We start from the raw sequence: 287055 nt of genomic DNA on the forward strand, positions 1-287055 counted from the left end.
TTAACGTTGTCCACCGTCACCAATAAATCGGCACCAATTTTGGTTCGTTAGATTTAAAGTGGCCTTCGAGTAAGATCACAGTATCCTGATAAATACTCTTAGCAATCTAAAAACTTCACAATCTTGATCTCACTCAACTTGTACCGCCGTTTATTTCCACTCTCATCCTTTCATCTCGTTCAAGAGAATATCACCATCAAAGTGTTTCAATCACTCGTGTTTCGAACTTTATCACCCTTCTCTTTGCGAAACGATCGACGATAAAAATTGTTAAAGTACTAGACTAGACTTTCTCTTCTTTTCTTCGTCGTTAAAAAACGAAAGAGTCTTAAAATTATTTCGAACAAGAAGAAAATTTTCCGATTACATTTCGAGTAATATTTCTTTACTTTACAATTCCCTTTTCTTTTCCGTAGGAAGAAAAAACTGGCGCGTTATAAATATCGCGTTCAAATGAACGACGTCGTTTTATCGTAAAAGCGATAAAAATGGCTACGAGATCGAAGGAAAACCAATCGAGGACCAATCAATCAACACTTCTTCGATGATTGGTTGACTAAAGTATCCGAAAAGAATTTCTGCACCAATGTTTGTTCCTCTCTCAACATTCGTTGACAAATGGCGATCGTGACCTAATAAAGACTCGTATGTTTTATATTTTTACAAAAAAACTTGAAGAAAATTCATCGTTATTGGTAGAAAACAAAACGAAGATACGAATCGCCGATCTTTCTCGTCTCGTTCTCGAGCGTGATTAGCTCCGTTAGAGTCGCGCGTTTTGCGGCTCGCGCTTGGAGACTCGCGCGTCATCCTTATCTAATCCTTCTCTTAATAATATCAAACAATTGATCTTTTATACTTTTTCTTATTTTTATTCTTTTTGTTTTTTTTTTTAAACTTAACGATAACGCGACACACTTCGACACCCGTTTATTATCTTTCTTATTTTATTTCATCTTTTTTATCATCTCGACAATTTACAATTAATGTTTTAAACAACGAACGAAAAATAAAACGAAGACGTTTGTGAAAATAGAAAATAAAAGATAAATATAATTAATAGGTTTGTTGTATTCGTTAGTTTACTCTCGTTTTTTTTTCTCTCTTTCTCTCTCTCCTTTTCTTTTTCTTTTTTTCTCGTACGCGTCTATAATTCTTCTTAACAACGGCGTCGTCGTCTCGCGGGACGACGTCGAACGCACATGGACTTCTCACCGCGACGATAAACTCGAGTGGTGGTGGTGCCGCTCGGTGTTCGCGGCGCGGAATGATCCTGCGGACTTGCGTCCAGCTTCCGTTGGGACGCCTGCGCCATGTAGTTGCTGCGTTCGCGCCGGATGGAAGAACACCATCGTTCCCGTCCCATTTTAACACGCGCACTCTTCTAACGTCTTACACGATCTTCTCTTTCATAATAACTCTATACTGATATTCGATACGATTTAATCAATTTCCCATTTCACTTTCCTTGTGTTTTATTATATCTTTTCTTAACTAGTTTCTTCTATCGAATTGAACGTTTTATGTGTCGTCTTTTTTTTTGTTCTATTTCGTGTTTTTTTATAAAAACAGTAGATAAAATAAAAAGTTATTTTGGATCGAATTTTGTCGATAGAAATCATTATAATCATTGAAAGGACCTATGCTTTATACTGCAAACTTGTCATATAGGCAACAATAAAATTTAACATAAATCTTTTTTTCAGGACACATTCAATTATAACCATTCGTAATATATATATATGAATTAATAGATTTTTTAAATAATTATATTGTTATTATTGTTATTATATATAATATAATAATTATATTATTATTAATTATATATTTATTATAATTAAATATATATTTAAATATTATATTGTTATTAAAGGACATTATAAAATGAAATGTAATTTATATGAATTAATCGATGCAAAATTTGAAATTGAGTTTTTTTTAAAAAATGCTTCAAATTATCGATCGATCTGAATTTTGTATTTAATCATATCTGTACTTTGAAGTTCTTGTAATAATTCCTAGATGCCATAGTCACTTTGTGTGTATGTGTTTGAAAATATTATCGTCCGAAGGAGCGCAAAAAAGTTGGCATAAAATTTCAAGAACTAAAAAAAATGAATGTATGAATTTAATTGCTAGCTATTTGCTAATTTAAAATCCATAATTGCTAACTCTTTTAATAATTTATTTAATTAGTTATTGATAATTGAAAATATGAAAATTTTGTTTTTATTTCTTAGTAAAGCAACGTAGTTGGCCACGGCAAACAAAAATAAATAACTGCGCTAAATTGCTAATAAATTTTTATTTAAAATCCATAACTACTATAACAAATTCAAGGTGCAAGCGCATTGTATACCAACTTTACTTTTACTTTTTTTCAAAGTGCGCTTGCACTTTGAATTTGTTATAGTAGTTATGGATTTTAAATAAAAATTTATTAGCAATTTAGCGCACTTATTCATTTTTGTTTGCTGTGGCCAACTACGTTGCTTTACTAAGAAATAAAAAAAATTCTTACATTTTCAATTATCAATAACTAATTAAATAAATTATTAAAAGAGTTAGCAATTATGGATTTTAAATTAGCAAATAGCTAGCAATTAAATGCATACATTTATTTTTTTTAGTTCTTGAGGTTTTATGTCAATTTTTTTGCGCTATCCGAGGGCGTTATCATCGCCGACAAAGGCGCTCAATGTATATCAACCATAAGAGAAATCTTCGACTTTCCTACATTGCCTACATGAAATTTAGCTCCCCTGGTGAGCATAGATGAGGCATTGTACAAAAACTATACATTAAAAAGTGAAATGAAGTATTTTCTTATTAAAAGTTAAGAAGATTATATGAGGAAATGCAACGTATTGTCTTATGAGATAAAAAAGATGTAACCTAAACGTTTAAGACTAGTGGTGACCTGATTAGAGTGGTCCACTGTTTTGACGCATACAGAAATGGCGGATACTATATTTATCATAAACTTAATCCTCTTGTTGACATTCAAATTATGCTCAGGTATGAGGTTATTTTCAATAATATTTATTTATGTTTCGTATTCTTTAACATACTTTTTTTAATCTACATATTTTAATGCAATAATTAAAATATCTATATCAATTTGTTTATAAGGTACTTGAATATGAAATCTTAACTTAATAGAAATTCGTTTTGTAAAGCAACATTTCTATAACAAGTGTATTAGCTAGAAAGTTTTTTTTAGAACTAACTAATAACTAATATAAATATTATTAATGAATAGGACAAAAGACAGCTTTAATGGACGATGATCCTCTACTTGACAGTAGAGAAGCACCTGAATCCCATGAACCTGTAGGACTTAACTTTGGAACTAATCCTATCAATCAGCGTCGTTTTAAATGTTTTACTTGCGATGAACCAGACTGCGCTCAGACCAAAATCTGTGATGATGCCATCACTGTAATATTTCTTTATGATTACATTTATATACAAACAGAAGTCGTTTGAAGTATTCCTACATGTATTATATATATTTTTATTTGTTAGTGTATGAAATCTAAAATACGAGATACAGATGGAAAGGAAAGCATTAGCAGAGGATGTGTAGCAGATGTCGATAAAATGCAATTTATTTGTAACAAACAGCAATCTTCTAAAGAAATAAAAATTGACAATGGCATAAAAAAGTATGTTAGCAGATCGCCTGGACGTGCGCATATTTTTGTTGAGTGCTGTCAAGGTGATCTTTGTAACAATGGTTCTTTTCCTATATTGCAAGATTATATAGATGGTAAGATATGTATATTATCGTTTGATTAAGTTCAATTGCAGAATCTACATTTATTATGTCTTATTAATCTATAGATGGAGAATCAGAATCGGACTATGTATTTAAATTGACAATGGCTATATTGGGGCCTATGCTAGGATTAGGGATTATTACCGGAGGTGTTCTTTTCTGCGTGATAGCTCGTAAAACTCGTAGGAAACGTCCCTTGGCTTCGAGGCACAAAAGATTAATTATAGATACGGAACTTGAACCGTCCATGTTACACTTTTCTTCTCCTTCATCTGTATCTAGTACAACTTATCATGCACATGAATTGCAAGCTACTGCAGCGGGTGATAGTACTCTTAAGGTATGCGTTATATAGTTTAACATGTATTCAATGTTAAAATTTTTTGTTATATATCATTTTATTAAAGGTATCATTTGTAATCATATAGGAATATTTGGATGGACGAAGTCTCACCAGTGGGTCTGGTTCAGGATTACCATTATTGGTACAACGCACACTTGCTAAGCAAGTAGCATTAGTCGAATGTCTTGGTAGTGGAGGTAATGGAGGATTTGGAGGTGAAGTGTGGAGAGGTATTTGGCATGGTGAAAATGTGGCTGTGAAAATTTACTTTTCTCGAGACGAAGCTGCATGGGCTAGAGAAACGGAAGTCTATTCTCAATTATTACCATCCAGACATGACAATATTTTAGGATATGTTGGAAGCGATATGACAAGTAGAGCTAGCTGTACTCAGTTATGGCTAGTAACACATTATCATCCACTTGGTTCGCTTTACGATCATTTGAGTCATTCGCCACATCCTTTAACGCATCATCAAACCTTGAATATTACGTTGAGCATAGCAAATGGTTTACTTTATTTACACACGGAAATTCATGGAACTAGAGGAAAACCGGCGATGTCCCATCGTAATCTTAAATCTAAAAATATCCTTGTTAAAACGAACGGCGGCTGTGTTATTGCGGACTTTTCATTAGCTGTAACTCAGGATCGACTTACTACAGACAGAGTGGATTTAAAACAAGGCGCTAAACGTTACATGAGTCCTGAAGTTATGGAACAAACGTAAGTTATTACTTGAAAGGTACAATATAAACGTTTATGTGTGTGAGCAAAATCTTGACTTCAAGTCCGATTTCAGAATAAACGTAGAATGTTTGGAGAGCTTCAGATGTGCGGATATCTATAGTTTGGGCCTTATATTGTGGGAAGTTTGTCGTAGATGTATAAGTAACGGAGTTGCTTTGGAATATGCTGCCCCTTATTCCGAATGGCTCTCGTACAGTAATCAAGAGCCCAGTATAGAAGAAATGCATAAATTGGTTTGCCTTGACCAACGTAGACCACCCTTACCAAACAGATGGCATTACGATGCAGTAAATACGATTATTTATATTATATTCATTATATTCAATTAATTTTATTTTATTTCTTTCTTTCTCTATATATAATGGACAAATATTTTTCAGACATTATCAGGAATAGGAAAACTAATGAGAGAATGTTGGCATTATAAGCCTGCTGCACGCTTACCTATTCTTCGAGTGAAAAAAACACTCATCAAATTAGCGGCCGCCGATTCTCGCGTTCATTTACCTCTCGACTGACCATTGTTTATTCGATCATATTCTATTTCTTATATACATATTTATTTTTACTATTATCATCATCATTATCATTATACTATCATATTATCACACGCATTGTAAAATCAGTCATCCTCGTTGTTGGATCATACATTATCGAAATATCATGAAAGGGTAAAAAAATATCGTTTATTGACATATCGTGATAAAACATTAACGTTTTCATTTAGTCTCGATTCTCTAATACGTTTGATCATATTCAGTGCATTATACTTGAGCATTAAACTCAAGTCAGCATGAATTTTTATACACTAAACTCGATTAAATTGTATAAATGTACAAATTTTAACATTTCCATAAAACGCGTTGATGTGTTACATTTATAGAAATAATTAACAAACAAAAAATAAGAAGAAAGAAAATATATATGTTGCCAGAGTTATAAGCCTAATTTCTGGATTAGATTCGATTTAGATTATTTCAATATTAATATATATATACACACACACATACATATATCATTTTTACGAATATTATTATTATTTATATAAGAAGTGTGCACTTAAATTAAGTATTTTTACTATAATCAATTTGTGAATTAATTTTAGTTTAATACTTTTTTTTTGTTCATATTTGTTTATTTTTTTTATAACATGTTTTGACATATAGAAAAAGATATTTTTTTCTGTGGCTATTATTCATAAAACGGTTATAAATAAGTTAGGCACTGTTAAATTTTTTTGAAATTATTCTAGAGTATAGTGTTCCTTTCACATCATGTCTTGAACGTAAGTCTTGAAAGAGAAGATCTTGAAAGTAGTTTTGTATTTGTATTTGTATTTTCCGTGCTACCTGGTAGATATTACTATCTTTGTTAACTCAAAATGAATTTGTAAATATTATCCTTTTAATTTTCACCTATGCCATGTCTTTTTTGTTTTTTTCTCTTTATTGTTTTTTCTTTTCCTTTAATAATATTTACAATATCATTAATTCTAAAATTAATCTTTTATTAAAATATTGTAAATAGAATGTAGACATTAATATCCATATCTGTTATTATTATACAATTAAAGAAAAGGTCACTGAATATCTCTGCCATTGCATGTTACTAATAAAAAAAAAATCTCTTAATGTGAACGAAAGAGAGAAAAAGAGAGAGAGAGTGAATGATGCGAGAGAACTCATTTTAGGACCAAAGATATTCTGTATAAAGTTACTAACTTGTGTGTCCATTAAAAACGCATCTCATCAAACATAGATATTGTTTGTCTTACAACTTTATCTTTTAACAAAAAATATTTTGAATCTTATGTTAATATATACAGTATTCCTCCCATACTACAAATTATCTTAATTTGAATTAATTTAAAAAAAAGAATAAATAAATTTTTCAACAAACATTTACATCTTTTTAATTACTTTATATAATATTATTTATATTTTATTAATAAGCAAGAATTAGATATATAAGAATTTGGTTTACATAGATAAAAATAAATTTCTTTATGTAAAACAAATAGAATGTAGTAAAAAATTAGTACTATAAATCAATGGCTACGTGTTTCATTCAAATTTCGTCACGTGGCAGGAAATACACATTTCCATAGTTAAAATAATTCCTATGATGTAAATCTATTATTAAATGTTGTATGTAGTTGTAGAAATAGCCGGTAGAGAGCACGATCGACGAAAATACTAATGGACCAATCAAAATAAATATTAGGAAAGCTATCTCTTTTACCCCATTGGTTAAACTTCCTAAAGCTTCTATCTATATAATATTTTTTACAAATTCATAGCATGTTTCTCATCTCTTTCTTATATTACATTGAAGACTTGGTAACGGGGAACAAACATAACCTTTTCTTTTTACGATTTGCGAGAGAACGGTATGTAATCTAACACGTGTTCATAATTATTATATTAAGAAAATAAATCAAATTTATGTATTTTAATAATATATTGTATATTTTCAACTATGTTACATAGAATTTATTAAAGCAAACATAATTTAATTCCTAGATAATAAGAAATACTTCAAATTTATTCAGCACGTGAGCACGATGTGCCTTCTAAGGTTTGCATCTCTCATCTTCTTTTTGGGTTTCAGTAATTCGTAAAGGAAGTAATCATGTCTATCAGACCAAACTATAGGCCGACGATTGTCAAAAAGAGGACAAAAAAGTTCATTAGGCATCAAAGTGACCGATATGATAAATTGAAGGTACTATAGACATTAATATTTCGGAAATTATATAATTAATAATTTGCAATAAATGATATTTAACATGTCTGAACAATTCAATAACATTTCCGTTTCAGAAGTATTTAAATTTGTTTCTTAGGCTAGAATTATTGCCTAATAGAAATAATTTCAATTATAATTATACTGTTTATTTGTTTTACATTTAATAATAAATAATTAAATAAAAAAAATTACAATATATAGAATAAAAGTATTTGGTTATAGAAGTTTAATGATAAATATTTTTTTGTAGCGTAACTGGCGTAAACCCAAGGGTATTGATAACAGAGTTCGTAGGCGTTTTAAGGGCCAATATTTAATGCCCAATATTGGTTACGGAAGCAACAAGAAGACCCGTCATATGCTTCCAACAGGTTTCCGTAAAGTTCTTGTACATAATGTCAAGGTAAATATAAGATAAAAAATTATAAAATGTGATTATTTTTATATCGATGACTTTAAACCACATTCCATAAGCAAACAAAATAATTTTATATGATACAAATGTTTGTTAATAATAAAAATTCATACACTTTTCTGACCGATGGAACATTTTGAAAATATTTTTTAGGAGTTAGAAGTACTGATGATGCAAAATCGCAAATTCTGCGCTGAAATTGCCCATGCTGTTAGCAGTAAAAAACGCAAGGCTATTGTCGAACGTGCCCAACAACTTTCGATTCGTGTCACGAATGCCAACGCACGCCTGCGTTCTGAAGAAAATGAATAAATATTTTTAACTCTTAATAAAATAAGATCTTTTCGCTATGTACTCGTATATCAATCAATCACCCTGTTTAACTCTAAACATACGTTTTTATATAAGGAACTAAAGAAAGACAATATTACATACAGCGATGTATAAACAAAATTTTGCAATCTTTTAATACATTGTTTTCATATGGCATATACACGTATTTATAATTATAAATAGTTACACGAATGAAATAGATTAATATTGTTTTACATTGCGAATATTTTTAAATCATTGGATTAAAGCTTATGCAAAAACGTTACGATTGCGGAAAGATAACAATAAAAAAAAATAAGAACAATTTCTAGATTTTTAAGTATATAATACAGAAATTCGATAGGCGCAATGCAAATTACGAAGAAGCCTTGATTAGCGCGATTAAAGCAACGTAAAAGAATAGACGATAAATATTACAAAGTATCAGGAACTACTGTGAATACAACGAATAAATGATTGCAGCTATGCGGTCAGAAATCTGCGGTTTTATTATTAACTATAATTACGGTTATGCGCTCGCATTAAAGCTTCCACAATAACCGTGCTTCCATTTCTACTTTTAAAAGATGCAATCAGGAACGTGGTGTATAAAACCCGGCGATGCTGTAACGTCGAGTTATTTTAGTTTTGAACACTAGAGGATTAGGACGATCTGCCAATGATTCGAAAGGTTTGTGTAGATATTATTACGAATAAAAAAAAAACAATTCCTTACGTCGGTGTGTTAAACATTTTTTTGTTGTTTTTAAATTGTGCCTTTTTTCGGCGAATAATTTAGTCAATTTAATCGTGTGTGTACGTTTCTGAAATTGTTCCTTGTTTCATAGGTATTATTATTAGCAATGATGCTGATAGGAATTCGAGGTGAACCTCAAGGACCTTCTTATCTTCCTCCCAGCGTGTCTCGTCCTCCTGGTACACCTGGCGGAACAGGACATCCAGATGAATGGGCTGGGGTAAGATCATTTATCAATTATAATTCGTACAATTTCTTTTTCAAAACAAATGATATTATTTTCTACATAATTATAATTACTTTTTGTATACAATTTTAGTCAAGAAATTTGATAATTCTTTAAATATAATATTTTAGTCAGTTTTCGCATGTTAATCTAGGATCAAATAATTGCTCAAATGTTTCATCTCACAATAATAAATCAAAATTATCAGTACAAAAAATCTCATATATTTTTACACAAACAAATTAACAATTTTTAATGCAATTTAATTTAATCGTTCATTGAAATTTTGTATATTTTTTTAATTAAAATTTTTAATTGTTTTTTTACGGCTTTTTTTAAGGATCCAGCAAATTACGAGTTTTCGTACGAAGTGCAGGATGCTGTTGCTGGTTTAGATTTTGGTCATCGTGAAAATCGAAAGGATCAGGAAGCAACTGGTACATATCACGTTCTTCTTCCCGATGGTAGAACACAAATAGTTGATTACGTTGCTGATAATGCTGGTTATCGACCAAATGTACGATACGAAGGAACAGCAACTTATCCAGCACCGTCACCATCTGCTGGTGGTGGTGGTGGGGATGATGGTTATAGATATTAAATAATATAAGTATGAGAGAGAGAAGACCGTGTTAAAATACTTCGAATTTTTTTCAATTAAACATTAATTTTTTATTGGTTGATACGTCGAATTGAAGTTTGTGGTATCACGTTGATGGTATCAGCAATTTAAAAAAAAATATTGTAAAAATTGATTACAAAAATGATTAGAAATTAACGTTATATCGAATGTATTGTTTACAAATTAAAATGTAGCGACTCGTGTATGTGTATAACATATTTTATATAACGTATGTACGTAATTGTACTCAGAATATATATATATAGATATAGTAAATATTCGGAGTCAAGAAGTTGCTACTAATTTCAAGGGATAGATATATTGATGAATGTTGAATATTGCGGTTATATGTATTTTCTCATTAAGAAAATGTCGATAGCTTATAATTAATAATAATAAAAATTAACATTTATTATATGTAGAGTTTATTATGAGTCATGTCTAACATTACGACAGAATTTTACGATCTAATAAACAAGAAAATGGAAACACCAAGATTATCGGAGATCACAAACGTTTTAGAATTTAAAGATGTTAGAAAAGAGAATCCATTATCTATGATGAAATTAGATAAGGTTTGATCAAATACATGATATAATCATCAATAATATAGAACTCGCACACATATTATATCAATCATTTAACTTATATCATGAGTTAATTAAATCTAATTAATTATGATCATTGTGTGTGTTAATTAAAATAAAATAAATTTAATTATTTTCCAAGATTGCCACGAGAAAAGTTCAAGATATGATCGAGGAAGCCTCCAAGAAGGCAAAGATTTTTCGTTACGACGATATCCTGGCATTTCGTCCTATCATAATAAAAGAATGCGATTTAGGCGTATCAGAAAATAAATGTTTCGTGAAAATGAAACAATATGCCGAAAAAATACCTACGCTTGGTCTCCTAGATGTTAGTCAAACAAAATTTATCTTTAAAATCTAGATTTTTAATTAAATTTGTTCTATTTAATAAATAAATCACCTATTATTCATAACATCGAAGTTATTAAAATTTATAGGATTGGGAGAAACGTATAAGAATGTTAGTAACATCTAAACTTCAAGAAAAATATAAAGACATTTTCGAAGAAGACATGAAAGAAGTGAAGAATCAATATTATCAAGCCATATACAATATGTCTGTTAATTCCGTGGTCGCTACAGAATGTCAAGAATCTTGTAATATTTTGGATTATACGCTTTCAGAATCATTTAAACTTCCCGATCCACCAGACTTTTCTACTATTTATCAAAAACGTCGCTACAACTTTGCTAAGAGATACTATTTTCCTCACAAATTTATGAGAAATATAGTGGCTAGAGCTTACACGGTATTCGGTGGTAATTCTATATGCGATTTTCGACGTTATAGAAAGATCGGTATTCTTGATTTAAACAGGTATTCTATCGTGTTTTCTTTTTTTACTACTTTTATATCTATTAAATCGGCTAATAAATTATTGTTGGAAGTTTAAATATTTTATTCAATAGTTTTATTTCCAACTCTGACACAATTTAACAGTATAGAATAAAGTTCACTTAAAAATTTCAATTTCATTGATACTAATGTAGCAAATTTTTTAAACGGCTTTAGTATTAATAGAGTCACAATTTTTTTGTAATAAATTAATATTGATTATTTAGATATAAAATATTGAAAGTTTCAACATTTTGTTATTTATCAAAGCAATTATTATTTTTGTTTCGTATTACAACAGACTTTTGGATTTGTTGGATGCAGATTTAAAGAGAGGTGCTCTTCTTATAACCAGTTCGTATTACGGTAGCGTGATTAGAAACCTTTCCCAATCACGTTACCTTTACGACGTTCCCATGGCCATGATCAATGATTTTTTTCGATGTGCTACAAATTTACTATCACTTCAAATAATGGCTTGCATGATGAATACCATAGAAGAATGGCTAACAGTATTGAACAATTGTTTTACAGCACCTTTATTAAAGGTATAAGTAATCGTAATAGTACATTGTTTCTCTTAATGTTTAATTTCGAAAGTATTTTGAATATTTTCCGACCGACAGCTGGAATTAAAATGCGAAAACAACGAATTATTCGTTCTCCCGTTGCTCAGTGAAATTTATCAATCATTTCAATTTATTATCGACGAAATTGCTAATGTTGCACAAGAATTACCAACTTTGGAATCTTGGATCGGTATGAAAACTGTTCACAAAGTAATCTCGGTCACGTTACCAAAGTGGTACTTGGATGAAGTACACAAAAGACTCGAAAAAATACTGACAAATTTATTTCAACCTGTTATCGATTACATCGAACAATTGCGTGAACAGTTTGGCCTTGCTTATGATATCAAAACTCGAAGAAAGATAATTGCTTACGTTGCTGAAGGACATACTTTCGAGGAATGCGTTGAGAGAGTTGAAGATTTTAATCGTTTAGTTAGAGAAATTAATGGATTGGTACGTAAATATGAGCATAGGATGCCCCATGTAAAAGAATATTGTGTTACGAATTGTTTTTTCACCGAAAAATAATATAATAAAATGTATTTATATTGTTCTCTCTATATTAAAAGATTTGGAATTTTCTAAAAATGTTTATAGAGATTAAATTTAGAAGAAAAAAAAAAAACAATTATTAACACTTTATGTGGGACAGCCTGCATATCTCGGTATTTATGTTTATTCAATAATGAAGATTCATTAGAGAGATCGTAATTCATATTTCTAGCCTAATACCGAACATTTTTTTATGGCAACAATACATCAAACAGACGGCAAAATTGCACTTATGTCTTATACTCAATATGGTCGTGAATTAATAATCGGCGAATTGGTAAAACGTCATAGAAATTATAATCTCGAAATATGTAACGTGTTCGAAACAATGAAGAAAAAAGCACTTAATGTACCTGAAACAACGAAGGAACTTCTCGAATTAGGTTCGTCATTTTTATCGAGTATTATGGGGCCCTAAAAAATTGTTTTCTATTTTCATTTAATTTATATATATAATTATTTTTGTGTTATATAGGTAAATACATGTTAGTAGCCGCAAGTACAACGATGGAAGAGATGAACCATAGGATTACATTATCATTAAACATGATGGCATCCTTGATCGGAATGACGAGTTTGAGCGTGGATCATGTTGATTTAAACAATATCACTGTCAATTGGTTGAAACGAATAAGACCAATTTTTGAACAGAGTAGCAGTATGTACGAACAAATGAAATTCGAATTGGAGGAAAATTTGCAAAGTAAAGTGTTGGCCTTGAATACGAAAGTTGAAAAGATGTTTCCAAGGTAAATTCTGTTTCTTTTTTTTTTTTTACACGTTTAGTATGATTCAATCATATTTAACACAGTCACTTGTAGATTAACGATCATGAACGATATGGATGACGCTAAACGCGTTATAGATTATATTGAAGATTTAAGAAAACTGATGAGAGGTTTGGATCGAATGGATGAACAAGCAGAATGGATTAACAGCGAAGAAGCTCTTTTTAATTTTCCACTTTCTGAATATCACTTAATTAACGAATTAAAGGATATTATAATGCCTTTTTACGAGATGATTTATCAAGCCTGCAAATGGCAAAGATTTCGGGATGTATGTTTGGATGGACCCTTCGAATATCTCGATGGATATGAAGTCGATGCCAAATGTAACGAGTTCTTTGCTAACTTTATCAAAATGAGCAAACAATACAGAACGAAAATCAAATTACAATTAGCGACGAATTATCCTTATAGGTTTTTCTTTTATCACTTCTTTTTTCTTTTATACTTTTGCAAAATTTCGAGATTTGTTTAAAATTTTAATTGGTGTATCAGTTTTAAAGGTTTGATTGAAGATCCAGATCCTTTTCAACAACCGGCTCCTATAAAACTTGCGTATCAAATTAACGAAGATATCAAATGGTTCAAAGTAATTAAAAAGAAAAATATATATAATAATATTATATACTATCTCACACAATAATCATTAAATAAAATAAATAATATTCTTAGGTATACGTTCCACTTGTGACAGTTTTCTGTAATCCCGCGCTTCGACAACATCATTGGGATGAAATGTCAATCATCGCAGGTTTTGATCTTACACCAAATGCTGGGACAACTTTACGAAAAATGATATTCATGGATTTGTTAGAAGACTTAGAAAAGTAATATTTATTATTAATAATTAATTATTTCAATCAATTATGTTTATTTTTCATGTCAATGTTTATCTATAAGAGACTTTAATTAGTAATTAATATTTAATATATAAATAATATTTAGGAAAATTTGTAAAATAATAATTTAAATTTGATTTAATTTTTTTTTTTAAGATACGAGTTAATAAGCGTCAGTGCATCGAAAGAATTGAGTCTTGAGCAAGCTTTTCATAAAATATTAAAAGAATGGGACGACGTTTTTTTCGAAACAATGCTGTATAAAGATTCTGGAGTTGAAATATTGACCCAGTTAGATGACATACAAACACTCCTAGAAGAACACATTGTAAAAATACAAACCATGCGTGGTTCAGCGTTTGTAAAACAAATTAAAAATGAAGTAGAAGATTTTTATCAGAAATTACTTCGTATACGGGATACTATTGAAGAATGGACAAAGGTTTGTTCATTATTGATTATAAATTTTTACTATGCGTCTTTTTAATATTTGTAACAATTATAGGTTCAAGTGCAATGGATGTACTTGTTACCAATATTTTCGAGCAAAGATATTGTTGCCCAATTACCCGAAGAAAATGTACTATTTGTTCAAGTCGATGGTATTTTTCGGAATGCCATGCAAGCTGTTAAAAGAGATCACCGTGTCAGGGAAACTGCTGGGAGTGTAAATTATTTAAATATTATTTTTCTTTAACGACAAACCGAAAAAGTTGTTATATTTATTCGTGAAAAATAATGTTGTTTTTCAATCAATTAATCATTGGTTTAAGTTGTTGTAAAATTAATCGTTAAACTATTTTTATAATCACATTGGTTTATTTCTGATTTATTTTCGTAAATCATATAACATAATACAAGTTCTTTGTGTAATAACTAAAAATGCTAAAAACTTTCTATTTTTTTTATTAGGTCGGTTTATTAGAAGTTATGAGAGAAGCTAATAGTTTGATGGAAACGGTTAACGATGGTATATATAATTATCTAGAGAAAAAAAGACTCTTCTTTCCACGTTTCTTCTTCCTGAGTAACGACGATATGCTTGAAATTCTATCAGAAACGAAGGACCCACTTCGAGTACAGCCTCATTTGAAAAAATGTTTTGAAGGAATTAGCAGGCTCGGGTGGGTTTTCATTTACGTAATTTGTTATGAAAAGTCTTGGCTTCTCTATAATTAGATTTTTTTCATTTTGATCGATAATGATTACCTCATAGATTTAATGAGACCTTGGAAATTTATTCTATGATCAGCGATGAAAAGGAAGAGATAATGTTGCAAAACTATATCTCAACGGAAGCTGCACGTGGTTGCGTAGAAAAATGGCTGATCCAGGTAATATTTCAATAATTTCTCTCAATAATTGATTTTATTTATTATATATAAATCGTAATAATTAAAAAAAAAAAATTCATATATAAATAATTGACAGGTAGAAGAATACATGATAAAATCGATAAGACACGAAATGCTTTTGAGTTATTTGGATTACGATACAAACGAGCGTGTTGTATGGGTCCAAATTTGGCCTGGCATGATCGTACTTTGTGTTGCTCAAATTTATTGGTCTATGGAAGTCCAAAGTAGTTTATTGACACTTATACCATCAACTATGGAAGCACTTTATGAAAAATTGCAATTACAAATTCTTGACATGGTTAACCTGGTAAAAGGTGTTGATACAATTTTTGAAGAATTAATCAATACCACGTCTAGATATAATTTTGTAATAACAAACGATTTTAGGTAAATTAACAAAACAGAATCGTATCACATTGAATGCTCTTATCACGATCGATGTTCACGCTATGGACATAGTTAAAATGCTCGTTGATAAACAAATTATGAACGAGAAAGACTTCGAGTGGTTAGCTCAGCTTCGTTATTATTGGGAAGATGATGTATTTGTTAGAATAATACATGCTACTATACCGTATGCTTATGAGTATATTGGAAATACATCACGTCTTGTGATCACACCGTTAACTGACAGGTAAATTATAATAATTTTATTCTGTTTTTGGAAAGTTCGTAACGATTTATATTTTTTAATGTACATACGTTTATATCAAAATCAGCACGAACTTTCTGAGTAATCGAATATTTACGTTAAGTGATACAATAATTTTCAACAATATGATATTGTTTTAACAGGTGTTATCGTACTTTGATAGGTGCATATACTTTGCATTTAAATGGAGCACCCGAAGGTCCTGCGGGTACTGGAAAAACCGAAACAGTGAAGGACCTTAGTAGAGCTCTCGCTGTACAGTGTATTGTTTTTAATTGTTCGGAAGGCCTTGATTACAAAAATATGGGAAAATTTTTCAAAGGTTTAGCAGCCTGTGGCGCTTGGTCGTGTTTCGACGAATTTAATCGAATCGAATTGGAAGTTTTATCAGTGGTAGCACAACAAATCCTTTCTATAGTTCAAGCGGTACGCGCGAATTTAGAAAAATTCGTTTTCGAGGGAACGGAATTACAATTGAATCCTGCCGTTTATATTTGTATCACGATGAATCCTGGATACGCCGGTCGTTCGGAATTACCAGATAATTTAAAAGTTCTCTTCAGAACTGTGGCAATGATGGTGCCGGATTATGCGATGATAGCTGAAATTTTTCTTTACTCGTCGGGGTTTAATACGGCTCGTGCGTTGTCAACTAAGATCGTAGCAACTTATAAATTATGTTCGGAACAATTATCGACTCAATCCCATTACGATTACGGTATGCGTGCAGTGAAAAGTGTTTTAACGGCAGCACAAAATATCAAATTGAAGTTTCCCGACGAGGACGAAGCGATACTTCTACTTCGTTCAATTATCGATGTCAATCTACCCAAATTTTTGGCTCATGACATACCATTGTTTCAAGGAATAGTATCTGATCTTTTTCCAGGATTAACTTTGCCAGCTCCAAGTTATGATGTATTATTGGCAGCAGTTCATGAAGTCGCTAAGAAGAGAAATTTACAAGCGGTTGATACTTTTCTATTAAAAATCATCCAAACATACGAGATGATGATCGTTCGACATGGTTTTATGTTAGTTGGTGAACCCTTTGGTGGAAAGACATCTGTTCTTCATACCTTGGCTGATGCGTTAACTTTGATGCATGATTGGAAGGATGAAAATGGTGCCGTAACAAAATACTTTACGATCAATCCTAAGTCTATAACATTGGAACAATTGTATGGACATTTCGATCCAGTATCCTCCGAGTGGTCAGACGGTGTATGTGCAGTTGCATTTAGAGAATATTCTATGGAAGAAACTGATCATAGGAAGTGGATTATTTTCGATGGTCCTGTCGATGCCCTTTGGATTGAGAATCTCAATACTGTGCTGGATGATAATAAAAAATTGTGCCTTACATCTGGCGAAGTAATGCAAATGTCAAACGTGATGTCGATGATATTCGAAGTAATGGATTTGGTCCATGCATCTCCTGCAACAGTGTCACGTTGTGGAATGATTTATGTCGAACCTCGTGTACTCGGTTGGCAGCCGTTTATCGATTCGTGGATAGCACGTTTGAATCCACAATGGAAAGAGGGTCATGAAGATTTAATAAACGAGCTTTTCCAATGGTTGCTAGATCCTTGCTTGGAGTTCATTCGTAAGACGTGTCATATGTATTTAAATGTTGGCCAAATTCATCAGGTTGTATCGACCTTAAATCTCATAGAGATGTTCATGGAAACTGCAGTGGCAGATAATCCAAAAGTTTATGGTACATATATCGTACCATGGTTACAAGCTGCTATGTTATTAGGTTTGGTTTGGGGAGCCGGTGGTACTTTGGATTTTGATTCTCGATGCAAATTTAATGCGTTTTATTTAACATTTTGGACAAATGAAAACAAAGACTACCCCATGCCCGAGAGTATCGAGGAATCATTAATTTCAATACCAGTAGACGAACTTATTCATGATCATTTTTACACGTTTAAAGGTAGAGGATCATGGAGACGTCTTGCCGATTTATGTAAATCGGAACGATACGATGATACCCAATCTATTAGTAACATTATGATACCCACCATAGATACGGTTAAGTATCAGTTATTATTCTTGATGCATATCAAACATCGCAAACGATTTTTAATACAGGGAGGTACTGGTACTGGTAAAAGTTTCTACATTAAGGACTTGCTGATGAACAAATTGGAAGAATCGAAATATTTACCTAATTTTATCGTCTTTACACCGAACACAACAGCTTGGACTACTCAAGAATTAGTATTAACTAAGTTATATAAAAGACAGAGAAACCAATTTGGTCCATTACCAGGTACACAGTGTATAGTATTCATCGACGAAGTTAACATGCCAGCTAAAGAAACTTTTGGTTCTCAATCAGCAATCGAATTGCTTCGTCAATTCTTCGATCATGGTAGCTGGTACGATCTAAAAAAGCCTGAAAAAATCTGGATTCTCGATACGATGTTTATTTGTGCTATGGCACCGCCCGGTGGTAGTAGACAAGAAATTTATCAAAGATTCCTCCGTCACTTCAATCTGTATTCCATCAGCAAATTCTCGACGGAAAGCGTTACCCGAATTTTCACGAGTATAGCCTTTATCGGACTCAAACGAAACGGCTTCACGACATCAATTATTCCGATAATAAACGAATTCGTGAATGCCACTATGGTGATATACAAAGCAATTAGCAAGGAATTCAGACCAACTCCGGCTAAACCACATTATTCGTTTAACCTTCGTGACTTCACCCGAGTAATATTAGGTTTCACTTTGATAAAAAAAGAAAGTGCCGAGACGAAAAATGATTTAACCAAATTATGGGTTCACGAAATCTTAAGAGTATTTGGTGATCGTTTGGTAGAAGCAACGGATCATCGTTGGTTATTCCACAAAATAAAAGATACCACACAAAGTGTATTAAAAGAATCATTCGATACGACATTCAATCATCTGCCAAAATTTCAGGACAACTTAACGGAAGAGAGTTTTCGAAGTTTGATCTACGGTAATTTTATGAATATGGAAGTATTAGCGGATGAACGTCTTTACGAGGAGATACTTTCGATAACAGAATATAGAGAAGTAGCTCTAGCTTATCTCGAAGAATACAACAATACTCATAGGAAAAAAATCGACATAGTGATGTTCCGTTATGCTTTGGAACACTTGGCAAGAATTTGTCGCGTACTTGCCATTTCTAACAGCAGTTTATTAATGATTGGTGTCAGTGGTTCCGGACGACAATCCTTAACAAAATTAGCATCTAACATGGCTGGACATGGACTTTTTCAACCAGAAATTGGTAGTGCGTATGGGCTGAACGAATGGAGGGAAGACATTAAAAAGGTGTTGAAGAATTCCGGCGGAGTTGGTAAAAATTTTGTCTTTCTATTTACTGAAGGACAGATCAAGGAAGAAGCTTTTCTCGCTGATATAGATAGTCTTCTTAATATCGGAGAAGTACCTAATCTTTTCACAATTGAAGAAAGACAAGAGATCATAGAGATGTGCCGATTAGATGCTCAAGGTGGTAATCGTAATTTAGACATATCCGTGCTCGCTGTATTAGCATTTTTTATTAATCGTTGCAAAGAGATGCTACACATAATGTTATGCTTCAGTCCAATCGGTGATACTTTCAGAATAAGACTAAGACTTTATCCGAGTCTAGTAAATTGTTGTACCATCGATTGGTTCGAAGTATGGCCCGAGGATGCACTCGAACAAATAGCACTTCACAATGTAGCAAATATCAACGTCAACGAGGACGTTAAAGTTAACGCCGTTATTGCTTGTAAATATTTTCATAATTGTGCTAAGGATATCAGTGATCATTTCTATAAATCATCTGGTAGAATAACTTACATTACTACAGCAAGTTTTCTTGATCTTATGCGTACTTACGTCGAATTAATTGGTGAGAAACAAGAAGAACTCACCTTGGCAAGGTATCGTCAATATATTACATGATTTTTGTTATATAATTTCATCAATTTGTTATTACTTTTGTTTCACAATATTCAGGGATCGATATCTCAATGGTTTGAACAAGTTAGAATATGCTGCCGAACAGATTCAACGTATGAGAGAGGTTCTTTCGGAATTAAGACCGCAACTCGAATTGTCCGCAAAAGTAACCACAGAAACTATGAAGCAAATAGAAACGGAGAATGTGAGTGTTGAGAAAGCAACGATTTTGGTCAAGAGAGACGAAGATGCAGCCAATGTTCAAGCCAAAATTGCAGAGAACTTAAAGTTGGAATGTGAGGCTGATTTGGCTCAAGCCCTTCCTGCTTTGGACGAAGCAATAGGTTATAATATTTTCATTTCATAGTTTAATCATCATCATCGTTCATTATAACAATCATTTGCACTGACTGATGATGATATATATGTTCTATGAAATGCAGCTGCATTAAATACTCTTAAACCTGCTGATATCTCGGTTGTAAAGACGATGACAAGTCCTCCAGAAGGAGTGAAATTAGTAATGGCTGCAGTGTGCGTTATGATGGGAATACCTCCAGTTAAAGTCGATGATCCAATTACTGGCCGTAAGATTTTTGATTATTGGATACCCAGTAAACGTTTCTTAGGTGATATGAAGTTTCTCGATACTTTGCGTCAATATGACAAAGACAATATACCAACTCATATAATGGATGTAAGATATCAAGATATAGTAAAAAAAAGTTGAAAATTGAAACTACAGTTTTTGTGTTAATACAGGAGATTAAGAAGACATATATGACGGATAAAAATTTCGAGCCAAGAATTATAGCCAAAGCATCATCGGCTGCTGAGGGTCTTTGCAAATGGGTTCGTGCAATGGTATTGTATGACGAAGTAATCAAAGAAGTTGCACCGAAAAAAGCCAAATTGGCAGCTGCACAAACAGAATACGAAAAGATCATGGCGTTCTTGAACGAAAGACGTCAAATGCTTGCAGATTTGACCGAAAAACTTGCTTATCTAAACGAAAGATTGCAAACTACGCTCACAAAGAAGCTCGAAATGGAAAACGAAGTAATTAATTAACGTTCTCATTATTAATACGATAATTCACGATGATAATTTCATCCGTCAGGTTACCAATTGTAGAAACAAACTCGTCCGTGCCGAAAAACTGATCGATGGTTTAGGAGGGGAAAAAGATCGTTGGTTAGCTGCAGCTGCTAATTTGAAAACATCTTACGACACTCTTCCAGGAGATATTTTAATTTCCTGCGGAGTTATCGCTTATCTCGGCCCGTTCACGGCTAGTTATCGAATGGAGAATATAGATAAGTGGAAAACATTTGTACAAAACTTGAACATACCCTGCTCGCTTGGATACAATTTCGTGGAAATATTAGGAACCGAGATAAAAATTAATTCGTGGAATATATTCGGTTTACCGCGAGATCCATTTTCTATAGAAAATGCGATCATCATGGATAATTCTAAGAGATGGAGTTTATTCATAGATCCACAGAGTCAAGCAAACAAGTGGATTCGTCATATGGAAAAACAGAGCGAATTGGAGATTATCAAAGTAACGGATAAAAATTATATGAATATCATTGAGCAAGCTGTTCAATATGGTAGGGTTTTTCTGTTTAAATTGTTTTCATTTATATCGATATGTTTTTAAAATAGTATTATGTTTTTTTAGGAAAGCCAGTTTTAATAGAAAATATTTTAGAAGATCTCCCAGCACCTCTTGATCCAATTCTCATGAAAAACATTTATAATATTGCAGGAATATGGCATATTACTTTAGGAGAAACTGCCATTGAATATGATTTACGTTTTAGATTATACATCACTACGAAATTACGAAATCCGCATTATCTTCCAGACGTTTTTAATAAAATCACTTTGATTAATTTTGCTTTGACGATCGAGGGATTGGAAGATCAATTATTAGAAATTGTTGTAGCGAAAGAGAGACCAGATTTGCAAGAAAAACGAGAATACTTGATAATCGAAAGTGCTGCGAATAAGAGAGCCTTGAAACAGGTCGAGGATAATATTCTTAAAACATTATCGATAGCTGGCGGTGGTATTTTAGAAGACGAAGAAGCGATCGAAATTTTGGACTCGTCTAAAATTCTTTCGATTGATATACTTAAGAAACAGGATGCCGCGAAAAAGACGGAAAAATCTATCGAAGTTTTTCGTCAAAGTTATCAACCTATCGCGAAATATAGCTCAGCTCTTTATTATACCATTACAGATTTACCAAACATAGATCCTATGTACGAGTTTTCATTGCAATGGTTTATCAATCTTTACGTTGTCTCCATCGATTTGGCAAACAAAAGTAAAGTCTTAGAACGTAGACTTGGATTTTTGAAAAATACATTCACTTATCATTTATATCAAAATGTTTGTAGATCATTATTCGAGAAGGACAAGGTTAATATAAATGTAGTTGTATTCTTTTTAAAATGCATAAACACGTATATTATAATATACGTTCGATTATTTTTGTCAGATATTATATTCGTTTGTATTGTACTCAACGATTCTACTGGCAAGTAATCAAATAGATAAACAAGAGTTTCTATTTTTCTTATCTGGTGGTATGGCATTGAAAAAAGTAACACAGAATCCAGCACCAGATTGGCTTTCAGATAAATCTTGGGCTGAAATAGATAGAATAGATACTTTGCCAAGTTTCGGAAATTTTTCACAAAATTTTATCAAGAATTTAACCGAATGGAAAATATATTACGATCTATTAAATCCTGAAAAAGAATCTTTACCAGAACCATGGGAAAACGCATTGACTTATTTTCAAAAATTGATTGTTATGAGAATGATCAGACCTGACAAAATTATTATTGCAGTATTTATATATTTATATTTATATTTAAAACGATTACTCTTTTTTAACTATAGTATCATGCATATTAATGATAATTAATATTCTTTCTCATCAGATACGGGAATTCGTTAAGGATGGATTGGGAATTAAATTTGTAACTCCACCACCATTTGATATCTCCAAATCTTATATGGATTCAACTTGTACAGTTCCACTAATTTTTATTCTATCAACTGGTTCCGATCCGATGGGAGCCTTGACCAATTTTGCCGATAGTATGGATTATCTATCGAAATTTTCTACTATCTCATTGGGTCAAGGACAGGGTCCAATAGCACAAAAATTAATTACCGAAGCTCAACGCGAAGGTTTATGGGTCTGCTTACAAAACTGTCACTTAGCTGTATCTTGGATGCCTGTGCTTGAAAAAATTTGTGAGGGTTTCAATCTGACAAATACTCATACTAAATTTCGTCTTTGGTTGACAAGTTATCCCTCCGATAAGTTTCCCATAACAGTTTTACAAAATGGTTTAAAAATGACGAATGAACCACCGACTGGTCTTCAACAAAATATTATGAAGTTAGTTATGATCTCTAGAAATGAAAAAAAAAAAATAATCAAGTTAATCATTTATTTATTTCTAATTTTCAGATGTTATTTATCCGAAGCTGCCAAAGAACCAGATTTTTTCCATACATCGACTCAAAAGAAAAGAAATTACTCAAAATTGTTATACGCTTTATGCTTCTTTCATGCACTCATCCAAGAACGTAGAAATTATGGACCTCAAGGATGGAATATTAAATACGGTACACATTGAAAATATTTCATTGTTGATATCGAAAAAGTTTAATCGTGATTTTGTTTACAGGCTTTGATGATTCTGATCTACAAATATCGGTGCAGCAGCTTCAATTTTATATCGACGATTACGAACAGGTTCCATTTAAAGCAATCATTTATCTTACGGGTGAATGCAACTACGGCGGAAGAGTTACAGATGAGAGAGATCGTAGATGTTTAAATACTATTTTAGATGATTTTTACAATCCTTATGTAATCACAAATATCAATTATTCATTCGCTGATATTGGTCCGGAATACATGTTACCTAAAAAGTAATTAAACGTATAAGATAACCGTACCCCGTGATGTTTAAATACTATTTGTATGTATAAACAATTGTTTTAGACACGAATATAAAGATTATATTGAACAAATAGAAGGAATTCCTGTTATCACACCGCCGGAAGTGTTCGGATTGCACATGAATGCAGGAATAACTCGCGATCTTGAAAGTTCAAAAAATTTTTTCGATTCTATGATGTTAATTCAAGGAACCGTCACTGTTGGTGACATTATGAAACAGGATGAATTATTGTTGCTTATGAAAGAAAATATTTATAGTAAATTACCAGATCTGTTTGACATAGAAGAGGCTCAAAAATTATATCCAACGATGTATATGGAATCTATGAACACCGTATTGATACAAGAAATGGAAAGATACAATATACTTTTAACTGAAATGAGAAATTCATTGGTATTGTTAGAAAGAGCTATAAAAGGTCATATAGTGATGACCGCAGATTTAGAGGTATATTATCACTCCATAGAAATTTCTTCCTATTATTAAATCATCCAACAGTGACATATTAAAAATATTTTTCGTTTCTATAGATTTTAGGCGCACACATAATTAATAATAAAGTTCCACCTTCCTGGATTAGAGCAAGTGCTTATCCAACATTAAAACCATTGTCCAGTTTTATCGACGATTTCTTAAAACGTTTAGATTTTTTTAAAACATGGTTAATAGAAGGAAAACCAAAGACTTTCTGGATATCCGGATTTTCATTCGTTCATGCATTCTTAACGGCTGCGGCACAAAATTTCGCGAGGAAATATAAAATACCGATTGATAAAATCAATTTTGATTTTCAAGTAATACCTTCGTTTTTAAATTTGTCATAATGTTATTAAATTTATTATATAATATTTATTTGTTAGGTAATGCCATCATACAAATTAGATGAATCTCCAATAGACGGAGTATATGTTTACGGTATGTATTTAGTTGGTGCAAGGTGGGATATGAAAAATATGTTACTTGCTGAAAGTTTTCCAAAAGTACTTTGGGAATCTATGCCAATAGTATGGTTCAAACCATCCGAAATGATTAATATAATTATTGGAGGACGGTACGAATGTCCCTTGTACATAACGTCTGCTCGGTTTGGAGTGCTAAAAACCACAGGTCATTCTACTAATTATGTATTATCTATACTTCTCGACACCAATAAGGCTGTCAGTCATTGGATTAAAAGAGGTCTAGCTTTATTGTGTCAGCTTGATAATTAAACACCTTCTATATTATTTTATATCGTAAGGAGAGAATTATATAATGAATAGATAGGATATATTGACGATGCTTTTTATTGTTCCATCATCTACAAGTGTCATTTTGCATTATTTGGCATATACGTGTTTTATTTTTATTGTTGTGATCTTTCGAGAACATGTTTCTTGAATATATATATATATATATAAGGCAAAGCCTCTATTGGCTACTATATTTATAACACACATTACGATTGAATTTGAACTGGATTTTACATTGCATCCACATATATAAAGCTGATTGGATTATCATATTTGATAATCGAAGAAATACAATTCGTAAGTTTAGCCAATAAAGGTAAATTTTATTTGGAATGGATCAAGGTTCTGGTATTTTATTTATACAATTATAATTTTTTGTATACGCTAAGGTATTTAAAAAACAGTTGTCACAATACTCTATTCTAAAAAATCCTCTATGTGATCTACAAGATTTACAATTTTCTTTACAAACTATATTTAATCTGCAAAAATGTATCACAGGCTATTGTTCGTGACTTAAACAAGTGTGGTTTATAAGGGCAACGTATATTTATATATATTTTTTAAATATTTCTTTCGTGAACAATTTATAAGAACTATATTTAATAATCCCTCTATAATATTTACAAATAACGTAATTAATCGCGTTAAATTATACTGATTATAATGATTACAAACTTATATAACGATATAATTTTCTCTTTAAATAACATACTAACGATAAGTAGAGAGTATTTGCTCTATTTTACTATGATTAATGCTTGTCTTTGTTATATAATGTATTTATAGATATCGAGTTTTTTTTTTATAAGTCATGTTGTCTGCAATATAGCAGCAATACTAAATCAATACTATAGTTTCTATGGGAGAAAAAAATAATCTTTTTCAATTACATTGAAAAGCATAAGCATCTTCTATGCATCTTCTTAAATCGTTTGTGTTTATATTTAATCACACTATTTAACTATGTCAATTTAATTAGATCTTTATATTGCTGTACTCTATAATTGAGTTACTTCGAATATACTGAGAATGAAACGTAATACAGATTCATATAATTTTTTCAAAATAATATTTAATTAGTCACGAATATATCAATATTCAAAATGATTAATAAATATTTCGGTGATCTAAATAACTCACATATAACGCTATGCGCTGCTTCATCAATTATATATATTAGATATTATTATTACTAATATCATTAATTAATACTACTGTGTGTCATACTTTGTATTAATATTTCGCAATTTTACTATACTACATTTATATCATTTTTATCTATATTTACATAATTGACTAAAAAGCTTCTTTGTCCAACTTGCTGTATAAAAAAACTTTTTTCCCCTAAAGTGCACTCACAAACGTTTATTAATAAAACATTTTACCAATAAATACAACTATTAATATCAACGAGAAAGGCAACAGTGCTTTAATTTGTGGAAAAATTTCATTATGCAGCAAGAAGCTGAATTAGAAAAAGAAAATCTTATTTAAAAATCTCACTTTTCAAATACAGTAGAATTTCGACTATTCGTATTTAGTCCAAATAAGAATATTATCTAACAATAAGACAATGTAACTAAATGTCTTGATGAAAAATTTTGTTAAATACAATTTATCATTTATTATAAATATAATGATACTTGAAATTTTCATTACTAACACTAAGTATTAACATAATTTCTAAAATAATCACCGAATAATTAAAATTCTACTGTGTATCTATTCAGATAATACATCTTTTTGTTTCACAGTCTAATTAAACGTTGCAAGATTGAACACAGTATTAATAGTAATCTCATATCAGTAAATTTTTATCTTGAGTATAAATTCTGTATAAATATGCCAAAAGCATTACACATTTAAGTATTCAATTTCGCATAAAACTCGAGCTAATAAAACATAAAAATTTCATAATTATTTTTTGGAGAAGTAATAACGATTTCTATAATATGATAAACTCAAGTGTTTTTGTCATGTATAAAATATTGACCACATAATTTTGGTAGGGCAATTTTTCATAAAAGTAAAAAATATACTTTTTTCTTTTTAAACTGTTTTCTTAATAATTGCTTTAGCAACATGGTGGTAAAATAAAATAATAGAATTTTTTAATTGGTATTCCATTTGGATTTCTTTTCCAATTACTATATTTACACAATCATCATTATCATATTGCTGAATGTAATGTACTTACAGTTATGCTGTAACAATTTATAAAGCGATCAGCGTAGATTTGCAAGAACCCCATTTTTCTTGAAGTTTTTGACGCTCTTCAAGATGATTATCCGATAAATTTCTCGCTAATCCCACTTGTCCTGATTTTAATTTCCTCGGGTCTAAATTAGCTCCAAGTGTTTGTACACCTTTAGCAAATTTGGAAAAAGGTGATAATATATCTTTGGCAGTAGCTGCAACTGGACTTGTGACATCTGTAATGCTACTTTTTATCGATTTCAGGGCCGATTCGCTTTGCGAGGAAGTAATATTTAATGTTAGATCTTGTTCAGATGTTGATCTCTGTTTATCTTGTAACTTGTGAATTATTAACAAAGTATTATTCTTTAAGTTACTTGAATGTGCTTTGCTGTCTACTTTTCCTGTTGATTGACTTATATTTTTTGAAAAGCTTAATGAGGTCGGATGCATTAATCTATCTTTTTCTTCGGTTAAAATATCCGCTACATTCTGAATAGTTATTTCTGGTGTCGTTGCTGTAGTTTTTTGTGGTGAAGCACTAAGAGAACTACCAGATTCACTTTGTGGCATTAAATAAAATTCAGATTTTTTAATATCAGAAGATAATATATTATCCTTATCTATATTTGTGTGAACTAAATAATTATCAGAATTACTATTATTTACTATATCAGTATCTTTAACGCCCATTATGATTCCAATTGACGGAGTATAAGCTTCCATTAATTTTTTGTCATGAGAATAGTTCTTTGTTTGTTCAGTACGAATACGAGTCATCTGAATATTTTCATCTTCATCGCTACTGCTACTAGTATCGCCACGTTTCTTGTTAACATTTCCAGAAATGTCTCTATTACCAACAGTAAAAGTTGGTTTTAAAGATGTTATAGATTTTCTTGATCTTATACTTTTGGCTAAGTCGATTGGTTTCTTTGTGCTAAAGCTATGGCCTAATTTATTAAGTTTACTGAATTGTTCCGACATATTACTCAGTGCTTTTGTACCTGCAAAATATAATAATTGATGAATTTATTTGCTTAGATAATTATTTGTATTAATAATAGAAACAAACCTGCACTTTTGAGAGCTAATAGTTGTGTTTCAGATACATTTCTGGTCAATTCAGGAAAAGAGGAAATATCTAAGAGTCCTGTAGAACCTTTAACATTAACTAATTTGCTCTTTCGTTTATCCAATGTTACATTCATCGCAATGGGTATTTCTGGTAAACCAGCTATTTGCATAGCTACTGAAATAGCTTCACAAATTGCTTTTAAGGATTCTATAATAGCAATATTTGTTTATTTTCAATAAATTACTATATTATTTCGTTATTAAAAAATATATTAAAATATGAAGTATTTTACCTATGCTTTCTTCAACAGTTTTTATTACAACAGCCATGTTGTTAAAAAATCTTAAGTTTGTACTGCGGAACATATGAAAGTAACCATACTCCGTACCCATCTTATAGCTAATTCTAATACAATGATAATGTTTATTTTTAAAAATAGAAACTGTACTTTCTGGTTGGCCAAATTCAATAAGGATTACATCAGAAAGTGGAACTCTTTGGTAGTTTGTAACTTTATCAATTTGGTCGTCATAATCTGCTACATAATAGCTATCTCGAGTTAATATAAGAATAGTATCCATTTCGGTTTCAGTAGGATCCCCAGTTCTAAAAATAATCAATAAAGGAAATATAAAAAAAAAATGTCAATAAAAAAGAAATATATTTATATATTTAAATATATAAATAATTTTGTGAAAAAACATAAAAAATTTGATATATACATAGGATCAGCGTCAATAAGTCCCCAACTCCCAAGAATAACTTCAGGATCAGGTATCAATAATTTTTTACAATCTTCAATTAATAATTTAACATGAACTGCTGTAGCAGCATTATCTTCTTCTTCTGTACGTTCTTGAAATACTTCTTCACTTATTGCATTTCCTAACATCATATCAATTGTAGCTTGTCTATAGACATCTTTGAAGCGATTAAGATAATATCTGAAATCATAATATAATTTAAAAAAAAAAAAATTATAATCGTTACAATAATACTTTCAAACATAATTTATAATAAGAATTATTGCCATAGGAATAGAAAGATTTCAAATGTTTCAAGGTTTTTTTTATGTTAAAGATAGATACGTCATTTATTAATAATAACTGCCAAATCTAATATTTTCTATAAATGCAAGATTAATCACTAATTTTCATGCGGTGTAAGATCCATTATCCACGATGAAACTATGTTTAGCATAACTACAATTATTCATAAAATTCAATTAAATGTGAAATATAAATTGTAGTGTAATGAAATTATTTCTTAAACACATTTTTCACAAACTTTTCGTTTCGACAGAAAACGAACCTTGCTAAATTATACATAGCAGTGGCATAAAGAAATTCAGGATGTGTAGCAAGTTGAAGCTCTATATTTGGTGGTTTCGTAGGAATAAGTTCAAGGCAGCAGTTATCAAGGATGTCTAAATAATGTGACCAATCGTAATTCAGTTGATCAACGTTGATTAGATTTCCTAGCAAAGTGTCTATCGCTGCCTGGCGTAAGTCGTCCATAAAGTGTTGTTGAAAATATCTATTGGAAAATTAAAGGATGTCAGGGATCTACAAAGCACGAAATTATAAATGTCTAACTCAATCTTGACTGTGGTACTTGATGTGGTAAAAATATCTTATCACCAATCCATAATATCTAATAAACTGAAAATTTTGATACAAAAGATAATTTATGATATAATTTTGAAACGGCAGCTGATAGGATAAAAAAAAAGAAATGAAAATGAAAGGTTTTAAATATATGAAAAGTTCATAGCTTTACCTATTAGCAGAATTCATGCCATCTTTCATTAATCCAGTGAATTTTCTTTCTCCCGTTCTCGTATAATCTCCCTAAAAAATATAATTAAGTAGTATATACATAATTAATGCAAATTCTAATTTCATTTTCTAGTGGATAATAATAAATTAATAGAATGAATTAAAAACCTTTAAAGCATTTGTCCCAGCATACTGTTTACTGATAATGTCACCATTATTAGCCCAAAGTAATTGGAATGTTTGTCTAATGTTTGTAGGTAAAGTTCCATCAGGTGGTATCAAGCCAAGTTTTGAAAATTGCATTTCCATTACAGCTTTGCCAATAGCTGTTTGCACGACATTAGTTCTATCTAAACAATCGATGCAGTTTACACGAAATATTCCTTTCTGCATGCATATTGTACCTTCTTTATCGCGCCAACAATAACTCATATTTGTTAATACTGTATCAAGTGCATTAATCAGGATAGAAACATTTTCAAAATGCATACCACGGCTGTGTATTAAATAAAAATTATATAGATATAATAATATTAATAAAACATGTTTAAGAATTTGGTAATATTTAAACTTACCAATATTCGTGAAAATCAAAACTTGTATACGTAATATCAGGATGATTGTACTTAAGAACATGATTGCTATAAGCCTCCCAAATAATCTTCTCTTTACCTGTTTGCTCAACTAAATTAACAATACATATTGGACCATATAAATCAAGTTCTTCACCAAAATGTTTTTCAAATGTAACTTGTGTTTCTGCTTCATCTAAAGTATTATTACAAGATTATTATTTTATATTACATGATCATATATACAAATTTATTAAATTTCTAAATAATTTCGTAAAGTATTACGGTTCTTAACTTTTAAAATACACACACTTTACCTTTATCTATTCGTGGTGGTGGTTTATATTTATATCCAGGTTGAGACCAATAAACTGGTACACTACCTCGAACTTGTACAAATGATACCTGATGATCGTGGTACCAAACCAATTGCTCGGTTTCAACATAATTGGCACATTTACCTTCGTCGTCAACACCACGTCTCTTATACCTTTATTATAATTAATATTAGATTTTTAATTTTATTTATTATGATAAACAGTCAGAATAATAATAATAAAAAATTACCTAGTGCCAGCACGGAATCTACTCCTCCTTGATATAATAGCTAAATTAAATATTTCATGCTGCGGTTGATCATAGAATCCTACTTCAACTTTGCATTTTTCTATTTGAATATATCCTTGAATAACTGGTAATATCCAGCAGTCTGCTTTGTCTGTCTAAAAATATAATATTGTTTCCAGTAATAGTTAACTTAGAACATCTTATATTAAAATATGAAAAAATGTTGATTGTATTAACTTTTAAATTAATTATATCTTGTAACATATGTTTATTCCAAAAAAATCTATCATCTACTCGTTGCCACAAAGGTCTACATTGATTGTTTTTAGTTTCTTCTGCTTCAGCTACACATAATCGTTGAAGACTATTGGTAATATCTCCAGTTTCACAATAAAAAAAAGAATCGGTCTCTGTAAATATTTTATTTAATTCTTCTAAGATTCTTTTTTCAAATTTCTCTTTATCTTTAACTCCGCTTCGTTTGTTTACTGTAGACTTGACCTGGTAATGGAAAGAAGAAATTTAGGAATTGAATGTGATATGCAATATATTAGAATTATTTAATCGTTCTCTCTATTATTACAGCTATGTTTATACCTGCGATGTTGCAAGAGCGGCAGCTTGCTGAGTGGTATTTTTAATAGTATTTGTGGCACTTTTAATAGTGCCCCATGTTTTAGCAAATGCAGCTTTCTGCGGCACATCAAATAACCCACTAACTCCCTTTTTCTTTGGTAAATGTTGATGTTTCTTACATGGAAGTAATGCTATCTCTGTGTTATCTGTCCCAATATGCAAGAAAGCGATTGATTTAATTCTGTGTACTATATGACCTCCATATAATTCTCCAGCCTCTGAAACTTCTTTTATAAGCATCAAGCGTGGTTCTAATACTGATGGTTGCTCTATTTTTCCTACTATTCCATAAAACATTCCAAGACATTCTAAATCTTTTGGAGACGCCCATTCCCAATCTGTTTATAAAATAAGATATACATAATTATACAATTATTTATATCGATCAAATTATTAATTCTAAAGTTAGGGTTAATTTATTTTTTACATTATATTAATTTATCTTTAATAATATATTTACATTATTTAACATAGCAATAACTTAATTATAAATGTTATAAGATTACGTTCATTATAATATTATTTATATCATAAGTAATTCATGTAAAGTATAAAAATAACTTTGATCGATCCAAGTGTACACAAAGAAACAAAGAAACGTCAAATTTTGCGACTCGTTGTATTGTCAACGTATAAACTTAGATTTTTTAAATTTAATATTATCCAAACAATACGAATATTTAATATTAATATACTTGACTATTTTACTACGCGGACATTTAATTTTTAATATTCGTTAGAATAAAATTAGGTAGAGTAAAGGTGTGATTTTTGACAGGGATAAAATTACACATATTTTATTTAATATTTACCGGATTTAGCAGAAAATTGGCCCGTAATTTTGTCGCACCATAAACTGTGCCTTTCCTTAACGAAAATAAAATGTGTGTCAGTGCGAAAGAGTTCCATTTTTCAGTCTTTTAAACGACTGATACTTTTTACGAAGCATTTGTGACGTTCCTTCTGTTAGACAAAAAATATGCCTACTGATGACAGCTCGCCATCTTTTTAACCCATCCCACATCAGTTAACCATCAATGTTACTTTCGTAATTTTCATGTTTAATGAAACTCTATGACAGCTCAAGTTTTTTTTTCTTCTATTCATAACAGATCGAATACTACTCGCGCTTTCAGATCTTACATCGTACTAGTTAATTTATTGATAGAATTCCAACTGACCAATAGAAACGTAGATTTGTCGAACATTTGCTTATACGCGTGTCATTTGTAGAATCGACTAAATTACGATATACATATGCGCTTACTATAATTGTTTTTACACTTCTAAGATTCTAGATAAGTGTATATAAATTATGTATATACTTTATTATATATATATACAGTTATTTTTTTTTAAATGATATATTAATTATTATATTATATTTATTATTCTTTCTTTTGCGGATTTAAAGAAATTTGTTAACACTTTTCCACAAAAGCTGTCTTACTACTTTTCTGGAATTAACTAAGAACTAATCATATCAATCATTATTTAACTTTAGTAATTGAACAGAAATTAGGTTTTTTAATGAAGCGAGGCTGTTGACTTATTATATTACTATTATGAGCTAATAGGAAGAATGAATTTATAACATTTGTAATTTTCTGAATAAGATTTTATTCGTTAAGACTTGACGCATTTATTTAGTACCTAGTGCATATATAATGCATAAGTACACATTATACATCGGAACATGTGAAAATATATATAGTTTTAATAATCCAAGCATGCATTTATGCGAACTGAAACTTTTCCATAATACGCAGAAAAGATTTCTAATTCAGCACAATTATGACATTTAATTAGGCTTGGTCTCTCACATAGATTTTTTACTAAACAGACTTTTAACAAGACATACATTTAGCATACTGTCTTTTCTCTTTATATCTCCTCTCTTACGGTCTTCGATACAAGTGAATTCTCCTTCTTTTTCTCCATCAGGTTTCAATGAAATGTAAAATCTGATACAAATAAATGAAAATAAATGTGTGAAGATATTTATTCATCATCGCTTTTCTCTCCTCTTCTATCGTGCGTTTTTTTTGCTTTATATTCTTCCCATTTTCTATGATTTAAGGTCTGAAAATCATCTACCTTTGCTATTAATTCTAAATATTTAGATAGTTTTAATAGTTCTCTATCTTTGTTCCTAGTTGTATGCGCATGTCTGAAAGGTCTTATTCGCAATCCTGATTGAGGATTCATGATGAAATTTCTTCTTATGTCATCGAACATTATTGTATTCTTCGCTGAAAATTGTTTATATTTTCCCCAAATAATGCCTAGAGGTTTAACACCCACTACTCCATATTTTGGTGTGTGAACAGATATCATGGCAAGAGAATCTAGATGAAATGCTATTTTGTAATTTTGATGATTCGATACACCTAACAGTTTCATCTTCTCGTTAATCCATTTCATGCTGGTTGCTGACCAAATGACTATATCATAATTCTTGTAAGCACGCGTTAAGAATTCATGAAGATATGGGCGCATTAATTCAGCTCCGCTTTCTGCTGTTGATCTATGATCGAAAAGTGTGTAGTCTATGTCAAGTACAAGAAGTTTCTTGCCTTCCCTAAGAGGATTCAATTCTGTGATGGTATAATGATCAATTCTCTTTTGTATTTTAGACAAATATACTTCGGCTTTTTCTATTTCTACTTCTTCTTCCTCTATGTCTAGATCGTTTACTACGTCTGGCATATTTTCTGGAGCTCGACTCACTTCCGCTATGTCTTCTTCGCGAGAACCCATTAACATTAATTTAAAACCTGGTTTTAATCCTAGCTTTCCTATAATGTCATCATCTTGCGCTGCTTTGCCTGGTAAATACAAAGTTTCTATAGACCTTTGTTGAAACATTTAAAAATATATTAAGAGATTAATTTTGTCAACAATTAACAAACAATTAAACTAAATGAATTTATTTGATAATTTTACAAAAAACGAATAACAATTGACAAATAAATAAATACAAATCAAAGGACATAAAGTTTATAGATTTAAAGAATACAACTACAAAATATATAATAGAACATTATAAATTTTAAACATTGAATGTAATTTAAGTAGACTCGTAGGTCTAGAAAAACAGTTCAAAACATAACCTTTGAATTTGAGGTTCAACAATTTTTGACGCTCTGGACGGACGCCTGTTTCTTTGTGTATACGATCTTTCATTGTAAGGACTGTGTCAGATTCCAAGATATCAAGGATCTCGTACTCTTTTCCGCTCCATTTTACTATGATTTTTATTGCATTCTCCATTGTTGCTTCCTCTAACAAAAGATATAATGCAACTACAAATACAAAACCATATACTGATAACTCCTATCTGACAGGGTAAACAGATAGTAAAAAAATCGTAAGGGTGAATCGGTGCCTTTATTCAGATTGAGGAGCATTTTGCTATTGCGTAGCAGTGACGTTATTTCATTGGTCGAGAATCTTCCAAATTCATTTTTAAAATATTAACTTTATTGTCATAAATTATTTCATATTTTAAAAGAAAATATCATTCAGTTAGAATATTTTAATCTAGAATCGTTAATTATTATATTTATTACAATACAAGACATAATAATTAAATGAAGTCTTGAAAATACGTCATTTTCATCTCGACCAATCAGCATTAGTCTTTGTTCTATTGCAAAATAATTTCTTTTGTACCGAATTCACGGATTCGACAATTACGTTGTTGATTTAAATTTATTTATGGTAACAGATAAATAATTATCGAAAATTATTTTCATTAAAATCTATTTTTTTTACATAATAATAAATCATATTATGCAATTGCATTTGTTTAGGTAGAATGTATTTTGTGTACAAATAACTGTACAATTTTGCAATTGGTAAGTTCCTTGAGACGTCGTTAGAATGCGCTAGTATGACCTCACGATTGTTCATCTTTTTAATATTTTGAATATTATTTTTAGTTTGTACTTCGAAAGTGCGCGTTTTCTCTTTCAACAATCCAAAATAGTTATGAAAATATTGCAACATATCATCACCATCGCAATAAAGTATAATTTAAATACAAGTATTATTTTTATATAGTTATAGTATATAGTTATAGTATATCACTATAATACTTGATTATAATTTAATTTGATCAAATATTTGTATATATAGACGAATTATTATTTTGTTTAAGGGTATAATCATTATTTTGCATAAATAATTTATGAACGGATTTGAATCGCGTTAACGACGTAAAATTTATTTAACAAAACTCCTTTTATAATTAGTATTACGACGCAAAATTATGAAAGAACATGATGGAAAAGATGCGTCATATAATTTTGGTTGGTTCGTTTCTTTGACGCTGTGCACAAATACACGTAAAATCATTTTTTTTTTATCAAAGTCCAAAAATTACAAAGAGATTAAGTAAAAAGCGGAATTATAATATAAATTCTTTTTGCAACGAACATGAAGTTTCCACTTCGAGAATTAATTAAGTTCATTTCATATTTTTAATCAAATAAATTGAAAAAACAAAAATAAAAAAGAAATTAAAATCCTAATGTCATTTTACATATATCATTTTGTTTCCTTTCTTTTCAGGTATTCCATTAAAAAAGCGCTTTTCCAGCTAGACATATCCACTCATGTTCGAATTAGTAACACCTCTCACGTTTGAGTACACATGAGTATGTTAATAATATACTAGTGCATTTTTAATACGACTAGTAATGCAGACGAGTGCATCTAAAGCAATTATGTTTCTGCGCAGCTAGCTGTATGACTCCTGGATATAAAAAAAAGATATGATATAACGTTATTACAACAGAAATTTTTATTGTAAATCCAATGTTTTGCGTTTGATCAACAATTTCACCTTATACAAAAAGAATCCTTTAATAATCCATTAATATTATATTATTTCAGCTATTTTTATTATATCTATTAACAAATTGCAAGCGAAAATTTGCAATAATTTGAAATAATAATGTAAAGGTAGTCCCGTTTTTTTATATAATACAGATATCTAGATAAATATAAAGCCAAAGTATTGTTTTGTTCAACATATTGTCGATTTGATCCAATCGATCGGATCTCTGCAAAGATTTACGCTCGATCGAACAAACGCAGTTTGACGATTCGAATATCGTTCGGCTAAACCTGCCGGAATTGGCATTCGGCAAAGTTTCAAATCTTGGCATTTGGTAGAAGTACTGATCAGAAGAGAGAGTTTCCTTATGGACGTGGCTACTTCCGCTCGAAAGAATCACGAGATTCAGCATCTGCGAATCGGGATGACGACAATCGATTCGCCAGTCTTGTACGACAAACTTTTCTTGCCAACATCATGATCTCTTTTATATAAATATTTTAACTATAATAGATATTATTTTTAGGTCAAATAATTTTGTTCTCTTCGGTCTTTTGATCCGTAGAATTTGTATTAGATTTTTTTGGCCCTAGTTCGTTAGTATACCGTGTAGTTAAACTTTTTTGGGTTTCTTTGAAAAAAAAGTTAGATATGATCGCTCAAAGTTAAGTTAGGACAAAAGGGCATTGTTAAAAGATCAATTATTAGAGAACTTTGTAAGTGACGTTTAAAATATCGTTGCGGGGCTATCATCGGAGGAATACCTTTGAAACATTTGCTCCTGTTCTTTTTAAATGAAAATTCGATCGCATCATGTCAGACGTATCAATCGAATCAAGCAAGCAGATTTGAATCAATCGACTAGAAATAATCGATCTCTAAAGCTATTTCATTGCGCGACAACGAGCTTTTCTCTTGTTCGGACACGTTATTTTCCTCTTCTTTCTTCTTCTCTCTTTCTCTCTTTTCCCTTCCTTTTCTATCTCACCTTTTGATTTCTTTGTGAAAACAAAATACTGCTCTTATACAAAGAGACCGACGGACACGTCGCGATGACGACAGAGATACGAGGAAAGGACAAAGTGTGGTCAGGGAATGCTTTCACCTGCAGAATATCTTGTGATTGATGTTACTATTTAAGCATCCTATACTATTCGATTCGTTAACTTCCGCGTGAATGGGTTTTGCAAAACTCTTCAATATATATGATAGAATTCATGAATTAATAATAACTAACTAAGAATTAAAGAGTAATTCTGATTTTTTGGGCTATAAGATTACGTTTCTTTGAGAATTTCTTTCTCAGAAAATAAAGAAAATATAAAAGTAGAATTTGGCTATTATTTTTATTGATCTTTATAAAAAATAAATATATATTAATATTGAAAAATATTAGTTGACACTTTAATGAAATTTTTATCATTGTTCACATTATATATATATATATAAAATACGATCAATAATAATTAATTTTTATAACTTTATTCATTTTTTTTCATGGTAAAGGAGTATTGTTTCTTTATCTTTTATCATCTATCTTTATTTTCTTTCAATCAATTATTCCGGAATCCATTTATTGGAAATCTTTTGTTTCCGCGTTTGTTTGGATAATCGACGATTTACCTACCATAAAATAAGATAAAAGTTAAAATAAATTATTAACAAATATTGATTGTACAGATTGATATATTCATCTAATATTTGTTATTCTTTTTCGTTTATAAAAGATACAGCAAAATTCATTGCCCTATTCTTAAATTAAACTTTACCGTTATGTTGTAAATATACTTTTATTTAAATATGACATAAGAAATCTTAAATAATAATGACATATTTGGACATTTTCTGTGGATTAATTTTGTAGAATGTAGTAGTCATTGATAATCCTGAGCACAAATTTATGCAGAACTTTACATTAAAGCTCCTTGATTCTATTATTAAATAAATTCCCGAATAAATGATATAATAAATCAAAAATTAATCCCCCAAAATAAAACGACCGTCGTCGTTATTACGTTAATTGGATATAAAGATAATAAAAAATAATAATAAAAAGAAAACATCAAAGCAAAACACTGTGATATGGTTAATTAAAATAGATTCTTAAAATAAACTCCCTCCCCCTCGCCATTACACACACGATTAAAAAAAAATTAATAAATTACAATCAAAAGAACGGATCAATCAACGAATAAATAGAATATCCAATAAATAAAATCCGATAGCAAATATACCGTAAAAATTGTGATAATTGGTAAAAAAAAAAGATAATGACAAGAAAAACTATAAAATAAAATAAAATAAAATACAAAGAATAATTCTGAAATGGGGACCGATGTCCAAGCAAATTGAAAGGGTGACCATTCGATCATATATATAGGAGATGTATATCCAACTTGGTCGCGCATGTACGGAAAGGGTTGAAGGGAAGGAAGGATCACGCGCGCGACGCCGCGGATAGGAGTAGAGAGGTGGGGGAGGAGGAAGAGGAGGAAGAGGTAGAAGAAGAGGTGGAGGAAGAAGAGGAGGAGGAAGAGGAGGAGCGACGAAGAGGAGAGGCGCGTCACGTCGCTACTGCCGCAGCACCGTAACGTGCAAAGTCAGTTCGACGGCGGCGCCGCATCGGACGACGTATACGCTCGAGAGGACTCTCTGTGTGCACGGCTTTCTATTATATATACCTCTATATATATATTCATATATACATATATATATATGTACTAATTATATATTTATATATATATATATATATAGAGAGAGAGAGAGATACTAACAAATATATATATATATATATATATATATGTATATATTATATAAACATATATAAATATCTATATATATATATATATATATTAAACAACAACAAGAAGAAAAAAAGAGCCCCGAAGATTAAAAAAAAGTTGAAAACAAATAATACAAAAATAGAAGGAAAAAATAACTGCAGAGAGAGAAACACCTTTTCCCCGTTTCTCTTGTCATCGCTCTTTCTTTCTCTCTCTCTCTCTTTCCCTCTCTCTCTCTCTCTCTTTCTCTCTACCTATCTCTATCTCGTTCTCTTTCTTTCTTTCTATTTTACGCGCTTTATCACTCTCTATCTTTCTCTGTTCTTTTATATATATATATATTTCTTTCTCTTTCTTTCTTTCTCTTTTTCTTCGACACTGTCATCATCGACAAGGTGCGCGTTTTTGGAGAGAAAATTTCCCAAGGAGAGAGTCGATCGAGAGATCTCGATGTAATCGTTTCTTTCTATACATATCATTTCTGTCTCTCTCTCTATCTTTCTCTTTTTTTTATTTTTCTGTCCGTTTATCATTTAAGTTTACGTTGATTTCTTTTTCTCTATCGTTCTTTCGCACTTTTCTAGAAAATCTCGATCACGATTGAGATAGTTATAGCTTGACAGAAAACCGAAAAGAGAGACACTTTATCATATAATACGTATTTGGAAATAAAGAAGAAAGAAGAAAGAAGAAAAAACTAAGGAAGAGAGAGTAAAATATATTAAGAAGAGGAAGAAGAAGAAGAAGAAGAAGAAGTGGGGAAGGTGAAGAAGAAAAGAAAAAGTAAATAAAACTTGTTTTTCTTTTCGAGATCGAGAGGCTGAATCCTCTCGCGATCTTCGAAGTTTATTTTTCCGAGAGACGAGAGGAATCATCTAAATAGTTATAAAAGGAGAAGAACGATCGAAGTATTCGTTCAATATTTATTCTCCTCTGTCGCGTGCAAGATCCAGCAGTGCCTTCCTAGTTTCCTCATATATATATATACATATATTATTTTCTCTTTTAAAACGCGCGTATCATCGCGTTTATTACGAACGGTGAATTTTTTTCCTTGTTGGTGGAGATCCTCGATAAAGGACCATTCTGAGTGAGATGAAAATTTAAATAAGGAAGAAAAAAAGATCAAGAAGAAGGAAACCTCTGACGACAACCAACCCCTTGGACGTCTTTCGCGAAGAAAACAAAAAGAGAAGGCTAATTTTTGTCGTGCTCGCAAGGATTCCTGTTAGTGGTCTCTCTCTATTTCTTTTACTCACTTACATACACACACACACACACACACGCTCTTTCTCTTTCTTGCTCTCTCTCGCTATCTTTCTATCTCTCTCTCTTTCTCTTTCTCTCTCTCTCTCTTTCTCTCACGAAAGCAGATCACAGGAACAACAACTATGTCTTCGTCCTCGAGGATCTTCCCGCCGATTCTCGTCGCGACCCTCGTTCTCTGCGTTGGTGAGTACAAAATTAAATTATCCTCCCTTTTTAAATTCATTCTCTCGTTGACGATCGATTTTGTAGTAATTAATTGTTTCATTCTTTTCCCTTATGTTATAATTGTAAATAATAATTCAACCAGTCGTCGGACGATCTTTTCTATTTTTTTTTATTCTCTAATATTTTTTCTTATTGAAATAAACGAATGCATTTAAATACGATTTTTCTCTTATCTTAATTGTAAATAATAATTCAATCACAGTCGTCGGATGATTTTTTTCTATCTTTTTTTGTCTCTAATTCATTTTCTTATCGAAATAAACGAATGCATTGAAATACGATCATTTAATATTTCCTATCAGGTGGCATTCGATTTATATTTTTCTTCTCGAGGTGAATTGATGATAGAAAAGCAATTGAGAAATGTTCGGAATAATTATCTTAAGTGGTAGGTATGGGAATAGAGACGAGTGCGGTGATGCGCGAAATGAGTTTAAATTGCCGAAAGTAAGAGAGATAGAAAAGAGACCATCTATAGGTGTTGAATAATTTTTAAATTATATTGAATAACACGGGTAGAGAATTTTCTTAATCAAGATTAATCAATATTGAATTAGAGAAAAGTGAAGAAAGAAGAGGAAAAATAATTTATATATATATATATATATTTATATCTATTCTTAATCTAATGTATAAAAAACATTATTTACCAATGAATAATTTCGACGATCATTTAATATTTCGGGATGATTGACGTGCGCTGTGCATTTTGATGTATTTAAAGTAAACAAAGTGGTATACTAGGATAGCATCAATTAGATATAAAAGCATGAAATTATGTATGGGTTAACGAACAACGAGCCTTTCCTAGGTTGTCGACTAATAACGAGCGAAGGTTTGATGCGAGCATGTAAACATCAGAGAGTTTCTAATTAAGTTTCCCTTGACATCCAATTAACGAGGAACCATCGTGTGATACCTTCGATCTGAGACGACCATTCTCTTTATCTTTTGTCGATGGTCCTTTTCTTTTTTTTTCCACCAAAAGCTTGGACTTTGTCTGATCGTTCGTTCGTACGTTCGTTCTTTATCAAATTTGCAAACTGAAACGTCCATCTCGTAGCATCGTTGGCTCGTCCTCGTCACCGTGAAAATTAGATTTCGTGATGGATGGATGGATGGATATCGGGTGAAAACGTAGGGATCGTATGAGATAGAAATTGAAAAGGTAAATCTATCCGTAGAAACGTTTGCGTCATGTGTCCTATTATATTTTTCACTCTCTCTCTCTCTCTCTCTCTCTATTTTTAATTTTGTTTTCATTATTAGAAATGAAAGCGAGAAAGCGTGAAATTTTTATGATGAAAACTAGTCTGAATATGGAAATCTGGTCGCGCCGCAGCGTGCGTGAAGTGTTGCTATATGTATGTGGTGGGTGTGCATGGGTACGTGTTTTATTTGTCCTTTTTACCGTATAGGATAGAAAAAAGATTTGCATAATAGAATTAAAGTGCCATAAAAAAAACCCACGAGTATGTACACACCATCCTACGAAATGGAATCTGTTTTTATTTTTGCGCATATATAAATACACATACGTGTATACGAATTGTGTGTGAAAGGTATGCGACAACGGGGGGGAGGGGAGGTGGGTGATGGTGATGTGGTGGAGAAAAATTGAGGAAAAATTGCGATAGACGCGAGAGAAATGAAATAAAAAAGAAAAAATAAAAAAAATACAAATAGCTTTGGGAAGGATTACCGTTAGAACGAGAAAACTTTTCGTAAGAATAGCGTCGAATAGTATCGGTTAAAAAAGAAGAAGGGGGGGAAGGGAGAGAATTTGTAAGAAAGAATGAATGCTCTAGATGAGACTAGCATAGAAGACAGTTTGATGAAAATTTGTGATCGTAATGCGGTTTCTTGTACTATCACGAAACTTTGCTTGTCTAATTCTTTTCCCTTTCTCTCTCTCTCTCTCTCTTACTCTTTTCATCTTTTTTCTTTTTTTTTTAAAGATACGAATCAGCATTCTTCGAATAATACGAAAAGTTTGGAATAATGGGAAAGATTCGTCTCAACTAGAATATAATTAAATGTCTTGACGCATTTTAGGAAATTCGAAATTATTCGTACTTATTATCTATTTGAAGTATAATATTAACGTTTTAAGAGAACGTTTATCCGGTAAAAAAGTATTTATTCTTAAAAAACGTTATACCATGAAATAGAGTACGGCATCGAAATCTCGTTCTTTATTTAACGATTTTCTCTCTCTCTTTCTCTCTCTCTCTTTCCCTCATTTTCCTCTTTCGTAGATAATACGACCTAATTTACTACTTTCATGAACGACGATTATCGTAAGTAATCTCCTTGATCGTATTCAACGATAAATCATTTTTCTCTACCCTTATCTTTTTTATTCGTAATATAAAGAGAATACTAGGACGGTGGTCTAAATGTTTATTTATTTTCTATATTCTTCTCTCCTCTCTTTTTCTTCCTTTCCCTATTTCTTTTTTTTTTGTTCATTAAAAAAAGAATGCTTATGAAATTATAAAACTCGTTTACCGTTATATCGAACATCCATGTGGCCGGTTCGTTCTCTTTAGCGGAGTTAATGGCTTTTACGCGCTATAATCGATTGCAACAACCTATCTTTTTTACCCACTTTTCTCTCTCTCTCTCTTTCTCTCTTTCTTTTTCTCCCTACCTTGCATTATCGATCTTGCGCGTTTTTATATACCCCTATATAGTACTACTTCTTTGCCCTTATTGTCCTACCATAAAAAGAGCGAGGCGTCAAAGCGTGACGTTAAGGAGAACGTCTCCAACGATTTATCCCTTTCTTCTTCCTTAAACGTCCGTTTTATCGTCCTCCTTCAACAATGGACAATACGAATCTGAAACCTTAGCTCGCGTTACTATTGACTTTACGGGTAATGAATCTCTTTGTTCGTAGTCCGTGTGATTCATCGAAAAATCATATGCTGAAAGAGCTTCAACCTCTCTCTCCTTCTCTTTCTCTCTTTCTTTCTCTCTCTCTCTTTCTTTCTCTCTCGATGCACTCTTTCCGAACTGCTTTATGTGTATTGCCCCGTACAATGTGCCTGTTTTATCGCTAATATTTTTCTTCACATGAAGGCAATCAGGTAATGGAAGTTTGTGAAAGGATGCCACGTTTCTGCGATGCCCTTTCCGCACTTCCTTCCTATGTCCACACTTTTCTCCTTCTCTAGGTCACTCTTTTTCCCTTCCTCTTTATGGCACTATGAATATGAAGCTATCATGATCTTCTCTCTTCTTTCCCCCCTCTCTTTCTTTCTTTCTTTCTTTCTTTCTTTCTCTTTTTCTATCTTTCTCTGAAAATTCTAATCCTAACGTAGTGCCACTTCTCACGCTGAAATTATTCATTCATAAGAAAAACGATATAAGATCGTTGTGTCAGGTACGTGTATAGTACTTTTTCTTTTTTTTAAGTATATTTATGTAGATAAAGTTTCATTAGTGTTTTATTTCAAAGAGAACGTTGAATTTATTTGGAAAGATCCCTGTGATCGATAAGAAGTTGACGCAACGTGTTTCAATTAGTTACTAATTTATGAAAAGATTTAATGATTATTTTACATGATACTAGTACGATATGGGTATATGAATAATTCCGACATCTCATTATAATATTTGCATACGTGTACCTATGTTATACGAAGGATTAGATATCACATCTGTCCTATTGAAATGAAATTACTCGTATTTGTATTAAAAAATATTCTAACGGAATTTGTGAAATATTTAAATGATTAATTTGATTAAAATTTGATTATAAATTCTTCGATAATCGTTGGTCCATGGTTTGAGAGAAATTAAATAATGAGAAGAAAGAAAATAAACGAAGTGAGGAGGGATGGGATTCTGGAGAAGAATAAAAGTTTGCCGCTTTTTATAATGGCTCGTTAACAAATTGAAAAGGAAGGAAAATATTTTCTCCTATTATTTAATAAGCTCTCTAGTGAACAATCTTTAATTATTGTATAATAGATTTTAATGATATATTTGTCTATTCGAGAAAGATAAAAAGATCTTTGATGAACAGTAATCGAGTTATTGTTGATTAGATGGATTCGGTGTTGGATGTAATCGGTCCGACGAAAATTAGGATATTATAATTTATGGCTTTCTGTTCGTATATCTATCGGCAACGATATATCACTTGAATCTGAACGATAAGCAGCTGCCCCCCAATCTAACTTGGCGCACGTGGTTAACGTTGCTCACATCCACCAACTTGCGTATTCTCCGGTAATATATAATACACGTATACGTATGCGTTTGTGTATATATGTATATATACGATATATGTTCTATTGTTGGTATGTGAGTATGCATGCTTGTGAGTTAGTATACATCGATAGAATGGATGATTACATGCATATGTGTATGAAATATAGTCAATATATATATATATACATGTATACATAATGTATAGATACAGTGCGTATTTCACATGTTTCATCATAGATCGCCGTTCTACTGGCATTGTCAAGTCCAACTGAACGCAATGGCTCTTGTTTGAAAGTTATCATCGAATCAATTTCATCATGAAATGATAGACACAGTGTTAGATGAATATTATTAACATCATCTCGTTGAAACATCATGATAATTCAAATTATTGTTAATGAACCAGAAAAGCTCGGACGATCGTTCCTCCAAATATTTGCATTTTTGGAGAGGGGAGAAATTTTGTACGATTTTTGTTTTCAATTTTCGTTAATTACAATAAAATAAAATTCGAAGTTCTAACGATTCGAATTTTGTTACGATCGAAGATAAGTGTAAAAAAAGGATTGATGAATGTGTTAGTGTAAAATTCTCAATCGAAAAAGATTTAGAAAGATGGGTAGATGGGTAGATGGATAAAATCGTTCTTCATGTTTGTCTTTCGAAGATCATGAATCAAAATTATTTTTCATATTGGAAGAAGCTTTACCAATGAATCATACGTGCATTGAAGCATACAAACAGAATGTGATAGTTAGAACCAGTTTACTTTTATCGAATGATAAAATTCTATCTTATATGTTTTATGTAAAAAGCGTGAAACTCTCTATATCAGCGAGATGTCAAAACTTATTAGAACAAATGATAGGAGTATTGGGATTTGTTTGGTAAACACGAACGATCTTCGGGGATTTGGGAAATATATACATATATGTATAAAAATGACCACTATGAAAATTTCTTACCATATGAATATATGTATGTATATGTCATCTATATATATATATATATATTGTATAAGGTACTTCATTTTGATCGTGGGTTGCATGAAATAGTAGGAAGATACATGGGACTATGAATTCGAATTTTTCTCGATATTATTTCTCGAAAGAATATCCTCTATGTTCATCAAAAAAATCGTTAATATTTATGCCAATCTGAGTTATTGTTCGTCAAACAAATTTTTAATAGGAAAAATCAGGTTTGACAAAAGCATGCTTCCCTTATACTTTTTCTTTTCACGCGTCTTACTTCGCTTAAAACGTCTTTTAAATGTTACCACGATTAGTAAGACTTTTCAGCACACGATATTGCATTGCAAGGTAACAAAAAAACTTGAAATTATGGATTAGAAAATGTCTTTTTCTTTTTTCTTTTTTTCAATATCTCAAGAGAACATCTTTTGACGTGTCTTCTTAGTCGGAGAAAATTATGTTACGAATTGTTTTTGATATCAGTAGCTATACCCGTTGGATACTTTCAGCGGTGACAAAGTGAACGTAGCAACTCATTTTCACTTTTCTTTTTTTTCTTCGTACGCGTAACGGCGCCATAGTAAAGAGAGAGAGAGCCATTCCACTTTTCTCTTAGATAGTATCGTTTCAAAGAATCTGGAGCAACGGGTTTCTCTTTGCGGAAGCTCTCGTTGAAGGACACAGAAAGAAAGAGATTCGCGCGAAATTTAAGCGGTTACGACGAGGCTTCTTCTTCACTCTTTCTAAATGTAGATCAATGTTCTTGTAGATACCGATTGTAAGCTTTTATCCCTGTATGTAATCGAAATACGATATCTGCGAAGAAAAATCGTAGTGAGGGAAGGACGAGAAGAAAATATGCGAATTTAGGTTCTTTCATTGATTCCTTTTTTTAAAGCGAGCTTTTATTTTATTTCTTTTTTTTGGTATTCGACCTATCGAAACGTTTCGAAAATGGTTTGAAAAAGTTTGTCTCTCTTGGAATATCTCCCCGATAAATTAGATCATGCTAGAGAAACAGGTATATGACCGCCACCCATTTGGAGATATGAAATTGAGCTTTGGAAAGGACCTGCATAATTTTCGTTTGACGTTTTTGTCAAATTTTTTGCTGACTTAAACGATCCACTCTTCTTTTTCTATCACTCCTCATTTTTTCAGCTCTTCTTTATCGCGCGATTTCGAATTTCGTTCGATCAATCGTAGGAGTTAGTCAGAAACACAAGCTCTTTGAAATTTGTTCATTCTCTTTTTCTATCTCTCATTCCGTTTCCCGTTCCATCCAGAAATTGACATATCTCTCATTCGAAGTAGCAAATTTTCGTTGGTTCGAGAGGAGGAGGAGGAGGAGGATATGGACTCGTCGAAAATCGATCTCTCATGCGCTCTCCTCTGTCGTCTTTTACGTCACGACGCTTCGATGCTGACCTATTAGCTTAAAGTAATTTCCGTTCGATTTTACAGTTTACGAGGGTTTCGTTATCATCATCATCATTATCATCATCACCATCATCATCATTCGCCGGTGTGTATATCAAACATCTGTACGAAAGTTTCTCGTTAATCTTTTCTTTTTCTTTTTGTATTATAAATCTTTTCTTTTTTTTTTCTTTTATATTATCGAGCTAAACTTCCATTCGTCACATCGTCCTGATACAACGTCTCTGACGTTTGAAGAAGAAAGAGAGACCAATCTCTTTGAAGGACGCCCAAATTATTTCATCTCTTCCCTCTCGGCGAAGAACAAAAGCATTTTTTTTACTTTTCTTTTTGTATTCGTCTGAAGGTTCTGGGCACGCGTCGGGAGATAGGAACTCTTCTTAAGCTTCGATAAAAGTTTTCCCTCGTTGGGGGACAATAATTGATCGTCGTTGAGAGCACGGAGCACGTAATGAAGATAGTAGACGTTAAAAAACGACTGCTTTGAGAGGAGGAGTTAGGGGAGGAGTTGGGGGAGCAGGTGGAGGAGGGGAAGAGGATAACGAAAAGGTCCATTTCAAGCCTCTTCTACTCGCTTTTCTACCATCGTCCTCGTCGTAGTCGTTGTCGGCTTACTCTCTTTATTTCTCTCACAATCTTTCTTTCTTCTCTCTTTTTCCACGTTCCCGAACCGTCATGGATTTCACCTCAACGTCTCACACCGGAAACTTGATAAAACTTCTGCCAAGATTTTCTAGATACTTTCCGTCCTCGTACCAGTACTTTCCGTAGTAATATAATCTTTTCTTTGTCAAAATCTCTTTTTCTTACTATTCGACACCGAAACACATGATGTAATTTAGAAACGGAACGAATCAAAATTGACTTCTTCGAAAGTCTTGTATTTTTCTAGACGATAGATAGATTTATGAAGATATTCATTTTCATTGATATTTCTTTTAATATCAATCTTTTCATTATTACTGTTGGTTTTTTTTTGTTTAATCTACAAGATAATAAATCCTTGAAATAACGAAATGATAAATTTAATTTTCCTTTTTATCATTTTATTTACGGTCGCATTAAACACTTGCATGGGTTATTAGCGACGTAACAGGCAAAATTAACAATTCGTGTAATTTTGTTTTTATTTGTTTAGGCAAAAAATATAAAATAATTATTATACTGTGTTTTCGCGAGGTATGAACCACTAACGTGGATTATGCTTTCATAAAACGTGTGAACGTGTTTATTGCGAAGATTGTCTTTAATGCCAATGCCTTCGCGATTCACTTTTAATAGGATTAAAATGATTTCGTTTTTAGTCGTGGCAGGAGCAAACGCAAAACAGGATGTCCATGCAGATAATGGTATTCTTCGATTGTTTTCACAGCTAAATAAATGAACCCTTTTTCGCTCGGGCTAACCAGAAACTCGGGATGTTTTTCCGCATATTTGGTGAATTCCTTACAGCTGTCTTGAAATGATTTTACACACAATTTAACGTTTAAAACTTTCACATTTTAATATTTTATATATCTTTATACTTTAACTTTTTAAGGCAAGTATCATAGTAATTTTGATCATTATTATGTTCAAATACGGCAATTTACTGCTCTATACCACATCACGTTAAATTAGGTGATCCTTCCCTTATTTGATCACTTGCGGATTTCCAATTTCTCATGATATATTAGTTGACTATACTATCATGACTATACCACTATCACGTAGACAATATCCACTTTCGTATTTTGTTATTTTCATCCTCTGTCATCAATTCATTATCACATACTTCAAGTATAATATAATTTCCTTTTATTTTATATTCATGATTAAGAAAATGCAGAAACTTTGGAGCTTCGATCAAACATAAGCTGGCCGATGAATAATTCGTTTACATCCGATGGGCAACTTATTCTATAATAAGGACCACGTATAATACTTTTCATACATTTTTGAATACCCAAAGGGCTACAAAAATATTAACGTAAAACCACGCAAAATAGTAATTTGAATACATAATTTAAATGGATTTATGGAAAAATAATATGATCAAAGTTATTTATATATAAAATATTATAATATTGTTTGTTATTATACTACTATAAATTATTAATATAAAAGTTTAAGATAAATGACAATGAAATAGAAAATATTTGTCTTGGGAGTCGCATGCGCCTGGCAAGCCGCAGTTTACTTATGTTGGTTCTGTAATAAATGACAGTCTCGAGAAAAGTATCATCGCGGTCGATTTACAAACGTGATACATAGTTTTATCCTCGTTTCTCTGAGTTAACATCGCATACTCTATCGGTACGAGTTTCCTTCCTGTCAGATATTTCATTTGAAGGCCGTACTAAAGTTATAAGTCAAATCGATCTTCGTGTTTCATAACTTTGAGAAAGTTAGGCCATTCTAGGGTTCTCCTAGCATCTTTCTTTTCTTGTTTCTCTCTCTTTCTCTCTTTTTTTCTCTTTCTTCTTCTCTCTCTTTCACTGCTCTATTCCTTTTCCTTTGCACTTCGTGTTTCGAGATTTCGCGTGACTCCAATTACAAATATATTATCTTTCTCTTAAGGTATACGTTTCGTGAGAATCAAATCGATTATAAGTACCGCATAGAGATTGAAACATATTCCGTTTTAGAATAATTATTATATAATACCTATATCTCTCTCTCTTTTTTTCTTTATATATTGTGCATAAGTATATATGCAAGTGTAAGTTTTTTCATTAATGAAACCACCAACTTGAGAAACGTGTTCTGCTGATTAAAATGAACAAAAGAACATTGATCAAGATATGTTACTTTTATTAAATCTTATTAAGCCTCGCAAGATCGTCAAATATATTCGATATTTATTAAATAAACAATTTGTTTTTTTATATACATGAATATTCGTATAATTCGTTTGAACATTTAAAAGACTCGAATTTCAAAAATATGATATTTCATTGATTTATATTTATATATAATATTTTAAGGGCTGATAGAACCAATTTCCAAAGTTAGATATTTTATTAATGGGACACCTCGTGTAATATAAATAAATATACTTTCATAATATTATGACCTTATCACGTAAAATATTTGATTAGCAAGACCATCTCCAAAGTTTCTTCGATGGTTGAAGAACATTATCCGTCATTTGTGTTCTATCTCTTTCTTTTCTTTATCGTTAAGGGAAGCATAGTTTATTCATGCAACGAAAGTAGCCTGATTAAAGTTAGTATCGTGGTTCACACACATATATATATATATATATATATATATAAGTACGATATCTTCTACGTGTGTAGTACGCTTTTTTTTATTATACTAATACCCTTATAATAAAACAGAAGAAAAGCCTTATGAAATGATTCGATTAAGTATTTTCTTCTCGTTCTTATCTTATACACCGACTTATTTACCATATACTTGAATGAAGATTATTAAAAATATTTTCCAAGGATATTTAACCGATATAATTATCTTTAGTACGGTGACTCGCATATACGAGCCTCATTTCGTTCGGAATTCAACGTCCACGTCATTTAATTATTCTTGTTCAATGAATATGAGAAGGAACGTGTGTGTGTGGTATAAACTTTGGTCGAAATAATAAGGTCCTCGAAAAAAAGGGTCGTAGGTATTAGCAATGTTTTTTTCCTTTTTTCTCTTGTTCCTTCTAAAGAGAGATTTTAAGAGAAAAAAAGAAAAAGAAATATAGAAATGGAGAGAGACAGAGAGAGAGAGAGAGAGGGAGAGAGATGGAAGGATAGAGGTGGTTGGTCATCGACACTAAACGCTTCAGGGTGTTCCTCGTATACAGGGGTCGAAGGTAGAGAGCGAAGGCTAATTTCCGGTTGAGCTCCCTGACCGAGCATGTAGCTTGATATTAATAACGTCTTTGTACCGAGGTGCGAGCAGTTTCTTTCAACACTTATATATTTCACCCTCAGCGTATATATATACGACTTGGTGCCTTTTTTGTCAACTCTTACGCATGAAAGGATCACCTCGGTCATGTCATATATGTATGCATTAGTGTGTCACTTTAATATACCCGTTCCGAGTACCGTTAACGTAGAACCTTGACATCTTTGTATCCTCGGCCTCAAGAGATTTCCGTTCTTTATATATATATATATATATTTTTTTTTTTCGGCCGATCTACTGTTTTCATTTCTTTTTTTTTCTCATTTACTTTTAGATATATATATATGTGTATAATTTGATATTATTTTGTAAAGAGAGATATGAAGTAATTTAATATTTGATTATATCGATCATTTATTTATATATATTTTATTTTATTTTAATTTTTTATAATTTTCCATCGAAAAGAAAAAAATCTTCATTTCGCGCAGACTCCCAATTGGTAGCGTTTGTTCGGACGTTAGTAGTCGCAGTGTGGTCTTGTAACTGGTGAAAAGCGGCTTTCAACGACAGCTCTCGAGTGTTCTCGACGTAACCTGTGAGACTCTAAGGTAGAAGGTGCGTTCTCGTGGAAATAATTTACGTATGCACGTGCTGCTGTACCTACCACCGTCATTTCCTATTTCTACCCTACGTTCTACCCTATAATTTCTCTCCCTCCTCTCTCTCTCTCTTTCCCTCTCTTTTACTTTTATGCACCGTATTCCTGTTTCACGACACATAGCCGACATTTCAGGAAAATTAATGGAATACCTCCCTGAATTATCCAAAAGATAAACTCGAATTCGTCTAAGGCGAGAAGTTCGTTTCTCTCTTGCAAGGTAGATCAAGCCGAATTGCCATCCGTATAAAATATCCTTCTCAGCAAAATGCTAATATCAGGGTAAACCGCGTATAATTTCTGTTTAAACGTTTAAGAGACGGAAAGAGAAAGAAAGTGTGTGTGAAAAAGAGAGAGAGAGATTATGTACATAGGGGAGGGGGAGTATAGATTTAGATAACTTTAAACTATTTACCACCAACCTTAAATTCGGATCAACGAAGGTTATCGTCAATTCGATCTACGATGAGAGTCCGACGATTCGGTTTAAGCCTCTCCTCTTCTCTCTTTTCTTTCCCTCCTTCCCCTTGCGAAAATTCGCGACTTCTCGAAGCGGAAAACCTTCATAGAAATTTGCAATTCAACGACAGTCGGACTTTCGTTTTATATCATACATATATATATACGAACACGAAATCGAGGCTTCATTAATGATTCCACGGACTTCTCGGTTTGTTGTTCCGTGAGAGAAAATACGAGCGAGAGAGAGAAAGAGAAAATTAAACGCCGGATTTGGCCTTTAATCCCTCGACAATTTCACTTTTTTTTTCTTTTTTTAATTTTTTTTTTTTTTCGATATCACTATCACAACGAAGAAATTCTCCTATTAATCGAATTCAAGCTACCTTCCATCTTTTTCTTCTTCTTTTTTTTCTTCTTCTTCTTTTTCTTCTACCTTTTTTCTTTTTTATCCCTTAACAATGAAACTTCTTCCTTTCACGAAAGAAAATCATCATTGTGGTTTGGGGGAAAAGAAAAAAAGAAACGTCTTCTTTCGTATCTGAATCCTTCCTCTCGTTTAATTTTTTCCTTATTCGTGCAATTTTCGTACACATGTAAAATCAATATTTCTATCGAGAATTCGTATTGATCCTCTGTCGATGAATTTTTTAATCATGCATTTAACGTTTATGTTTTTGTTAAAAAAAAAAAAGTATGCACTTAAAGAAGAAAGAATAAAAAGGATAAATAAAATTTCATTGTTTTCAATTCAAATAAAATTTTTATTATTATTGTTATTATTATTACCAAAGTTTTTTCATAACAAAAAAGAGAAAAAAGAGGAATAAAAAATAATAAGGAGAAATAACAAAAAAAAAAAAAAAACAAAAGAAAGAAATAAGCAGACCAAATGAAGAGGAAAGTAAAAAAGAAAAGAGAAAAAAAATACTCGAACACATTGGCATTTCGAATTAAGAAACGTCACAGAATTTACATTTCCACTTTTTCGTTTTACGAAGAACAATGGTGCTGCGAGGACAGCGTTTTCGTGTTTACAAGCTTCTCGTCAAACTGAGTACTTAAGCTTACGTTCGCTGCATTTAGAGTTTGGATTCTGGGACGATTGTAAATCTTTCGCGTTTTTTTCGAAAGAATTGTCGATATGTGTATGTAATACAGGATTGGTGTGCAGGTGATTACAATTGCAGTAGCTCTGTGTGTCATTAGATTTTAAATGAATTATTACAATGAATTGGTACAATACTTTTTTCACCGTTAATTTTAACTTTCCAATTGAATCGAACCACAGTTTTAGTAGGGGCTTTATAACAAACGTGAAATGAGAATACAATTGGAAGAGATCGGACATCTTCATCTTGAAAACAAAAGACAGATAAAATAAAAACATGTAAATGTTTAATTCGTACACCATAAGCGCGTAACAGTCAAAAGTTTGTATTTTGAAAGTTACTTGTAAAAGCTTAGTTATCACGTATTCCATTTCTTAGAACGTGACAGCATCATAAAACGCCTCGAGCATGTCTCTTTCCATTCTATTTTTCTTTCATTCTCTATTTCACTTTTGCCAGTCCGTTTTTCTTTCTTCCCCCTGCTCATCTTTGCCTAGCCCCTACCCCCGTGTCTTTTTTTTCATTTCAATGGATTCCTTTGGCCAAGCCTGAAACTTGCGAAAGGTCTAGTTATGCTTTGTCGTTCTTTTTACCTACGACGAAGGCGAGAAGAACTACAAAAACCCGGTTTCGCGTTAATTAAGCCAACCTTCCGACGAGTTGGTATTTTTGCCATGTATGAACGACCATTTGCATCTTTATGCATGTCACCCTGTGTGCCACCACCTTTTTTCTATTCCCGACGTTGTGGAATATTCTGGCTGAGCATTTTTGCGGCTTTAAAAAATGCTCAATCTGATTCATAGTCAATTAGTTGATGTTATCTATTCGATAGTGTTAAATATCTATATGTTATCGTTACTTTGTGAAATAAATAGCTGAAATAATTATATTGACTTGTTTTTTAAAAACATATGTATTCTATTAATCGTGCTTTTCTTTATCGATTTAACTACTCGCCTTTTATGCATTCATATATAACCATTTTATTTCACTATATTTACTAATAGTTTAAGTTTATATGATAAAATTCTTTTTATGTGTTTTCCTACAAACGTCTAGTTATTTCACGTAAGATTTAGGGTTTCCACGATTTAACTGAAGTATTCAATATAACGTTGACATATACGCAAATAAAAATGGTTTCGTTTTATCGGTAAGAAGGATCGAATTAACGCTACGTCGAGTTTATGTTTGCCTTATTATTTATTTAAAAACGAGTTGCTATCGATTGCGGTTGCATTCAGTTTATACTGTCGTGCATTCATTGCAGTCGGTGTAAGCACGGGCGATAATAACATGGATCTATATTATGAATAGTTGGATTAAGCGAAGACCCAAAAATTGTGTGTGTTGGGGGGGTTGCGTGTTGTGGTTAGTGGGGTTGTGTTTGATTGGGGTGTGGTGGGCTGGTAGGTAAGGAGGGGTGTTTTGCTTGTTGTGGAGGTGGTTGTGTGTGGTGGGGTGTGTAATTGGTAACTGAAATTTTACATTGGCTGTTATGATGCATCTGATAATTGCATCTCTGTGAAGTAAGCTCGTAATAAAAAAAAAAAAAGAAATCATCTTTAAAATTTCAGCCCTTATATATTAAGGCAAGCCCAAGGGTTGATACTTTATTATATTTAAATTATATAAAAAAATATAAATAACGATATTACCATTATCATTTTCGAGAACAGCACGAAAAATGAAATATTTGTCTGCTTACTTATAAGCACGTATGTTCAGGGGCTATAACAAAAACAAAATATAAAAAAATAAAAATAAATGAAAATAAAAAAACAAAAATAAAAAAAAATAAATAAAAACAAAAATAAGACTAAATAAAAATACAATAAATTTAGCGAAAAAACAAAAAAAAAAAAAATAACTATCAAAAAAATAAAAAAAAAATAGACAATAAAATACAAAATAATAAAAAAGAAAACACTAAAATATAAAAACAAAAATAAAAAGTTCTTTCATGATGTTTGGTACTTTTTCATTTTCCTTGAACAGAGTAATATTTAATTAAAGAGGAAAAAGGTTGATCACAGTGTGAAAGTAACCACGAAGAAAGAAAAATCTTTTTAACTCCTCTCCTACCTTATTATTTAAAGTAAGTTCTAAAGTATTCAGACACTTTTCAACAATTTTTTATATACGATTTTTTTCAAAAGAGCTTCGCACAAAATTGTAAAAAGATTAATTTTGTTTTTGTTTGTTTTCTATAACTGTAGAAAACAAACATATTTTATCTCTTAAAATATCATCGAAACGATTAGATATTCGATTTCAAAAAGTGTCCGAATTTTTCTTCGATTCACGGTATATATAAAATCACAATAAACTTGGATATCGATATTGATGACATTTAGCATTGATACGGAATAATGAAATCCTCGATAAATTATCATAGTTATCTCGTATGGTCATGAAAAAAGCATAAGAATAGAGATCGGTAAGAAATGGAAGGAAGGAAATACTATGTATATACATATACATATATATATATATACCATATACCAACTATAGATCAATTTTACAAGAGAACACTTGGCCGAGTCTCAATAAAGATAAATCGTTGTCCGATTTTTGCGTGGTAGCGTTATTTGTTCTGTTTTCTTTTTTATTTTACTTATTCGTCTTCTTTTTCTTCATCTTCATCTTCATCTTGATCCTCATCCTCATCCTTCGTCAAACGTTACGTTAGGTCGACGACAAAATGAGAAAGAAAGAAAGATTCTTCGAGATGTCGTTTCTTTTTTTACCATTCTCTTTGTAAAAGTCATGAAAGGTTAGACACGACAGGAGAAGAAATAAAGGTGGAAGGAAGAGGAAGAAAAAGAAGGGAAAAGGGAGAAAGGGAGGAGGAAGGGAGGGAGGGGGTTGCATTGTTAGGCAAACTACTGGTACTCGAGTTCCTTGTATTACGTGCTGCTGGAATGCTCGAGGAAAAACTGTGCAAACCTTTTCGGAAAAATGGAACAGCAACCGTTAGAAAAGAAGGGAACAGGAGAGAGTATAGTTGTAGAGACTCGCTGAGAGAATTGCCTCGGGGGTGCTAAAATCTGTGAAAACCGCGTACTCTTTGCTTGTATTTCGTCCTATGTGAGTATACGATAGAAAGAAAGAGAGGTGGTGGTAACGTACTACCTCTACTACTTAACCTTCTGCATAACGTGTTGGCCCGTACTGACACCGAGGATGAGAGAAGGGTTGAAGTTCGTCTCGAGAGGGTGTCGTTTCGTGGACGAAACTTTCTCTCCTTTCCTCCTTATTCTGATTCTTCGTCAATTCACCTCGACACGTCACAAAATCTACCATTTAATTGTTACTCCTCTTATATATTCTATATATATGAGAAACTTCAAAATGTTGAAATTCAAGTACCACTCGATGTATCTGTTATCCACCTAAAATGCAATTACATATTTCCCGACATTGCAATCCTTTTATTTTCTTTGATAATAATACCGCGAATAAAAGGGACTCCTTTATTTTACAATAACGACGAAACGAGTAGGAAAAATTTCTATGTGAAAATTAAAGATAAAAGAAAAATAAAGAAAATATTAAACATTTGTTGTATCTACAAAACGCAATGAAAGGATTCTCATTGTCTTCTTCTTCTTCTTCTTCTTCCATCCCTTGTTTTACTTTTTGCATTTTAGTTGTTAGACCAAAGCAGTACCGCGAGGTTGAAATAACAACGAAAGTAAAAGAAAGAGAAAGAGAAAAGGGAGGATGGTTGAAGTGTTTTCCAAAGATAGAAGAGAGAAACCAACGGATTAGTCTGCTGTGGAAAGGAAAAGGAGGTGGTAGTAAGCAGCAGACGCCCTCAGAGAATGAACCTTTTCGAAGGCTTGCTTTTCTTTCGGTTTGTTTCCTCCTCCTCCTCCTCCTCCTCTCCTTCTCCTCTTACTACTACTACTACTACTACTTATTCGTTAACATTCTCTGAAATATTAGAATGCGAGCACGTCCGATGCAGATATTAGTTGTACGAAGCTTACGACCTATCGTGTATTTCAGTGTCTCTCATGAATTTAAGGCACCGTTGTCCTTCCGAGAAAAGCGAAAAACACAAAGCGAGCTCTTTTATAATATATATATATATAGATGATGATGATGATGAAATATTCTCCTCGACCCGTTTAACAGTCCCGCCCTTAGGATTCTGCGAAAGCGTTTTGTTCAATTACTTGCACGCGTCTTTCATCATATCTTGCCCTTTTGTTCGCTTACTCCACAGGATTTGACTCGACGATTTCCGAATTGTCCCTTAAATGTCTCTTGCATATATATAATCAAGATCGGTTTAAATATTATATAAGACAGGTTAAAAGTTCCCAAGATATTTTATTATGAAAATGAATACAATAGATGTCCGTATGTTATATTTCATAAAATATCATACAGAAAATAGGATATACAAAATTTGTTTCTGTCGAATTGAATATAATTATTTATTTATATATATATTTTTAATTATATTTTATATTTATTTAAAGTGGAAAATGTGGACTCGCGTTACACCAGCTGTTTCTTTCATTACAACACAGCGTGCAATAATTTACTAAAAATTGTTATGTTAAATGTAACATACGTTTTTCTTTTAGACAAATAAGCCTAGAGAATTTCGTGAAAAGAAAATTGACAGTAATTAAATTTAAACGTTTACTTTCTCGAATACACTTTTATCAGTCAATCTTTTTATTTTGTAATAATTTCTTGACATTTATATTATTTCTTCATTTCTATGAGAAAAAAACAGAATTGTATAATTTTATTTATATTTATTATAAAATTTTGTGATTTTTCTCTGACGTATTTTGACGTTGTGCTTTCTTACATTGTATACACCCATTCTCTTCAGTCTATCAAGATAGGTATTCAATATTCATAACACGTATAAAAGAAATAGTTTTAGTAAAATTTCGATCCTATTCTAACGTGAATTCGTTAACCGTACACATAGTAGAAAACTTTTTTGCATGAAAAACGTTTGAGATTTATTCGAGCAGCTTTGAAGTCCATGAGCTCAGAGAACAACGAGTTTCCTCTCTCATTCAGCTCGAAATGTAGATTTGCCAAAGATCACACCTTTTTTTTTTACGTAGAGAGAGAGAGAGAGATTCGACCTTTGAATCGTTGATATGTCGGTTCTGATAAAAATAAAAAAATAAAAAAAAAATCTGCCCCCCTTTTTTTCAAAAGCGAAGAACCTAAAGTGTTTGACGAGAAAAAGGTTTTGTTTGTTTTGAAAAAAGTGATGATAATCGAGGGATAAAGAAAAAAAATATAGATGATTCGACGAAAAATATGTTTGATATTTATTTTCAAATATTTTCGAACGAATTAAAATTTATATAAACAGAACAATAATTGAGGTATCTCAATTTTTCTTTCTCCTTTATTTCGGCAAAAGAAATCATTAATAACTTCGATGACATTATCGTAACGTTTAAATGCCTACCACAATGTTGCTATGCTTACCAGTTATTCGAGAATATTCCCAAATATTCTGGTTAGTTCAATAAAGGGGGTGAGATAAGGTATTTGGTCTTGGAAACGTGGCACTCCTTGATCGATGAAGCTTAAACCATCGTTGACTAATTGTAGTAGCACGTTCCTGGCAACAGAGATTTCGGATGATCGAGGTGTAACAAAGTACGCGGGGGCTTTCTTGTATTTTCCAAGCCGATCTATCAGCGGTTTTTGGCAGGGTATTCCTTCTTCTGGAAACGTGACCAGAGTTCTTAAGAATATTCTCCGATTCCGACGTAAAAAACTGGTATTACCTACTCGCGAAACGATTGCTAACATTATAAATCATGATCATTTTTCTCGTAACGTTTCAACGTCATCCGTTAAATTTCTCAAATCGAAATGAAATTTACATTAAATGCTTTTTATTTTATAGTTTCTGAAGAGTAATGATTTTTTAAAAGATACGGTGGGAGGGGCGGGGGGGGGGAGGCGAAAGAAAAGAAAAAAAGGAAAACAAAACGGATTCACATATCTCGTACTTGTTTTCGTATATACAGGTATATATAACACTATATCGACCGTAAGGAAATTCAAATCTCGTTTATTCATTCGTATCGAAGTAAAGAGGTGGATTCGTTGCAACCGAGAACGATCGTTTACCATAGCTCAACGTCCTTTCTATACGAGACTAAAGTAAGAAGATCGATATAGAACGAAGTAGTAGTAGGTAGACGATCCTTCGAAATAGTTGGGTGCGGCTGAGGAACGTAGTCGAACTTTCGAGTAGAGTTTTCCACGTTGCCGGGGGAAAACTGGAAAAGGGTTAAAGCGAATAGAAAAGGGACGACGAGAAATAGAAGGAGGGAAAGAAAAAGACAGAAAAATGAGAAAAAAAAAAGAAAGAAAGAGAGAAGAGGTAGCAGCAGTAGCAGCTTGAAGGTTGTGTATAGCGGGTGAAACGAGGAAAGGGGTGGGTGGGGCAGAGAGAAAGAGAGAGAGAGAGAGGAACTTGGGAAGGACCAGAGGAACGCGGATGGAGCATGAGCGAGAGTTTTGGGGGGTGGTAGAGGGTAGTTTTGAGAGGCCTGCGGCGAGCAGAGATTAAATCGTACTATGGTAAAGAGCTAATCCATCCGTCTCTGTCCCTCTCGTAAAACGAACTTCAGTTCCCTTTTCCCACTCTCTCTCTCTCTCTCTCTTTCTCTTTCTCTTACCCGTTTGCTTTCACCTCCACCCAACCACCCCCTTTTTCCGGCAAGAGCGAAAATGGAAATGGCGATGCTGTCGGTGCCTACACTCATTGCCTTCTTCATGTATACGGCTGATACGTGCATAGAAAGTGTTATACATATATACATAAATATCTACCTATATTTATATTCTTTACTCGAGATTTTTCGATTTGATATCGTTGAAAGTACATGTTACATATCTCGGAAAGTTTCAAACTTGTAAACTTCTTTTTATTGTTCTTTCGAGTGTTACATTATTGTTTCTTGTTTTATACGTAAATATTATTCATTAGACGATTTTATTTAGATAATGTTTTATATAATAATGATAAATTTGTTTTAGATTAAATTACATACATTTTTTTTCTTCCAACAAAATATGTATCCAAAGAGGGGGAGTATGTTTTTCATGGATGAAAATTGAATCCGAAAAAAATATAAAAAGAAGATTTTTCGAGAGTGTTTATTATAAATTGATGTGAGAAAAATGTATGCGGGTTTTCGAAAAATTGAACAGCAAAAATCCGTTCCACTGGTTATGAGTTTTTCATTATTTTCCGACGCTTTTCACGACTATCTCTATTTGTTTAATTTCCTTTTTTTTTCTCTTTTGTATTTTTTTTTAACATGTCGCGTCGTTTAACAATCGTAAAATCGTTCGCGTTCGGTGCTTTTATTGTCGTAAAACGTTTCGAAAAATAAAATCACGCCTCCGCAAAATATTGAATAAATAAACTAGAAGAGAGAAAATTTTTCTTTTGGAATTTTTTTTTTTTTTCTCGCGATGAATAAACGTGACTACTCTACTTCACCATGCTAAGTATACGTTTTGAAAATATTATGAAATATTATAAAAGAGAAGTAATCTTTATCCAGGTATTGCAGAGTTTCTTTACTTTCTTTCTTATTCTTTTATCTTGGCAAGTTCCTTTTTTCATTTCTTTTTTAAATTCATCAAAGACTCTTCTCTCAGAGTTTCCCCTATTCATAAAAAAACAAAGACGGTTAAGTATCGTATCGACCTTTAAGAATTCCTACCGAAGAAAAAAGTAATAGAAATAATCAAGAACGATTGGAGTGGTGGTTGGTTTGCCTCGCCTAACCCGGAGTTGCAAATAAATTGCTCCGAAATTCGAATTAATTAATTATAAAGTGTATTCCCAGGTGTAAGTCAGATTTTATTCCTGCATACATTGAAAAACTTTCTTTATTTGATACGAATAAATTGAATTAATCTTCGAATAAATAAAAAAAGTTTAGATAATTAAATAATCTTATTGTAATCAACAGGAATAATTTGTATTAATCAGATAGATATACCTATGACAATCTTGTACATATATATATGTGTAAATGTAACTGTAAAAAATGGTTCAATCTTACTCGCATGACATTCCTATTCGGTATATAAACTAGCACGAGAACGTGTTCTTCTTCTCTTACGTGTTACGTTTTACTAGCTTGAGGGATTTACTCTGACAGAGAGGAGAGGGTTTTCGTGGAAGGCAGCTTTATAAGATTTGATTGTAGGTACCAACCTCGTCTCGGAGTTTCGACTCACGTTTTCTTCAGGCTTCTCGATTCCAACTGGCTCGTGAATGTCTCCGGTGCATCTTGAAATCGGAGATCAAACGGATTTCTCCCAACGGCCTCGACTATGTTGTACTACCGTCTACCATAGAATCCTCTTCCGACTTTGAACGATCTAACTCGTCTTTCACATACCTCCTTGCTCCTTTTATTTTTCTACTTTTTTGCTTTTACTTTTTTTTTATTCCTCCAACCCATATGTAAATATATATATACGTATAACATACGCTCGTATAAAACGTGGGAAAAGATCCTTTTATATACATATGAGTTACACGTGATCGTCGTTACGTAGATATAAAGTAATTCAATCAAATTCCTGCAAATGCATACAATCCTATCACGATTATCTTCATTTTTACGATTCTATCTTATAGATCTTTTCAATTCGCTCGATTTATATATTATAAAAAAAAAAACGATCGAATAAAATATTATTACGAGAGCAATATTTTCTGAAATTATCTTCGAGAGATATAGAAGAATATTTTACTTATAATAACTTTTCGATTTATTATTATAAAACGATTCGAGAATATAGTTCAATTAATATTCCTTTAAATTATTTTCAAAAAGTAGTTATCGTACGGTCTTCGATAAAAGGGAAGAAAAATATATCAATTTTCAAATTGATAGAATATAACGTCGTAAATAGTTTTATTATTATTCGATAAATTTAATGGGTCCCGTTTTATCGTTGGATGATCTTTTCTTTGAGAGTATAAAATAAAATTACTAGAATAATGAAAAGATCAAATTGTATGGAAAAATTGCAACTTTTACGATTTATTGTCAAACGTTGAATTATATTTTTTCTTTTTTATTTCGAGCAAGCAGATATCACAGTCGGTCGAGGGCAAGACGAGAAAGGGAGAGAGAGAGAGAGAGAGAAAATATCTCACGTGATATATTATACGCTGCTTAGGCACGTTCAAAAATGATTTATTCATTTCTTTCATTCGTGAGGAAAGTTTCACGTAAAAACGAATACTCGACGTGAGTTTTTTTCATAAATGTAAATCTTTTAATTACATCGTCGTTAGATTAAAATTATTAATACCAACCTATTAAGAATTTTCATTTTCCGATTTAAGTACAAACGATTCGAGAAACTTATAAATCATACTATAAATGTCAACTTACAGTGAAATGTTAAGAAAGAAATCTCACAAACGAGAGACTACCTTTACGATTTTCTTTTTCCATGACGTAATTTAATGATAAATCGTTAAGAAGAACCGACTACGTTTTAACGAAGATTTAAATTCCTTCGGTATAATATATAATTGCACGTTACTCGCGATTAACAATTTCACGGTTATAAATTCGACAATGAATTCCGAGACTGTCGCTATACTACTCATTAATCAAATCTTTTTACGATCTTTGCTAATTCAAGAAATGCTACAATTTTCCTATAATGTCAATTAACGATCTAGAAAAATTACTATCATCGTAATATAATATCTTAATTACAGATGTGTATAATTCGCGTTTATCATAATTTACTTTCGGATAAAATAAAATAGAACAAACAATCAAGTTTGAATCTTAATTTAAACGTTTGAACAATATTTTTATTTTCATTCTCATTCGTAAAATTACAATTGTAAATGTAACCGTTAAAATTGAATTTCAATTCTTTGGTAAATCAAAGATTTAACGATAGAATAGTGGAATTCCTCTCTCTCTCTCTTTCTTTCTTTTTCTCGTATGGAATAGAAGAGTCGCTATCAGGGAAAAGCCCTAGTCTAAAAGCCGCATATTGTCGTTCGTCAGTGGAAGAGCAAATGAGATGACTGGATGAGGGGTTTTGTGCGGACAAATTCAAGCCATAGTCTGGAACCAAGCATAGAACGCGCAGAGAGTGCATTCACTATTCACTTATCTGGGTCAGTTTGCCCAAGCCAGCTGAGGTCTCAACCCTCTTCGACTCATCCGGCCAAACCCTTCCCAACCACTTCAACTGGACCCTCTTTCTTCCCCCTTTTATATATAGTATATAAATATATATACATATGTATATCATTCTCATACATGACAATAGCTAGTTATCTTAACAACGTTTTTTGTTTACTATCATGAAAAGCTAACTTTCGTAAAGCTCGATAGTTTCGTGTCTGCCAAGTTTTCACAATAAAATTTCATCCACTCCGACAACGTGATTGACAACGAACTAAATTCTCAAATCAATATTATTCAAATTTTCTTTCCTCGCTTCTCGAAAAGTTTTTATTTTATATTTCAATCCTTTCATCATAATCATCATCATTTCTCATATAATTTCAAGTCTCTCCTCGTACTTGTTACTACAGAGTATAGGATATATACGCGATAAGAAGAAAGAAAAAGAAAATGAAAAGGAAAGAAAAGAAAAAAAAATAATATCCTACTCATACATACTTACATATATTTTTAAGATAATTTTATCCGTACTCCAACATCCTTGACCTTGATTAATTCATCAGAAAGAAATGATACAAGTGGCTAGATACGATAGGGGGGTGAATAACTTGTTATCGTGATAAGGAATAAGCTCCATTTCAACGAGCTTGTTATGGTTTATATTATTATCATCATCACTGGGTGCTTTCGATCCTTCAAATCCGTTTAGTTTCGAAATATTCGGAATACTCTTATCATCCTTACAGACACGAACAATGGATTTCTGAGGGTTGATTCGGAGGTGCCCGATAACGTCGAATTCCATTCTTAGATGGATGCCGAGTCTACTATGGTCTAATGCTGATACTGCTGTTCAAGTCAATCACATGCATATACGTATACACGTGAATCTGATTGCTTGCATATACGTATATATATATATATACATTCATTTATGTATAAAGATACATAGATATCCATTCTCTTGTATATGTACGCGTGCGTATAGGGAGGACGATTTCTAGGCAGTCGCATAGCACCATGCAACCGCAATTACCGCTATGCAGGGATGCTATGTGACCTCGCTATGCCGAAGACCAAGATGCGCTTACGTGCGCGCACTATGCGAGGAAGCAGCTGCGTATTTTACTGCGTTCTCGCGCAATGTACTTTGACATATACCGAAATTGTATACCTATTTACGTATATATATATATATATATATATATATATATATATTTGTGTGTGTGTGTGTGTGTGTTAAGTCAAAAGTAACTTATTGCATTTTCATATTTATTAATGAGAAAATTCCTTTTTTTTAATTTACTACCTGTTATTCCATAAAAAGCAACTATAATAATGTGTTAAAGCATACATTTTCTAAACTTGATTTTTCCCTATTAAAAATTAATTTGACGAGCAACGACTTAGATTAGCATAAATTTTAATTAATGACTTTTAATTGAAGATATACTATATATATTATAGTATATTGTCCAAACACGCGAGTATCTTTTCCATATTTCACCACCATTCATATCTTCCATTTGATTATCAAAGTTACTTCTTGCCATAGTTATTATTATACATACATATATATATATATACAAGTCTATAAAACTTATTACGGTCCGTAAAACTTCGAGGAAAGAAATATTTTATTGAAAGATAACAATCGTACGGTTTGAGATGTTTTGCTGGATACTCTTATTGACGATAAACCGAGAAAGTTACAAGTGGATGTATTAATAACGACGTACTATTCAGACATGATCCATGAGAGAGAGAGAGAGAGAGAGAGAGAAAGGGAAAAGAGAAAAGAGAAAAGAGAAAAAGGGAAAGGGAAAGGGAACGACGAACGAGCCCACTTTGTATTTACGCGAGAAGAGGGCAGTCGACCCTATCTGAGGAAGATGATGTCGTGGGATATTGAAGTGGCAACTAGTATTCACATGTATACACGCACAAACACATACATACTGCCCTCGGGAAGAAGAAAAAAGTCGAGATCGAGATTAGTCACGAAGCAGGCCTTAGGCCAACTTTTTTTCTTCATCCTTCGTCTTCTTCTTCTTCTTCTTCTTCATCTTCATCTTCGTCTTCATCTTCGTTTCCCTTTCTCTTCTTCTTCTTCTTCTATTTCTTTATTCACCTTTCCCCATTTTTCCTATCGTAGTCTCTCGCTATGTCTCTTTATTCTTTAAAAACTGCTCTCAACACAAGCCACCACCATAGCACACTCATGCAACGTGCGCATTCTCCTTCGAGGACTCTTTAAAACGTCTGCTCGAGTGCTTAGCCAGCTAATTACCTATCTGGACTTATTACTTTGCCTTCTCTATTCCCTCTTGTTCGCCTTCTTTCTTTCTTTCTTTCTTTCTCTCTTCCTTTCGCCCTTTTTCTTTTTTATCAAAGTATATTCATACATATGTACATCGAAAATTGTAAAAGAAGAAATATAGGAAGCCAAGAACAACGTTCGAGCTCTATAATTTTGTCGGTTATATTTCTTCAATGGAATTGAAAGGAAGGAAGTAAATGTAGTCGAAAAAATATATCGCTAAATTTAGAATATATTATATACCCGAAGTTCTCTTAAACCAACTCCGTGGGAACGATCGATCTCGCATAAAGAATCTTTCTATTATTTTTCTTTTCAAGTAATTCATAACGTTTTCAAAAAGTTTCTTTTTCTTTTCTTTTTTTTTTTTTGACTGAAAAAATGTTAATTGTCATTTATCATAATTATCGAATAAATTCGTTTACGTATAGATTACACATTGGTTAGTATTAATTTTTGCATCGTTACATCTTACGTTTTTGACAATTTTTTAAGAAAATTCTCGAATCGTATTGCATGCAAATATTTATCTCACTTTTGTTCTCTCTTGACATCATTTTTCGCGTAGTCGTCATCGTCATTATCGTTATCGTTCAAGACGCTTTCAAATACTTCTCCTTTGTCTTTCTCTTGAAGTTTTCAAGGTCATCGATAAAACTGACTGTATAGAAGTTAACGTAGAAGCTTCAATTCCTCATTCCGAACTTTCGCATCAGCAGAGTTCGGTTTCACGAGTTCGTTCACTACATGTCAGGGATATCTTTGTTTTATCGAACAAACTCGGTACATTGGTATACAAGCGAATTTCCGTTGAATCTTTTAGAGAAGGATGCAATAAAAGCGAAACAATGTCGTGACGTTAAGGACCGTTTAAACAACCGTCTTAACTATCAACCGGTCACCGCAGAACCACGGACAATCTTCCGAACGAGAGAAATTGGCTTGGTTGCTTTAACCGTTCGTTTAATCCACGGGATAAGGTTGCTGATAAATTGGGAAAAAAGTCCGAGGATATTTATCGAATAAATATATCTCTCTGCGTAAATATACACGTACTTAAATGGTTACGTTAGTTAGACGTTTCGAGGATATATATTCGTAGTTTGTTCTTTTTATTTATTTATTTCTCTTTTTTTCGCGAAAAGAGAAAACCTTCGAGGAGGAAAGTTTTGAGAAAAACAGAATGACGATAATAATTCGACGTTTTTGTGGAATCCTGCCCAGTACTAATGATTTATCGCGAGGAAACTCACGCAATTAAATATATCACATTGTGTGGTTTATATTTGGTTGGTTTTTCTTTTTTATATTTTTTGTTTACCTGAACAACAATAAGGTCAAACTATTCAACGGTGATAATGCGATAGTCGTAAGGCAACGCGAAAATTACTTAAATACGAATGGTTAGAATTTATTTCTCCCAATTGGATTTAAACTTAAGTTCAACTATTTAGAATTTCTCATTCCATTGGCGTTTTTTTTTTTTTATTTCTTTCGATTATTCGAGAGCAAAGAGAATGTGAAAGGACATTGGAGGGGGGAGGGGTGTAGAAATATTTCGATAGAAACGACGAATTGTACCTAGGCAAAATAGTTGGAGAATTGAAAGAACAAAGTTTTGTTCCCCTTGTATTTGCTTCTTTTCTCGCGAGCACCCGAATTTACTCTGCCGTGATATCTCTCGCCTAATATGACGTTCCAATATTTGTTCGATATCGAAGTATTAGAGCGTGTAATTCTTTCGATCGATAATCAAACGAAGGGAAAAATGTTGGAACATTGAAAAATGTCGCATTCGAAATTGTTCGCAATTCGAAACTAACAATCTAAAATAATATCTTTTTGAAAAAAAATAAACCCTATAAAAATATTTTTTAACGAATTTTATTTCACGTTATATATTTCACATTATATATTTTCGAATATTATTTATTAAATAAATACCCACACGTTTGAGATCCTATAAAATATAAAAACATAACTTAACGTTTGTATCTTATCCTATCCAAAGAAAATATTCATCTTATTCGGCTTGTTGTTTCTTTAGAATCAAATATCTATCAATTGAAAATAAAATCAATTATCTAGATTAATAGATATTAAGAGAAAAGAGTAAAAGCATGAAATTTTGGAAGATATCTCGTGGAAATTACTTGCGAGATATTTTCAACCACTTACCCTATGTAAATACCATACCACACCATACCATACCATACCGTGCAAGCGGTTCCAACATGAGTACATTCAACGGTGAACTACTTTTCCCCTTTCCTCTTGCCCTCTCTCTCTTTCTATCTCTCCCTTACTATCTCATACGATTTTATGATACAGGAGAGATTTTCCTCTCTAGAACGTAACAGACTTCCTTCGCTAACGAAATTCCCGTGACGTCGGTGCCACTTATGTTAGATTCCGTTAAGGAGAATCCACGGGCTTTGAAATTCTTTGGAGTTTCCATCCAAGAATTCGAGGACACGATTCCTGACCGATGTCATCGTCATCATCATAATCCTCTTCCTTCCTTCTTCGTTATTGTCGAGTTCACTTAACGAAGAAACATTTCGAAATCGAGTTCATTAAGAACTGAACGGATATGCTTATGACAGACTTGGCAAACTAAACGTTTACGAACAACGACAAGGCTACTATATACGCCTACTATTTACTTTCAAGATTATATTTGTCTTTAGATAATGCTGTTTAAATAACTTTGTCGTTAATTATAAAACTTTATAGACGCGTGTCCGTAATAGTTCTTTTTTCTTTGTTTATTATTTCAATCCTTAAATTTAAATTGTTTTATTAAAATTAGACACGCTTGATAAATTTGCAAATGTTTTCTTTTTTTTTCTTTTTAGTAGGACACTTTTATAGGACATTTTATATCCGTTATTAAAAAAAAAAAACTACATTCGTGCATTTTTTCTTCATTTCATGCGACAGACATAAAGAATACCATAGAAAGAAAAATTATGTTCACTTAAAAATTTTTCAAGTGTCGTTTATCAAGTAGTTACTCGAGTAACGGTTCTCGCAAAATTCTCTCTCGTTGTTATTACATTGAAAAAAAGTAAGATCATATATTGAAACGTACGCGTACTTTTTTCCCCTTTTTATTTTTTACAATGCATATGAGCCTACGTCTATTACTATTCTCGAAGTTATGTTTCATGCCTCGTGAATTTTCCATCATTTTTCTACATCCTAACTTTCTTTTCCTGACTTTTTTATTCTCTCTCTCTCTCTCTCTTTCTCTCACTTTCTTTTTTTTTCCTTTTTACTACACTTTTACATATTTCCGTAAGTATAAGAAAATGTGATACGTTTACCCTATACTTTTCCCTGTTTGAACGTAAATTTCAACTCCCCCACCTTCGCATTTACGATCCCTCGGAATAGTAAAGCACGAAACGGTGAAAACATCAGAGACCTGAAATTGTACTTACTAGGAATGCCGATAAAACAGCTTGAAAAAAAGCTATTTTTTTCTTTTTCTACTCTTTATTTTGTTCCCCCTTTCCTCTTTTTTTTTTTTTTTAACCTCCATTTTCTTTTTATCCTCTCATTGTCTTCTGTAAATCTTCTTTTTCGATGATACTTCTCGAAACGTACGACTCGTCGTCGTTAGTTCGCATTATTTTAATTAAACGCGCCTTAAATCAACGAACGAGGCAAAGCTTTTACAAGAAAAAAAAAAAGAAAAGAAAAAAAAATAAACAATACCGTTAACATTTCTAAGTGTTTTCTATCATTAACGGATAACGTGATTACAATATTACGGGATATTAACTTAAAACACATTTGGGAATTTACAGGTTTAACATTGAAGATATTTTCCATGCACTTGTTCCGTCAAACAAAAACGAGGAGGGGGAGGAAAAAAATCTACAGGATGACTGTGCGTGTCTCTCTGAAGTGCGATGAAAGTCTGAAACGTTTGCTAGTTCGGATTCAATGAGTAAACGGGAGGGAAGAAAAAAAAAAGAAGGAAAAAAAGATGAAACAACGAACGAGACGGGAGAAAAGAAAGGGAGAAAGAAAAATTCTCCGGTAACGTGTGTCGGCGGTGAATGTTAATGAAAATTACCCGAAATTCTTTTCAACGCGGATACTTAATTAATTTATATAGAAGAGACGAAAAAGATATATCACAGGGAGAAATATTGCCCGCAGCTTCCCCCCTCCTATTTTCTTTCTTTCCTATTCTTTTGTCTGTAATCGTGGAACGAACTATCATAGGAAAATTTCTATCCTTTTTCCTGGTTACAGAATCGCGCGGAACGTTGGTCTAAAAGAAAATCACGCGAATTAATTCGATTTTATTCGAGTTGTCACCGAGATTTAAACTTTCGATCGAACTTTTCTGTATCAACGTATTTAAAAAAGTCCCCCTCCCCCACGCACCCACCTTACACCCTCGCAATCTAATTACACGGGGGCAAAGTTTCAAGTTCGGTCGACTGTCGAGCCGACATTCGACGTATAGGGAAATACATTGGTGCAAAAAATCAATAGTAACTTCTTATACATACATACATACACATACACATACTTATATCGAACTTGCAACTCGCTCGTTAACGTCGTATTCGAGTTCTACATTAAACCGCGAGAATGCCGCTTTTAAAGAATTTAAAATGTGCGCGCGGCGTGAATAAAACCAGAAACGTCAAACCTCCATATCGATCGAACCGAACCATCGCCAACGTTACCTGGCATCCTTCTTCTATCTCTTCCTTCCTTTCTTTCTTTCTTTCTTTCCTCTTCTATCCTCTCTCTCTCTCTCCTTTGCTTTTCTCCAACATCGAGCTTTGTAAATTCAGCTTGCGCGAAGAAGGCTCGAAGTTTTTCTTTTTTTTACTCCCACTTGGTGGGATATTATATACGCCGACGTTGAGATGAGAAAAAATAGAGTAGAATGGTGGAATAGAAATTTGGAGAAGGGGGATGAAGAAGGTGAGGTGTGGGTGGTAAATAGATTAAAAGATAAATAACGTAAGAAGATATTTTCTTAGGAAGAACAAATTTATTTTATTTTATTTATTAATAATGTTTTATTCTCTCTATCATTATTAGGGGAAAAGAAAATTTCTAATTTTTACCAACCACACATACATGTATATTATATATAATAAATTGTTTTTCGAATTATCTCGAAGCAATCCTCAAGTTACAATTCTTTTACTTTAGCACGGATTTTCGTGAAATTAGGTGGGTGGTAATTTAAGGGGTGGTAAAGAAAACGGGAAATGCAAGCCTCTTATATTAGCCGATATTTCTTGCTACAAAGATAGAGAGAGCTTCGTTGAGACCTTCGATAACTTTCCCTTTGTATTTTTATTTATTTGTTTTTTTCTCATCCTCTCATCTTTCCCTTCCTTTTCCTTCTCTTCACCGTTATTTCTGTCTGATGTTTCTCAAGTTGTGTAATAGTTTGATTCGGTTAGGAGACGACGAGGTTGTCGCCAATAGGAAAGTTTCCATTTATGGCCGTTGGGATCTGTCGTGGTCGATGAAAGCAGACATGAATTTACTTATGGTTTTACCTATCCCTTCGAAAAAGACACGAACCTTCTCTCTTTCTATTTCTTTGCTTTAGTTTCTTTTTTACCTTTCATACTTTTCGACATCTCCTCGAAGAACATCGAAGTTGAAATTGTTTTTGAAATGTCCTCTTACTTTATGAAAAAGGAGCTAGGACTCTTTTCGTCATAAGGATCAACCGATTGCGAGATTTTATTCGATATTCTTCTTTTTATCTTTTTTCTATCCTTACAAAAACTCCATTTTTCATGATCTCTTTTCAAACATCCGAACTATTACGTTTAATCCATTGGATCGGTAATACCAGAATACCTTCCACGTGCGTCATTAAATTATAAAGACTATTGCATATGTATAACTAGGAGGATAAATTATTCAACAATGATTTATTGGATTGAACTATCAGTAATGACTGATAGGTTTCATGAAATTAATTTCATACAATTCATTATTAATATATATATATATATATTATATTGCGTATATAGATGTTTTCCATGAAAATAAATGAATAAATAAATCCATTAAATTACAATATGTAAATAATAATATATTCAATTACCATAAAGTTTTAAAATCGATAATTATTTAATTAATAAATAAAAAAAGGAAAAATAGGAGAAGAATCGTCTTCATTTTCGTCGAAGAAGAGATGGTTAATTAACACGAAGTAGTAATACTAATTAAAATCTCGGCGAGCAAATGATTCTCTTTTCGAATCGTTAAAGAATTTAATTCGACGAAAAGGGAGAAATTGTCGAGGATAAAACTTTTCGAAGATCAAGCAGACAGACACCACTACTGCTTGCTTGTCTCTCTTCTTTTAGTAATATGCGTGTGTGTGTGCGCGCAAGTCAGTATGCTTAAACGTTCGGCGAATGAGAGCGTCGTCGTATAGAAGAGTCCCAGAACGAGTTCGGAAACGAGTTCAAAACGAGTTCAAAACGAGTTCAAAACGAGCCTCTGGATGAGCTAGCTCGTGGAATGAGTTTCCAAAAGGTTTTCTCTGCTACTTCTAGTCGGAGGGAAAACCCCCGCCAACTTAAACCAACGTCCAAGTTTTGTCCGTTTCGTTCGAATTTACAAGAATAATTAAGAGTTTAACATTTGTTTTGTTTTTCTCTTTCTCTTTCACTTATACCGCATTTCTCTCATTATCGATAAGCCAATTTTCTTGTTTAGATTCTTTAATTAATTATTAAAAAAAAAGTGTTAATCGACTAAATGTTATTCAGACATAATTTGAAAAAATAAACTCGATTAGATTCTCATGCACAATATTTTCTTCTTCTTTTTTTTTTTTCATGATACTTTGTAAGAAAAGAACGATTAGAAAAAATGATATTTGTTTCGAGGGAATCCTTAAAACGTGTTGATATATTTACTTTATTATAAAACTATGATGTATCGCTATGTATCGAAACTCATCACACTTTCTATGGCTACTTTAATTGTACTAATAGAATGTCTCGAAATGTAAATTATTTTTATTGGTGTATAGATTTATTCAATCAGTCTATATCATCTATAAAACATTGTCCAAATTATCTGTAACTATCTCTATTTGTATTTGACTACTTTTATAAATTCTGTATTAGTGGTTTTATCCCGTAGAATAAAATCAAATAAAATTATTGATTTCGATCGGATGATAAGCATGAAATATTTTGTATAACTTTTCGAATTTTCGTTCAATTTATAAACAACGTATCAGAAGGTATTTTATTAGTGTCATTCGTTGAATCGAAGTGTTAACTATTAACGTTCTCAACGATCCAATCGTTTTGTGTCATTTTCTTTTGAATTAAAAACAAAAAACAAACATCGTCTCCAAAAATAAAAAAGGAGAAAGTTTAATAGGTCACAGAAATGCTTTCTTTTTATTTTTTTATTTTATCGATGATCGAAAAATCGCACTGGGAATAATTCCAACTGGTATTAATAAAAAAGTTATATAATCCGTAAGGGATGGAACAAAAACTCTTTTTTTTTTTTTCCTTCTTTTTTCTTTCTTTTTTATGTAGACGAAAAAAAAATTTAGGAGTTATCGTAGGACGAAAGTTAAATGTTTAAATTCCGCGAGAGAATTGAAACTTTTTTCTGGCAAACTGTAGGAAACTTATAATTAATCGTTATCCATGATTAAAGTTTTTTTTCTTTTTCTTTTGTTCATCGTACATAAAAGTCGATCCTCCGATCCTAAACACATGCACCTCACTCTCTCTAATATTTTGTTTTCTTCTTTTATTATATTTCAGGTGTCGCGCAGGGTATCAGATGTTACAAATGTGGACAATACAACGAGGGAGTGGGAAGTATCACGCCTTGCATTAATTTTACCGCTCATATGGATTTGAAGGATTGTCCACCGAATTCCGAATGGTGCATCGTAAGTTGAAAACGTTTTCGTTAAATTAAACAATAATTATTATCAATATATGAGAAAGTTTAATCGATATCTTGCGATCATTATTATGATTTAGAACAAGATAGAATGTTTTTGATTTTTATAGTAATTTTCTTTCTTTTTCCTTTTAAATTTTATTTCTCGTTTCTTTGGTGTTTTCCGATTTTTTTTGTTATTTATATATGACGTATATGAGAAGATATTTTTGAAAAATGTGAACTTTACTTTACAATATCATAAAAATATCGAAAAGAGAAAATGAAAATCCCTTATGTTGGTGAAAATGCGTAAAGGCTAAGGTTTTTCATTTTAAAAACATAACACGAAACTTGTTCGTCGTCATCATCGTCGTCGTCTTTTTGGTATTCGAATGATAACACTTTCCACTTAACATTTTTGTTTGCGAATAAACGCGGCGGCGGCGGCGGCTTCCTACTCGGCACACTTCTCGCGTTTTCTTTCGCCAGGGTAGTAAATGGATCGCAACAGGTCGCGAAACGTGAATGCCAATAGGATGAAAAAAGCTTAGGTAGGTTATTAAACCGTTAATCAGACTTCGAAGCAAAAAAAAGAAAAAAAGAAAAAAAGAAAAACAGAAAATAAAACTCGATGCTCTTCGCTTTTTTTTTTTTTATTTTTTATTCTTTTTTTTTTTTTTTTAATACCATTACGCGAACTCCGTTCGATTTTCTGGGTGTTACGAATAGAATACATTTCCACGTATCATCTTCTTCTTCTTCTTCCTTTTTCTCCTTCCTCTTCTACCACGAAATTTTATCCACCTGACCAATTCAATATTTTAAAAACGTCATATCGTATTTCTCGAAGCTCTTATACCATATATCGATTTGGGAACAAAATTTCTTCGTATTTCAATGCAAAAATGAAACAAGTTCTTTTTCATTTTCATTTCTTTTTTTTTTTTATTACATTTTGTATCGAGTCTTCTCCGAATATTTTGAGAGACTGTTACGTTATGACTAATATTATCATTTATCGAGGGCAATACGAAAAAAACTAGTTTCCCAACCTAATAAATAAATAAATAAATATATATATGATATATTGCGCTGTGAATTAGAAGGGAGGAAAAGAAGCATAACACATTTTACTAAGAATACTACCTTCATTTCCTTCCCATCGCTTCTTTTCCGTCAGTCTTGCTTGCATTAGTCTTTGACGTTTAATGTCGAAAGCTTTTAAATTAGATCGTGTTTCGTATATATACTTTTCGAACCGAGCTTTTTCTTTCTATCTTTATTTCTCTTCCTCATTTTCTTTCTCACTTTTATCATTCCGTATGTATGTACTTACATATATATATACAATACATATGTAGATAACATTCCTTATACCGTTTTCCTTTTATCGCCTTTTGATCTGAACTCGTGAGTGCTTTTTAAAATCGATAACGATTCGTATATCTCGTAAAAAGGTATACATACATCAAACGGACACACTCGAGTTAACCCAACAGATAATATATCTTTCCTATTTTATCCTTTTTCCTTTTTATCCCTTCCCCTCTTCCTCTTCCTCTTCCTCCTCCTCCTCCTCCTCCCCCTCCCTACTCTTCCCGTATTTTCATCATCAGTTATTTCAAACGCATACAGACATATATAGATAGATTCAATTTAAAATTCGACGCAAATTTTTATATACAATCACAGGTAAGATATCTCCGCAGGGAAATGAATGAACGAACTTTATACGAAGTAAGAATTTTCCCGGAACTTTCTTCGCGAAATATAAAAAGAAAAAGCCTCAAATTTACTTCAAATTTTGCGCCTAATACTTCACCGAAGAAAAGTAATCTGGCTTATTAAATCTTTTGATCTCGTTCCTCTCCTTTCCCTCTTTCTTTCTATTTATCTTTTTTCTTTTTCTTTTTTTTTTTCCCCATGCGAATCACAAGTACGCAAACTCGTGTTTTACGTCGTAAAAAATGAAGTTTAGAGAATTGTAATAAGAATCCAAGTATTTTGTATCTTACTTAGAAATTGAAGTTGTGTTAATTGTTTTATCGGTCTCTTGAGAACAATTTAGCTTTCTTTGGCAAACTTTCTCCCTTTCCATTTTTTGTTTTGTTTTAAAGAGAAAGAGAGATAGAGAGAGCGAGGAAAGAAGAAAAATAATGAAAAAAAGATCAACACTTTCTTCTTAAAGTCATATCAATAATTACCCCTAATTTATTTCCCTGCTCTATTAGATCATTTTATTCGTGAAAAGTACACATTTAAAATGAACATAATCATTACCGTGTAGATTTCATTTATTGTTTGAAATAAAAAGAAAAAAGGAACCTTTTTATCATTTTGTTTTTAAGGAAAGAGTAAGTGAAGAAAAAAGGAAAGAAAGAGAAAGAGAAATAGAAGTAGAAAAAGAGAGAGAGAAGAAGAAGAAGGAAAAAAATGTAGGAAAGAGGATCAACTTTCTTTTTAAAGTCATATAAATAATATCATTCTAATGGAAACAACGTCGTTCGTACTTCATTATTCTGCAGCAAGTGCGCAAAGAAACTTTGTATAAATATACAGTAGCGAGTAGTTTTTCTCTTGAAGAAAGAACGTAGAAAAGATAACGATTTGAGAGAGAGAGAGAGAGCATAATTTATGATTTACTGCATTGTGTGGAAGAGAGAGAGAGAGAGAGAGATGTAAATTTGAAATTTGCTTTCTCTCTTCCTTACCTTTTATCTTTTTTTTTCTTTATCTTTCATCGAAACATAAGATTTAACAAAAAAAAAAAGAAAAAGAAGAAGAAGATAAAAAATCGAAATGAAGAAAATAGTTCAAGTTGAAAATTGTCGATCCTTTAACCAGCAGACATTTGACATTTTATTTTCTTGTACTTTTCCACAAAACGTCGAATTTATATTTCCCCTTTTTCCCCGCAACATACTCGAGAACTTTTCTTCTCATTCCTCTCTTTTCTTCTTCACTTGGAAGAGACGATTGAAAGTGGAAGATATCGAGGAAACTCATTCGGCAAACCAACGTAGAATAATAAAAAGGTCTCGAAGGAGCAGGAAATGGGCCGGATATCGAGATCAGTAGTCTTCCGCGCTATTGGTCAGCCTTTTTTCGTTTTCTAGATAAGAGAAAGTGGCTACTTTTAAAGTCATTATATTATATACGTATATATTGAATACATGTATATTGAAAATTATTTTCATTAGTTTTTTTATTTAAAGTTTCTTACAAAAGAGGACTACTTTTCAATTTGTATTTTTAATCGCAGAATGATTATCGTAATGATTTTTTTATAACATTTACAAATAATCGTCGATAAAAATTTGTTACACCTTCTAAACTAATGAAAAGTTAATCGAATACTTTTTCTAAAAAAAAAAGTCAAATTATCGTGGATTCTTTTTGAAATGGAGAACTATTATTTTTTTAATAATAATCAATATAAATATTAATATCATCTATTCGCAGATTTACATTCGTATTCGTGATTTCTTTCTTTTCTTTTCTTTTTCTTTTTTTGTACATTATCGTAAATTATCGTTTTTATATTAAAAAAAAAAAAGAAACACGTGAATTAATGAAAATTAAAGTACGAGTTTTCTGAACTCGAACTCGAATAGAAAATTTGTTTCTTTGATCTGAAAATGAATTGTCAAAGCACTATTGCAAAAGTTTGTATCTAAATCGTCGGTTAAGGTGTTTTTTTCGTTTGTAACAAGACGAAAGGACAATTCCCAAAAGCGATACAATTTCCCGAGCAAAGGTGCATTCACGTTAATACAGTGACTGCATTATTACGTAGATTCGCGTTGCATCCTCGTCCCTATGCAATGTACCGTCGGGTATTCCGGTTTGCCCTTCAAATTAGTGCCATGCACAGATATCAGACAGGTATTAATTAACATTTAGCTGTGGTTACCGGTCATGGTAGATACCGATTAAGCTTTCCAACCTTGTCTACTAAGTGCGAATACATATATAAGTAGCGCGTGTTAGTGAATAATCGTGTTGAGCGTTTCTACTCGTTAATGCGAATTTAGTTACGAGATTACCTCACTCGCAGACTAATCTTTGTTTCATGTTAAAACGAAATTTCCTCTCATTTTCATTCAAAACGTCGGACATAAGTTACACGCGTATCCTATTATTTACAATATATATGTGTGTGTGTGTGTGTATTGTGAATAATTATAAATTCAATTATATTTTTATATTGTTTTCGTAATATATCGAAATCAACAAAAAATTAAAAAACAAAATCAATTTACGCGATTTTGTATTGCAATTTAAAACAAAACTAAGGTAAACGAATGTTGAAAACATTTAAGAATAATCAAATTGTATCTTAAAATTGCGTTTAACTTATCACTAACCAGTAGCCGTAAGTTTACCAATAATCATTCGCAAGATTCTATATACGTATAAAGTAATGTATAATTTTATACAATCTCGGTTTTCTCGTAAACAAAATATCTTGATCAAATTTATTAAGCCTTATTCCATTAAGAAAGCTTTTTCATTTTTTTTTTTTTGAAATTGATTCGTTGACCAATTCCGTTGCCAAATTTGAATTTGAAAATAAATAGCGTACGCGTTTATATATATATATACCCTTAGGAAATTAATTATTGGCACGCGACTTGTCGATATTCGTTCGAAATTCGTGGCACGGTGTGCAACTAATTTGATTACAAGTCGAATAGTGTTCGATTAAGCAACTTCTCCCACTCCCTCCCTCCTTCCTCCCACTTCCCTAATTCGAGAGATAAGATAGATCATTCCTGATCTACATCGATCCTTCTTCGCTTTTTACGTGATCGTTGAATTTTCCTTAGCACGTTTCCTCGTTAATTAAATTTCTTAATTTAATGTGTGCGACGTAAGTAACAATTCGTACGATTTAATCATTAACGATCATCATGATTTCTTAACGAGAATAACGTTTAAAATTTTTATCGCATAAATGGTATATTTTGTTTACATCGTAAAATATATTAATTTTGTGAAGATGAGTCATTTGATCCACTGTGATAGAAATGGGGATATACGATGAGGTATTGTTAAGTATAAGGATAAATAAAATGACTAATGTAATTAGTGTTGAATTTTAAATGGTAACGAGTTGCGTTAAATGAATGAAAAGTAACGCGAGTGAAGATTACTCAAAAAGCAATCAATCCTGACTTAATTGATCGCTTTGATAGATATCAAATAATTTGCGGATGTTGCTAAAAGCAACATAGAAAATAATAGGCTGACTTTTCATTCGAATTGGACACGGTGATCGGAATCGATTGACCATCTACACGTATACATGTACACGCATTTATCCTAACACGTTAGTTAGCTTTTGAGAGAGGCTGACGGTTACGATCCGTTTTACATCTGCATAGAGATTGCTTCTCGTATAGGGAAACGATACACACACCGTGCCGTCGTTTAAACCGCGAAAATTTGATATTTGTTACGGTGAATTTTACGAAGGCAATTTTACCGACGAAAACGAAACGACCAATGCAATTATGTTTTCTTTTTTTTTTTTTTTTTTTTTTTGCGAAAAAGAAACGAAACGGATAACACAAGTCGGAGTCCGGTCATTCGATGAATTTGATTATACAAATTATTTTCTAAATAATTAAAATAATAAAACATAAATAGAAAATAAATCTTAACGTTATTTATTAAAATATTGTTATTTTTATCTGAATTTTGTATTTCTAATAGAATTTAAAAATATATTCGAGTTACTAGACAAAATCATTTCTAAAGATAAATTGTTATCTCAAAATTGTAATATCTGATTTAAATTTTGACGTTTATTTACGATAGAATGATAACTATCATATAATTATTATAGTCGTTTGATTCTAATTCGTCAATGAACTTTTTGTGTATAATCATTCGTTTCATATATATTCCCTTCAATAATACTTTTCTTTCTTTCTTTCTCTTTCTTATTATGTCTATCTTCATATATATTTTCCTTTCTCTAAGCCTTGAAAGCTCGTGTCAAAGTAGAAACTATAGTGGAAAACTGTAGAACACTTTGATCCTCTTGAATCCTGGCGGAACACGTGGATATCGGGCAAAATCCTTGCTTGGAACGGCTTTTCCTTTCTGAAGATTTTTATATCATCTTTTGAGAATTGCTAGACCGTGCAAACGTTAAGTATTATAAAATGTACGATATGAGGTGGTATACGAAACATTAGATAACAATTCTTGATTCTAATCTTTCTAAAGAAAAAAAACAAAAAAAAAAAGATATTTTTTATTGTTGAAAAATGCAAGTTAGATTTGTGTTCATATTATCTTTGAATCGTCAACAATATCAAGATCAAAAGTTATTCCAACAATAAAATCCGAATATGGCGCGTGACTATCTTCCTTTTTTCTTTTCGAGATGAATCCTAGTCGAGAAATTTCTAAAGAGATTATATCGCGTGGTTCTTCACGTAGGGGGCTTTAATATCCTCTTCCTACTCAGAAGAGGTCAGAGTAATAAATCGTCCGTCGATCGAATCGTGACACGTACACCTGACACAAACGACTAGAGAGGATTATGGTGCTAGGTATAGTATGGTATGGTATTAGTGTGGTGGTGGTGATGATGATACGTCGAAGCTTACGATTAAATAATTTTTTTCGTATGAAATTTTTTCTCGAGGGTGGGGAGGGTAGGGGGGAGAAGAAAATAAAAAGAATTGTTATCTTTTACGTTAATACTTTTATCATTTATCATTATGTTGATTTTTATTTTTTATTTCATTCCTTTTCACTCGCATACATATACACACAAGTATACATATAATTATATTATGTTATATTTTTATATATACAATAATATTATACCGTAGAAAATAAAAATCATGTTATATTTCGAAACCCATCGTGATCCTCGTATTATCGTATATGATATTGAAGTTCGAAAAGAATCAGAAAAAGGTGAAAACAGTGTTTGACAAATAGTAAATGTTACAATTTGTATATTGACCTATCTATTCGTTGATACAATTCAAAGATTAATTCGAGCATACACGTATTTCGATGTTTCGATTCTCGAAATCTTAAGATAAGCGCGAGCATGCACTTTGCAACCCATTTTCCACGCGATATTCCACAAAGGCGTCTTTATTCCGATAATATACCGTAGGCAAAACTTCCCAAGGAAGGAGAAAGGATTAAATTGAGTAGAAGAGGAACGTCTAAGAACGAAGATTCGCTAAGTCATGAGTCGACCTAAATTTATTTCTTATCATTCTTTCTTTACCTTCCTTTGCTTTATTTTTTATTTCTCTCTTTACTACGTTCTTCCAAAAATTTATATCTATGAAAGAAGAAAAATACGAATACGAAGAACTATATTCATTTTTGCATATTTTCCGCGAATTTTCCATTCGTTCTTTTACGTATTTTTATCTACGAGAACATCAAAGATTTCTTTAAAAAAAAAAGAATTAAAAAAAATTAATCATTTAATTCTTAATATACAAATTTCGAAATTTTTTTTATAAGTTTTCAAATAATCATAAGAAGTAGAGAAAAAAGAATGAAAATAAAGGAACCATATTATTTGTTCATATTCGTCACTAACTTATCATTCATTTCTTACTTATTTTTCTCTATATAAAAACGTCAAAGATTTAACGAAAAAAACCGAAATACAATTCAAAATTTATTCAAAGACAAATTAATGCTTCGATTCGTTTTGTAAAAAATTCGAGAATCTCATTCTGGATCCTTGAATGTGATTGTGGATCGTGTTAACACAGAGGAATTGAAATAAAACGGGCAAGAAAGAAAAATAAGAGATTTTTGCGGTCGTTTTCCGGCTTTTCATACTCGTGGAGTTTATTTAAATGCACGAAGGAGAGAAAAAAAGAGTTAAAAAAAAAAAAAATACGAGGGAGATAGGTTTCGAGAGCAATTCTCGAGGCAATAAAAGGTTTTTTTTTCTTTTTTTTTTTTTAGTAAAAACAGAAAAGAAAGAGACAGACAGACAGGCAGACAGACACAGACAGAAAGGAAGAAGAACATACACATACATGCATAACAATTTACGCGTTAGTCCGTAATCGACATACTTATCGAGATACACAGTTAATTTCTATGCATTGTTAATTTAATCTTTAATTTGATTGTCTTGGCTTACCAATCTCTACTTTTTTTTTTCCTTTTATAACTTTCTTCCATATTCTTTCTTTCTCTCGTTTTCTTTTTCAGACTTTTTTCGGAAAGGAATTCCGTTCTTTTTCGAACGGAAACCGAAAACGTGTATGACGTTTTTGAATAAAAATATGATTTTATATATTAATTTGATTACTTCACGTGAATACTGAAAATCAAATGACTTTATTGACACATGGATTAACAATAATGTTTTAACGAACATGTTATACTTGTTGAAATGTTCATTCAATTAATTTTGAATGAATACAAAATTTAAGTTGTTTTTTATTTATTTTTTTTTTTTTTCGATCGGATATGGGTTAGTTAATCAATCGTATAAAGAATTTGTATTAGTTTTTTGAGAATTAATAAATGGCAGATAGAAAATAATTCTAATGTTGAGAATAAAATTGAACGAAAAATTGTGTTTTGTCGAATAAAAATATGAAACAATATATCGAGAACCATTTACGTCAATTTGATATTAAAAATGTTAAAATTACTTTTAAGCCAATACGATAAATAACGTTTTATTGATAATATTATAGTAAATTGCGATAATCATTTATAAAAATGTGTATATTATATAGGATTACTCGAAGTAACTTTTATCGAATGAAAATGGATGAAAATGTTGTTACTAAAATAAATGTTCAATTTCGGTTACGGGGCATGTCGCTCGTACAATTCACGTAGACATAATATTTTTCGATTTGTACGTTAATATCGAAACGGCATTGCGATATTTTGAACGATTTGAGCGTGCAATATTACGATACGTGTCGGTTGGTAAGAACATTGCGTTAACGTGGAAAAACGGGGATACATATGAGTGCATATGTGCATATATGTATAAACATATATATAGACTCACATACACACACACACACATGTAGCATATGTATAATACATATATATTTGCCAACGTGCATCAGAATACACAACACAACCCATGAAACTATAAACTTATCTAGCGTGTTTATATTTTTTTCTTTTTTTTTTCCACCCTTTTTTTTTCTTTTTTACTATACCATTAATCGAAATTTACGAGACACACGCGCTACAACGTTATCTTGGCAATAAAACCCATTCGCTTGCACGTAAACAGCAGCACACGTATGCGCATATACGTGTATATATATATGTATGTAATATACAAACACGTGCGTGCGTGTATTATGATCCTTATCCTTTATGGAGGCTCATTTTCCAGCTGTTCCGAGATCGAGCTTTATTTTCTAGGCCGATTTGCGGCAACTGCAAAAAGCCAGAATTAAAAACTTTCTAATCGAACTGAAAGAAAAACTCGAAAGAATATTCGTTCCGAAACACAACTGACATACAAGTTCTCGTGTACGTGTAGTGTACAAATCTAACGAGATAAAAGTAATAATATTATATTATTTGAAAGATAACTCAACGAATCTCTCTCAGGAAACAAACGTTGAACGTTGAACGTTTGAAAAAGAAACCGCGAAGACAAATATTTCCATTTCTTTCAGTATTCTTTTTATATATATTCTTTTTTTTATATATATAATATTTATCCAAGGTTTCATTCGCGATAGCCTCTGGTAAAGAAGAGGTCCCTTTTTCCAAAAGGGAAAGGTGATATCGAGAATTCAATCGTGATTTTCCCTTGTCATGATTTCTTTTTTTATTAATACTTCGTCTTCTTCTTCTTCTTCGTTTCTTTTTTTTCTATTTTTTAGTTTCTTTTTCCTTCCTTCCTTCTTTCTCTTTTTCTATTTTCGACGAACTTTATATATATCCAATCACCTGATCGAGATATGTCAGCATCGGGGCGTAAATCCAACAACCAGCTTTATCCCCTCCCCTTTCTCTTTCTCTCTGTCTCTCTCTCTCTCTTCGTACCGAATACGGTATCCACCTGATTTATTTCTAGGTCGGGGAGCAGTCATATTTTCAAAGTGTCTTCGTCGTAAAAATTTCCTACACTTCGGTCCATATATTACACGCCCAACATCCGTCGGCAGTGTTACATAAAACTGAATGTTTGCTTCTTTATCTTTGTCTTCCACCTACCCTCCCGTACCTCTCTTCCCTCCTCTCTCTCTCTCTCTCTCACACTGAACAAACTCGATCGAATTTCAAAGTAATTTTTTTCTTCTTCCCTTTTTGACGCGTCTTTCTCTTTTTATTGTATAAGTTATCATTCGGAATAGATCGAAATACTCGCAATGAGATTTTCTTTCAATGTATATTCAAATTTTCTCCCTTTTCCCTTTTTATCGGTCTGTTGTTGATCTTATGATGTAATCATAGTGATAGGTATAAGCGAAATCAAAAATATATGTACATATATATTTCGTGAAAAGATTCTGACGATTTCTTATTGTTATCTAACTATGTACAATATATACATATGTATAAGATCTGTATACAGAAGTATATCTTATCGGAGTTGCTTTGGAGTCATGCAAAAGAGTAGTACAATATAATAGACACGAAGTGGTAGCATAATGCATTGACATTTCGAGTTATCATATTCCATAATAGAGAGAAGACACCTATTCGTCTAGTTTCTCGATGGCTCTCGATAACAGAAAGATCAAGTATATTGATACGTATATGTAGTATTGCATCGATATTCACGTAGAAATAGTGACATTACGATAGGGTTTGTATTCTATTTGAAAATGACGTTATTGAACCGAAGTGGAGAATATATATATATAGAAAACGACCAACTTGTATCCGTATCGTAACATCCCATGAAATCTTCAAATCTCGTTACATTTGTCTATTTTCTTTTTATTTCTTTTTTTTCTATTCGTTTTTCTTTTTGTTTTGTTTTTATTCGTTATTGCGTTACATTTGAAACAATTACGTTTATGTTAAATGAAATATCATTAATTAATATTTATACTGATATGTGTTTATTACTCGTCGAAGAAGACATTTTTAATCAGAAAAATGATTATTAATTATATTAAGGAATTTTACAATTCAATTTTATTAATTTGTTATATATCTTTTTACTTGATAACAATGATCATTATTCAAATTTGATTTGGATCAAAATCACATAAAGTAATGGCAAATTCAATGGATGGTGGTATTGTATGCGAATACCACAAGATAAAATATCTATGAGATAAGTAGCCTTTAGAGAGGGAAAATCCTTAGGATACACCACCTATCTATAAGAAAAAGTAAGGGCTTTTTCCAAGGTAAAATGTTTCGGTTCTTTACAAAAGGTGAATAAGAGCAGAAAGTGGAGATAGGTTTTCTTCCTCCTATAGATAAACGATTCAAGATTTTTCCTTCCACCTTAGAACGGTAAAATAGAATTCTCTTAATACGATCCTTTCGCTATGTCGAAATGTTGTCTTCTTATCTTTTTCTATTACTTCCTTCTTCCCTACCTAACTTGTCTGTTTTTTTTATCCTTTATTATTTTATCTTTATTTTTCTTTATTTTCTTGAAACTCTCGTTAACATCGTATATTCCCTTAATATTTTACAAAAACATTATTCGAAAAAATTAGTTGTCGATATTCTTCGCAGGATAAATTATCAAACGTATTCGTATCTTTGGAAGGAAGAAAAACATGTCAATTAGTCGAGATTCGTTATAGTTACGAAAATACTAGGAGAGACAACTACGGATGCCAAGTTTTCTTTCTTTCGATGAAAAATATTCGTTTCTGCCTCGTATTTTGACCGAATGAACGAAAAAAAAAATTTGATTAAAAAAGTTATTCGAGTGTAAGGAAAATGAATGAGAATGAAAAGAATGAGAAATTGATATTAAATAACGTATCATTCGTAGATTCATCGAGATAATATTTTTCTCATACGATTCAATATGATTATCGATATTAACATAATCTTCGTTTAAAGAATAATAAGTGTTTTGAATACATTTCAAAACAACTATTGCTTCCTTTTTCTTTTTCTTTTTTCTTTTGTAATTTTATTATCGTCATAGTTGCGTTAGACGAATTAAAACTATACAAAAGAATTTATTAAAATTGTAAATACGAATTAGATAATAAAATAGAAGACAAAACGAAGGACGCGTTATTCCTAAATTACAACTTTTTAATGCATTTAAAAACGAGACACACTCTTGAAACAACGTTCCAGCTTGGTTTTGTTTGTACGTTAATAAGCGTGCAATTAATTTCAACGAACGAAACAAAGTGCTGCTCCATTATTTTCTCCTGGCCTTTTTGAAATCAACGTTTTCCCGTTAGCTTAAACAAATGGTTGGCCACGATAAAGAGAAGAAATTGTTTTCGGCAATTATTAAAACTATTTACGCGTAACGCGTGTGAAATAATTGTTAACATTATCTCTAATACCTTAATCATTATTACAATTATTATTTTAAATAATTCTGACAATAAATGTTAACAATTTGAAGATTATTTTTTTTTTTTTTAAATATCATTCATTATCTAAACTCTTTATCGATATTTTTCGTATAATATATAATCAACGATTTATTAATTCAATTATATCGTCGGTAAAATTCAAAAGAAAAAACAAAAAAAGAAATCGTAACCAACGACACGGAAAGAAAAAATATAATACCCAGGTAAATTTGTATTTTATCATTCGCAAAACATTCATTATTATTTCGTTAAAAATCTTTACTTCGTACCTTCCGTACGAGGCCACCACGTTCGTATTCCTTAATTGAAAATAACCTCGTGGCTAACGACGAACAGAATGAAACGAAACGTAACGAGAAATAAATTTCAATCTTGTTGAGCAATCTGCAGCAGAGAAATCGCTTTCATCCGTATTTTATCTAACTATATATTATTTCGTATCGGGCGTGACACGACAGAATCGTCGTACACTTTCTCTCTCTTTCTCTCTTTTTCTTTTTTTTTTTGTTCTCTTTCTTTCTTCCTTTTCTTTTTTACCCCTAGTTCTCACCCGTCCCCTCCTCCCCCTCAACTGGACGGGACACGTTCTTTCACTCGCAGGACGATAAATTATTCCTTTTTTCTTTTACCCCTTTTTTCACCCTTTATCTCTTTCTATCTCCATCTCTGTCCTATTCTCGTTGTTTTCCCATAGATTTCGAGCTCCCCCTGGGGCTTTGGTAGAAGCTTACGACGATTACTATGAACCAGTTATTAACGAATGAAAAAAAAAAAAGAAATCCCTGATGAAATGTTAGTTCGGAAACTTTCTTTTTGTTAACGACTAATGTTAAGTTTTAATTGAATTCAATAACCATATGGTTTACCTCATTGTTTTCATTACGTATTTTTAGTTAGATACGAGTAAGGAAAATCTAATGATTTTCTATTAAATATGCTACGAATTTTTTAATTGCATCTTTTCTTTCTTTCATTTTTACTCTTTTCATTGATAACAATTGATATTATTTTTTAAATTGATTTTTGAATGCTTCGAATTGGCCAGTATTTTATAACAGTCTTAGGATCTGCATAAATTTGAGCATTTGCAAAAAGGTCATTTATATGAGTGATTTTAAGAAAGGTATTTTAATTAAGTAAAATGATATTTTTTGTATTATCCTAGATAAAGAAGATACATTTAAATGGTCTATTTTAAATGAAACTCCATGTATATCTGAAAGGAGCACAGCTCGTAATTTCAACGATAACTTTATTATCTTTTTACCGTCCGATTGATTTTTCTTTATACTTTTCATTCCTTAATGAACGTTTATCAAGTTATAAATTTGAAGTGATCAGAAGATATCTTCTTTCGTATTATATCATTGATATCTTATGTATTTCTTTCTTTGTTTTTTTTTTACATTTTTATATGATTAATAATTTGAAAGATAATTCGTTTGTATGCTAATCAAATTATTATTCAATTTGTATAATGAAATTACAAATCATCAAATGAAATATCTCTTGGGTGTATTGAGATATTAAAAATATTTACTTAATATAAAAATCAATGACATAAGTTACTTATTTAAATATAGATATATATATTTTATATTAATTTCCCTGTAAATTGTGCTTATTTATTTATATGTACAAAATCAATAATACATTTTTTAGGGTTATCTCGAAATTTTTGAAAAAAAAAAGAAAAAGAAAAAAAAATGTATAATGAATTTTATTATGGTAATATAAAAAGAGTATGGTGTATTCCATTGAAAAATATTGAATGGGCTATTAAACCATACGTATTCGAGGGCAGACGTTTGTCGTGGTTTACCATCATTGTTCCATATGATACAGATACGAATGTGCGGCTTTGAATATGGATGTACCCGTGTGTCCTAGCGCATAATCCGAATTCGTGCGAGCAACATTGTCCTCTATGCATTATATAATACTACTACCTTTCATCGTTTCGTGTCGTTGAAATCGTTTACATAGGATATTGCTAATCACGACAATGTATCGCGAGCCTCGACGATTATACTAACTACCAACATCTCGATGATAATGATAATCATTATTATAATAATAGTATCGATGCAAAACTATTTATTTTTAATTTATATCGTTTCAGTTTTGTATTATCGAAAATCAGAAAAAAAACATAGAGATAATAATAATTAATAAGGTGAGAGAATGATTCAATGTAATACGAAGCACGACAATGAGTTGGAAAGATTCGATTTTTTTTCTAAACGTTTTAAGATTATATTGAAATATTATTGTTTCCGTGTTAGGGTAAACATTTTCGAAAACCCATCTAAATAATTGTTTAACACGCGAAAATATATTTCAAATTTTCAATATTACCATCATTATTGATCATTTGCATTTTTTCGTAATCTCAAATTATTTTCAATAAAACATTATTAATTAATTCAAAACATGTAATAACGAATTATACTGCGAACATTAATAACTTCTAATGTGAGAATAGAATGTAGGAAACAAACAAATAAAAATGAAAAAAACAAAAATAAGACAAATGCGAGGATGTAACATGAAAGTGTTACACGGCATTGTAGATAATTAACATGGCAGGGGAAAGAGGAAAAACCAAAAAATGAAAAGAGGCAAAAAATTGCGTGATAAATCTCGAAAGGGGTGTAGTTGGGTAGTCGTAAAAAATTTATTGGCGTTCATTGTCGCGAGACTGAACGTATTAGGAGCGTAAAACGGAACGTAATTAATAAACTTAACGAACCACTTTCGACCGCCGTTGACGCTCGAATGCAATTACAAACGGAATAAGGATTTATCGTTAACATACGTTGTTCCTCTCTCTCTTTCTCTCTCTCTCTCTCTTTCACACACACGCACACTACACACACATACTTACATATATACACATTCACAATCTCTTCGGCAAGGTACACAGACCAAGGTTGTATATACGTAAATTTGAAAATATATATATATATATATAAATATATGTTTACGTACATATACATGTTACCACTACATATGCATATGGACAAATACGTAGCACGTGCATATACCGCAGTGCGAAAAGCCTCGACTAAATATCGTCGATAACATTCGCTGTTTATGAACAAGCATAATATTAACCTTCGGACTGGCGTAAAAAAGGAAATTTCAGTGGTTTTTTCTTCTTTTTTTCTTTTTTTTTTTTACTTGTAATTTCGTTGGAAGAAGAACGAACAAAAAAATAAACTATTTTATTTCCCTGCGTACAAACGTAACTGCATAAATATACATAATATAAGAAAGTAGGTGAACGTAATTTTGGTAGGGAAATTAGTACGAAATAGTCTGATTTTAGGAGCAAATATTATACTCGTGAATGATGTGTGTATAAATATAACGATCGATCATCGATCCTCCGAGCAAACATTTTTTGAATAATTTAGAAAAAAGTTGGAGTGAACAAATATTTCGATTTTTCGATGACTACTTCGGTGAATGTTGTTTTCTTTTATTTTCTTTTTTATTAATTTTTTCGTCGTATAAATTCACTAATTAAACGTTTAAGTTATCCGTTTGAGACGAATTACTCGATTCATTCATTCGTTATCAGTTATTGAGAAGAGACGTGATGCATGCTTACGTTTTTATTTGAGAATCGTCAATAAATTCGTCAATAAAATGTTTGATTTATGAGGTCGTCGATTGGTCTGCAGGAATTATTTAAAAATATTTCAATTAAATATATTTTTCTCTCCCTAGCGAAATTATTATTCATTAAGATCGTTAAAAAATAAGATTTTATCTTCGATGGGGGGAACATTTGATAATATCTTACGCATTGCTGTATACAATAAAATCAAATTTCGGATAATTACCGTGTACATTGTTTTAAAAATATTTATATTCTTAAAATGCAATATTATATTTATTAATTTATAAATATTTATGTAAATACAATTTCGAAAGGATATATTTACTCGCGAAAATCTCGAGCACGTAGAAAAACGTATGAGAAGTTTTTACACGGGATACTCTTATTATCGAATAAGTTAGACAACCCCCTTTGCGTGACATGTAAAAACTTCGTCGAGGGAAAAGTTATTTAATTTTAAAGCGAACAGATGTTACACAGAGAAAATAACACGCGAACGTCTTCGTGTCTTTTTCCTAAGGATTCATGAAAAAAAAAAAATAAAAAAAATTAAAAAAGATACTAGAGACGAGTTTTCTTTTATTCGTAAATTCATAGCGAATAGGAAAATGATATTCTTCTTCTTCTACTCTTTTAGATTTCTTATCGTCTCCAATTGTCAAATCTAGCTCGTACAATTTTCTCGCGTTTTCTTTATTTTTCCTTTTTTTTTTTTTTTTTTTTTTTATATTACGAAACATAAAACTCGCTCAATTCTTTGCCCGCAAAATTCGTAAAAAGAAAATGCTATTCTAGTTATACGAAACGTATACATATATCCTGTATACACTATGGAATTACGTTCCTTCTTTCTCGTTTTTATTTCTCCTTTTTATCCTCGAAATTCGTTGCGCGGGGGGTTGGGGTGCAGGGTGGAAATACAACTCTGACGTATAAGAGATGGAAATTTAGACGAAACTCGTTCGGACTTTATTCGTATTTTACGTTCCTCTATTCTCTTTCTTCTTGTTTTTTTGCGACAATTTTTACAAGTAAGAGAACCCCCCCGTTTTTCCTTCGTCCCAAATATCGTTTTAAATCTCGATGAACGAGTATGAGTTAGAGAATAAGAGTCCATGATTTTACTAAACTTTATACGACGATCCTAGTTTTGCGTGGTAGGAATACTTCCTTGCATACCGCTAAACTTGCCGCCTGGTCGAGTCATGCAACTTCAGCAAAACAGATTACGCCAACGTTCGCTTTAAGTGGAAAGAGAGAGAGAGAGAGAGTGAGAGAGAGAAAGAGACAGAAAAAAAATAAACTTAATTGATATTCTCGAGTGAAGAAAGGGAAAGCTCGAGGGGAAAATTGTATCTTCCATGTTTCAACTTTCGGCAAATATTTGATTAATCGTAATCAACGATAATTGTTTCGACAATTTCTCCTTTAATTACCAAAATTAAATAACGATAATAACGTTTGTTACAAAATTTTATAGATCGATGAAGAAAATTTATAATACTCGATAATTATGAAAATGATCTAAATCTTGAATTTATTTCTTATAGCAACAACTTTATTAACAACTTTTCGTAGTCTCGAATGTTAATTATAAAAAAAAACAAAGAAATAGAATTTTTAAAAACGCAAGCACGGTACGTTAGTGGCAAACAGATAAGAAAAGTTCGGTGAGAAGTATAATCTATGAGAGTTTACGGTAAATATACATCAACGGTGTGAGGAAAGTAAAATGGCGGATGATAAGGTGACAGGAAAATCCGCATTAATTATAAATAAAAAAAATAAAGAAAAGAAAAAAAAATAGAATTTTTAAGAACGTAAGCACGGTACGTTAGTGGCAAACAGATAAGAAAAGTTCGGTGATAAGTATTAACCTATGAGAGTTTACGGTAAATATACGTCAACGGTTTGAGGAAAATAAAATGGCGGATGATAAGATGACAGGAAAATCTGCATTAAAAGTATCCATGCGAGAACGTACGAGGAGTGTCATAATTCGTCTTATCCAGGACCTGTCATCATCATCATCGTCATCATCATCATCATCATCACCATTTTTGCCCGTTGGCATGGATACGGTTGTGATCCCTATTGTCTATTTTTTTCCCTTCCTTTTTTTTTACTTCATTTTCTTCTTTTGTTTGCCTTCTCGGCTGAGTATTTGCGGCGAGAACACGAACACATGAGGAAGTACTGTATACAATATAAAACGAAGAAAAAAGTCTCGATCGTTGATAGGTTAGGTTCGTTCGAGCTCGAAATCTCTTTATCGCGACAATCGAGCGGAAAAGGGAAGAACTTTATTCGCTTCGATGCGTAATTTCTTCGTAAAATGTTCTTCGTTTGTCGATGCGAAGGATTTGAGGGAGGGAGGTGGGGTGAGGGGGGTGAGAAGGATGCTCGACAATGAGAGAGTATCGTCTTAACGGATAATAAATTTTATTACATAAGAGAATAACGTAAGATTTTAATCAAGTACTTTATCCGCCATTTTGAAATTCTTAATAAACTATTAATATCTAGAAATATATTACATATTTGTAATTATTGATGTTTCAGAAAGAAGATTTATTTAAATAAGATTTGGAATAAATTGTTTATTCGTCGTTTTAAAATTTCTTTCTTATTTTTCTTCTTTTATCAATCAGAAATATATTCGTAATTGATTTTTTCAAAAAAGATTTATGTGTAGGGAGATTTGGAAATTTTTCTTATTCTCATTGTTCTTTAAGTTTTTAATATATTATTATCGAGAATATATATATTTATAATTGATTTTACAAAAAGAAAATTTATTTTGAAAATTGATTTAACAATTTGTGATCGATTTATGGGCTTCCCCTTTGTAAATTTACCGCTATTATGTTAAACCTATTACCTATAAGTTTTTTATGCGTACTTTTAAAGATAAAATGTCAATGTACTTCGAGTACTATCGACTGAAGTATTGAGAAGTTGAAAAGTCAGGTTTGGAATAATTTTCCAAATTGAGATTTGGAGTTCATTGAAAAGTGCTTTAAATTTCAAAGTACGTACACACTTGACGATTTCTTTACAGATAAATCTATGGATGAATACTATTGTCTTTTAGTACCTAAATTGATCGGATAATAAAATCGACGTTTAAATCAAGAAACGAGGTCGCTCTTTAAAATCCCATCAAGAACAAAGATTTAGAACAAAAGTAATAGCAAGAGAAACCAATGAATACTCTTTTGCACGTAGAACCATCGTAAACTTTGTTCATCGTTCCTTTTTTTTTTCTAAAAATATGCGATTATGATTAAAAAATCGATCTGGCAAATATTCGAATGATTTATAATTTAATAATAATAATATAGATGAAATATAAGATTGGCAGATACTTTTTATAATTAGCTGACAAATGAAAAATTATATTATAAAATTGTAAGAACTTTTTTTTATTTATAATTAATATTCGTAATACCATTAGAATTGTTAATATTATAAATTTCAAATAATTTCTATTTCAATAATTCTTTCGATTCCAGTCATTTATTTTCTTTCCAAGAAATTCTCAGTGACACCTTTAATCTTTTTAAATGACATAAGCGCATTAACGTAAGTAAATACTTACTCTGCATTGCCGGAGGCGTAATGCTATCCTATACAAAAAGCACACGCATACACCACGCTCTAATTTTAATTTAAATTAATTAATATAATTAATAAGTATGTGTGTGTGTGTGTGTGTGTGATGGAAGCCATATTTTGAATCGTATCATACAAAAGAAGACTCTTACATTACTCAATACTTTGATATTTGTTTTTTCTTTTTTTGAATAAATAATTACATTTCTACATATTTTCAATTATTATTATATTAAATCTTTTTTTTACTTACGGCTTAGAAACAGGTAATATCGAGATAAAACTTAAGTCACACCTAAATGGTTAATACACGGGGCGAATTTTGTCGATATTAAAAATTTCGTATAAAATACGCATATAAAAATTTGTGTAAATTCGTTAAATTTCATTTAATGAACATAAAAGTGAGAAAGTTTTTAACAATATTTTCAACGCGAAGATAAATGATGATAATGGCGACAGGTGTCTCAAATCGATATCCGGAAACTGAACGAGATTATTTGCCGATGGATTCTTCCGAGTGTAAGAACGTATACCGGAATAAACGATCGGATTACTATCTTTAGAAAGAAGACATTTTTCTTGAAGAAAATTATAGCCGTGAATATGTGAAAAGAGAATTAACACTTCTATACCCTCCCTCCTCCCCCCCTTCAAATTGAAAAGTAGTTTGGTATGTTTGATAAATGTAACATCTAGTTTTAATATTCTTTCAAAAAATAGTTTCTAGTGAAATATAATTGATTGCAAGGTGTGATATTGAACAAAGTATAATCCGTTAACGACTTATTCAACTTTAGAAACGCATTGATAGGATATTCTTTGTCCTTGATAATGAACAGTATAGAAAGTGAGAATTCGAATCGAAAGGAAACTTTGCATATATCGTTTGGAATATATACGTGCATATGTACCTATGTAAAATTGAAATATCGTAACAAGATTTTATATTGACAGTAAAGAGAGAGGGAGAAAGGGGAGGGGGAAGAGGGAGAAGATATCACGTCATTCCAATAGAAGGTAGGTCATCGATTCGCGAATATATTTCAAGCAAGTTCGTAAAATCGAAAAAAAAGCCTTAGAAATCAAGGAAATTCGATATTAAAAATAATTTCGCAATTAGTAAAAGAAGAAGAAGAAGAAAAAGAAGTAACATACACTCTTCGTTTTTTAATGAATTATATAGCAAGATGTTATTAATTATTTCGAGAAAAAAAGTTCATCGAAGGCATCGTTAAAGTTGTTGATAAGGACTGATACGCTTACTTTTTTTTCTCAACTGTCCAGAAGAAAAAGAAGAAGAAAAAGAAGAAGACAAATTGTTGAAATTTCGAAAAGAAAGATTTTGCAGTCTCCAATTTTGTTTTCTTCTCTTATTTTCGATGTTCCAAAAGTTAAGCACTAATTTATCGGAATCGGAAAGTTTTTCAAAAGACTATTAGCCGAAAGATCGAAATTGACGTTTTATCGATTGTAACTTGGGTTCGAAGTTTCTACTTTCGACCGGTGTTATCGTATGCAAGCTTCGAAAAGAGAGAAAAAGAGAAAGAAAAAGAAAGAAAAAAAAAGAGAGAGAGAGAGACTCGACAATGTGGAGTTACTGACGGATCAGCAAAGAAGAGAGAGAGAGAGAGAGATAAAGAAGAAGAGGAAGTTTAATATGCACGGAATAGCAAAGAGATAGAGGGTTTAATATGTACGACGTCCCGAGGGCGTCATAATCGGGAAATATCGATCTTTAGGCGTGTCTACGTATGGTCCATATACTATTTTGATGAATTTCAAATTCGACTAGAGTAGTCTTACTTCAATCAAAATTTCAACTTTCTTATCATACTTTTCTTTTACGTACTTTTTCGTATTCGAAAATGTTTTTTTATCTATTACTAATTGTGTGTTTCTTTTATCAAACATTATTTCTATATATAATATGATATAATTGAAGTTAATTTTTTGAACGTATTGTATTCATGTTTTATATACGAGAATTATGTTTCATAGAAATAACGACATGTCCAATTTGATTTTCTACGTTTTATCTTATTAAAATTGTAAAATGTCCTTGTCAAAAGTACGTGTGACAAATGAACGTAGAATAGTAGATCAATTGAATTCGATTGTAGGCATGATAAATTGTTATTTTCATAAATTCTAATCAAAGTCTTATTTAATTTAACGATACGTTTTATAAACAAATTTTTGTAGTATTTTTAATAATGCGTTTTAAAAATTTATATGGGAGTTAACTGTGTTACCGTAATTAAGATTATTGCAGATCAAGAAAACACATTTTATTATTTGAATTATTTATCGTATGATTTTTATATTCATCATAATTCGTTCCATTTCGAGATAAATGGATATAGAATAGGAGGAATGAATTTTGTCAGAAAAGTGATAACAACAAAGGGGTGGGTTTTAACTAACAAGTAGTGTTTGTTTCGAAACGATCACGAGCCGATGAGAAGAGGGTTTCTCAAACGAGAGAGAGAGAGAGAGAGAAAGGGGCTCTTTAAAGAGGACCGTGCCATTTTGCAAGAGAAAGAGAGGAAGAGAGAGAGAGAGAGAGAGAGAAAACAAGGAACGAAATAGAATCTAATCTCAAGAGAGAAATAGGATAGCAAAAGAGAGAAAGAGAATAAATTGTAAAGCGCTGGAAGAAATTCATAATTGAAATCACGGCTCGTTGGTGATTCTGATCAAATAACTATTTTCGAAAGATCACGTCGAGTTTTCCCCCGAAGGGAATTATTTAGCCCTTTGTGAGACTAAATACGATAGTACACGCTCGTTAAATTACCAAATTTTTACATAAAAGAATTCAATCTCGTTTTTTTGGTAATATATATCTGATTGCTTGCTAATTTTTAAAAGAATAATAAGATTTACGTGTAGGAAAGAACAATAAGATTTGTATATTACTTTGCTGGTTTAATTAATTTAATTTATGATATATAATTATCTTCGAATTTACATTGAATTTTATTTAATTTTGTAATTTTTTGTATGATTGATTTATCGTTTAATTTAATTATAGGAGAACGTAAACCAAGAAAAAGAGGCTATATAAATATACATAGACGTTTATTCATATTAAGATTTGTTGTTACTGGAAAGTTAAAAAGAAAAAAGAGAAAAAATTTTCAATTTATAGTTCGCAAACACACGTTCGCAACCTCTTTCGTTTTATAACGTCGTATAAATTCGTCGTCTGTACCACCGTTGTTACCAATATCGTCACCGTATTTTTCTCTCACTCGTATTTCTCTTAAACTTAAACATTTCGCAAGTCGTTCCTACCTAACTCATAATTTTGAAATCCATTTTACGTATGATCGAAGGAAGGAATACCCCACCGTGTGTTTGCGAACATTCCCAATCAAAGAAGTAAAATATATATGCATGTAAAAACTATTTAACTGTGCGAAACTACTTCTTACTTTTACTTCTTTTTTTATTTTTATTACAGAAATACGTCAGCGAAGGTTCGACGGTACGAGATTGCGTCGAAACGTGCACGGAAAAAGGTAAGCCCACTCTCTATCTACAACCTTTTTTTTTAATTATTTTCAATAACACCTTTTTTTGAATCCACAAAAGAAAAATCATAAAAACAATTTTAATGAATAAACGTAGGTAATAAAGAGGGAAAAGAAAAAAGTATTTTTTTTTTTTACGATTAAAATTATAATGCTCGTAATTAAATTATAAAATGAAAAATTATTTTTGTCCAAATAATCCATCCGATCTTTTTCATTTATCTTGTATTATTAACAAAAAAAAATCATAAAAATTAATTTATAAATCCCACCTCTCTGCAATCCAACCTCATTTTAATCAAATTTTCTTCATAATCTTCTTACTTTTTACGATCACTACTGTATATATATACCGTAAATTACTCATGGAAGGGAAAAATTCTCTCTCCCCGAGTAATCCATTTTCTTTCGCGAACGAAAAATTCCGTGTACACGATCGAAAGCAAAAAAGGAAATAAAAAAGCTACGTGTGTTAGATCGCACAAACATCTTTTATTTCCTTTTTATTTTTCTTGTCGTCAACACGCATGTATCTTGTACTCTTTCTCATTCTTCTTTTCCTCACGAACTCCGTGACCAAACGAAACCAAAACAGAATGATTTGCTGCTATGTCTTCTTGTTGCACGTAACTTTCGCGTGAGAAGTAAACCCGAAGAGAGAAAGGAAAAAGGGCAAACAAAATAAACGGGAGTACATTTGTCTCTTTTTTTTTTTATTTTCGCAAAATCTTTCTAACTCAAAAATGGGAAAACGAAAATAAGAAGATAAAGGGCGGGTGGGGGAGGGGTTGGTGGAGGAAGAGGAGGAGGAAAAGAAAAAGACAAAACGCAAAAATAGAAATTGGACAAAATGTTGTTCGCATCACGTGAACGTATTGTAGAAAAGTGATTTTGATCAAGAAGATGAACTTAATCTTTCTCTCTCTCTCTTTATTTCTTGTTAAGTTTTTTATATTACAAATTTTTTCGAACGTCACTCAAATGGGGAAACTAATGTAGCGAAAAATTTCTTTCACCCGTCGGCATCCAACCGAACGTTGAAACTTTCTTGGCAGCAGCTTGTTTCCCCTCTTTTGTACTTAATTCTTTACTTTTCCTTCCAATTTTTTGTTTTCGTTTGTTTCTTTTACTTTTTCCAAACGAAGTATTATCTATCGAAGGATACGTTACATTTATAAATTTTTCTCATCGTAGTAGTAGTAGTAGTAGTAGTAGTAATAATAATCGATTACAACAAGAATAATAGGGAAAAAAATGGATAATTATTTCATTTAAACGTATTCTTCGAATGTCTTTACTTACATAACACTATTGACGTTAGTATAATATATACCTGTCTTGAAATTCATTGAAAGATAATCCTTAAAGCTTTCTACCTACACGAATCCATAATATTTCGGACGTTACAAAGCATCTAACGTTTTGTATCATTTATACACGTGCATGTGTATATACATATATTTTATGGTATATGTGTATAATACGATTAAACTAAGCGAGATAATCCAACGTAACTGTCGTTTCTAGTTGGCAAAATGGACTTTTACAAAAAACGTCTAAATTCGTACTAAACTTTTCTAATCCAAATTTTGTGTCATGTACATGTACATACTATGCATATACATAAAATACACGTATACATGGGTATATACACGTACATGGGTACTTTAGATAACTATCCAACTACGTTAAAGTATTTACGTAAGTTTGTACATATATGTATATCAAACTCGTTTATGTATGTGTTAGGGGGTTTAATCGTATATACGGTTTTCAGACAGTATCAAGAATTTTCAAGAAAAACGTAAAGCTTAAATCGTTACGACTGATACGTTTTAGCCTCATTGTTTCATGTCAGATTTGATATAGTCAGTGATACCTTATGGGATTACGTACAATTTTGAAATTCAATCTCTAATAAAATAATAATAAAAATATTTTAATAATTTCAATATAATTGAATAATTAAGATTTCGGGTATTAGGTTTGACTTTTCATTACATATAATAATAATAATAATAATGAAATGGTTTCAATAAATAATAAATGTTAAAACATTTTAACAAAAGTGAACGAATAACGTTGACCGTATGCTTGAATTATATAAATAGGTTTTTTTTTTCATTTTATTTCTTTTTTTTTTCATGTCTTCATTTCTCATCTCTTCTACAACTTGTTAAAGTTAATTGGAAATAAAAGAATTCGTAGGGAAAAGAATAGAACATGTTTTTTTTTTGTTCGAACATTCGAACAAATTTCCCAAAAGGCTCAGGAAACGCGACCTGGACCTCTGGTATTACCGAATTTAAAATTTTTACAAGTCGCAGGAAAACTTGTCGCATCCTATTGAGAAAAGGGAAAAACGTGTTCTTATATATATTGCACGTGAAATAGATAAAAGAGGATAGAAGGGCACAGGTGCAAAGGATAAAGTGACTGTGTTACGTGGAAGACGTGTATATATATGTGTATGTGAATACTTGATGGCAGTAGTTTAGAATGTACATTACGAGTATCGTGGCGAACCAACGAAAATCCTCGAACGTAAGCAGATTTATTATATCTGACTCTCGTGTTCCATTTTTTGACCTCTCTCTATCTATCTTTCTTTCCATTTTTCTTAATTTTTTTTTTCTCTTCCTTATATATACATATATATCCGATCTTTTTCTACTTAACTTCGAAAATTATTACTCAAGCCATACTAATAAATATCGAAAGTCTTTTAAAGGTATTACACCATTACCTCGATGCTCGAAAGGAAATACTAGCATGAAAAGAACATTTTTATTTGACGCAGCTTTCAAGTAGCATAATTTCGTACGTATAATGGGGATATACGACGTTACTCGAAATTGTCATTAAACTCAAATTTTCTTTTTATTTTAGTTTTTCTTTTTTCCAAATGCCAAAATGACTTTACTCTTGAATTAATTTACAACATTTCTTAGTTTATTTTACTATACTCGTTAAACTTAATACGAAATTTACTAGTTATGAAAACAACGAGTACTAATAACCATTGATACATTTTTCAATTAAATTAACAACATTTTGTATATTACTTTATTCGTCGAATTTTATACGAAACTTTTAGGCACTTCTAAAACAACGAAATAATATTAAATCTTTATTATTCCAATTGGTAGAAATTTACGTGCTATGAAAATAACAAATATTAACTAAATATTGATACAATTTTAAATTAAATTAACAACATTTTACTTCCTAGACTTTGTATGAAACTAACAATAGCAATCAAAATAAAATACTTTAAATTGCAAAAGTCCTAATTATCGAACCGGATAAATCTTTCGTAATTCCTCAAGATATCAAACCAAAACGATGATATCTTTGCTAAATCAGCAAGATCTATATCAGCAAGATGGAATTATGTTTTTTTTTGAAGCTTCCTCCTTCTCTCCAAACATTTTCTCATACTAAGGATAGAATTTTTTTGCGATTAGCTCGTAAATTTTCCAAATCGGTTGCTTGAATACGTTTTCTTTCTTTCTTTATTGGTATCATACGTTCGAAATGGCCGATATTACTCGAACATCGACGAATGGTTATCATTGATTTCTGATCGTGTTCTGCCCGCATATAATCCTTCCCCCTCTTTTCAACTCTTTACAAGGATTTCCACAAAAAGTAAATACCAAGAGTAAAAGAGAGAGAGAGAGAGAGAAAGGGAAAAATAGAAAATGAGAAAATTAAATGCATTAAAAGCTTTGATCCAAATTTTTTTCTTCAAGCTTTTAACGAACGTACGATCTTAAGGAAAAAAAAAAAAGAAACAAATTTGAACAAATTCAGAAGCACCATTGGCAAAAAGATTTTCTTCTCTTTGGGGTTACCTTGGTAAAAGGATTGTGAGAGAAAGATTTTAACGTGCATGTGTGTAAGTATTATATTAACATTTATGTATCAACAACATTTTCCGGATGCACCGTAATGTCAAAAGCCACGTTTGTGTAAGTACTTTTACTTACCTATAGACATTTCAAAAAATATTTTCTTTTAAGTATGAACCTTAGCTTGCACGTTCGTGTTTCGCGAAAATAATAAGATGATGTTATATTTTTTCCAGTCGGTTGGTCACTAACTTCCTTCTATCACATACCTTTTTATAATCTGAATTTTCTTTTCTTTCTCCGAAAGGTTAATTTTCTTACAGAAATAACTTTTTGTTTTATTTTTGTTCTTTTTTCAAAGAATTACTTCGACGTTCCGAAGTTTACGCATCTTTTCTGTATGTATACTTTTTTCTTTTCCCCCGATTTTATATTTTTTAATAACATTATAAGAGCATTATTTTCGAAAGAATAATAATTTGATAATTTTTAAAATTAAATTGTTAATAATATCAAATCTTTGCTTTAGATAACAAGAATTTATATGCATCCGTTTATCTATGCATTATATATATATATATATGCGTTAGATATGGAGAATATTTTCATAAGCAAACAATTTAGTAATGTCAATATAACAAGTGGAGTATGGAATATCCGATGGAAGATATTCGAATAATAACTACCACGCATCCAATCGGAATAACAGAAATAATATCATTTCACCAAATGACTTTCCGAAATTCAAAATTCATGATTCACATTTCAAAGTTCGCTGAATGAATAATTTCAAACAATTTATGATTCTGTTCTTCTCGTTGATAGTTTCAAAGGATAGGAATATATCCTAAACGTAGTATTATTTTAACGATCATTTAGGATTATACCTGCAGGTTTATTTCTATAAGAAAATTTGTCATCTTGCTTATATAAAGTCTTGTCCCTTTCTTGTCCTATAATATACGCTTTTTAATGATAAGTAAAAGGGCCAAAGTTTTAGAAAGACAAATTTACAAGAAACTGCGTTATCTTGATCATGGTAAGAAGTTATTACCCATTCTCTTCAATCTTGATTACCATGCTTGTTCAGCTCTTCCTCCTATCTACATCCTTTTCCTCTTCTCTTTATATTAATATCTGCTATAAATTAAATTTAACTACCTATCTTACATTCTACTAAACCACACGAGAAAATTACCTGTTTGCTAAACTCTAGTTACATTAAATCGAAACGACGAAGGGATACGAGAACGATTGAAATTAAAACTATTTCTAATTTTATTACACTTACTTCCTATTCATTATTATTTAACATTCCTCATATATTAGCTAATCATAAAAGAATATTTTATGCATTATGTTACATACAATCTTCCTATTCATTATTATTAAACATTCCTCGTATATTACTAATCATAAAAGAATATTTTATGTATTATGTTACATACAATCTTCCTATTCATTATTATTAAACATTCCTCGTATATTAGCTAATCATAAAAGAATATTTTATGCATTATGTTACATACGATCTTTTTCAATATCACTCTATAATACAATTAATATTTATATTCACCAAACCTTTCACATTTCAAATAATTCGCAGTAATTTTGATAATCAACAAAATTATTCAAACCATATATTATATTATATAGAAATTTTGTATATTATAAAAATATTGTTCTGAAATTCTTCATATAATTAATATCAATAATTACGAATATTCCATTTCGAATAATTCGAAATCATTGAATAGAAAATAAAACATTACATATACTTATATAGAATATTTTTTGTTTGTTTTTATTTTGAAACCAATTGTCGAGAGATTCTTATTACAGTCGATATTTATATTCAAGAATTTTTTGAGTCCCAGTTATCCAGGCAATTCCGATAGATGAATAGATGATAGAGAGACATAGTGAATGAATGAGTGATAGAGAGAGACAGAGACAGAGAGAGAGAGAGAGTGAAAGAGAGAGAACTGGTCTGAATTTCAATAGCTAGAGCGAAACGATATCTGGATTTCGAATGGAATCCGTATACTACTTCGAATGACATTCCGACGGTAAATAGACATCGAAGAGAGACATAGATAGATATCGATTCCTTGGTCGATACTTGTCTACATCCAATGACTATGTCATTCGTCGTTCAAATATAAATACAAGGCATAAACATAAATGCACAATTCAAGCTGTGAATAGTTTCATTCTCGTTCATTACGTGAACGAAACGGTGACTGGATTTTAATTACGCAAATTTATCAATGATCTTATCATTTTTTCAATAATTGTCATTGCAAAAACGTCCATTTGTTAATATCGAGAAAACGTATTGATCGTTAAAGGGTTCAGACTTTACGAAAGTATATTTGGATATGATCTTTTATCGTAATGCATTTGTTATTATAAATAATGAAAGATGATATTAATGATTAGCTTGAAAATAGGAAAACTTTGATATTTTTGTTATTTTTTAATAAAATTGAAATTAAAACAGTCGATATTATATACCGTACAAATAATAAGATCTCTTATCAGATAACTTAATCATTAATTTACATATTCATATTGATATTAATATATAATAATTTGCAAGTTTTTAATATTGAAAATAAATAAAAAAAAAAAACCAAAGAAATAATAGAAATTAGATTACAATTTCGCTCATATTGATTAGTACTAAATCTTTCACTCGCGGTCCGATAAATGTACATTATTCATTTCTAAATAAAATATATATTCTTCTCTCACTATCCAATTGACTAATAAAAATCTAATTCTATATTAAAATATATGTTTCTAAATAAAACGTTCATTTGATTCGATATTCACGATAGGAATAGGTATACACGAATCGTCGGTAAGATTTAGCGTTAAATATATATATTTCCGATATAAAATTATTCGAAACGTCGCGTGTCGTAAACGAGAGAAAAAAAAGAAAGAAAAAATTAATAAAAATACGAATAAAAATACGAACAACAACAAACGTTCCCGTTTTTTTCCTATTTTATTTTCTTTTTTCAGAGGCTTGGAGTACGAGAACGTATTGCTGTCAGCAAGACGGTTGCAACTCGGGTCCGTCGTTGACGTCTAACAGCAATGGCTACGTTGTTGTATTAACGTTGACGATGCTAGTTCTAATTCTTGAACGCAGTCTTCGTGGCTAATACGCCCTTAAGAAGGACGCAAGGGAGTCGTTTTACGCGGCTGCTCCAGGATCGTCGGCTACGGCCAGTTTCCAAAATGCGACCATCCTCCTCCTTCCTTCGACGAGAGGAACAATAATAACAACAACAACAACAACAACAACGACATCAGCAACAACAATAATCACAACAAGCACGAGAATCGTTACGGTTTGCCCTTACTACGTTAAAACCGTGCTTCCGAGCTTTAACGCGAGCAAAACGTAGTGACGTCACTAACGGTTCATGCCTTTTTCCTATTCACCTCCTCTTCCACCTCCTCCTCCTCCTCCTCCTTTTCTACCTTCTTATTTCTTCTTCCCTTTATTCTTATTTTCAACCTCGTGGTCGTAGTCGTTTCACGAGGGTTCTTTCAATCGTCAAGCTTCTTTCTTTCTTTCTTTACTCCCTTCTCTCTCTTTCTCTTTCTCTCTCTCTCTCTCTTTCTCTCTCCTCCCTTCTCGTTCTCATTCACTTTCTCTGTCTTTAACCCTTTTACTCTCTCGATAGTTTTCTTTTTAACGAGGATATGACAATGAGGTTCTTGACGTTCCGTAATCCTCGATAATGATCGATGCGACTTTTTTTTTTTTTAATTGAACAGCCACTCGCGTTTGATGCTCCAGCTTCGTTATAATTTTTACTTTGTCTTTCTTTTATTATCTCTTTCTCTCCTTACTCTCTTTCTCTCTTTCTCTCTCTCTCTCTCTCTCTCTTGCTTGCTTTTTCGATAAATAGTATTCACCTTCGCCGGTCGTATTCTCGTTTGCTTAAATAACATTTTTTCCATACAATTATCGTTGATTAAAAAACAAAACAAAATATCGCTATATCGAATAAAAGTCTCAATCGTACGAATTTAAAAGAAAATTTTGCAAAAAAAAGAAAGAAGAAAGAAAATAGAAAAAAAAAATAACATTCTCTTCGCATAAATTATATTAATAACAACGGTTTCGCGGCGTTGAAATTCGTCAAAGTATCTTTCCGAGGTCTTCCCGTGGCAAATTTTTTTTTTTTTTTTATTAACACCTGAACGTAAGCGTGTACTATTGACATATTCGTGTCACCACGTGTGTCTCTTCTTGTCTTGGGTAAATAAAGTTTCGTATAGACAGGGATAATGAAAACGAGAAATAAAAAAAGAGAGAAACAAAGAGAGAGAGAGAGAGAGAGAAAGGTAAACAGCAAGGAAAGGTGGGAAGAAGGGGGGAAAAATATTATCGTGATTTGTAAAATGTTTAAATCACAACGACACGACCACGTTGAAATCTGAGAGCAATAAGGAAAAAAATAAAGAAAAGGGCAGAGGGAAAAAACGTGAATAGTGAAAAAATATCGACACGAAATAAAATAAGAAGAAGAAGAAGAAGAAGAAGAAGTTAAAAGGAAAGTCAAAAAATCCGTTTATCCTTTTAGGATTAAAGAGAATTTCATTTCAGTACATACGTACGTTCGCTGGTCGTATGCTCGAAGAAACCTGGACGAAAGCCACGTATATATATATACATAAATACATATATACATACATACATGCAAAACATAACGTATTAACGAAAAAATAGTGAAGATAATAATGATAATGACGTTATTATGATTACTTATTACTACTGTTATTATTACTAAAAAAAAAACAAAAAACAAAAAAAAAAAAAATAAAAATCACTTACTTATTATTATCATTATTATTATCATTATTATTATTATTATTATTATTATTATTATTATTAACAATTAACTATTACTACCATTTACTACTACTACTATTATTACTAATACTATTACTATTACTACTACTACCACCATCACTACTACTGCTACTATTATTATTACTACTACTACTACTACTACTATTGCAATTATAATATTAACTATTACGATTAATAAACTATTATTATATTATTATCGCTGCATCGCCAATATACATATAGTAGTACGACGATAGACGAGAATAAATAATATTAACAAAGAAATAATGAAAAGAACAAAAAAACAAGTATATAAATAAATAAGCAAAAGTCGAATATGGAGTTGATCGAATACTATGTAACCGCTTTAAGTAGCCTTAATAAAGTGTAATTATCGTGGAACGGGTTTGATGGGCGTCAAAGGTAGGTCGGGGGAGGATGGGAGAGGGGGAGGGGTTTGGGTAACTGGACAAGGGGAAAATAATTCGTAATGTATCGTAAACGAAGTAGAGAGACAGATTTTAGCGATATTATATACCTGTTCTTAATGATTAGAAATGATAATTAATATCGAGATGATCTATTTTAAGTTAGCACGAGTTTAAGAAGATTTAAAATAATAAATCGATCGAATCGTTGAATAAAGTAATGTCGCTTTCTGATTGGTTGAGTAAATGTTTCGAGCGTACGCGGATCGTTCGTCGACGAAACATCGATAGGATGACGATATTAACACACACACACACACACATACACGCATACATACACATCATAAATATTCTAAATACGCGTATAAAAAATACATACATAAAATAAAATATATATATTCATAAAGCATGTAAAGTTTAACAAATATCGATCGTTTACCCGATCGTTGCTCATGTGTTGTTTAGCGCTATTTTAATCCTCCGCACTCGGGTACGCTTTTTATTATCGTTATCACACAGGATCGGCTTAAAATTTATTTTGCAATATGCGGGTGGACGGTCAACATGTGCATTTGCGTATTTATCTATACGCGTATATGCATGTATGCATTATTGACAATCGTTTCGTTACGTTAAGTCAATATTTTCTTTTTCCGAATAATCGATCAAAATTAAAAGCACCGTTCTAACGAAAATCAACCGAGATTAATCGATTTATTAAGAACGATAGAAATGAATTTATCATCGTTATATACTATATATATATGTGTGTGTGTGTGCGTGTGTTTTTAGAACTTATTATTTATTTTCGTTAGATGTATCGTTGATTATGACAATGGACAGTGGAATTGTAAATGAAAAAATAGGTGAAAAAATTAATTTCATAATATATTTTATATCTTATAATTACTTATATTATGAAATAAATTTTCTAGAAAAGAGATTTGTAAGTAATTTTTTTTTTTCTTACTTATTAGTCCAGCATATTTATTATCATACACATATAATAACTTATAGCAAATAAAACAAGTCCAATGGGCAGTAATAAAATGTATATAACATAAATCTATAGTTTCGAGAGAGATAGTTTGCAATATCGCGATATTAATAATGAATGATTATACGCTCTAAGCAATCTTTAAACTTATTATTAGATTAACCGACTATTTATACCGCTACTATTTAACAGGAACTTAAGAATCTTTCGTAGCAAACGTCAGCTATTCTAAAATCCCGATTATTCAAAACGTGTTCGTTAATGAAGTCAAAACGAAGTGAAATAAACGTTAAGGGGGGAAAATAAAAAGCAAACGTAAATTTCGCGTGTACGAGTGCGAAGGTTTAAATTTCGTTAGACGAGAAAATCCGCTAATTAATAAGGAAGAAAGAAAAATAAAAAGAAAAAAAGAAAAAAAAAACGAAGTAGAAGAAGAATTTATCCTTCGTCAAACATGCGATTATTTTATCTATATATTTCGATTCGTATATTTTTTTCTAATACGTTCAAAAAGAAAAAGGGAATATAACAAGAAAATAAAAATAACGCACAGATTAATCGATATTCTATCAAATGGCATATAAAAAGAAAAAAAAAAACAAAGGAAAACTCTGATTGGTAAATGAAAAAATCGATCTGCGTTGATACGTTGCTCGGGTTCTCTCGTTGGAAGAGAAGAACAAAAAAGATGTCTAATAAATACATATTTTCAATTACCAATTGTCCGACTACGAGAATTGATGTCGAGTTCGTGGATTAAAAGGAAAACGATGTATCTATCTTTGTTTTTTAATTTTTTTTCTTTTTTTTCTTTTTTTTTTTTTTTTTCATATTTCTTTTCTTCTTCCTCTTCCTCTTCCTCTTCTTTCTTCTTCATGTCGTCAATAGATAATCGATGTCGGAATAGTTTTCTCGATAATATGGAAGAAAATAAAAAGATAATAAAATTTAAATAAAAAATTATATAAATGAAACTAAAATGATATTTAAACCAAAAAAAAAAGAAAATAAAAAAGACGAGTAAACGATCGAGACCGCGATTCCGCGTATACCTCGAACCATTTTACAATGGACATAGTCTGTAAAGTAAAAGTTAACGAAAAATAAAAATAAAGAATAAATGAATACAAATATAAAATGGGAAGATAAAGTACAGCTCGCAGTATGAATGAATCATCGTCGTCGAAGGGATGTGTTAAACGTGAACAAGAAAATGAAGAAAAATGATTTAATCGTAATATATTATTATAACATTAGGCGATTACACCACCTAGAGCGTAAGATTTTATTATTATTATATTATTATTATTATTTAATAATTTATTATTATTATCATTATTATTATATTACAAATTACATATACATAAATTAAAAAAAAAACAAACAAATACAAACAAACGCTAATTTCGTTCCGAGTCCTACGAAAAGCTTCTGCCGCTAGATAATTAAATAATTAACGTTTACTTATCATCAACGATGGTAGAGAATATTATTATAAGAGTATCAATCGGTATTTAATAATAATAATAATAATAATAATAATAATAATAATAATAATAATATAATAATAATAATAATAATAAATAATACTAAATATTTCTATTAGGCGCTTTCGTTCTTCGTAAATATCAATTTGAAAGAAGCTCAACGAATAATAAAGAAAAGAAATCGCAATGATTTATATATACGATATTAGTATTCCGCATGGTTTCACTTTTGCCATTTATATCAATCTCAATTCAATCTCACTTCATCTCCCACGAGAATATTATATCGATATATAAACGTAACTTTTTTTTATTTTCACTCCTTCCGCAAGTTTAATTTTCTATACTGTTTTTATTTCAGGCATTTATTATTAACAGCCACGTAAACTCGTTGCTTTTCCATCGACAAATCAATCATTTTTACGATTATTTTTTTACTTTTGTTTTTAGAGAACTGAGACAATAATTCTTTTTTATTAAATAAGTTTAAATTAATATTAAATATTTTAATATTTTATACACAAGAATATGTAAAAATGAGAACAATTTATTCCAATGATTTAATTCAAGATTTAAAAAAAAAAAATAAAAAAAAAAGATATAGCGAATTCCCGTAACTTTTCATTTGCTTTTCATAAAAACGAGAAGAAAACTTACGCGTGAAAAATATTTCAACGAATATTTAAACAAAATTACAAATATTTTCTCGAACGAAAGCGTCGTTTTTTCGTTTATGCCGACGGACACGTATTATATCTGTCTTACTTCGTTGATTTAAAACATGAAAAAAACATACTAAGGGACAATCGTGCTGTATGTAATTAACATATATAAATTACAAATATACATACAACACGTATAGAATTCTTACGATTAGTGCCGTGATCCTTCGACGAGCAGCTTTTAGGAAATCAAACGTTGTTGCGTATTTGCCATCGAGTCGTGATCGAGATACATAATTAAATAAACGGATGATCTATCTTTTGTAATTTACCATTTGGAAAACGAAATTAAGAAGATGAAGAAGAAGAAAAAGAATAAAATAAAAAAAAACATGGTAGGGGGGTGGAAGAAAAAAGAAAGGTAGAGTCCGCCATCAATCAAATTTCAAGTACGTACAAGTCATTCTCCTATTTTTTCTACTTGGTCGCACGAACACACGCACAGACACATATGTACACATACAAATATATATATATATATAGAGAGAGAGAGAGAAAGAGAAAGAGGATGATAAACACGTGCAAACACGTGTGCGTAGAACTTATTAATCGAGATTGGTTCAATCGATAAATCGAAGGAATAAAAAGAAAAAAAAAAAGAAATATCGTAATGTCGTTGAAGAATAAAAATTCGATCGCAAATGTTAAAACGTGGGGGCTGCTCGTCGGTGCTTTATTATAGAGAAAAGCAAAAAAAGAAAAACCTTGTTAACTTGTCGCTTATCGACGAGAGAAAGATAAGAGTGTGATTGATATGCGAGAGAAAATGGGAAGACTTACATTAGTCGTAGTCGTGGGTGGTTTCGATGAACCTGTCTGGGTGGGTGGGTGGTTGGGTGTGTAAGCGAGCATAAATGTCGAGAAAATGAAGTCCTAGAGAGATTTATGGGGTAATGCTTTGCAAATCGTTTGAATCGTTTAATCGTACGAATGAATTTGCGTTGTTAGCGTGTGAACGAGACAAAAAAAATACGTTGCGAGCAAGTGAATGAATGGCAAAGCGAGGGGGATAATAAAACGTCAAACAAATTAAAGGAGTAGATAATTAGGTCAATCGCTTTAACTCGAACGAAGAAAGAAAGAAATAGAGAGAGAGAGGGAGAGAAAGAGAGAGAGAAAAAATAGTACTTTCTTTCCACGTTTCGTCAACTTTTCCTTCCTTCCCTCGGCAAAATCAAACACACGTGTCTATACATTTTTCTAACGAGCACTACTCCTACTACTACTACTATTACTATTACAACAGCATTGTTTTTTGTCAATTCACGCTTATACCAGGTTTTATTTCTTTATATATCGCATATCGTGCCCAACGTAGGGAGGATAGTGCTCGGGTGAAAGAAAGAAAGAAAGAAAAAAGAAATAAAAAGAACAAAAAATATATTAGCAAAAATAAAAAAGACGGCGAGTCGCGCAAGAAATAATAAATAGATAAACAAGTTAAAAAAAAGAAGAGAAAAGGAGGAGGAGGAGGAGGAAAGGAGGAAGGAAGGAAGGAAGGAAGGAAGGGTGAAGAAGGAGGAAAATGCGAGCGTTTTAAATTACATTTTAAGATTACAATTTTAAACGACGATTATATATATATACATATATACATATATATATTAATTATATCGATAGTTGAGCGGACCGAGCGAAGGAAAATATTACGATTATGTTGTATACATGTATATATACATATACATAAAAATACATATTAAAATATATGTATGTATATGTATATATAAATCTATACTAATATAATATACATATACTATATTATATTATACTAAATTATATAGTCACGTAAGCAGAGTCATATGTATGGTGAGTTGTACATTTATAATAGACATACAGACGCAATAATAAAAATCATACTCCGAAGGATACTTTCTCTGTCCGTATTTTAAATGTACCGACCGACTTTACTCATATTTGTTATACAAATTAGAACATTGAAATCATTGAAATGGAAATTACTATACGGATTATTACCTAGGGAACCACCACATCCGAGATACGTATTATATAATGGATACTTACTTACGTATGGTGTATGTATGCACTTTCCAAAAGCCCACAGGACAACGGTGAACTTAATTAAGTTGAAGGAGCAAGAAGAGACTTTATGCGTAAAATTATCTGCGGACTTGTGTACAACGTATACGTATGGCTGTTCGCCTAATTTTAATTAAGAAATTTAAATTATGTAAAGGGCTCTCTTATTCGCGAAGTAGTAAACGGCGAGTTTATTTCGTTTCATTTTGAAATCGGTCTATATAACCAACAACAACTATTATAATATAATGCATTTTTCACTAGTTTTTACTTGATCTGATTTAATTTATCTGTGGTAAATCACTTTTTTTTTTTTAAATGGATTGTCATTTATTATCTTCGTTCGTTCGTTCGGACAAAGATTACGGTTGAACCAATTACCATTAAAAAACGAAAGACAAAAAAAGGAGAGATAAAAAAGGAAATAAAACATATTTTTATTACTTTATTTATCTCATTTTTTGTTTGTTTGTTTGTTTCTGTTCTACAACTAATATATAATATCATTAATTTAATCGTTATCGCGAATAAAGTAATATTTGAAAATGATAGAACTTCCCCCATTTCGTATAAAGACTAATAACGATTTCGTTATCTGCTTTTATATTCTCGTTTGCATTGCGCACACTAATTATCTATATTGTTATTGTTATTATTATTTATGCAGAAATTGATTGCTATCCAACAAGCACGTGTTTATTTTTCTCTCTTTTCCTCTGAATGGTTCATTGAAACAAAGAAAGATAACACAGAAATTTATTGTTATCTGTACGCATACGTTGTTCCTCTCCCTTTTTTTTCTTCTCTCTCTCTCTCTCTTTTTTTCTTTGTGCATCGTTGAAAATATAGAAACATAAATGACAAAGAGCGAGAAGGAAATAGACAATTATTGGAAAAGATCTCTTTATTTTGAATGAAAATGATTACGATATCACATTCGTGCCGGGAATTATTGGAAATGATATCAAGCAGATGAAAAAGGGGTACGTTAATTAACTGGAAATAAAGACGAGCTTGTGCGTATAATCATATATCTAATCAGTCGAATGAACATTATCTCCGTTTTCCTGACCGGAAACCACGAAACCATAATCGATCTATACCGGGAACGGTATATCTTGAAATAGCATTGTAATTTGGCCACCTTCGTTTATTACATTCAACTAATTTCCATAACTCTTTACCCAAACCGATACGCTTACGACAATAATAAAATTAATAATAATAATAATAATGATAACAATGCGAGGGGAAAAGAAAAATTTTAAAATATTAATTAATAATTCGATTCGACAAAAATCAGAGATACTTCGATTAATAATTAATACAAATAATAATATAGAATAATTTAAACGCGATTTAATGGAAAAAGTATTATATCATTCCTTACAAAAATGACAAGTATCGTTACCGTTTATTCGTTTCTTTCGCATACGCGCAATGAAGATAGAAAGATACTTTATATTAGTGGTCACAAATTAAAAAAGTTTGAAATTTCTCTAGCGCTTTACACATCCAACCGGTCAACATTTCCCTTTTGGACGTTTTTAAACGTCAAGGTGGAAATGTAAGTACCCTCGGACGATTATTTCCACTTGTACGCGGGCGAATGCCAAACACGTAAAAGCAGTAGCCGCAAAGTCCCTGTAATTAACTTTTTCCCTCGAGCAAAAATCGATATATATATATATACACACATATATATATTCATTCGCATTTACGAATAACTTTATTCTCATATTTTATTTATATATATATATTTAATTTGAAAAAATTGATTACAATGTTTTCGGCAAAAGATAAGAGAGATGTAATAAAGTTAAAAATCGTTAGGTTAAATTGTAACATGTATGCCAATCGAAAAGAGGCATTGAATTTTTGATGAGACAGTTGGCCCTATAACGTAACGTTTCCTGCGGTTTCCGACGATGTTAGGATGCGCTACGGACCATTCTTGGCAGCGGTTTTGTGGTCTACTACCCTTCCCATCTCATCCCTCTTCCTCTGCGAAAATGTAATAGTCTTTCTATCCGTTCCGCTAGTAGACCAAATGCATGAAGGATCCGAAAATTTCTCTCTGTCGTTCTGTAACGTAGACATCCTATAAATCTATTTCAATATTTTTCCATATTTATGGATCAATCCGTGCGTTTATATATATATTATATACGAATAGAATTGAAAATATTACAAAACGAAGATATGGGAGATTAAATTTGTAAGAAATATTTGGTTTTTTTTTTCTCGACGAACATTTGACAAATTTTATTTTAAGTAAATTGATTTGTTTTTTTTAACTTTTGATACGTTTCATCCACGTTAATTAAATGTTAAACGTTTAAGCTTAATTTACGAGTCATTATCTGCACGTTTGAATTCGTAATTCGAATGAAGGAATAATAATAATAATGATAAGGAAGGTAACGATGAAGTTCGCATATGTTCCATACTGGTAATGGTCCTTGCAAATGTACATACTATACGCTCGAATAATCAGGTCAGGTAAGTCGAAGATCAAAACCATTGGATGAAGGCCAATGTTAAAGTCAGGCCGTTTCCTACCTAGGAGGGGAAGGAGGGAAAAGTTTTGAAGTAACAGAAAACATTAAGATTGATTCGATTGTTTTTCACTAAAACTCGACTTCTTAAAAGTCAATCCATTTTCTTCCTACATACTTTTTCGAAACGTCTAAAGTCGTTTAAGAGTATAACCAATTTCATCTCGAATTTCTGCGTAAATACTTTGTAAAAGTTTCTTTTTTTTTTCTTTTACATAACGAGTGTTAGTTACATCGACAAACACCATAACGTTTTTTCTTAAAGATATTTTTCTTTAATAATTTCATTTGACGTATACTTTATAGGAAATTATAGAAACAATTTTCTCGCGTAAGTAAATTTATATATTTTAGAAATAAATAATGAAATAATATAATAATAATAATAATAATAATAACTACTGTGAAAGAACATTTTTTTCTGAAACATTTTAGGTGACAGAAGGAAGATGCATCGGAGTCATAGAAAATTTACTCTCACCCCCGTTGATATTTACGAGTATCGAGTACGAGAGAGAAAGAGAGAGAGAGAGAAGGAAAGAGATACGACGGGAAAATCTGGAACATTCCTTTCTCGAAGCGAAAAACGATGTTACGTTATTTATTTTAGAATTTGTACGATCTGCTGTCGAGAACGATTTCACAGAGCGTACCGATTCTTTAATAAGTATCGTCAACAACAAGCAACGTTGGATCAACCGAGAATATAAAGGATAGTATATACATTTCTTATCCATTTGTTTTACAATTAAAAATTCATTTCTTTCTTATTTTTCTTTTCATATTTTTATCATCTCATTCACGACAATTAATTAACAATTTTTACGTAAAAAAGTAAAAAAAAAAACAATGGAAAGATATTTAATTCAATATAAGTATATAAATACTTATTTTATAATTTATCGTGTATATGTTATGATCAATGTAAAGAATTCGGGCATTCGAATAAATAAAAAATTCGGCAAGAATGTCCAGAGGGGGGAGGCCGAAGTGATCTTAGGAAGAAAAATAGCCAATCGTCGCGTGATCTCATGTAAATTCCATTAATTATAAACTTCGCGTAACAGATGAAAAAGTTTCACTTTTATTTACGTGTTATCTGTTGCCAAGCATCTTAACGGTCCTATTTCTTTTTGTAGTTCACACCCACACATATAAATTGTAAGTTAAGATAAACACTGTTACTTCTCGTCTCTGATGTAACCATTTGCATATTAAGTGTCCGCTAAGGATTGCATTTAAATTGTAAATGTGGTCGTCTCGGTGTGTTCGCGTTTCTCTCTTCCGAAGAATATGTATCCCGTAGTGTGCGACTCGAATATAATATAATGAAGTTGTAATAAATTCTATCCTCGAAAACCCGGTATACCTGCTCTCTTTTATTCAGCCAACTATGAGGAAGTTTCTCGAGGAGGAAGGGAGATATGTTTTTTCTTTTAAATGACTTGGAAATGGAGAAATAATTATTACTGGCATTGTTCCCTACATTTTTCTAGATCTACTTTGAATATTATCCACTTATTTATCATTCAAATGTGTTAATATCTACTAATTCATAAAGATTATTAACTTTCAAGGTAGACAACGTTTATATACATATATATTTGTATTATTCAAATATGATTTCGTTATTACGTTATAAGATTAATAATTCCTTATTTATTTATCAAGTATACATTTTTTACTATACGAATCATCATTCATCAGTCAAAACAAACGTACACACATTTTTTGCGCAATTTGTTAGATGACACGTGACTAAATATATTTTCAGTACGCGGTAATTCGTAGGTAGTGGTAGAACTCGTTATTTTTCATGGAAGTAGAAGAGAACCGAAACTTGTCAACTACAAATATTCGTTTGGAAAGACGTGACAGTTTTTGCTAATTCTTAAAAAAAAAAAAATGTTGATGGACGTAACAGACTTTGAAAATAACAGTCACACATATTATATATATATATACTTTTACTAAATGTTTATTTGGATATGAACAAAAAATCGGATTATAGAGGATTAAAAACATTCATACGAAATGTTCTTACACGTACCGTGACAATTTAACAAAACATTTTGAAAAACGTTAATGCGTACGTTAAAACACGTAATATACTTTCATTTCATATGCAACATAAACATTTGTATTTTAGGATTTTCTTATTTAAGAATAGACGCTAAATTAGATTGAAACGATTGTAAATTTGTGAGTCCAAGGCTAAATATATACTCAATTCCGAATATAGGTATTAACACATTTAATGGTTTACGCTGTAATGGAAGTTTAATTAAATTTAAAGTTTAATCGTGCGCTCGTGTCGTTTGTCGCAAGTAACAAACACATACATTAATGTCTATTCATGTATACAACTTTCTACGATCGAATTTATCACGGTCATCCTGTTTTCGATAATTCGTTTAATTCGGACAAACGTGTTTCCAATTATAGTACTATATTTTTGTTCTTTTTTAGAAATCATATATACATATATATATATTTAAACTTTCATTTTTCTTTAAATGTATCGTGAAAATTTTAATTAGATAAAATGTTAATAATTATATTATCTTATCAATTGTACGAGTAAAATATCAACCGCAATTTAATTTCGTTATTCTTTCTTATTCCCCTTTTTCTTTTCTTTTTTTTTATTTTTTTAAATCCCGGATATTAACTGTGACGTCATATGTATCCAGTGGTAGAGAGTGGACTATCATTTTGTGATTTATTGGAACGATATAATTCATAGATATATGAACAGGTTGGATGGAAGTGTATCTCCAATGTATGATCTACAATTTCCGCAGACAGTAAATTTTCAGATCATACTTTGCTTTTATCAGATACGAGTTTACCGAGGTGGAACTGTCCACTTGACGGTTACGCGATTAGTATCGTTCCATTTGTATTATCTTTTTGTACAAAGAATTAACACCAAAAAAAAAAACCTCATTTTTCTATCGTACAAAAATTATGACTTTTGTACAAAAGCCGAAATAACCTAAGACAATTTCATCGAAAGGATGACAAATTTCGTAATAAAGATTATTTTCCTGTATACAACTCTTGATTAAAAAAAAAGATTCATCGAACAATGGATAATCCTGGTTGGCCAAATGAAAGTAATTATGTTCAACATGGGTGTCCCATCGAAGCGTGTGGATTCGACATCGAATGAAGACACATATCAACTAGGATAGATGATCGACGTTCAATAAATATGCTAATGTCAACTCACCCTATCTAAATTTGTATATCTATCTACCCAATCATCCCTTATCCCAATTCCTTGGTTTATATAATCTATTTTCAAGGACGAAAGGGAAAACTGATTCGATACGTTCATCATCCACTAAAGTATCACGAATATAATCATAAATTATTATTATTATTATTATTATTATTATTATTATTATTATTATTATTGAAAAAATCTATCATAAAATTGGATCAAATTTCGTTGAGATATACTTCTTTTATTATCTTTTTATTTTTTATTCTTTTTTTACTGTTACAACGAATAGTGAAAGAAAAATCATAAAATTAAATCGAATTAAATTGAAATATTTTTCCCTATCTCTTATGTTGGTTACAATAATTAGGAAAAAATATTATTATATGATATTATTATTATTAAACTTTTTGTAATTGAAACTAATTGACTGTAACTTAAATGATATAATTATTTCAATTTATTATAAAAATTGGTGAAAAGTAAGAGAAGATGAAATTGATGAAACAGTTAAATTGATGAGACGGTAAGCAGAGAATGGTGGTAAGAATGAAAATGAAATTTTCTCGTTATGATTGATATACATTCTATTTTATTTTAACACTAGTGTCTGTCTAGACTTTAATCTATTTCGTCGTTCTTTGTTACATCGCATAAATATAAGCGTCGTATCAAATTAAGGCTCTCACGAATAAATACATATGAATTGGAGATAGTTAAAAGCACGACGACGACGATGACGACGACGACGACGTAGACAAGAATTGCTGCTACTCGGTTTAATATCTTCGAACGAACAATTAATTTAAAGTCGGAAACTATTTAAATGTAACTTTGTAACTTTTATTCAATTTTTTTTTTTACAAAGAAATTTCTTAACTATTGGCTTTTCAAGAAATACATAGAAACAATAGAAGAAGAAATAAAAATGAAAAGCAATAAATGGAGTATTTGAAAACTCTCGTGTTAAATTTATTTTTATATTTTTTTTTTTGTAATATAAAATAATAAATTATAAATAAATCCGACACACACACACACACGCATGAATATTGGTGTTGTAACAACACCGCAAAAAGTTCGATAATTCTTTCGTTATTTCCTTATTTTCTTTTACATTCTTTTTAGTACCTAATTTCATTTTGCGCATTTATCATACTTATAATCAAATTAAAGTAATCGTCGTTCGTACTTTCATTCCTCTTCGCAAAGTTCGGGTTTTGTCGTCGTCGATTACGAAAGACGTAGAAAAATGTTGAACACTTTACAATTTCGAACGGATAATTATTATTTAATGCTAATTACAAATTCGAATGATCGATGACATTTTCGTGTGACGTTAGTTTTATAAGAGTCCTTCTTTTATCTCACCTCGACATAGTTTTATCCCATTCATAGTTACGAATAGACTACGAATTTATATTTTCTTCGATCCATCATCAATTCTGTTTACAACATTTGATGAATCATGAATTTTAATTCACGATACTTTCATATTTAAGACTTACAAATCGAATAAACAAATTCATACTATAAACAATTCTACTGTAAATTGAAGAAATTGATTTTTTTCAATGAATTCATTTCATACGAATTAACTTTGATTGTAATGAAAAAAAAAACAAGAAAAAAAAGATTAGAAAGTTAACAACCGAGCATTTAAAATAGACACGATTTGTTGATAGCTTCGATGGATAAATTCCGTTAAGGTTGTGTAGCGAATCGAAACCAATTGAACAAACTTGTTACAGTTCTAAAACGTATAGATATACTGTATATAGTATAGTCTAATATAGCATTTCGATTTAACAGAAACGATCGAAGTTTAATTGCCTTTTCCGATCACGATTCATTCGTCGTGCTTTTATACAACAAACGTACAATTTGTAAGCATTTATTTTAACTGACATATATACCTCGTTTACATCGAGACTTTTTACCTTACTCCTTCCTTCCCCATCTTCCTTCTTTTGTTATCCTGTTTTTTAGTTGTTTTCTTATTTTTTATTGATTAACTTTTTAATCATTAATTACTTACATCAGTGATTATTTTTTCTACTTATTTCTATATATATATAAAAAAAAAAAGACAAAAATATATAAAGGAAAATTAAAAAACAAAACGTTCCATTCACGCAACGAACCAAAGGAATCTTTCTTCCAACGACATTTCTAAAGAAGAAAAGTAATAAACATAAAGATCGTCAAAGTTCTGCGATAAGGATGATGAAAGGACTCATTTCGTAAGTACGATAAGGATGGATTGTAATTTTAACGTAGTCGTTGTTAGGGTTTTAAAAAAAAGAAAAACAAAGAGAATGCTCGTAAAAAAAGATATAATTATTAGAATGATAAGTCGTTAAAAATAGAGACGATATCCGCCAAGATAAATTGCATAGAACAAAGAGAAATAATAATATTTTATAAAAATTTCTTTTAAATTATAAATAAACACTAACGTACGCGTAATATTAGAAGAAATGAATATAATATATAAAACGATATATAAATTCGACACACAAATTAAATTCGAGTTAAGTTAAATTACTAATATAACACGAAGAAGGGGATTTGTTTATTATTATTATTAAATCAATAAAACAAATACGATATTAATGTTACAAGGATATAAGGGAATTAAAACAAAACGCGATATCACTGTTAATAAATCATCGACAAGGAGATCGATCGGAGAATCAAAATAGGAATATCGTTTATGAATGTATGGGATGGAATTGTTTCAATTAGCGATAAAGTGAAGTATAGCTGTTGTTGTTGTATACATACTTGGATGGGATTAAGCCGACATCGAATTCTGCGTGACGCCGTTACAGACCCAAAGCCATTATCGTAAACACGCGGCTACCAAATTGATTTTAAATTAGGACAGTGGCTCGACGGTCCGTCGACGATCATTATACGCAACGTATTGTTCACGACCCTCCCACCACCCCTACCCTCACCAACCAACACCCTCCCTCCTATCCTGTTGTTTTAGTTTTAACTTTCAAATGCTTATATATCCTTAAGAGAGAAGATTTTATCTATAAACAATACTATTTTCAATATCCTGTCATAATCGACATAAATATTTGAAATCTTGAAATAAAATACGAAACAAATGTAATGTGAAATAATTTCATTCGTTTAAATATTCATTATATATTGATATTATATCAATTATATTTATATTATATCATTATATTTAATATTATATCAATATCAACTATTATTGAAAATATTGATAATACATTAAAATTAATCAAAAGTTCGTGCGTTTTTTTTTTTTTATTAATATTTTCGAAGTAAAATTTCAACAGAATAGAAGCATAAAAACATTTTGATTCACCCTAATGTAATCGTATAAAATTAATGAAATCTTTTGATATTATTTTTTCTAATAAAAGAAAAGAAGACAAAAAATATCGAAATAGATGATCTTTTATACACATCGATCACAATTATTATTATTATTATTATTATTATTATTATTATTATTATAGAAAGGAACTCTTCTCTATATAAATCATAGTTTACGTCAAATTACATACGTGTCTACTTACGTTTCTTATAACGTCTCCTGTGAAAAATCAAAAGTCGGCTGGCTTTATTTGTCAGAACTAGTCAATCGATCTTCGATGTTCTTTCCAATCGATCCCCAAAGTTTTACCTTGATACGAAAGAAGGACGAGTAAAGAACCACTCAAAGTTCCTTTAAGCCGATCGTGGAATAACTCTCTCTCTCTTTCTCTTTCTCTCTCTCCCTTACCCTTTCCCTTCCTATTTTCTTTCTACGAGTGCTATACTCCTACGAGTTGCGAGAAATCTCAAATCCTTAGTGCAAGTAGACAACTCGTATGAATCTTGTAAGATTTAAAGTCATTTCTTTTTCTTTCCCGTCTTATTTTCTCTACATTTTTTATGTTGATCAAGTCATCCATTTGCTTGGAATGGAAATCATTTATCAAATTCTATTTATTTTCCTTCCGATTTTACGTAGGAATCAAAGAGAAAAACGAAAACTATATGCGATAACCCCATCAAACCCCCTCATGTTTTATTTTTTTTTTTAGACTAAACAAAAAATTTCTCCCTTCGATATTCGAGATTCGATAATACGAATTAATGAAATTTATTTTTTAATATATACATAATTTTCTTTATTATTTATATATTTTCTTTATTTATTTTATCACTGCTATAAAAATGACCTATGCATAAAGAAAAAAACGAAAAAAATCAGAGATCACATAACCGAAACCATTATTATCTTTCACAAACTTTCATTTTGATTTCTTTTATATCAATTCCTGAAATTCGGAGTTATTTTTATTGGATTTAAAAAACACTTCTGTTACACCAAGTACATCTACTAAGTTGGTGCCAAGTAAAAAAGAACAAAAGAAAAAAAATGAAAAAGGAAAAGGAATCTTGGATAGAAAGTTTGATTGACAGGTAAATCGAATACACAACGTTGCAACGCATTATATTGTATATAACAATGTTTAATTTTATATACCTTGACCATCTTTCGATCGAGATATTTCGACTAGCCGCCAAAAAAAACATGCAGTAATCCTTCCGGAGACCACGGTTTTAGTTTACTTTATCCTAAGAATAATATTTTATTCCTTTTCTTTTTTTTTCCACCATATCTTTTATTTCTTGCTGTCATACTCGAATATATATAATTATCAGAAAATCCGTACGATACTGATTCGATTCAACGGAAAAAAAAACTTCGATTATAAATCATTCGAAGACATTTTTTTCTTCGATGTAACATAGTAAACGATATCTTGTTTTTTATTTTTCTTTCTTTATCGTTATTAACGAAGCGTTTTATTTTTCTTTTCGTCTTGTGTGTTATTCGAACAATCGCGTCGTATATAAATATCGCGAATTAATTATAGAAAAAGGACTTTCTGGAAATGAGCTTAGTCAAGCTTTTATTACTTACGTTCGCCGTTAAATATATATATATATATATGTATATTAAATCCTTGAACGAAATAATTAAATATTTTTAATTTGATCTCGTCCAAGGGAAATTTTTGTCAATGCCAGTGGTAGTTTATTCTTTCGTAGTTTTTTTTATCATTCTCTCACTCTCTTTCTCTCTCCCTCTCTCTCTTTCTCTCTTTCTATCATACATGTATATATATATACCCCATACATATACCCCATTCATGCACAAATTCACATACTCTCGTTATTTATTATTTTATTTATCTGGCTATACTTCGTTTATTTAATCATTTTTTGTTTTTTTTTATTATTTTGTTTCCTTCTCGATCACGTCCGACATTTATCCGGTTATATTTACTTTTGTCCGGCCGATTGCTGAAACATTCGTAAGAAACGTGAATCCAATGGGAGAATGAATAATAAATCTGAAAATAAAAGTTTAAAGGATTGCGGAAATGGGAACGTACATTTATCTTTGATAAAAATAGGTAACACGTTAACAAAATTAAAAGAAAATTTCTAAGAATTAAAGTAAAGGGACACACACAAATGTATATATATATCTGTTACGAGATAACAGTTGTGAGAGAACAACTATTAAAACGTACGTAAATACGCATTTATTATAATACGGTCATTTTCTTTCTAAAGTAAATGCACAGTTCCATTATTCCCGTTTAAAATCGAATTAACCGGGGATAACTTTCTACTACAAAATTTGTGCTTTTACTTCTTCTCTTACCACGAAACACAGTCTGCTGCGTCGTTATTTACATCGCTAATAATTTTTGATTACGTTATAATGAACTCTTCTTCTCTAGGTATCTCTTCTTCTTCTTCTTCTTTTTTTTTTTTATCAAACTACAAACCCAAAGGGAATTTCACGACCGGAGTAGACTAACACATAAAATACGTCAGAACTAACGTATTCACCATTGTATTCCTTACTTTTGTATAGAATAATTTTTTTCTTTTCTCTCTTTTTTTAGAAAATGATTTAAAAGTTATTTTAAATAGTTTACGCGAACGATTCGACTGTTTTGAGAAATGAAATAAGTTTGATAACGAGATTGCAAAAACAACAAACGAATGGGGAAGGGGGAAAGAAAAGAAAACAAATTTTACGATTAAAAATTAATCTTAAAAATATAAAATATTCAAAGATAGAGATAGAATTTTTGTTTTCACCTTCGTCATATTTTTTTTCTGTTAGTATTAAAATAAAGAATAAATAAAAATAAAAAAGAAAAAAGATATTCTTTTACATAAAAATTACACGAGGGGAACGTATTGGTACTTGCGAGGTCACGTTATATCCATTTATGGAAAAAAAAAAAAAACGATACAATATAATTGACAAGAGAAAATTATTGGAAAATACGAAATACGGGGGACTTCGAGGACATCGTCAGATTGAAGAATACGAACTGACCTTGGACGAGTTAGCAGTAGCAGGACCGATAAACATAAGACCGGTCACACCGGCGTATGCCATCAAAGCGTCAATAGCCTGTTGAGTTTCCAACAAAATTCTCGTTTCGTTCATCCATTCTCTTGCGATGGATCTTGGTGCACCCTTCAATAGATTCATATAACGTAAAGTCATCTTGAAGTCTCCTCGATCGAGCCAATACCTAAAAATAGAAGAAGAACCGAAGAGAGAAGGATAAGAAAAAGGAAACACAATTCGATCGGAAAAATTCCACTTTTCGATGTGCAACTCAATTCACTAACTTTTCTTTAAAAACAGCTTTTTTTTTATTACTTTGTTTCCGTCCTAATTTCTTTACTATTTTACTTTTCTTTCTTTTTTTTTTGATGTCTACCGACAAACGAAAGAAATGTGGTACGAAAAATCGTATCATCTGAATTCGTAAAACTCAATACGGGTATACATCCACTTACGAATTACGTGTCCAAGTGGCCGAGTAACATCGAACAAAGATCACGCCAAGTCACCAACCGGTAGCAACCACTCTCCGGATTTTACCGTACGTGACTAATAAAATATTCTCTTTCTCTCTCGGATTTCAAACAGAATTTTTAGCTCCTCTCTACTTACTCTATCTCATTCTCTCTCTCTCTATATATATGTACGTCTTTCGATAGTTAAAAGACGAATTTAGCAAACGGTATTGAACGTGACCAGGAATGTTAAATAATCGTTAACACTAAACGTAAGTAAAGTTGATGTATACCTATTTCTACCACAACGTATCAAATGACTCATCTTCAAAAAAGTCATATATATATGTAGGATTCGTGAAAAAATTGGACCGTTGGACTGACTGGATTCGAACCCGGGTCTTCCGCTTTCCGGGCGACTGGTCTTTACCCATTGAGCTATCCAGTGCCCACCGTCCAATCTCCTCACGAATGCCTATTTAAGTTTGGCTTGGAGGTGCTCGCATCCCACATATATAATATTTTACGATTTACGTGTATAACAAAAAATATATCATTTATATGCAATAAGAATTTTTGCATTCTGTTTCTTTTTGAAATGAACGATAACAATGATACGACTTACCTTGCACGTTGAAGTATGTCGTAGGTGTTGAGAGAATCCACGTCGATAAGACCGTCTTCGATTTCGTTTTTGGGAATACTTGTGTTGATAATTAAAGCGCTTTGAAGATAACTGAGTAGGTGAATTGGTAGTGCTGCACCTTCTTCAGGTACCAAGGCTAATCTTCTAGCTTGTTTCTCTAACTGAAAAAAATCCAATTTCCCAAAGGGGAAGGAATGTTTTTAACACTTGTTTTCTTCTTCTTCTTTCATTTTCATCCTTTTTCTCACACGTGTGCCCTTCTTGCGTTAAACGAGATTTTATAAAATACAAAGAAAAGAGGGAAAGAAAAAGAAAAATCTTTTCTTGGTATAACGTTTCACGTATCGTTGAACAACAACAATAAAGTACTCAAATTATCTTCTACAGCGTTTACTTAAGATCGATAGGATCGATAGGATCGATATTAACGACGTTGAACTACGACAAGACCACAGACAAAGTCGTTAAGTGCTTTTACCTTTTAACGTAATCGACTATTAATTGCGCTAATGAGATTATGATTGAGAATTCGTGAAAGATTCTTTGTAAAGGACATTTACGACAGATGATGATATAAGTAAATCATGTGGTGGTGGTGGTGGTGATAGGTCACTGAACAGTCACAGATTAATTTAATTCAACATTAAATGGATTTTAAATATAATATTATGATAAATAATCAAACCGAAATGGAGGGGGAAATCATTTTCTAACGATTATATATTAAATTGAGTCTCTTTTTTTAAACAAATATTAGAAAATATCTGAAAATTTCTTCAGTTATTAATATCAAATTTTCAATGCAGTATAATTAAAAAAAAGGTAAAAAGATACATTTAATCAATGACATAATCGCAGACATTTTCAATAACCTTTTTCTATCTTCCCATTTATATATTCACGCCCCCTCTTTTTTCTCTCTTTCTTTTTCCAAATTTTCTATGACCTTTTCACATCTTTCAACTAACTTTTTTTTCAAGCATCGAAAATTTTCAATAACCTTCTCCCAAAGTTTCCATGACCTTTTCTCCATCATACGAATAAGGAAAAAAAGTTTTCAATATATTTCTAATAAACTTTTACCGTTCAAAAAAAAAAATAAGACACGATCGATTTTGTTGGTGGGATAAATAAAGAAGCGTAAAAAAAGAAAAAAAAAAGAACACGAAGTTCACGGCTTTTCGAAAAGAAAATTGAAATAAAACTCACATCGAGGAACTTCTTGCGAAGAGTATCTTCCGGATAAACACCTCTCTTTGCAGCTTCCTCGGGAATACCTGCGATCGCAGCACGAACCAATGGATCTTCTTTAGCTAAAAACCAAATTTAATCAAACAGGTAATTCGAGTAATAATATACAAGTGGATTCTACATTACATTTGTTTCAAAAATGTGTTAAAATGTTCGAATAAAATTAAATAAAAAAGAAAAGAGAAAAGAAAAAAAAAGATAAAGAAAAAAATAGAGAGAAAACAGCTTAGGTTACATTGTTTGAAGTATATAAAGAACCCTCTTAACATAAAACGTAGCAATTAAATTTCATTCTTTGAAGTACGTCAAGTATCACTTAAAATAAAACGTTGCAATTTTGTTTCATTTCACGAATTCCGAATATCGTGATTTCACTATTTCACACCTAATATTTTCAAAATTTGTAAAAAGTGTGATTTGTACAAAATGATAAAGAACTAATATATAAATAAGTAATATAATAAATATATTACAATTTTCTATATAATAAAAGTTCAAAATAAAACAGTTTTAAACTATTATGAAAAAGGCTGAATAGAAAATATTTTTATATAAAAAAAAAAGAAACTTGTTTTATACTTTTGCTATTTTCAAATACGAAGAAACACTTTAACCGATTCAATATACACTTATTCTTATTAATACATCAAATATTAATTTTTAAACATATAGATCGAAATATTTTACGATCAGAAGAACGTGAATAGACTATAAAATGAATACGACCCCATAGTCCACCGCAAGCTTTTTTACTGACATATTCGATAAACCATAACGGGAAATATAAAGAACGTTTAAAAAGATTTCAACAATTTTCTATGGGTATAATAAATCGTAATCGTTTTTGCCATTATACTTTCGATGCCATCGTAAACGTACGAGGGAACGAGATGAAAATAGGGTTAAACCTTAGATATTAATGCGAAGGCACGTTTCACGTTCCCATTTTCATTGAGAATAAAAAAAAAAAAATTCAAAGTCAGAAATGGAAATTCAAACGTAACACGATCAACGTGACCTGCAACAAGAATTACCGATAGAAAAATAGCAAAAAAAAAAAAAAACAAGAAAAAAGAAACAAAAAAGTATAATAAAAGGAAAAATAAAAAGTCTGAGACGAAAGTTAGAAAAAAGTGAATTAAACGATGGGTAAGACCCATGGTAAAAAAGAAAAGGATAGAAAATTCCTAAAGCCAAGCTCGTAATTCTTTTATACTAGGAAGCTACCGTTGGACACATTAACAATACGAGACAAGATTTATTTTTATACAGAACATCTCGTTGGAAATAACACCAAGCAACCAAACAACCAAACAGAAATGACTGTGTTAAATCAAGAGGGTTTTATAAGTTTTAATGAAATTGTTCTCTCTCTCTCTCTTTTTATTTTGTTTTCTTCCTTGTGATCAATTTCTACGTTCATTTCTTTCTTCTTGCATTCGATCAAGCATCTTTTTTCCATAAGAAAAGACCCTTTTTAATCATAAAAATTTCATTACCTATTTCCTTTTTAAATTTTATATATTAAAATAAATATGATCGAGTATTATCTTTTTGGCACGAAAAAATGAAAAAGAAAGAAAAAACAAAATTTGTAATATTCTATTATAATTATCGTTTAAACGTTATCTTAAAACTTAGTTCGCCTAATATGTTCATTATGTCGTATCAAAGTAATTATCAAAATTGTTCGTACATTTTAAACGATTTCGTTGTACGATATGAAAAACTTTTCGGGATAAAAAGCTTCGGGGGGAATACTGTTTGTAAATTATTTATGAAGTTCATTTGTATAAAACTAAAAGTAATTTTAAAACGTATTATACAATATTTTAATAACTTTATCCCCATTCTTTTTTTTTTTCTTTTTATTTTTCGTCGAGTCGCCTTCGAGAAACTTTTATTCCGAATAAGTATGAAAAGTAAAAAAAGAAAACGAAAAATGGGCGAACGTTTAAAAGGAAAAGCATGAGAATGAAAAAAGAAAATAATAAAACTACGTTTACGATTTATCAAAGATATTTTCGTTCGAAATAAAAAATCATCATTGTCTTCTCGTTTAGTTAAGAATGAAAGGATGATGAGCGAAATAATAATAATAAAAAGGAGGCTATTGTTTAAAATATAAATGAAATCGTTGTTGGTGCTCAACGTGCGAAAATGAGAACCGAATAATTAGACTGTAGAGAAAGAGAGTGAAGTTTTAAATTAAAATGGAACTTCTTACACGCTGCCTTAGCGATGGCCTTAATTTCCGGTTCCAGAGGCCTTATGGTTGGTTCACTTGATGATGAACCTTGAGACGTAATCTTCACTGCTCTGGCTAATGCCATACAAGCTGACCACAAAAGTTGAGCGTTTGACGCACCTTTTTCTTCCTCGATGCGTGCTGTAATCAAAAAAATTAACAACAAAAAAGTAATTAGTAGAAATAAATCATTTCTACGTATCCAACGAATAGGCAAAATTTTCTTAGGAATACGGAATTTAATCAAAGTTTTCAAACGCTATACTAATTTCGTTCTACATTTTACATTCTAGCGTGTGTTACGTATGATTCGTAGAAAACGGGTGTGGTACTTTAATTCATTCACGTCGTGGAGTAATTTAATCATACATATTTAAACACACTGTTGTTGGAACTTTCCATAAATGTTAATTAAATAAAAAGAAATATGTATATGTGTAATGTAACGTATGTGTGTAATATTTTGCCGTTTCAATTGCTGAAAATGAACAAAATACGAGATTCATATTTCTATGTATATATATATAATAAATTATTCATTATATTAATAAACACACACAAACACATATTTCTCTTTTAGTTATCAAATTAAAATATAAACGTGATTTGATTCATTTAAAGTAACTTATACCCACCCCTTTCCGTCTTTTTTTACTTTTATTTTTACATAACATAAATCCGATAATCGATGATGCGACAAACTATCGGATATTATATTATTTATTATTAATATTTCAAAAAATGTATCGAATATCAAATGTGAAAATCTTATTATTTAAAGAAATATAACATTTTTATATTTACGAGCAAGCTTTTCTCACAATAGTTGATACTTATATAAAAGTTATCTTTTAAATATATGTAAGAATTGTAAGGGATGAAAACTAGAAATACTATTGTTGAAGATTCGGCTATAAATTTAGTGTAAAACGTAACGACAAAGAGCTGTCAGTTAAAATGGAAATAAATAAAATTATGTCGACATTGTTAGGACAAACTTTGGCAAGTTAGTCCTGACGATTTATCGATACTATCGAACCACCGTCGAACCTGTTTTGCATGACTAGCTGGAAGAATGGATATTACGTATAAGTGGATTGAAACTATATCAATTTACTCAAATTTTCTCATTACTGAGAGAACAGACAAATAAGTACGAATTTTCTTCCTCCCTATTTCTTTCTCTCTTTGTATTTTGCAACGATAAATATGAACAATTACCAAAACATTTCTTTTGTTTTATTCAACAATACTTAACGAGCTGTCGTTTCAATTCGATTGAATCGCCGCCGCAATAACCGTCGTCGAACGAATCCAATCGAATTAAATTCCTTTTGCGAAACGAACAGCTATCATTTTCCCTATTTTATATCTCCGTTGATATATACACATGTATTCGAATATATGTGTATGTAATAGTTATGTAGGTAAATATATGTATGTATACGTACATGGATATCATAAATCACGAGAACGACTCGTCGACACGTGATGCATGGAATAATTGAAAAATTGAAAAAGAACAAAAAGAAAAAGAAAATAAAGGAAAGCTTGCGAAAATGTCGGTAAACGATCGAGGCATTTATTACGAGTAATTTAAATACGTAATTACGGATCGTTGGATTACGCGCGTGTGATTAAGTTAAATAATTAAATAATGATTACATATTAGAATCAATGAGGTGATGCGTGATAATGAAAATTTTCATGTAATCGGTTGGGAGGGATAAATAAACGAGGAAGAGATATTACTTCGTTTCGAAAAAAAGAAAAAAAAAAAGAAGAAAAAAAAAACCAACCCATCAACCGTTCAATTGATATTTTCAATATTATTTAATGTATATATAAATATGTAAATATATAATATATCAACGAATCGATACCCCCATTCCCACGATTTATGCGTTACTTTTCTTCATTCGTGATTTCAATTTACGCTCTTGAAAATAATGTATTTTCATACGAATCTCGCATATAAGAAATTTCTCTCTTATTACTTTTTCTCGAGAGGAAAAAGAAAATATTAGAAATAAATACTTTCTACAATTTTTATCGACTAGTTTCTTATTTTTTTCTGCATATATATTTATAAAAAAAGTGACAAAATTCGCACGAACCGAAAAGTGTACACCACGAGGAGCGTTATATAAAATATTAAATTTGTTTTTAGAAAAATGAGATGATAAATTAATACGAAATAAACTAAAGGAAATTAAAAAAAAAAAACTAGAAACAAAACAACAAAAACAGAGAGAGAGAAAGAGTGTGAGAGAGAGAGAAGTGATGAGAAATACGTAAAATCACGAACGATGGATCTAAAAGGGGTCAATGGGATGCAAAGTTTGCCGAAAAGCTTGGATCGTTTGGAGAGATAAAGCTCATTGTATACCAGACTAACACATACATGCGAGAGCACGTATGTACAAATATATACGTACGCACGAAATAAGGCTCGGTGAAGGGGGCGTGAGGGTGGAAGGGATGAGGAAGGGGGTAGGGGGTTGTTCAAATCAATGAGAGATTACGCCGGCAAGCCGCGTGATGCGCTCGAAAAGCTTCCTGAATTTGTGATACTAATGCAAGAGAGAAAGAGAGAAAGAGAAATGTGTGGAGAGATTGAAAAAACATAGAAAAAAAAAAAAATAAAAATAAAAAAATATAAAAAGTAAATAAAACTTAAAAGAAGCAAAAAAAAGAAAAAAAGAAAGTAGTATCCCTCGAGTTTTATCGCACCGTCTTTTTAAATATTTTCTCGATATATCTCGATTTCTATCACTTTCACTCTCGTTCTCACTTTCTTTCTTTCTTTCTTTCTTTCTTTTTTTTTCCTCTTTGTAGATGAAAACGCATGGGTTGTACTACTACTACTATTACTATCCATCCTTGGAATGAGACTCTACAGCCAGTTTTCGAAACGTTCCACGATCGACAAGCGTAACGATGCGGTCGACTCTTGACAAAAGGACCGATTGCACGCACCCGAAAACGCAAATCGATTTCCCTTTCCCTCTACCCCTTCTCTTCGACATACAATCCCCTATTTGTTCCCTTTTTCCCATCGCAACCCCCCCACCCACTTTTCTTTCTATCTCTTTTTCTCTATTCCGTCGTAGTGGTAGCAACGAAAAAACAAGAAAATAAAAAATAAAAAATAAAAGAAAAAATAAAAACACTTAAACGTTCGTGAAGTAAACGATTTTCGTTGCTCCGAAAAAAAAAAAAGAGAAAAGAAATATTCCAACTAAATTCGCTGGTAGGATTGGGTATTTGAAGTTTTGCGGTTAAAATTGCAGAAATAGAAAAAAGAAAAAGAAAAAAATAGAAAAGGAAGAAAGAGGAAAAAGATATTTCGTATTTTTTCTTTTTCGGTTTCCTTTTTATTTTGTTTCGATAAAGTATTTATTAAACCACAGCGTGCGGATATTTGTTTAATGTATTATAATTATCATTAAAATTGACTTCTAACGTGGTAGTTCAATTTTCTTCTCGTTTCGATTGAAATGTAAGCGTTAGAATACAATATGCGTTTATTTAGCAATGTTTTTTCGTCTTTTTCTTTCTTTTTTTTTTCTTTTCTGTAATAACAAATTCGTACGACTGATACAATAGCTGTGGAGGATCGATTTGAAGAAGATAGAACGGGAGAAAAGTGTTCGGGACAGGGACTAACATAAGAGGCAAGAGTGGAAAAAGTTTCGAAATGGGATGTTGAGTGGTAAAGTGACATAACGTCGATAAGTATCCCCCTTTTTTCGTCTCTACTTGTTAACGTGTATCCAGTTTCAATATATATATATATATACACGTAAACAAATACATATAGACGTTGAAACAAAACCCCAAAAGATGAGAAAAAAAATAAATAAAAAAGAAAAAACAAGAAGAAAAAGTATCAAGTGGAAATTCATATTTTCTATTTTTTTTTCTTTTTCTGAAAAAGGAGCTTGAAAATTGTATCTTTAAGCTTGTCGATGTATTACAGTTATTTTTCTCTTTTCTTTTTCTTTTTTACTTGTTTACTTATGATAACAAATTTCTTATGTTACATGCGTAAAGCTATCAATCTCTCTTGTGATACACGTAGTATTATCCTAACTATACATACATACATACATACATACATACATACATACGTATGTGTATATTCTTTTCCTCTCAATTTTATCGTGACATTGTGTACAAAAGGGTGGGAATAAAAAAATAATATAAGGAGGAAGAAGAAGATGAAGAAGAAGAAGAGGAAGAAGCCGCGTTTGTTTGACATATTGGACTAAACGTGGAAACGAAGAAACGGACATTATCGTGTAAACGGATATCCTACTAAAAGCTTCCGTCCGTTTTACCCTCTTACTATCCAAGAAGACGACGAAATCCCATCTTCTCCATCGACGACGTGGTCCTAAAGGAAAGGAAGAGAGGCAAAAAGGGATAAGTTTTTAAAGGGACGTCCCGTATCAAATCCAAAAGCATTTCGCGTTACGTTTGTGTTTTTCGAAAAGGATGGGGGAATGGGAGGGTGGAGGGTGGGGTGGATCTCGACACGTTGTCAAACAATCTATGAGATCTATCCATTAGTTTATAGATCCTTTAATACAAATATTGTTAATATTATTCGCATATAAATTCAGAACCATTACTTGCTGCTGGTTAATTGTGCGATATCCTTAAACCGATTTAAACTGTCGCGGTGTGTTCACGATCAATATTTTTTTTTTAATTAAAATTTGTATATCAAAATAAAAAAAGAACGGCCTTAGACGAAAAATAAAAGTAATCAAAGGAAAATCAAATAATCCACTCAAAATATTACGATCCTTTGTAATAGTATGACTTTTGGGATGGTGGGTGCACACTCACTCGGGTGGGGATTTCAATTTTCTGGTCCACTTATTTTTCTCTTTTTTTACGATCTTGACGTATTAAAGCCGTTGCATTCACTTGTATTATATTTATATTCATAAATACGATATACATACACGAGTTTTTATAACATCTTTTTATTTTTTAATTTCGACCAAAATACTTTAATTATTAAATATAATTTATTATTAGATCTCTGATTAAAATAATATCAATCAACGAAAACAATCGCATTAATGATAAACTATTCCGTTCCTATAAAACATTTCAGCTAAAAGTATTCAGCACTGAAAGAGTTAAGAGAGAGAGAGAGAGAAGGAAGAAGATATAGCAATCGTTAAAAAGAGAGGGAAAAAAACGACAATTCCTTCGATATGGGCCAATCAATCAGGACACGTAAACGTCAGAGGTAGGGATGGTATTTGATTTTTCCCTCGTTTTCAAGCGGACCCAGCCATTATCCTCGTAGCAACGATTTATCCAAACGGCCGTCAAAATTTCGAATGTAACGACGAGTGCTTCCTACGTACGTGTTAGTAACAGATCGGACGACGAATAAAAAGTCTACACCGTGTGCGAGTTTTCCATTCCGTGTAAAAAGGACGTCGAGAAATATGATAAAAAAAAAAAAAGGAAAAATTAGAAACGTCGAGTACGATGACCTCGACTTTTGTACCTATTTATAGTCATCCCTTATTTCTATACTTTTTATATTATTATTATATAATATTTTGTTGTTCTATCAGAATCGATTTAATATTCATCGAAGTAAGTATAATACAAAATACATTTGTTTAAAAATGATACATATCGAGATTAAACGATTTTTAACTTTCGATTAATGCAATGGAAGTATTATTAAAACAAAATAAAAAGAAAACCTCCTAAAATAAATAACGTAACAGGTAAAGAAATAAAAAAAGAAAGAAATCATTAACACATGAAAATATTTAATTCTTTTTAAAAAGTACGTATCTATCGGAGGGGCTAGTAACTGATTAAATCGATTGATCGTTAAATTTTACGAGAGGTAATATCAACAGGAGATCAAAATCTGTTCGGAAAAGTTTGAATAAAAATTTCAATGAGACCCATACACGCCTCTGTATGGGTATATTATACACGTATATAGATAACCTCTGATGTACGCAGTTTATCTACAAAACAGAATACCTAGCTCGAATCGCTGATCTATGTATAAATGAATGAATGTATGTATGTATATACATATATATATATATCCCATCGTATATGATGTTACTCGTTTCAGCAAAATCTCCTCACAATGGGGGTGCGGGCGTATGTATCGGGCTAACGTCAAGTAAAAATACGCTCGCACTTTCCGTATCGCTAAAATTCACGCGGATCAAAATCTGGCTGTGCTTTTTTTGACCCGAGATATCAAACGCGGAGGATATAAATTTGGAGGAACGAAAACCGACATTACGTTGAGCTGCGATCAAATAAAATTCCGTTCAATAAAAACATTCCTGTCAATTTGTTTTTCAAACTTTAACGTTACATGCTTCTTTTTTTTTTCTTTTTTTTCTTTTTTTTTTTACACATAGACATATGCATATAGTGTTTACGTGAAATAAAAAATGTGTGTCCGGTTTATTTGTTTCCCGTTAACTTTTAAAAATCCTACTACCAATCCGGGCTCAGGCTCGATCAAATTTAAGCTCATCGATAAGCTTGAAAGATTAATGGGTAGGAATAAAATCTGTTGTTTTTTGGGCTGTGTTTAACTACTGGAAATATGCCTTGTAAATTGGTAAAGAAAAATTAAAATGATCGTTATATTATTTGAACGTATATCGAAAATGATAAAGAATATATTATTTCTCATTAACTCTCCTCGCTGTTTATTCAAATTTAAAAACGAAAATTAAATTCAACTTAAGTTAAGCTGCGTTATAGAAAATTGCGTAACATTGCCACGTTATTTAATGGGGATAAATGTTACATTGGACACAGATTAAATTTACAATTAATCACTTATGAGAGCAACGATTATATAATATATTTGTATTAAACAAATTCGCAAATGAAATATCGTAACGAATTTCATATTAATGCAAATTTTTTTTTTTATATTTTCTCATTTCCGTAAAATAAAAAATTCTATTAAAATATATGTATATATGTATATAGATGAATAAATAGATGAGGGTAAATGGAAGAGATCAAGAAAGTTATTTAAATTCTACGAAGAGATCGTTTGAAAGGAAATGAAAGGAAGTAATACGATCGATAAAGGAAATGTAATCGGATAAAAAGTATCTTGAAAAATCGAGCAGTCACGTTCTTTTTATACGTTTTAGTCCACACTCACCTACCGCAATAAAAGATACTTCTCCTTTCTCTATCTCCCCGTTTTACTATATTTTTTCGCCTATCCGTTTTCTTTCTTAAGATATCGTACCTCTCACGAAACTTCGATGGACCAACTTAGCTTTTCTTCCGTGACCTTCGATGGAACGATCGGTATCTCTCGAGAAAAAGTAAGTAGGACAAAAAAAATTCTCACCGGAGGATTTCCACCATCGAAAGAGAGAAAGAAATAGAAAAAAAACAAAAAAAATAAAAAAAACATTAAATGAGTTTCCTTCCGCAGATAAACTGAGTTCGTGTGTCTTTGCTCTCGCGTACCGTGGTGGAATTCTCCAAAGAATTTCCGTGAACTGTCGTATATCGGGAACATTGAAAATGAAAATGATGGGACGGGAAAGTAGAATAAATAAAAAACAAAGAAAAATATTATACGAGAGTGATCGAGGAATTTCTTTTCTGTTTGGAAAAATTCTTATAATATATATATAAAAAAGGAAATTGTATTATTACAATTAAAATTAATAATAATAATAATAATAATAATAATAATAATAATAACGCATAATAAAATAAGATAAAAATATTAACGAATTTTTCTAGAGAATATTCATCATTTTGTGAAGAAGTATAAAACGATTGTTAAAGTCATGCTGATCGGTAAGTTGTGAACTAGTCTGACAAATGAAGTACCATTACTACTTATTGAGGATGATCGACACGACATCGATACTCGAAACTATAACGAGTAGGTACGTACAGTCGATGGGCATCGATAATTGATGTATACTGTTAGGAAGCGTACTCCAAAATGCTAATGACACGGGCACATATTGCGCTGACCTTTGGCATAGAAATCGCGTAACTCATTAAAAACTCGTGATACCATAAATCATAAAGAGTAGACAGATCTAAAGCAAGTGACGACGCCAGTGGCAAAGAATAACGAGGAGTATACGTATTCCCAGTTTCTATCAATTTTCTCCTATCGTAATTCATAATAAATCAATTTACGCGTTCGTACACACACACACATATATATATATATATAAATGCGGTTAAGTCCAGATAACAAAAATTAATAAAATGAATGTTTTTCAATGCATTGCGGTTTAAAAAATGTTTCATTTCTTAATTTAATCGGCAAAGTATATAAAATCTTTTTTCAAATGGTAAGCTATGAAATAGGACAAGATACGTACAGGATGTGCAAATAAAAACATAAGTATTTATTAGGACAATAATAGCATTTTAAAAAGCTTAAAACTTTCACCATTTGTCAGGTGACAAAGATAGAAAAAAAGAAAGAACGAAACAATGATTAAATCTTTTAATTATCCCATTGAAATTTACAAAAAATCATAATATATCCAAAAAATGGACAACCGCATTGGCTTCTGAACCAACTCAAATATATATATATATATATTTTAGTCATTTTGTTCTCTTTTTAATTTCTCTTTCTCTCTTTCGCGATACTTATGGGGCTTGCTTTGGTGATATTTGCAAGTCGACGTACAAAATCTGAGAACGTCGGGTTGCTCTTCTTATTTCTTTTCTTCGCGGTGTCGGCCGCGCATAAATCTTGTTAAGAGTTTCTAAGTACCTACTACGAGGGAGAGTTTTAAAGCTAGGGAAGATGAAAAAGCGAGAGAAAAAAAGAGATAGGGAGAAAGAAAGAGACAGAGAAAGAGAGAAAGAAAGAGAGAAAAATAGAGAGAGAGAGAGAGAAGGAAGGAGACGTATGCGAAAGCACCTAAACGAATTTTGACGAGAAAATAAATAACGATCTTTGAAATTCGTAAACTGAGCTGCTTTCCAACAACTTCTCCCGATTTCTTTTTTTTTTTGGTCTCGCTTTGGGTCTTTTCCCTGAAACGTCAAGAAAGTATGAAGATGAGAAAGAGAAGAATGAATGAGATAGAAAGAAAGAAAGAGAAGCTGCAAAGGACAAGAAGACAGGGGATGAGAATTTCATAACCCCAAGAGGGGGCTTGTCAACGTGATCTTACGTATAGCTGGGGCATGTAATAAACTTTGCCACAAGTTCTGAGAGAATTATCCGAACATTCGAAAACTTTCAACCAAGAATCGAACCCGTAACGATCAAATCTGCGCCACAATATCGTACCCCCTCTCTCCCCCTCTCTATCTCTTACCCTACTCACACACTTAAGCAGTGTTAGTTGCTTATTCGGTTGCCTTCGTAGCAAACTGCTTTCCGATTCGCTAAGTTTCCGAGAAGCATTGAAAATGATGCGATAGATTCTTCTCTTTGCCCCCTTCTTCTTCTTCTTCTTCCCCTTTTCAGACAAGTTCCAGCTTATTCGTATCTATTGTTAGCCTTATTGTTGAGAATACTGAGTGATAAAAACGTTTAAATCAAAACGACTAAGAATTTTTTCACTGACTTAACTTTATCGCGATATGATAACAAAGTTGTTAATGAACGATGTAAAAATATGTTTTTTCATTTTGTTCGAAAAAGTAATTTAATCAAAAGATTTACATTCATTATTTATCCAATCGCCAATCCCCTGTTACCATCAACAATTTGATTGTTCACTTTATTCAGTTATTTCTCACACGGTTTTCTCGAGTTTTCCACTAGACTGCCGCTTTCATTGTCATCGTTGACCCGTAATTCCAGAAACCTGTCACTGACACAGCAAAACGAAAGAGAAGGAGAACAGCACCAGCTTTATTCGATAATATATTTTTCGTAGACCCACAATTGCCAAAGGAGTATCCTACTTTCTTACCGTCGCCATCGATGTTGTTGTCGTTGAACGTAAAGAAAAGAAAGATAAAAAAAAGGATAGAAGGATGGGGGGTTGAAAAGAGGGGGGGGTGGCGGGGAATTGTGGCGAAGGAAAAAGGGAGAAAAGAAATACATCAACTTGATTTATGGCATTTCTAACGTAAGATCTTTTCACAAAATTACATTGCGAGAAAGGAAGAAAATAATCCTACCATGTTTCCATCTTAACAATGCTTTAGAGATATATACAAATTGCTCGAGTTATAATTGACGACGCGCGTTGCATACATTAGCTATTCGTCGACGGGCTTGTAAAATCGTGATTCGACGATTTGTGCTGCTTTATTACCCCCAACCACCCCATCCTCCTTCCTCCTCTCTCCACCCTCCTTTTCTCTTTCTCTGTGTGTGCGTGTTTGTATCTATATCTATTTGTTTCGTTTTATACGTGTTTCTCGGTGTTCGCCTTTGTCCCTTTATCTGGCTCAAACTATCGGGGGAACTATAAATTTAGAGCTTGCTATTTGGTAAGACCACCCCTGGGTGCCACTATTACGTATGTATATCCTCTCTCTCTCCCTCTCTCTCTTTGCGAATATATTGCTAACGTTTTTATCATTACGTCCAGACAACCCACGACAAACTCATTTACGAGTTAACCTGATATAGGTGGTACGTACTGTGTATCACCTCGTTAATAGCGGATTTTAAGCTACTTCAACTTACAGTCATTAAGTTTCCTATCTTCTTTTTATTGTTTTCTTCTTTTTTTGTAATGAATGTTAACCATTTGCAATTTCATATCTTTCATTATACATTGTTATACATCGAAATGTAAACGAAAGTGATGATCATTAAAAATTGTGATGATTTGAAAATAAGTTCGCAACGATGTGATCACGTCACGAAGGAAGTAGTAACTGTCCGGCATTAGTCAGACGATTTCAAATATTGAAAAGTCAATATCTTCAGAATTATTATACTACGCGGTACTCTGAATCATCTAACATTTATTATTTACAATAGTTTCATGTATTTTAATAGTATAAAAATAATATTTTAAAATGTGTTTTAGTCATACAATTATAGCCTATTAAAGAAAATAAGCAAAATTCATGAAAAAAAAAGAGGAAAAAAAAATGTATCATTAAGTATAATTTTAATTTGAAAGAATACATATTGGATATTCAATTTGATGTTAAATGTGGTAGAAAATTTGTGTAGGAATAAGAAAATGTGCACTCTTTTCTCGATTTCATTTATTCAATTGTTTTTCTCCCCTTATCTTTGTCTACTTTACTGTATTCTTTCATTGGAGTATTTTTCGTTGGAAGAAAAAGAAGAATAAGATTTCCTCCACCCTCTTCTCTCCTTCTCTCTCTCTCTCTTTATCTCGTTTCATTCTCTTTTCGCTATCAACATTGTTCTCCTCCACCTATCCTCTTAAATGTACACTCACTTACCTTTCTTCTACCATCTTCTACCATCCACACTCTTTTTTCTCAAGGGAGTCGGAGATCTTTACTTTACTAACTTCTAGCCACGACCTCGTTCGCGAAAACACCTTTGCCAATCGTTAAATAAAGTTACGTCATTCATGAAATTAAATAGAAAACTTTCAGTAGGGGAACAACTTCAGATATTATTCTTACGAGTCATTTTCTATATATGTTTCTTTCTTTAACTAGTTATATTCCCTTTCATTCCTTCCCTTCCCACCCAGTCTTCAGATTTTTCTCTCTTTTTTTTTTTACACAACCTCTCCGTTTCGTTTAAGGTTTCATTGTAGAGAACAGAAAATCGTGTTAATTCGCTGGAATGAGGATACGAAAAAGAAATCGTTTGTATCGATAAAAAAAAAGAATAAATAAAGAAAAGTTAAATCAAACTAAAGTAAATACAATACACGAATCTATTTTTCTTCCTTCCTTCCTTTATATTTATAGAGATGAAAATAGAGAAAATAGAAAAAAATTTGGAACAAATGGCAAACGCGAAAACTCGCACAATCACGAATCTCATTTCGAACGAACTATAATACGTGTATATGAAACGAAATTTTTCAAAACGTATGACGCAAACCGAGCAGATAATTATACCAGAAAGTAATTCCCAGTTTTTTTTTTCTTCGCGGTCAAAATGGAAAAAGAGAGAAAAATATGTGTAATGGGTAAAATAGTAATGGGTACCGGTTCACCGAAAAAAAAAAGAGAGAGAGAGAGAGAGGGAGAGAGAAAGAAAAGAGAAAAAAATGACGATTAACTTGCTCGTAAATCTTCGTCTACGTTTATCTCGCCGTTTAACCACCCACTAAGGTATTTCAAAATTTCCTTCCGCTGTCGTAACCACAGCCGGAAGTGATAGCGGGTGGTGGGAGAGAAGGAGGCAAAACAGGAGGAGGAGGAGGAGGAGGAGGAAGCTGGAAAGTTAAGTTTACGGTAGAGAGAACGATCGAACCGTAATCGTGATTAAGTAGTATAAACCGAAATACCATACTAAATGGTACTAAACATATTGGACCATACTGGAATACTAAAACATATTTTTAATGAATACGAATATTTATATGATCAAACATTTTTAAATTCGAGCGTATGTTTCTACGATTAACGATTAAAATATTACTATATTAATACTCTCGTATTTTTTTACTCTTACTATAATATTATCTATAATTATAAATTAAAATTGATATGACAAATGCATAACAGAAAATAAAATAAAAATAAAACGACGTAAGACGAATATAAATTAGAGATACGCGAAATTCAGAATTCTCGAGAGGAGTAGATACTTCTTAACACGTTCATCTCAAAAGTACCATCTATAATCATGAGACTTAATCTCTCCTGACGGTTCAGGAACGATAAGCGATTACCGATGAGAGTGTCGGCACTGTTATTGAGCCCGACTTAAGTTAATCCGTATTAAGCTTCGATCAACGATTCCTAGCCAAATAAAACTAGCAAGACAAACTATGTAACTAGAAAGATGATAGTTAGTAAAAGGAACTTGCCAAAACTTCAAATCAAATAGAGATAATATAGAAGGGAGAAAAGTGAGAGAAGAGAATGCGATCAATTTGTGAACGGTTTCGCACGAGAATACTCGTATAAGATACTTCTGTGAACAAAATATTTGATTATTATCCAAATGAAATCAGTATGAACGTACAGAATCTCGTAATAATTATCGTAATAATCGTCGCGTGTGAACGTTTTCATTGGTGTACACGTAGATTCAATATTTAACATGTACGTATGTAACATATCATCATATATATTTTCATACGCGTATAAAATATGCTCGCGTGAAACCGGCATTACTCTTTCTCTATCTTTTTGTCCTTCTATTTCTCTCTCCTTCTAACTTTTTCTCTTGATGCCTGTGTCACACGACGTTACAAAATACTTAAGGCGCCTTTTTGTCGTTGTAATTAAGCGCCACGATAGGGTATAATGGAAAGTAGCGACAAAGGAAAAAGCATGCACACGTCGTCCTTGTTTCCCCAAGCGAGCACATAGATTTTACTCGTTGCATACAAAAGGATACCCCTTTTCGGACATTTACTTACCACCAAGGATAGTGGATTAGAGAGAAGCTTTCGCGAGCTTCGTCGGATGACGATGCGCGAACTTTCGTCGAGTTTTATCGGACAACCCTTCCCAATTTCTCTCCTTCTATTTTCTATTATTTCCTTTCTGTCCCTTTCTTTTACACCTGTCTCTATTTCTTTCTTTCTTTCTTTCACACAGAATAGACTTTTATTTATTTTCTATTTTCAATCAAACATAATTCGAGACTGTATGTAATTTAGTAACAACGATTGATACGAGAAGACGATTAAAAATCAAATGAAATTTATTATAAAAATAAAAGTTCACTTTGTGACGATCGATAGGTACCATCTTTTTATTCTCCTCTTTTTCTTTAGACCTATCATCCATTTACAAAATTATCACCGACAAAGTGCACTCTCGTATTCGGTCCACGTTACGTAATACCGTAGACGAATCGTATATCTACGTGACTAATTTTGATATTCGATGACGTTACTACTAGAATAATATCGAGACAGGTATACAGATGAACAAATGTGTTTGGTGTGCGTAACGGAATGATTGGAAGATGATATAAATACGGATCGATGGTGACGATCAAAAAAAAATATCAGTTAGAAGATTGACAATATATCGAAAGTGTTTTTTCTTTTCTATCCTTTTACTCTCTTTCCTTGTTTGATATATAAGGTGAATCAACCGGAACCAAAAAATGCTCATCGATAAATAACTCGTGTCAAGTAAATAAGAAATGAAGATATTTCGATTGGAAAGGAAATATAATATATCGTAAAATAGGTATCACTCACCTTTAAGGGTAGCTTCCAAACCACGTAACCTGCCAACGATCGGAGCTTGCTGAGCCTTATATTTCATTGCTTCTTCTTCGGACTGTTCGCTCAAAGCACGTTCCATTGCTCTGATCATTTCTTTTTCTTTCACCGAAAGAGCCTCTTTCAAATGATCGACATGGATCTGCGAATGTAACTTCAGCTGTCTTCTTAACTCCTCGTCGAACTTTTGTTGTTCCATTAGTAACTGAAAAGAAAGAAGAAGAAAAAAAAAATAAGATATCGATCACAGGCTATTAAGATCTGACATTTCTTTCTATCTAATTACCTCGAGTAATAAAAATAATGTAATACGACAAGTATAGATATATATATTATATACTCAACTTCAAACTTCAATGATAATCATGAAAGATGGTTTCTAAAAGATTCGGTTCGTGAGACATGGAAAGCGCAAAGAAAACGACCTACCAACAACGTCTTCAAACACGCACACATACATATATATACACATAGAGAGAAGTAAAGTATGCCAGTCAAGTGTCGAAGCATTAGCGTAATGAGACTTTGATTAATTACCCGCACTTAAGGCTTAGCAGAAGCCGCCCTGATTGGGAAGTGACCCAAGTCTCGAAGGTCTGATCTGTCTGCCCAGTATCTCTACCTCTCACTCTCTCTCCCTTATATTCTCTCACACATACATACATGCATACACGCATACATTCTACTATTACCTACTTTCACGATCTCCGACTCTCTTGAGTTCTCTCTCCCTCTCTCTCAGGGCATGTCGTCTTCTGCCTGACGTATTTTGTATGCGCTCAACGCCTACGGATCCTTGTTCCTGAATCCAGAACTGGGAAGCATGCGAGAGCCCACTAGCACTTCGCCTCTATGTGGAGAGACGTTGTGTCAATAATTAACGCACCACTGATCCGACAACCCGAGTTGTGTGTAGTCGAGTGAACTATGCTTCAAGCGAGACAAAGATAAAGAGATAAAGAGAGAGAAAATTCATGGCTTTCTCTAACCTACGATCCATCGAATGGTTCAAACGAAAGAAAAACGAACGAAATTCGACAACTTTGCGCTCTGCTCTGTTCTGCTCTGCTCTGCTCTGCTCTGCTCTGCTCTGCTGTCGCTGTCTCTCTCTCTCTCTTTTTCATTGGAACATCTATTATACTATATACCAACGTTAACGTTTCATCCTAAATCCCTGCGGACAAGAGAACACGAAAGCGCGTGCCAAGTCTCATCCCGTTTGCAATTTTAACGCGATAATTTATAACCCTTATATGCTTTAACGCGGTTACGGGAAGAACCCGCAACCTTAAATATTTCCTTACTCTTAGGATTCTTGGATTATTCCAATATTTAAGATCGCTGACCTTCGTCTAATTCTCTACTGTCTTCTCACTTGAAAAGTAATGCAAAAAAGAATTATTGATGAAATTCAATTTCGGGTAACATCGAGGGGAAATTATCGGACGAGTTGGTAATTACGTATTTAAATATTTCTATAACTTTAAGAATATTTGAGGAGGATCATTTTGGAAAATGAAATACATTCAGAAAATCGGTCGTTCGTTTTTTTTTCTTTTTTAAAACATTTGTGATTTTGGTTTTTTTTTGAATAAGATTTAAGATTAATTCTATCGAAAAAATGTAATGCAATATATAGTATTAAAAATATTATATATCAAGTTAAATTGTTTTTCATTTGATACCAACATAATAAATAATAATCTTTAAAGACTATAGTAAATTGTTAAACCGAGCATATTATAGAACGTAAATGCGAAAATGTTATTAGACTAAAATATTATTTCTGTTTCAATCGATCGTTTAAAGTGGTTCGCCTTGCGGTCAAACGGTTCACATTTCCTTCTCTTTTAGCGATTTCGTTCCTAGAGAATAGAACTATTTCGGGATGTTTCATCAAGCGTATCGGTCCAGTGGATATTGGATTTGGCGAGAACGAAGTTCCAGCGCGTGCTCGAATATCGTAATTTTTCAAGATGTCGATCGCTAACAATCGATTTTCCGCAAAGCGATGTGCCCCATTCGAGCAAATACCAAGCATTCGATATCCGAAAAATAATATTGTATTATCGACCGATGTCGATGACGATACACACACATACGTTTATATTATTCGTTATACTTCCTGCATACTCTCGAAAAAAAAAACGAATAACTTTTCTAAACGTTTTTCCAAAGGTATAGAAAGAAATGCATACATGAAAAACACACGAACGATAAAAGATACTCGAAAAAGTTAACTCGATTTTTCTACACAATTTTTCTTCCATCCACCCTTTATCGATTTGATTGGTAAAGTTTAATAAGATAATCTAAAATCGTGACTCATCGTTTAAATATATATATATGTATGTATATGTGTATCATGGTAAACCACAAATATCAGGTATTGTAGTATCGACGAAATCGTTTTTCGTTCGGTCGAAAAATTTCGTCTCCGTTTCGCTTCGGGACAAAGTTCGAAACGATTTCTTGCTTTGAGATAAATCTACGTTACTCGTTCCAGTATCGGATAACGATCGTTTACGTTCAACGTCCAACCTTGTAACCCAAAGCTATAAAGCAGAAAAATCGAAAAGCACCGAAAAAAGGAAAGGAACAAAAAGTAGAACGCGAGACTATTAAAGGTTTCAATTAAAAAACGTTTTCTTGATACAAATTCTAGCTAAAAAAAAAAAGAAAAGAAAAAATACAAGATTAACAGGAACGGTGATAGTGTTTGAATAAAAATGGTTTACAATTTCGCATATCTCGTCGATAATTATATCCGTAATACTGTTTGTTTCTCAAGTCAGTAAAAAAGAACTTGTTATGCTCCAAGAACTTAAACAAAAAATTTCTTTCCTATAGTCAACACTTGTAACAATAATTATCGATTAATTATAAGTTGTGTCTATTCTTATATAAAATAGTTAACATTTAATAATCTAACAATTTCTTGCAAAGTTTGACTTTGTTATAAAGTACGAATTACTTTTAAAATTTAATATAAAATTTACTGTTTACCATTGCATACACTTCGATAAAAAAAAAAGAAAAGAAAAAAGAACATACAAAAGAACATTTGTTCAAATGACCGTACAAGTAAGTAGAAGTATAACTATCACGTATTCTCTTAGATATAATAAAAGAATAAAGTTTCTTCGAATGACCGTAGAAATAAATGAATGCACGTAAAACCGATTCGTCGTTTATCGAGTCGATAGACCGTAGTATCTATATCTCGAATACCTACAAAGAAACCTAAACGTGGAACCATTCGATGAGACCAAGTTTGTACTAAAAAGTTCGGAAAGCTCAGCCCGGATAAGAAACTTTGAAGTTTTTCGAGTCCATCCGAAGAAGCGTGGAATAACAAATCTTTATCTTTTCTTTCTCTACCTTCCAAACCATCTTCTTCTTCTTCTTCTTCTTCTCTTTCAACTTTGTCTTTATTTTACAGCTTACTGCCCTTTTTCTGACTCTTACATAATTTCGTCTAGCATCTTGTGCCACGTCAGCGCATAAATTTTCAAAACATCGCCGAGGGATCTGACGTCAGGACCTTTCGCTTACAAATAAAATACGCTTGAATTGGACGGACGTCGAATCGATTACCCGAAACGATGCCGATCGATCGTTTTTTTTTCCTTTCCTTTTTTTCATTTTCTTGACCCAAAAAATATAGCTACATTTATTTATTTATCAATTTTACCGAACCACTTCCCGGCTTATCTTTCCATTCGATCGAATTAAAAAGAAAAAAAAAAAGAAAAGAGAGAGAAATAGAAGAAGAAGGGTGAGAAATCGAGTGAAAGTACCCTTGAGATAAAAAGTATATCTAGAAGTTATTTTTTTCCAAACAGGAAGCTAAAATTACAAACTCGTAGGGGTAGGAAAACTTGAAGGAAGTACGCTTCGTATCTTCCTTTTGACAAACATTAAACTAACATTGTCGTAAGTGAAAAATATACGATTGGAAAAAATAGAGATGGAATAGCAAAGAAAGGAGGAAGGGCAGGGGAGGGGGCTGGGAAATATCTTCGAATCAAAAAGTACCGAAAAGGATTATCTGCTATTGCTATGACTGAAAATAAATGAGAAAAAGACTAAGAGAAAGAGAAAAAAATAGGATATAGAAGTTCGTCGATCAGACTTCCAAAGAGATTTATATCTCCTAACACACATACATCCCACATGTATATCACACACAAGTATGGATTGCATAGTAGTGACGCAGAGTATGGAACGAATAGACAACAGTAAGTCATAGTGATTCTCTCGAAATGGATATCTCGCCTAAACTATCCGTATAGACAGTAGGAATGTACCACGAGACTAGTCTAAAGAGATAATATTGCCTCTCGCGTTTCTGAAATATTGGCGGTATTCCAAATGGAAATAGATAAAAAGCCCGAAGGGAATAGTAGCCTACCTCACACAGTCTCTCACTCTCTAACACCACTATCATCATTCTCTCTCAACATTTTTCCAGCTTCTTTTTACGTTTTTCGAGTCGATAGATACATACATATATTTTTATACACATATAGAATCAAGAGACACAGGTAATATCTACGTTATACGTTAAAAATAGTGATTTTCCAATATTATTACTTCTCATCTATGACGATGATACCTACGCGATATTAAAATACGATGAAAAAAGTATTTTCGATGATGTTATGATATCGATCTTTAAATAATTATCATTACTTTGTTCATTATTAAAAGATTTTTGATCAAGGATCAAAGCATCGTTGTTATCGATGCTAACGTGCATTGAAAAATGTTGATTAATATTTAAATAAATTAATATAAAAGCTTACCTTCTTATTAAACTTTTCTTCCAGGTCACGTTTTTCTTTTTCTATTTCTAAGGTTACTAATTCATTTATTTTTGCATCCGTAAAATCTTCCTTCGATGCTTTTAGGGCAGCTTTTACTCTGGCAGTATGAATTGTCTGTAATAAAAAATATATGTTGGTACGTTAATTTTAATAAATATTTATATATAATTATAATTAGATTTTTTTTTTATCATTATTCATAATCGTTAGATATTAACCTGTAATTTTTCTAATTCTTTTTGAAGATAAATCATTGTATTGTACATATGTAGAACGAAAAGATCAAATTGTTCCTCCTTGACGGAAAGTTTCTTTTCGTCAAGATTTATACTAGGGAATAAAATATATAATTCTTCGCTGAATTTCTCTCGAGCTGCTCTAACTTGTTTCCAATAACGTTCAGTAATGTTTCCTTGCTCTAATTCATTTTCAAATTTCTTTTTGACATCGTCGAGATCATCCAACAATTGCTTAACATTTCTTCTAGCCGCAGTTTTAACATGAGCTGGTGCATCCAATTTGGGATCATCTATCAAATTATACATTTGTTTGAGTGAATCTAAAACTTTGGTAGCGTGTTCTTCTGCCTCGTGCAACGCTTGTGTTCTTTTTTCTGTAGCTTCTTTTAATCTAAAATAAATTCATTCTATTGATTAACAAACAAACAAAATTCTGTTATTTATTTAATGATAATTTATGATGATTAAAAATATACCTGTTCCAAATACTGGCAGGTACGGAAGAATCGATACTTTCTACAACTTTAATTACATCACGATTATAATCCTTTAATGCACATATTGCTGTATTATAAGCAGCAACAGCTTTCGCGGCTGTTTGACCACAAGATTTTTCCAACTCTACAAGATTTTCTGGCATCAATTCTTTTGGAATATCCTTAGATGGCGGTGCTGGCTTTCCGGTAACTGTGTAGTAATAAGTAAATAATTTAATTAAGTATATTAAACAATTAATTTTGGAACAAGTTAATGATTAAGTAAATTAAATGAAGAATACAATAACATAATCTGTAAAAAATAAAATTTAAAAAAAGCATACCGCCTTGAATATCTTCCTGTTTTTCTTTAGTTTCTTTGCTTACACGAATTTCAGCATAAGGTTCTTTAGCAGGTGGTTCTTTCTTGTTTACCAGTTCTACAAAAGCTGGTTTTGGTGCTATAGTATACATAGGAATTTGTTAAATGTTAGTAAATCAAGTTTACGATACAAACAGCATAATAATTTTTGTATGACTACAAATGTTTTACACGATACAATGCAGGAAGGGAGTAATATGAAAGGTTGACTGTAAATTAATTTATTACTGATAAGGTTCTAAGCTCACGTTTATATTCTTCAAACTTCATGCATTCTAACGAGTTTTTATTAACCTGACCTGGTTCTTCTTTTTCCGATGTGCCTTTGTAGAAAACGGAAGTTATGTTTGATATTCTAAAAAGAAATGTATGAAAATTAATATTGGTTATAAATTATTAAATGTAAAAGGAGCATATTTATCGGCTTACTTCTGCTTCAGAGCATCTAAACGTGTGAGGATTAGTTCCAAGTAATTGGAATCTTCTTGAAAGATGATCCGTATTGTTTTGTCCGTTCCTGGTATCCATCCTTCTAATGTTGCTCGAAACTCTGGATTACTCTTCGCAACAGCCAAAACACCTATGGTCCCGATAGCTAAGGCTCCTAAAGTAACCAACGTACCGGAACTTTTGCTCTTCTCACTTCCATCAAAAACAGATGTATAAACTTTATGTTGTAACTGAATAAAAATATATATCTCAAATCAGAATCGAATATAAACACATATTTGTAGCCATGCATTTTCTCGTAATTGTAATTAATAATTATTATACAAATTACTCATATAACATCTCATATGCAAGATTACAGATGTAACATGTCTATGTTTTAATTTCAGCATGCATAAAGTTTAAATACCTTCTTTTGGAATCGGTTGAATACTTATGTCCAGAAAGTCTGGACGTAAGTCTGACATCCTTGCAAAACCTAGAAAAAAGCTACATAATTATAACTTGTTCTTTGATATTAAATATCAATGCGAAAAGCATCTTATTTTCTTCTGTTTTATATCACTTTGATAAGCACACTGAACTTACTTGAAAAAAGTTATCGCAATTAAACTTTTTATCTACGAATGGTAATCTGTTTGAAACATAACCTAATCTATGTATACAAATGCTCTACATATTAACTGAATTACATGATTAAATAAAATGACATCCAAATAATGAAATAAAACGTAAGAAGAATTTATAGAAGAATTTAAACATAAAAATGCTAAAGAATTGTGACAGATTCTAACCAAGCGTATTTAAGATCTGTCATAACAGAAAATGAAAATCTTACCTTCCCTCCGGTTCACATTTGACACGAGTACGCGTTTCGTAGTACCTGGCAGTTAGATATAGTCTAGAGTAAGCGTGGTTTTTTACCTGAAAGGTCAAGCGTACCAGTCAATGTTCCCAAAATTATGTAAGACTCCTAATTTTAAGCCATCTTGTCACACGAGGCACGCAACCTTGATCTTATTCTTTAGAATAATCACTGACAACTCGCGTAATTGCTTTCCTTCACAATTTCGAAGCAATGTGCATAAAATCCTTATGCTTTCCATCTTCGAAAGAGCGAATATATTTGAGAAAGAAATAAAGAAAATTTAAATAGAAAATCAACGAGTTGGAAAATGTTGTTTTTCGATCATACTCTCTCTATCTCTGTCTCTCTCTTTCTTTACCTATTTCCCCTCATTCCTTCTGTCTCCATCTTTATCTTAACCACAAAAATCAAATTCTTACTCGATTGTTTTCGAATAAACAAATCGTACGACAAGAAGACGATTTTTTTCGTAGCACTAACACTTTACATACCCCATTAAGACCGTTGCACGAAAATTTGAGTCCAATTCGAAACATCTTTTTCGGGTTGGCCGGTCAGGCAGCCGAAGGAAAAGAGGGAGCAACAGTACAAAACAGCTGGTCACCGAACGGAACTACGCGAAGAAAGATGTTGCGCGTTATTAGCGCTGCGGTTCGAGGTACGATTTATTAAAGATATTTCTTTCTTCATCGATAATATTGACTTTCATTACGATTTTCTCTTATACGTTCTTGTCCTTACGCATTACTTCAAACATCTACACTGTTTTCTAGATCAATGTTTTTTAAATTTATTTTAGGCTATCTTTTAGGTTAAGTTTGTGAACGGACCGGAACGGTCACATAACACATTTTTGACAGAAGGAACGATTCACTCGTATATTGTCTATTTCTTTCTATCTCTTGTCTTTAATTTATTTTTCTTTTTCTTCTATTTTTAAATTTCATTCGAACGTCTTATTTTTCAATTATAATTTCATGTAAATTTGATATTATAAATTGTTATTTGTTTTTTTATATTGTAGGTATCGTGTCATGTGCCAACGTAAAAAATGCAGGTACTCTTGTGCTCCAAGAATATCCAAAACTTATTACAAATGTTACTCAAAATAGAGGCTTCTCCCTTTTATCTACACAGTCATGGTTTAATAGAGATAGAATAAACGATAAAACATTGATTGGGTATATGATAAACATCTTTTAAATTAAAACCTTTTCGCTAAATATTTTCAAACAATTATGTTATAAGATGATAATTTTTACAGTGCTGTAACACCATATGGAAATATTTTATCATCCGTGCAAGATACAACAATTACACCAAAAAGAACCTTAATCAAGTTTTCTATGAGGAAAGGAAAGAGAAAAACTGTCAAGGCAGTTATTAAACGGTTTTACAGGCTAAATTGGTAAAACTGTTAATTTTCAAATCGTCTAAAAAATATATATCTTCAAGATATTATATATTAATGTTTTATGTTGATCGAATAACATAGTCTTAAGTAACATTATGTTTAATGATATTTATTTTCATAGGGGTATGTGGATACGAAGATATTGTGCGCATGACAAACATATGTGGAGAAAAACAGAAGGGAGAAAACGTAGATTACGTCAACATATTTTCACTAATGCTACACAGTCCTGGTTACTTGATACAATGGTAACCAAGTATTGGAGACGACCAAGATTTTATGTTGACGATCCCTATAATCCATATCATAAAAGAGAAGAATTCGCATATACACGAACAAAGCCTTTTGATTAAATTGTTTATTCTAAACTTAATATTAGATGAATTTTAATTTATTCCATTCTATATAAAATATTGTAGAATATCTTATAAAGAAAACATAATTACACGAAAGGAAATCATTAAGTTATTCCTGTATTTAAAGAAGTTAACACTTATCAGATTTTGCAAAAAAAAATCCAAATATCAAAAATTTTATTTAAAAAAGAATTTCTTTATCAACGCGAGGTGGCGTTAGTAGGAAAAGTCCAATCTGAATTTGTGAACTCTTACATTCTACCTAATTTTATAAGAATTTTTCTAAATCTGATTGGTCGATTTTAATTAATACAATTCAGTTATTTAGTACCAATTTTGATGACATAACAATTTAATAAAATTTCGAAAATATAACTAATAGAATATTATGTCTCATTCCTAAAAATAAAGAACGCGAGAAAAATCAGATTCTCGAATACTTGAAGGAACTAAAATATATGTATGTAAATATTTCAACTTATGAAAAGTGTATTCTTCTGATGACGTAACTCTAAGAGACAAGTAGACCATAAAATATAAATGGGTATGCTATTTAAAAAGAATAATAAGAGTAATAAAAAAAAACAATAGGTCATTATCGTTAAACCAAGAAATTCTCTGAACATCCGTTAGAGGGACTTAAAACACAGAGTTACGCATTCTTCAGTCACCATCAGTCTCTCAAGACGAATGTATCGATCATTTATTATTACAATAATCGTAAATTTTTTTTCTATTACATTTATCATAAAGCTACTGTCCGAGATTAGTTATCTTAATATATCAATTGAGAAGTCCTGATTTATCTGGAAAGTAAAAAAATAATAATAACAAAAGATAAAATTAACATAAAAATTCTAAAAAAAGACAAAATGCCTTATCGTGGAAGGTTCCGATTACTTGGTAGAACTTTTCTACTTTGGAGAAGTGCTTGCAACAGCGAGAAAGCGAAAGTCAATACGCATTTCGTAGCAAATATTACCGCTGGTAGAAACTTCTCAGTGAATAGTGCGCTCGATATGAGGTGAGTTAAATACACCCGGTCTCAGGGACGTAATCATTCAGGGATTCTTATATAGAAAATTACTTATAACTTTTAATTTAAAAAAAAAAAACTTTTTTAAGTATACATATACTATGTCATTTTACGTCATTTATTAATCGATATTTAGTTCTAATCATGAAAGATCTATACTTAAGTATTTATTATAAGATTAAATTGAAATTGACGTCATCGGTCATTTGATTCGATATTCGAACGTTTCTGTATCTATTTATTTCTTTTTTCGTACGTCTTCCCTACGATCTGTTCATTTGGTCTTCTGCCAATTTTTCTAACATATTTTTTTAGACCGTTTGTATATTTCTTTCCGTAGTATTAATCTTTGTATTATTTTCATTTGTATTAATTGACCTTTTCGAAATTTTCTTTTTTTACATAAACCTTACATTAATTTTATATAAGTATTTTTTCGAATGACTCGAATATTTTATAGAAAATAAAATTTAAATATTTATGCAAATACGTTTCCATAAGTATCCTCCTAATTGTTAGCTTTCTTCCGCGTGTATTTAATACTTTGTCATTAAAAATAAACTTGAAATTCAATTGAGACGCTATTCGAATTATAACAAATGACAATCAAAAAATAGAATAAATTAGATAAGAAACAATTTCAACTTTTTTTCCAATTAAATGTAAAATATCGTTTAAGAAAGTGAAATTTTAGGACGTGTACAAATATCCATATGTAAATGTCATACATGTAAAAAAGAAACAACCTTAAAGAGCAAAATGAATAAATTCGAAAGTTATGTTCATACAATTTACTTGTAAAACATGTTTGTACGTGGTATCACCAAATATGTTTCTAGTTTACAAGATAAAATCAACATTGGAGAGCTCGAAACCGGTTTTAACTACTTAAATTGTTCTTTTCTTTGTTTAATTTGGGTCATAGATTAAACACATGTTTCAAAACAAAAGAAATTAGTTAATTATTTTATTATTATTATTAATATTATTATTATTACTTATGTTTAACTTTCAGTTTTTTTCTCAATTGTTAAAATTGTCAATTAAATACTTCAGTCGATTTTTTTATTGTACGTAACAATTTAAAAATCTACTTATTTACGTAAAACTTCGATCACATGCAATATCAGAAAAGGTAATTGCCGGTGTTGTATGATTATAATAATCACATTCCTCTCTTATGGTCGAAATGTGTATATAATAGAGATTGTCAACATGATATAACCATGAATTTTTTACAAAATTAGTCGTTTGACCTTGACAATTATATAATCTTTTCATTTCTTATATATTTTTTATAGATAGTTTATATGAATTTTATGATTAATATAAAGTGCCGATAATATTTATTCTATGTGTATTACGTCAAACGACAATTTATTATTTCATCGATTTATAAATGTCTGTTAAAAAATTGATTCAAGTGTTCGCGAAGAATGGTTGTTTGAAATATCGAAAAAAATTCCTAGTAGTAAATATTTTTTCCTGATCATTGTTGATAACGAATATGTTTTGAAAACGCTCATAAATAAACTACACCCATGTTTTTAACCATATTTTAATTTTTGAAATATTGAGGTTAGTTACGTGTCAATGCGTCAATCGTTTATCAAAAGATAGATTTAATTTTTGTGGTTCCAGTTTTACTAGTTTCGTCCCTGTAGAAACTCTGCCACATGTAATTTACATATTTATATTCGTGTGCCAATTTGTTAGTATATATAAATTTGATCAATTTTGTATTAAAATAATATATAAATAATTTTCCAAAATTTATAATCAATTTGATATATCACCTATGTAGAATAAAAATATGATTAAATGATAAAAAACTTACATTCATAATACATCGATAAATCTATAAGAGTACGTACGATGCCAATTACTTTTTACTCATTTTAATGCATATCTACATAAATATTTTATATTTATGAAAGATAAATACAAATTATTTAGCTGTATACAATTGAAATTATTTAAAAGATATTAATTTAAATTTTTCCATAAAAAAATAAATTAATTTTAATAACAATTGATTAAAATGTATCCAAATTTTGAATTTTCATTCTAGATTCGTACAATTTACAAATAAAAATGGCGGACCCCAGCACTTGGGTGTTCAGCTTAAAGAAGGTGGAGATATCATAGCTGTGTCTGCAGTAGATTCTAGAATTCCAAATTCATTAAAAAAATTCCTCGAGGGTGGTGACGACCTTCTAAAAAAAGCTAAAAGGTAATTGTATTTTTTTTTACTTATCAAAATGCGTCCTTTTAAGTCAATATTGGTGATCAATGATATTATCGACGATCGATAATAAACAAGGTTAACTATTATCTTCATTGATAAATATTTATGAAATCATTAAGAAAAAAAATAAATAAAATTATTTAAATGCCCATGAAATGTTGTGTCGATCCTTTTCTAATAAAAAATAATACATTTTTTTTTATAATTATTTAAATTCTCTTATTACGACAAAATTATTTATAAGATCTTTAAATCAATAATTGAATTTGTATTACAAATTTCAAATGATCTCTAAAGAAAATGGAAACAATAAGAAGATAAAGGAAATAAAGATAAGGCTAATAACACTTATTGTAATATAATCAATGTGGAATTTATAATACGAGATAATTTATATAAGCGATCATAGAACTCTATATTTAAGTAAATGATCAATGATTTAGTAATCTTATTATCGTCCTATCTTTCTTTTTTTTTTTTTTTTTTTAAAATAAATATCTATATAAATAGAAAAACGTTCTCACAGTTGAAACTTTGTTTCGCCAGGGAAGACGATATCGATTTAAAGGCGGCCGTAGAGAGGTTGGTGAATTGCACGAAATTTAAATCCCGTTCATTTTGGAGTTAAGCATTCCTTTTATTTTTGATACTTTTTTTTTATGTTTTTTCTTTTCATTATTAAGAGACAATTAAATATCGCAAGTGTTTCCACAATTTGTAATTATAAGTGTCTCGACTATGATTATGTTTACCTCTTTTTTCTCTCTCCTTCTTACAATTAAAAGAAAAATAAAAGTTAAAGAAAGAGAAAGAAAATATCAGTTCTCTCTTATCAAATATCACATACATTCACTATCATTATATCCTTATCACATCGTTTGGCTAACAACGAGATTTCAATCTTAAACAAACAACACATGTTTCGTATTACCTCAGATTGAAATAGTACACACTATATGGCTATGTTTGAAAGTGCAAAATACATTACCTTTTGCATTCCTTTTTTTCTAATGCCTTTTCGTGCGTGACAACAATACCTTTGTTTTTTATTTATATTTTTCAGTCTTGAGAGTTTTTCTGAATGCTGCCATGTTAGAAATTAGTATGCAACTTGTCAATTTACATTGAAATTTCTATAGAAAAAATGTTTTCCATATAAGACATATGTACATGCATACATATTTGTATACATATATGTAAATAATATTTATATGTGTATGTATTTATATGCTATAATATATAATATTTAAATAGGATTGTCGCCGAAGGACGTAGCATAACACCGGCCGAAGATGTGAATTTTTTGGCACCGATTACGCGCATGGATAAATTAGCATGCATTGGTTTAAATTATAGCGGACATTGTGAAGAACAAGGTGTACCTACACCAGAAAGTCCAGTAGTATTCAGCAAATTTCCTAGCACCATCGTAGGACCAACTGACAATGTTATTTTACCCTCGATATCAGAGGTATGTATATTAATTTATCAATTAAAATAATTTTTTTTTAAATTTATATTTATACATTTAAAGAAATCTACATTATCGACGTGATTATTTAATTAATTTAAAAATTTTCATATAATATGTTAAATATGTTTAATTTGAATATTTTAATTCAAATTTTTAACGTCAAAACTATTTATGCTTAAATGAGATTGATGATTAACGAATTGCAGTTCAAAGATCAGGTGACCCAAGTTTATATTATCAATTATGTTGATTCATTTCTTTAATTTAATAATAAGTATTTATTTCTTGTTAGATGTTCGTTGAAAAGTTGACATTTTCAATTTTATCCTTTCACCTAAGTTAGAATGTAACTTGTTAATATACGGAATTTGTAAATTGCGAATTGTAAAAATATTTTTAGCCGTTTAAGATTACGCAACCGGTGATTAGCGTGCTTTCAGTCTAATTATATGAGACATACTTTTTATCTATATAATGTCTGGTTCGAACTCATTGACTTTGTTTCAGAAATAAGAACAAAAGAAAATTGTCTTGTAAACAAAATTAATGAAAGAGAAAATTCAATTTAGTTAAAATCTTATTTGTAAAATATAATAATTTATGGATAATTATTATATTTAAGAAATTATAAATAAAATAAATTAAATTAAAAAATAATGTTACAATTAAAAAAAATATATATATATATATATACAACGATAATAATTTGTCTAATTTCTAAATCTTGTGGATTTAGAAAGTCGATTGGGAAGCTGAACTCGCTATAGTGATAGGTAAACGATGTAAGTCCATTAGCGATAAGGAAGCAGAGGATTGCATTTTTGGATTTACAATTGCTCAAGATATAACAGCGCGAGATTGGCAAAAATCGAAACGCAATGGTGGCCAATTTTTACTTGGAAAAGCGATGGATACGTTCTGTCCGTTAGGACCTGCCGTCGTGACGAAGGAATCAATATGTGATATTAATAATTTAACAGTGAAAACTTGGGTGAATGGTAATCTTAAACAAAATGGAAATACCAGTGAACTTATTTTTAAACCTCACGAAATTGTTGCTTACATATCACAGTTAGTATTAATAATTTCATTTTCTTTATTTCATTATTAACAAAATGAAAGGGTTTGAAATGAAGAAAAATATATTATATTTTTGCTTTTAGATTTATGACTTTGTTACCTGGAGATGTAATACTCACTGGTACTCCAGCAGGTGTAGGATTCACGAGAAAGCCACCAGAGTTCTTGAAAGTATGCTGAAATAAATTTCCTATTAATAAACAAATTATTTTCTATGAACATTAAAAATTCTTTTCTTTTTCACAGCGAGGAGACGTTTTGGAAACAGAAATTGGTAATCTTGGACGCTTGAGAAACAAAGTTCTGTGATCGGCAAAACATACTTATTAATGACGAACAAAACAAAGATATTGTTTTTATTATCAAATGATAAAAATTTATTTTCTTGATTCATTTCTGAATTGAGCACAGATTCTTGAACCGCGAATCAATGTTGACTTGTCACAAACAATGTGTAATTGCTTATTGTGATAGAATTTTATAAATGTATGCGTTGCCACGCTACTTAAGAAGAGATAATATATCATTTATATGATGAATTTTTAAAAAGAAAAAATATTAATTTAGGCAAACCATAAAAATCGCGAGGAGCCCGTGTCTTTTAAATATAATATATAATCATTTTATTTCGCTACTTTTATAAATACCATGCATTTTATGTATTTGTATAATAAAGAAAGACTATTTCTAAAGAATCAATTCTATATCTCGTCTTTTTAAATAATTGAATATATAATTAACACGGAATTATATTACTAAATTTATATGTAAAATTATCATTACGGACATTTATAAGAAATAAAATTATAGATATCTTACGAGTATTATTATTACCTATTGTCGGTAAATTCAGTTCCTACTATAATGATAAAATGTTTGATCTTAATTCTTGTCAGATGGCATTACTAGTATTGTCGATAAAAAAAATATTTAATTAATAAAAAATCATTGAAATTAAGCACGCATATGGTCTAATATAATGAATAAAATATTAACGAAGAAATTATTATTATTATTTTCTGCAAGTACCACAAGCAAAACGTTTAATTTTGCATAATATATATATATATATTTTACAAAGTAGCCATTTCTAAATTTAGTAATGAAATTTGACTCTAATTAAATTTTGTTGGATCTTTTCGTAGATCGACAAAGAGGGTGGGGAAAAAGGGACAGAAGGTCGTGATGAAGCTGGAAGATCATGAAAAGTCGATCGAGCTTGGAAGCAACCCTCGAAAAATAGTTCTTTGGGGAATATTTCTCGAGCCTCCTGTTGTCCTCGACAATGGATTGTTCAGTGGTACCTAATTCGCAACAATGGTTCTAGTAGCCATATATTAATAGTCGTCGCACGTTCAGTGTATATATATATATATGTAGTAGATGGTAGAATAGGATGGGTATTGTTGCGTAGGTCGGAAGGGCCGAGTATCGAACATTTCAAGTTCCGTATCGCATTTCTACAACTTGCTCGTTCACCAAAGGACAGATGTCACACTCGATTTTCTCAATGATAAATGGATGGATCTTCAAAGATCCATCATATTCACATATCAAATAATGATTTAGATGTCCTTAGGTACGTAGAGTATGAAACGAATTTTTATACAAGTACGAAACGAGTAAATTTTAAAGTGACGTTATCAAAAATTGTAACAAGGGTGAACACATCTTGATAAACGTTCGATGATCTGTGCAAAATTTGAGAGACACAGCAGAATTTATTCAAATACTGAATAATAAACCAAACTGTTTATAAATTTACAAGTAATTCACTTTGTATAATATATATCTCTATTATTTAAGATAAAAAAAAAAACTTTCGAGAAACTTCTGATTAAGAAAAAGATACAATTATACGACAGTTAGATAACATTGCTTTACATATAAATAATAAATTATCTTAATTATATCCATTTATTAATATTTACGATATTTAACTAAAAAGAATAATTAAAAGAAGATAAAACAAGAATCACAAATTCCCATTCTCTTGTTATTACTTCTCGTAGTACATACTCGATCATTTAATCGTCTCCGCTTCGTTGAATAGATATTCGAAGAAAATAATTATTGTCGTCCCGTAATTACGTCGATACTTCTTAAGTGGCCGGATAGAACACGATGGACGGGAAAGATTTCTTAATATTCAATTATTCTCACGCGAGGAATACGTATAGATATATACTTGGGTGTACTTAAATACACACACACATACACACACACACACACACAAGCTACGTATACACATAGAAAAATAGTATAGAGTATATAAGACTCGTGGGATCAGTTGAATCAGTGATTTATACCTTAGCTACCTACTTCATGGCGCATAATGTAAAAGAAAATGGAGGGTGGAGTAGTAAGAATAAGGGAAAGGGTGTGTTTCTCTCTACTTACAACATACACGAGCTTTCCTATGGTTCATTCGGTTGGTTTCGTAGTGACCATAATTAGGGAGCGCGTAACAAACGGGCAACTATTATTCCACGATGGTATAATGACCGCGTGCCAGCGGGATGTTTGCCTTCAATTTGGTGAGCTTATCGTCGCCGTTATCGGCCGATTTATTGAGCCGAGCCCGAAGAAACGGCCTGCTCTAGGAAAAACATACGCCTCGTGCCACGAAACGCCACGCATGAATTCATTGGGATTACCAAGGGGTGATCTTATCTGGTCTTCCATTAAGAAACATCGTGACGTTACCAACCTCCCACCCTCTTTTTATTTTTGATTCACCATTCTATCTTCATACCAAATGACCAAATATGCCTAACTTCCTTACTTTTATATTATTTTCATTTGACTTTTATCTTCGCTTCGCTTCGCGTCTTTATTATATATCTTCATTTTCATATTATTTCAATGATATTAACTTGAATATAATGAATGATTTTAAATCTTCGATAATATAATCATTATTATTTCTTATTCGTTTTAATTGCACATTACATATAGATAAAATAACGAGAGAAAAAAATTCTTATCAATTTATTGAGAAATTCTAGAGATTTTGCTTTTCTTTTTTTTATATATCTCCAAACCATTTTTATCTCGTCCATTTTCTTGTTTTTCTTTTTATCAGTCATATTATTTATTTATCAGTCAAATGAATATTCAATCTAATCAAATTTACACCCATACCCATACACACGCACACACATAAAAAATTAAATGAAATGGCTTATGAACATTTACGAGCAAATTATAATGATTATAATATCTAATTGTAAGATAAAATATATCGGATAATTTACTAACGTTGTAATTTTCTGTTTAACGAACGCGCATACAATTTATCTAACATGTGTATATATATTATATTCTATATATTACATATGAGTCTCTCATGCATGGTTGTATACTATAAGAGAGAACAATGACGATGGTGTGTTCTGGTGTTCTGGTGAAGCGACGGAAGCGACGGCTCACGCGGCACGACTAGACCTGTCCACAATACCAACGACAATGGACGCAAACTACGGTCAATAAAGGCCGACCTTATGACTATGTCACGACGGAAGCTCCTTCCGTCGACCTGTAATTCGATTTTCAAAAGGACACCAAACGATTACGCAGAAATTGATTAATCGGATTAATCCGATGACATCAGTTAGAACAAACGTGATTAATGAACGAAAGCTAAGACAATCATTCTAATAATTAACATTTTCTTTTTTACAAAGGAATAAACAATTAATCAATGTTTTTTAATATTTAATATATAGTAATGTTCAAATAAATAAAAATTAATTTTATCCTCGTGCAAGAGTTATTCGTAACATTTGAAATAAAGATTGTCTAAAAGTTAAATAAATTTCAAATAATTTATAATACAAAAGTGAAATGACGTTATAATGCAAATGATCATTTTCGAATATTATAATATAAGTTATCTGTTAAACAATGAAGTTTTTATGAAATTAATAATTCTATATAAAAAAAAGAAAAAAAAGAACAGTTAATAATTTAACGTATTGTAATTATGATGAATATTTTTTTCCTGATCTCTTGCGCGTTTTTACGGGTATATCCTTGAAATCATCTTGAAAAGACAAATGAATGTGTAAAGGTAGAAAGTATGGCGGACTACTAATTCTTCATGGAAGCTAACGAAGCTGGGCTACCTATCCGAGGAACACGCAGAGAACGTGTACTAATGGCGTTTCGATTAGCCACGAGATGCGAATCGAATGCCGCAGGCTAGACATCGTTGCACCTGCCATCCGATCGGGTTCCTTCTCCTTTTTGAAATCCACTTTGCAGCTGGACGATTTCGATCTTTCCCTGATTACTGAAGTTATTAGTCGCTGATGTCCTTCCGTGACTGATAGTCCTCACCATTCTACCGTAATTTGTAAACATAAGTCTCCATCGACATATTTTTTTGATTCGCCTCAGGTAATTCATGTACAATGATTATTTGATTGAATAAAAGAAGGGGTTTGTCCTGTTTTTTTTTTTTTTTTTAAGTTAAACGGTTGATTTATAGATCAACGTGACACCATGTATTACTAATAGTCTTTTATGTTTAGTTAGAAAGGATTTTTAAAGTACTCACTGATTTATTTGTTACTGTCGTTGATCTATGTTAGAATTTTTTAATCAAACATTTTAGGATGCAGGTTATAAGTTTCGAAGGAAAAAATCTATTAGAGTTTTATGAATGATTTCGTTTAGCTTTGTTGTCACGAACCTGGTTCACTTATGTTAGGATAGATCTGACAAAGAAACGGAACTTTACAAGATTCTTAAAAGTAACTATATACCTAAATGAGTCGTTCAAGAAAGGAGCGTGAAAACTGGGCTTGAGCAAGTAAAGGAAACGATACCAGTTTCGGAACTATGAAAAAAACTAAATGATCGAGCTGGGCTCACAGCGGGTGGTATAGTATACTACCTACTACCAGCAGGGGTTTTCAAAATATTCCGAATATTTAAATCATCCTTTAGACAGTTAGACATGCAAAAGACAGTTTTTTTAGCAATCGTCAATATTGGTAAGATCCATTTCAAATAAACTTATCGATTTATCGTTAGTATTAGTTACTTCAATGAAATTATTAGTAGAATCTAATTTATACGATCAAATGGGCCAATAGATCGAAATATTTTTCAAGATTTTTTCGAGATAATAAATAGTCTAAACTTATTTAGAATCGATCTGTACGTTTGTATATAATAGGGTTGGATTTTGCTTCACCCACAGTTTGAAAACCCCTGTCCTTCTAGAACATCCCAAACGACAATGTCAAGAGTCAATGGTACCCTGTTATTCGGGACATTATGGGACATCGTTCATCACGTCTCACGACAGGGGAGCTGGGGGCGTCCGTATGTTCTTGCCAATTCTCTGGAAACCATCAAATTCGTGGCACACAACTACCTTCTCCAACGATGAATTACACTTTAAATCAGTATAGAAACTAGTCGATATCTAACGAGTTTCGTTACGGTGATGATTTCAAATATAAAAGGGATGACTTTGCGCTACAATGCTTTCAATTTCATTTCTTTTTGAATATATTCATTTTAAACGTTACAAGATGAAATTAAATTATCCAGATGGTTTAATTGATATTAATAAAAAAAAAAAAGAAAAAAAAGACACGAATCTATTCCAACTATCTATTATTAATGGTTCATGAACGACGAAAAAGTTAATTAACTGTAGAAAAAAGAAAAGAAAAAAAATAAAAGCGAAGAAAAAATACGATAAGGAACGCTGATAAGTACTTTAAACAGATCTCGTCCAATTTTTGTCCTTATCCGATGGAAATCTTGTCCTTGCGAGCGCGAGGATGAGGAATCACAGGAAAAAATCAGTATTCCAAGAAGGAGAGAGTCTTTTTACCTTCTTCTGATGGTGACTATGGTGAATGCAAGAAAATGAGATAGAGATAGAGAGAAAGTAACGGTATACGCAAAAAAACTGACAGATTTACGGTAAGCTACTGTTACTCGGAGACCAATCTCAATTCCTAAAGAAGTGGGAATAAAAGAGGTGGTGGTTTTTCTTCTTGTTCTTTTTTTTTTTCTTTTTACGTGAATCTTCGTTTGTCGATCTAAAGTTCAAAAAGTGGCGGTTGAATAATGAGACACGGTATTGGCACTGTTCCTACCAATAGAATACACTTGCTTTTCTCTTTCTTCCCTTCTTCCATTTCTCGTTTTCACTCATTTTCCCTCTCGTTCTATCTCCTTTTTATTGACTTTCCTTTTCCACATATCTCCTCGTTTTATCAATTTTTTTCTTTTTCTCTCTTTCCCTTATATCCTACTTTTTTCTTTCTCCCTTTTCTCGCCTGAAACACATCCTTCGGGACACCTGCGGTTCACGGTGTTCGTAGTAAACCGTTACGGTCATCGGACAGAGATTCCATCTAATAAAGACATAATTCTAGCAGATAAAATCTTACCTTATCTCTCTTCTTCCTTACTTTTCTTTTATTTTATTTTCTTTTCCTTTCCTTTCTTTTCCTTTCCTTTCATTTCATTTCCTTTACTTTACTCTCCTGCGTACGTGCGTGCGTGCATGCATGTACGTTAACGCACGCATCTTCCAGGATCTTTTTACGAGGGAACCTATCTTCCCGTCTAATTCCAAAACAGATCGAGTGTCGTGTTTTCGAATATATATGATCTCATGGTCATCGTTCTCGGAAAAAGAACAGAGAAAGAAAGAAGCTTTTTCTACTCCTCGCTATCTCGTTAATTCGACTAAATCGTTTACATTATATACCCAGTCTCTCGCGTACTAATGACCTTTTTGAATTCTATTCGAGTTACTTCTCTCTCGAATCTCTAAAGATTTTTATCTTCGGTTTTTGTTAATCCAAAAACTCGATTTTAAACCCGTCTTATATGTCGCGGAATCACGTCGTTCATTTTTATGGGGTGGACGTTGTTGACGCTTTCGCAAAACGTGAAGATAATAAATATTATATACCTATAATAAATCGGTTTGACATTTGCACGATTCAAATATGTAATATAAACTATTATATTTCTCTCTGTGTTCTTGAAAATCGTTACGCGTCCAGTTTCTTCATTCTAAATAAAGTTTTAAAAATATTCGGTATATGTATTACCACTACACAAATTATTCATTTATATTTCTTCTTAAATTATATATTAATATTATAAAAGTTAACGTATAAAACTTTTCAAATAATATTTTCAATAAATTCAATTCAAACCAAATGTCAGGGTATGAATTAACCAAAAAAAAACAAAAAACAAAAAACAGAAACAAATCTTGAAAAGGTTGATTTATGTTAATGAACCAAACCACGAATAAAAGTATTCGTAAAGTAATTTAATAAAAATGATCATCGATTTTTTATGGAAGATTATTCTGATCAAATCTTTATAATTGTTCGATTGACAAAATCAGATCAGTTTTACGGTAAAATCCCTTGCGAGTATCCAGTACAGGAGGGGTTTGTGTTCGGTATGTAAGCTAGAAAAGATAGGAGTTCCGAAGGGGGCAATCCAGTAGCGCGTTTACTTTTAATCGTTGGCGAAAATGGTCTCGTGTCTCGACGCACAGTGCCGTAGTAGAGAGTTAGTGCCTCGGGAGGCAAAACAAGTTGCTCTTCGTCCGCCACCATTCGCCATTCCAATCGACGGCAAAATGGCCGGCCATTCGCTGCGATAACAACAACTTGATGAAACGATTAAAAGCGTTACGAGCATGTATATAACTTCACTTTTTATCTCTCTCTCTCTCTCTCTCTCTCTCTCTCTTTCTCACTCTTGTTCGAGAACAGTTCTAGATGACTGTTGTTATCACGAAATGTATCATACGTGTGTAGTATATGCGTGTCTCTTTATGTGTCTATATATATGTATATAGGTAGGAGACGATTTGAAACGCAAAAATTTTCCCAATTCGCATGTATGAGCGAGCACTGGCTCATGGGAGCTCTCAGTCAACGGTAAAAGGGAGACGTATCCCACGGGATGTTAACTTCCCTTCCTCTACGTTAGGCCATTCCCTCAACGATAAATCCAGTCCGAGCAACGTTAACCGCGATTTTCCAAACTCTCACCGTCCGAAATTTGCCAGCTTGATCGTCGTCTTCTTACACGCGTGTTATACACTTACAAATACATGTTCTGACTATTCGATCATGATTCTTTTATTCCTTTCTTTTTTTCTTTTTAACGCTGACAATTTGATAGGCGAAAACATTTTTTATATTACATTGTTTTCATGACAAAACGTTGATTTATCGTTAGTATTAGTATAATAGTATATTAAAAATATAATTGAAATATAATATATTAAAATGAAATTTTGTGTGCAATAAAAATAAAACTTACAAATAATTTCGTAAAATTATGTCGAAAATAATATTTATTTATTCCATGTAAAATTATCTTGTACAAATTTCAGTAATTATTAGGATATTTTGAAAAATTTAGGAGAGTATTTTGCACGACGCCATTTTTAGAAACATTATGTCTCGAGAAATGAAAGATATACTGGCGAAGGGGGTAGTCGGAGTAACGCGTTAATCGTATTCATCTGGAAATAGAGTAAAAGTGAGGAACATAGTTTTGCTCGTAAACAAATTCGTTGTCCATTAGAAACTTCATCGAAGAACACTCGAATGATCATCATAAGAAGCAGGAATCTTCTTTGGTGATGCCACCACCATTTTCACGGTAATTTTCAAGCATCTTTGACGATCTATCTATAAGAGAGCATAGGCATGAAAGCGGATTGGACGAATTATAGCAGGCAATGAATATAAGACTGAAAGAGAGAGAGAGTGAGAGAGAAAAATAGATAAAGAGAAGAAAAACGGTCGCGATAAATAAAGTCTAAGCCCATTCAAGTAAGTGGTTATGTTTTTAACACGTGCTAGAGCCTAACAGCTCTCTGTGCCCTCTTCCTCCTCCTCCTCCTCCTCCTCTTCCACTTCTTCTTCATCCTACTCTCTACGCGCGTTAACATCATCGTACTCGTAAAGCCCGAGCACACGAACGCGTTCGTCCACCGGCGCCATTATCGCGAAAACCAGGACCGTACTTATTAACCCGAGTACCCTATCGTGTCCAAATAATCGATTTCATAATCTCCCCCATTAATAATAATCATTTTTTTTCTTTAAGATTGTATTATTTTTACCAACATCAATTAACCAAATTTCTTTCTCATTGATAGATAAATTACTATGTGAATTAAATGAATATAAGATTATTATTTTGTCACGAGTAGATATTATCTAGAGATAGATAATAGCCGAAGTATATAAAACATTTGTTATATATTCGCAGAATATATTATAGTTCTTACAAAATTTTCGATATAACCAATTCTAACTTATTTTGATCTTCAATTATTATAAAAATCCCCTTTTCTTCCCGCCTCCCACCCCAACAAAAAAATTCGTCATTTCTTTTTCTTTACAATTGATCATAATCGTAATTTACTTTATCGTTCGATTTTCCAAGAACATTTCGAAAGTAAGTACGTAGGGAACAAATTACGATAAATTACAAGTCCGACCCACCACTTTAGTTGCTGCATCCCTGTGACTAAGGATAGGAGGACGGTGTCTTCGCAGGAGTGTAGACTTTTACGCGTGTGGGAGGAGGGTAAGAGAAGATAGAAAGAGAAAGAGAAAGAGAAAAACTGAGAAAGAAAGAAAGAAAAAGTAAGAGAGAGAGAGAAAAGATAGGAAGAGACAGAGAGAGAAAGAAAGAGTCGAGGCTTCTCTCGTCGAGATGGGAGATGCGCCGACATAACCGATAAATAACAACGGCAACGAGCCTGTCAGACCCTTGTTAAAGCATCGCGCGCACGCTCACGCGCCTAACAGCAAGCGTGTACTCGCTTCTCTTACTCGCTCACGCATTAGAATACGCTTTAACACACAGACACACACACACACATACTCCAAAACCACCACAAGTATACTATATTTTGCTTTTGCGCGAGTAGAAGAAGCTACATAGAGATGCGATACCATCCAAGATTTTCTACTTCTTCTCCTTCTTGTTCTTCTTCTATATGTACATTTGTTTGATAAAAAAAATCTACATGGAAAGAGAGAGAGAGAGAGAAAATATAATAGTTAAAATGTTAGATTTTACATCATAAAGAAAGAGAGAATGAGAAGAAATGTATGTGTATGTGTGTCTCTAACACTTCTGTTCATATGTGTAAGAAAAAAAAAATGGAGAAAGAATGATAGTTAGAATGTTAGATTTCAAGTTAGAAAGATAGAAGAAATATGTGTGAACCTTTTGACCCTCCTTCCCCCCTCATTCCCCTGAGGGTTCCGTTAGTGACGATTATAATTGTTCTCTCACGTGTGTATTATAATTGTGTTACTAATTAATTACGAACACGTGATCGATAGTTGGTACGTTGCTTGTAAAACTCTGACGATTATTTTATCGAGATTATTATGTGTCATTTATTATTTTGAATTTGATTAATGTTATTTGATTATATGTGAGAGAAATAAATAATTTTACGAACGTTCGGGAGAATGGAAAGATTCGAACGAATCGATATTATTTACCGATTAAAATAAAAGTTTGTATTTTTCATACTCTATCTGTGTGTGTGTGTGTGTGTGTGTGTGTGTGTAAACATGTAAATTATTATTATTATTATCGTCATCATTATTATGTTAACACGTGTATGCACTTATATGTTTCTTTTTTTGTTAGAATTAATCGTTGCGTAAACATTTTATAGATTTTTTTTTCTTCTTTTTTTTTTAAGTGACCGACCGAGTTTATCGGAATCGAGTGTTTCATTTAATCGTGCTCGGAATAAAATATATATATATATAATTTTTGTGTTTTGCTAACACGTAAATATTTACAGAAAGAAAAACAAAAACATTTTTCCTTATCTTCTTCTTCTTTTTCTTTATTTAATAATTTTGTAATCAATTAAATACGATCGATCACAACGAACGTGTAAAAGTTATCAAGTTTAACAAGTCGAACCATTTTGAATCGTTCGAGATGACTTTCCAGTTCTCTTTTCTCCTCGTTTAAGTTCCTGCTTGTCTTTTAAAGTGAATGCGTAGGATGGACCACCTCAGGCCAGATGCTAGTTGTTTGAGTGATGCCGATACCATTTCTGTGTTAATCTAAATCGAGCTCAGGATATGAACACACATGGAGTGTTAAAAGTCGCACTTAGTGAGCTCCGACATAAATACGTTCGCATTCGTTTATTGGGCTTACTCATATTTTTCATTTATTACTTTAACCTGTTTACAAACGATTTTCGGATCGATTTGCGTTGAAAGAATTTCTTATTTACCAACTTAACGATTTCCGTTTCAATCTTTTTACGATCGAATATCTTCACGAAATTTGTTCCTTCTAATATCGAAAATTATCTTTCAGTTAATAGTTGATTTAATCTTCGTCAATATTTAATATATAATCTTTTCACTGGAGATAATAAATAATTATCACGAATTATTGTACACGGAAGTTATTGAAAAATTCGTGGTGATAATTTTTTATCTTCTCTCTCATTTTTTTTTTATTGTATAAATTTTATTCTTAAATTGAAACGCGTATCAAATACAAAAAAAAACGAGAAATTGCGAATTTTTGTATACGATCGTTACTTATTTGATATATCTTTTTATTTTTTTTTTTACAGCGAAAAATTGAGACTTACGAAGAATGAAATAATTAAAAATAAAATCTCTTACATTCAACTCTTTTTATGTTTAGGGTTTCGTTCTGAGATAAGAGTTACCAAAAAAAAAAAAAATTAAAAAAATAAAAATAGAGAAGAGAAGAAGCAGTCACGGATTCGTGTGTCATCTCGTTCGAGAAACGAGGCTAAAAAAGAAAGAAGGAGAAAAAAAAAATTAGAGAAAGAAAGAGAATACACGGGCAGATGCAACGAGAAAACTCGCTCTTGAGAATCGATCTTCCGCTTTCGTAAAAACTTAAGACGAGAATAAAGCCGAAAAGATAAGGATTTTTCTAAAACACGAAAGAAATGATTTCTTTACCGGAGGATCGTGAAAAAAAAGTCTGCTTCGAATTAGTCGCGATGGCGCGTGCCTACATCTCGAAACTCTCGTTAAAAGACGAAGATTAATCTACGAGTCGAAGATTTATTCCAACTTCTTTCGGGACGTATCTTTCTCGTTATTTCCCAAATTTTTCTAATTTCGACTAAAAATACGTACGATCGTTTTAACGAACGATTTTTATGTCTTCTTTTTTTTTCTCCAACTAGCCAAAAATTATTAGCTAAAAATATTAGCTCGAGAAAGAATGGTTAATAAATAAATTGATTTTACATATGTAATAATTACGCGAATGAGTTGAAACGTTTACAGCTTAACATAAAAATCATTTTTTCGTCTATCAAAGCCACCATTATTTTTCGATATTTTTCAACGCACTCTCAATGTTAAATTAAATATCAGTATTAATCGTTGATCGTTAAATAAAAGAAAAAATATCTATTCAATTTACAAACTTTCTTTTCTTACTTACTTTATTTTTTTTCTTTTTTTAAATAACGATCGAAGGATTAATGAAAAAAGAAAAAAGAAAAATAAAACGATATATGTTCCATAGAGTCCTTCCAAGAGACTTTTTTTTCTCCTCATATTTATCTTACTATCCTTTTAATATTATCTTCGAAGGTTAACACCTGGCCATGTGTAGTATACCGTCAGGGTGTAGTATATCGGTTTCAGAAGCGTCGGATAGGGGCTGCCAACACCCCTTGCAATAATATTTCCCCGACACCAAGACGATGTTTGTTGAGTAAACTAAAGTGTCGCGAGATTATCCAGTCGTCTCTCTTCTGCCCTTCGCACCCTTCCTTTCGCATTTTATTACTATGAAAATTGTCCCCCATGTCTCCCCGTGTAACGCGTTAGATCTCGCGAGATTCTTTATCATCGATGCTTTTTCGATCTCATTTAATAAAAGGAGAATATTTCTTTTTGTCCAATAATGTTTCCTTACACACAATATATAATATATAAAAGTATATTGGTATCTGTGTATGGAAAAGTATATACAGTAATGGGTTGAAAAGTTTTGAGCCTAACATAGAAAACAATTGTATTTTTTTGACATTATTTTTAAACCATTCAACTCACTATTTTATATTTAGTATACTTATATATAATGTATGTATTTATTATAATTTATATATTTACTAAATTGTATTAATTAAGTTAGTTAATAAGTAAAATGTCAGAAGCGAAGGAAAAAAAAAATTAAATGTTGAATATTATAAATGTCAAACGTTATTTTTTTTGTTCTATCAAATATTTTCATGCTTAAAGGCAGATGTATTTTAGAATTGACAACGTGTAAAGTGCGTTTTATAAATTTTGTATTAACTTTGTATTCTTTGTATTATTTTGGAAAAATTATTTCTTTGTTCATCTGCCTTTACGTATATTTTTACAATGAAAGAAAAAGCATATATATATATATATATGTATATACACGGTATCAAATTCAGTACCATCCTTACACGACCAAATCTTCTTTCGTCATGCAGAGATCCAGTTTCCGTAAATTTATTCACCGGTGCAGGAATTACAGTGTTCGTAAAAGAACCGGATTTTTGAAATCATCGTGACAATCTACCAGTGGCGTCACTAAATTTCATCCCTTTTTATGTGACACCTTAACACATGAATTTACATTCATGCATATTTATCATGAATTACCGTACGATATAACTGCGTGGTTTCAGGAAATACTTACGAATATAAACAAAAATCAATTCTCCAACACCGTTTTGCGAATGTAAAATCTTTTACTTCTTTTCTTTTTTTAATCGATATAGCATAATTTGACGAGTCGTAATTAATTAACCAAGCGACAGGTTTTTTTTTCTTTCGAAATTAATTGTATAATTCATACTAAAAAGTAAATATAAAGATATACATTTCGAATAGGGCGTATAAAAATAATACACTTAACGCATTAATTATCATTGACAAACTTTACGACGACAATTCGTCTAATTAAAATCTTAACGAGGAGTATCATTCGGTTTATTTCAAACGTAATAAGTCTTAGGAAAATTTCCTTCGTTTTCACGAAAATCTTACCAATTACCAAAGCAATACGTCAGCCTATACACGAGGGAATTTTTCTAAGGACGCACGTGGGCTAAAAAGGGGCAAACGATAGGAGAGAGAGAGAGAGAGAGAGAAAAAAAATAAGAAGAATGGAGAAAGAGATACAGATAGATAGATAGATAGAGATAGAAAGACAGAAAGAGAGAGAGAGAAAAGGAAAAGATACTAAAGAAAGAAAAGAAACGGTGGAAGATCAATTTCACGCAATATGTAGAACGATTTCTTTCCGTTTCTCTCGAAATCCATCCACTCGGGATTGGTTGTGTAACGAGAAAAGAGAAAAGACGAATACACATGCACACACACATATACATACACGTATCTGCATGTACATATTATCTATCTCTCTCTTTCTCTACCACGATTCTTCGTATATTCTTTATTCCAACGACGATTTATGTTCTGTCATTTTTCCGGCCGATGAAGAAACAGCAGAAAGAGAAAGAGAGAGAAAGGGGAAAGAAAAATAAGAAAAGAAGACGACAGGACGAAAAGGGCCGACGTTGGTGGGGACGAGGTGGGGGAAACGGAAGTCGTTCAAAGAGGGTGGAAAGAAAGACGGAGAGTCAAGAAAAAGGAATGAAAGAAAGAGAAAAAGGGTGAAGACGAGAGGGGTGGCGAAAGACCATTTTCTCTTCGGAGAGGTTTTTATTGGGCTTTTTATGGGACGAATAAACGGCTCCGTTACGCGGATTTACATACCGCTTGCTTCGTGATTCACTGACTTCCATTTGCAAGACTACGTGTCTGCACATGCGCCATACATAGTACCTAGATATAAGATTAATCGTTTTATTCGATCTATTTTATTTACAATTAAATGGAAATTATAAATAATTCGTCATATGATGTACATTACATTGTGTAATTAATTAATTATTATTACTAAAATTATTGTCTTGTAAAAACTGTTTGTTTTATTATAGATCAGAAAAGTGAATTAATTATACTTTATCATAGATTATATTGCATTACATTAAATTGTTCAATTGTAAATTGTTGTTATTTAGTAGTCTGACCGAAGTATTTATCTTCGAACAGTTCATTCATTTCTGACGAAACATTTGAATTAGTTAATACAAAGGAATCTGTGATAAATGGTTCAATTAACAAAATTTTATGGAAATGAACGGAAATTAGAATAATTCAGATCGCGGTTTATCCGAGAAAGAATTAAGAAAATAATTTATCGAAGAAAAATGGGTAAAAATATGTTATCGATAAAAATATAATTGTCCGTTAAATGGAGATAACAAAGTGTTAAAACAAACGAAAGGAAAAAAAAAGGAAGAAAAAGGAAAAGACGTTTCGAAAAAGTAAACAATAAAATATAAGCAAGAGCTTTTAACAATAAGAAAGAAAAAGCAATGGAATTACGAAAGCAAACTGGCCATTACCGATTACTCTAGACTAACTGACGTAAGTATAACGAAACATTGCGGAATGGTTTATTAGACTATCTCCTCGTCACGGTTCAAAAAGATCTCGCCGGAGTTCCCCTAATTAAATTATTAAAAGTCGACTTAAATTGGTCAATTAACGTCGCCCATAGACTCGTAATTTGGTAAATTTTTGCGTCAGCTTTCCATTAATACATATTTTTCTACATTTTATTATCGACTCTCTTGCGGGTAGGAAAAAACATATTTTGTTCGGGCTAAAAGTGGGTTATGTGTACTCGTAACGATGACACTGTATTGCGTCACCTGTAAAACTATTTTTATTTATTCCGTAACTGTTAAGGCGTATCTCGTTTTTATTTCTTTTTTCTTTCTTTTTGCTTTTCTATTTTTATCATTAACATAACGAGATAAATATTTGTTTTCGTCTTTACGCTACAAGCCACTTTCTCGCGTAATAATAAATTAATTACGATACATACGTAATATAATCTTTATATAAATATATGAGTTAATTACAAAAATATTATATTACATACATTTGAGCGAAATTTATTGGATATTTTATCCGAGACTAGAGTGAACTGAAGAAGTCTTGTTCTTATTTAACGACTCAACATGATCATCAGCTGCACAGTGTAACTCGTAAATAAGTGATCTCAGTTACGACATACTAACGAACTAACCCGTGACTCGTAAATACGACAAACGATAAATTAAACTCGTTTTATACTTTAATACATTTTCCCTATTCGACGATGAATAAGTGAACTGGAAAACCGCGCATCGTCCATCGATTTAACGATAAATTAGATCGGTTCTAAGGATTTAGTTGCTCGCGATTTCTATTCCGTAGTAACAAGAAACTTGATCGACACAATAAAGAGGCCATCCTCGTGGAAAAGGGCGTCACGTGTCATTTGATTTCAATTCGGTACGATGCTTTACCCCACCGGTCGACACAATAATCCCTATTAAACAAATAGTCTTGATCGTTGTGGGGGTAGGTACCGTTTCCTATTATGATTCGTACAACGCATACACTCTCGTAAGAAATATTTGTTAAAGGTATAATGAAACGGTATGCGTGTACACGCGTATGTGTGTGTGTGTACATGCGTAGAGTGAGATAAATAGATTGATAGATACATTAGATAGATGGAATGAGAAAAAGGGACAGATGTATACACACATATATGTTCACGCCGTTCACCCCACAATCGGCCTCTAGAACGCGATAAACCCTCCCATAATGCAATTTGAGTTAACTGCAGGGGATGATCTCGGCGTCCAGCCCGCTAACACACCCCTACCGGCTCGTATCATCCTATAAACTGTAAGCACACAATACGTAATGTACTACGTGCGGCGGGACTCGATTTCTAGCTGTTCCGAAAGGGGAGCTTGTCCCCTATTATTTTTCTCCCCCTTGACTACCTCCACCATCGTTTCTCTTCCTTCCTTCCTTCCTTCCCCACCTTCCCCGATCGTTCTACCGGTATGCGCGTGCGCTCCCTCTATCACGTCCGTATCGAGTCTCTCTCTGTCCCTTGGAATTTTCAACCCTTCCCGTTAAAGATCATTATCGTTCAAACTTACGACAACTATTAACTAACTCGAAAATATTTTAATTGAAATACCTTGGGTATATATATCTTTCTCGAAATTTTCTTTACCTTTCATGGAAATAAAATAAATCGGACAATATTAATGTATCGATTAATTCTCGAAATCATTTTCAAAAATTATACATTTGAAATAATCATCAATTGTATCTTTCTCTGTATATCAGCGTATGATATATATTTTTATAATAATATGTAATAATAATAAATATTATCTAGAATCGATGATTATAATATACCGCAAATAAATAATCGTATAAATGATTTTATTTGATTGGATTTGCGTGATGAAATTTTAAAGAATAACAAGAAAAATGTATAATTTCATATAAATAGAATCAATTGTTACGCGATCGGTTTTTAGTTTTAAGAAGAAAATTGAGGTCGATTAGATCCGATTTCTAAATTCGTCGATAATAAAGCGTTACCCGTCGCGGTTCTAATTATCGCTAGAACGAAACGAAGAGAAAGGAGAGATCGTAATTACGCGTAGAAAGAGCTCGGCTCGATTAACTCGAGGGTTTGAAATCGTTACGAACCAACACGCGAACCCCGCGTCGATCTCGCTAACGTCTCTTTTTTTTTCTTTTTCTTCTTCTTCTTCTTCTTTTTCTCTTTCTTTATTTTCTTTCTTTTTCTTGTTCTTACTCTCGAGGAACTGAATCAACTAATCGCCGTAATCGAGAACGCTTTTCGTTCTATCTCCCTAATTACCAAGCTCATTCGATTACAGGAATCGCAACAATACTCTGAGGAAATCACGGTCATGCACGTTCACCAGATGAACGATAGATTTTTTGCAATCTACCTATCTATCTATTTATCTATCTATGATATATCGTATTTGTTTATCCGATAATTACTTTATCCTTCTCTCTTACGTTAACTTTATTTATTTATTATATTATTTTTCCGTTAATAACAAAATTACGATTTGCCATTTCGTGAGTTTATTTAAAAAAAAAAATAATAAAAAAAGGGAACATTTGCAACCGGATAATTATTTTATCTTTATTTTACATTAACTTTATTTATATATTATATTTCCGTTAATAATAAAATTACGATTTGCCATATCGTGAATTTATTTAAAAAAAAAAATAATAAAAAAAGGAGAACATTTGCAACCGGATAATTGCTTTATCTTTATTTTACGTTAACTTTATTTATATATTATATTTCTGTTAATAACAAAATTACGATTTGCCATTTCGTGAGTTTATTTCAAAAAAAAAATAATAAAAAAAGGAGAACATTTGCAACCGGATAATTACATTATCTTTATTTTACGTTAACTTTATTTATATATTATATTTCCGTTAATAACAAAATTACGATTTGCCATTTTGTGAGTTTATTTCAAAAAAAAATAAAAAAAATTTATCGTATAAAAATGAATTTCAATTATTACAGAAATTTTGTTCGGAATAATTTCTATTATCCGTCTGGTGGAGAATCAATTTTTAATTAAAAAAAAAATCTTTTTAATAATACAGCATTTAAAAATAGATCATTCGAATTGAATTCGTCGTACGACGAGATAGATGTACATTATTTTCTCCCTTCCCATTGAAGGGGTTAAATATTCGTTTTCAAAAATTTCGATCGATTCGGTGTGTTACATTTGTTAATTTAATATTTAAAACTTACGATTCTCTCTTCTCGATGATAGGAAAGATTTTATTAGAAATTTTGTCCGAAATGATTTATATCCAGCTAGGAACGATTTTAGATTAAAAAAAGAAAAAAACAAGGAATAAAACGTTTCAGATATATGAGAATAGTATTTCACGAATGGAAGGAGAAAGAAAAAAAACGACGCGTATGCATCCACTACAATCTAGTAGAATACCGGAAATCGTGAAACTATTCGCGCCATTTTGGAGAACGCGTTACTATCCGGTATCTTTTCTTCCTTTTTCTCTCTCACGAAAGGTAGTAAACCTTGAGCGAATTGCACCTGCAATTTCGTCTCAACGCTTTCAGCGTGAATCTTCGCGAACAAGAGAGAGAAAGAGAGAGAGAGAGAGAGAGAGATACAGAAAAATAAAGAAAGAAAGAAAGAAAGAGCTTCGAGGTCGAGCTTATTCTCATCCTTAAGAGTTCGAGAACGAACGAACGAAGAAGAAGAAGAAGAAGAAGAGGCAAAGAAGGTGTAAAAGAAGAAAAAGAAAAAAGTAGAGGAGAAGGATCGGTAAAGAAAATTGCGAAAATCTTTCGAAGAGGGAGGCCGTTTCTTCTGGGCCGTTGTGTAGTATAGCCAAGCTAAACAAACAGTAGTTGCTTGCGAGAGCAATCACGTGAAAAGAGCCGATCGTTTCTTCGTCTCGAGTAGAAAAGAGAAAAAGAGAGAGAGAAAAAAAGAGAAAAAAGGGGAGAAAAAAAATCTAGAGAGACGGAGTATATAGAAAGAGAAAAGAAGAAGAAGAAGAAGAAGATAAAAGTAGGAGGGGGAGGAAGAGGAGGAGGAGGAGGATGATCGTCGGGTGGTAGTCGTCTATGACGAGGTGCGTTTGCCAGGTGAAAATTGCTGGTTTCAGGAGGAGAATCGTACAGTTCGAGCGAGTAACCGAGGAGTGGAGTATCAAAGGAAGTTGAGCGAGAGAAGTGATGGGTGTTCAAAAGAGAAACGAGAGAAGATGAGAAATAGAAGGTAACAAATAACTAACCGAGAGAAGAAGAACTATGGCGAGAATATCCTTGGAGATATCATGGTTGGTTGGTAGCAAACGCACAAGAGAACTAATGTAAGACCCAACAAGAGTCGACGAGTTAGAGAGAAGAGGTTCGGTTTTATCGGCTCAAATTGGCCGGAAAGTCGAAGCCAGTTTCGCACGCGTGCCTCCTCGCTTCAACGATTTTACAACAACTACATACATACATATATATGTATATATATATATATACGTACTACGACAACGTCAACGATGATGACGAAGACGACGATGAACTCTCCTTTAACGCGTTCTTTCAAAGATCGATTGTTTACACAATGCCTCGTACTAAGATTGTTTTCCTTTTCCCTTCGATCGCTTTGCCAAAGTGCCTTAGAACGAACGTGTAAAGTACTATGTAGGTATTTTACCTTGGTATATACTTACATACAATGACGGATTTCGAATGAAAAGAATTCTCTTTCTCGTCCTTCCAACAAAGATCTCTGAGAATTGTATAACACTAACCTAAAAAGTTTGTTCCTTTATTGGAAAAAAGTATAATGTAACGTTTAGTTTGAATTTATTTTATCATGAGAATATATATTTTCTTTATTTTTTTATTTAGAAATTATACGATAATTATTTAATATTTATATATTATTTTATTTATTTTTTTTTTTCAATATTATTTATTTTTTTTATTATTGCGTATTGATTAGGTACTCGTTCATGTCGCAAGATAATTCTTATTGTAATTTTTATAATATTCTTTTTCAACGTTCATTTTGTTCTAATTTAAATTCTAATCGTTGACTTTAACGATCGTAAATATTTTCAAAAAAACTAATTCAAATTTCGTATAATCGGATTTTATTTCTTCGAATATTATCTCGCTCGCGTATGCATATGAATATCTACACTTATATTACCTTTTTTATTTTACAACATGAAAATTGTGGGCAATAAAACGAACGAATTCGAAACTATCACATTTCTTTGCCCTTTTCTCTCCCTACGTTTTTTCATTGCATACTATTCAAAACGCTACTCTCATTCCCCTTCAACACCCATTTTCGAGAAAAAAAATAAAAAACTAAAAAAAGACGAGTTAGTGAAGGTAGTTAGATTTGTAACATTTTCATTTTTATGATTTTCCAGCTGGTCTGTATTTTAGGGGCGCGTTATTCCTCTCTCTCTCTCTCTCTCTCTTCTCTTCTCTTCTCTTCTCTTCTCTTCTCATACTTCCGAACGAAAGAGAATACGTTCTGGTAGCTCACAAAGGATTCCATTTTCTCAAATAATCCCGAAAATGTGATGGAAAGCTCGTAAAACCAGCAAGCAATCTCGAGTTTACGAGCACTGCTCAGTTCACTCGCTCCGTTTTTCTCATTTTCCATGAAAGTCCACTAAGAATGTTTCTATCTAACTCGTGTAATTTTTCTTCCGATAAAATGAAATCGTTTAATCTTTTCCCTTTTCATTTTATTATTTTCGTTTGACGATTTAAGAGAATTTAGACTAACCTTCTTTTTTTCTTTTTCTTTTTGTTCGCGTTATTTGTAAATCACGTTTAAAACAACATGAGCGTATTTCGGACGTTGTACGAGATTTTCCGGTTGACCGTTTATTTCATTTCACGTGGGTGTTTCACTCTTTCTCTTTCTTTTTCTCTTTTTCTTTTTTTCTTTTTTTTTTTTTTTCTTGTAACTTTATTTCTTTCTATCTTTCTGCCGGACGTGTCACTCGGTCATTATGGGCCCATTAGTCGTGTCGAGTGACACGCCAAGAGTAAGTCTCGTGTTACCTTCGAAACTAACAACGCAGACCGAAAGGAAACCCCAACTCGTAAAAATCTACGCGATAACTCATTACGATTGAACAAAGGCAAAGACCGCGTTTACGATACGATACTATTTCCCATGAAAACAAACGTCATTTACGTGTAAAATCCGAATTCAACCAACGGTGGGGAGTTTTTTCTTTTTTTTTCTTACTTTCCGACAATGAATTACAAACTTTTTATTAATCGGATCGATTTTATAAATAAATTTCTTTTTCGTTTCAAAATAAAATTTCATTAATTATTCACTGCAAATAAAAAGAAAATTGTTTAACAAAAATCGTTACAAATATTTCTTTATACAGTTCAATACGGTCGACGTTTGGAAATTTATCGAAACAAAATTTGTAAGTCTTTTAGGCTTTTAATTTTTTTCATATTTTTTTTGTCTTTTTTTTGAGTCTGTTCCCTTTTTTCTTCTTTTTATCAAAATCCTAAAGAGAAGATGTAAAAGACGCGTGTTCCATCGTAACTCGTGAAACCACCCAAAGTGACGCCACGCCCCTGAATAAAGAAAAATAATATCGCGGTGGTTACTCGATTTATGCCTTTTCGTAGAAAAGTCAATGAAATCGGATCTCAACCGATGGCGTGACTTAAATGCAACCACATGTCGGCTGCGGTCAATTTTTGTTGTCACTAATTTTACCAATTAAGTGTGAACGTTTCAAGTTTCTTTCTCACCCCTCCCCGTATTAAAAAAAAAAAAAGAAAGAAAAAGAAAATAAAAAACCCATTTATTTAAATACAAAGAAATGAGTATTTCCGATTATCAAGATAACATCATTTCAATCCCCAATGTAATACTTTTCCGTAGAAAATTCTTAAGTTGGTATTTCTTAATAGATGTCAAAAATTAAAGAAAATATTTGAAACGTTTGTATCTAACCACACGGTGACAGCACCGTTGGCAGGAGGAGCCAACGTTCAGCTAGTACTTTATCGTTCCCCATCGAGCTCATTCCATTTGGCCCTTTTTCACGGTACCTTTCTCGTTCACGAAAGATCATCGAGGTCTCGAGGCGAAAGCTAGCCAATCAGAGACGCCGTTTAGCTAATGTTCCTAACGCGGCACATGGGACAATTTTCGTCGCTTGCGATCGTGACGCCATCGCTGCTAGCTAGCTGGCTGGCTCGTAATTGTGTTAGCGTGAATGTTGCTACGATGGTGGTGGTAAATCGTTTATATCAACCCTCGTAACTCCGTTGGTAACCACCACCCCACGACCACCACTTCGTTGCTTTTCACCCTCCTCGAAAAGCCGACGAACGTCTCTCTCTCTTTTACAATAGAAGAAGCGAGTGTATTTGTCACTGTGTATGTGTGTGTGTGTGTTATGTTACACCAACAAAGAAGAAGAAGAAGAAGAAGAAGAAGAGGAGTAGGATCTGAGAGAGAGGGAGGATTGGCAAGGAGACCAAAGAGTAAGGGGTGGATCGGAGTCTCTCGCACCCGATTTCCAATTTGCCCGGACGAGTAATCCGACGATTTACATAACGCCATAGTAACCGTATCTCTTTCTTCGTGGTGAGCTTGCAAGCTCCGCCTTATCAAGCGACGGAGGATGAGGATTTGCTAGTTTGATATTAAGAAGACGAAGAGCAAGTCTCGAGATGAATAAAACGAGGCCCTCTTAAACCCTCAATGATATTTAATATAGATACTCTCTCTCTCTCTCTCCCTTTTCTTTTCCGTTTTTTTCTTCTTTTTTACGGAGAACCGAGAAATCATTAAAAAATAACAGAATTAAGTATATTAGATGTAACTAAGTTGGTCAATATTATTTTTCTTAAGAGTATTATAAAAAGAAAAATCTGTGATTCTCGAGTAATTGCCACGAATATTATTATAATAGAATAATCAATTGACAAATTAATACAGTTTATTATATATAATAATCTAAAATTTATTCTATAAATATAATTTATATATTTGTGTGTGTTCTCTAAATCTTCATTTACTGAAGTTCATTTTATAAAGATTAATGAAACGTGTTAAAAGGAATTGTTAAACGAAGTTCGAGAACGATAAAATTAGCTACGAAAAAAAGAAAGAGAGAGAGAGAGAGAGAGGATGAAGAAGAAAAGATCAGAGAACATAATTCAGCTAAAGTTTCTTCCGTTTTTTGATCGATCCGTGGAACGAATCAGAGCGCAGTTAACTAATGCGTGCTCGCGCGTTCCAACAGCTCCCGAGGGAATTTCTCATGGACGATTCCAGGAGTACGCTTCGGTACTTCAGGGATAAAACGTGTTTCGATCCTCGACAATCACTTCGTTCTACTTTTTCGTATTAAACAGGACGTTTATTAGACGAAAAAATAAAATATACAAATATTTTGTCGAAGAATTTGAAATAAATAAAATAACGTAATATATATATATATATACTAATCGAATTATTCGTTAGATTAAATTGTCATCAAAATTTCGTTACACCAAAATTCATATCAATTTTGAAAAGAAACATTAATATTATTATAATTTTTATATATCCAATAATAATAATAATATCGAACCCCATCAGGGTAGAAAATTTTTTCATCCACCACCTTTCTCCCTCTAAATCTACATTCCAATTCGTGATCTTAAAAAAAGAAGAGAAAGAAAAAGACAAGAACATTCCTCGAATCCACATTCATATGGCTTTCCTCGCGATTAATTCGGAATTCAATTAATTCGTCAACCTGCCAATGAAGTAAAACGTTGTTTGCCAAAGTGTACGAGCAAAACGGGACAAAGATAGAATGTACGTTATATCCGACGATTGTCGGAAAAAGAAAGAAAATGAAGAGGACGAGAAGAAGGACGAGGAGGAGGATGAACTGGAGATAAAGAAGATAAAGGAATAAGAGAAAGAGAGAGAGAGAGAGAGATGAGCAGAAAGAAGAGAAGGAGTAGGAGGAGTAGGAGGAGGAGGAGGAGGAGGAGAAGGAGAACTTGGATATCGAGGGGGAGATAAAATTACATTATCGCTAAAGCGCTCCTCGACGAGAGGAGAAAACCAGGACGAAAATCACGTCCCGTAATTCCCAGGCATTAAGGTAAACGTCCAAGTCGCAGGGCGCAGGTTCGGTCGCCATGACGACTACGAGGTGCCCTCCCACTGCGCCTCCCTTTCAATCGATAACTTATGAAACCATCCTCTATCTCTACTATTTCTCTCTTTCTCTCTCTCTCTCTTTCTATCTGTCTCTCTATCTATCTCTTTTTCTCTCGGTGTTCTCTCTCTCTCTCTCTCTAACTCTCTCACTCTTTCCTCACCGGAAACGCGATCCGGCTTCCTGTCATGGCGAACCGGTACTGGTACGAGCTATCCTACCGGAGAAAATCCACGGAAAGGACTTTATCCTCGTTCCAACCCCTCCAGCCACCCATCTCTCTCTTACTCTTCTTTTTCCCTCATTCGATACGTCGTTACGTACGCGATTTGAATCCCAGGAAAAAGTCAATGTTCCGTGAACAGATACGAGAGTGAGAGAGAGAGATAGAGAGAGATAGAGAGAGAAACGAGACAAAGCGATAGAATAGATAAAGATAGGAGAAGTGAAAGAAAGTCTAATGTAGATGTAATTTTTTTTGTTTGAAAAAAGGAATAAAAATATATCGTATCATCTACGTATGTATAGATATCTTTACGATGTGTGCGGTTTCGTACGATTTTTTTCTTGTCATCTTATTTTTTCTAAATGTTCTATGTGTGTTGATTTCTTCGGAAATTATGACGACAAATTACAAATGTCGGTTAAATAACTTATTTGCGAGTAAGGATTGATAATATATATATATATACATATATGATTGGCTGGCGTCAACGGCGCGTGACCTCACATTATCGTCTACGGGGTCTTTGTTATTCGTGATTGATGATTAACGAAATTATTTGCGAGAGCATTAACCGCGGGGCCCTCCATTTGTCGGCCGGTAATGCGTCGCGATCGATTAATTAAATCCGGCCAACCGGCGGTGGGAGATCGTACGTCGAAACATCCCCTAAACGTCGAGCCAATCGGAGCGAAGTTACGCTGGTTTACCAGTTACCAACCACCCTACCATGTCCGAAATGGGCTACGCATTGGGAGAAGGGAGAATATTTCAACCCTCCGGCCACTCTAGCAGCACTTGTAAAGGATCTCGATGTTAGGGTTTTCTACTACGGGGTCGAAGGGAAAATCTATGGTGAAACAGAGAAATGATTATTAAACCTAGAAGAGGAGAAAGTTCTAATCCTTCGGGGAACACTTTTTTTTTTGAGAATTAATAATACATATTGTTGATAATAATTGTTTGAACAATTCGACAACGTGTTTTTACTTAATATTTTTAATCATGATTTTGTAAAGATTTTTCATCCTGTTATTGTAAAATTTGTAACGAAGGTATATATAACAAAAAGAAGAAGAAGAAAAAGAAGAAGAAGAAGCGGAGAAAGAGAAAAGAACGTCACACACAGTCTTCTGCTCATATGCAGTTCGGAGAATTTTAACAAGACGGCCTCTCGTCGCCCTGGGCAAGGAATCCCCTAACAAGAAAGGGCAGTTCCCCTTCGCAAAAATAATGAAGTCTTCAAGTCCCGTTCCCACAGAGATCCAAAAGGGAGAACGTCCCGTACGTTTGCTCACCTCACATCTTCCGTAGATTCCTTTCCTATTATTTACCTTGAATTCAACAAATTTCCTTAATGTTTCTCAGATAATTACCTATATTCTAACATCAAACTAACTTAGTATATAACATTGTAAATCATTTTAAATTTAACATTTACATTTTACAAATTGTAACATTCGTCCTGTTTCATGTGCATTTGGAAAAATATTGTAAAAGGAAAAATACTGCTCAAAATATAATTTTTACAATCTAAATGCAAAGAAAAAAATCCAATAATTCTGATTGAAAATCTATTGATCGTCTATCAGAAGAAGAGAGTAATACAAAGTAGAATATTAAAATATTATGTAAGAGAGAGTGAAAAAAAAAAAAGAAGAGAAGGTCATCCGCGTGTCGTGTTTCCATTAAAAAGCCGACCTAAACTGTCATCAATTTAAATGCTGATAAAAGCCGGCTTGTCATCGTTAAACTCGCACATTTTCACGCCATCTATATGGATATTTGGTCCTTGCGTTGTGTTAACGTCGACGTCGTGCATCCGTGCTTAATTAAATCAGCTGGGAATTCGTGGTATTTATTGGGATTTCATGTAAATACGATCTCGAAGATACGCCTTCTCTCTCTCTCTCTCTCTCTCTCTCTTTCACAGACACACACACATATACACTTACACGCACTTACACACAGGGACACAAGCACATCGTTCGTGCGACTTTCGAACGTCTCGCCAATTAGCTGAGACTCTCTCTCTCTTTTTTTTTCTTTCTTTTTCTCTCACTCGTTTCTTCTTTTTCGAGTTTACATACTTTACTCCGACATCATTCCAGTTCGATGAAGTGTTAACTACGGCGTAAACACCTGTGTGATTTCGTTAACGAGATGCTAACGCGTCGATACTTAACCATGCGACTCGTTCCTACGAATTTTAACGTTCATTCTAACAACTATACGAGATAACTGTCGTTATTAATGTATCATTTTAGATGTTAATTAGGGATAAGAAAATTCCGTGATACGTATTAAACATAGGAGTTTTATACAAATCGAATATTGTAACGCACGATCTTTGTTAATTTGTATTGTAATACAAATTCTTATCTAATTGTAAGTACATATACTTTTTTTTCTTTCTTTTATTTAGTTCTTCATTATCACAAATATATTATCGTATAATTATCGTTTATGCGTTTATTATTATTATTATTATTATTATTATTCTTTTTTTCTCCATATCGATGAAATGAAATTTACGTATATTGGATTGTATTTTATTTTTTTCTCGTTGGCGAAGATTTTTGTCGAATGAAAAAGATCGAAATAAATTTTCCATACCGTCGACAGTCGACGGATTTTGTTCGAACGAAAAAGTTCGGTAGCAGATTTTCGTTTCGTGGGGTGAAATAAAAATGGAGAGGAGAAAAAAAAAAAAAGAAAAGAGTCCGCGACTGGAAAAAAAGCACGTGCAAAACGAGTTCCGAATTAATCCGGGACGCGAGAAATAATAAACAAAAGGGAATCGGCGAAACTTAAACCAAACAGGCCGATTGGATATTGGATATCGTCGGTGAATTCGAAATCGAATTGGCGGGTCGATAACTTCTCTTTCTCTCTCACTCTCTTACTCTCTCTCACTCTCTCTCTCTCTCTCTCTCTCTTTGGCTCTAGAGTGATTCGATTATTACGACTCCGCGTAATATGTCGAGGGTGGCTTTGCTTTTTCTCTCCTATCCCCCTCCCACTCTTTATTCTCACTTGCTTGTTTGGAATAAAAGAAAAAAGAGAAAAAAAAAAAAAAAAGAAAAGAAAAGAAAGAGAAAGAAAAATTGAACAAAAAATTAAATCGAAATTTGTATATTCGACTCCAGACTAATTTAAATGCTCCTGATTCGTTTTTTTGACTCTGAAAGAAATATTACTGCTTTCTTTATTTCTTTCTATATTAGGTTTTTACTTCTCGTTGATTGTTCTAAACTTATTGGCTACAATTCTAGAAAGTAACTATCGTAGTCTTTTATTAAACAAACCAAACAAAAAAAGAAAAAGAACATAAATTCTCGTTTATTTCATTATTAACAAATTTTTCTAATCGATCTTACCAAGAGTTCGTGTTTTATGAAATTCCATTTTTAGAACACGAATTACTTTTTTCTCTTCTTTTTCTTTTTATACAAACAAAATTCGAAATAAAATTTACAATAGATAATAACAAAGTTAACGATAATTAGATATATTAAAAAACGACGGATTCATTTTGGAAAATATATCAAATATTGTAAATGTAACAATTTAAAGACTATAACATTAAGAGGAGTATATATATATATGATATTATATAATAAATCAAGTTAGCAAATAGATCTTTTAAACGAAATAGCCGTTAGCGAATCGATAAGATCAGAGTGGAGAAAGGAATGGAGAGGAGTTATACCCCCGAGAGGGTAGCATCCCTTGTTTCTTTACATATGGCGCTTAGTACGGGCTATAACCATTGATAATCGGCCAATAGGAACGACCCCACGTGTATCGTCGCTCCATTGGTGCTATCATCGGCTCCCATAGATTCGTAGGCAGCATGACAAATAACTCTCACAATGGACTATCGTTTCTCTCTCTCTCTCTCTCTGTTTCGATCTTCGTCGTCGTCGAGTTCATCCCTTCCAACGTTCCTCGTGTTATACACGACCAGATCGGTTCCGGCAATTTTACATTCACGTCAGAGCACTGCTGATTTATTATAATGTTTGGCGCTCGTTCTCACCCCTCTCACTTCTACCCCCTCCATTTTCTACTCTCTCTCTCTCTCTCTCTCTCTTTCTCCGATGCCTTTCTCCCTTATCCTTCTCTTTTCCTCCCCACTCTCGACCCATTTCTCCCCACTCTCCCTACTGCAACGATATCATACTGTTACCGAATGGCGAATGTGCTTTTACATTTTCGAATCGTTTTATATTCAAATCACACAATATTAACTCGTATATCTATCTATTTACTGTATTCTAATCGCGAAATAATTGACATTTACGTCCACCTGCCATGTATTATATTCTATTTCAAATCTATCCACTTTTTTCTCATTGACCTACACTTACCCGAAGAAAATATTTAACGTAATTTCCTTTTTTGATCGAATAGAAAATAGAGTAAGAAAATATAGAAATGAAATGATGGAAGGAAGTGTTCATTTTGATTTCTTACGTAACTTCATCGAAGTTTTATTTTCGTTCGATGAGAGGAGGAGTCGATTTTTTTGATACCTCTTTCATCAAACAGGAAGCAAAGACAACGAAAGAGAGAAACATAATAGGAATAAATTATAATATATTAAGTATTGCGTGTAAATTGATTTGCATTTTCTTTTTTCTTTCTTTTTTTCGTAAACTTATTCCTCTAACCAAGTGTAAATATCTTAGGTATATTTTATATCGTTATTCACTTTGAGCGAATAAAATGTAGGAAAAAAAAAGGGGGGAAAAAGAAAGAAAGAAAGTAGGTTCATTGATTTCTTATGCAACTTCATCGAAGTTTTATTTTCGATCGATAGGAGGAGGGAGGGAGGGAGGGAGGGTCGATGTTTCGATACCTCGTTCAAACAGGGAACACAAAAGAAAGAAAAAGAAAAAGAGAAAGAGAGAGAATAGGCGATTTGCCGTAAAGATTTTTATCCCCGTATCGGGCAAAGAGAGTGTGGCACCAAACGGAAAATAGAATTGTCACCGATTTCGAGAGGACCTAAAGAGTGAACGAGAGAGTGAGAATCGCCAGCCGGTTCTTTCAATTCCCACAACACGGAGAGTGGAAGGAAGTAAAGAAAGGGAAAGGTGAACGGGGATAAGAGGATAAGAGGAAAAAGGAGAGAGAGAGAGAGGAAAGGTCAAAGGAGGAGGAAGAAGAGGAAGAAGAGGAGGAGGAGGAGGAGGAGGAGGCGGCGACTTTTGAAAAAAGGATCTCGAAGGTGATCTCCGAAGAGACGATGTCCGCTTGGGGAGACATTCAATCGTTTGGCGGCATACATCCTTTCAAGATGGCGGACGATGGAGCTTCCTTTTCTTTCTTTTTCTCTTCAACTACTTCTCTTCTAATCGCGCCTTCGGCCAACACTCCTCGGACAAGTGACTTTGCAGATTTATGGATTCCTGGGGACGTCCAACAATGAAATTGTCTTGTTTATCGAGATCGTTTTCCGAACTATTCCACATGGACCTTGGGTCGATCGATTTTCCGATTTATACTGACTCTCTCCCACCCCCCCTCTTCTCCTTCAATCTATCTATTCATCTATTGCTTTCTTTTTCTTTTCTTTTCTTTTCTTTTTTTTTTTTTTCTTTCTGATAGTTATTTATTCAACGATGGAATAGAAACGTTTTACGAGTGTCGACAGTCGACGTCAACGGTAAATATTACCCATAAATTTTCATTTAAATACCGATCACGAGTTTTTAATATACTTTTGAAAATGTTTTTCTGTCGAACGATCAATCGATGCTAATTGTTGTTTAGATTTTTTAATGAACGATACTGTTTACTCGCACGGCGGTATTATTAAACTGTTAAAAGAAATATCTTTACGGTTGATCGAGTCTTCGAAATTGACTTGGATATAAATATATATATCTCTCTCTTTCTCTTTCTCTTTCTCTTTTTTTTCTTTTCTACATTAGGTTTGTCGATTCGTTTCGCAACTTCATTTAGCTCCCTATTCGATTGATATCATTGTCTTGTTATTAAAAAAAGAAAAACAAAAATAAGAGATGAAAGGAGTAAAGTTAATATTAGATAGTAAATGTGTTGTTATTCGAGATGTAACACAGAGTGAAGACAATTCGATTAGAGATATTTTGTAATTACTATGATAGTTACGTACGTTTAACTTTTCTGAGATAAATCAATGTTTATAAATCATGAATCTGTTTTTTCATTTTTATTTTTTCTTTTCTTTTCTTTTCTTTTCTTTTTTTTACTTTTTGGTTTGCACGAATAACATCGTCTTTCCTTATATCTCTTTCTTTTAAATGTCATCGATATTATTGCACCGTTTTTAACGTCGACGATATGCGTACGAGTAACTTGGAATTTAAATGACGAAGTTCGTTGCAGTATACCAATTCCCCTTCTCGGATTTAAAATCAGCAGTGTGTTCTGCCTCGAGTGGCTCGTTTCGTCGATATCCCCGACGTTGTGCGTGAGACATAAAATTTTATCTCTCTAAACGTTCGTCTTTCGTTAAGAAAGACGATAAAAGCTGGCAAAGAGAGAGGGAGAGAGAGAGAGAAAAAAAATGGTGAGAAAAGTATCAGTCGATTTTATTTCCTTCACCTCGGAACGTTACGAGCGTCCGATGGAATTTTTGTATACGTTTTCGTTCTTTCCCCTTTTCGAATCCTTGCTTCCATATTCTCCGTCCTTTCAAACGATTTCAATAATATGCAAATAATATCCCACTTCTCGATAACATAAATACTATATTAACCCTTTTTTGCACTGACTAATCAGCAATTCGAAACGATTTTTCACATATTTAGTGAATTTCTTACAGCTATCTCGAAATGATATCGCAAACAATTGAACGTTTCAAACTTTTATATTTTAATATATTATAATATTATCTATATATTTCTCCTGATATTATATAATATATCAGGAGATATATTATATATTTCCAAGATACATCTTAGGCTTGTCGTGGCGAGTATCGCAGTAATATGCGCTTTGGTGTCTCTCGTATGACGTATTTAAGATTCAAGATTTGGCAAGTTGTTTTGCACTTATGTATTTTTGAAAGCATTTATGAAGCGGTATTGCCCAAATAAAATCTAAATAAACATAGTTATCGTTCGAATTATCGTGTTAAACCGAGCGTTGACCGATAGTAACCTTTCGAATGCATGGGATTAAATATCAATTAAAATATTATAAATACACAATTATGAAATTAGAAATCATTCATCATATTTATCGATAAATCAATTTTTTAAAAATATACAGTAAATCTCTGTCATATTAAAATTCATTTATGTTTTAATTTTGAACAAAATCAAAACGTTTCGTAATATAGAAATTCGAATGAAACATTTAATAAGTTTGATTACTGGATAAATGGATTTTTTTGGTATTATTTTTTTTTTACAACAAACGGTAGTCAATCTCGTATCAGTCACATCCGGTGCGAGGATTAGAATGAATCAAAAAAAAGATAGAGAAGAAGAGAGAAAGAGAGAGAGAAAAGAAAGAAAAAAGAAGTAGGGCTTCGGTTTTAGAAGAGTCGGGTTCTAAAAAGGCCGTTAGCCGATGGTCTCTGCTTGCCATCAGAGATTCTAGACGGTTTTTGCCCGGTTAGCAGAGAAACCGCGCACACGGTCAGAGCCCCGCGCAGACTGCATTATTTTATTAGAATGAATTATTCAAGCGCGTCACTTACACGGTATGCATAAGTCGCGCTCTTTCATCAATTCCTCCGCTCGCGGCACTACGTCCTTTCGTTTACCTTTTCTTCCCTTCTCTCTCTTGTTTTCGTCTCCCCGAACCGTTTCGCTCGTTCCTGGCTCCTGCATGACGCCGTTGCTACTCTAAAGCGTGCTGTGAAAAGAAATTCTAACCAACGGGGACCACCTATATATTATTATACCCGTACAAACATTTTCTTTCTATAGTCAAACGATATCCAACAATAATAATAATATCATATACCTTCATACACGATGCTAATATCCAATCATTTGTATGGAAAACAAATAAATCGATGTTTCTTTTTCCTCTTTTTTTTTTTTAAATAATAAAAATTCGAAACATTTCAACGACCTACCCAAAAACGTTGCAGTAAATCCGATCTACCTTGATTTATACTAACATCGATTATATAAAGGCATTAGAATCGAGGCGTTCGATTCGGACGTTAAGAATTTTGGGATGATACTTTTTCCTCAAGGATAACACCACAGTAGCAGTAGTAGTAGTAGTAGTAGTAAAAGCAACGAGCAATCGGCAACGGTCAGCACAGATAGACAGACAGACAGACAGACAAACAGACGGACAAACAAACGCACCACCTGTGATCACAAGGATCACTCGCATTCCATTGGATCTTTTATAGATCGAGCTCCGGTTGCAAGCCAGGACGGACAGTGATCATTCTCGGCACGATCTTACCGACGAATTCGCGAAAGCGACGGAAACGCATGACAAAAATGTCCCCCCCTTAACCTTCCCCCCTCAATCATTCTCTCTCTTTCCTTCTTTCTTTCTTTCTTTCTTTCTTTCTATCCCGATAGTCTCATTTACTATCTCACTCGTGTTTCCTACCTTGCCATTCTCTCTCTTTCTCTCTCGCGTTTTCTCTCTTTTTTTCTCTCTCTTCCAGCGTTTTATCGTTCGACCGTGTCCTCCTCTCGTTCGAATCCCACGATTCGCCGAGCTACTCGAAGGAAAGAAGGAAGGGCCTCCGACGCGTTTCTACACAGCTTCTGTTACCGGTGTTGTGTGCTGCTGCTGTTGCTGTTGCTGCTGTTGGTGCTCTGTTAACGTAGCTCCGCGTTTCTTGAAGAGAAACGTGTCATCCCTCAACGTCAATCCACCTCTGGAGGACGCAAAACGAAGCGACGAAACGATTTGAATGCGTTCCGAGCGCGGCATTCCGAAAAGTCTTTGGCCGGTTTTGTCCTTATATCTTTTTCTGCCTACTACTACTACTACTACTACTACTACTACTACTCCTTTCATTTCGCGTATCTTTACCTGCTGCTTCTTAGTCGATTCTTCCAAAAGGGGACAACCAACCCAACGAACCAACGAAGAAAGAAAGAGAAAAATATTGACGATAGAAGAAAACAAGAATTGAAGAAGAAGAAGAAGAGGAGGAGGAGGAGGAGGAGAAAGGCGAGAAACGCGACGTTCTTACGTCACGCCTGAAACGAGATAATTAAAGTGAATCCTCTCGTGAACGTGCTTAGGATTTACTAAATTCCCCCTACCCACTCCCTTCCCTCCACCCCACTTTCTTTGCTTCCTACAATTTTTGTCTCTTTTTTTAAGCATTTTTCTTTATTCCTTTCTTCTATGCTTTTTTTTTTTCTTTCTTTTGGTTTCTCCTTTTCTCTTCTCCTTTCTTTCTACCCAACGATTTTCGAGATTTTTCGCAAATTGCTTCGTACCGAACTAAACCGAACCAAACCGCGAGAGATCTCGATCGACGAACGAGATGGAAACTAACAGAGAAGAAGAAGAAGAAGAAGAAGAAGAAGAAGAAGAAGATCCTTCCTTCGATGTTCATGGTACGAGCCATGGAATACTGCGGAAAAGGATCAAAGGATTTACTCTATCTCTCTCTCTCTCTCTCTTTCTCTCTTTTCTCATGCTTTCGAAGAACGTCGGGAAGACGAATGCCGTACGAATCCTGGACGTTAAAGAGCCGATGTAAACGGACGCTATTACGGGAATAGCACATGCACCGCATTCCTTTCAAGATCCAACTACTAACCCCTCCCTTCTTCCCTCCCACCCTTTACTTTTCTCTCATTCTCTCTCTCTCTCTCTCACTCTTTCTTACAGAAAAGAGAAAAAAATACGGAAAGATAGAGAGAGAGACAGATAGACGTTTAGAAAAAGACAGAAACAGTCAGACGGACAGACGGAAAGAGAGTTTGAGAGAGAGAGAGAGAAAGTGAGAGTGTGAGAGAGAGAGAAAGAGAAAAAGATATCTTCCTAAGGCTTAGGTTGTATCTCTCTTCTCTCTTTCGCACGCTCCGTTCGTTTCGTGCCACGGAAATTCCTGCTTTTGCATATCAAGGTGCCGACACCGTTTAGCCTGCCATTACGTCCGCGATGAGACCAATGCGTTCCGCTGTATCCTTAATTCTCGACTGTAAATCGAGAATAAGAAAAGACACGTTATCCCTTCGAGCGTTGCCTGTATTCTCAAACTCTTCTTATATTTATATATCTATATCTACATGTATATGCGTATATGTGTGTGTGTGTGTGTATTTACCGGTAATTACAACGTTGGTATTAGTAAAACATATTTATATTGCATGAAAGTGACATATGTATGTATTATATAAGATAAATAGTTGAATATATTTGAAATTGTTAGTACAGTGTCATAATTACTCGTACGTTTAGATAGATATTATATTTGATTAGTTATCTTATGTATTTATATTAAGTGTTGTTAATGAAAATTGTTAATTTTTTCGTTAAATATAAATGCGTTTAAAATTGATGAGAAGATTGTCGCGAGGAAATAAGACGTTTGCGTTATATTTTACATGTTTACGATGAAAATAAAGAGAAAGATATCGCGAGCGACAGATTTATTCAAATTTAACGAGTTACACCGTGAAATATCTTAATAATAATTGAATAATCTTGAAAACGTATTTTAATCTATATTTCATCTATATGTAAAATAAAATATAAATGAAGAAGAAGAAGAAGAAGAAGAAGAAGAAGAAGAAGGAAAAAGAATAAGGAAGAAGAAAATAATAAGGAGTATATAATTATAATCTTTAGCAACATTCATTGGCATGTTTTCACGGCATGTTGAAAGAGCGTTTACTACGGTAGATTATTACTTGCTGCTTACTAATGACTTACATGCAACATGATAGTAATTAGTTACACACGTATATACCTAGTTAATGTAGCTATATCTATCTACCTATACACATACAACATTATTTTACTTAACTTATCAACGTATCATTTTACAAGAAATTTAGTAAAAAATAAAAATCAATATTGAAAGTATAACGTAGCAATACTGTTTAACATGAAATATGCATTATCATATTATCATTGATGAATTCGATCGATAGATACGCGTAAGTTGGATACGCAAGAGAAAATTGACATATTAAAAATTGGCAGGCGTGGCAATTTGCCTTCGGCACGGTAAAACAGTGTTTCATTTTGTTGTTTTTTTTTTCCTAAAAAAAAGAAAAAAGAAAAAGTAAAAAAGAGAGAGAGAGAGAGGAAGAGAAAGAGAAAGATTAGACGACGATCGGATGCAAGTTCCGGTGAAACAGTGCCGCGATCGCTCGTTAACGCTGTCGAAGGTGAGAAACAGACGAGAAAGGTGAGAAAGATAGAGATAGCGAATGATAGAGAGAAAGAGAGAAGAAAGAAGAAAGATATCGTGCATGTTTCACGATGTTCGGTCGGTGCTAACGAGCGAGAGACACGCATGCACTCGTGTTGTTTCGCGCTTGAGCTTTGCTATCGTTCCTCGAGTCGCGAATTCAAAGCCGAAAGCGGCCGACGCCTTTTGCTCCGACCAGATCCGCGATTAGAATTCGCATGTCGTCCAATTTGCCCCGATCCTGCCACGCAACGAGTACCTACCTCTATCCTTGTCTTTATTTATTTCTTGTATTTATTTCTTGTATTTATTTCTTGTATTTATTTCTTGTATTTCTTAGCCGGAGGAGTCTTTGCCAGATCGGTCGGCTCATTAAAATAAATCAATTTGGAGGATGGTGTTTTAATGAGGTCAAACGGATGCAAGAAGGAATTTCAAGAGATTCATCTTACTTCCTCGACATACGGACGTGTTGTATTCAATGCGCTACGTTATTTAAGTTATCTTATCTTAAACCAAGCGAAATACGTCTTTGCGCGTATGGGTTTGTATGTTATACATGTTCGTTGTATCTTTTAGGTCTAAGATCGAGTCAAAGTGTACGAGAAGTCATTCCGATAAGTTCAAGATGTTTATACAATTTATGCTTTTATTTGGGATACTTATGTCTTAATTGATCCGCGTTGATTTATTTTTTCTTTTTCTTTATTTCTTTTTATTTTTCGAGGAAAGAAAAGAGATTATACTTACTCATGAAAAATGTCGAATAATATTATTTTGTTCGTTTAACAAGAGGAGTCAAAAAAAAAACGAAATTATCTTATTGTTATATCAAATATATTGTCAGAGATTTCACATTGAATTTTTGAATTATTTCGATTTTCACGATAATGACCTGGATACATTAAATTATTTTATTACTCCATTAAACAGTTATCTTTAAATACATTTCTAAGACGCCTTAATAGTCTGTACTTCGTCAAGGAAGCGAACATAGCTCTTGCATAAATCTAATAAGATCCTTGATCCGAGATAATCCAAGATACGACGCATTCGCGAACGTATCAGGATGTTAATACCCTGCCCATCCTTAGAGATAATCCCATCGATGTCTCGGAAACGTTCAACTAAGTTACACGGCTCTATAGCACCATGAAATGAAGTTCTTACAGCTGTAATACGATACGATTGAGAGAGAGAATTCTTGTTTCCTTTAAAGAAAAAGATACAAATGGATAGCTACATTTACTCTACTTCAAACGATACTCTCTTCGCTTTTTACTTTTTTCTTTTTTCTTTTTTCTTTTTTTACTTCAATTAAAATAATTTTCAAAATAAAAGCAATCGAGAATGGGGATTCGGTTTCGAGCGTTAGAATCGAAACGATTTCGATTGGTTTATGAAAACGTAACAGTTCGAGAAATTGTACGGAGTAAAGAGAATCAATGAAAATAAAAAGATAGAGAAAAAGAGAGAGAAAAAAAGAGAAAGAGAAAGAGAAAGAGAGAGAGAGAGAGAGATAGTCTATGTTGCAGGAGGCACAGAAATGCGTATGCGGCGGCTCGTAATCCTCGGTCTGGCAGTTTTGCGCGAGTTTATGGGATTTCTTGCGCCTCCTGGCAGTCCGGTACTAACAGCCGTCACTAATGCACGGAGCCTTCGGCTTTTATGCTTGCAACTTAGTTAAGTCGCTGCCAAGCACCTGTCTTCTTATGGTAAACCGCTCTATCTCCGGCAGCGCTTTTCCATCCGGCGGAAAGGACTCCTGGATATCTTATAATATTACTAGGACTTCTATATATATATATATATATATATATATCCGTGTCTTACGTTAGGATAGAACCTTCAAGGAGAATAAAAGATCCATAAGGAGTCGAAATTACTTTGCATAAAACATTTATAGGATATTATGTATGCGATAGATCCGTTAAGTAGTTGAATTAGAATTCATTATCTCACCCTCTCCTTGGTAAGGATATATGTATGTATATATAGGATACGTACGGTTGATTTAAATGGGAATCGAAAATTATTTCAAGATATTTTCAACGCTTCCTGACTTGTTGATATATTATGATATTCTTTCGAGATTTAATATTTCTACTAATAAAAAAGTTATATCAAGAGCAATGGATTGAACATTAAACGTTAATCTTATCGATTCTCTTATAGTTAGATATTGTTTCCTCTCGCGCGAGAGAAATGGGATGACGGGTAGAGAAAATTTTGGTAGCTCGTTAATTCGTAAAAAAAGATTTCTGTAACGCCCACATTTCTGTAAATCCGAAAGCGGGGTTTTGTCGAGGAGTCAAGAGAAAAATATCTTTTGAAGCTGCGAGAGAGAGAGAGAGAGTTAGTGGTGTTGAGAATGGCGATGCATGTGCGTAGGGCGGGAGGGAGGGAGGAAGAAAAGAGTAGCGCATTACGAGTGCAAAAGGGGTTCCCGGTCACCGACGAGGAGTGATGATAACATCAGTCTTTCCGTGTTCCTCGTTCGTTCGTTCGTTCGTTCGTTCGTTCGTTCGTTCGCTCGTTCGTTCGTTCGTTCGTTCGTTCCTTCCTTCCTTACTTGCTTACTTGGTTGCGTTAGTAGGATTGCGTTCGTCGTCGCACACGCTCGATGAAACGGGAATAACTTTGGTCTTATTCTCCTTTTCGTTTCCTCCTTTACTACTTGTCCCTCTTCATGTAATTTGTATCGAAGCATCGCAGGAACGGAGACAGTGTCGGCGACGGGCAAAGACCGATTGCGATTCGTGACGTAGGGAAGAGGATCAGTGTGTATAGGGTATACCTAAGGACTCGATCGAGCGAGATTCGTGAGGAGAAGGATGAGGAGGAGGAAGAAGACGAAGAAAACGAAGGAGAAGAGATATCTCCTTTTGTTTTACCGCAAGAAAGGCTTTTCTGAAGTCCGAACTGAGTTAGCCTAAAGGTGGTCCTCTCTCCCCACCACCGTTGAATCCCAAGAGGGAGACGCGCGTGCAGGGGATGGTCCAAAGACATGAACCAAGTAAACGGGGGGGAAGTTCGAGGAGGAGGAGGAGGAGGAAGGGAAGGAGAGGTAGGGCGAGACCAAGAAACAATCCTTCCTTTTATTTCACCACCGGAACGCGTACTCGGGCCTCGTTCTTCTACCTTTTTTGTCCTTTCGAGGCCCACTAACAAGCGCTCTTTTGCTCCTCGCGAATTGTGATGCCGCTGACACTTTAGTGATGTTCCTGCCTCGCTCAGAGAGGACAGGGACCCTTTCTCGACGGGACCCACTCTCCCTTCGGGCCCATATTCGGCACACTGACCACCGATCGACTGGGACCCATGCAATGTAAAATTCGACGGTGCCGTCGTCTATTCATCGCTCGGAAAGATCTCTCGCGAGTGTTGAAACGAAGACGACGAAGACGACGAAGACGACGAAGACGACGACGAAGACGACGACGACGAAGACGCGAAGGAGACGCGTAAGACGGAAAGTGAATATTTTTCTTACCAATCCTATTTTGCTCTGATCCTTTGCTTATTATTCTTCTTCTTCTTCTTCCTCAGATTCGTCTTCGCCTTACGATGAAAAACCCTTACCTATCAAATTTTTCTTCACGTATCTTCTTATTTTTATCATACGTTTTCACATACGGTTTCTTTTCTTATTATTCATACAATCTTTCCTTTAATCTACGCGATACTATTTCATTTTTACACGTGAAATAGATATTTTTACGACTGATATCAACTTATTTCTACTACTCTATTTTTCATATTTTACAGATTACATTTACGTAATATGATTCTATTTAACAAAAGGAAAATAATAAAAATATTACGTGGAACGAAAAATCCGAATAAAATTGTATCCTAATAATTAACATAATAATTATTCTATTAATTTTAATCTACCTTTATATCACACATAATTAATACGAAAACACAAAACTAAAGGATGACTTCAATCGCTCAGAAATCTAACGAAGTGACTCGATCTAATTGGATCGTCGAGGATTTATCGATGATATAAATCACCGTTCGTGTTAGAGCGCATCTATCTCTCTCTCTCTCTCTCATTCTTTCTCTCTTGGAAAAACTTCGAAGGACTTTGAAATACGCAGATATATTTCGAAGATACTCGCGGCACTTCTTAAACGAAGAAGAAGAAGAAGAACTCGTAGATACTGCGTTATTCTTTACGACGCCTTCGAGCAAATTCTACCTCGACAGGACCTCTTTCTCTCTCTCTCTTTCTCTCTTTCTTTCTCTCTCTTTCTTTCATCGTCTTTCTCGATTCCGTGCACTCTTTGGCAAAACACAGCCACGAAGTTGTACCTATGCGAGATTGATACATTTTTAATGCGAGCACGACGGCGATCTAAGGACAAGGGGGAGGGGGTAGGGGGAGGTACGGGGTTGGGGGGGGTTCGGAAAGGAAGAGGATACACGAAGCAGAGCAAAGTGCCGCGGAATCCTCGCCACGTGAGGTAAAAAGGAGACGAAAAAGGGTAAAAAAGGGGAAGATCGGTGAGTCGAAACTTGGAATCGAGAGAGGACGAACGCGGGCCATTCTCTCTCTCTCTCTCTCTCTCTCTTTCTTTCTCTGTTTCTCTCTTTCTCTCTTTTACTATCGCTTGTTCGTTCTCCAAGCCGGAGGAAATCTTCTCTCGCGTTTGTGTGGAATTCCGCGAGGAGGACAAGAGAACTTTTTTTGCGAGATCAGAAACGTGGTGAGAATTGTTGACTATCGGGTGCAGGCGCGAGAGACGCAAACCCTTTCTCCACTTCTCTCGTCTTCTATTTCTAATTCTTCTATTTCTTCATTTTTTTTGTTTTGTTCTTTTTCTTCTTCTTCTTCTTCTTCTTCTTGTTCGGTGACGACAACTTCGAGTTTTCTCTTTCACCGTCGTATATGCGACGAACCATTTCGTAACATTTAACTTACCACGAACCGAAACGAAATAACTTCGAAAACACTTTTGGGATTCTACTTACTCTGGTATTTACCGCGAACGTCTTATTTATCGATCACCTATCGTGCCACGAATACTTCGGACGTTTACTTTGAACCTGGAGATATTCATTTTCTCCATCCATTCGACAATTCAAACGTATTACTGAATGTTCGGAACCGAGATAAGAAATGAGATTTGTTAATGTTGCGATAATGTTTTCTTTCTTATTTTTTTTTAAATCATTCAATCACTTTTAACATATCGTCTATGTTCAGTCACAAGTCATTAAATAATATTTGTATTAATTTGAACAACAATCACTAAATCAATTTTTAAATTTTTTTTGGGCAAAACAAGGCTTGGGAAAACTATGATTTTTGATAGAAAATGGTTAGTAAATTAAAAAAAGAAAGAAATTTTCTCATCGAAGAACATGAAAATGTTGTTAATGATTTTTGATCGAACATATAGTACGATAGATTTTTTATTATAATTAATATTGATAACTGTAGCTTATGATACTCGTTAATCAGGGGGGCCGTTTAAAAAATCATTTAAAGTATAAATGAATTTATTTGAAATACTTTCGCTCGATCGCGAATAAATAATTGTATCATAAAAACTGTCGATCTTCATTGGTATTTCGATGACAATTATTATAAATGTCAGTCTACCAATATATAGAAGAAGAAGAAAAAGAAAAAGAAGAAGAAAACGATTTTAAAAAGGATAAGACGAGATATGAGGAGGAAGAGAAAAAGACCCATCTTGGTCCCTCGTCACCGATCCTCGACTGGGCCATCGATTTATCTCCGAGGGATCTAGTAATTAATTTTAAACGCAATTTAATTGGCTGCTCGCAATTTAGGCGGAGCACGATCCTCGCCTAACGATGATTATTACCCGAACGTATGGTTGGAAAGCTCTTAATTGACTCGTTGTCGTTTCTTCTTTCGCCATACACTTTCTCTTTCTCTTTCTATTTATTTTTTTCTATATTCTGCCTCTATTTAAAATTCCTTAAACCTTATTTGCATGGAATGTTATCTTTGCACTTGTAAATGAGATAAAACTTGATTTCCTGGTAAAAAGAATTATCGAATATGCTTGAAATATATAAAATAGGTAAAAATATTCATGATATTAATAGTCGATAAATAAACGAACTATTTGAATTAAGAAATCTCGAATAGGAGTCGATTATATTTAACAGATTATTATCATTCGATCATATATATATATATAAATATTTTCATAATAAAATATACATAGCTGCTATATATTTATTTATGCATATAAGTATATACATATATCTTAATAAATTATGGTAACAACTAATAGTCGATCGTTTCTCTTTTTTCTTTCTCTCTCTCTATCTCTCATTCTCTCTCTAAACTCTAAGCTTTGAAGACAAGATAAAAACTCATGGTCCATTGTGGATGTTAGAAGCACAGCAAAATCCTTCCTACTCTCGCTGACTAAATTCTTAGATTTATTCGTAGCTACAAATTCGAGTCGAGCTCATGGTTACAAAGATCACGGTGATTTATTCGTCGTTAAAGCCAAAATATTTAGAGGTTGTGCATACAGGGTCGACTAATCCCCGACCGGTTCAATTAGCCCAAGTGCCGCAAGTCCGACGAGGTCGTCCTGGCGTACGCCAGCTGGTCCGAACCGGTTTTTCGATCGGATCGAGTTAACGCGTCGAGATCGATCCCTGCCTTCTAAGATCGAGTCCTTCGTTTATTGCCAAATCGTCTGGGAAGGGTTAAAGATTGTCCTCGCCATTTTGGAGAACACGAATATTCCTTTTCAAATCATTTTCTCAACGCAATTCGTTTCAATAGTGCATATATTTTGTATTCATAAATTATCACCAAAAGTTCGTACGTTTATTGTATTGAAACTTTACTTTGAAATTGCATAATGGAAATTATTTTTGTAAAATTTACTTTGGAAATATTTATTAAAGAAAAAAAAAGAACGCACGAATTTTTGGTGTCAGCCTAATAAATAAATAAATAAATAAATAATTATTATTCAATCGTAGGAACTCTCTTACGAATATTGCGCGTAAACACTAAGAGAGATTACACTAATCACTTGTAGTAAAATAAATTCGATCAATTTAATCGAATCGTTTACGAGCCGAGACGATTAACTTTGTTTTAAGAAATTTGTGAAGCTATGTATTATTAAAAAAAACAAAAAAAGAGAATAAATAAATTTCTTTAATAATGAAATTTAATTCCATATTAAAATTGTAACAATTTTTAAATAACCCGTTCGAATAATAATAATCCACTTGGAATTTTTCGTTTAGATCATTTGAAATTTGTGTTATTTTTATACGTGGGTCGTATTGGACCCATACAGATTGCACGGTAAGTCGGTGAAAATCAATAAGTTACCGAACATCTTAATAGATACCTGTCAAATTTGCTCGTAATAGGTATTTATTCGGTATCTCTATTCAAAAAAAAATCCCAAAAAAGTATAATGATTGTTTAGAATAATAAACATGAAAAAAAATTCTTCGACTTTGTTGAAGTCTTTATGCCTGCTACGCACTATGTGGTCTTTCAAAATGGTCCCTTAAAATTGGCTTAAATCGAACCTAAGAATCTATTATAATTTCCCAAGGTAGATTAGTACTGTTAAACTTTTCATTCATAGTGATCCGGTCTGCCACTGTCAAAGGGTCCGAAACTATTGAGTAGGAGCCGACAGAAGGGATTATTCCTTGTAATCTCTTGGCATTGTCTCTCTCCGGTTTCTATCGGTCGATTGATTTACGACGATTTACGATCCGTTCAAGGTGTGGACGTCCATTCGTTTCGGCAACGGCACGTGACAAGAATACCATTTGTTAACAATAGATGGTCACTTTACAACTAACATCAACTGGTTTCTGTTTACCAACCTTTGAATTTCTAATACTTTTCCTTATTGCAGGTTTTCTTGGATTTTCCGAAAGGTCCGACTAAAGAAAGCTTCCTCGACTTTCAAGGTAACAAATGCTAATTCCTATAAATATGTTTTTGTAAGATCCTTTTAAAGATACAAATGTTCGGTCTATTTTTTCTTCATCTTTTAAAAAAGAGGAAATACCAACAACGAACATTTTTTATTCGTGTTATTTTATTTACAAATGATTTATTCATCGTATATTAATTTCTATATAAATCTATTATATTAATGTTATTATATATTAAGATTTGAATGAAAAATAAATGTTATATCTTGCTCACGTTGTTCATAAATTAATTAATTCCGATCTTGTATCCCTAATACGAAAGTAAACGATTTTATAATGCATTTATTAAATAAAATTTTTTATTTTCCTAACTATTAATTATTTCTATTAAAAACTTAAGTATATCATTAAATAAGCAATAAATTTGTATTCTTCAATTTTATGTAATATAAAAACAAAAAGAAAGAAAAATAATAAAAAGAACACTCCTTAAAAAACCTGACAAATTTATGAAGCGTGATAACAAACAAGCGCGTATGAGTATACGAAAAAAAAAGAAAAAGAAAAGAAAAAAGAAAAAAGAAAAAGTAAACGACACAGCACAAGTGTTAAATTATTGCTCGATAATGCCAGTTCATTTTCCAATATCAGTAATAACGTAGAGAAGAGGTGGGAATAAAAAAAAACACAAAATAATAAGTAAAGAAGGCGGAGAACTATGGGAGGTGCAGGTGGCACAATGATCACTGTCGAACAACTTCCAAACTCGAGAATGGGAAATGTCCCACGGCTTAAGGTGTACAGTTTAAGGGCCCTTTGAAAACGAGTCACGCATAATTATAAAACATTCTTCTTCGAGGGTAGCGGTTACGGGTGCGGAAATAAAAACGTAGCGCCGTACTTTTACACCCTATTTTATCGGCGAAATAAATGCTTACGAAGATTAAAGTAAATAAGAAAGGGTGCTAAAACGAGAGAGAGAGAGAGAGAGAGAGAGAGAGAACAAGAGGTATAATAAGATAGAAAGAGAAAGAGAGATGACGAAGAGAAAAATGAAACGACAAAAAATGTAAGAAGAGGAAAGAGAAAAGATGTAACCAAGAAAAAAAAAAGAAAAAAGAAAGAGAGAAAGAGAGAAAGAGAGAGAGAGAGAGAGAGAGAGGTTCGACGGTCGAATATCCACGGGCATGCCGACCATAAAAATCAGCCTCGTTAATACAAGGCGGATTTCATAAATCTTGAGTAATAAGTTTTTACGCATTGGTTATGGCGTATAATGGCGGCTTAATTGTGGGCTGGTGAGCTCCGCGCGACGTTCCACGAGCTCTGTTCCTATGGCCTTCTTTCTTTCTCTCTCTCTCTCTCTCTCTCTCTCTCTCTCTATCTCTTTCTTTCTCTGTTTGGTTGTAAACTTGATATGTATAGGTAGACGTGTACGTACGTACGTACGAGCAATGCACGTTTAACTTCTACACGTATAAACCCCATAAGCACGTCGGGATATCGTAAAATACATAAATACCAATACTCAGTGGGGGCACCGAGTCACCGTTGCGCGCGTGAATACATAAATGCATAAATATCGGGGCCCTCGACGTACGTTATAAGGCCTCTGGAAGTTAGCTGGACCTTACGAGTGAGAGAAAGAGAAAGAGAGAGAGAGAGAGAAAGGGAGAATGAAAAAGAAAGAGAAAGAGAGAGGTGGTCCAGACACGCATGTCTTATGGTAATCTTTCGTAGTGTTAGCAGGACCTTACAATATTATTTGTCCGCATTAAATCGCCGATGCGAGATCCCTCGGCGCGCACCTTGTTTCATTGGTGCTCAGCCTGTCCATCGTTTTCTCTTCTTATTCTTCTTCTCTTATTCTTTCTTTCTCTCACTCACTCTCTCACTCTCTCTCTCTCTTTCTGGCATACTCGTTGTACGCTAAAGCAAATATAAGAGTTGTGTGTATTCGTCATATCATTTAATTTTCGACACTTAATACAATTTTGTTTTTGATCATTTTGATATAAATTATTATTTTACGTTTGGTAATAAATTATTATCTATCGTTAAATCGTTTTTTGTTTTTTTTTCATAGAGACAATGATAAAGTATCTTAAATAATAATTATGTATAAGTTCGTTGCGATTTGTATGGTAAAATTAAATAAAAATGTAGAATCGTTGATAATGTATTATAAATATTAAGAAAATGAGAACCCCGGAGATATTTGCTTAGCGGTCAGTAAAGAACGAACGCGTAGCAAACGCGGTGGCGACGGTGGTGACGATAAAAACGGCCACTTGCTTGAATTTAGATTAATGTTAACTTCTACCAAGGGACTTGTGCTCCCTCGCGCCACGTGTGGGGATAATTAGTATCCGTTAACACGATAATCGATGTTAGGTGTTCAAGCGTGCCGGTAGTTCGACGGTAGATCCAGGCAGGCGACAATTAAAACATTCCAATGAGTTATTTTTTGAATGAGCTTAGACATACTTAAGGATATTTCATAAATATATCATAGTATATAATTCGTCGTTTGGTGTGTTTATATCCCATTTTATATAAATCATCACCGGAATAAAATGATTATCCTTATAATATAATAATATCAACTTTATTGTATGTATTTTTTTATACGAATATATAATAATAATGCTCTCTATTAAATATTCTCGCACATTTGTTTTCTCACATATATTTTTCTTTCTAATTCGATCCCGCGAACAACGTTGGTTCTACGAGAAAGGGGGGGTGGGGGGATGATAGAAAAAGACAAAAGACGAAAGAAAAAAAAAACAAAAAGAAAAAAAGAAATAAACAAGGAACGTCGAATTAATGAGAGTCACTGACAAGAATTTGGTTTGGCGTTAATCTCGAGGCAAGCTGCCTTCGTATTGGCCGCCGTCTGGCAGACAATTACTTCGTGGACCCCCCGCGGCAGCGATGGATGTCCCTTTATCTCTCTCTCTCTCTCTTTCTCTCCCTCTCTTTCTCTCCCTCTCTTTTCTCTTTTTTTATTATTATCCCTTTTTCACTCTCGGTCTTTGCCCACCGTCGAAATTCCATGATAGGCAGAAGATGCAGCACGATGTTGTTCAACCTTTTCTACCTTTCTACCTCCCCTTTTGAAATTTCTTCTGCATTTCATCGATGGTGTTGGATAGTGTAGGATGGTGTAAGGGGTAAACTGAAGAAGAGACTGGCGGTTTGCCACTGGTCGAAGGCGTGTGGCCAGAATTGCACTCGAAAAGAACGTATTTATCGTTCCTCTCCACCCCCCACCCCCCTCCTCCACCCCAGGGACCCATCTCCCTTTTCTCCTTGCTTCTTTTCCTTCTTCTTATCCAATGTAACCCATCCTTCTCTCAAAGTTCACTCGGCATAAGCTGTTTGTTTACATGATATATCGCCAGTGATAGTTATCACCTTGTGTATGGGACCCCATGAGAAAGAGAGAGAGAGAGAGAGCATGTGGCTGGTACAACCGGGCGATATGAGATATTATGTTCTAAGAGAAATCTAATGACACCTCTCCAAAGGCAATAAAAGAAGCCATTCGTGCCTGCCATGGACTCTTGACCTGCTCCTCACCATCTCCCCCCCTCCCTTCTCTTCTCTTCTTCATCTTCTTTCGTTTCATTCCCAGCCAAGAATTACCTTTTCGTTTTTTCTCTCTCTTTCTCTCTCTCTTTCTCTCTCTCTCTTTCACCGTCTATTTTTCTCTGCTACTTTTTTTTTTTTTGTATTCTTTTAATTAAATATAGGATGATTATTGATAATACTATACATTATTTCTTTAATAGCTACGAATGATGATTTTATCTCAAGGAAGGTAAAACTTGTATAGCAGGATTTCTTATATTTTAATTTTTTTTTCATATTTTTTTTTTTTTAATTTAATATAAAATAATAATAAAGAAAAAAAATTTCTAACAGCAACTCTATTGTTTTTTTATTTATTTCTAAAACGTAAGCTAATCTTATATATTACTTATCCGTTCCTCTTAATGATATCCTTCTCGAGGATTAATAGTATAACATTTTATTGTAATTTATTATATGCGACTTTTTCTTTTTCTTTTTTTTTTTTTTTTTTTTTTTTTTCATATAGAAACGATAAAATATATTTTTTGTTTTCGTTTCATTTCATTTTATGAGAACTTTGTTCCGTAATAATAAATTGCCTTTTTTTTCTTTTCTTTACTTCCTTTTTTTTTTCCCTCCCCTTTTTTGTCTCGACTTTTATTTCTTGTACTTCACGTTTCCTATTCTCGTGACTGCGAAGGAAGTTGATGGGCGGGTCGCGACTTCGCTTTCTAATTGCTGAATTAGAGGTGGATCGTTACTCGACGAACGATCTTAGCTCATGCTTGTTTTTCCATCCTTGTAAGAGAGTCTCTCTCTCTCTCTCTCTCTCTCTTTTAAATTCCAAGAGAATATATCTACTTATTCTCGGTCGTTTAGAATTAACGACATCTTTTTAATTAATAGGGTGATTCGATTGGCTATAAATGTTGACCTTTATGGTCAACATTCTTCGATAAAGATTTTATAAATCGTATTTAAATCAAATATGAATTATTCTCAATTTCATAAATATTCATTCTCCAATTGACAATATATATATCGAACGATGCATAATTAACAATCAAAATATTAATAAGGGTTATTATACAAAAACAACAAAAAAGAAAAAAAAATACGAATAACGAATTATTGTTCATTTTAATAATATATATATATATATATAATAAATAATTAATAACGTTTGTAATAAATTATCATTAAATCGTGTAATAATTCAAAATATATTTCAATGAAACATGGCGCAAATAATTTTCTTCCTTTCATTATTATTATTATTATTATTATTATTATTATTATTATATCGACCGGTTAGAAAACAACCAGAAGCATTTACACGAACGTTTAAATATACCTAACTTATTATTATAATCCGAGACGATGAAATTTCTACCGTATTTACGAATTCTTAAAAAGCACAGCAGGAGGGTTAAGAGAGAAAGAAAGAGAGAGAGATAGAGAGAGAGAGATAGAGAGAGTTTAAGAAAAGAAATAATAAGTTTCTCGTTTGTGACCGGTAAAAACTATGGCGGCTTAACGATCTGCCGGCACGTTGACACGACGACCAGGACGTAAAATAAGGGTTCGGGTCACACGGTCTTTCGTTCGGGGTATTTTAATGGTGTTATAATGTATGTATGCTTTAGCACACAACCCGGCTACAACTGTGGACCAATACAAGGCGTATCTCGATTTTCGAGTCTTGCTTTGTGTTTTCTATAGTATATGTATATATTGGTATAGTTATATATATATTTCTTTTGGTGTATGTATATGTAAGCATGTAACACACTATGCCGAGTTTCGTCTTGCACGCTACGAACGAACGCCTCGGACGGGTTCGGCTCAGCATGGGGCCCCTTTCGATATATTCAATCACGAAATTATCACTTCTGTATGGCGCGGGCCACGTCACAGTGCCGTAACGCGAATTCCATGACGCCACTTAACGTGTAAACCATCCTGGAATCGAATTATTGTGTTTGTTATCTCCGTGATATCTATTTCCTTTTACATTGAACTTTTTCATCGTATAATATCTACAAGGGAATATTATTTATGGAAAGATGTATAAAGGTTGTTGTACCAAAACTTGCTTTATCGTATTGAAAAGTTATGTATTTTTCTCTGACAGGTATTTGAAGCGATGGTATCGGTGGGGTTGTATATTTTTTTAGCAAGATCATTTCTTTTTTTTTTTTTTTAAAGAGAATATAAAGTATTCTAAATATTAAATCATTGGCAATAATAAAATCAACGGGCTTATGAGAAAATCACAGAACATTACGTAAGTAATTAGATAGATTCACGAAAGAAAGTTCAGAAATATTGATACAAGACGATATTTTCAATACATTGTTAACTACTTTAGAAAAAGAAAATGGAATAAATTATCAGATATAAGTTCCATACTAATTTCGTAGGAAGAATTTAAGTTACGTGGAGGCTTGTAGGTATAAGTAACAGTACGTTAATACATCCATCTTACGAGTTTGTAATTAAGGCGTCCAAGAGAGAAGAGATCGCGATCGTGTCGAAAGGTAAAGGTGCTTTTGCAATGTCAGGAAAAGGAGCGGTCACTCGATGTACTCCATTAAGGATTAAGGATGAGAATAAAGACGAGGAAGAGGAGAGAAGAGGAGAGGTGATGAAGAAGTAGAAAACGTTCCTGGTAAACGCCATAGGAGGTTAGCAGGTGGGAAAAAGGCTTACACCTTTCTCTTCTTGCTTATCATTAGCATAAGTATGTGGATGATGGTATATACTTACATATACATCTATAAGAATACACGTATACTAATAACATTTATCTAAATGTGTATATTCAAATACTTGCATGTAACACATATACACATATGAATGATGAGAAATATAAGATGCGGGCGCGAGCTTTGCTGGAATTTATGACGTCGATCCGAACGACTGGTTTATTAATACGTTATGCTTGCATTAGTATACTTAAGCATGACAAATAGTCCGCTCTCGTGGTTTTTGGACCGATTGCCGGAGGGGTTGATCGAGAATGGTTCGAAGAGAAAATCGCTTTTGATCGTGTGTTTCTTAATTTGAAATACCAATACCAATACTAATATATATATATACTTAATCTATTCTACATTGAAATTTGTTTTCTCTACAAACTGAAACGATAAAATGTTTAAATATATAAATTTCTCAATTGTTTTGTAATCTACTATAAATATTTGCATACGCATACGTACAAGGTGGTCCAATAACCATGCAAATCATAAATACGATACGATAAAACAGAGAAGGGAAGAAAAAAAAAATAATAAGAAGAAGAAGGAGAAAACTGGATGCACGCGAATGATAGCGAGTCATTATAAAAACATTAGCCAGGACTTGTTTCCATTTCTTCCACCACTCTCTTTCTTCCAGCCAGTCATTATTTATGTACGCGGCGCGTGCGAATTATCGAACTGAATGGCACACGATGCGAAGGAACACCGAAAATCATCCGAAACGTAAAACTCGTCCCTGCCTATTACAAATTCTCGCGTTCATATTAAATGGAAATTATGGAAATGATACGTTCGATGATCACCGAGTAATTGCACTTTCCCGAGAATCGACTTCTACTTTGTAACACGATCGACAATTTACTTCTTCCCTTCGTATGTAAATGTAATGCGTACCTATGTATGTATGTATGTATGTATGTATTTATGTATATGTACAAGTATTTTATATACAGCATATTAGTTATATATATGAAAAATGTCACAGTCGTTTAAATCTAAAGCCAGATCGATGCTTTTAAAAGAGAGCAAGCACTCTTGGTGGTTCTTAACGAGGATCGATATTGTCGATGATAAAATATCGCGAGATAAAACCATCTCGACGTGAGTATAAACCCCCATGGAAGATAGAAAGAGAAATACGAAGAGAGAAAGGGAAAGAGAAAGAAGAAGATTTCGCAGTAAAGGAGTCTCGATGACGACGGTTACTTTGTTACTTTAGCGTGAAAAAGCTGTAAATTTCGTGCCATAAAACCGGCGATTTTAGTGGCCACAAATTTGAATGGTGGTGGCCGTGATGCGATTCTCCGCTTAGCAAGCAGCACGCCTTAATCCTTCCTCCCCTTTTGGTTCCTTTCGAAGTAGAGAAATACCGTGTACCGAGTTGCTACTTTAATGAGCTACGAACTTTTGAATTATGTACCCCGTTAGCCTGTGGTGGGTGAAGTCTTGTAATAGGCACGCACGCGCATCTTCAAACCTGCCTTTCAAACTATTTTTCTTTTCTTCTTCTTCTTTTTCTTTTCTAAACAGTTAAATTAAATATACGAAGACAAAAATGTCGACCGGATTTTTCTAACTCGTTCTTTTCAAAAACAATCAAAATTAATGTATACTTTACCGTTGAAAAATTGTTTTTAATTACAGTAGAATATGTACGAGAAAAAAGTAATAAAGATATTAAATAACAATTATTTGTTGAAAAGTATTTAAATAAAAGAGAAAATCGAAAACCGAACTTATAACTGTTCGATGTATAAACTCAGACTAATTTCGAAAGTGATTTTGACATTAGAAAAACTGTGAACACCGAGAAAATCTATAATGATCTAGAAAAACATAACAATCATAGATATATACATGAAAACAATCTTGAACGAAGACAATAACAAATTTAAGCATAAAAATAGTAATCGTCGTTATTTTTACGAACAATTTTCAACGCCCGGGAGAGAATTTAATTTTCAAAACTATATATTTAATCAAATATCTTGCATTTTCATTTGAACAAATCAATCGTATATAAAGTTCAATTTTATTAAACATTTAAAGATTGTTCCATCGTTTTAAACGTTAGCATTACAAAACAAACTGTCTAAAACGCGTTAAAAAAAAAATTATCATTTTATGTATAATATAAAAATAAATAAGAAAAATAAATTAGAAAAATTCGTATTACTCGACCCATTTTGCTCGTCATAATTATTGACATCATACATGTGCACATATATAGAAAAAAAATAATAAGTGTGGTGATATTCGCGGTTATTGCGATAGCAAAAGTCGAGCTTGGTTGTTCAACGACGTTAAGTTCGGCGGGACGTCGATATGGTATTAAATTAACCTTTCGAGACTGACCCTTTTTGCGGTCGACCGATACAGGAAAGCAATTCCGAAGGTGCTTGTATTTTGAGCCGTTATTTACAATAGAGAGCAATTCCATGGGCTGGCCAGGGGGCACTCGGCAATGGAGGCAGCCAGAACTAACAAGGTAACTTAACTCCGAGGATCCCCATGCGTGGTTCGGGACCACGTGAAGAGAACATCGAAAGGGGGAACCGAAATGGCTGGCACACACATAACTCGCATCCATTTCAATATCATTAGCGCCTCGCTTCTTCGTGCCTGCTGAGATCCTCGCGGAAGAAACAACAAGGACGCTTAATAGTGATAATAATTCAAACTTCAAACGTATAGAATAAAAAACTGTTTTATATACGAGCTCGCTCTCTCTTTCTCTCTTTTTCTCTTTCATTCTCTTTTTTAATATTTTAATTTTTATTTATTTTTATTTTTTTTTATTTTTTTTTATTTTATTTTTTTCTTTCGTTTTTTCTTTATTGGCACGTACATACGCAAAAGAAAAAAGAATGCGAATGGATAAAACTTGTTGATATATTTTTAATTTATTTTGTTGTTTTTGTTTAAGAAGAACGATATATCAGCAGCACACTTGTCCTTGTGTATTAACAAAGTTTAATAATTTACAAAGCAACGTTGATCGTAATCCGAAACCTTTCGTTTCTTTTTTAATTCTCGCCAACGGAAAATACGATTCATTTTTCTCTTAAAATCGAAAATTATTTAATTGCAAACTGTCGTCCGTTACAAAATGAGAAATAAAGAGATAGGTAGTAAGGTAAAATGAGATAAAATTTGCGTTTAACCAGCGACAACTTAAGGAGTAGTCGACTGTTCGATTTAGAAAAGCACTTTCGTTCTGGATTTATTTCGGTATCAAATGATCAAATGAAGCGCATCGATTACGGTACTGGCCTCGAGGTAACGACGACGCGTAAAATTCGATTTACCTCGGAGGTCTCTTTCCTATTTCCTTGGAAATACGTAAATAAGCTTGTTATACGTATCTGCATCGTGATTCACATCGGTGTACGCTTCAATAAACATCGAGAGAAAGTCAGGAATAATATTTTTGCTCATCAAGAAAATAACTTCCTGCTCGTTGTTCCATTTAAATTACTAAATAACACGAGAATGCAAACGGATCAAATTTATTTTTCGTCCTGATAATTAAATCATTAAACTTTACAACAATGTATTCAATAATCTATAAATTCTTCGTAGGATTCTATTATTTAAAATGTATATGAATAAATAAGCAAATATTGTTTTATCGTATCCTTGTAATCTCGTTTGTTGTTTAAAATAAAATAAAAAAAAGAATATTCACGAATTTGTTATTGGAAAGTTAAAAAATTAGTAAATAACATGACTAAGTTCCTATCGATAACGAAAATATATTAAAATTCTCCTATCATTGCAATCTTAACAATCTCCAATATAAATAAAAACTGTATGACAAAGTAAAAATCACATCTCACAGAATACGATTATGTAAAAGAGAGAGAGAGAGAGAGAAACAAAAATATATTAACAAAATTATAGTAAAATCTAACGAATATCTTGGTTCTTCGTTTCGAATGAAGATATATCGAACTAGCGGCTCGTTTAGGAAGTTAAATAGCTAAGGTGAACGTTGACTCATTTATTAAAAAAAGTCAAAGAGAAATAAGGCAAGAAAGAAAGCGAGAAAGAGAGAGAGAGAGAGAGAGAGAGAGATAAAAGAAATGATTTAGAGTCGTGTTAGCTGCAGGAGCCGAAATCCTGTTTCCCTTCTCTCTGCGTGATTAAAGATGAGGGCATTGCAAAGGGGGCACCGATGTTGGCAGGCGAGCCGGCTAATGTGTCGACCAAAATATTTATGATGATTGTTTATGGTCCGTACGTATATTAGCACGTTTATCTCGGCGTCTCATCTTTTTCTCTACCTTCCCCCACCCACCCCCTATCCTCCCCCCCATTTTTACCTCAGCACTATCCTCCCGCCCCTCTTTATTTCTCTCTCATCGCAACGATGATTATTTATACCATATTTTTCATTTCATTTTTATCCGAAAATGACAACCTATCTTTCTCTCTCTCTCTCTCTCTCTCTCTTTCTTTCTTTTTCTTTTTCTACCAATACGTAGAAATTATGTAAGCTTCCACCAATCTCATATATTGATCTTCCATGATTTTTTTTTTTCTATTAGAGATTTATCGATATAATGTTAATAACACGTCGTTTAAGTTTATTACCTATTTTACATGGTCTTTATATACTTGGGTATATAGGATGTATATAAATTCTAAATAAACGTAAATCTTTAAAATCCCTATGGAATTTATTGGAAGAGACATAAATGTCTTTTAAATATACGTATTATATTTCGTAAAGGAGTCTCATTTTATATAAGATTTCATTTCTAAAAATAAGAATTTCTCTTTCACTTTTATGAAGTTGTATTTTAATCGAACGCGTGCGAACCGAACTAACATTGAATCAGTCACTTTTACTCTCCCTTTTACAAATTCGTCTCACTTTTCTACGAGCACCTTCTCACGCTTATCCAATACTATCAAAAAGATCGTATCTTTTTCCACCTCTCTCGTGTCAACGGCGCAAGATATTTGTTTTTTTCGAACAGATCACCCCTATCATCATCTATTTTACTAACAACCGTGCCAAACGTTGGCTTCACTATCTAATATGTACTATTATAATAATATTTCAACATTGCCAGACACTGTTGATCAATTAATTCAAACGAATATTATGATTTTTAAAAGAAACGTATTTCGAAATGATAATTTTATCGTCAAACGGGAAAAATACATATAAGTACCTATAGAAAAAAAAAAAAAAAAAATAGAAAAAGAAAAAAAATTAAAACGGTGGGGAGAAAAATTTATTTCAACATGCGAATCGCGTTCACGTGATTTCGGAATACTCGTGTAAGGGAAAGAAACTAACTCGTGGATGAGAATGGTGGAAAAAAGTGCCGCTTGTAGCTCTTTTCGTCGCACTCGTCTTTCGTGGAAGGCGTTCTTCTCGATGGAAGTCACTCGTCGATCCCCCTCCCCCTCCTCCCCCTCCCCCTCCTGCTCCTCCTCTCACCAACTCCTCCTTTTCTTCGTTCTCTTCGTTCTACTCTTCTTACCGACTTGTTTGTCCTCTCTTCACCTCGCCACAGGATATCTCATACCACCTTTACTCTCCTCTTTTACAAAGAAGACAAATCCTCGATAGGATCCGTTCCTGGGTATACGCGTGCTTCTCTTCTTCTTTTTCTTTTTCTTCCATGGCTGGTCCTCGAGATGAGAAAAAAAAAAAGAGAGAGAGAGAGGTTTCTTTATACCAGCTAGTAAATAAATGCCGAAATAAGTACCTAAGGAGGCAAAGATTGACTATGACACTCAGAAGCACGAGAATTATTCTTTTATTTTGCTCTCTCTCTCTCTTTTACACCTGCGGTCAAATGGTTCTTAAAAGATGACAATGGGTTGCTTGAAATCTATACTGGTGATTGGACCAAGGGATCCTATAGGATAAACACAAAACGGCTAGCCTGACGATCTTGACGATGAGAGTAGATATAAATGTATATTAATAGATTTCTATACATGTGTGTGAGAGAGAGAGAGAGAGAGAGTGAGAGAGGGAGAGAGCGAGATACAGTGAGCTAAGGGACCTAACAATTTTACAATGGAATCAACCGTGTGGAAATTCGCAGTTGAAGGTTGATTTTACCCATTTTGTAAATCTAAGCGAGCGAAATTCATCTAAGAAGTTAGACGAATGAAAGAGATTGATAGTGTGAAAGAGATATGTATTTATATTGTTGAAAGACATTTTGTTGAGGGTCATTCGTATGTATACGTATACATCGAAGATCATAAAAAGACTTATCTGACAGTCCTAGATGAATGCTAACAAATTTTCAATGGGCTTACTACGAGTATCTAATTTTCTTCTTTTCGTGAATAAAAAAAAAAAAAAGAAAAAAAAAAAGCATGATTGACCTGTAGCCATCGTGGTCCAATAAGATGTCAACTTGCCGTATAGCAATCGAAACAGTACCTCCGTGAAATTTCTTTTTCATACGATTGTATTCGATATAAAACGTATATGATTTTTAACGGATGACATCGATGAAATGTGTGAAGTTTTGTATCAACCTATATAATATACATTCTTATTCTTGAACATTTGTCACACAAAATTTGATATCTTCCTTTTCTTTTGCCATATATTTCGTAAGGATAGAAGAAATGATAGAAGATCATGAATTATTAGAAACTCTTGGTATCCTTTTCAAAATTGTTCACCTTTAAAATGATTGTACGATGATTTGAAATAATTAATAATCAATTATCAATTATTATTATAATAACAAGAAGAAAAAAATTCTAAAATATTAATAAAGAGTAAGAGAGAGAGAGAGAGAGAGAGATTACTGATTATTTTAAATAATTATTTTATTATATCGTATATAAATATATCAAAGAAATCGAAAGAAATCGATATGTGTATTTTCAAACAAAACTAATGATATATCATAGCCATTGCAATTTCGTGTAAAGGCATAGATCAATGTCGATAAAAAGCCCAGACTTGAACCTTACGATTGCTATTAATTCGATCGATTCTAACATGGGAAATGGAAAAAAAGTCTTAATAGTCGGCATTACTAATAAAGGCCATACACTGTAAGGGCGTGGCGAAAGGATGAAAAGGGGGGAGGGGGACGCACTCTAAAAGTCTCGTCTAGGTAATAACTCTATCCTCGGGCCACGTGTTCCAATGTGAGGAGAAAACCGAGCGTATATCTCGTACGGTAGTATGCAATTAAGTTAAACAAATGCCCAGTTCGCCATAAATTCATCCGGTTTGCTTCTAACGTTACTCTCTTACCAGACATTCCTCTTTATTTTCTCTCATTTATCGTATCTCCATAAGTACCTCCGCCCTATTTTATTTTTATTATCATTTAATTTATTTATCCGTGTTATTATTAAAAGCATTTTTTTTCTTATTTCGCCGTACGATCCTTGAAATGTCGTTCGAGTTATCTTTGTTATCGTTAAGTTAACTTCCTAAGTGCAAAATATCTAAAACACTAATATCGAAAACTAAAAAATAAACTTTATTTTATGTTATTCGAATTTTGTTTTTTTTTTTGTTTTAAGTTATTAATCATCTGTTCTATCTTTTCCATTTGTTGAGATATCAACAGAAGCAAATCTTTCGCAGTACTTGTCCTAAGATGAAAAAAGAATGAGATAAAAGAAAAAATATTTCCTTTCGATAGGGATGATCGATATTTTTCCTCGTCGCGAATAACATCTGCAAACGAGTAGAAGTCAGACACAAGGGAAATTCTGCAGGTTGCTAGAGAAGCGACGCGAGAAACGATCGTGACAGATGCATAATGCATGCATGCATGCATGCATGCATCGAAGGATGCTGCGGATCCTTCCTACGGTGATCCTTTCGAGGATACTACTAGAAAATAGAAGAGTTTGTATAAACCTACAAAACGTATCTACGAACTTTCAATACAAACGTATGAAATTGATAAATTATAAAAATTGTGCAACGTTAAGAAAATTAAATAATAATAATAAATTATAAAGAAAAAAAATAGAAAAAAAAACAAAATTACAATCATAATTTTATTGAATTGAAAATTTATGATTTATCAATAAAAATTTATTACCATAAAAAAACACTCATTTCTAAATAAATAGGATTATAAAGAAAAACAATTATTATAACAAAAAAAAATAGAAAAAAAAAACAAATTACAATCATAATTTTATTGAATTGAAAATTTATGATTTATCAATAAAAATTTATTACCATAAAAAAACACTCATTTCTAAATAAATAGGAATGCTAAATTATGAAACTAGAAATTGCGATAAAGAAAATATTAAATCTATTTAAATTGATTAATTAATATTTTTAAATCATAACAAACTCTTGACTAACATAACGAGCACTTATTTAAATCAAGATAATATTCTTTTACCCAAGTAATCTATATAACTATAAATGTAAGAAACGTAATAATAGGAGAAAAAAGAAAAAAAATTATAAAAAGAGAGAAACTTTTCTCGATAGTTTAACAATGTATGTAGAAAGATAAAAACGTTTAAGTATTCACGCTCATCATGACGGTAGTCTGAGTGGTGGTCAGTTTAAAAACGACGTCCAGAAATCGTTTGAGCGTTTCTCTTGGACAGGAGGTGCATGCGTGCGTGCATGCGTTCGTGCGTGCGTGCGTGCATGCGTTCGTACGCGCGCACGTTCGCTCGCTCCCGCAATTACCTAAGATTATTTATACTTAATGTACGGAACTCAGCGCGGCGATAAATAAGGATAATGGCGGCGGCCATTAAGCCGATACCCGCAGTGATATTTTCTCACTCCGTCGAAGGTATCCGCGGGCTTGTTCGCGCGCCCACGGATCGAACTGAACGCACAGCTCAAAGAAAGTAAAATAGAAAAAGAGAGAAAAATACAAAGAAAAAAAGAAATAAAGGAGGAAGAAGAAGAAGAAGAAGGAGAGGATCAGGAGGAGGAGGAAGAAGAAGAAGAAGAACGGCCGTGAGACGCGTTGCGTGCCATCCGTCAAACGTCTTACAATGTTTTACATCGGGCCAATTTTTGAAAGAGCCAACTTTCGTTTTACGTCGTAATAATATTCCTTCGAGGGCCTCCTCCTCCTCCTCCTCCTCCTCCTCTTCTTCTTCTCTTTGGCCTTCATGCGAAATACGTGTCTTGCTAATTTCACCTTCTCAACGAAAACGTGAACGACGTTTTGCGAAACTTTACCTGCCGTTCTTTACAAACGGAATTTCTTTAATACCCCTCTCTTTCTCTCTTTCTCTCTCTGTCTCTCTATCTCTTTTTCTTTCTATTTATCTCTTTAAACGATAATTCAATTTCGAACCCTTGAAAAAAAAAAAACAATTCTCTTTCTTCAGAGACATTATAAATATCACGATCATGCAAATTTTGTAATTTTTTTCGAAATATATGTAAGATCCGTTCGCAAAGATAATCGTTTTAAAATAAGTGTTAATATTATATATATATATAATATAGATTATACTTGTGCAAACACACACACACACATACATTTTTTTTTTGTATTTTTTATTTTTGTCTTATATATAGGCAATGTATATAAATATATATTGAAATTGTGTAGAATAACTCGTTGACAGTCCTATAAACGGAGAAAAATCAAGAAATAAAATAGAATTCGTTTAAACATGCTATTTAGATAATTATCTCATTTTCTTATGAAAAGTAGAGTAAAATGAAAGAAAATAAAGAAAAAATGTACTTTGAAATAAACGGTTTTATAATAAATTTCTTAATGCGAACGGTGATCGACGTAGATCGACGTTTTTCAAAGTACACACATAATTATTTTCATCATTCACAAATGGAGTTGCGTGAGAGGAAACGTTTAACGTTTAACGTTCTCTCTCTTTTTCTCTCGTTCTCTTGATCTTTTATAATTTCAAGTACAAAATGGAGAACGAGTTGCTGTCGTCGTCGTTTTCACGACAGACATCTCTTACCATAAAGTCCTTTTCTCGTTATTATACTTTTTTTTTTATATCTCAAAAGATCAATTTAAATTCTACGTCGGTGGTCAACTTGCAAATAAAACAACGAGGAACCATTTTAACCTCTTCCATCTTTCTCTTTTTTCACGCCTTTGTTCGTTCGAATTTAACGTTTCGTCGTGTATTTCGTATGTCTTCCTCGTGGAGAAGCTGAAAAGCCACTTTCGATGACAATTTCTCGATTCCGTTGATAAAAATAGAAAGTTCGAATTTGGTACGATGTAGACAAAAATGAAAAGTGTAAATTGTGTGCGTAAGTAGGTGCATAAATTTATAAAAATCATTGTATAAGTAAAATTTTGTTTCTTTGATTAATATTTTTGTATATACAAAGTGGATTATTAAAAAGTACAAATATTTAGTTCGTACGAAAAGAATTGTCGCGTAAAAAGTTATTGGAAAACATTAATTTCGATTTCGTAGAATAACTTTGAATCGGTTTGACGAAAATTATTATGCTGCATATTAAAATATATATCATAATCTATAAAAGTGTATAGTTGTGTAATTTTCTAATGAAGATAAAAAAAAAAAACGACCAAGTAATATAGCTCTAATTTTTATTAGTAAAAATGTTAATTATCCGCACGAAGGTCATTAAGATCGTGAGAATGTTATACGTCCTTAAATATGCAAATATTATGCAAAATATATCTATAGACCGTAATCTACTGTAAATATTCCACTTTGTATAACTTATTTTCCAATAAAAAGAGCACGAAGAAAAATGAAAGCTAAGAATACGTATATAAATTATAGTTATAAAGGAGTAAAAGTGGAATTGTAAAACGTAACAGAAGTTTGAGAATCAATTTGACAGATCAATAGACGGTATAAGATGGATATTACATGGCAACTTTGAAGTTGAAGCTTTCCAGTTTAAAATGATACCAATGGTGATCGTTACGCGAATGGTGGAATGGTTTCGCTCTACGTCGTGTAAAAATAAAAAAAAAAAAAAAAGGGGAAACGAATGAAAGAAAGAAAAAGAAAGAAAAATAAAGGCGTTTTAACTTGGTCTGCAGGCACGCGAACACGCTAGTGCACTCTTCCTGTCGCACGAAACAACACGCGTAACAAGACTCGAGAGAGTCCTACCTCGAAGACGATAAAACGATGAGGAAAGTAACAAATCATTCGGTAATGCCACGCGAAAATAGTCATGTTATCTTTCCCCAGTGTGCCAGAAAATCCTTTTATATTTTTGGATAACGTTTTTCATTACTTTATAAGTTGTATGCGGTTGAAAAGATTGGAACAATTTGATACGTTTTTCGGTTGAAAAGATTGGAACAATTTGATACGTTTTTCGGTTGAAAATTTTAACGATTATTGTTCAATTGATTTAGTCGATAAATGTTTAAATATATTTCGTCCTTTATTGTTTATAAATTGTAAGTGAAATTTTTTCAAAAATTATAGGTAATAAAATAAACGATAAATTTTTTTGTTCTAACCTGAAGCTCATTTTCTGCTCTATAATAATTCACGATCAAATTTAGAATTAATTTTTTTCTTCCATTTTTAATTTAAATTGTGATAATTTTATTTATTTGTTTTTTATCGCAAAGAGGGTACTTTAACTGAACGGAATCCTGGGTTACAGCTTATAAAGACCATGCTTAAATTCGTCCCTATTATGCTGTACACTGTCAGAAATGATTTGTTGTAAATGCAAGTAATATAATGCAAGTAAAAATTGTTTAACTCTTCTATTTATAAAAAGTAAATTACACATAGAAAAATTTGGACTGAAGGAATTCTAGGAAACTCGAAAGAATGTAAAAGAAGTTGCCTTTTGTTTTTGAGACTTGCAATTTGAGATCTTATAAATAATACATTATTAATATCCATTATTTACAAAATTGTTTATTAAAATATTTAAAATTCGAAAAGATTATTATAATAATCATTTTAAATAAACACTATTAAATGTAATGTCATAATAACGACTTGGAAAATTTTATATTTAAATAATTACGTAAGTTTTCAGCACGAGCAAAAACAGGAATATAATTTTAATCGATTGCTAATAGGCTTCTATGCATTTTAATAGGTTTTCTCAAAATGTACGCTATAAAATGTCATTAATAACTCAGTCAGTCATAAAATACATATCTGGTTTCTTAATAATTGTCCCGGTACGGTCACGCAGTAGCGTAAATGCTAAGCCAATTATAATAAAAATGACATAAATGAAAAATATAAAGAGAACAAAAAAATGTAAGATTTATTATCTATTTAAACCAACATTTATAAACACTGTAATAAAAAGGAAAAAAAAAGTAATATTAAAAAAAAAAAAACCAAGATTTATCTATGACTTCGCTCTGTCTTCTCATATAATAATAATCTCATTAAATAATAATCGCGATAATAAATATTAATAAAAAATAATAAGAAACAATAGTACAAAAAAAAATAAAATAAAATAAAGTAAAATAAAATAAAATAAAATAAAAGAAAATAAAAAAAATAAAAATGGAAAAAGAGATTTGGAGATGAGATCGAGGATGAAGTTCGACGTTTCAAATTTGTTTAGTTCGAAGGAGCTATTTGGTGAAGAAGGGTATAGCGTTTGGAAGGAAGGAAAGCGTGACAGCGAACGTACGGAACGTTGAATCGACCAATGGCGATGCTACGGTGAATGGGATCCGTCGAAGCGTCGAAAGGGTACCCTGGTGAGGAGAAGGGACGAAGGGAAAGGGACGAGAAAGTCGACGACGAGGGAGGATGAGAGCAAGAAAGAGAAAGAGGGAGAGAGAGAAGGAGAGAGAGAGAGAGAGAGAGAGTGAAGCAGAAATGAGTACGATGAGTTACGGCTCGGCGTAAATCTCGAGCTAATGGCTGCCTAAACGCGAAACCTGCTGGCTTGCTCGAACCTCCCCCGGCACGACCGAGAAATTTAATAATCCAACTAATGGGCTCGCGGTGGCTTATTATAGTTATTCCTTTACTAAGGCTACACTCACTAGTAGGTATGCGAGTTTCATATAAAACGGGGTAAAGAAATTTCATTATAATCGACTAATACATCGATTAGGATCACATGGTTTTTTTCAAAATATTATTATTATAATTATTTGAAATAATATCAAATAAATATATGTTTTTTCTTTATTATTATCTCTTTTCTTTTTTTTTTCTCAAGAGTTTCAGTAGTTCCGTTCTTATTTTGAATCGTTTAAACAATAAAAAATAAATATATAAATTTGAATATAAAGAATTTAGCGTTATTATTATTATTAGAAAGTGTCTTTGGATGGATTAGAATTATTTTTAAATATGTATTACAACATATATTGTAGTACTATCACGTCATATGTGAAATTTGAAATGTCGAATGTTGCAATAGATACAATTCAAACTGTTTCCGCGTTATAAGTTTTCAAAGATCCAGATTCAACATATAAAAATATAGATTTTTTTGGATAAACATATGCGACCCTCGATTGAATGTGCGTAGGTGTATATGTGTATGTATAAGTATAATATACATATATTTATTGATAATATAGTTTATGTATTAGTATATGGTATATGGTATCCAATTAAGTAGCTGGACAGAGTATTTTGATTTGATATGCTAAAGGCATACGATTCAACTAGTATAGAAACAGGATTATATAAAATATAGTCAGGTATGAAAGTAAGATTATGTATAGAAACGTGAATATAATAACTTTTTCCTAAATAACTACATTATATAATATATGTATGAACATATTCACCATATGTTAATAATTATCAAGAATATTTGCAAACATTAAATCAGCATTTACAAAACATTAACTGCATTATACTTGTATCGTATATAAAAATCTACAAAAAATTCAATTCTTACTTACACAAATACACATATACGTACACGTACAATAAACTTACATACAAAACAATCATAGGAAATGGAAGAAACACTTTCGCTTATTCTACCATCGTTCAAACTTAGATCCCTTATCTACGATAGGAGATCGCATTTTAGCGTCCATTACAAAGTCGAAAAATTATGGCAAAAGGTGAGTAATAGAAGTTTGGAGTAATAGAGAGGGGGAGGGTGGGGAGGTGGCAGAGGAGGTTCGAGGAGAGATGACGATGAAGTTAATGGCTGCAAGCTTGCGGCTGCTTTTCCACGCGCTTTTTCATCTCGATTAATTATTACCTCGGCGATCCTTATCAGGAGCATCTGTAGTATGCGAGCGTAATAATTAAAAGGACTTGAGAAAAAAGGTTAAAAAGAAGAAGGCAAAGGAAGGAGAGAGAGAGAGAGAGAGAGAGAGAGGGTCGGTAATAATCGAGTATCGAGTTGGAGTAGGCGTGGAGACGACGAGCGAGAGAATTCTTCGATTGCTTTTTGATTTAATATTTTACTCTGTAGGCGAGGAACCTCACAAGACCCTTCCTCTCTTTCTCTCTTTCTCTCTCTCTCTCTTTCTATATATATATGCTAATATATATGTGTGCGCGTGTGTGTATATAATATATATATTTATGTATGTATATATCTTTCTTTTTCCCGATGCCACGCTTCGTTCTTACGCACGTCGTTCATCACCGTTGGAAAGACGCACTCGAAAATGGACAAGCGTGAAGAATTAAACGATGGCGGAACGAATCCCTTTTTAAAGTTTAACACGATAAACATCGTATACATATCATGGTTATAAGGATAGAGACAAAAAGTCTAAAGTATGGGAGAAATGAAAAGACAGATAAGAAAGAGAGAAAGAAAGAAAGAGAGAGAGAGAGAGGAAGGAAGAGAGAGAGAGGGAAAGAAAGTTGATTGATCGATCGATCGGTGCATCGATTGTGTTAATCTATTACGTTCTTTAACGATACTACAGTTGTATTTACATATAATTAATGCGTCAAAATACTTGAAATGTTGTATAATTAATGATTCGACCGTTAATCGTTGAATAATCTAATTATACTTGTCACGTTATTTTGTATGTAATAAATTGTATAACGTTCATTTATAATATTCGTATTTACATACTTGTGTATTTATTTATATTATACTTGATATCTGGTTTTAAGGGATACGAGTAATTATTTCCTAGCTGGTTTTATAGACAAATTTTGTAGATAAAAGTTGATTGATTTTCTAGGAAAAATGTGATATTTATTCCGGTCGTTTTATAAAATGTGATCCTTCTTTCTTTAAATTTAAGAATTTTTATTTAATACATTTACTCACAAGACCAATAAAATCTGACAATGAGTTATTGTATTATAATTTCAAAAAATAAAACATCATAGTATATTACAAGAAAAGTATTATAAAAATTCTATCATATCTTTCCCAAGAAAAATCGTAAAACTTAAATAGACAGAAATGAATCGATCGTTTAATAGTTCATTTGAAATTATTACTCGTAATTCATTATTAAAAACTACTTTTATATTTTTAAACTCGTTTACCGATAAAAGGATTCCTTCGAATGGCACGGATACAGGTATGAAAACAACCGAAAAGGAAATATCTAGAGAAAGAAGAAGAAATAGATAGTAGAATAAATGAAATGAAAGAGGAGAACGGTAACATTAAGATGATTTCCTGGAGAACAACGCCTCCGCAGTTAGGTTAGTCGCACGAAGAGACTGTAGTTTTAAGGATCCCATGGGGCTGGCAACAGGCAGTAAATCAGACCGGTGAACGTTTACGGAGCTTTTTCGGGAATGTTGAACAAACAATTGACGGCTAATAAAGGTGCGTCCACACCGCGGGGCGCCATGTGGGAAGAGATCGGATTAAGTTGCGCACGAACCCGCGAATCTTCTCGATAGATTCGTATCGTTTCCTTAATATACATATACGAATAAATGTGTAAGTATAATCAAAGCCAATATCCACTTTTTTACCAATAAGATGCCATGTTTATGTTTACGAATGCAAACTCCGATGATCGGCCCCCGTCTCGATTTCGTACGATGATCTTCTACCTTTTCTATAGGGTGTTTTGAAAATTGTCACGCCAACGTGCACGTAATATTTTGCAATGAGAAATGAATGCAGAAATAAATTTTTATAATCGAAGATCTCGTTCGTTTAGAAAATTCTATAAGCTCGTTAACGCGTTTTATTTTTCTTCTCGCGAACATTTATTTATATTCCATACAGAATTTTTGGCATACCTTATATAACATTCTTTTAATTTTGTTCTTCTCTTTAACCCATGGTGACCGGATCCCGTGAGAGCGAATAATAATAATCGACGGGCATAAAAGAGCCAACGGATAACGAACGGTTGAATATTTGCCGCGTTATTGTCGATCGAATGATCAAAAAAGGAGGCTAAACTTAAGTTTAAAATTTTCTACAGAAGGAAACTCGATTTCGCTTTTAAATTCATTCGTATAAATCTACTTTCGATCGCATTCATAAATTTTATGAATTAACCGTAAAACCTACTTACGTTTATACATAGGTACGTATTAAAAACATTCGATTTATGGGTAATCATTTGCAACATTAAATAGTTTCGTTTGCATTTATTTAAGAGAATGAAGAAAAAAGAAAAAAAAAGAAGAAAAAATTTGTATCGATTGAATTTATATTAATTAATGAATAGATTTATCTGATACGTAATCACTTGTGCCTTCGGATAGAAACGGAATAATTTACCGTTAGATCGTACGAATGAATTTTCTGCTGTCTAATTTAATCAATTTTAAGATGATTTTTATGATTTATACGTATCACAGTATTTTCTATTAACAAGCGAGTACATATATTCGTATAAAATATCACCATTTAAAGGTAAAATAATCCTTAATGTGTCAGAATTGATCGTTCGCGATTGTAATAAAAATTCTCTCGGGCATCGAAAAGAACAGGTTCCATCTTCGTTTTAACCGATGTAGCAAACGTAAAAGAAAGAAAGAAAGAAAGAAGGAAGAAAGGAAGGAAGGAAGGAAGGAAGGCTCGTTTCTCCTTAGTATCACGAATTGGAAGCAACGTCCTTTGGGCTCCTAGGTATCGCTAAGAAATTAACGACCAACCTAAAACGTCCGATTCATTAAATGAGGGATAAGATTGTCATAATTTATAATTTAATAACGATCTAAAGAGGCTCATTAAAAGGCGGACGGTTTCCAAAACGCGTAGCATATTTATTACGACCAGTTTTGCGCTCGGGTTCTTCTTCATTAAGAAAGAGAAAACGAGAAGCTGAGAGAGAGAAAGAGAGAGAGAGAGAGAGAGAAAAGGATAAGGAAGCTTTCTTTTGCATCTTCGTTTATGTTTTCGTCTTTTTCTCTTTTTCCATCTGACACACAGATAAAAGAAAATAAACAAATAAATATAAGAAGAAAATAATATTGGTTAAATCAATGCATTAAAACTATGATAATATAAACAAATGTCTCTTATTATTATATTAATAAATTACATATTACTTGTATTTTATTAATATAATTCGCATGACAAAAAATTTATAAAAATGCTTATTATTATAAATTAGATTGATATTGATTATGATGACATGTATGTACTATTATTTATAAAATTAAGAATATCTAAAAAAATATAAATATAAAATGCATAAATCCTCAGCTCGACACTGACATCTTATATTTCTTTTTCATTAATTTTGTTCATTCAAATACCAACTGCTCGAAAGGAAGATAGAAAAAAAATAAAGATAAGTATATAGAAAAAGAATAAAAAAATGAAACGACTTTCACATGTGTAAAGAATATTTCTTTATCGTTTATATAAGTTCAGAATGAAGTCACGAATTTGTTCATTAATCAAATCCATATTTAATCAAATATAATACATAGATAAATAAAGCCAATTACATTTCAATTACGTGGTGGGTGTAAGCATTGTACAATATAAAAAAGAAAATGATAACTCGATCCGTATCGTTTTAATCGAATTTGACAAATAAATCTTTTTTCCCCTATCTCTCTACTTGACAAATAACAATAGTAGGATGAGAGTATTCACTAAATAATTTACATATTTATAGAAAATTAATCCAAATTGCGTGGGTGGAAACTCGTATCATTGTATAAAAGTTCGATTATACGAAAGAGAATATACGCGAATAATAACATACCTACATACTTATACACATGTTATATTAATTTTTCTCAAAGTTCTACGACGTCTCATCTAATCTTCGAGGAGAAAGAGAAATGAAGCTTCCTTTTACGAATAATCGAGAGACCCGTGACATTGTCGAACTAAATTAATTAAGCTCAGCGTGTTCTTCTTACGATACATCGTAAAATTCAAGAGCGAGTCTCGTAGAAGACAGAGGAGACTTTATTCGCGTTTCGATGTTCAACGTATGCTTCTTAAATGAAAGAGAAAGAGAGAAGAAGAGAGTAAGAGTAAAGAAGAGAGGAAGCGTGAAACGAACTCAAGAAAGTTAGTAAGAGAGAAAGAGAAAGAAAGAAAGAGAGAGAGAGAGAAAGAGAGAAAGAGAGAGAAGAAACGATCGAGAGAGAGAGAGAGAGAGAGAGAAGGTACACCATAAATGCCCGTTTATTACCACGGTAATATTACCAGCCACTTAAGGGCCGCTCGTTTTATAGGTAATAACTCATTTGGGAATTAAGCTCTTTAGCACAAAGCCCTTGCTTTTTGATAAGCATCTCGTGGCTACGGGATGCGAAGAAAACGAGAAACCCGTAACTTCTCCCCAACTTGGGATACCCCTTGTCTATTTTCTTCTATAAGAAAATAAAGAACGAATCAACGAACCTTTCTCGCGTATAAACTTCATATCGAATTAAGTAACTGTTAATGTTCTAATCGTAAGTATTGTAAGTAAATATTTATTTGGTATTTTTAAATAAAGACAAAATCTTTTTAATTAATTAACGTTCTTTTTGTCCTTTGATAATTTGGTGATACGAAAATGTTGGAACAAATGTTATCGACTATTATATTAATTTCTAAGAATTTACGTTCGTATCATTTGTTATCTCATTGAATGTTTTATTTTTGGATATTGATGCTGTGCTCTTTTGATAATACGTTGTCTTTAAATTTGATTGTTTATTAAGATTAATTCATGACGATGTTGAAATTTCCGTTCTTCCCGAAGAAAAATAATAAAAAATTACTTAGCAATATTGTAATAATTATTACGATTGAAATAATAATAGATATCTCGATTATTGTTTATTTATTGGAAAGAATAATCGTAAAGAAGACAATATTTGTATCTTATACGAAGAAAATCACGAAAACGTGGGGAGGGGTAAGAATCAGAGATGAATAAATATACATGAAGATTAAAAATCGGCAGGTGGTTTCTAATCGTACGATCGAATAGCAGCTACTTATACTTTATAGTTCTACGAAAAGGACCTTATATACTACCGAGCGAGGATCGGGAATCAATCGATCGGCCTTCGTAGTGAATCGATGCATCGATCGACCATGAGGATCACGTTGGTCAGCTCTTGTTTACATACCACAACAGTGACGTTCACTGAATTTGAAATGACGCCTCACTTCTTTGGGAGTGTTCTCAATAATTTACCTTCCTTTCGAGTCTTCTCTTTCTTTCCCCTATTCTTTTTCCTACTTTTTCTTCCTATTTTTATTCCTCTCTCACTTTCTACGCTTGCGACAAGTTCGTACGATTGTAATGCCGTTCTTTAACTTCGAGAAACACGAATACGAGTTGTACAAAAAAAAGAAAAAAATAAAGAGAATAGAAAAAAAGTGAAAAGAAAGATAGGATGTTTCGAGCAGAGAGGATTTATATATTCTTGATAATACTAAGTAGATAGATAGTTTTAGTTTTAGATATTGACATAAATGTATGTGTGCCAATAATTATAAAAGCTGGGTTTAGGGAGAAATTTAATTCGTCAAATGTTTCTTATGTTCAATTTTCTAGGAATCAACGTAGAGAAAATATTTATGCCTCGATCAAAAAATAATTAACCGTTTTTTTTTAAATAAAAATTAATGTGACAAGAAAAAAATTTGTTTCATACTATGCACAAAACGTTTCAACCCGCTCACGTATATTATAACTTAACGAATCTATGACTTAGATTTTTTAATTTTTACACTGTATTCATTTTATGATAATTTAGTTTGAAATTGAAATATAAATTTTGTTCTCGTTCGACATTCCGATCAATATCAACCTTAATACATTATACGTTGGCCCTGAATTATTACACATGCATATTTACAAGAGTATCGTGTTTTATGAAGGCTGTAGCAATTTTCGTATCGTGTGTCTGAAAATACCGTGTTATAAGAAGATTAAATGCATTATCGCACTTATTAAATTAATTCAACCGCTTTTACTTTTTTAAATATTTTTTAAATACAATCAAATTTCTTCTCCTCTATCTTCACAAATCTTTTTATTAAAGACACAAAGAAACGACGTAACCTAATCTTTATCCCTCATCTCCTTCACTTATTCTTGGAATTCAGTGAAGCTTTCTAAGACTTTTTTTTCGCATGATGTGCAGTTAAGAAGGTGGAATCAATTTTAGGTTTGTCTGGATGATGAGAATAAGTATAAGGAGAAAGAAAAGGCGGAGAAGGAGAAGAAGAAGGAAGAAGAGTAGGAGGTAAAAAGGAGGATGATAGCTGTTTTTTGACGCAGAAAAGAAGATAAACTTTTCCGATGTTCCTGTTTCCGAGGATCCTTCGCAGTACGAAATCGGTAGGCAAACCTTCTACAAAACGACGGTTAATCCGAGTCTGTTGTACCGGTGAGCTGTCGGATTAGATTAGAGGTCCTGCAGGAACAAGGACCACCAGGTGTGGACCAATGGTAATGGATCCTCATACCAAACGTCTCGGTCGAACTAAACGTTCTCTTTTTTTATTTTCCTTTCCCTTTTTTCTCTTTTATTCTCAAAGTTACCTCTTGCAAGGAAAAACGGTCTCTACGAATATTCTGATCTTATAGATTACAATAATATTTAGATTTACGCTTAAAGTGACAATAAATTCCTTATGTGCATCTAAATTTTCTTCAAAATAGTGAAAAGATAATCAATTTTTATAAGACGAATTTCATGGAATTCACAATTATGTTATATATTTATAAAAAGAAAAAACGAATCTTGAGATTAAAAGACATATTAATTGGATATTTTTGATTAATAGACGTTAAACCCTTACTTAGAATGATTTTCATGAAATTTGATCTATAATTTATAATAAAAATCATCGATTCGGAAGACCAATTCGTTCACGTTTGTGAAACGAAAAAACGCTCGTTGAAAAACGTTTAAACTTGAAAGTGTCTATTATTCGTATTGGTGCCGCAAACTTCTGCTCGTAAAATCAACATTAGCGACGACAATGGCATAGGTACAATGACGTTTCAATCGTCGTGCAAACAAATCGGTATTGGAAGTCAAAAACCGCAAAATCTGTTATTCGTTCATTCTCACTTTCCACATATCCATTGTGAGCTTAGACTTTTTCTTTTCACACTCTATGTGATCTTTGCGGTCGATATTTTTCACGTTGACGATATCGCATCTGCTTTTTCTCCCTTTCTTTGAAATGCTCACATGTTAAAGATCAACCGTAATGGCTGCCTCAAAATATTTATTTTTCCGGACGACTCACGGTCAGCATGAATGCATTCTGATAATCTCGTTAAGATCGACAATGAACTGAATGAAATTCCCGGTTTGACTTCAAAGTTAAGAGAAACTCGGCTTACCACAACTCAAATTCTTTTTCTTCCTACTTTCTTCTTCCTTCTTTCGATCTACCTTTACAAAATTCAAGTTCGATCATGCCGAATAATTTATTCTTTTTTTTTTCTTTTTTTTTTTTTATTTTGTATTCCGAAGAGTTTCCCAATAAAAATCGAAAACGAGAAAGGCGATCGAGCAAACTAAAAATGACGATTTTTCGTGCTCAATTGAATTATCTACTTACACGGTTCACTGCAAAATATATAAATAAAATCTAAACAAATCTCTATTTGAAGTCGTATAAAATCATATTACGGTTCACGAATTTGATATCACGAAATTAATATCACTAAATTACGAATATACGTAACTTCTTTCCATATTCTAATTTATAATACAAATATCGTAGATCTTTGAAAAATCATTCAAATCAAAATAAGAAAACCAAACGTATTCGACGTATCTCTACTTATTAAAAAATTCCTAAACAAATTCATCAAATGAAGAACAATAAAAAGACGAAAAAGAAACAAAATAAAATAAAATAAAATTCAATATAATTTGTTAAAAGTTCAAATGATTTATTCTAACCGCATACAATCCCTCTTAACGTGTACCTTAAGCACGACGATTCACATTATGCCAGCTCGCCCTTTCGAGGAAGCAGATCTAATTTTTTGATCTCCCCTGTCCAACAAGAACGAGCATCAACGATGCTGTGATTTTCCGGTGGATAGACTCCCCTTACTCGAGAGGGACTCTCTTTCTAAAGAAAGAGAAGATGATATTGACGCGATGATAGGCGGAAGATCCATGATAAATTCGAAGATAGGGGCTGGCATAACGACTTGGCTGGACTCGGGACATAATTTTCGAATCAACTTAAATTCGAGCGTTCCGTTTTATCTTAGATTATCAATGTTTCTTTCCTGCCTTTTACGTTCCCGAAAAAATCCTAACTACTAATCATATTACACGATTACTTTCCGGGTTATCGTTCAGATATTAATTCAATTTTAAAGATTGAATTTTAATTATGTTTATGAAATCTTAAACGTTGATAATTAAAAAGATTGTTTGATTTATCTATTTGTATTCTAATTGATTATTATTAATAATTAATATTCTTGCATATATATATATGATGCATATAATATTCGAAATAAACAGAATTTATTCTTCTGAAAGTCATATAAACATCTAAAATTTTAACTAACTTTTATAGAGGAGCCAGTCTAACGGTGGATTACGAAGAAGACTATACGTCAAACTTATAATCCGTACTTTTAAACTACAATATAAATTTTGTTCGATTAATAAATAATCATTTACAGTATTTAAAAAACTCTGAAGATATGTTACATCCCAATTTATCCTTCTATATACAAATGCATCTCCCAATATCTATCGATCGACGTATCTCAACATTCACACAGACACACATACACACAACTAAACACTACACTAACATAAGAACCTTCTATATAATTTCGTTCAACTATCAGTCGACTGTGGGTTTTATCTCACTCTCTTTCTACCTTTTCTCATTTATGTCGTTTCATAAAATTTTATCGTTACCGTCGCCTAAGAAGTTTCACTTCAAAATAAGATTTTATTATTATCCCTTTCTAATAATTTGAAGACGTGCATAATAGAAATGTAGTAAATCAATCTATATCTTATCACTGGCAAGGGTGATCGTTAAAATTTTTTGGCATCGTCATTAACGACTTCGTGGCCCCGGGAGTAGCCTTCGAAGAATCGATTATGACGCCATCGCTGCGTGTTGGTATTCTCGAGTCGACATTACAAGTCTCTTACACGCTGGATACAATTTTGCATCGTTCGACGAAGAAGCTCGTTCATTTTGTTCCATCGTCTGTTCTATTCGTTTGCAAAAAGTAAACAAAAAAAAAACCGAATTCTCGCTACTGTACACGTATATTTCACGCGTGCGTACGAGGACGAGAGAAGAATTTCACGGAGTCTCGTCTGGAGGAAAAATATCGGCGATAAAGTTCGCGAGAGTTACTTCGAGTTAAAGCTGAGCACATCTAATAGCGCCATGTTAAATTAGTAAAACGCTTTCACTCCTTCCTATCATTCGATCGTGACTAACACATGAAAGTAAAGTATTGGATACGTCGTTAAGTATATACCTGTATCATTAAATAGATCGTAAAAACTCGTGTCTTTCGTTCGCCTTGCACACACAGTCCATACCTGCTAATTATCATTGAATCTCCATTATAAGAAACTAATATGAAATCTTGTACGTGTTAGAAAGAGAAAGAAAAAGAGTTTAGAAAAACCTAAAGTATATATATATATATATAGGAATGAAACAACTTGAAGAGATTCTCATACAATTACTCTTAACTTCTTAAAATACTAAAATCAATCACAAATAAGAAATATATAAAAGAAGAGCAATTTTCCTACGTAAAGGAGGGCTAAAAAAGTTTGAGTCTAGCATACGAAAGTGTCTAATAGAACGACCAGTTATTTCTTAATAACATTTTCATGAACCATTTCTGATAAAAAAAAACTTATGTACTCGTCAATAAATTATTTAAATAATTAAAACCAGTAGCTCGCGCCGACATTTCTCTTTGGTATGATTGAGCACTGGAGGGACTTTAAATTTTTGACTCACTATTTAAGAAGATCTACGATGGCTCCAAAACACTCCTATTTCGCAGCTAGTCTTGTAGTCTGACGACCGGAAAGCTCCACAATTTCCTTTTGAAGAAGACTCATCGAAAATCCATCGAAGAATTCATTCCATATTTTTGAAAAGGAAGCAAATCCATCGTCACAACTGTAAAAAAGAATAGAACAAAACGATGAGTTAAATCATGTAAAATAAAATTGAATAATACGTAAAAACAAATAAATACTTACAATGCATTTCAATGGGATGAAACTCATGGCACCGTGGTGATGCATCTCGCGTGAATTTAGTAACGCGGTAGAAACGAAAATAAGAAACTATAAGTGAGTTTCTTATCGCGAAACCGAAATTTTATTATACGGCGAACAACACTGATTCTAGTTCGCGTTTGATTTTAATTTATTACTCGCCCGATCACTGATTCTACAACTAATTAAAAGACTGCTTTGCACGCAGTCAATTAAAACAAACAAATTTCACACTTTGTTTCTATCCCGAAACACGGTAATTTTAAATCTTCATTGATGCACTGACTCTAATACGCGAACAGTCTGTGCGATTGTTTCAAGATAAAAATACAACTTTACTCGAACAAACTCTAATGCAATTACTGCCTTGGTCGCAGTTAATTTAATATATAAATTTCAAAAATAGTTCACGAACGCGACGGAATTCAAATTAACGAACGAACGTGCTTCTAATCCGTGATTTTAATTATATTTAAACGATCAAACACTTCCGTATATTGCTTCACGCACGATTGCAATCTGAAACAGAAATAAAAAACAATAATATTAATATCATTATTATATTATAGAAAATCATTGAAATTTCTATGTAATTATGGAATACAAAAATATACTCACTTCGAATCTTCATCGATGAATGCACGATGGGTCTCCTACCCTTAGGATGACGATGAGTGAAATGTTCAAAACGAAAAGAAGAAACTTACGAGTTTCTTTACCGAACAAACGAAACTTTTACACGCGACGAACAACACTGACTCTACTATGTTCTGGAACAGAAAAATAAAAAGAGCCATTAATATCATTGTTTTAATAAAAAGAAAAACCATTGAAATTATCATACAAATGTTTGATAAAGACATATACTCACTTCAAATCTTCATCGATGAATGCACGATGGGTCTCCTACCCTTAGGATGACGACGAATAAAATTAAATTAAATAAAAAATCTGAAAAGCTGAAACATACTAAAGATTATAGAACAAAATTCCCTGTTAATCATTCCTGAAGGAACAACACATATTGAAAGATTTTTATCATAAATATCTAATGTTAAATATATAAAGAGAGAAAATGTAATAATCTATCAGAATTGACTTAATTAAAAGTTAAAGTTATTAAATATTTGTCGAATTTATCAAAGTATGCAATTATTTGTTTGATAGTCTTCGCTTTGCATTTCAATATGCAAATTCAAGCAATATCAATTGCTTAAGTATCACTACTTGTATGCAATTGCATTCAAAATATGTTACGTTAATAAGAACTATTAATAAGAATCTTTAAAATTTTCTAAATAAAGCAATAACTGTATTAGCAAGCTCGATAAAGAGTAACCTAAAAAATAAACCGTTTTTTATAAGATTCTATGTAATCAAAAACTTCCTATCCTATGTATTAAAATTAATACTTTAGAACAGATAACGTTAGAAATAAAATCAATAAATAGTTTAATACGTCACTTTCGTTGATGTTAACTCGTTGAAGGACGGAAGGGGAATGGAGATCTCACTATGTATATCTCATTGAAGAGTCGAATGCTCGGTGCTTGTCTGTTTACGTTTTGTTTTCGGCGGTTATGAATGTGTGTGTATATTTCTAGGAATTTCTCGAGGTGAGAACAGAAGAATAACCGCAGAAAACAAAACGTAAACAGACAAGCACCGAGCATTCGACTCTTCAATGAGATATACATAGTGAGATCTTCATTCCCCTTCCGTCCTTCAACGAGTTCACATCGACGAAAGTGACGTATTAAACTAATTATTGATTTTATTTCTAACGTTATCTGTTCTAACGTATTAATTTTAATACATAGGATAGGAAGTTTTTGATTACATAGAATCTTATAAAAAACGGTTTATTTTTTAGGTTACTCTTTATCGAGCTTGCTAATACAGTTATTGCTTTATTTAGAAAATTTTAAAGATTCTTATTAATAGTTCTTATTAACGTAACATATTTTGAATGCAATTGCATACAAGTAGTGATACTTAAGCAATTGATATTGCTTGAATTTGCATATTGAAATGCAAAGCGAAGACTATCAAACAAATAATTGCATACTTTGATAAATTCGACAAATATTTAATAACTTTAACTTTTAATTAAGTCAATTCTGACAGATTATTACATTTTCTCTCTTTATATATTTAACATTAGATATTTATGATAAAATATCTTTCAATATGTGTTGTTCCTTCAGGAATGATTAACAGGGAATTTTGTTCTATAATCTTTAGTATGTTTCAGCTTTTCAGATTTTTTATTTAATTTTATTTTATTCGTCGTCATCCTAAGGGTAGGAGACCCATCGTGCATTCATCAATGAAGATTTGAAGTGAGTATATTTCTTTATCAAACATTTGTATGATAATTTCAATGGTTTTTCTTTTTATTAAAACAATGATATTAATGGCTCTTTTTATTTTTCTGTTCCAGAACATAGTAGAGTCAGTGTTGTTCGCCGTTTGTAAAAGTTTCGTTTGTTCGGTAAAAAAACTCGTAAGTTTCTTCTTTTCGTTTTGAACGTTTCACTCATCGTCATCCTAAGGGTAGGAGACCCATCGTGCATTCATCGATGAAGATTCGATGTGAGTATATTTTTGTATTCCATAATTACATAGAAATTTCAATGATTTTCTATAATATAATAATGATATTAATATTATTGTTTTTTATTTCTGTTTCAGATTGCAATCGTGCGTGAAGCAATATACGGGAGTGTTTGATCGTTTAAATATAATTAAAATCACGGATTAGAAGCACGTTCGTTTTTTAATTTGAATTCAGTCGCGTTCGCGAACTATTTTTGAAATTTATATATTAAATTGACTGCGAACAAAGCAGTTATTGTATCAGGGCTAGTTCGAGTAAAGTTGTATTTTTATCTTTAAACAGTCGCACAGACTGTTCGCGTATTAGAGCCAGTGCATCAATGAAGATTTAAAATTACCGTGTTTCGGGATTGAAACAAAGTGTGAAATTTGTTTGTTTTAATTGACTGCGTGCAAAGCAGTCTTTTAATTAGTTGTAGAATCAGTGATCGGGCGAGTAATAAATTAAAATCAAACGCGAATTAGAGTCAGTGTTGTTCGCCGTATAATAAAATTTCGGTTTCGCGATAAGAAACTCACCTATAGTTTCTTATTTTCGTTTCTACCGCGTTACTAAATTCACGCGAGATGCATCACCACGGTGCCATGAGTTTCATCCCATTGAAATGCATTGTAAGTATTTATTTGTTTTTACGTATTATTCAATTTTATTTTACATGATTTAATTCATCGTTTTGTTCTATTCTTTTTTACAGTTGTAACGATGGATTTGCTTCCTTTTTAAAAATATGGAATGAATTCTTCGATGGATTTTCGATGAGTCTTCTTCAAAAGGAAATTGTGGAGCTTTCCGGTCGTCAGACTACAAGACTAGCTGCGAAATAGGAGTGTTTTGGAGCCATCGTAGATCTTCTTAAATAGTGAGTCAAAAATTTAAAATCCCTCCAGTGCTCAATCATGCCAAAGAGAAATGTCGGCACGAGCTACTGGTTTTAATTATTTAAATAATTTATTGACGAGTACATAAGTTTTTTTTTATCAGAAATGTTTCATGAAAATGTTATTAAGAAATAACTGGTCGTTCTATTAGACACTTTCGTATGCTAGACTCAAACTTTTTTAGCCCTCCTTTACGTAGGAAAATTGCTCTTTTTTTATATATTTCATATTTGTGATTTTTATTTCGCTCATTGTCTTGCCTATAAGCTTGGCAATGTGCAAAAATTATAACGATAAAAATTTAGCTATACCTTACAGCGAATGATAAAATACGTAAATATATTTTTCTTTAACATTGCCTTCTCTTCTATCGACACTTATAATCATTTTTAAAGCTCGTTAAGAAACGCATTATCGTACGAATAACATAACTCTCGAACAATATCAATTACATCTTACAGATTAACATAATATGTTGTGCAGTATAGTGGATCGAATGACTGTTAATAAATATTCTTGAGTTGGGTATAAAGGGTCCCATATTCGATAATAAATCAGAAAGTTTCTCCGAGATGAGACGAACGTAGTATATAAGTATATACTCCTTTATATAGCTTTCTTTTAACCTTACGGGGATTTTCAAGAAAGAGTGCCGCGAGCACGCGAGAGATAAAAAGTAAGAACGTTAACGCGAGAAGTATGAGGGTAAAAAAGTACAAAACTAAAGAGATAGAGAGAGATAGAAAGAGAAAGAAGATGCGTCGTGCACGCGAGATACTCGATTATGGTACCGACGCGTCGTACATTGGGGACGTGCTTTAATTATGCACACCTTGCACAGGAGCGCCTGCAAGTATGCGCCACGAGGTGTGTACACACATATTTGTGTGTCTAGTATGGGGTAGTGGGAGAAAGAGAAAAAGAAAGAGAGAGAGAAGAAAAGAGGAAGAGAAGGAGTATAGTGAGGAGAAGAGGGGCGGGGAAGAGGAAGGGGAAGAAGAAGCTCGCGGAAAGCAAACCCCCACCCCTCCTGTCTCTCTATCTCTTTCTCTCTCTCTGTTTCTCTCTCACCCTTTCACGTCCTGGGTGGCACGAGCGAGTATTCCTGTCATGTGAGCGTCGTGTATCGATGCTTAAGCATGCTTAACCACGGCTACATTATGTCCGTTATGCGCGAGAATTATTGATTTTCACCATAAACTTCGTACGGTCCTCGCAGTCTTGAATTCTCGATTATTATCGAACGACCAACGCCAACGTTGTTTTGACGATCCTTCGATATGTTTGATACGTATGATACTTGATCAATCGATTGTCTATTTTTCTTGGTATTGACGAAAGAATTGATGACGATGATGATGATAATGATGATGATTTGTTATTTGTAAATTATATTATATGCATATAATATATTTTATTCACGGTTAAACATTTTTTATATTTTTTATTTCTTTTTTTGTATCTTAAGACTTGTGGAACGCGTCGATGAATTTCAAATATAAGCAAATGTCGTTTATTCAATAATTTCGTCCGAATTAAAATATATACGATTCGTTCGAGATTTCACGGAGCCGCGAGGTATCGAATTATCATCAAAACACGTGGAACGAGATATCTCGTTAATATGTCCAAAATGTCAATGTATTATTGACACTTATAACCGATACGATACGATCTCTCTCTCTTTCTCTCGCACATATACATAAGTCGTGTATAATATTCGTTGCTACGAGGCACGCGGCATGATCCATAAATAATGCATAGGCCCGACCGTGTCCCGGTCTGTAATTTGATTGCGGAGGCGTCGATTTAAAACTTTGGCACCCACTTTCTTCACGGACACGACGATAATCGCACATACACGTACCTTTTACACTATCAAATCCAACATATAAGAGAAAGAGAAAGAAAGAGAGAGAGATTAACTAAAATAAACGAAGAAAAAGAAGAAGAGCCTCCGAAGAGAAAGGGACGAGGATATATTGTGAAAGACAATTGCACCATTGTTGTACGCTAGCCACATGTAATTAACGATAAAATCTCGCAAAATTATTCGTTTCGATTGAAGCTCATCTTTTTAATCGAACATTGTCAGTTTTATGAATAAGTATTTACGTATTTTTATTCATAATTCCAGACACATAAAACTTAATTACGTATATACGTATATGTAAAGAAATATGAAATATTTAAAAATGCTAACAATTAATACCTTTTAAAAGTCAAAATACCCAACATGATAAATAAGAAATTTGAATGGTTAGATAATTTAAAGGATGAAACGAAGAAAAATACTATCCTTCCCTCTCTCTTTCTCTCTCTCTTATTCTTTACCTCTAAACAAGAAAATAACATCCACATTTAGCATCGATGGTCATGCAACATACGTGCATTCATACAGCAATAGAAGATATTAGAAAATGTTTACAATTAGCATCCTTTAAAAGTCGAAATTCCCAGCATGGTGATAAGTAAAGATTTGAATTGTTGTATGATTTAAAGGGCAGAACGAATAAAAAATACTATCCTTTTCTCTCTCTTCATCTGTTAAGAAGAAAGTAGTAACGTCCACTCTCAGTGTCGGTAGCTTTCTCGGAAAGAAGATGCAACTTCCTTCCTGTCTGCTCTTCTCATTTCCGATGTCAGTCACACACGGGCAGTATTTCAAGGAGCATGCATCTCTCTTTCCTTTTCTCCCTCCCTCTCTCCCTCTCTCTCTATCTTTCTTTCTTACTTAAGGCACAGCCATAGGCAGAGCGTTTTCTTTATGGCGGTCTTAGCTCGGTGAGGCTCGAGTTCGGTACACACGAGGCGTGCACACGATTCGTGATTAATTGGCAGCTTTCCAGGTAGTCGTTACTAAGCGGACCGGCCACTTCGAACTGTCAGACCGGCCTTCCGTCCGCACCGGCCATTGTTTCATGATTAATCATCCATTGGTAAGTCACCGTTCTTTCCTAGTAACCTGTCCTCTCGAATCCTCTTCTCTCTTCTCATTCTCTCTTCGTTCGTTCATTCGTTTCGTTTCTACGTTCGTTCGTTCGTTCGTTGGTTCGATCGATCGATCGATCGATCGATCCTTCGCTAACGATAGATTTCTTCCTTTCAACTTAGACGATCGATCTACCCTTCCTTATTATTGTCACGCTTTCGCCTATACTTTCACGATCAATGAACTTGATGATCGGTTTGATAATGAAAGTAAGTTTAATTATACCGTTTAGAAAGTGTACGATAATTATATCAATAATATTTTCTATTGTATGATTAAATTGCAATTAAATTTATGATTATTTATAAATAATCATAAAGTTAGGAGATTAACCGTACTGATATTACGAGTATTACTTGAGTTACAGCAATTCTCTTAATCGTAGTAATTCGCACATTTACTATACATTTTGAGAAATATATTATTCGAAATATATTGTTTATAGATAATGTATTTAGTAATAAGAAAATGTTTTTATGCCTTTTATGCTCATTTTTTTGAATATGAGATTATATAGCCTCTTCATTAAAAAAAATTGTACATAGGTAGATTGCCTTGAGCATAATGTAAAAATAATATCTTTCTTTTTTGTCGAGTTCGCTTTTATCTAAAAAAAAAAATGAATAAAAATTGATTTATCTAGACTCGGTAATTTTTCAACCCATTTTGTTAATTCAATACTTCTATTTAGCAAAGACCAATCTATCACTGAATTTTTTAGCTCATTAAATGAACGTATTAATAATTATAGTTTTAAAGTAATCAGTGTCATATTAAATATTGATATCGTTGAATTATGTGATAAATATTTTGTTCAAAACGTATAGTATGTTAGTATTAATGAAATTGTTGCTCGTACACATCACCATTTCCTTTCCATCAAATCGTCGTCGATATTCGTTCAAGAACCACCCACGTTTTACTCGTAATCACAAACATGTTAGAAACCGTCGCATTTCATATCCGCTATCTCTGCGTAATTATCTCCTAATTAATAGTCCATTAACAGTACTCGTGGCAGGATGTATGATTATGTTCAACATCGGCTTTGACACAGTTCTGTCTTTATCGTTAACTTCGAACAAACGGGAGAAACATCGTATTCTTGATAATTAAAAATAGAATTAAATATCATCTAAATTTATTATTTAGACTTCCTAAAATATGGATTGAAATATATAAATATAAAAAGAAAAAAATAAACACATCGTCCGTAAATAATTTCTACAAACGTTAAAATTAATAATTAATAACATTTCTTATTTTTTTTTTTTTCTTTTAAACGATGTAACATTTTCAACCGAAATAAAATCCTCATTTATATTCATTTCTAATCAGACAAATTTTTCGTACACAAGACACGTAATATTTTGATGAAACAAATAACCCCCACCAGATCTCTTTCTCATTTTCTACGTTCTCCAACACTTAAATATTATCTAACATAGAAAGAATGAAACTTACAATAGATAAAATATGTTGCAATTTTCTAAAAAGAAATAACGTTTATCGTAACCGTAAAATCGACGTAACGGGAATATCTATCGAAAGAACGGAGGTGTCTCGATACATACTCGTTGCAGAAGAGTTATATATCGACGTTTCCGTGTAAATGTGACTCGCGCCGTCATGAAAATCAAAGATTCAAGGCGGTCGCGTCATAACCATTTACCGTTTACACTGTCTGCATCGTTCAACCGTTGTCACGACGTGAGTCGCATGCGACATAGTGTTTGACGCCGGGTAAATCTATGAGTACCTATGTCCATCTCTCTCTCTCTCTCTCTTTCTCTCTCTCTCTCTCCCCCTCCCTCCCTCCCTCTCTATCTCTATCTCTATCTCTTTCTTTCTTTATATACATTTTTCTTTCCTTCTACATGTGACCCCTCTAACATCATACATGTATGTTCCATCCATATAATATTTCCTACCTGTGCTTAGAAATAAAAATAAAAAAAGATAGGATAGATTAGAACGATCGTCGTCGGTAGCCGGAAGTCTGACTGAAAGTCCTCCTACGAAGGTCGATGTATCTCACGTGGCTCGAGGCTACATCGTTCGAAGCATCCTTAATTGAGTGGACATTATCTGTAAATTCTCTTACCAGAGATCGATTAGAAAGAATCACGTTTGACTAGGGCCGACGTAAAATCTCGTAAACGAAAGTTTCGATGAATACAAAACATCGATTCTCGACTAAACTCTGATGAACGATAATTACTTTTATGCATTCTTCTTCATCTATTTTCCAACGAGATTCGTCTATTCAAAACTGGATTTTATTAATCAATTATTGATTATTGATTATTAGTTTACATTGAATCATTTGATTTATAATTTAATTTAATAAATGTTTATGATACTTTGCTTCCAATTAAATTAAGTTTAAAATAACGTTTTTGTATATTACTAAAAATTAATAGATGCAAATAATATCAGTAATTGTTCTTTCATTTGAGTCGTTAAAAATATATAAGAAAAAAATCTTGTAAATATTCGTGAATTAAATTCCGATCGATATATTCGAAGTTAATGAGATAATAAAAAAGAGGCGAACAGGTAATCAATTTTGTTCTCTCTAAACTCTTCGATTGTTCAATCGAGATTGTCAACGATCCGGTCTCGTTCTCGGTCTTCTTTCAGCTTTTAAGGAACGCGCTCGATGACCGATCGGAGATATTTCACGAATTCCAACAAAACCGAGAGGATCGTGTCGGCAACACGTGTCGAGGGTCCTCGCCGAAATGCGAGAAATGTCTCAGTGGAATCCGCTTGAATCTGTTCGGCCGATCTTCCACTTCTAGCTAACAGAACGAGCTAACATTTTTACATCGAGAATGAAATCCTTATCACCGAGAAGGCTCGTGAATTTTTATGCAACTTTAAGTGTCATATAACGACCCTGATCAAATCTTCTATATATTATATTAAGTTACAAGTATTGTCGACGAAAAACAAGGAAAGACAAAAAGAAAAAAATAATGCTGCGTAGAAGAGACGAGTCGAATTTCTGTCATTAAATATTTTTCTTCAAAATATCAAATATCTACATATTATAATTCTTATTAATATAAGAATAAAAAAGTGTAACCGCAAGAATTCTGTTAACCTCATGCAAAAATCTGATAAATGAAATATTTATATAACTTGAACATTTATTTATATAAAGTTTCCCAACGCGTTCCGCATTCTTTAATTTCTACAAAACAAACAAATGTAATCATGGTAAAATAAAAACTTGTACGTCTTATTAAAAAGTTACTTTTGTCATATATCAGATTCTTGTGTGCAACCATGAAATTTCGAATAAATCATTTCCAATAAATCATCATCAACAACGACGTAATATTTCCAACAGTTCAAATAATCATTTAACCTAATTACATATTAATAAATCTAACAATAAAATTAGGTAAATAGACCATCCTAAAACGTAGAAAAACAACAACCTGATACGGAACGATTTAAAATCCGAACAAAATCATAGGTAACGTAAAAAGAATTCCAGTATACCGCCCTAGGTGTGATCATCGTCATTGAGAGGAAGAAAGAATGAATAAAGAGAGGGTGAGAGAAAGAACGAGAAAGAGAGGGGTGGCAGGGAGGAATTGGATTGTTAGGAAGTCGAGGTTAATCAAATTCCCATGATTCTGAATTAGCAGATGCTTTCGCCAGATCGAATAAGCGCCCCGTGGCGACCCATCCTCTGAGAGAAACCCCATAGAATGTACGTCCGTCCTTAAGATATTCACGACAACTATATTAGCCTGGTAAGATAGGATCGGTGTCATACTGTGCCAGGGACATCGCCTGAAAACGGTCTACCACTGGCACCTCTTTTTTTTTTATTCTTTCTCTATTTTTTTTTTCCTCATCTCTTCTTTCTCCCTTACCTTTTACCTTTTTCCACTTTTCTCAGTTCTCCCAATCTTCTCTCTCAACGATTCTCCGAAATAGATATAGATATGTATATACTTTATATATATACACGGATATATCCCCCATAGGAAACATTTCTACCTAAATACATTTATCAAAGTGTCCCAATAGGTATATCCAGTCCTATAAATACCTATCTTTTTCGATCGACGAACGATTACTCGGCTAATAAGAATTCGGAAGCCTTGTTAAGACACGAACGAATGGCGTTGAGAGACTATCCAAAGTTTAAACGACCAGTGACTTTTATTTTTCATTTTATTATTTTTTTTTTTCGACTCGTCACGATTTTAAGGAGAAAAGAAAATAAACTGATGGTAGATATGGAAAAAGAAAAAGATATAGAGAGACAGAAAGTTTTTTTTTTGAATTCGTCGTAAGGGTACCATGGACCATGATGTCTTTCGGTAAGAAGAAGAAGAAGAAGATGAAGAAGAAGAAGAGAAAGAAAGAAAGAGAGAAGAAAGTACATCCTTTGGTGAATTAGCATGTAAATCCATGGTATTAAGATGTCGGTGGTAGCACAGGATGATGAAACGTTCCGTCCCGGCATTGTTAATCAAAGAATTAGCATATGAAATCTGTATTATATACGGTGGTTCGAGCAGTACCGACCAGCCAAGCGAGTTGCGTTGGGTAAACCCCTCTTTAGAACCGTACAAACTACTTCAGTGCCGGACACGTTACACCAATGGTACCCTACCAATACAAATTTCTCTCTTTCAATCTCGAATTTATCTAATTCATATTCATTGTCATTTCATGAATAATCTCGTTAAGTCTTATTAATTAATTCATTCTTATATAATAATAATAATAATAATAATAATAATAATAATAATAATAATAATAATTATAATAATAATTATTATTATTATTTAATATTCGAAAAAGTATAAAATATTATCGAATTAAACTAATCCTCATTGTACGGTTCCTATACATATAAATATTTAATAACGCATATCAAAATAGATAAAAAGCAGCTTCATTAACTGTCACGCAAACGATACCTGTTTATATTCAATATAAATTTTTGCAAATAATATCCAACTGGCAAACCGTTAAGAATTTCTTCTTCTTTAAATCCCTCCTCGGTAAGTCATTTGTCATGAACGATGAGAAAACTCATCGGCAATCACGATACTTCATCGTAACAACCTCGTTAGTCCTTAATTCAGGCAACGTAGGAAAACACTTTGAACGTAGCAACATCGTTGCAGACTTCCGTTCAAAGTTATAAGAAGGGGCCCGAAAGGTCTAAAGGGCACGTACAAGACCTTCGACTGCAGCAGCCCTGCATGCAACACGGTGGCTCTTACTAACACTCTTTCACCCACGCTTATACACACACATTCATATTCACATTTACATTAACATTTATATAGGTATTTATTTGAACACTTATACGGAAGAGATCCACGTGATGCATAAACGAGAATGTGTACGAATGTGTATATAATAAATAAGAAGGACTTTATCAGATCCCACGCAGACCCCTGCAGCTACCATCAGCATTATAATGCTCGTAAGCTGATTAGCCGCTTGAATTTGTCCACGTTCTTATAATTGGCTCAATAAGCAGGTTGCCCGATTAACGGTCTTCATCTTCTTTCTCTTTCTCGTTCTCTCTTTGGAAGTCATTTTCTCACTAACTTTTTATATCCCTCTTTTTCTCGCTCACGCCCTTTCCAGACTCTCACTTCGATCTTTAAGCTCCCTATATGTATGTGTCTCGCGAGAGGATGTAATCTGTGTTCAAAGTGCAACTACGATTATTTCCAATTTGTTAGACGATCTTTCATTTTTCCCTTTTAATGCAAATCACGTAAATCGTCTCATTTCCTGAAACTTAAGACTCCGAAAAGACCCAAGAAAAATATCTCGTCTTGATCTTTTAACTTTTATGTTACCGATGTATTTATGTATCTATAAAATATTTAGATATGTATCTAAGTGTTCATTATTTTAACTTATATTCTATCAAGGGTACTGAAAACATTTTTTTCCTTTTTATTATACAATTTACAATGAAAATAATTAACGAACTAAGTACAATTAATCAATGATACGATCGTCGTCGTATTCAATTATCTTTATTAATTTTTCAACTATCTTTTCTCAACTTCCCTAATTTTCAATGACATTTTCATAACTTTTTATGACCTTTTTTCAAGTATACGAAAAAACTTTTCAGTATCCTTAAAAAGAACTTGAAAATCGAATGAAATAGAATTTATCGAATATTTCGTAGTAAAAGTATAAGAAAATATTAATGATAAAGTAATAATAATATTAATAATAATTAAAAAAAAAAAAAAATAGAGAGGGTGTTGAAAGTAACAATTTGTTTGAACGTAAAAGAAATCATCGAGGTTCCGGTGTGAGGACACCTTTAATACATACCGTATTTATTCAACGTAGTATCCGAAACCCCCGGGAGGGAAGAAAACGTACAACAAATAGGAGTTAATCGGCTGGCTACATCGATACTAAAAGCGTGGTTCATTGTGTGGAGGCAAACGCCTGCTCGATATAATTGGCCTCTAATTAGACTCCGGCAAAAAGTAAACTCATCGTCCGTCCGTTCCACCACGCTTCGCTTGTGCTCTTTCTGTCCGTCTCTCTCTCTTTCTCCTTTCTCTTCTTCTCTCTTTCCTTCTACTTCGTTTCATCCTTCACATCTTGTAAAACCAACCTCTCTTTCTCCATCCTTTTGCTTCTCCTTCGGTTTTGCCTTCTTCCTTCCTCGCGTGGGAGCTCCCATTCGCACGTTCTCTCTCTCTCTCTTATTCTCGATCACCTGCAAAAGAGCTTTCGTGCCGTCCAAGTGAAATTTAAAGAGCTCTCATAACGATTCTCGTTACATTGTTGTGATAATGAACGATTAGCATTTACGAACACCGTTCCCTTTTTTCAACTTTCTAGTTATTTTTATTCATATTTTTCATATATTTTTATTTCCTTTTTTTCTTTTTTTAATTTACATTTCGAATTACGAGTCATATGAAATAGAAGATTATAAAGAGAAAGAGAGAGATAAGAAAAAAAAGAAAAAACTTAAAGATCGATACTTTCCAAGTCGGGTACGTGATTCTCCTTTCTTACGTATATTCCTCGTGTAAGGTTACAATATCTAACATAAGTATTATACTTACTTATGTTAGCTGGAAGCCTTGTTGGAAGATTGATGTTATCGAAGATAGGATAAAAAATTACACCGTTCGACCGTAATCGTTCGACTCGTGCTTCGAAACTAATCGTCTAGAGACGATGACGACAACGACTACGACGAAATAAAACGTAATAAGGCTTTCGAACGAATAATTTTTCTTAAATCAACAATCAACTCTTTCGAGTGATCTATCTATCTTTTACCTTCTCTCTCTCTCTCTCTCTCTCTCACTCTCTCGTTCGCTCTTTCTTTCTTTCTCGTTCATTTTATCGATAAAGAGTTAGCAGTGTACCAAAGAAGACTTGAGCACCGTTTAACGTTTAACACATCTTCGTTTTACCGTGGAAGGAAGAAACGACTCAACTATCTCGTCCTGCGGACGAAGATTGATTTGGCTTTGTTGGCAATTAGCCCGCATCCATTAGTCAGCCGCTGACTTTTCAATCGAGCGCCAAAACGAAGGACGCGCCCGTTAGGGTCTCGGCAGCCTCGTCATTGCCGGACAAATGGATTTTCCTCTTGGATCTCTTAATCTTCTCTCTTTCGATCTTCTCTCGTCCATGCCGTTACAAGCAAGTATTTATGTACCAAGATTCGCCCTCCTCCTCCTCATCCTCCTCCTCTTCCTCCTCTTCCTTCTCCTCTTCCTCGTTATCATCTTCTTTTATTTTCGATCATATTCGAAACTTTAACGATCGCTAAAATTTAGATAATACATTAGCTGAATTTTATTCATAGTTTTTAATGATCTATTTTATTAAATTGTAATCTAATACAATCAATTTATTCAATTACTCGTACATACTTTTTAATATGAGGAGAATATCGAAAGAAAATATTTATATAAAACGAAAGCTGAGGTCTACGGTTAAATTTTAATCTCGCAATGATGTTCTCTTTACTAAGATCTAGTAACGATTGCAACGATAAAAAAAAAACTAAAAAAAAGAACAAGGAAAACGGAGCACAGAGGAAAAAAATGCACGAACGTCGCGTATCGTTTTACTAGACGAGCTAGGATTGATATTTATGTGTATATTTATCTGTATAAACTTGATAAAAACATATTTATCGTGATAAGAAAACATCGATTTGTATATACAAAAAAAAACTTGTATGTGTGTATATATGCACGTGCACGCATATGTGTGTACGCGTGTGTGTATGCATTCGAAAGAACATTATTTTTACCTTGGCATAATTTTTTCTTCTTATTTTATTCCGTCTCTGCCTCTGTTTCTCCTTCTCTCTCTTATTTCAAACCTCGTCACTTATTTTCTTTTCTTATCTCCACCAATTAGACTATGATTTACAGCCGTTCATTTCGAGAAGTATTTAACGCTCGTAAAAGTCCGAAGCTACCGATAATTAGCCGAGTATTAAACTCATTAAAAGACGGCTGAGTGTGCAATATGCCAATTAATTAGCGATCAGTGGGCTCGTCAAATAAATTCACAAGATTGTCTCTTCCTCCCTCTCTCTCTCTTTCTCTATCTCTCCTTCTCGTTTTCTACTTCCTCTCCCCTAGTCTATTCCTCCATCTTTAAAAAAATCGAAAAGTCTCGCTTTCCATCTCGAAGAAAAAATTAATTCCGATCGGAAAGTATAAATAAATAATTATTACTTATTATCGCGATGCTCTCGTTTGGCGTAAAAAAGACGAAAAAGAAAAAGAAAAAAGAAACGAAAAAAATGAAAATATAAATGGATCGATCCGATCGTTGGACGGAACATCGTTCCGTCAGCTTTTTCGACGAAATTGTTTTCGTAGTCGCAGCGTTTTCTGCCGCGGGCTAAAACGCGTACCCAAAGTCGTAAGTTTGCGAAGGTGTTGCCCGCTCGTAACCTCCGGGCGTCCTCTCCCTGTCTGTGCAACAGCGAGAAGACAAACAAGAGGCGAAAGAAGGGAGGAAATGAGGAGAGAAGTGGAAGAAGAGGTGGAGGAGGTGAAACGAGAAAAAGAGAGAGTGAGAGAGAGAGAGAGAAAGAAAGATGTTAAAACACGTGGTAGGAAATGAGACAGAGATAGAGATATGCCTCTGCGGTCCAGAGAGTTGCGAGGGATAGAAAGAAAGGGAAGGAAGAAGTGAGGGAGGAGCAGGACGAGGAGGAGGAGGAGGAGGAGGAGGAGGAGAAAGGAGAGACGTTCGAGGGAGGAAAGGAGGACGAAAACGAGTATAAGTTAACGAGGGTGTGATTCATGGGGCCCTGCTGGCGTGGTTCCTCTTCGCTTCTCGAAAGGTGCTCATATCCCGAAATTATGTCCAGCCTGCACCTGCTGCATATCGAAAGTTCCACTTTTCCTGCCAGAGGACACTTTGGCCTCGGTCTCTAACGGTAGCTCTCTTTCTATCTTGTTCTCTTTCTCTTTCTCTTTTTCTTACCACTTACCTACCACCCTCACGGTTTGGTGTCTCCCCGAACACCACTTTAAGCTTGATCGATCGAGCTCTTTGTAAGGGCTAACACGCGACGCCAATGAATAGAATGATTTAAGTTTTAAATCTCTGTCGGCTTCTGACTGAATTATCGCCACGTTTATGTCCTCCCATTCCGTTTGATTTTTTTCTCTCTCTCTCTTTCTTTTCTTCTTTTAATTCATTCAAATAATATCCTTTTATCGGGTTCGTTTCTTTTACGCAAAAATATCAAATTTTGAGTTAGAAATATGTTGAAAGTGATATTTTTCTTTCTAATATCGATCTCGATGGAAATCGATTGAGAACCGCTGGCTGGATGCATCCAGGTATCATTTAACTTGGTTAGGGAGCGATGGTGCGTGCGACTGATGGGTATGAGGTTGTAAAGGATCCCTTCGAGACATTAATATTACCAACGTAAGCACCGACTCGCTTGTAATCATGGTGCATCGGTGCAGTCGAGAGCAGCGTGCCGTAGCTACCCGACGTTCGAGTTTAGAAAAGGATTTGAAAAGGTATAGAGAACAATATACGAAGTTATCGTTAAACGATTATTATCAGTTGTTTATTGACCATTACTCGATATAGTTACTGTGTGTGTTTCATATTTACGATCTATATTACTTAAATCTATCTATTATTTTTTATTCTATATATATATATCTGTTAAAGGCAAATAAACGTAAATATTCTTTAAATACAATAGCACCGAAAATATTCGCGTTATTTACTTTTTACTGATTCGTTGTACTAATCCCATCTGACTAGTAATAAACGTCTTTACCAAAGTGGAAATTCTGGAATTCTTGAAAAGACGATCGTTTGAGAATCGAAAATGGCTGCATGTTTGAACGGGGATCGACGACTGGTCGAGGATAGCCCTTTGGATCTGTGTTTATGATCGAACGAGCTCTCGTTTACCGCTTTTAGTTACCCGCCAGGGAGTCTCGAACCGGCGGGTATAATCGCCGCTGTGGTTGGATAAGAAGAAGAATAAGAATAAGAAGAAGGAGAAGAAGATGAAAAAAAAGAGAGAAGAGAAAAAAAGAAAAAAGGGGGAGGGAGGAAGAAGGTAAAAGAGGGAAGGTCGGTCCATCTTTGGAGAGGAGTACGCTGTGGTAACGGACGGACGGACGGTCTCGTTTTACGTACCCACTCTCTATCTTTCTCTCTCTCTCTATCTCTTTCCCTCTCTTTCTCTCTCTTTCTCTGTATCGTCCATGAATGCTCGCAGTAAAATTTGTCGCGCAAATCCCTCCGCCATAAATCGGCGGCAAAGGCGCGAGGATCTGGCAGCGAACAGTGCCGAGGAGGCACCGGATCTGGACCTTTCGATCTCTCTCCCCTCGAAATTCACCATAAACGCCACATCGTATCTCCCAGTGCGAGATGGATCGCGCACGACCTTCTTACAACTTTATGCCCCTTCTTGGAAAACTTTCGAACCATTCCGAATTCCCTTTTGACGACGATGATCGTAACACCGATACACGCTGGATATTGATCCCTCCTAGGCACCTACTATCATTTTAATCGTTTATTTCGTTCATGCTTATTCTCGATCGAAAGATTTACGAACGAATATCACGAACGGATATTACCAATATAGATTGAATCAACTAATTCTTGGGATTAACTTTACTTCATTCATTTCTAATATAATATTATCTTTTACATGTTTTGTGTGTTTTTCTTTATTTAAGTTTTATTGGTCTTAAGCTAAATATCGTTTCGTTATTTAAACGAAAGGGTTGGATGATCTTGACAATGCAAATATTTTCTTAGATGCATTAAACCATAACCGTAAACACATTTATGAATATTTGCTTAATCTAACGTGAAGTAATCTCTGAGATGTAAACAGTGAAGAAAGGACTTCTTCGGAATCTTTCGAAAATTCTTGCTTAATATTAGTATTGTCCGTTCTACGCCTCGGGGGGAATCAGAGAATAAGAAGAAGAAGAAGAAGAAGAAGAAAGCAACGACTTCGAATCCAGCGGATTACAGAGAAAGAAAGAAAGAAAATGAAAGAAAGAAAGGCAAAAAAAAAAGAAAGATATCTACCTGCGATAGAGCTCGAGAGTTGAGGATTAGCACGATGAATATTAAAATTAACCGTTGGGTTGGCTGACTTTAGCGAACATTAACAACAGTGAAAAATCATTTTTCGACTATATTGAAGCTCAATGTGAACCCTCCTCTAAAAATAATAGATAATCTTTGGAAACAGAACTTACTGGATAATTTTGGGATTTAGTAGGAAGGCTTAACTTTAAAAACACGTTAACGAACTTACAGATTTGACCAGTTTACATATTTCGGCCACCTCTTTCCCTGTTTTTCTCTATTCTTCTTATTATTATTTTTTTTATTCTGTATAGTCATTCGGTTACTACAAGAACTATTGTTGCTGTCAGTCACAGATTATTTTCTGTCCATGAATCAACCTCTAATCCGTTTTCGGAAGACAGTCACAGCAGGTCTGCTAAAGTATAAGATAATCTAGCAAACTGAATATTGAATTTTGGACATTTCTGAGAAATCTTTTTCTTTGTAATATCTTTTTTCCATATTTCCACTCGCTTTATTTTCATATTTCCAATATTTTCGTAGAAAAATTCTTAACGTGCTTAAAATGATGACCCGTTGTCGGCTTGCACGTTTCTAATATCTAATGAAATCCTTTTAGTTCCTTAAACGCTTGAAGTCACAACGGAATACTTTTCAATCCTTTTTTACTTTCAAAAAAAGGAAAAAAGTCTTTTAAGTCAGAAACGCTTTTAAGTCATCTATGTATGAATAGGGTATATAATGATATTAGGATCTCTTGGGGGATATTTAATTCCCTTACGATTCTCGTGGTTGACAGAAAATATCCAATACCTCATGGTTCCATTTGTTGCATTTATCAACTATACAAAAACACTTTTACAATAGATACATCATAGCTTATAATAATAACCATCAAAAATAATCTAACCCTTAAAATCAAATTTTTATTCTTCTCGGAAAAATAAGGATTTTTAGTTAAATATATTTTTTAAAAATATTCTATTATGTCGAGATAAAAACGCGGATGAGGTTGCTAAATGTTTGATATTTTTGTTATAACGTACCATATTATCCTATATAATAGTAGGTATACTACGTAGATTTTAAATAAAAATTGCAAGCAATTTAAATAATGAATCATAGGAAGAAATATAAAATTGGAGGTCCATATTACCGCTTCTTCCACTACACACACACACACATATATATATACATACATATATAGATTACAGATGAATGATCCAGCAGAGTCCCATAAGTTTGAAACTAACTTCGAGACAGGATTTTAACCCTAACGAAGGAGCTCTCCGGGAGAAGAAAGAGGCGCTTCGAAGATAAAGCGGCTGAAACATTCGAGTATCCCGACACTTCGCCTACTCCCTCCTGACATTTTAACAAACAGCGACGCCGGTCAGAACGCATAATTATTTTTGCGAAGCGCGGAGCCGCGCGATTACCTCGCGTCTTCATCTACCCCAGGCGTTCCCTCTCTTTCTCTCTCTCTCCCTCTCTCATTCTCTCTCATTCTCTCTGTTTCTCTCTTTCTCTCATTCTTTCTGTCTTTCTCTCTTTTTCTTTCATACTCCTTTCGCGCGCAAGGTAGGAACGATATTTTGTGCTGAAAGCCGCTGCCCTTTGCGCCTTTTTTGCACGGCCCTTCGGGGCCCCCACGTCGAAGGTGGAAAAGGGCGTGGGGGCGTGGTAACGGTCAGCGTTTTAAATCACCTCGAGCATACGTACAAACCATCTCGCTGATTTCGACGCCTCCATTCGCATTTTCCTTCGGGCGTTATCCTTCCGCAACGTGCTCTCGACGTATTCGAGATAAGCGAGTGAATATACTTCTGTGGTACCATAAACGATCCCCTTTTTGTCGACCTCGGAAATATAGAGTTATGTATTTTTCATTTATACTTTATATGGTTTGCCTTCAAAAAAATGTTTTAACTAATTCACAGCTTGGCGTGGTATTCAAAAATTAAAAAGAAATATTTTAATTATTACAGTTCCAACAAATATAAAAATATGTAGAAAATTTGTGCACGTTTATGTAATAGAAAATTTAGGAATTTGACTATTTGAATATTTAGAGAATATCTATTTGTTATAAAATATAATTATAATTCCAACGAATTCTCGTATTTTTGAAAGGAAAAGTATTTGTAGACCCATGTTTAAGGAGCATTTTTCAACATCTCTTTCAAGCTCACTCACTCTGTATTTCTTATCTGAATTATATAACTGAGAAAAGAAAAAGGTTCAAATAATGGAAGATCGACATGTTATTACGTCAAAGTGGAAGATTAAGACAGTACGGGGGAGGACCAATCGCGAATGATGTTATTCGAGAAAATCAATACCCTCCAGAGTTAATATCCATGAACTCTGACGTACAATAAGCTGAAATTCCTGGGCTTCCTTATCATTTAGAAAACGTAACTAAACATACTGTTGGAAGAAGATAAAAATACTATTTATTATATCTATAAAGTTGCTTCATATATCGCAAAAAAGTAAAGATAAGCTAACTGCACAAAAAGTAAAAAAAGAAAGAAAGAAGAACAAAAAAAAATAACCCCTTAACAATAACGAACTAATTTGAAAATACAATAAGGAATAATAATAGAAAGGTAAAAAATAAACTAAAACCCAACAATAGCGGAGTAATGAGAAAATTATAAGATATAACTGATGTCAGAATTTCAATAAGGTAAAAATATCAAATGTAGACTTAAAAATGGTCGAGGTACGAATAATCTAAAAGAGAAAAGAAATAGTAGAGAGTAAAGGTGAAGAGGTGGAGATGAAAGAGAAGAAAGAGAATAAGAAGAAGAAGAAAAAGAAGACGGTGGTCGAGAAGGAGGAGGAGGAGGAGAAGAAGAAAGAGAAGGAGAAGAGGGAGGAGAGGGACAGAAAACCAATATGAAATTATCCTCGCGCGAGCCAGCGCCAAATTGCAGGTAATAAAGAGGGCCGATAAACAAATGAAGCAACGAGAGGCGTGAGGTGCGGCTTCTCTCTCTTGGTCGGGGTAGACGAAGACTTCGAAGAGGAGAAAGAGGAGGAGGAGGATGAGGAGGAGGAGGAAAAGGTAGAGAAGAAGGATGGTGAAAGGGCAGGAAGGGTGGTAGGGAGAAGGACAATGGTAGTGGGGATGAAAGAAGGAGGAGAATGCCGAGCTCATTTGCACCGGGCAAAACAAATACTCTCTTCTCGAGCATCGTTACAAACGAAATGAGAGAAAGAGAGAGAGAGAAAGAGAGATAGAAAAAGGCAAAAAAGAAAATGGAGGAAGAAGAAATAACTTTGGCGCGTTTCGGCTCGCGCTCGCTTACGTGTGCATCAATTTGTAAAAGAAAGAAATTTAACACCACGGAGAATAATAACGTTGAAATTTGGAATTGAAATTTTTCTTAACGAAATTCTAAACAACATATCAACAAATTTTTATATCTATTTATTATTTTTTCTTACTTATTTAATTATATTGATCAAATATGATCGTTGAGAGAATATTATTTGGTAAAAGAAATATCGTAAAACTATTCGAATGAAAATTTTTGTCAAACTTTGAGAACCACTTTACGAGTACTACTTATTAGTTATCTACGATACTTCTCTCAAGTATAATCTCATATTTTTCTCGTTTCAAACAAATAATTTATTTCTAAGTATCCACGTATATCTGTATCCTGGAGTTTCAAGTTAACAGTTTCAAGATCAGGAAAATGTTTCCTCGTTAATAGGCAAAAACTCTTGGTTTTTCCATAGTTCGAGTATACTATTAGTAACGTCGATGATTAGAACCTAGTACGTGAAGACATAAAGATAAAGATAGAGGAAAATATAGGAAAAGAAAAATAAGAGAAAGAGAAAGGGAAAGAAAAATAAAAAGAAAAACAGAGAGAGAGAGAGAGAAAGAATCGGTGACGGAGGCTGGTGGCGCCAGTTCGTTGAGCGTAATTCTCCAATTAAGTAACTGTTAGAGTCACGACGGCGGCACGCCATCGTCTACCACCTCGGTGGTGGTGTCTCGACGAGGGGGAGGTGAGGAGGTGCCGAGGCCACCCGTCGGTCAGCCTCGCGCGCTTCGAGGCACTCTGAGGGGCTCCGTGATTTCAAACCAAGATGGCCGACAGTACGGCCCTCCTGGCCCCTTTCGGGTGGGTGGGGGTAATGACGCTCATCATCGGACAGTCTTTTACTATACCAACATCACTCGAGAGTACTTTCCTCTTGGTACCTTCACGAGATAGAGAGGGAACCTACAACGATCCGATCTCATCCGCGATAGAGAGAAACTTCCTGCCCTCTCGTCTTCTTCTCTTCTTCTTCTTCTTCTTCTTCTTGTTCTTCTTCTTGTTCTTCTTCCTTCTCCTCCTACTCGTCTAACGCCACCTATTTTTCCTTTTTTTATTTTTAGTTTTATTTGTTTTCTCATTCATCGTTGCTCCAACGTTTTCTTTTTTACTCCCACCATCTTCGTTATTATTATTCTTCTACAAGGGGGGTGGTTGGTTACTTTGGAATCATTTCTTTTCTTTTCTTTCTTTTTTTTTTTTTTTGAGAGAGAAATCTTTAAATAATGTATTGAAATTATGTTTAGGGAGAGTCCTAGAAATAATATTAATTCAATAGATTATTATAATGTTATAATACTTATCAACAAAATCTTGATATATTCAATCATTCTATATCATCTCTAAAAAAAACATTATCTCACACTCCTCTTATAATTATTATTTTTCTCCCTCGTACTCCGTATCCAATAATCTTTATCCAACTTATATATCGAAAATTATTCCCCGTTGATAAATAAATTCTTGTGTCTTTTTTTTCTTCTTCTTCTTTGTAAATAATATTAAACTATCACGCTTAAAAATTCCTAGATCATTTGAGATTTGATTGATACTCGCATCAGTGCGATAGGATCGAGTAACAAGCGTGTACTTCGAAAGATGAACGCAAAAGCGTAGGAGAGAATGAATCTAAAGTTGGTCCTTTATTCACGCGAAAGGATAAAACGAGGTGAGCCGTTCGCGCAGGAAGCAAGGATGGTCCTTAAGAAAACAAACGGTCATCGGTTGAGCGATGCGCGAGGTGTGTTTAAGCGCGCGATAGCGACACGTACCACCGAGCTCAGCACCACAGGAGCCGTTCGTAGCTCATGCGTCTCCTTTCCACCAACCCCGAGTGAGATCTCCGCGTCTTCGTTAGCTCCTAACAAGAGCGAGATAGAGCCGTCAAAGCCACAGGAGGGCCGCGGTTCCTCGCTGGACCCCTGCTGCTCGCCATCTTGCCTTTTATTAACAAGAAAGGAGTTTGCTCCTACGCCAAAACCAGCTACGGCTTTTCTACGCCTCCCTTTTTCTCTATCTATCTCTTTCTCTTTCTCTTTCTTTCTTTCTTTCTTTCTTTCTTTCTTTCTTTCTTCCTACCTACATCTCTCTCGTTCCATCTCTCTTACTCTCTTGATGCAGCAAGATAGAATTCATTAGAAGTATGCCTGTTTAATACCACCACTCGACTACCTTCCTATCTTATTTCTTTTTATTCTTATAATCATTTCATTTTTGTTTTTCTTTAATATAGACTTTTTCTTTGCAAATTCGAACGAAGTATTTTAATGAAGACTGTTTCGATATCAGAAATTGACAGAAATACTAGCGAATAGAACGATACAATACTTTTATTTGAAGTATTAGGTTGTCCCATAAGTTTCTTCCTTGTTTTTGATGCAACTTCAATAGACGATGTATGTTGTTTAAGGTTGATTTATTGTGTTATATATGAACGGTTCTGCTCTATTACCTTTTTACATCTCTCAGGAAGCCTCATTATGTCCTCTTTCCAAAATTCTTGGAACGTACTTGCAAAATATTCATCTAGGTGAGGTCTTTATCGTTCCAATCAAAATTGCCAGCTCTAAATTTCTTGAACCAATTGCGAATGGTTCTAATAGTCGTAGTATCACTCTCATAAACGGTGCAAATCTCGTCTACAGTGTCCTTGATAACTTGATATAACAAGTACTATCCTAATTGGATTGAAAGGATCTCATATCTACTAATTCGATACGATCCCTGTATCCCTTGGGACTGAACTTCTGATCATTTTGTTCATTCTTCCAACAAAAGTATAAAATATTTTTGATCCTAACTGAACGACAATAAATAAATGTAGCATTGATCGGTCTCTTTGCTATGTCCGAAGTTTATTTAGAAATAAATGTAGTACCTGGTGAGGAGGACACTCAAAGGAAAGAACTCGACATTGGACAGGTTGGTGTTTCTCTTTCTTTCTCTTTTGGATCCAGATGTTTTCGCCGAGATACGTTTCTACGAAGTAGTTTGGATGGTCCAGAAGAACCCAAAGACCCACTGTGACGGACTGCGTTATGCGATCCTATCCCGACGGAGATCTTGCGGGTACCGTTGCGCCTATGGTCTCTTTAGGAACGTGTTCGGTTAACAAATTACCTTTTGTTTTGGAAACTTAACGGTTCCATGACTGCTTGACCTTTTCGTGTCGCACGAGACCTGCTCGCTTGTCTTTGGAATTCCATGAAATGGAATGATTCTTCGAAGAGACGTTAAATTATTATTATTATCTTCCCAACCATCATCAGTAAAGAAAGAAAAGAAAAGAAATAAGAAAATAAAGAAATAAAATGTGACATATTTATAACGAGAATAGTCCTATTTCCCGTTCGAAAGGTACACTTTTAACAGATCAAACACGTATATTCCTTTATCTTCGAATGTTCTCATCATCAGGATGAAAGTTTCTAGATGAAATCAAAACTTCAAGTTTTACCACTTACATGGGACGAGGTTAAGATCTTACGTAGTCATGTAAATGGTAGCTAAAATTGTCGATGCATAGTCATTTTCCCCAGCATAGACATTTTCTACCTGTCATTTTTACTTGGGGTATGATAACTAACAAATAACGATATTGGTCATTTTTTTCGCAAAGAGAATCAAAAAGGGACAGTGCTGTATCGAAGTGCTCTTAGTTAACAACCCGAACGGATGGACATCAGGCAACAAATGTTCCTGCCGGTACAGATCGCTATCATCCAACTGGTGGATATATTTATACGAGTCTCGCGTTGGTAATGTACCCGTTGGAAAAGATCCCCCTTGGGTCAACTCTGTCTTTCTTTTTCTCTGTTTCTCTCTTTTCAGTCTTTTCTTATGTCCTAAACTCTCTCTCTCTCTCTTGATCTTTTATTCTGTAGCCGACACCGTTGAGCCAGGAAACAAGCCTTTGCCGTATCTTCTGTCTTTCTTGTAACACCAAAAGGGCCTGGTGTCTCGTCTAATTACTCGCGGTTCTCATTCTCGTGATACCGGTATCATGTTACCATGTTTCTCTGTTCTTTTCTCTCCCTTTCTCTCTCTCTCTCTCTCTCTTATTGCTCATCTTTTCTTCCTTTCCACGTTTTTGGCAAATAAGACGACTAAAGTATTCAGATAGGAATGTAAGTATTTACTTACTTTACATCTTATTCGGGGATCATCTTCCTGGAAAAAGAAAAATATTGGAATGATTTTATCCTGGTAGAAAAGGTCGAATATTTCCTTTTTTCTGTTCATTCTTCGGTCGATACAAAAGAAAAATCTCAACGATTTGGCCGTTAAATTCTCTGATATATCGTACCCTTTGTCAAGAGACTACTTTTACGATCAGCACGAAACGCTATTATTACAAGCGTTTATTCGCGCGAGTCGCGACTAGCTCGTAAGTTATTAGATCTAAATATAAACGGTTGCTTGGCGTAAAACACGATGTACCGTATAAAAGAGAGAAAATCATCGAGAGAGAGAGAGAGAGAAAGAGAGAGAAAGAGAGAAAGAGAGAGAGAGAGAAAGTGAAATAAGAAGAAGAGATATCCAATACTCATATAAAATCCTCTTATCGAAATTATATCTAATGGGCCATATTTCTCCAAGTGCTAATAAAATATGGCAGGAGTTAAGGAGAGAAAGAGATAGAACGCGTACCAACTCGGCAAGATACTTGTGGCCGGTACGCCACGTTGCTAATTATTTATTCGCGTTCGCGAAGCTGGAGGTCATTCGAAGGCGCTTGGAGAATTGAACAAAAAGGAAGCCCAGCCAAGCGAAGGAAGACGTCTTACTCTTGGACCAAGTTAAAGCGTCGGAAGAAACCGGAGAGAAGAGAACGTGGTGGATGAAGAAGAAATACAAGAAGAAGAAGAAGAAAATGAAGAAGAAGAAGAGAAGAAGAAGAAGGGACCAAAAGAAGAAGAAGAAGAAGAAAATAAAAAAAAGGAGAGGAAGAAAGAGAGAAAGAGAGAAAGAGGGAGTAACGGAGGCTGGGAGAGAGGCGAGAGTGGTATAATCGTGATAAGCAGGTGATAGATGCTCCTCAGGGGCCGCACTGCCGTGCCTCTTGCCACAGACAATAGCTATTTGTTTCTGCCTTCACGAAGACACACATCTCTTTCTCCCTCTCCTTCTATCTATCTATCTATCTGTTCGTTCAACTTCTCTTTCTTTCTCTCTCTCTCTCTCTCTCTCTCTCTCTCTCTCTCTCTTTCGCTCTCACTTCTTTCTTCTTCTTCTTCTTCTTCATGAACACTCCAAGAGACTATCCTCTTTCGTTTCGTTTCGTTTCGTTTTGAAGCTCATGCGAGTGAAACAAGCTGACTCTTTAGGACACACCGCAGCCTACGAGGGCACGGTTTTAAATCGCATCGACAGATAATCACAACTTAATTTGCCCCCCGTCGTGAAATCGTGGTAGCCAACCCTTCGCCGATCGATCGGAATCGTCCGGAGACATCTTGGACGTTTCACGTTTAAACTTTTTTCTTTTTTTTTTTTATTTATTTATCTTCCTTTTCTTCTTCTTCTTCTTCTTCTTCTTCCTATTCTTCTTTTTTTTTATTAGCGTATAGATTGTTAGGGTAGTATGTAGATATATTTACATGTACGCGAGTTTTACCAGGAAGAAGATACCGGTGCAACCGATCCACCATCGCGTAACGTCACATTGTATGCAGATACGATTCTATAGTGTCGCTAGATATGAAAATCTTCGAATGCTCGATGGAACGACTGAGCTTGTTTAAGTTCAACCCCCTATGGGGGAATAGATATAGATTCGAACTTCTTATATACTTTGCATTTTCTTTACTTTCATTTTTTTTCTTCTACTTCTTCTTCTTCTTCTTTTAGCTTGTTTCATATCGAGTATCACACACACACACACACACATACACACACGTGCTTATACATAAACTCATTCTCATACTTTATTTCCATTTCAACCGACAGAGAAATTAATAATGAAAGTTAGTATAATGCGAAGGTATCTCCTTATAGTTTATAAGAAACGAGATAATTAATTAGGTGACACTAAATCGCATTTAAAATCTACAAATTCATTTTTTATTAATACCTCGATATTCGAATCTATTCATATATATATAATATATACGTTCTTGCTAAAGGAACGAATATAAATCAACGTTTGTCTTTTCTATGCATCATTAGCATTGCACAGATTGATTCCCTATCTCTCTCTCTCTCTCTCTCTCTCTCTTATTTTCTTTCTCTTCTTTTTTTTCTTGTATTTTTTTGTGAACATATTTGAAGATTAGTCACCGGATCCGTAGGAATAAAAGGAGAGCGATACGATCTCTCTTCGATTTATTTATCGAATTAATACGTAAATGCGTACCTAAGCGCTTGGCTCACGAAACAGCATCAAAAATATAATCGACCAAGAGAAATTTGTCAGTGTCGAGTCCCAATGGTAATTACGTCGAAGTTTATGCCGCACCTACGCGAACACGTTGCTACGAGAGTATAGTTTCAAACTTTCCCCGCGTTTGCTGTGATTTACGGCTCATTAGCCGCACCCAAGTAGAAAAGCTGCGAGAGATATTTGATTTTCGCGTTATATGCATAAACGCTCCGATTATGTTGCTCATTTTTAACACGATTACATTGTATAATACCTACGTGCGGTCGGAGTCACGTTTGTAATTTCCGATAAAACTGAAATTCATTTTCTTACCCGATCGATCTATATGAAATAAATCATAATGTTACACATGATCATTATTTTATTTTTCGTCTAATTATTATTATTATACAAAAGAGAGATCTACAATTTAGATTATTTATAATATTTTCATTGAATCCTAATGCATACCTATATATTATTTAATATATTATCAAAAAATGATTTGTACGTTAATTCGATTAATTTGTTCATCCGAACATTTAATTGCACATTATATTCTAATATTTGAATATAAAAATCGAAAAAAATTATGAACGGAATCTTTGATAAAAAATAAAAGATCCCATGCAACGAGCCGAAAATTTTCAGGAGTTGTTAGGTCATTATCAAAAAATTGACTGGGAGAGAGAAACTGTTTGCTGCAGCTTGCCTTCGAAAGGTGCTAGTTAGCGAGATGGTCGAGTCATCGTCTCATTAACGGCTCCTCGTGGATGGTTCGATCGTCATTAATCATTCGCAGTCTCCCATTGTGGCCTTCATCGTCGTCGTTCTCGTCCTCGTCGTCGTCGTCGTCGTCGTCGTCCTCCTCGTGTGCTTCCTCGTGGTCTTCCTCCTCATCGTCTAAAAGCTACAACGACGAACTTTCTTCGTTTAGTTGGTGATCATTGCTGCCACATTAAAGGCATCTTCTCTTCGAGTAAGATTCGCCGTCTCGATGATTAGCACTGGAATGGTGTGGAAATAAAAAGAGGTGTATCGCTAGTAGAATATAAAGAGACGTGGGAGAGATGAGTAAGAGATTGAAGTAAAAGAGAAAGAGAGAAAGAGATAGTTGTGAATCGGAGGCAAATGAATTTTAATGACCACCGGCCCCGATACGACCATTTAACTCAACCACGATGATTGATATATTAATACTGGACGAGGTCCGAGTCTTCGAGGTGAGTAGCATTAAGCAACAGGACGCGTGTCTCCGTATTGGTGGACACAATTACCTGATGTAGCCATGACTTTAAAGCTTTATTCACACGAGACACGTCATGAAATTAGTGCTTCGTTATCGTCCAATACTCGTACCACGTATCTGAGTTATTTTTATTTCATTTTATGTCTACATATATATATAGGAATGGAGAGAAGAGAAAAAGAGTCTTATTACACGGTGGTAAAGAATTAAATTTTCTCTATAAATTCTGATAGATTAAATTACAAGAAATAATATGATTACAATTATATTTTTAATATCTTTCGACTTTTGATTTACCGTGACCTTGATCCTGTTACTTTACCCCCGTAAAGAAACGCATACGCGAGGATAAAAATTAATTATACATGGGGGAAATTAAAAGAATGAAAAGAGGAGAAAAAAACAAGGTGTTCGTCGGTTAATTAATTTTTTTCTTTCTTTCATTTTTCCTTTTTCCTTTCTTTTTTTTTTTTTTCAATCTCTCGCGAAGGAGAACGAACGAACGAACGAACGAACGAATTTTGAAAGGGGAGGAAAAAAATTTCACTTAGCCTCAACGTCACTTTCAATAATCTTTTATTTATCTTTAGGTTACGCCTGAAAGTCGCCAGTTGCACCTCCCAATATCATTACGGGTCATCGTCGGTTAGTGGTGCTGTGCCTGGTTATTGATTAATATCTCGTGCGTGCCTTTCTTAAATAGGCGGAACGCAAGGCGCGATAAAGTCGGTAACTTACTCTATCCCCCTTCCTCCCTTTCCCCTCCCCCTCCCTCCTCCTCCCCCTCGCCCACTACCACCTCGCCTCTTTTGATACGCTCGTGCATCGCGATATATCGTCGCTTTAGTATCGCACTAGGTAGTTCTGGGTAGAGATTAGAACCGCCAATTAATAAAATGTTACATCTTCCCAGCATTAACACAACCAAGCGGAAAATACGTAGTCGATTCGCGGAACCTGATATCTACCTTCTTCCACTTATGTACCACGGAATTTCGATTTAAGAAGCAGGATTTTATCCTGAAAACGATAAAACTAGTTACGGTAAGAGAGAGAGAGAGGGAGAGAGAGAGAGAGAAGGAAAAGGAAGCATAAATTAGAAAAATCCTTTAACAAACATCCTCTTTTCTTAACACTTTAATATCATACGCTATTTATTTTACACTTTACTTCTAAGATATAGCGAATTAACTTGATAACTCGTAGCATTTGAAATGTTAATTTAACTAATATACGCTATGGATAAAAATCTTTCGCTAATTTGTTTTCTGTTTTTATTTTTTTATTTGTATAAAAAAAAAAAAAGAATGACCTATAAAAAGTGCAACAACAACCGGATCTTATCTTCTTTTTTGTCCAAGGATTTCAAATAAATAAAAATAAAAAAAATGAAATAGGAAAAAAATATGAAGTAAACCGTAATATTCGTAGCTAAACAAAAATTCGTCCCTTGTCGTAAGAAAAAAAAAATAATTCATCCCCATGTCGCGTGACACATATTTATTATTTAACATCTTCAATCTATATGAATATTATTATTCCTGAATTTGAGGATAGGAACAATCAATTTACTTTCTAACGATAGGAAAGTTTTTCTTCCTTCGTTATCTTTGTAAAATCCTTTCTCGAAGTGTTGTACACAGTTGAGATGAAAAAAAAGAAAAAAAGAGGGAAAAGTGAAGTCCTGCGAGGACGAATAATCCTTTGCATTCTCCAACAATTGAGAGCCCCTGATTACGAGGAGGCACATGACGACTCTATCGGGCCTCGAGCATCTTGTAGATGCGAGAAGCTACCCGCGGAGGCGTCCGTGTGCGCGCGTGGATATACTATACCAACCTAATCGAGATCTAAACCACAAGGCCTCCATGTACTTAGGATACTACACTTCGTATATACATTTACCTTCCCACGCGTGGCATTCGTCGACGTTGTTTAAAACACGTTACTTCAAACGCCTTTGTATTATTTTTCATCTCCCTGCTTGAAAATTTTCACCCATCTACACAAATACTTATGTTAAGACTTACATACTCGCGATCAGATTTATCTGTATCTCGATTAAATCGATTTTTAACCTTTCAAGATCTACCTTTGCATAAATTTGATTAAGTATTATTATATGCAACTGTAATAAATATTTATGGTTATATGAGATAAACATCATCATATTGCATAATGACGATGATTTCATAGCTTTGAAATAGATGTACGATATATTAATTTAAGATACGTTGGATCTTAACGCTTTTTCTTTATTGTTTTTTTATTTTTTTTTTTACACTTTCATCTCACGTAGAGAATTTCTACGTGGGTAAATGCCTATTTGTATTAAAATTAGTTATTTGTTTAAAATAAATGTCTAGATGGCATTAAATTGATTTTTAAATCACAAAATACGTATCACGCTGTATGAATATTTATAATTAGTGTAAATAAGATACACATGTGAGAAAAATATTAGATAAGAATGATATCATATAATAGTTTAGAACATGTTAAATTCAACGCTTTCATATTCCGTATCTCTCTCTCTCGTGCACGTATTATATAAGAGGAAGTAAAATATATTACAAAAATATATATGTGTGTACATGAATAATACGTATATGTAGTAAATATTCCTATAAGAATACCTAGATATCTGATATCTTAAATTTTCATCTCACGTTTAAAATTTCCTAGTACTACATAGGTAGTAGTAAGTATCTATCTACTCTACCAAGATTACTAATATTACAAATCTACGAAATATTATTAACACATCGTTAAAATACTTTAAAAAAAAAAATGAAAAATATTCGACAAATATAATGTCGAAAAAATTTAAATTAATTTTTTACAATCATCGTATATATCATTAATTTATTCTTTCTCGTGCATACATCAAATTGATATTCAAAATCTTCAAAGCTTTAATGTCGCGTCGTTAAAACACCTTAAAACAAATAAATAAAATAAAAAAAAATCAGAATTATATTCAAGAAATAATATTAAAAAAAAAAAAGAAATCTAATAAGATACTTAAAATCATTATATTTATCATTAACTTGCTTATGCTCGTGTACCTATACATTTTTACAAAAATATATTAAAAATCTTTGGAGTTTGTGATTATGGGCGTCATTAAAACACGTTAATAAAACGAGCTAAAACTATCGAAGAAAATGACGTATGAAAAAAAATGTTAAGTAAATTTTTCGCGATTATCGTGTTTATCATTAACTTGCTCGTGCTCGTGTATACGAGTAAACGATGTTCGGACTACGATTTAATACGGACGTCGACTACTCGAGTACGAGATGCTCACCACGAAAGGGAATGTTTTATTTATGAGATACGCTTGATGTGCACGCACGCGCGCATGCCCGAGCATCGGTGAGAGGAAAAGAAAGAGAAAGAGAGAGAGAGAGAGAGAAAGAGAAAGAGAAAGAAAGAAAAAAAGAAAAAGAGAAAGAGAGATAGATGACGACAACTCGTCGACGACGACGACGACGACGACGACGACGACGACGACGACCAAGTCCCCGAGTTTTATTAATCTAATCTGTCTATTAATATGTAAGAGTTGGTTTTTGGCACCGGCTGTCATTATCGGCCGTGTAAAGACCACGTGCTTGGCCACGGACGAAATTGACTGAGCCATCCTATCGGTTGAATTCTAATCGAAGAGTGCCGAGGCCAGCAAATTGCTTGTTTAGCTCGCGAGTACTTGAGCATAATTAGACGATCAATTTCCCAGTAACGTCATGTAATTTACCAACGACCGTTTCCTCCTCCCTTCTCTTCCTTATCCTCCTCCACCTCCTCCTCCTCCTCCTTCTACTCCTCCTACTCCTCTTTCTTCTCTTCTTTCATCTTCTTACTCGCTCGCTCGCTCGCTCGCTCTCTCATTCTATCTCTCTCTCTCTCTTGTTTTCTTTTTTTTTCTCTTTTTATTTTATTTTATTTTATTTTATCTTTCTCTATAAGTATACCTAGCCTCTTGCTCTTTGTCTAGTTAAATACTCGTATTTATCTATCCATCTTTATCTTTTCCTCTACTCTCTCGCTCCTCTTCGTGACTTCAACGCGTTAATTCTCTTCACGTTTTCAACGTGAGTCGATCGGTCCTCGCACGTTCGGCCGGAAGTTCGATCTGAACTTTCTCGTCGAGAGTCTCTCTCCCTACCTCTCTCTCTCTCTCTCTCTTTCTCTTTCTCTTTTTCTCTCTCCCTTTTTCTCCCTTTTCGACGATATTATTCCTCATAACGTTTTATAGTTTTGATCGTGTAAAATCGTTCAGTCAAGATCGTGTAAAATCGTTCAGTCAAGATCGTACAAGATCGTTTTAGTGATATTATTATAAACCATCGTAATTATTATGTTTTATATTCTATACGCGTCAAAGGTGTAATTTGAAAATTCGTATGTGTTACATACGTATTATTATATGCACGCATAACTGAAACTAAATCTTTCGTTTTTTTTTTCTTTCTCTTTTTGTTTCTTTTTTTTAACGAGAAAAATGTAACACGTTTACTTATTCGGAGCAAGAAAAAAAATGTAGAAAATAAAAAAGATATAAATAGGAAAAAATATAGGTATCCCATAAGTGTTATGCCAAAAGTGTGATCGCATAAGACTCAGAAACAAGCATTAGCAAGTATATGTTACTACTATTACTATTACTACTACTAATACATCTAACATATATACCGTGTGAATTCTGATACGCAAGCGGGTGTAAGCAAGACGATTCATCAACATTATCACTGACGGCTGTAGTTAACCGAGGAAGAGAAGAGTACTTCCCAAGCAAGGAAAACTAAGATATACCAGAGGTACATTCACGTATACACTGTGTTCAGAATGTAAGAATGAAACTGGTAGCAAGGTAGATGAACGATCATCTATGAGAAAGATTTAAATATGTCGGACATCAATCATCTCGGTTACGTCCTTGATATTAAAAATTTGAAGTGTTCCTAATATTCCGTCTCATTAATCTTGGAACGTTCGATAATTTAGTTTCTCATTTAATTTCTTAGAAACGCAATATTATTATAACGTAATATTAATATTTATGTGATATTCAAATAATTATAATGTATATTTTTCTTACAAAATTTCTATTTAAAAAAATACAAACAAAATTATTAACGAAATGAACGAACATATGTAGAAAACATGATTATTTATGCGCGAAGTGAAAAATTGTGTCAACGAATGAACGACAATCTATCGTTTAAACTCTTCCCTTTTTTTTTCTTTTTTTTTTTTATATTGTCTCGTGCAAAGGCACGCGTGTCAGACACGACTGCTCTTGCATTCGGAATGATCAATGGATAGAGATAATGGCCGATAGATTATCATCTCGCGATAACATTGCACGAACCGAGTTAATATGACGTGCGTGCAACAATCAATAATAGACCGAATGAGATTAAAGGAGAAATATTATGAATTATAACGTGTTATTCCTCGATAATGCGTGCGATTAGGTGTCTGCTATATATATAACATATGTGCAATACGATCTGTTGAAAAAACATATTCTAAAAAATACAGAGTTGAAATATTGTAAAATAATCAATAAATGCATAAATCGATATAATAGATATATTTATAAAATACTAATTAATTAGGTATATGTTGTAATATATATTAATCCAGCAAATTACTTTGGCCAATAAGCCAAAAAATCATTTCTGTTTCGTGTAATTTATTTAGAAAAACCTGTTGAGACCTATTGGTCAGCCCAATAGCATATAAAAAATAGAATCTTAGGTTAACAGGTGATAATTGCTTTATTTCACCTTCCTCATCGCAATCCCGTCATAATATAAAACATAAATATGATATGCACCAAATGCATATTCATCAAAAATAATAGTTATTCTTAAGAGCTTCAATTTATATAAATACACGTGTAATCAATTTCACTCATCAATTATCGTCATTGAATTTTTACAGGTCAAATTCTAACGGAAAACTAACGAACCGTAAACGTACCGTCAAAGTTTTTTTTTGTTTTATATCTAAAATAATTAACGATTTCGAGTATAAAGTTTCTATCTGACGAAATATTAAATCAAAATATATTTTATATTACTTCTACATCGATCCATTTATTTAAACAATTACCAATAATAAATTATTCTTACATAATTAATAACAATCAATATAATACGCTAAAGTGTTACAAGTACTTGAAATGAATATATTAAATAATTGAAAGAACCATTATATACGAAGGTGTCTAAGCAGCAGCGATCCATTAATAAATCAAAGATCAATTCGTCAGTAATGATAATTACTTAAATGGATAATATAATAAATTGATTCCAGTCAATTTTTATCTCGAACGAACTTACCTACCGCGAAATAATACATGACGAATAAATAACGTGTAAATTTATTAGTAATACGCGTGTATATGTGTGTGTGTGTGTATACGCTCGCGTGCACGTGCTCAATGACGCGAGACAAACCCTTTTTCTCAAAGGGGTATTGTATGTGAAATAAAAATTCTCCATGAACGGCAATGAGACTCGACATTTGCATGCACTCAGTAAGGTCACGTGCCATCTCCCACACCCTTCACATATGTTAGATACGATCTTCTACGATCTACAAAAAGAGAAAAAAAGATAGATAGAAAGAAAGAGAGAGAGAGAGAGATGGAAAATGTTGAAGCGACTTTTTGAAGGTACGACGCCTTAATTACGAGTTCATGGCACTAATACTCGTAGATAAGAATATATATATGCGTAATGCGTTTGAATGCTCCACCCGGCTGACCTTGAATAATATTTCTCAGCATCGCTCTTAACATCCTCCACGCTCTTTAACGTCCGGATAAACGCCTTTAAAAGAAAGAAATAAAGAGAGTGAGAGAGAGAAAAGCTTATCGTGATCTTCCGCGTTGTCGATCAAACGCGTTCGCTCACCGACTTCGGTCGTTTAATTCCAGCAGACTTTTTACGTGGCACGTTAATTGCCTCGATTCGTGCCGAGCGGGCACGGTCTGCTCCTGAGATTTTTCTAAATCACGATAGATCGCCGATAGATTGAAATCGTGGATCCTTTTACGCAACGCCTACCACGATTAACCTAAGATTTTTTGAAGGATCCTTTAGCTTTCGCTTATAATATATTTTGTATGTGTAGATATTTAAGTATCTACGTACGTACATATATATGTATGTATATATGTATGTATGTATGTATGTATGTAGTTTCTCATCACCTAATATCTTAAGCACGAACCGTCCGTCCGTCAAAACTGTCATTTTTCAACATTCACGAATGAACTATACATATGTTGCAGCAACCTTCCGCAATCGTGAGAATTTATTTCATTTCAAGTATTTTGTAATTAGATTTAACACGAGTTACATCTATATTTGTTGGAATTTTTTTGTTTTTTTTTTAACTCATTAGAGTATTTTAATTCTATTTGGATAATCTTGAATCGTGGATGAAGAAAATTAAGAATTAAATAATTAATATATACTTTTAGTACATTCTTTATAAGAAGTAAATTTAACATATACGAAAAGAACGTATATAAAAGGTCCCTATCTTAAAATCTTACATGTTGATCTAACAGAGTGAAATACTCGGTTTTTTTTATTATCTAACAGTCGGTTGGTCATCCTTTGTTTTTTACTGTTATTTAAATATTTCTTTTTTCTTTTTTTTTTAAATATCAGAATCAATTTAATATCCACGTTATTTTTTACTTCGAGGAAAATTTGTAACGTTCAAAATCGCGAATAACGACGAAATCTTTCGGAGACTTTATACTCGATACGAAAACGCGCGAACTATTTCATTCGAATCGTGGAATTAATCTTGCGCACTATCGAATCCTATCTGAAAATCCTCTAGTCAAAAAAAAAAAGGAAAAATAGAGGAAACGAAATAGAAAAAGAACAAATAGAAAAAAGAAAAAAAAAGAAGAGGAACGGAATTGCGAGAGACAAAGAAAAAAAAAGATCGAACGGTCGTCGTCACGTTCATGACGCGCGTCTAAAATATCGACGTCTCGTTGAAACACGCGTCATGCGCGTAGTTCAAAAAGCAAATAGAGAAATAAAGAGAGAGAGAGAGAGAGAGAGAGAGATAGAGAGAGATAGAAAGAGAACTTGATTCGTTTATTCAGCTTGTAACGAATAGCATTCTCGTCTTTCTCATGATTTTTCATTTTCATGGAAATCTCCTATAGATATCTGGATGGTTTATGGTGTTCAAAGATTATCTCCAATCTCGTAATTTGCATTATTATGAATCAATCATGAAAGTGATTTCAGAAGTAGAGTTCCATGATAAAAATCAGATGATTAAATTTTAATACTCGATTGGGTTTTATTTTTTGTTAATTTCTTAAAACATATGAAACATTTTTTTCAATTATTCTTATCAATGATATTATTGCACTTTTACACTTAAATTGTTTGTGCCGCTGCAGTCTTTTCCAATCGATATTTCCCCATTTTTCCCCGGCCACTGAAACAACGCGCTCCCCTTCAAAATCTTTCACTTTTCGCGTCGTTTGAAAATTTTCCGTAGCCTTCCAAAAGAAATTAAGCTTAAAAAAAGAAAAAAAGAAAAGAAAAAAACAAGCTTTTGCATATACACATTTGAAGAAATATAATTCGAGTTACGACCATTCGAACAAAAAAAAACAAAGATTAAATATTAATTAATAATAAAAAAAAAAAAAGAGAGAGAATAATGATTGAAATAAAACTTTCGATCCATCTTAAAGAATATATCTCAACTCGTTCGCGTAATCGAGATCAAATAACAAAAATAGTTCGAATCGGTACGATATAATAATAATTAACATTTTATCGGAAAATAACGCTATAAGTGAATATGCGAAATGGAATCACATAGATATTCCTACTCGTATTTTTTTATTTTCCATTGATGTCCTTCGCCGGCACCTTCTTCTTCTTCTTCTTCTTCTTCGTCCTCGTTTTCGTCCTCGTGGTCATCTCTTCTACAGGACTCAAACGAGCACCCAATTAACCAACAATCCAAAACAATTTGGTCGGTCAGATGGTATCTTCGCCTCCAGCACGGACCAAGGCCATTGGACCTATCTCTCTTCTTTTCTCTTCTCTTCTCTTCCCCTTTCTTTTCTTCTTTTCTCTTAGAGTTCTCAACGTACGACCTTAAGGCTGCACCCACACATAGGTCAACGCTGTGAATTTCAACCTGCTTACTATTCCATGTTCGTTACAAGTCGTCGGAGCTTGTTTCATCCCCCATCGATGTTTCGTTAACACGTTGAACGTCATCAAAAATCCTAATCAATTAGAACGATACAACAATTAATAAACACGTTTACCTCGCGCGCAATTTTTTCTTTAATAAAAAAACAAATTTATAATAATAATAATAATAATAAAAAAGAAATTCATCGAGTGTATGTGTGTGTGTGTGTAAAAATGAAAATTCCCTCTATATCGAATACCGAGTAATTAAATTTGAACGAAAGAAACGTATTCCGAAAATGACTGTAATTAGTTAATTAAAAAGAAACGATAAAGAAAGTGAAAGAAAGATAGATAGAGAGAGAGAGAGAGAGAGAGAGAAACGAATTCAAGAAAGAAAGAAATAAGATTCCGAGACTATCTCCATCGTTGTAAGAAAAAAAAAAAAAAGGAAAAGAAAAAAAGAAAAAAAGGAAAACAAAAAGAAAGAAATCTTACTCGCCGAGGGATAATCGTAGAGTTCGATCGAGAAAAGTTGGCAAGAACGGCGCGCGAAGAGTCTTCTTCTCTACGCGAGGAGATCACGAGGATCGTGCATAGCACGCATCCTGTTATTCGCGAGAAGGCAAGCAAGCAAGCAAGCAAGCAAGCAAGCAAGCAGCAACGAGAGAGATCGATGCCGAGAGAAGAGAATGATCGAACGGACCGGAGGAATATCGTTGACCGTGAGATCGGACAGGAGGGAAGGGGAGGTAGGTAAAGGTAAGATAAAACGAGAGAGAGAGAACGAAGAAACGAACGAACGAACGAGAACGAGAACGAGAATGAGAATGAGAATGAGAAAGAGAGAGAGAGAGAGAGATCTCCTCCCCGAAGGAGAGGAAACCCGCACCTAGTTCTGTCGATACAACTACTCTCCTGCTTGACTCGGTTCTCCAACTCGATAGTCAGGGAACTCTCTTTGCACGCTTATTACCCTAATGCCAGTACTTAACACGCTGTTGCCTGCACATATTCGTCGTTTATTTGCCGTGGCAACGACCGGGTGTCCTGCTTTAAATCTCTGATCGTTCTTGAAACCCCGTACGGAAACGATCGACTATCGTGCTGAGATATATTCTTTTTTATGATCCCTCTAAACTTAAAACATTACTATCTTTTTTCTCTTTCTCTCTCTCTCTCTCTCGCTCTTTCTTGTATTATTTTCTTTCTCTTTAGAAAAAGAGACAAATATCGAGACTTCTCGGTTTAAATTTAACGTTGAAGTATTGGAAAGAAAACTGGGCAAACGTATTCTTTACTTACTTACTACTATTCCTTGTACATCGTTTACCCAATCTCACTTTACTAAGGTCTTTTTCTCTTTCTCTCTCTTTCTCGTACGAAATTAAGGATTATAGGTTGCTGTTGCTATTGCTGCTGCTGCTGCTGCTGCTGCTGCTGTGGTTGCTACTTACTTTGTTGCTCTTTGCTGTGGTTCTCTGGTAAATGGGAAATTAACTCTTTTTAACCTTGACTGACTATTTTCCTTCATGTAGAGTACTAGCATGTAATTATATCCGTGGAATACGATCGTTCCACGTATCTCGCGCTATCATTCGATTCGAAGATCGTGAAATTGATAAGGCTCGTCTCTTTCTATCCCTCTTTTAATCGTGATTAACGTTCCCATTCGATTATACTGCTACAGAGTTAGAATGTTAATCGAAACTTGTGTGCACACCTCAAATTTCCTGTCAAAATGTTAACGTGAATCGATATAGAAAATTAGAAAAATATTTAATCAGAGAAAGAAAGAGAGAGAGAAAAAAATTAATATAAGAAGAAGGAAATAAAGAAACGCGAGATGAAACGTTCTACGAGTAAGTATAAATACATATATATATATACATACAAAATGTAGGTCTCGCAACGATGGAAATAACATTTCTCGTCTCTCGTTTCTCTCTCGGAGCGACTGTTAACGCGAACGTGTAATTACCAAGATATGCGTCCTTTATGGGAGTCTCGCTTTCTTCGTCGAGCTAAATATCGCCAAACGTTTTTAACTTAACGTAACCGTACAACGAGTTAAAACAGAACGCCCATCGAACATACTTATAGGTAGGTATATATACGTACGTATATATATATGTGTATGTATACATGTATATATGTATGTACGTATGTATGTATCTTACCTGTGATCGAAATCTTACGATCCTATTTTTTATCTCTTCTTCCATAAAAACACGAACACATTACGACACTACGGAAACAACCATTCAATTACTAATTATCTCTTAATTACAATACGTTACGGGTTGTTAAAAAAGAATACAAGTTGAAAGACTTTTACTAGTCGTATAAAAAGATATTATTTTTTGTATGTATTATTGATTGTATTTTTTGTAGATAGATTGAAAATTGTTGAACTTATAGTAAGTTAAACGATGTAAAGATAATTAGTTAATGCAAAATTGAGGTTTCTAAATAAATGATCCATATTGAAAAGAATAATCCGTCGATCGGATCACCCGGTATATAGATCAACCGTACACGATGCTGCCTCGATGGCGTGGCGTTCTTGGCAGATAATTATCACTAACCATCAGCTATTTGCGAGGAATGGCTGATAATTGCAACGTTGTTCAAGCTCTACCGAGCGATAACCCGCCTAGGACTCCTTTTAGACAAGCACTCGCGGTCACTGCGGTTCCCACCTCCTCCTCCTCCTCCACCTCTTTCTTAACCTGCTCCTTCCCTCGAGCAGCATGCTTTTTTATAGCCTCGTCGCCTCGTTTCCTTCGCATGGCATTTCGAAGGAGTCACGTTACGTTAAACTAAAACAACTTAAAGTAATAAACGAAAAAATCAAAATGTGCAATATTTATTAATAATATCAATTTATTTTTCAAATGAATTACGATAACTAATTGATAAATGAAATGAGAGATCAGTATTTTGATGTATAGTAAATGTTTAAATCACTCGTACTTCGTAGAGAAAAATGCGATGATACCTTGTTTTTATTAGAAAAAAGTTAAATAATATTTATTTATGAATTATTACGAATAAGGAAAGAAAAAGAAAATATGTTATTAAATAAAGAAAAAAAAGATGAAATATACCTATAGCAAGTCTCGATCGTTCGATAATTCGACATTTCCGAACCATGACATCTCGACGCTTAGATAGGAAAGGAATGATCGATAGGTATTCTAAGTTCTCGTCTGAAGCATAGCAACGTTAAAAGACTTATCTACGTCTGTCCTGTAAATTAGCCGTTCAGCCAGGGAAATTATAATGCGCTATATTATAAGAAAAAATATTCGAAACGAGTTACGATGCGAACAGAACGTGTTTTTCGCGGATTTAACATAGACGAGTGAATATATCGAACTACCGGTTGCTATATTATCTGATATTATTACCGATGAAATTACTACCGGTCGTGTGACGACGAATCCTTTAGAATATGGCTGACACGTTTACAAGAAAAAGAAGAAAAAAAAAAGATAAAGAGGATAAATAAAAAGGGAAAAGTAAGATTGGAAAGATGCAGCAGCATCATCCTTCCTTTTGCAAACTATTTTTTGATTCACGGAACGTTGTATCCGATGATTTGCGTCACGCAAATACAGGTAGTAGTAAACGTTGATTTTAATATATTCGTCTCTGGACCTTGATTACCGTCATCGTACGACGTTAATGAATTGGAGAAACGACAAGTGTGTTCCGGATAACAAGTAGGCGAACTCGTCGAACGGCCATTGTTTCTCTTATTAGATACGAACTTTTAATTCTAATGAGAAACGTAAATGTCAAATTGCAATGTTCCTTTCAACACAATTTATTTTTCAAAAGTTTTAATTAAACATTTCCGTCTACAAAATGTCAGGATGTTAAACGAACTCACTTTGTGATATGAAAATGTAAAAACTTGATTTCAACATACGCGTGATAAGGTTTTAAATGATTTAATTATAACAAAGAAATGAAAATGTGTAGTATCGTTGTGATTTTGAATTATTATTCCGTAATCTGAAGAATTATTTTTTAAAGACTTCATTTGCATCGATGTTAAACGCATAATCCATGTATCGATGAATCATAACAGTGAACGTTGTAATTCACGGATAATATATATTAAATAATAAATTATTCAGTAACTATAAAGAAACAAAAAAATATATAAATACGTTAAAATTTGGAATTTGTATTCCATCATATAAAGAAATTCATCTAAGAATTTTATTTTTACATCAATGTTAAACGTAATTTCCACTGCATCGACTAATCTAACGCAACAGTTAACTGTTGCAATACCACAAACATCGTATAAAATTATAAATACTGACAATAATACAGAAACATAAATAAATATTTTCTTAATAATAATTGTGAAAAATTGGTAAATTTAATTGTCAAAAAATTATCCGCGTCGTCCATCGACGTGTAAAATCTAATAATGTAATTCGTGTATCATGGAATCGAACACAGCAGTAAAATTCAGTGCTACCTTAGCTTACTCCTTCTGGTATTAAATTGGTTAGAGTAGGAGAAGAGAACAAGCACGCTACGTTAACGCCACGTTACGGGTTCACTCACGAACCCGCGCTGCTTGGATAACTCTCTTATTGCCCTGTAAATCGTAATGTTACACCAGCAATTTAATAAGCCAGCCGCGTTCACTTATCCCCACTGACGAGCACGGGCGCACATAATAATGTTAATGGTGGCGAGTATATCTTCTAGGACAGCAGAGAGGCTGGTAAACGCACGTATGTATATATATATATATTTATATATATACAACTACACCCACGTGAATCCATCCGCTCGTCCAGAGCTTGAATGGTTCCTATGGAGACTTTCCTTCTATCTACAGGATGATTCTAAAATAATCTATTGTTTTATACTGCAGCATAATCAAACTCCATCTTTTACATGTATATGGAATGTATTATTTATTTTTTCCTTCTAGTTATTTCTTTTCTTCTTTTATATATTTGTTATTTCTTATATGAAATTATATAATATATTTAATTTAATTCTTATAAATAAAAGATATATAGACAAATATAACATTATATTGGACTGGTAATTCTCTGTAATTTGTTGGTAAATGGTTTGAAGATTCGTATGATGATTTGAGGAATATTAATCGAATCTTGCAATATTTGTGTTTATCTGAAAGATAATATATCATAGAGTAATTAAAAAACAAGTTGTTATATTTGTCTATTAATTGAAAAATTATTACATCTTGAAAATGAATGAAAATAAAAGAATGATAACACACAAGACTTTATCTTTAGTAAAAATAATATTTTTAAACTATAATTGAAAATGTGTTGTATAAAAATATTCGAATGGTAAGCTGCAAAAATTGAGTAATGGTTTTCGATAATTCCGATGCCATTGTGAACGACGTGTTTTTAAACGTTCGATGATTTTGACGAAGAAAAATGACCTCGAGAAGATTCGAATAGAACCGTCATGTGCATACGGGTCCGTAATAAAATGCATTAACGTCGTTGATGAAGTAATTATTTCGAATGATGTTCGATCGAAGATCGATAGGATTCGATCATCATCGATGATAAGACAAATGTTGAAGGAAAGAGAAAAAATATGTAAATTAAAATAAAAATTTAAAAAAAGAAAAAAAAGAAATAATTTATATAAAAAAAAAGGATACATCGAGAGACACAGGCCTGGGTCCAAGGCGAGTTCGCTAATCGAACTCGAGAGTCTCTCTTCGCGACTGTAACGATCGATAAAAGTTAATTTGCGGGCTGACAAGCGCGGATTATCGTCGAAGAGCTCGCGCGACGATGAGAGTATCCGCTTTACTTTCAGCCAATATCATAATTAAGGCGTAATGTTTAAGATACAAAGGTGATAAATCAAATAATTACTTTTCCATATAAGAGGACCCCGATGTGGGTATGATCAATGGCGATGTCGTGCCTCGCAAATCGTACCGGTTAAACGAATTTTAATTCAACCGTATGTGTAGACACGTACACGTATATACGTACACACGTACTCGTCCAAATACATATAAACACATAGCCGAATAATAAAACTTTCAATCTTGTGGAAGGTACGATCGTTAGATGGTTATCGAGTTATACGAGATTATAGAAACGCCTTAACGCCTGGAAAATTTACGAGCTACTTTTTATCCCTCGATTTATGTTTATCTGTAAGTATATACGTGTACGTATATATATATGTATACATATGTATCTATTTATTGTTAACCGAACTCGATGGAAATTATTGCAAGAGATTTCAGCAATTTCTTGACGTTGTTATATCGTAATAAAATTAATACCCTTAGATTACTTGCCTTTTATTTATCTTAACGTTTAAAGTTCCATCAATTCGTAATAATTCATTCGCATATACATACCTAGGTTTTCTCTATACATCGATCCATTGATTATTTCGAAATATTTTCCTTATTATTATCATCCGGGAATAACTATACTTCGTAATTGTATTATTCGACTATTATTAACAACTGGATCGTTCCCATCGTTATCTACGATGTTCGTGACGTAGATGCATACGTTAAACGTCAGTAAAATTGTGATTATCCTCAAACGAGATTTCTATTATAAATTGATCTCTCTCTCTCTCTCTCTCTCTTCCTATCTTGCTTTCCCTCTTTCTCTCTTTTACTTTCGCGATTCGAATCTTCTCGTGAACGGTCTTTAGAGTCGACTCTTAATTTAATATTCTTCCTGCGTCCTGGAAGCTATTCACCTCGATTATTCGTCATTCGCCTCTTGACGTTCGAAAAAGAAAAAAAGGAGACAAAAAAGAGAATAGTAAGAGGAGAGAAAACATTACTCTACGCAATCTCAATGTAAGAAAAATTACGAAGTCGGACGGCGAACGGGCTTGGGTTGTGCTACCTGAAGAAAAAAAAAAAGGAAGAAAAAAAAGAATGGAAGAAAGAAGAGAAAAAAAAGAACACACAAATTAAGAAAAGTAAAAAATCTAATTCGAAGATATTAGTTGTAACTTCTTGATAATCTTTTTTTTTAATATGGTAAACGTTAGCAATTAAATGAACGATAATTTAATCAGGGGGTGTTCATTGAAATGATATTAAATCTACTTATACTCGATGCATTTTCTTTTCCTTTAAGAAATATTTGTCTACTTGAGCGATTACGTACGTTTTAAATGCTCGTCTTAAAAAACAAATAGAATAATTACTTAATTCGGTACGATGAAATAAATAATCGGTAATCGTAGAGAGTCAAATATCCAAATAAATCGAGTTAGTTCGACTTTTGATTAATAAAAAAGAAACGAGAATAAACTGAGTTCTTTGAGAAGGAAATATGCAAGGAGTAGGAGGAAACAAAGAGGAAAGTGAGTACAAGTGAGTATGGAAAGAGAGAAAAGAGAAGAGTTGAGTAGAGTAGAGTAGAGTAGAGTAGAGTAGAGTAGAGTAGAATAAAGTAGAATAGAATAAAACAAAAAAGAAAAGGAGAGAGAACGAAGAGGCGGGCGAAAGCGATGCGTGTGGGTTCAGAACGGGGGTGTCGGGTTACCAATGAAATAGTGGTACCATTTTGTTTACAATATTGTCGGGGGTGTTGCCGAGAGAAAGGAAAGAAAGAAAAGAGAGAGATAAAGAAAGAAAGAGAGAGAGAGAGAGTGAAAAAGAGAAGGGAAATGTGCATGCACACACTTAAACTTCTTCTCGCACAGGGCACGAAATACCGTGTAGAGTGTCCAAGCAGGAGAATCATGTGTACAAGGTCCACCGATCCGGAAGAATTATCTTCTGGTGGAGAGTCCGCAGGTTCTCCAGAAGGATCTTGATTGGACCGATCTTTCCACGTGCTTACATAGAGAGTGTTGTGAAAGGTAAAGATTACCCCCGTATTCTTTCTTACTTTCTTTCTTTCTTTCTTACGTTTTTTTTTTGTTGGTTGGTTCTATCTATCTTTCTCTTAGTTCATTTTCTCTTTCCGTCTTTCTCTATACTCGACAATACGACTTTATCGTAATGAGAAATCCGAGAAAGCAAATCTCGTAATTAAAGGTATACCCGAAGACGAATCTGAATAATACTCGGACCGCCCAAGGATCCTCCAACGAGGAATCGAAATCGAGCTTAGTTTTCGTGCACAATTCAGTATGTGTGTATATACGTATTCTACTACTGTTGAATACGATGAGACTTCTCTCGTGCCATTACTCGTACTCGAAGCCAGAGGTACTCGTAGAAATGCAAATCCAAGGGAAATCGTGGGGAATTCGCTCGTAAGGGTGGAGGCTCGGGGGAAGAAGTTAACTGGACAAACATGTAGTTACGTGGCCGACGTTGGCCCAGGTTATGATAGGTTCGCGTGGCTGGCCCACATTAGACAGAGATCGAGGAATCAAGATCTGGAATCGTAGAAATCCTTCCTGAGTCGGATGATACTCGGTTATTAGATGTTACACACTGTGCACATGCCCGTAGTCAACTCACCCTATTTCTCTCTATCTATCCTTGTATATGTGTCTTTGTCTCTTTCTTTTTCCTTCTCTCTCATTCTCGCAACCCTTCTCGCAAGTCCTCGAAGGAACGGACTGGTAGCTCGACCTCCCGTCTTCGATTCGACCTATCGACGTTACGTTTCTACGATCGAATGATTTCCAGCGTGTAATTCCGTTTCTTCGATTAACTTTCCTCTTTCCCTTAACTCGAGAAAGAGAGAGAGAGAGAGAGAGAGATGAATCCCTCACGATTCGGGTTGAAGAAAATTGCTGGACACCTCCTTTTCGTCGATTTATCGAGAAACTCGAGAACTCTTACTTCTCAAGAAATGATGAAACGAATTGGCAACTTGAACATTTTTAAATTGATACCTCCAATATTTCGTTTACTTTTTTCAAAATATTATAAATAACTTTAATATAATATTATATGAAGTTGTATCGATAATACAATTTTGTGTATACACATAACATTTAATTTTTACAACGTTTTAATCTAATAATAATCCAATAATTTAATAATCTTGTGTGTGTGTGTGTATGTGTGTATCTTTGTATAAACTAACTGACCTGTTATTTTTAAATTGTAAACGTACGGTATTGACTAGATTGTAACAGTGAGCTAAATACAAACATTTATTAATATTGATTAAATTTAAAACTCGGCCTTTAATCAACGAAATATAAAAACAAATAAAATCCTGGCATCAAAAAAGATTCTTAAAAATACAAAAAATAAAATGTGAAATGACACTTAATAACGTATGATTTAACTTTCTTAACGATGGTTCATCATAGTATCACACTTCACGTAATCATGTATTAAAATATTTAAATTTGATTTGATTGAAATTTTATTCCAATACTTTTGTTGCAGTAATTACTCGTTTGTGCACTTTAGTATAATTTAAGAGTGTCATAAATAAAGAAAATCAAATTTCGCAAAAGTCGCAAAACCGAAGCGTAATTACGAAGGGCGAGTATTCATTAAGCCGATTCCACTTTATTCGAAGAGAGTCCCTCCCCTATCCCCGTCGGCAAACCAAGGCCACTTTTTTACCTTCGACTAAAGTAAATGTAGCCTTCACGCTGACTTTAAAACTGGGATGCAAGCTGGTGTAACCAGATCTCCAAATAATTACGAATAAGAGAAGATAATAGATGGTAATACAAACAAAATTTGTCCATACGTACATGAATTATCAATATTTGCGATTGCTATTGGTTTTAATGACTACGCGATAACGTCAACAAGACTAATTGAGTTCAACACTTTGTTTCTGTATGGTGACAATTATTTCCTTATCTTTTTTCTTTTTATTTAATAATATCGACAAAATTGATTTTTTTATACAAAAACAAAAAAGATCATAAATGAAAATTTAAAATGAAAGTATAGAAAAATGTGATGTTCCGTAAAAGATTGAACAAAAAAAAACATATTCAAACATATATCTTATAAATAAATCCAATAAATTTTCTTATTGTCAATAATTTTTGCAATCGATAATGAAAAATATTGAAAACAATTACGAAGATAAATATTTCCTTAAATGTTATCTGATCGAATTAAGAAAGAAAAATCAATTGTATATTGCACGAAACTTGGATATACAATGTTACGCGGAAAACGAATTTAGATTAAATTCAAACTTATGCAATAGATTTAGAAATAGTATTTCTCCACATTAGTTCTTCTAGTTAGAAACCGATCACGTTACGTCGATTCGAAATTTTACGATCATCGCGATCGATTCAAGCTCGTACAGAGAAAAGAGAAATAAGAATAAGAGAAGTACGATCGATCGTGACGTATCGTCCAAGTTTAATTCGTATTTTACGAGCTTCGTTAGTTGCACCCGTCGGTGGTCCAGTCGGATGGACCGATGCGTTTCATCGCTCGTAGATACATTACTCTCATCTACATTCATACACGAGTATTGGTAAGTAAGTAAGGTACATACGTATACGTAGGTACGTAAACAAATACAAATACACATGCCCGTGGATTTATTTCGTGGCACACATTCACGTGAAAAAGGTCGTGTCGGCCGCTTGTTATTCAAATGCAAACATCGCTACGGCTAAGGGACACCCACCCTACCCAACATCCTCTGACTTATTAGCGTGAAGAAAACGAAAATCCTTGGAGTTGTTCGGAATGCAAAGAAGTGCTGAAGGAGAAGATGTGGAAAGGGGAGAAAAAAGGGAGGTGGATAACGGGGAAGGAGGGTGATGGTGTGTATCGAGTAACTCGAGGAGAAAAAAGAAATAACGTTCAAATCTAAGCTAAGCGGGATATTATTTTCTTACGAAGGCAAATAAACGTTCGATAATTCAAAAATAGGTTGCATATATTAACTTAGATTTCATGAAGTATCTCGATAGATCTTATTTTCCGTTTAAAGAGATACAATGACAGAGATACAATGAAAAATAAGAAATTAACGAGGAAAGATTTTCGGGTTATACATTTTGATTAGATTTTCCGTACAACTAAGTTCGTCTACGTTAAGTCTATGGTCAAGGCAGAGACACGCGTGGAACATTTGTCAGACACTTTAAGACCTGTCGGGCCATTGTTTTCCCATTGATTCCGGCTTGGAAAGCACGGCTTTAACCGGTGTTTTACACGCTCGGTTCCTGGAACCGGATCCTCCATCTGGGATCTCAAGCTTGTGGCATCCAACGAACGGTGAGGAGAGAAACGGAGAAAGAAAAGAGAAAGAGAAAGAGATAGAACGGAAGAAGAGAGAGAGAAAGGTAGAAAGAGGACCAGGTATACATGGCCTGGAACTCGAGGCCCATTTCGCCTGTCAGGCCCTCTATTCGGTTGGCTGTGCAGGAACTTTTGCTCTTCCTTTCTTCTTCTTCTTCTTCTTCTTCTTCTTCTACTTCGAGATCCCGCTTTCTTTCCTTTTCTCTTTCTCAGTTTCGTTTCTCCAACAGTTTATGGTCATCATTACCCTCCATCCTGGCTTGACTTGGATTAAACGATTTGTTCGTGTTCACGGGTTATTTCATTGGTCACACGTATCGGTTCGGTCACCCGCTGCGATATCGATGTTCAAGAATCTCTCCTTTAATTCTTAGTTATGCTCGTCTAATCACCGTCATTCTAATCATCTTTTAACTCATTTAACTACTTTTCTCATAGTAATTCTATACAATAGGATATAATAGAGATAATATTTCTGATGATAGATAAGTGGTCAAACATTTTCGTTAATGATTGTTGTTAAACGTGATCGTTTGAAGTTACCTGTTTTTTTTATTAAAAAAAAAAAAAACATAGAAAAAAACGAAATCTAAAGGTGTTAGAAATTTGGAAAAAGATAACTAGCATTAGATAATGATTTGAAATGGTAAAGGTGATGACTCTTCGCGTGTTGAAAACTCCTTCCCCTTTCATCTCGTGCATTCACTTATCTTATTTAATTTGCATAGCACACTCGGTGATGCCATATCGTGTCGTTAAACGTCTAACGTGAATTTCACTTAATCTTCGTGATAATGAAAGTACTACGAGTGTCTCTTAATTCGTATGAAACAACGAGACGGTAGACGGTTCATGTAGGAGTCTTATTTACACAAATTATGTAAACACGATGTAAACAATCAAAACGTCATGATCTAACGGCATTTTACTTTTTCTCTCTTATAATATTATCTCATAAAATTCTGTATGATAAATTCCATATTATTATTTTCATATTTTCAATATTATCTAACTTAATAAAATTAAGTTGTGTGTTCACTTGTTGCGAACCCAAAAAAAAAAGAAAAGAATAAAATCACGAAGTAGGAATCATACGGAACGATGAATTCAAAATAAATCATAGAATATATAATATCGTACGATTACATTTTCTTTTTAATTCGCAATCAAATTAATATTAAAATCATTTCTCCTCGAGATATTAAATACAATATTATTATACTCGTTTCTTCGTAAAAAAAAAAAAAAAAAACTCTTATCCGGTGTTTATCGATGACCTCATTTCCTTTCGTTCCTTTTTCTTTCTTTCAACACTTGAAATATTCTGGAAAGCTATTTTATGAGAAAACAAGATGAAAAGGGGAGAGAGAAGAAACAAAAAAAAAAAAAAAAAAGGGGGAAAGACAAAAATATAATAAATAAAAAAAGGAAGACAAAAAAGAGAGAGGAACAGAGAAAAAAAATTAATGAATATATCGGATCGTTGAGCGTCATCGAGGTTATCATCGTTATCGCGTTAGCGAGTCATTACGCACCTACCGAATATGTTTCACAGGCCAAACGAGAAGCACGGAACCACGGAAAACGAGAACTTACGAAGGTTATCTCCTTTATAACCAGTTACAAGCCGGTCGGATGCTAAACGGGCAAAAGGAAAAGCGAAAGATTGCATTTTTACGCGTCGCCGGTTAACACGAAAGAAAGCAATGAATTTCTTCTTATCTTCGAGGCTAACCTTAAAATCGTACCAGCCATATCTCGATCGTTTACAAATCTGCCGAATAAAAACCAAAAAAAAAAAGAAGGAAAAAAAACAAAGAGGATACGTGTGTCGGATAAAATATGCATCCTCCACGTAGGATGTAAAATAATCGGCGTGAAAATCGGGTTGTAAATACGTGCGTATTATAAGTATAATAAAATACGAATAATAAACAAACAAACAAACGAACGAACGAACAAACAAACAAACGAGCAAGCAAATAAAAAAGAACAACAGATTATGTCGTAATTAACTTTCTTTACGTCTCAACTCGCTTCTTTTTTCCCCCCTTAAGTTAAATAATTCAATTATCAAGCAATAAAAGTTTTTTTTACTTACAAACGCGTCTCAATATTATGAAATAAATTTCAACTGGCCGAGAAGACATCAAAAAGATCTCTACACGCTGATATAATCAATAAAAGTCTGAAAAGAAGAAGAAAAAAAAGAGAAAAAAAAGGTAAAGTTAAGTAAAGTACTTCGTCAGGGTTGCGTTATATGTGTTTTACTTTATGTTCAACATTGATCTCTCACAAACTCCTTTCGAAGAACTCGTTAAAAGGAAGGATAAATAATTCTCGTATAGATCGGTTCGAATGTGTGTTTTCAAAAATAATTCTATAAAAGAAATTATCTATTAAAAGACTTGGAAGAAAAGAAATCTACTCGTCAACATTTCTAGGAGCAATTTGCAACATCGATCGACTATCTTCTCTACGTGGACACTCGTAACCAACAGTATACTTACTCGTTGAGTACTGGTTATGATGAATGAAGGAGCAAGAAGAGAGGTAGGAAAGAAGGCAGAACCTTCCGTAGGGCAGAGGTGTCGTTACATCCTCCTCGCACTCTTATATCTCCTCCTTAGTCTATCTCACTCACTCAATCTCTTTCTCTCTCTATCTGTTTCTCTCTCTGTTTCTCTCTTTGTCTCTTTCTATCTCTCAAAGGAAGTAACAGTATCTGAAAGTGGATGGATTCCGTGCGAGGTGTGCGAGATGTGCAGGGACCATGTGGATTGTGTGTAGAATGAACGCAAACTGTGAGGGTAATTTGCAACACTGGTAATTTACATAATTAGCAGTTCTGAACTCCAGGCCCTTGGACGACCCCCACCCCCAAGATATTTCCACTTTCTCTCTCTCTCCCTCTCTCCCTCTCTCTCACCCTCTATTTCTTTCTCACTCATTCGACTTCCTCGCCATACCACTTACCTACCTTCTTCAAAGCCAATGCAAGCGGAGAGGAGAGCAACCAAGAGAAACCCAAAGCAACAACAACAGCCAAAGCGTGCTCCCGAACGAAAGAAACAGTGGCGTAGAAATTCATAACGTGTCGAGTTTCATCAGACCATTCGTTAAACATATTTTTTCCTTATTTTAAATGTTATCTCTCTCTCTCTACCCGTTTATGGATAAACAGTTAAAAACTTTATCAACGCTATTACTCTATTCAAATGACAATTATTTATCTAGCATGATAATATAATTAATGATTTGCCAAGCATCCGAATGGAATACCAGTTTGATTTATAAATAATGAACTTATCTCCGGATAGTTAAACGGAATCGATTTATCTTACGAATTATATATGTAAATTTGACCAAAAGAAGAAGCATGGAGTAAGATAATCTTTAAACTAATTGACAAAATCGATATTATCGATAGAAACGAAAAATCATTTTCCATCTATCGTCATTTTAAATTGTTTATCTCTATCTCTCTCTCTCTCTCTCTCTCTCTCTCTCTCTCTCTCTTCATATATACATATATATATCGTTCTTTCTGGTAATACGGGTAAACAAACTCGGTGGAATGATAAATGCGATATAATTATAGATCGAACGTCGAAACAATCTTCTAAAACATAGCGGCGATCGAGGGCGAACGAGATAAATGAATCTGAAACAGAACTCCGTTCCTCTCGCGCTAATTACCAGTTGAGTGAGTAATAAGCGATTAACAGTGGCACGCCTACCGAATGTAAATGAGTCTCGTTTGGGAAAACGATCATCGCGGAAGTTGGAAAGAAAGGAACGGACGAGTTGAGATCTACCTTTCTTTCTTTTTTTTTTTCTTTTTAAATACCATCAAGATAAAAAGTAAAAGAAACAAAAATAAGAGAAGATAGAAAGATAGATTTATAGTACCTAATATTTATCTATTATTATTATTATTATTATTATTATTATAGATCGATAGTTTGAGACTTACAAACGTTAGATCAACGATCAATTTCGGGTATTCGGATTAATTTGCTTTTTTTTTTTTTTCATTGTCACACATGATTCTCGATATCTCGTCTCTCCAGATCTTTTCAAATTCCATCGTGGGTGTACCGATCGATCCGGTTCCTCCTCCCCTCCCCCCCTCCTCCTCCTCGTCCGTTGTTCGTTTTGAATAATTATGCGCCGAGAGAGAAAAGGTCGGTCCCAAAATACATCGCGTGCCTCTTACTAGTCGATTCTTTTTTTTTCTTTTTATTTCTCTCCCTCTCTCTTACTCTTACACGTATATTCAACATCCACGAAGAGAAACATTGAATTCC

General features: G+C 32.8%; 11 protein-coding genes and 3 long non-coding RNA genes across 17 annotated transcripts in view; 9 read left to right on the forward strand and 5 right to left on the reverse strand.

Annotated features, from left to right (window-relative positions):
* The window catches only part of LOC122524787 (zwei Ig domain protein zig-8), a 269914-nt gene extending 269580 nt beyond the window's left edge, over nt 1-334 (reverse strand). Inside the window, exon 1 of the mRNA XM_043647216.1 lies at nt 1-334. This exon is cut by the window's left edge and continues 119 nt beyond it. The gene's annotated coding sequence lies outside the window, so the exon portion shown is untranslated.
* Nucleotides 335-2698: 2364 nt separating this feature from the next.
* Nucleotides 2699-5771, forward strand: LOC122524858 (activin receptor type-1-like). Its single transcript, XM_043647345.1, has 7 exons — nt 2699-3018; nt 3263-3441; nt 3529-3772; nt 3847-4121; nt 4210-4850; nt 4927-5161; nt 5255-5771. Exons 1-7 carry the CDS (start codon nt 2958-2960, stop codon nt 5390-5392), a joined length of 1773 nt encoding a protein of 590 aa, XP_043503280.1. The 5' UTR covers nt 2699-2957; the 3' UTR covers nt 5393-5771.
* A 1401-nt stretch (nt 5772-7172) lies between these two features.
* Nucleotides 7173-8387, forward strand: LOC122524780 (60S ribosomal protein L32). Its single transcript, XM_043647212.1, has 4 exons — nt 7173-7263; nt 7485-7598; nt 7873-8025; nt 8191-8387. Exons 2-4 carry the CDS (start codon nt 7506-7508, stop codon nt 8347-8349), a joined length of 405 nt encoding a protein of 134 aa, XP_043503147.1. The 5' UTR covers nt 7173-7263; nt 7485-7505; the 3' UTR covers nt 8350-8387.
* A 445-nt stretch (nt 8388-8832) lies between these two features.
* Nucleotides 8833-9858, reverse strand: LOC122524783. The gene is made up of 2 exons (XR_006305621.1): nt 9700-9858; nt 8833-9291 (listed from the first exon to the last, which is right to left on the reverse strand). It is a non-coding gene; the product is annotated as an uncharacterized LOC122524783 (long non-coding RNA).
* On the forward strand, nt 8953-10635 carry LOC122524782 (pro-resilin-like). Its single transcript, XM_043647213.1, has 3 exons — nt 8953-9040; nt 9198-9326; nt 9673-10635. Exons 1-3 carry the CDS (start codon nt 9029-9031, stop codon nt 9931-9933), a joined length of 402 nt encoding a protein of 133 aa, XP_043503148.1. The 5' UTR covers nt 8953-9028; the 3' UTR covers nt 9934-10635.
* LOC122524950 (dynein axonemal heavy chain 12-like) lies at nt 10392-25297 on the forward strand. Its single transcript, XM_043647470.1, has 29 exons — nt 10392-10529; nt 10684-10872; nt 10982-11361; nt 11681-11927; nt 12006-12404; nt 12676-12886; nt 12979-13252; nt 13325-13705; nt 13787-13880; nt 13964-14118; nt 14287-14572; nt 14636-14797; nt 15043-15254; nt 15347-15464; nt 15562-15802; nt 15876-16122; nt 16284-20066; nt 20143-20429; nt 20529-20782; nt 20848-21144; nt 21206-21701; nt 21773-22518; nt 22598-22951; nt 23046-23512; nt 23585-23742; nt 23805-24051; nt 24125-24530; nt 24614-24877; nt 24944-25297. The coding sequence occupies exons 1-29, from the start codon at nt 10392-10394 to the stop codon at nt 25292-25294; spliced, it is 11844 nt and encodes a 3947-aa protein (XP_043503405.1). The 3' UTR covers nt 25295-25297.
* Nucleotides 25298-25353: 56 nt separating this feature from the next.
* LOC122524659 (phosphatidylinositide phosphatase SAC2) lies at nt 25354-33402 on the reverse strand. Of its 2 annotated transcripts, XM_043647028.1 has the most exons (13): nt 32958-33402; nt 32107-32483; nt 31747-32010; nt 31510-31664; nt 31260-31432; nt 30946-31138; nt 30539-30866; nt 30372-30442; nt 29904-30128; nt 29315-29536; nt 28885-29198; nt 28590-28799; nt 25354-28521 (listed from the first exon to the last, which is right to left on the reverse strand). In XM_043647028.1, the coding sequence occupies exons 1-13, from the start codon at nt 33052-33054 to the stop codon at nt 27533-27535; spliced, it is 3618 nt and encodes a 1205-aa protein (XP_043502963.1). In that variant the 5' UTR covers nt 33055-33402; the 3' UTR covers nt 25354-27532. The 2 variants fall into 2 exon arrangements, with proteins under 2 accessions (XP_043502963.1, XP_043502964.1); XM_043647029.1 differs by lacking the exon at nt 29904-30128.
* Nucleotides 33403-33745: 343 nt separating this feature from the next.
* Nucleotides 33746-35560, reverse strand: LOC122524660 (ubiquitin-like domain-containing CTD phosphatase 1). The gene is made up of 2 exons (XM_043647030.1): nt 35259-35560; nt 33746-34973 (listed from the first exon to the last, which is right to left on the reverse strand). Exons 1-2 carry the CDS (start codon nt 35416-35418, stop codon nt 34147-34149), a joined length of 987 nt encoding a protein of 328 aa, XP_043502965.1. The 5' UTR covers nt 35419-35560; the 3' UTR covers nt 33746-34146.
* Nucleotides 35561-36140: 580 nt separating this feature from the next.
* LOC122524900 lies at nt 36141-36966 on the forward strand. The gene is made up of 2 exons (XR_006305662.1): nt 36141-36176; nt 36721-36966. It is a non-coding gene; the product is annotated as an uncharacterized LOC122524900 (long non-coding RNA).
* A 2534-nt stretch (nt 36967-39500) lies between these two features.
* Nucleotides 39501-40440, forward strand: LOC122525229. The gene is made up of 2 exons (XR_006305734.1): nt 39501-39642; nt 40356-40440. It is a non-coding gene; the product is annotated as an uncharacterized LOC122525229 (long non-coding RNA).
* Nucleotides 40441-40504: 64 nt separating this feature from the next.
* Nucleotides 40505-106134, forward strand: LOC122525228 (lymphocyte antigen 6D). Its single transcript, XM_043647917.1, has 5 exons — nt 40505-40998; nt 41145-41223; nt 74300-74430; nt 97666-97723; nt 104623-106134. The coding sequence occupies exons 2-5, from the start codon at nt 41163-41165 to the stop codon at nt 104763-104765; spliced, it is 393 nt and encodes a 130-aa protein (XP_043503852.1). The 5' UTR covers nt 40505-40998; nt 41145-41162; the 3' UTR covers nt 104766-106134.
* Nucleotides 106135-122415: 16281 nt separating this feature from the next.
* On the reverse strand, nt 122416-151157 carry LOC122525086 (MICOS complex subunit Mic60). Of its 2 annotated transcripts, XM_043647692.1 has the most exons (15): nt 151025-151157; nt 150504-150589; nt 150075-150143; nt 149645-149857; nt 149515-149570; nt 149178-149294; nt 148834-149044; nt 148337-148748; nt 148098-148232; nt 143266-143494; nt 128924-129085; nt 126655-126758; nt 125425-125606; nt 124327-124528; nt 122416-123269 (listed from the first exon to the last, which is right to left on the reverse strand). In XM_043647692.1, exons 1-15 carry the CDS (start codon nt 151067-151069, stop codon nt 123249-123251), a joined length of 2244 nt encoding a protein of 747 aa, XP_043503627.1. In that variant the 5' UTR covers nt 151070-151157; the 3' UTR covers nt 122416-123248. The 2 variants fall into 2 exon arrangements, with proteins under 2 accessions (XP_043503627.1, XP_043503628.1); XM_043647693.1 differs by lacking the exon at nt 149178-149294.
* Nucleotides 151093-152320, forward strand: LOC122525088 (39S ribosomal protein L35, mitochondrial). The gene is made up of 4 exons (XM_043647697.1): nt 151093-151191; nt 151558-151714; nt 151798-151941; nt 152069-152320. Exons 1-4 carry the CDS (start codon nt 151161-151163, stop codon nt 152298-152300), a joined length of 564 nt encoding a protein of 187 aa, XP_043503632.1. The 5' UTR covers nt 151093-151160; the 3' UTR covers nt 152301-152320.
* A 92-nt stretch (nt 152321-152412) lies between these two features.
* Nucleotides 152413-158845, forward strand: LOC122525087 (fumarylacetoacetate hydrolase domain-containing protein 2). Of its 2 annotated transcripts, XM_043647695.1 has the most exons (7): nt 152413-153327; nt 155411-155572; nt 156134-156169; nt 156842-157058; nt 157798-158132; nt 158225-158312; nt 158388-158845. In XM_043647695.1, exons 1-7 carry the CDS (start codon nt 153176-153178, stop codon nt 158448-158450), a joined length of 1053 nt encoding a protein of 350 aa, XP_043503630.1. In that variant the 5' UTR covers nt 152413-153175; the 3' UTR covers nt 158451-158845. The 2 variants fall into 2 exon arrangements, with proteins under 2 accessions (XP_043503630.1, XP_043503631.1); XM_043647696.1 differs by lacking the exon at nt 156134-156169.
* Nucleotides 158846-287055: the final 128210 nt, after the last annotated feature.

This window comes from Polistes fuscatus, unplaced genomic scaffold, assembly GCF_010416935.1.
Source record: "Polistes fuscatus isolate 324 unplaced genomic scaffold, CU_Pfus_HIC Scaffold8, whole genome shotgun sequence".
NCBI lineage: Eukaryota > Metazoa > Arthropoda > Insecta > Hymenoptera > Vespidae > Polistes > Polistes fuscatus.

Bases quoted from the DNA above. Each gene is read 5' to 3' on its own strand.
- LOC122525087 (XM_043647695.1), top strand. From the start codon at position 153,176: ATGCCTTATCGTGGAAGGTTCCGATTACTTGGTAGAACTTTTCTACTT. The intron at 158,133-158,224 runs GTTAGTATTAAT...TTTTGCTTTTAG, and splicing joins ATTGTTGCTTACATATCACA to ATTTATGACTTTGTTACCTG. The intron at 158,313-158,387 runs GTATGCTGAAAT...TCTTTTTCACAG, and splicing joins AGCCACCAGAGTTCTTGAAA to CGAGGAGACGTTTTGGAAAC.
- LOC122525088 (XM_043647697.1), top strand. From the start codon at position 151,161: ATGTTGCGCGTTATTAGCGCTGCGGTTCGAG. The intron at 151,192-151,557 runs GTACGATTTATT...TTTATATTGTAG, and splicing joins TATTAGCGCTGCGGTTCGAG to GTATCGTGTCATGTGCCAAC. The intron at 151,715-151,797 runs GTATATGATAAA...TAATTTTTACAG, and splicing joins AACGATAAAACATTGATTGG to TGCTGTAACACCATATGGAA.
- LOC122524780 (XM_043647212.1), top strand. From the start codon at position 7,506: ATGTCTATCAGACCAAACTATAGGCCGACGATTGTCAAAAAGAGGACA. The intron at 7,599-7,872 runs GTACTATAGACA...ATTTTTTTGTAG, and splicing joins ACCGATATGATAAATTGAAG to CGTAACTGGCGTAAACCCAA. The intron at 8,026-8,190 runs GTAAATATAAGA...AATATTTTTTAG, and splicing joins TTCTTGTACATAATGTCAAG to GAGTTAGAAGTACTGATGAT.
- LOC122524660 (XM_043647030.1), bottom strand. From the start codon at position 35,418: ATGGAGAATGCAATAAAAATCATAGTAAAATGGAGCGGAAAAGAGTAC. The intron at 34,974-35,258 runs GTTATGTTTTGA...TGTATTTACCAG, and splicing joins GTTGAACCTCAAATTCAAAG to GCAAAGCAGCGCAAGATGAT.
- LOC122524858 (XM_043647345.1), top strand. From the start codon at position 2,958: ATGGCGGATACTATATTTATCATAAACTTAATCCTCTTGTTGACATTC. The intron at 3,773-3,846 runs GTAAGATATGTA...ATTAATCTATAG, and splicing joins ATTGCAAGATTATATAGATG to ATGGAGAATCAGAATCGGAC. The intron at 4,122-4,209 runs GTATGCGTTATA...GTAATCATATAG, and splicing joins CGGGTGATAGTACTCTTAAG to GAATATTTGGATGGACGAAG.
- LOC122524659 (XM_043647028.1), bottom strand. From the start codon at position 33,054: ATGGAACTCTTTCGCACTGACACACATTTTATTTTCGTTAAGGAAAGG. The intron at 32,484-32,957 runs GTAAATATTAAA...TTTTATAAACAG, and splicing joins CCAATTTTCTGCTAAATCCG to ATTGGGAATGGGCGTCTCCA. The intron at 31,665-31,746 runs GTTAATACAATC...TTATATTTTTAG, and splicing joins AAGATATAATTAATTTAAAA to ACAGACAAAGCAGACTGCTG.
- LOC122524950 (XM_043647470.1), top strand. From the start codon at position 10,392: ATGTCTAACATTACGACAGAATTTTACGATCTAATAAACAAGAAAATG. The intron at 13,881-13,963 runs GTAATTAAAAAG...TAATATTCTTAG, and splicing joins AAGATATCAAATGGTTCAAA to GTATACGTTCCACTTGTGAC. The intron at 20,430-20,528 runs GTTATAATATTT...TATGAAATGCAG, and splicing joins TGCTTTGGACGAAGCAATAG to CTGCATTAAATACTCTTAAA.
- LOC122525228 (XM_043647917.1), top strand. From the start codon at position 41,163: ATGTCTTCGTCCTCGAGGATCTTCCCGCCGATTCTCGTCGCGACCCTC. The intron at 41,224-74,299 runs GTGAGTACAAAA...ATTATATTTCAG, and splicing joins GACCCTCGTTCTCTGCGTTG to GTGTCGCGCAGGGTATCAGA. The intron at 74,431-97,665 runs GTAAGTTGAAAA...TTTTTATTACAG, and splicing joins CGAATTCCGAATGGTGCATC to AAATACGTCAGCGAAGGTTC.
- LOC122525086 (XM_043647692.1), bottom strand. From the start codon at position 151,069: ATGTTTCGAATTGGACTCAAATTTTCGTGCAACGGTCTTAATGGG. The intron at 149,571-149,644 runs GTAAGCCGATAA...ATTTCTTTTTAG, and splicing joins TTAGATGCTCTGAAGCAGAA to AATATCAAACATAACTTCCG. The intron at 148,233-148,336 runs GTTAATATCTAA...TTTTTATTACAG, and splicing joins AAGAATTAGAAAAATTACAG to ACAATTCATACTGCCAGAGT.
- LOC122524782 (XM_043647213.1), top strand. The intron at 9,327-9,672 runs GTAAGATCATTT...GCTTTTTTTAAG, and splicing joins ATCCAGATGAATGGGCTGGG to GATCCAGCAAATTACGAGTT.